Genomic DNA, 240,659 nt, shown 5'->3' on the forward strand with positions numbered 1-240,659 from the left:
TGAAACAACATCATTTTGAAAGGTGAATCCATCAAAATTCTCTCCATAGATGTAACAACATTGAATACACCCGTTCTGTTAATACTTATCGCAAGTCCTTTTCATGGTCTAGCCCAACATACTGAAATCCGGTTTCCTCTCCGCCTATCCGAGTAGATTGTATGAACTCGGAAACAATTGCATTTATTTAGGGTTTCTTAACAAGGGATCAAGAAATATAACATTTTTTTCAGAGTTTAATCAAGTGTGGTATTATGGGGAAAGTCTTGATTAGTAGTTCAGTGGTTTAAAAAGAAACGAAAGGAAGTATCGAAGAAAACGGATGTAAATCTAAAATCTAAAAATAAATCCCTACTCTATATTGAACCGATTTTAGTTCTTCGTGCCTGTATAAGACGTGCTGGAAGAAAACTGAAAAATTTGGTGAAAAACGCACAATTACTAACAGAGAAGAAAGTATTTTCAAGGGAAACATAATTTACTTAATTTATCGTAAATGTTACGCTAAAGTGGAGAAGATTATGTGGTATATCAAAAAACTATAGATACTATACATACGTTTATTTATCATACTTTACGATTCTGTGAGGTTATAAATTATGGTTTACACAGAAAAACCACAAAACCTTTCATACGTCAAGCACGCACTAATTTCGGACTTGTCTATGAATATAAGACCTGCATGGAATATTTTCGCCGGGAGACGTAACAGCGACAATGTCCTTTACGATTCCATTCGCGGTTGGAATCGTAATGTTTGGTGAAAAGCGGATTTAATGCGATTTGTAGAGTTTCGTCATTATGAACGTATGCCTCCAATTAGACCGCCAAAATGCTTGCAATGAACTCTAAGTCCTTTTGTTGGACTTTCCAGGGAATATTAGGTTGTTGCACATGAAATTACCGATTTGGTACTAAAATTTGAAACGACTGTAAAGCATACAAAAATTTATTTAATTACTCAAAATAGGTGCCAGTCGATTCAAAACACTTCTCCCAGCGATATTCAAGAGCATGTATGCCAGTTTCGTAGAAGTCCAATTTTCAGGGGTTGATAAACTCGTCGGAGGCAACTTTGATGACCTCTTCATTCCTCATTCGGCTGGCGAAAGGTCCGGTGAATATGGTGGATGAGGCAGAGTCTGATACTGCAATTCGTTTTGAACCGTTGTTCTGGATACATGAGGTCGTGGATTGTCGTGAAGGAGTATCACATCATCTCTGTTGACTAATCTCGACCGTTGAATACTCAATTTTTGGTGCATTTCTTCGAGTCGTGAATTTATCGTTTCTCTGGGTGCCAAAAAAGAATAGTGGATAGCTCCAGCTGTAGGCCACCAAATGTCACCATTACCTTCTTCGGATGGAGGCTCGGTTTCGGCATATGCTTCGGTAGGTCATCAGCATCTAGCCATTGTGATGATCGGCGACGATAGTCGTATAATATCCACTTTTCATCACATACCTCTATTCTGTGCAAAAAGGGATCGCTTCTGTTGCAGGAGAGTAAAGAACTGCAATTTTCCATTCGAAGCGCCATGTTCGGCTCCGTAAGGACATGCGGAACCCATTTGTCGAGTTTTTCACCTTTCCGAATTGTTGCAAGTGCCGGGAAACTGCCGAATAGTATACGCCCAGTTTCTCTGCAATCTCTCTCACAGACTGACGTACTTCGGATTCGATTAGTAAACGCAGCTCGTTGTTATCAATCGATGGTCCTGGATGTCCACGTGGCTCACTTTGAAGGTTTACGTCACCTGACCGGAATTTTCGTTCGTTCGCTTACCGTATCAGCTCCAAATGCGCTGTTAATTTTCCTGGTCGCCTCCGCTGCTTTATGACCGAGTTTGAACTCATACAGGAAAAGTATACGTTCTTGGCTTTTTCCATCCTTTTTAAGGTTTTGTGTAAACACAAAACCTTATTAAAATCGGTTTACTGTCTGTCTGTCTGTCTGTCTGTCACACGCATTTTTCTCGGAGACGGTTATAGCGATTGACACCAAATTTGGTAGATAGGTGGGAACTGTAAACGCTCGCATATAGTGAGCTACATCCTTTTACGACGAATTTAAGGGGGGGTCCCCATACATGCAAAAGGGGGGTGTAAACTTTTTTTCATCAAATATAGTCATGTGGGGTATCAAATTAAAGGTCTCGATTAGTACTTTTCGAAGCCGGTCTTAGTTTTGACTTTCGATGAAAAGGTGGGGAGTGCGGGGGGTTGAAAGTGGTCATTTTTTTAACGAACCCATTCTCAGAAACTACTCAACCGAAAAATCTGAAAACAATCAGGGGGCTGCCATTATATATGGTGCCTACGCTCCGAAATACCCTCCATACCGATACCTGTTCAAATAAAGTTAACAATAGTACATTACTATAATTTTTAGTAATTGACAGGAAAACCCCCCTTAAGTTGACCCTAGAATCACAACAACAACACGCAACAATCTAGGCTACGGTATTGATCATGACCCTGCCAAATTTGGTGAAAATCGCATTATTACTAACAAAGTTATACTAGGTCAAAACTGTCCCTCCTCTGCAAATTCAAGACTTTGAATTAAAGTGGCTATTTTCACGTAATATATGCATATTTTACGTGCTACGTGCTAATGGGACAAATGCACACTCAAATCTCTTTATAAAATAAATACACAAAACCTTTCATACCCGAAGCGTCCAGCTTCCGGTTTCCCGACTTGTTCCTTTTTATTCACTATTGACATATCACAACGATGGTCAAAACTGAAATGACTCCTTGATTAAATGTAAGAGTATTTATACTTTATTATCTGACGCCAACAGCGCCAACTGGTGGTGGTTTGATAGAGCAAAATCGCAACTAACTTTACTTGATTGCCAAACCGGCCATTTCATGTGCAACAACCTAATACTTTTTGAAACTGATCTTATTTCTGACGTATGACGTCATCATCATATAAGTGAACTTATATGAACGGCGGGGCATTTTAGTTTTCTTTTTCTGGGTTTTTAAGGTCTTGTGTAAAGCAAAATCTTATTAAAATCGGGTTGCTGTCTATTTGTCGGTCATACGCATTTTTCTCGGAAACGTTAGTTGTGATTGATACCAAATTTGGTAGAAAGGTGGGAACTGTGAACGCTCACGCATACAGCGAGCATTCTATGTCGAATTTAGGAGGGGGTCCCCATACCTTCAAAAGGAGGTGTACATTTTCTCTTCAAGAAATATGGTCATGTAGGCTATCAAATGAATGGTCTCAGTTAGTACTTGCCGAAGCCGATCTTAGTTTTGACATTTGCAGAAAGGCTGATCATTTTTTCACGGACCCATTCTCAGAAACTGCCCAACTAAAAAATCTGAGAAAAATCAAGAGGCTGCCACTATATGGTGGCTAGCCTTCGAAATACCCTCCCCACCAATATCTGTTCAAATAAAATAAATAATACTATTACTAGTATTTTTAGTAATGGACTGGAAAACCCCCCTAACGTTCATCATAGAAGCACGAAATTTTATAGCAATGTATGCATATTATAGCATGATCGTACCATTCGCGGAAATCGTACCATTGCTAACAAAGTTATAATAGGTCAAAGTTGTCGCTTCTGTGCAAATTTAAGACTTTGAATGTCAGTATGACGCGAAAGTAGATATTCTCATATATATCAGGTGCTAGATATTAATGGGATAAATGTCCACTCAATTTTTTTTATAAAAGAAATACACAAATCCCTACATACCTGAACCGTCCAGCTTCCGGTTTCTCGCCTTGTTTCTTTATTTCTTCACCCAATCGATCCAATAATGCCAAGTAATATTCGGTATTAATCGTTTTATCTTTGAAAAGATTGTCAATGAACCAAATACCATCCGCGTCCCAAAATATTGATGCCATCCTTGCCCGGCGACTGTTGCATTTTTGGTCGTTTTGGACGGTTTTCGGCTGCTGACCACTCAGCTGACGAACTTTTTGATTCAGGTTTGTAGTGATGAATACATATTTCATCCATTATCACATATCGACATAAAAAATCGTTTTATTTCTTTTGAATAGCTCCAAACAGTAGACCGCGGGAAGGAGCCTACTTCTTTCTGTACGTGGTTGGTGACTTTACACTTCTGGCACTGTCTGGCGATTGCCGAAAAATCGACGGTGGCAGGGACTTTGACCTCTGAAATGCGTGACAAAGAGTCTACATTGTCCTTGTCGAGCACGTGCTGGATGTCCGAAGTAAACTGGCTTAAGCAGTTCAGGTGTCTAAGTTGGCGAGGGGATGCTTTGTCGGGCTTCTGCTTAAAAACGCAGGTAAGAGGCTCGTGGTCCGTGGACATTGTGAACGGCCTACCTTCTAGGGAATATCGGAAGTATGTGATTGCTATGTACTCGGCTAATAGCTCACGATCCTAGGTGCTGTAGTTCCGTTGACCTGGATTAAATTTCTTGGAAAGAAGCCCAACGGCTGCCAGATTTGATTCATCTTTTGATAAGGGGCAGCACCTACTGCGATATCTGAGGCATATAGGAATACGGCTGGGGGTGCATCTGGTTGAGGGAATGCCAGGAGTATAGCGTCCGCTAGTTTTCGTTTGGCTAGCTCAGATGCCTGGATGCCTTCTGTAGACCACGCAATCACGCGTGAATCCTTGGTCTTGGGTCAAAATAAGTAGGCCTTGAGGGTCGCTTGATACTGTGCGGCTTCGGGCAAGAAACGACGATAGAAATTTGAGATGCCCAAAATCCTTCACAGATCCTTGGCTGTTTTAAGTTGCGGGAAGTCTGTGATGGCCTGAATCTTGTCTGGGTCCGGATGGATTCCCTCCGGTGATATCGTGTAGCCTAAAAACTTCATCTGCCGTTGACAGATTTTGCATTTTTCCACATTAAGTCTCAAGGAGACTTTCGAGATGTTCCAAATGCTCAGACTCTGAAGAAGACGCGACCAAAACATCATTCAAGTACACAAACTAAAAGTTAAGATTTCGCAGGACCGGTGGGTGAACCTCTGACAAGTTTGCGCAGCATTGCACAGATCAAAGAGTATCCATGTGAACTCGAAGAGTCCGAAGGGTGTGAATATTGCCGTTTTCGGAATCTCTTCTTTAGCTACAGGAATGTGATGCTACCCTTTCGGTCTTGGATGAGTGGTATAGGGTAGCGGTCTGAAATGATCTGAGCGTTCAGACGTCCGTAATCGCCACGTGCTCTTCATTGGCTGTCGGGCTTTGAGACCATGTGTAATGGAGAAGACCAGCAGCTATTTGATGTTGGGGAAATACCCCGTTTTAAAAGTATATCAAATTGTTTCTTAGTAAAAGTGCGCTTCTATGGTTGTAATGGACGCACTTTCGAGAAGATAAGGGAGCCAGTAGAACGAGTGTGGTGCTATACATCATACTTAGCGCGAGAAACTACTTTCGGTAGTTATATTGTTGTATTTTTGAAGAAGTCCACGAATGCGAAGGTTGGCTGCTTCTTTAAAAATGACAGAAAGACTGACAGTTGAGTAAGTAGCGAGTTTTCCCGAAGACCTGAATGAGATTACAGGGTCTAGAAGAGACCTGTTTTGCAGATCCACCAACAATCCATAGTGGCCTAGAAAGTCTGCACCTAACATGGAAACCAACGAAGAAGTCACTACTTCCTTAAAATCTTTTTACAGTTTATTTTTTTTTTACAAAAAGTGGAGAATTTTCGATTGTTCAAAAACAATAATCATTTACTAACTGTCAATATATTAACTAATTAAAGTTAATTTTGACCTGTTCGGTCTGTAATTGGCTGTAGGCTGACTAGTCTGGTTCCTGCGCCGGCTCCGTGGCTGTCATCCTTTTACTGACAGGTAGAGGTAAGCTACTCAGGCTGCTGAGTTTCGAGTTGTTCAGTCATGGTGAGTTGTGTTGCGCTACTTTGGTGTGAAACTCGGGTGAATCTCCGCCAAGCGGCTCCACATTGCAACACTTCCACACTACTTTATAATATCCTTAAGGCGTTAGCTATCTCGCGCAACTTCACTTTGCGGTCCATTTTGTGAACTTTTTATGTTTTCTGGAACAAACACCGATTTTAAACGACCAGAGCTCTAACAAAAGTTGTTTCACTAAAACCACTGTAATGTGTAAACTAATGGTTGGAATCAGATGAAATTTTGGCAGATATCGTTTCAAGGTTAGCTCTATCCAGAAATGATATGTGTTTATCAAGAGTAATGTCACCTTTGTCTCAGACCGGAGACTTGTTGAGTGAGGTGTTACTTATCGTGATCCTACAACACCAGAGCACCTTGCGGGATTTCAGATATTGTTCCTGGATATAGTGCTTCCACATTATCTTGGAATTGAAATGTACTCCTAAATACTTGACTGTTTATACCACATGGGACGCTACCTAACGCTCCTAGTGAACATAATTGGTCCAGTCTTCCTATAGTTCACCATGAGGCCGTTACAGAGTCACCAACTCTGGATTACATGCAGAGATTGTTGATAATTACTATGGCTAGATTATCCGCAAATGCTTGTGCGAAGACCTTTGTGCCCTCCAGGAGCCCCTGTGCATAGGGACAATCTATCTCAATAGACTTTCGTCCGATCAGTCTGTCGATCTTTCTCTGCTTCAGCTTGTGAAGAATCCATGGATCGATTCCACGCTATCTTTTCGTGCCACAGATCGCTTAGAATGAGCCATAATTGAAGCCAACTTCGATATCGATAAATGTCCCTAAGCCGTGATCGGACATAGCATTCTTAATTTTTACCATAAATTAGTGCAGTGCTGTCTCCGTGGATTTGCCTTTCTAGTATGTATGTTGCCTACAGTGAAATGGTCACCTGGAAATGTATGCTTCCCTTATGAATCGATCTATTACTAGTCCTTCTAGTCCTTTTAGTAGAACGAAAGCTAGACTGATCAGTCATTTTGCGTCCGCGTAGGTGAATTTCCTCGATTTGGGAATAAATATCACCTTCACATCATACCAGTTAATTGGAATATAAACGTGTGCTAGGCATGCATGCTCTAATATTAGAGCTGAAATAATGCTATCCGGTCCCGCAGACTTGTATCTATGGAACAAGTTAAATACCCATTTGGCTCTAGTGGTACTACTTTGTATGCCAGAATCAAATCTTTAGGTTGAAGGCTATATGTTATGGAAAATGTTTTTTTCGTCGCTTTCTGTGTACCTCCCGCTTTATAAATGCATCTAACCCACATGCTGGCGACTTTCTTTGACAAGGATCTTTTTGCTCTTCTTTTGAGCTTGCTGAGCCTCCATGTTCCCATTCAGACTTAAGAGCTCGGTTAAGGAGCACCCTTGTCGTTCTCCTCTGTTTTATCGAATATGGTGTTTTCCCCTCTTTGGCGTGTTGAATCGAAAGTGCTCTTCGAAAGCTTCTTCATGCTAGTTGTGATCATCTGTTTTCCGCGGATTCCAAAATGGAGTGTTTGTGGATCCATGTCCGTTACTGCTGTGATATCGGCTGCCCACAGGGAGGGTTCTCTCTCCACTGTTATGGTCCTTGGTAATGGATACCCTGCTGTGGCTCCTGGAGGACAAAAAAGTCTTCGCGTAAGCATTTACAGGCTATCTAGGCGTAATAATTACCGGCAAGTTTGCGGACACAGTATGTGACCGCTTGAATGCAACTCTGCGTAAAATCCACAGCTGGTGCCCCCGCAATAAACTGACGGTGAATGCTAGGAAGACTGGACTAGTTATGTTCATTAGGAACGTCAGATGGGCTAGCTATACGCTACCTACCCACCTTAGCAGGGGCGGAAATCCAGCTGGCACAAACAGTCAAGTAGAGATTCAGAGGCTTGGTTGCCTAAGTATTACTGGAGCAATGAGTACTACGCCGACTGCGGCATTTGAAGCTATCCTATAAGGCCTACAAATAAGTTCTGTCGGTTTTTTTATTAAATTTGAAGCTTTATTGTGAAAAATTGGTTATACATTCATTGTTCAAAGTATTGCCCATCGCTAGCCACAACTTTCTTCCATCTTTCAGACAATTCATAGATACCATCGCCCCAAAAATTGGCTGGCTTGGCCGCTATCCACTCATCGAACCATTTTTTGAGTTCGTCGTAATTGGAAAAGTGCTGGTCAGCCAGGCCATGCTGCATCGATCGGAATAAATGGTAATCAGAAGGAGCAATGTCTGGAGAGTACAGCGGGTGGGGTAGGACTTCCCATTTTAACGTTTCTAGATATGTTTTAACGGGCTGTGCAACATGTGGACGAGCATTGTCATGTTGCAAAATAACTTTATTACCAGTATTGCCAGTAACTATTCGATGCAGAAAACCCTTCTTTTCGTGTCGTTGGAGCAGTTGTTCGCACGTGAAAAAACGGCGTTCGACGTCTCTTGGCTTCAGTTCATACGGAACCCAATTTCCGACCTTTCGGATCATTCCCATTGCTTTTAAACGGTGGAAAATGGCTTGCTGAGTGACTCCAAGTGTTTTTCCAAGTTCTTCTTGCGTTTGCGATGGATCTTGGTCGAGCAATGCCTCTAATTCTTCATCTTCAAAAATTGTTGGCCGTCCGGCGCGCTCTTCGTCTTCCAAGTCAAAATTGCCACTTTTAAACCGTCCAAACCACCTCTGGCACGTTCGCTCAGATAGAGCATGGCTACCATAAACTTCCACCAAAATGCGATGACTTTCGGTTGCGTTTTTCTTCATATTGAAATAATGAAGTAGAACTCCCCGCAAAAACACATTATTTGGTACAAAATTGGCCATTTTCGTTGATGAACAAAGTATTGTTGTTTTCACTTCAATTAAATAATTTATACTGACGTTTGTGCCTATTGACAGTAGCTTTCCGATGAATGTTTGGAAAGGTGGATCAATGGAATAAAAAGTAAGCTACGCCATCTATTGTGAAAACCGACAGAAGTTATTTGTAGGCCATATAAATTTACCCCCCATTTACTTGGAGGTGAAACAGAAAGCAGCCAATGACGCATATAGGCTCGATACCATTGCGGCGTGGAAAGGGGGCCAATCACACGGTCATGGGTCTATCTGGAAATTCCTTGAAAAACACCGGGTAGCCCTGGTGCCGGCCGATCATATGGTTTCTAAACCCTAGTAGGGCTTTTAACGGGACACTGCTCCTTAAACTACCATATGGAAAAGATTGAGGTAGTGGTTTCGGCTATGTGCAGCCAATGTGAGGAGGAGACGGCTCTGCACTTTTTGTGCAGCTGCCCGGCATCCTCAGATCTCAGACGAAGACACCTTGGCAAGGGTTCTTCAATGAAGAATCTGTATTCTCTCTGCCTCTGGAGAATGTCCTCAGATTCGCTAAAGCCTGCGCACACCGTAGGCGGGAAGTCATTGAATAGGCGATTTACAGGGATAGTACAATGGGTCTAAAAATGGCCTGAGTGCTGAGTCAACTAAACAAACTAACTAACTATTCTCCACTCTCCGACAAAAGTCGGACTTGCTGACAATGCCACTGTGATGTCGTTTAAGATTTTTCTGTTTCAATCCCCATAGCATTTTAGCCCACGTTGGGCGCTATTGCGGTAAAAATGTGTTTGGGAAAATATTTATAAGAGGATCCTGTGGTAAAGTTCGTCATGAGTCCCGCCTATATTTCTGGAAGTAACTACTCTAACGGGCAGCTCTGTATTGTTACTATTCTTCAGATATGTTAATAAGTCGGTTATAATTGTGGACAAAGGTCTATTGGGAATGGTTTATGGCCCAACATAAGTCTCTCTGATGCTGTGAATAGGTGCTTCCTACCGCAGTTGCAGCTCAACCTGTTGCTCGAAAGCAGGGCTATCTGCGACCTAAGATATAACTTCGTCTAGGCTTTCAACTCCAACGTGATATTTGGAATTGAGATCCCAATACCATTTTGGCCCACGTTGGGCGCTATTGCTGCGAACTTGAGTCCGAAAAATTTTCTAAATGAGATCCCGGAGCGATTTTTGTCAAGGACCCTGCCCATGTTCCGGAACTAACTAGCATTGCGGGCAGGTTTGCGCTGTTACTAATCTTTAGATTCGATAATAGGCCGCTTACAGGAGTTAACAAAAGTCGACCCCCCACAACCATGACCAATATATGTATAGTTATTAAGGACTACCAATAACGAAACGAAACGACAGAAAGATTACATCCAACTCGATTGCTTATAATCAACAAGGACATGGACTCCTTGCCGTAACATGCGTTACTGACGAGGCATTTCGAATGTCATCAGTGAGTACACTTACGGCTTTCTCCTAACCAGCCACGTAGATATTTTGTATTTCCTTTGAGGATGAACATACAAGCTCCTGAAAGCGTCTCCACTCACTATCTCGAAACAATTTGCTATCACGAATGCATTGAAATTCACACTTCCCTACGAGTAGCAGTCCTGCGCCGCATGACATACCAACCCCCCAAAGGGAATCAACCCACAGCGTTCATATGAATTCTGAAAAGTCATTGAGAAATGATTAACTCATTTTCACCACCCTTCAAAGTCTATTTTATGATAAAATGTCGTTGACCACTAGCCAGTGACTATGAAATTCACAGATCAAATCGGACACGTGGAAATCAGTAGTAAAACGGGTCGCTGGAAACTAAGGCAATTCCAAACTCCAATTCATGACTGTTTTTGAAAGCGGCCCCCAACTTGGTTAACATTCATGAATTTTCCCATGGAAAATTCCAAATCAGGGAAGGGAAAACAGAGCTTTTCTGCCATGAATTTCACAAGTCTCCGAGGAAACATTTGCGCGAAAGAAGTTCTCAGATTTTTCTAGATCGTCCGAGCTCCCATTGAACATATGTCTCCCCTACTTTAAGCGGTCGCCCATTCATGAGTGCACATCTCACTTTTGGGGCTTACGCGAGCCGCTCGTTGGCGGCAATTACTCGTTCTCCACCGCGCCGTCGAGATTCTTCGGAGCTGGCTCGTCATGGCTGCGATATTGTTATTGCCATTGTCGCTAGCCCAGGGTACAATCGTCACGATCACGAACGTCATCGTCACGCCGATGGCCGGCGATATGGGAGCCAGTCCACCCCGGAGGGAGATGGGGGGCCGACGACGGCGGGAGTAACGCGTTCTCTCACACGAACGACGTCTTTGGGGCGGCATCGACGGTTATGTTGTTTTGAAATGGAATCGGTACCGTAGTTGGAGTCAGTGTCAGGACGGATGACTGACTGATAGCCCGCCCCCCGTGTGTAAATCGCAATTCGCGTGATTTTATTGCTCGTCGTCATTGGCGCTATGCACCGCGGTGGCTACCGTAAGCGCAGCGCAGTTTTCCGCGATCAAAGCTGCTCCCGGTGCATCCGAAAACACTGAGTTTCCCCCGATGCGGTCGGTGAACGTGTGGGAACTGCAGTGGTGGCGGTTGGGTTCTCGGCCGTCTTGTTTTGGTTTTTCCTGGGAGGGTTCCTGTTACTCATTCATTAGTTTGGATTATTAATGGGCAGCGTAAATTTTTTGCGATTCATTCAGTGTAGTGCGCGCTGGAAGGTGTTCCCGTGAGGTGCTCGTTGTGGCTCGCAGTGTGCATAGCCGTGCCGCGCGTAGGGCGCGTGGATAGTCTTAGTGACCTTTTCCCAGCTCGCCAACTCCATTCATGCAATGTTTAGTGAATAAAGTTCGAGTGAGTGAGATTGTCGTGAAAAGTGGAGTCGTGGTGATTGTGCCAATAAATGTGGGTTTTGTGATTGTGTCTTTGAACGTTTTGTTTATTTGTGCTTTATCGACATTTTCTTGGATTAGCTGCTTTCCAGCGAGAAATATCCTTGGCGGTCTCCCCTATATAGACGTGAGATTAATCAGGATACTCTCTTTTAGAATATCCCAAAGGACCCTTTCTAACATCTGTTTTTCTTTTCTTTTCAGATACTATACAATTCACAACGAAGAAAGGTACGTAAACAAAGCCTTACCACTTGAAAGAAACCGAACTAACAAGGGTCGCTCACACTGAACTCATGTTCAATTTGGCTGTGCTTTATAGACCTTAATAATGATATGAACTTCCGGTCACTTTGGGACCGTTGGGTTGGGAGACTCCTTGGAGACTCTCTGCTCAGCAACAGTCAAGATTACATTGAAGTTGAAATTCTCTTTAGTGGGAGCTAGGACGGTTCACTTAATCCATATGGGTGAGAAGGGTCCAGCCCGGAGAGTCTATAAAGGCAATATTTATGGTAGAAAGAGAAGACGTGGCAGACCCTGTCTCAGATGGAGTGATGGCGTAGGCTAGGACGCTAGACAGGTTTTGGGAATATCGAATTGGTGGACTTTGGCCAAAAACGGGGATGCCTGGGGCTCCTTACTGAGGCAGCTCTAGATTGGATATCGGTTGTTGCGCCGTTGATAATAATGTCTTTAATGGAGGGAAGCTTTTGTGGAAAATATACATGTTTTCCTTTATAAAATCTATCTTACGGTCCCCTGACGTATACTGTCGAACTGTTCCTCAGATTGGGGACGCGATTTTGTCTCTGTCTCTGGTAATAGACACTCGCTCTCCTTAGGTCTACCTTTCAAATTACCAGGACTGAAAAGGACACCTGACAAATGCGCATTAAGAAATTCCACTTGATTGATATTGTCGCATTTCATTATCCTCTTCTGTGTATTTGCATTATCAACCTTCAATCTTTATCAGTGGTACGTTAACCATTCTCAGGATAAAACCCCCATCAGATAGTCTCAAATCAGTGTTTTACGCAAATTTAGTGGTACCGCATCAAGTGCTTTTTCATTGAGTGAGGAAAATAGGTGTGCAATCTATCGGCCGTACCCGACATGCATTACTTGTATTTAAATATATAGCCGGTAAAGTGAAGTCGACACCCTAGTGGGATTGACAAAAAGTGGGATTCACAATGATACCCTTACTCCACGGTGCGGTCAAGTATACCGACCCAGGTTATGCAGTTTTGGTAGAACATACAAGCCACAGTTTAACCCATTGTCCTCATACTGCAATAATGTATGCCCAGCGTGTTGCAGAAATATATTAAAAGAATCTCCAGACGTAGGCAAGGATTTTATAGTGCTAAGATGGGACGCACTCGAATCTTTGGTTATTACATAGTGATTATGGATCTTGTGCGTGGTGAAGACAGAGACGTTGGTTATGAACCTTGAAACTACTGAGCATGACAATTTGTTCACTGATAGGTCAATTGCAAAGGACACAAGATACAGAGCAGTATTTCATCAAAGTTCAAATAAGTTTATGTGATACGTGGTCAAACATATCCTATACTCGTAGATCGTTCAGTCAAAGTAGAGAGGGCGATATTTCTTACGATGGTTTTTAACGTCCAACCATACGGTGATAATCCCGTCGGAAGACCCACCATTCTCGACAAGCCCGGCGTAATTGACGCTAATTTTAACGATGCTGCGGATGCAAAAAGCTTTATAGTAAGTGATAGGGGGCGAATCAATTAATTGTTTCAAAATTTTGTTCCATTTTGGAAAAGTTATGCTAGCCTAAATGATTTTCAGCGAAAACAGAGCCACCAGTTTCGGGGATACCTAAATACTGTAAAGGTAAACCTTGACTAGGTTGAAGCTCCTACATTGGTAAATAGGCTCTTTATGCTTCTTTTTATTTGATCGCAACGTTCGATAGTCCTAAATACTATAAAGTGTGTCTGCAACAATATTTTCCATTCACTGATGTGGCTCATGAGAATAAGCAGATGTAGTTCAACACCTGGATCCTGCGAGGAACTGAAGGTGAGTAGCAATACACTGCACTGTTAATAGCCCCAAATAGTCCTCAGACCTAGGTAAAGTATACTTTATATAAATCGTTGATAATTTTGAAGCACAACTCCAGTAAATTCCAGGAACGGCTTCGATGCTGATGCGAGTAGCCTTTGTGTTTCGATCAAGATCTCTCAGAACAATGGCGTTTTGCAGTTACGTTTGCTACTGCTCCAGGAATGGAAGTGCTTTATCGGTCAATGCATTTAAAATTAGGTCATTCTTCTTCAGTATGTAACACATGGGTCAGTAAGAGATTGACCACTAAAAATGACCTTATTCGTCAAGATAGTTGCCTTCCGTACAACTATTCCAGCGTTTTTCTAAACTTTCGGTGCTTTTCTTATAAAACAATGTGTCTTTAACCTGAAAATAGGCGCCGATTATGGCTATAACTTCCCCATCGGAACCGAATCTCTTTCCCTGGAGCTTTCTTTTGAGATCTGCAAACAAGTGGCTACATCTGGCGAATATGGGGTGCATGGGAACAATTAGAATCGTAGTTCATGCAATTTCCCCATCGTTTTCATCGACTTGTGAATCGGCGCATTATCCTGGTGAAACAGCGGTTTTTTCTTTACCATGTGAGGGCTTTTCTGCTTAATTGCGGCAACCAACCGATCCAAGAATTCAATATAGTAGTCGCTGTTGATCGTGGCCCTTCGGAAAAAAATTCAAAAGCAACATTCCGTGGAGATCCCAAAACACAGGGGCCGTGACCTTGCCTGCTGACTGTTATGTCTTCGCTCGCTTTGCCCGGCTTTCGCCCCTTTCCCCCATTCGGTTGTCATTCTTTTTGGTTTCGGATTATAATGATTAATCCCCTTTTATCCATTGGTATATACCGGTGCAAAAAATCCGACCTGAGCGCTTTGCGTCTTCGGTAGATGTTCGACCACATTTAGAGTTCGGATATCATTAAAAAGCAGACTGTGTGTGAAGTCTAACCCCAATGCTCCAAAACTCAGAATTGTGAAGAGCTCTTCCATTTGCTGTTCATGCTATATGTTCGTCAAATTAGACGAACACTGTTTGGGCATTTATATCTGACTGGGGAATAGTACATCACGCCAACGTCAGCGATGATGCGTATCGCTGACAGTTTTCTAAAATGTGTTTCAGCTCCCTCTGACAAGCAAATCCTCTTCTTGTGTATCATGTGTTTCTGAGCCCTACCTGTCAGCCATCTGCAAATAGTGGGCTCCTTGCACCGCCAAGTTAATAGTCAGATTACCACATTTGCCTAATAAGTGACCTATCCACTGCCACTCCCCCTTTCTCATCAACATATCCACGGGCCCGTACATCGACGAAATACTTCATTTATTATATTCTCAGGCCAACATATAACGATGACATGATGCAAACATGAGTTTATGAAAACTTAGCGCTTCCCACACTTGGGGTCACGAGATGCTTTTATTTAGTAGCGCGAAGGGAACATTGACGCAGAGCATCCTAAATTTGACGCTAGTGTTAAAAAACTTGAATTTCCAAGTTTTGGTAGCCGATGCGGGTTTAGCTTTTTACTGTCATGTACGTCGATTTGCTCGACGTGTTTTTATAATAGTTAAAAAACCTAGGAAAGACTAGATCTTCCTGAAATGCCGAACTAGAATTTTTTATTTCTGATACACCCATATTTCGAGGATCAGTTGTCCTCTTCCTCAGTGAGTTTTGGTCTAGACTAGCAAGACAATTGGGCCTTGGTATTTCAGGAAAATTTAGTCTTCTTTTTGGATTTAGCGTTGCTAAAGCTTCGGCCAATGACTCAGTAAGTAAGTATGCAGAAGTCCTCACCTTATTCGAGTTGTTTCAGATAGGAAATCTTGCCCATTAAACTCCTCTAAATGTTCCAGCTAAGGATAAGGATAAAGGACGCCTCCGAAAACCAGATGAACAAGTACCGATGAGAGAATGGTACCCTGGTGGACTTCGCTTACGACTTTAAATTCTTTTCAAATTTTATTTTGATACAGCACATCATATTCCGCGTCTCCTGGATAGAACATTCTGTATTTGCTTCCTGTTGACGCTGTCGAGACCTATGTCGAAATCGATGAAGACAAGAGGGAAAAGTGACCTGAACTCCGTACACTATTCTCAAGTGATCCGAAAGGTGTAAATCTAATCAGTATGTGAGGATCCAGAGCGGAAATCGACCTGCTATCTGTCGAGCCAGCTTCTCAAGTCTCTTGGAGGGACAGTCCACCTTCACACATGTAAATTGTCGTGTGATTCAAAATCGTGGTACTGGGTGGGTTCCGTACACCTTTTCTGATATTCACGGTGGTCGATGAAAAGTATGTCTTTAACATCCTTCATGGGATCGTCGACAGGTTTACGACCACCTGTAAGCTTTCTCTTGATACGTAAGGAGAAATCAATGCTGTTTTACTTTTTCACGGTAACAGAATTCCAGGGCGTCGAGCTTACGTTTATCGGTCCACTCCCACCCATTTCTTCAATCAGCCAAGTCCCATGATGTCCTTTCAGGACGTGGCCAAATTCAATTTCCACATAGTTAGGTTTGGGGGCGGTCAAAAAATTGTTCTTGCACGAAAAGAAACACCACGCAAAATTTCCGCGATTTATTTCTGGCCTAACTTCTGTCCGTTTTAAGGCCCCCTCTTGATGATGAGTTATGGCGCTATAGTTATAGTAGGTCAAACCGGCCGCAACCAAAGTATGTTAGAATGTCAGCATTACATTAAAATGGATAGTCTCACGTCCTATTTGGAAAATCTTAACCAATCACTCGAGAATCAGAATGAAATAAATGACGCCAACTTCTAGTCTCTCATTTGTTTTTCATTATCATCAACGGCACAACAACCGGTATCCGATCTAGGCCTGCCTTAGTAAGGAACTCCAGACATCCTGGCTTTGCGCCAAGGTCCACCAATTCGTCGTTATCCCTAAAAGCTGTTTGGCGTTCTAACGTACGCCATGGCTCCGTCCGAGGCAGGGTCTGCCACGTCTCCTTTTTCTACCATAGATGTTGCCCTTATCAACTTTCCGGGCAGGATCATTCTCACCCAGAGGGATTGAGTGACCCGTCCACCGCAACCTGTTGAGCCAGATTTTATCCACAACCAGACGGTCGTGGTATCGATCGGAGGAGGATTTTTCTGTCGAGCAAGACCAAGAGTGCGTAATTTTTCTACCTAGGTATCTGAGGAATATATAAAGATTGGCAAAACCATAGTCCTGTACAGTAAGAGCCTTGACCCTTTGGCGAAACATTTCGAGCGAAACAATTTTTTAACTGAAATAGGCTCTATTGGCAACCAACAACCGTGCGCGGATTTCATTGTTATAGCTGTTATCGGTTGTGATTTTCGACTCTAGATAGGAGAAATTATCAACGGTTTCAAAGTTGTAGTCTCCTATCTTTATTGTTCTCGTTTGACCAGTGTGATTCGATGTTGTTCGCTCTTTGGTTTCTTGCTCTAACGTTGCCACTATGTACTTCGTCTTGCTTACATTAATTTGCAGCCCAAGATCTGGCACCGTCTGCCTTGTTTGGCTAATGGTATACTGTACATCTTGTCTTTGCCGTACCTTTATTACTTCACGGGAAGAATTCAAGTTGACATCAGAACATCCATTTTGGTGGTCCTCCCCGCTTTCCACGATCTAGTCTCTGGAACTTCCATCTCCTCGGTAAAATTGTTTGATCGTTCACATTCGTGAGGTTCCTTGACCACTTCTTCCCTTCATGGACGTTAGACGCTTCGGAACCCAAAATATAGCAGTGGATTTAGGACACACTGGAGACTTATCCAGGAGCGGAAATACTTTCTTTGACGGGCGTGTACCGTAAGAATTTGTGTTCGGTTGTAATTTATTTTTTCAAAACACTCAAATCATCCAAAAAATCAGTATGAGGACCCCGCGGTTTTTTTAAGCGTTGTTTCACTGTTGCTACCGCTTGTTGTTTCCCTTTTTTTACTGGCATCTGGGAAGTCGAATGATTTTTTTTTCTCTGTTAAAGATGGTGTTTCCCAATTGTTAGAAGATCTATATCCTTCCGCGGATAACGCACATTGACTCACTCGATGTTGTCCCGAATGCGCTAGACATTCTCAGCGCAACTAGACAATATGTTGATCCCAAAGCACATGGACGACATTTAGCAAAATGGGTTGCATTACTTCACTAGGAGCTGCGACTGCACTAAGGTCGCCCGAAATTAAGCATCTTCCTGGGCATAATCCAAGTGCTGTTTTATACTTAGGTTGGCATCAGTGATCAAATCCATACTAATAATTGATTTCGAGATGATTTCATAGACACCATTCCAAATATTTGCAGTATTGACAATGAAAGCCACTTCTATGTTTGTCTTCATCAGGTCCAGTTTGACCATTCATTGATGTTAATCCAAAAAAGCAAGACAGATGACTAACGGTTCCGTTCAGGTCAGAGGTAACTCATCAGGCGATACCTCACCTCAGTCCTGACAGTAGTGTGACCGAAAGTGGCAACAGATGGAAATCGCTCCTTTTTATACAATCGCAAACGCGACAGGGATGCGAATTATATCCAACTTAAAACCACCAGTACTTTAAACCTTTAAGTTGCTCTCCATCTTGTCCGGTCCAACATCAAATAAATGGGGACTTAAGATCCCTCATACCGCAAACAAAAAATTAATTTTTCCTTTTTTGACGTTGCATACCTTTGGATCAGCATTTGTTTAGCGGTACTCCTATAGCTTTTCTGCTTCGGTTGTAGTTCCTCTATTCTGAATTGGATCTGTGCCATTCGTTGATAAAGTTTTGCGATCTTTTCAGGTCGCAGATTTCACTTGCAGAGTCTGATGTTTTCGTGGCTATTGCACATCTGCTTTCTATAGGTTTCTTCCGAGGTCGCATGGAAGTTCCATATAATTTTGCCATTGTATTTCAAGGATACCCTTTGTTCTTTGTTCTTTATTTTCTTCCTAAATGCACGCTATCCAAATTTACTTTCTTTCCAATATTTTATTTGAAAATTAATTCCAGAGCATTTCTTCCCATTTCAATCGTTCTAACCCGAATAATTTCTTCCTACATTATGTGTTGTAACGTCTGCTATGCGTGGCTGTATTGACAATTAGATGGTAATTCGTAGTTTGTTGCCATTTGTTTTTTTTTTCTCTTGTTTTGATTGTTTTTTTGGAGCGATACAAATTGGATTGCAATTTGACTGGATTGTTGCCTTCATAATGGTACTATCTCAGATATGCGGGATTTGAAAACAGGTGATCTTTGTTTCTTGACCTCTACGCCTCCTGGCGTAGATTGAGGGTATACTCGGTTGGACTACACCTAGTAGGGTTAAAATTCGTCAGTTATGCAGTCTGTTTAACAGCTGTGCCTTAGTCGTTAGGAATAGTCAGTTTCAATGTTCACTTTAACTATGTGGACTAAAATGGGGAAAGCGTTAATGTCGCTAGTTTCATTATTCGAAGCTTGATTACTTTGGTCCCCTATAGAATACCCGTGGTAAGGACCTTCACCGTTGTAAAAATTGAGAAGGCTTTCTGCCAGTGACTCGAATATTTCCCGAGGGTCTGTTTGTGTGTGTGCTTGGCGGTTTAATTTAACTGTGTATGGCTATGTTAAGTGATGTGTCAAATCCTTGGGTAGATAATCGTATCTAAGCTTCGCAATCTGAAATCAGGTTCTCGACTTTCGATATCCTTTTTGGTGGAGTTCGCAACTGAAGCGGCTTAAATCTCAACCATTGCGCTAGTGGAGAGTAATCACAGCGGAGTCATCCGTTTGATAGCGACGTCCTCTTTTGCTGGTCCTGAGCTTGCCGTTAAGTCTATTTGACAATAAGAAGGGGAGCTGACAAAACTGAGAGTCATTGCCTTGATGTCGCATAACAAAGGTACATTCAGCCAACAAAACGGTAAAGGTCTTGCCTCATTTGAGTTTGAAAATTATGTCCTAGAGCCTTCAGGTTGGCTCCAATTTCAATGTTCTCCCTTTGTTTAATAGTCTCTAGTGGGAGTTTCCGGCAGGACTGGCAGAAAGTCTGCCGTAGTAATGAGTTTGCCTCTTTGTGGTATTCTGTGATGTTTTCCCTCCCTTCCTTGTCGGAACATTGGGAAGTTTGTAGGGGTTGACGTCCGGCTACTTCTTATATTGGATAATATTGATGAATTCACATTAATTTTTCGCATCTGATCACATTTTAAATATAAGTTATGAGTTGAATTCTTTTATCTCATTACTTGCATCATGGCCTACGGGGTTCTTTCCGTGGAAAATGAACTTAATTTGAGACTACAATTCGCGTATTTTATTTCAATATTCCTGAGGTGGATATCGTTATGGCATCGTCTGGGCAATTACGCAAACCTCAGACGTTAATTCAGCAGTTCAATGGACGTCTCTTGGGGCCGGCTTCCTTTGTATGCTACCGTTTTCTTTATTTTTACTTTTTTCTAAAAATAAAATTCTATTGTTAAAATGCTCTTTCACATCAGAAAACGTACTTTTTCTGTATTGATATTTTTCTGTTCATTTTCCTAAACGTTTAGACGTGCAAAGCGATGTTTCGACCCCCTCCAGTCGACTAGATGCATTAGCGCCTTGTTTTTTCTTTTGTTCTTGTTCAGCTATGTCTGCTATTGTCAGGTTTTTGGCCAAAAGATCAAGTTGTCATGGGTTGTCACTCCAACTGTAAGTAATATCAATCGACGCCGTGAATCCACATACATTGGTTATCAGTTTCTGCTTTCTTCTGAGGCGCTTTCATCATGTCAAATTTTGTCATCGTCTAGAGAGCATACGTGTGACTTGTGTGCTGAAGTTCTTAAATGATTTCACGTCAGAATGGTATGACCATGTAATCATACGTACAATTATGTTTTGCGTCGAATGGTTCTTGGGTTTTGAAAAACTTTCGTCTTTTTTTTACTTTGAGGTTGATTTGTAATGACGGAGACCACTTTGTCATTAAGGCCGACGCAAAAACAACTCTTCTGGTTAGCCTTCACAATATTATGACGGGAATCGGAGGTGCCAACTTTCCTGCGGTCTAATTGCTCTAGGGGCGGTATATCACATCAATTTTTGTACATTAACTCTCGGTGGTATCCCGACAACTACACTATCCTCCAACTGCTTTTTACCAGATTGTCGTCGGAGCCGCTCGTTATTTAATTTTGTTGGAAAAATACGTTTCCACAAATAACGCTTTCCCGTTTTTGAGCTTGCTGGTTTCTTCTTCTTTAGGTCAACTGCTAGTGTTGAAATACACCCCAATATACAATAGTTTTCAAGTTGGAACCATTTATCAAGGAACACCGACGATGCGTTTCTGAAAAGAATGCAAGTGACTAGTGATAGTTGAGGCTACCTTATAGCTCGGATATTACGGAAAGTATTTAACCACGTATTAGGGTCAAAATTCAGTGAAACTCACGCTTCCTATTAGGGTTGGCTGAAAAACACTAACTGGTATGATCGTAGATGTCGGTGATCACCATCCGGGTTGACCATAGTCAATCAAGATAGTCGAGTCATCAACAACATGAAAATGTAGAGAACGAATCCCGTAGACGCAGGATCATTGAGCTTTCTCAACCACGAAGAAACACAGGGAGCGCTTCATCGAAACAGAAGAAACATGCTGTCATCACCTGATCTGTCGGGAGTTTCCCCTCCACGATCGCAGCAGACGTATCTTGGTTCTTACAGTGAGCGTGCACAGTCATGCAGTTTATCTCAGTTCTAATTTCCTCAAATTTTTATTATTTGGATTCCGACGTAACCTCAAGATAAAATGTAAAGACATTTGAAGTTTTGTATATGATATGAAAGAGACTAAACTGTCTGATAGGAATCCGCCCTATTCCACTTCCCGGACCTGACTAGCACAGCGGCATTCATGCGCTTGACTATATTTTTCTATTTTTCGGGTAGTTATGACCCCGTGGTGGACCATTGTTCTTTTGAAAATCCACCAACACTAATATCCGTAGAAATTGGCGGTCAATAGGATTCACCCATCACCGAGTTTTACACTGAGGTTCGAGCAGCTGTAGAGGCTTTTCACCAAAATCTACGATCATTGCAACTGGCCCATTTGTTAGGTAAACTGAGCTTGTGGAAGGCAGCATATTGTCGTTCGATTTTTAATTGCGTGATGGGTGAGACGGAAGTAGGTAGGGGAAGTGAATACAATGCATATGCTGAAGCCATCTTCTTGGATACATACCAAACCGAAGCATGCTCCAAACACTACGCTCAGATGTGATCACATAGTAGATTTGTGGAGCATTCACTTCCGAAATTCAACCAAGCTACGCTTCCTATTACACTTCGTTACATTTGGAGGCACGCTCTACCCTCAGGTAAGTACATCAATCAGAGATCTGCATTTGTTGCCTTTCTCGGATACTAATATGACAGCTGAGAGTCGTAACCTAGTTTCACTTTCGCAGCTTTCAAACATCGTATCGTGTTCATCCAATTTGTCCATATCCCTATGGACCGACCCGTGCCTATCTCGAATTGAATCACGGCCTGATAAGATTCTTAGGACTCCAAATTTATGAGGGCGAGGGGCTCACTCTCGATTGTTAAATTTGCATTCTGAGTCGAAGCCTTAATGCATTTCACCCTTGTTTGGTGGCGGCTAGTTGTTGGAAGCTTTCTACGATCAATATCACGATCGGTTATCAAGTTTTTAGATATCCAACAAGATTAGGAACCTTTTGATCAATATTTCAGGCAAATCTAATAAATGATTCAAAATCAGTCACGAGAAAAAAGGTTGGTGGAGATGCGTCAAAAAAGGTTACAGCCAGGCTCGATGAAGGCATTATTCACCACTAATACTGTGCATGAATCACAGGGGTGGTTTCACAGTTCGAGAGTCGGTAGAATGGTTGGGTATCTCTACAAAAAAATTGTTGCCTTCTGTCTTGCGAACAAATATCTGAGGTTGACAGAAAAAAGTTACCCATACTCCTAGTCTGACACTAAAATTCCAACGGTGGTAGAGGCTTTCCAGCAACTTTTTTGATCATCATACCGCTCTGCAAACGTTTTCGTTTTTATCTTCCCCCAGGACTAGATTTAACTCCATTGGATTTCTTTTTCCCTTGTCATGAATTCGGCCTCATCTATCCTCAGGCCAATAGTTCTTACCTCTGACTTTAGACACTTAAATGTTCCATTATAATTACATTATCTGAAAGAAACAAGAACGCCATTCCGTCACCCTCTCCTAGGCACTAGTTCGTTGAAAAGACATTGAGAACGTGGCAGCTAGTTTCCAGCGTATTCTGATGTTGTCATTTTATAAATCCAGGAGAAGCGGGTGTAAGCCAATAATATATCCTTAACATTTCTGTTTGTTTGGTTCAGAATGCTTCATACTCTATATATCTCCCTGTTCTGCAGCTTTCTTAATATTTTCCGTCAAATTATAGGAGATGGTTTCTTGAGATGTGGATACGCTCCTCGATAACAATATCCAGGCCCTCAGAATGCTGGCTTTCTCCAACTTGAGCGAGAGTTTCATAGCTACAGGTTTGACGTTCTCGGATTCAGTGGTACCGTATGATGAGATTCTGGAAAGTACTTCTCTTTTGCGGCACAGTGCTATTCCACTCCTGAAGCCTACCGGAAGAATCCATATCACATCTAAAATAAGGAACATTTGAACAGAGACTTCTGATGCTTTGACCTTCTCCAAGCAACTGATTTCTTTCCAGCAAAGGCTTTATAATGGGGATTGTAGCTGACAACGCCTCCTTAGCAAATATGATGTGGAAATCACCAGTAAGAGGTGCGAGAATATCGGGCTTAATCCCCCCGTTATTGGTAGAAAGTTGTTCGAACATAGATGAGCAAAATAGATTGAAAGTCTGTATTGATCGCTGCGAGTGGTGGAGTGAGTCTGCTTCCACTTATCCGAAAATCCTGCAGTGAAAAAACGGCAAGATCGTTAAGGTTTAGGGGAAAGGCGGGAAAAGCCTCCTTAAATGGAATATGATAATTGAAGAGATATTTGCATGCTTCCTGCCGTCACAGTGCTTAAATAATCCTAGAACGCATGAAGGAACACCTCGAAAATTGCATTGACGTGGAGCAGGCTGGTTTTCGTTCTGGATCCTCCTATATCGATTACATTAATACCCTTCTGCCCGTAGTGGTGCAGTGTCCGGGAGTTTAAATCGTCTGCCCTGCATAGATTTTGAGAAAGTTTGGACAGCTTGATCAGGAAGTGTATCTGCTATTCGTGTAAAACCTGGAATTACAATTATCTCACTCAAAGCAAGGTGAAACTGCTCCTTGCTAATATTGTTTCAGTGATGTTACATGGGTGTAGCACATAGAAGATGATCACCGCTGCTATTTGAAAGCTGCAAGGCATCAACTTTCCTCTTCTTTGTGTCATCGAGGTAATTAATTTAACAACAAAGAACTTCGTCCATACACGAGGCAGGTACCCATTGACGTGGTTACGACCTTGATGGTTTTACGTGAGTACCTGTCGTAAGGACTTACCCCCACCATCTTCTTAGGACGGATTAATTTTGTGACCTTAATCAAAGCCGCGCTGTGACAAACAACAACGGTACCAGTCTCAACATTCATCCGGGTGGATGCAACACTTATTCGATTTCTACCGAACTAAGAAGAACGACACCCGAGTTGAAGTGCAACTCCACGCTTGAGGCCGGAAGGTCTCTTTGTTCATTTGGATATAACTACAATCCCTTTGAAGCTCCCACTGGGGGGCTATTCTGTTTCCCATGGACCCAGTATACCCCTAGTAAGGACTGAAACCATATCAAATGAGTCCCCGTAGAGACTCAGGTCTGGTCGCTCTAATTAAGCCTTGGAGCATTTGCCTACTGCATTACGGCCAACAAATTAAAGTGAGGACAGCGTTTCCCGGTGCCACCATGTAGAGATTCTCCTAGGTCACTTAGTTTTGGCTTGGCTAACATCGCTGCTGCCCCGTGTTGCTCACTGCAACCTCAGAGCCGTTGAAGTTGTGATAAAAAACCTAAAATAGGAAAGGACGACTACTCTATTGCTGACTATGCCGATATGTGAGTTGTCCTAAAATTAAGCAGTACAGATCAGTAGAAGTGGGCGAGCCAGAAGACCATCAACGATGATGCATTGGTGTGCATAACGCGTTGTATTTAGTGAATGGAACAATATATGAGGTTAGGTTGCCTCGATGAAGTAACCTAAATATACGTTGATGAAAACTTGGAGCTTTCTATATGCTACTCTCATATAGGAGCATATTAAGAATACTGACGCGTAAAAGGCTCAATTTTATGTTAGTGTAGAGATATCAGTATTTCCAGATTTGACATCCTAAATATATGAACAAATTGTTAGACTATTCGGAATGTTTTTTCTTTTGGGGAAAAGGCGATCATGCGCCAACAGTGCCTTTAGAAGGGAATACAACGGTCATAATAAGGACTCCGTCATAACTCCGCCATGGTATTAACATAGTATGCTAGTCCTAAGCCCAGATCAGGCATTTGGTAGGGTGAAATGACGGGACCGAGCACGACGAGCCGACCACGCTTGTGAACGGAACAAGGGCTGAAGAAAAAGAAGTAGAATAAAGAGTCCGTCATGAAATGAATCATTTCTTTATATTTTCGCATAGACATACCGATAATGAGCGGGAGCCCCATAAGCCACGTGTCACAACCAAATAAGGTTGAGGATGCAGACTGTCATTTCTTTCCTTTCCTCGATTATGCCCCATTTCTGATTATTCCGAATCTAGGAAGTAGAATATTGAGCAAAACAGCATCCAACCATCATATAGTCTGAAGTTACCACCTTATACGTACAACCCTGGACTTTCTTTTTCGAAAATAATCTTTCTCAGAGCTCTACACCGTCAAGCTCCCTTGCCTGCATCTTCCTTGATATGTGTATTCTTTTCAAATTCTGTAATTACGTGATGGATTGTTCTGGCAACACCGATATTATTTTCCACATCATCTCCCGTGGTACATATAGTTCGGAGATTTTTGAAGTTCACTTCGCGAAGCCTGACAACTACTTTCATTCCCCAATCCCGAGGCTATGCCGGTCTTACAACGCCCTTCAGCTTGGGTCCTTCGGCTCGGTCTCTTTTCCTAGTTTTAGGGGTAAGTTAAGCCACTTACTTGCTCCTCCCTCGAAGAACTAGAAATGTACTTTCTGTGTATTGTCATTAAATAAAATAAAACCTATTTGAAAGAAAATTTTACTGGAATCTACTTCAGTGACATTGACGAGGTAAAACATGAAGTTCAACGCCTTTATTTTAGAGAAAACGACTCCGGAGTTATGTCTTTCGAAAACCTATTACAGTATTTTCTTTAGGTGATCATATATAGCCAGGACCTTGGCCGGGATTCGTACTCGGTGTAAAACATCATGAAACTGACGCCGCAGTCATCTTGACCATCGCACTGTTTAGTTTAGTGCTTCCTTAACAGAACCTCACTTTTGAAATCACTCCCGCATTTATAGATCAGGTTCTGCAATCACGGTGAGACATTACTATTTATCCACCAAATTCCAATGCACCAACACCCAGGCAACCTCAGCAAAGGGTGCATATTTGTTTTTGATAATTTGTTGAAGTGAAGACAACTCGGTTCGGCACCAACATTTTCCACTTAGATTTCTCATTGGTCATTCATAGATCATCTATACTTTGCAAGGGGTGAACCAATTGGACGTGGCTTCAGTTAGGTGAATATATCCGGTTATGATCCTACAGCGGCTTGATTGGCTTTATCGCTCTTTCATGGTGCTACAAGGGCCTTAGGACCTTAATTGTTCTATAATTTTCGAAAGTCCAAAATAATGCCCGAACTTTGCAAAATTCTCATCTTTCATCTCTCTCAATATTCAAAGAAAATAAAATTTATTCCTATGTTAGACAGTTCTGATACCTTCTGTCACTAGTTGTTTTTCGATGGTGCCCAATGTGGACTTTAGTCAGCAAAAATACTGGAATACCGGAAGTAAACACACGAGCTAAAACTGGAAATAAAAAAAAAAAATTAACGAGTGGATCGCGAGTTGACGAGTTGACGCCGTAAAATTCGGGACCAGAGTGCCGCGATCGACAGAGAAGATTCATGACGGACCACATCCTTAATCGATGTCTCTCCTGCCTCAGCTGTAGTGCAGTTTTTGTGGTTCTCATCCTACCTTTGTATCCTCATCCTATTTATTGTAAGTTTCGCTTTTACGATTGGGTTCATAACAATCTTTCTTTATGGTTTTTGGCTTGAAAGTTAATGTATAAAAAGCGCGAGTATTGTGGATAATCCCTCACTAGTTTCTACCAAGGGTGGAAAATAACTGGCGCCTAAAAGAGTGATGCCAATGGTTGCTTCATAGCGGAAATTGCTGATGCATATTGCCGATATGAAATCAGGCACTGTCTCTCTAAGTTCCTTTATTACAAATAAAATTGATGGCTATGCACTAGGGAAGGATTGTTTCTCAACAGAATCGTTCTATTCAGAGACCCCGAGAGTTTTACCTTGAAATGATCCAAGGCGATCACCACGCGAGGATGGCGTCGTTTTTGTCGACTACGGATCCATTTAGCAGTGCTTTTCGCCCATCATCATTTTGTTGTAATTATTCGTTGTAGAACTACGTTAGCTACATGTGTACGAGGCAAACTGAATAGACATGTTCACGGGTGTTCACGTCAAAATGCACTCAAAGAAATTCTAATCTTCTGCTATCTAAGTCCGTTGTGACGGGATTGCCAGATTTACTTACGTCCGTAGGTCCTCCCGAGTACCTCTTCTTCAATCACCCACAACAGACTAAGCGAATCAGTTTACGCACAGAAATTTCTCAAAAAATGTCAATTTATTCGCATGCAGAATCCAAGAACCATTCGCTACCATTCCCCAAATTCATTTGCCCCGAGTCAGCTGACTCCCGGTTCACCTTGCTCAGCTGTACAATGCCCGCTAATTTTTTGCCCCAGACCTTGAACCCAAAATTACTTTGAAATACTTTGAAATTTTCAGAATTTGTATGAAGGGATCCTGCCTCGAACCGGCCTCATGGCAACAACAAAATCCTCACAGAATCAATTAGTATTTGCATGCATTTCACCTTAGCCAGAAGGCCTATATGAAAGAAACAACAAAAAGGTTAATGATCGTTTTCGGAATGAATTCTAGGAATTTTGGGGAAGTCAAAAGCTGAGAAGGTTCTGTAAATTAAATTATCAAATGGAAAATAAAATTGATGATATGCTAGGTGGTGCTAAAACGTGAAAAAAGAAAATGCTGCGTATTCCCAGATGAATTTGTCATCAGACAAAACGAATAAAATCTTGCACATTCCGCAGATACTATGTACATATCCCACATTGGGCGCCATTTGCGAAAACAAATGTGACTTCCTTTTTCTAGCTCCTTGTCAGCGGCGAATCTTATGGATCGTATAGTTGACTGATTTATGAACATTTGGAAAGGAATAGGCAAATCCATGAATGCTTCAAGGTTTATTTTGCATGATGTTTTGTGTAGAAAAACCTCATTGAAATTAGAAATGAAAGAAAGTATTATATAAACCGAGTACAGGAACCTTCCCATTCCCGAATAATCATAGCAAAGTCTGTATACATTTCTCGAAACTAAATCCAATTTTCGACAAGAAAAAATTCTCGGAAAACACAATGAACTGCGAATATGTTCCTAGTCCTCTTAATATTTTTTTCATCAATACATATCTCTCACGGCACACGTGTGTTTATTCGAGCTTTTACTGGTTTTTGTTTTCTCGGGTCATCCATTCTTTGTAGAAGATTGCCGGACCTTAAGAGTTTAGATGTTCAATAGTAGTGCAAATTAGGACCCGAGCTGTAGGGATAATTCATTTTTCAGGCCAAGTTTTTGTTCTATAAAATAGTTTAAGACTGTACACGGCCATGAGAGAATTCGGTATCCCGACGAAACTAATAAGACTGACTAGGCCGACCTTGACCAATGTGCGAGGCCAGATAAAAGCAGCAGGATCACTCTCAAGACCATTCGACATCAACAACGGTCTACGACAAGGGGATGTCCTATCATGCGTCCTCTTTAACCTGGCCCTCGAGAAAGTGGTCCGTGATGCTGAGGTAAATGCAAGAGGTACGATCCTCTTTAAGTCCACCCAACTGTTTGTAGGCGATTCTCCCAGCCAGAGGAGCTCACCGACACATTCCAACCACCCCTGAATGTGACGGCAATTCCGCCAGTCACCAGAGACGACCTGCTGGAGATCTGCGGTAGAATTGAAGACAATAAAGCCCCGAGCCTGGATGGAGTACCGAATAAGGCTTGCCGTAAAATCCAGGCCGGACATGTTTGCTGAGTTAGAAGCGTCCATGTCCGAAGGAATATTTCCAACGGCATGGAAGCGGCAGAAGTTGGTATCCCTGGCTAAGCCAAGTCAACCTCCAGGTGAACCATCCTCATACCGACCCATATGTCTTTTGGACACTGTGGGGAAAATATTAGCGTGGGTAGGAGGCCTTTCGGATCGGCATTATAGGTTCCTTAAAGCGAGATCAGCCATTGATGTCATCAAATTTGTTACTGATAGTTATTTAGCCGATAGTTATTTAGCTTATTTAGCTCAAACGAGGCTCTTGTATGACACTGTTGACGGACCCCAGGAGTACGTTGCCTCCGCGGGTGGCCGGCAGGGTATTGGGTCACTACTGTGGAACATCATGTACAACGATGTAATCTTTCCCTTCCGGGGCAAGAATGATGCCGAATAAAGGAAGACCATGTTATACTTCTAGGTTGCTTATAGCTAGGGCGGTAATCTCAACTCTTGTTCTATACGATCCCAATTTGGAGTTGCGGATATCAGTTAACGTTAACAAACTGAGTACAGTCTACAGGAGGACAGCCCTGAGGGTAACTAGCAGATAGATGCAACATCCGTCATCTTAGGAATGATTGACATCTCGGCAGATGAGATGGCGAATATATACCATGCGAAACCAATTTCTCCCTTACCGCAATCGAAGAACACTGAGAGGGAGGCTTATTGCCGCCATCAAGGGGTGATTGGAGAGACGACACGGTGAGATTAAATATAATGTCACCTACTTTCTCACAAGGCACGGAGGATATCGCCAATGCCTGCCCTTGTTTAAATTTGAGATCTCACCTGACTGACCAAATTGCGATGGAGTCCCAGAAAACCCTGAGCAGGTTTTCTGCTACTGTCCGAGATTTGTGAAAGAGAGGAGTATCTGGAGGGGACTCTTGGGGAGGTAGTGGTACTAGAAAATCTGGTGCCGAAAATGGTAGCACATCAAGAGAATTGTGAAGCAGTCAACTCCATGATCGCATCAATCCAAAGCAAAGTGCGAAAGGCAGGGGAGAGGAGAAAAGCGCGATCACGTACGCCGCGTATTGATAAAAGGTGACCAGCTAGAGCAAGCTGACTCCGCCCCCTAATGGGATACCTTATGGCGGTTCCGCTGGGCAGGGAGTCTGGGGTGCCGGCAGCGGAAGTTTATGTCGAAAAACATAAAGATTGGTCAAATCAACCTGCAGCATGCCAAAGCTCCCTCCTACCTGTTCGCAGCGAGAATGACAAAACTGCAGGATTTCCCCTACATATTTCTGGTGCAAGAGCCGTTAATTCGATTTAACAGAATCTGTGGTATTGGATAAGTAAAGGAGGCTAGGATCTTCTACAAGGAAAGATCCATAAGACCGAGTGCTTGAGTCCTGATGTCAAGACGGTTAGAGGCAACTATGCTGAGACAGTACTGTTCCCAGGACTTAGCTACGGTCATCATACAATACCAGATAAATGGCGCGAGGGAAAACATCATAGTTGCCTCCGCTTATTTACTGAAGGATCTGGTGGCTTATGCAGAATCAAGTGGTCTCGAGCTCTTAATAGATTGCGATGTGAATACTCAACATATTTGTTGGGGCAGTAGCAAATGCAATCCAAGAGGGGAGAAGCTATTTGATTCGATCACTTCAGCTGGTCTTATGACTGCAAACGTAGGGTGCGCCCCTAGGTTTGTGGGACCGAGAAGAAGCGAAGTAATTGACCTAACAATCTGTACCTCAAAATTGTTAGAGTTGATTACACACTGGCGAGTGCTAGACGAGGTCTCACTGTTAGATCACCGTTATCTAGAATTCAATCTGACTATTGCGGGCGAACTGTCTGCAGTACAAAGGCGGAACCCTAGGAAAACGGATTGGGCCAAGTTCAATGAACTTCTTGGTAATAAAGTAGTACCTTGGGCGACTAAGGACTTCCTTGGCGCTGGAAGGTGAATTTAAAACTCTGAACTGCACACTTTTAGAGTGCTATGAAGAGGCTTGCCCTATTTCCTGAGGCGAGAACTGCGAAAACTCAGGAAATCAACCAGGCGACTTCTAAACCGTGCTTGCAAAAGTAATAAGAAGGAAGACTGGTTAAATTTCAGGAACTCACAGCGTCGGGTGTTCCAAACGTCTAGGGCGTACTGTGAGGAACTGGAAGGCGAGAGAGAGACACCAAGGCTGTGCAGAGTCCTCATAAGGGATGAGTCGGCCAAGTTCTCTTAGAAAACTCGACGATTCTTAACACGAGCTCCAGGCTGTATCCAGTACAGACTCTCCTGGAAGTACACCACCCGGTAGAACGGATGAGAGAAGTGGTAGGGGAGAGTTAACGGTTCTTGCAACCCCTTCAGCACACAAGTGTTGCAGTGGAACACTGCGAAAGTGGTTGTTACCCATGAAAAGGGGAGAGCTGCCATACTGTCCTTTGAACATTCCAAAGCACCTGGCATGGGTGGCATCTATCCGGCAATGCTAAAGGAGAGTATGAAGCATTTAGAGCGACTTCTAAGAAATATTTTTTGAGGATGTCTTGCTCTGGGCTACGTGCCTTCCTCTTGGCAACAGGTTAAGGTAGTCGTCATACCGAAAGCTGGGAAAGATGACTGTTCTAATCCAAAGAACTTCAGACAGATCAGCTTGACTTCATTCTTGCTGAAAGGTTTGGAGAGACTGGTGGAGCGGCACATTCGCGGAAACACACTTAGGTCAGACCCACTTAGTGGAAACCAACATGCTTACCAACGTGAAAAGTCCTGTGAGTCTGCTCTTCATTCTTTGGTCACAAAGATAGAGGATGCAACTAGGAATGGTGAGTACGCTGTGGGGGTGTTCGTGGACATTGAAAGGGATTTTGACTGTATGCCTTTCAAAAACTTTGTGATGCCGCCAGAGCACATGGTGTTGATAATGCTTTAATTAAGTGGATCCATGCTATGCTAACGTAGGGATTGCTGTGCGCTGAGGTGGGTGTCGATCGCTACCTGACTGCAGAAGGAATGAAAGGCTACCCCCAAGGAGGTGTGCTTTCGCCATTTCTGTGGAGTATGCCGATCGACTCACTACTATGCGAACTAAAAAATTTGGCAATACACGCTCAAGCTTATGCTGATGACGTGGCTGTGCTTCCTGTTGATCGGGATCTTGGAACGGTGTATAGAAATATACAACGTGCCTTTGATTTGATAGACAGCTGGTGCCTCAGACATGGTATATCAGTTAATCCAAACAAAACCACAATAGTTTTATTCGCAAAAAGGAGAAAACTGAATGGACTTTGCCTCCCTGAGATAAGGGGCACTACCCTTCAACTCTCCGAAGAAGTGAAATATCTGGGAATCACTCTAGATAAAAAAACTTATCTGCAAGAAACATGTAGAGGTAAAGGTGAAACGAGCTTTTACAGCTTATGGGCTGTGCAGACGGACCTTTGCCTCTACATGGGGACTCAGGCCTCATGTGGTAATGTGGATATACTTGTACGTTGCCATCATTAGGCCGATGTGGGGACACAGAGCATTGGAAGAGCTACTGGGAGGACTGAATCCAGTTCTTACAATGCCTTCCGATTCTCGTGTCCCCACACATCTGTTTGGTAGAAGATATGAAGTTACTCTGAAGCGTAGAGAGGACTGGGAAGACCCAGAGGAATGCGTGGCGGGATATACGGAAGTCTTCTACACCGATGGCTCAAAAACAGAAGAGGGTTCTGGAGTCGGAGTCTAGCTCTCGAATAAAAACGAAAACAAGCTTCCCATAATGACAGGTGGCAGAACCTAAATGCTGCTCGACACACCAAACTTTTCCGCAAAGTTTATCCTGTCGAAAAGCAGGATGACTTGCAGGTGTATTGTGGGCATTCTGACAGGCCATAATTCACTAGCTGGGCATATGTTCAGAATAGGAATTACTCAAGATGATACTTGTCCCTCCTGTAATGAGGAAGCGGAATCTACGGAGCATTTCCTATGTGAATGGCCCGCCTATGGACGCATCAGGCATCAGATCTTTGGTGCCGATGTTCTCCAATTGCGACGGGTAACATCACATCCACTAACGGAAATCCTACGATACGTTAATGAATCCGGAATATTCCGTTAGACGGGGTGGCGAGTACGATGGGCCAGCACGGCCTGAGTGCCCAGAAGCTGTAGCTTGTCCCTCACCATACACACACACACACACACTGGGGTGGGTAAAAATTTAGTAGGTACTGTGTATAAAAATCCCACACACTAGTGTCTACAGAAAAGCATCTATTAGAGATCTCCAACTCCTCAAGAAAAGACGGACAGACGAAAAGAGGGACAGGCGGACAGACGGAACTGCGCAGAGGCAGATCAAAGCACCGGTGACAGCGTCCGGAGTGGTTATGAAGAAGATGAGAGGACGAACACCACAACTGACCTGCCCACTTCTCCTGCTAGATGTCGTGATGGCGCTCTTCCCCCCGGATAAAGGGGAGTGCAAACAACACAAGCAAGCATTGGATATCTCCAACACACCTGCGGTAACTGAGGAGGAACTTGCAGGCATTTGCCGGAGAAGTGGTGATAACAAAGCTCCCGGTCTGGCTGATGTTCCCAATAGAGTTCTTAAACTCAACATTGGCCTATGCTGACGATATCGACATCATGGGAAGAACTACCCGAGACGTACAAACTGCCTTCATCCAGATCAAGCAGGCGGCCATTAGGGCGAGATCTTGGGCTGCACATCAATGAAGGCAAGACAAAATATATGGTGGCAACGTCACCACCGAAGACGAACCAACCAACAACATCAAACCGCACTGGTCAAACAGGAAGAATAGGGATAGGAGAATACAACTTTGAGACCGTTGAGAATTTCTCCTATCTAAGGTCGAAAATTACAATCGATAACAGCTACGATGGTGAAATCCGCGCACGGTTGTTGTCAGCCAACAAAGCCTATTTCAGCTTACAAAAACTGTTCCGCTCGAAACGTCACACCATAGGGTCAAAGCTCTTACTGTACAAGACAATGATCTTGCCAGTCCTCATGTATTCCTCGGAAACTTGGGTTCATAGAAAGAAAAATTGCGACCTCTGGGCCGCGATCGAGAGAAGAATCCTCCGAAGAATGTTTGGCCCCCTACATGAGGATGCACGATTCCGTAGCCTACATAACGACGAAATCTATGAGGGATACTATGACCATCAAGTTGTGGATAAAATCCGGTTCAATAGGTTACGGTGGGCATGTCACTTAATCCGTATGGATGAGGATGATCCCACCCGGAATGTCTATAAGGGCAATATCTATGGTAGAAAAAGAAGACGAGGTAGACCCTGCCTAAGATGGAGCGATGGCGTAGGCCAGGACGTCAGATAGCTTTTAAGGGTATCGAATTGGTTTACCTCGGCGCAAAACCGGGATGTCTGGAGTTCCTTATTAAGGCAGGCCTAGACCGGATACCGGTTGTTGTGCCGTTGATGATGATGATTAGAGTGGTCTGAAATCCGCCATCTACCTGGCGACCTTAGCGAAAGAAATCGTCAACAAATATTTGTTGAGTTTTCGTCCGAAAAGGGTGATCCGTGCAGTGGAAGAAAAGAATACATGGGCGGACTCAGGACCACTCAATTTTTAAACAAAAATATGGTTGACTTCTTGTTACTGATTCTTTCCAAATTGCGCGCCCAACGTGGGATTCAATCGCTAGAGTTGCTGAGAATTTTTATTTCAGAATTAAAGATTGGTCCAGTAGCTATAAAAAGTCAATGTCGCTTTCTCACCGCTTATGCTTATTTAATGGACAATCCCACACCTCGTTTGAAATCATGTACTTATAGATTCCGATAAGAATTCAACTGAAATCATTTAGTTTGCCGACCATAATGGTTGACATGTTTGGATATATGACCAAACAGCCAAGTAAAACGAACCAATAAATTGTAGAAAGTAGCTCAATGTCTCCGGCAGGCCCAACTGGTTTCATTTAGAGGCTGCCACTGTCGCTGCAACAGCTTATCTCAATTTTTCCATTCATTATGTCCATTGAAAGTGTTTTGCTAGCGCCTGTTCTAGCGCACGTCCACTTTGAAGTCATCCTCATTTTACTTGGTAATTGGGGTCATGTTACGAGAATGAACAAACCGTTTAGCATTTGTTCCTCATTCCTCCGCATGTTTGTTCCCAGGAGGCCATAAGTTCAGTGACTCCAGATCCCGGTAAAATATTGGGGCGAGAATTGCAAACCCAACATAAATAACGCACCACGACAAGAGTCATACGAGATACAATTCACAGAAACAAGGCTCCAGATAACTTGAAACGAAAATGCGATTGACCTTAATGCTGGCGAACTTCAAAGAACAATTCATCATTTTCATAGCCACATATTACAAACGCGCATGTTCATAATCGCGAAGATTAGCTTATTTCATCCTCTCCGCTAATAAAAGATGGTAAATGTACCTCCATACATTGAAGACCCTGGGATTATGCTAAGATCGTGTGGAGATGATGGTGGATTGTGTACATTATGAGACCGGGACTTGGACGAGTCGATGGTAAGTCATAACGAGAATCCGGATTCTCAAACCATAAGAGCACCACGCCAAAGTGTTACCGGTTGGGTCATGCAGGATTTCAGTTGGGAATGTGGAAACCCCAATCTAGAAGGTCCTCTTCCAAAGAAATTTCTAGCCAACTTCACAAACTCATCGAAGTCCTAGTACAGTCACCGATGCCTCCATTAGTCCACCGTATACCACTGGATCAGACCAAACGATTTGAATTGGTAACCCAATAACAAAATAGTGATCTTGCGGATCCACACGAAACAATGTAACAATTTCTTCCTGTGTCGAAGGCGTCCGACCTTTCTACATATTATGGCAAAGAAAAGAAGTATTTTCTCGCCATGAAAACCGGTTGCTGTTCGATCTCTCTCCGCAGTATCCAGATGTGAAAGGAGTAAGAAAAAGTCCGTATCTTCCATTCTCTGCACCGCCAAAAAGAAAAGTTCCCGCGCTTCCAACTGAACCTCCCGATTCCCAACCCATGACTGCTACAAACGACAAGAAGACATCTCAGCAAAGAACGAAAGTTTAAATGGAATTTCCGTGGCTTTCATATAGTCGTCGAAGCAAATAGAGAAAGAGGACTCTTGTGGTGGGCCTGAAATGCCGCCTCATTCACAGATAATTTGAAAATCGCCCCGGGGGTGCATTCGCTATTACCGGTGAAAAGTATGTGTACCTCTCGATATGTTTGCATGGAACCCGTTAAATGTGATCATCATCTGTCTTGCTGGAGCTATTGTAGGGCAAGTTTTTTTCTATGGACGCTAGCTAACCGCCGTAGAGATACTCAATTGGATCAGTATCGATAGTATACAATCTCTGCCTTGAAAACCGGCCAACAAAAGAGCACATTGACTTCTTCGGAATTCCGGCGTTCTTAGTCGGTTGAATGACTGTGAAACGATGACGCTTCGATGAGCAAACTCATGATCATGAAATGGAAATACTTCAGTAACGGCTAAATAAATTCCCATTATCATTATGGATGGGCTTGGGTTAAGCCCGTCGGAGTGAATTTATGGCGAATTCCAAATGCTTCTTTTTCCAAGGAAATTTCCAAGGGACCACATGATTAAAACAGCCCAGCATATGCACACTACCATTGCTCAGATTAATCATTTCTTGTGCAAGAAAAAAGTATGAGTCCCTGAATATTCGAATTAGGAAAAGATACCAATATTTGGTCGGCACCAGTATTTTTCGAATTTCAGTAAAGGAATGGATTGTTTTATATATCCCTGTTAGGCCTTCGGTGGTAGGTAGGTAGGTATCAGTGGCCACTCAGTGGATCCCAATTAGCGCTTTGGTGCGCCGTTTTGACGCCACAAACTCCTAAGACCGTGACTATTGTTATGGGAGCAGTGAGGCATTCACGAAAGAAAGCCGCTCTCCCACCTTGCAGCTAGAAATCTCTCTGAGGTCCCTAAAGAATGGTTTACCCAGTGTCCGCAGCCTGATTCTAGCTAGAGCTGGGCATTCGCAAAGAAAGTGCATGAGGGTTTCCCTTTTTTCTCCGCAGCTTCTGCAATGCGAATTGTAGGGTATCCCGAGCCTAGCGGCATGGTCCCCTATGGGCCAGTGCCCCGTGCAGACCGCCGTAATCTTGAATGCATTTGCACGCGTCTGGCAGAGGAGTTCTCGTGATCGGGCTATGTTATAAGTGGGCTAAATTCTTTTTGACTTGGCACAGCTCGTAAGCCTTCGCCATCTTAGGCCCGCAGCTGCTAGGTAGTGCGAGTAGACTCGAGCCCCGACAGCCGCCAGCGAAACACCGACTGTATTCCCCGAAGGATTGCCAAGAGCAGAGCCTTGCCTGGCCAATTCGTCAGCCCGCTCATTCCCCCCTATGTTCCTATGCCCGGGAACCCAGAGGAGAGTGACCTTGAGCGACGGTTCAACGCGTTTCTGCCCTGCCCCAACAGCCTGGAAGATGTCGTCACTGAGTACAAGGCTTTGATGGCCGCTTGAATGTCGGTTAGAATGGCTATGTTACGCTTGGGGCTCGAAACTCGCTCCAGCCATTGACAGACTTCCAATATCGCCAGTACTTCCGCCTGGAATACACTGGGAGATCATACGACTTAGATACACTGTGTGTATTCGAGAAAACCCCCGCGCCGACTCCACAGGCCATCTTTAATCCATCCGTAAAGAATACTGTGTCATGGCCTTACAACAAGCCGCTGGTCTTCCGCTTTGCCCTGGTTGGAAAGTCTACAGCAAAGTTTCTCGTGAAGTTCAGCTTCTGTGAGGCATAGTCCGTGGGGAATGCCCATATTTGCCGAGGTACTTCATCTAGGATGTTACTGTGGTCGTAGGACTCCGCTGCCCAGCATCCGGACTCACGTAGTCTGACGGCACTGCATTCTGCAACGTATTTAATGTGGAGGTCTATGGGGAGGAGATGCAGGAATACATTGAGAGCATCTACGGGCAGGACTGCAGAGCCCCAGTAGCACCTGCACACGCGGTTCTTTGAATCCCATTAAGCTTCATCCTATTGTATTTTTTCTTCAAAGCCTGCTACCATACAATAGAGCCGTACGTTAGGGTCGGACGCACTACAGCGGTGTACATCCAGAGAACCATCCTCGGCCGGAGACCCCATTTCTGTGCAAAGATTCTCTTGCAGGCATAGAAGGCTATACAGGCCTTCTTAACCCGCACATCTATGTTCAATATCCAATTTAGCTTTGAATCCAGGATTACACCCAGATACTTTACATTAGAGGAAAGAAGCAATCTTTGTTCATTCAGCTGTAGTAGATGGAATTCATGTATCCTTGTCTTGGTGGTGAATAACATTAGTTGCGTTTTGGTTGGGTTTATGCTGATTCCGCATCTTGTGGCCCACATGGAGGGAAACATCCCTGATACCAATATCACCAAGTAGTCGGCAAACACCACCACCTACACTCCGCTGCTGTCCAATGTATGTAAAATTTTGTCCATTGCTATTAACCAGAGCACCGGTGAGATGACGCCACCCTGGAGCGTGCCTCTGTTCACAGCTCTGGTCAAGTGGTTGCCTCCCAGATCCGACTGGATTATCCTGTTACTTAGCATGGATATAATCCCTCGCTGGCGGGAAAGTGCGTTTGAACCACCAGCTCCAAGGTTTCGCTAAAAGATTCCGTTCAGGATCGACATTTCAAGAAAGACTGGGCTCTTAGGTTCCTTGAACATAATCTTACTGAGCTTCGCGGATTCACTGGTGCTTTCGATGTTCTGACAATAGTCCAACCAAGACCGCGTTGGCGGTCCTGATGGCCGACTTGTACTTCTTCAGGCAGTGCTTGTATGGCTGCCAATATTTTTGCCTGTAGCAGATGTTGAAGATTTCTCTGGTCAGCTTCCTGAGGCTGGAGAGATCTTCATTCCACCACGGTCGCGGGGTCTTTTAGCTGTACGGTACTGTACGAGACTTTAAAGGCGGTATCGAATGCCTTTTCCAGAGCCCCAACCTTTGACTCCAGTTTGCCTGTCGTGTAAATCTCACCAATTTGCGCACCGGAGAGTTTGTTCTTAGTTACTTGACCAAACTTTCTGCAGTCGATCTTCCTGGGGTCTCTGAAGGATTTGGAGACCTCTGCGGCGAGATCTAGACTGAAAAGTATCCAACTGTGATCTGAGAAGGATTCCTGGTCTCCACTCTCCACCCTAAGAATCCCATTTTCGGTTATTAGGATGATATCAATGACCTCCTCCCAACCGTCACAGTTCTCCGAGCAGGGGAAGGGCAAGGTTGGTGTACTGCCCCCGTTACACACCGATAGGTTTGAAGTAATAATAAAATCAAAGAATAACTCACCTCTCTCGTCGATTTCGGAGCTGCACCAAAGCGTATGCCTTGGATTCGCGTCGTAGCCTATCAGCAGGTTGGCTTTCTTTGTTGCTATGGTGTTCATCAGATGTTGTAGTTCTTCTGGCGGAGCTGATCGGTCGTGAGCCATGTAATTCGCGGAAATATATATGTTCTCTGCCTTTTAAATATGTGGGTCGGCTCGGCTTGATCGATGGCGCCATTTCGTTCTGTCAATGGCCTGATCTGGATGCAATCGTGGGACTTTCAAATCACCATCAAGCCTTCGTTTGTTCTGACAGCCTTTTGTTCTTTTCCCATCGACTTTGATATTCTGGCCAATCTTGGGAAGTGATTTCTTGTTCGCGTTAATTACGTGACTATACCATCGATCGCGAATATCCTCAGTTCAGACGTGATCCAGGGATGTTATGCCACTAGTCCAACTTAACATCTTCGTCTCCATTACCACGAGGCGCGTTCATTGCCTTTTATAGTCGGCCAATACGCAGAATCATAGACAGCGATAGGACTCACCACACTATTTGGATTGGTAGCATGCTCTGGTTAAATTCAATATTGTGAAAACGCTGTGAGGATTATTAGGAATAATCATAATCCCGCTTTATACAGTGTCCGTATGGCCAATTGTCGGGTTGCTTGGATACCGGCGAAAACGAGCTTACTCAAAGACTTTTTTGAGTAGCCTAGCTTGGTATAAGCGAATTTCTTTGGCTTAGCTTATTGTGGAACTTATCATAAAGATATTAAAATACTTCACCAGGTCGGCTCCGATAATTGACTGAAGAAAGACCGGAACTAAAGGCGAAATTCCAACCATACCAGTCTTCCTCCAAACGTGTCAATAGCAGTTCTGTTTGGTGTAAACAAAATTAATTTAACGGGCTTCACATTGTTTGGTGCAGAAGAGAGGAAAACATTAGAATAAAAATTGGGGCCCCCAAGATCAATCAAGGGTCTTAAAACATTTTGCCTTGTTCACGACGATAAGACGACTCTTGCACAGATACGTGATCGTTTAGTATCTTAGTGAGAAGGAGCAATCTTAGTTTGCCGAATTTTAGCAGTGTTTATGGTGTTTCGAGCCGGACAATCAGAGCAGGAAACGTCCCGCCAAACTGGGTTAAGCTGAACTGAAGTCAATTCATGCATGTGGCGAACGGAGCAATCTTATTTCCTTACTATTTCCTCCTAGCCCTGAATGGAGCCTGTCTTTACGTCTTGAAGGCTTATTTTTCCCGCTGAGTGTGCTTTTCTGCCGAAAGACAACCTATCCTCCACTGCGGGGAAGATATATCGTACGTTAGTGGAAACTTATTCCAGAGGGAGGCACTTGAGGGCTTTCTCAACTACGTTGATTCCCGCCTTACTGTCCGTCCGTCACACGCATTTTTCTCGGAGACGGTTGTAGCGATTGGCACCAAATTTGGTAGAAAGGTGGGAACTGTGAACGCTCACGCATATAGTGAGTTACATCCTTTTACGTCGAATTTAAGAGGCGTCCCCATACATGCAAAAGGGGGGTGTAAATTTTTTTTCATCAAATATAGTCATGTGGGATATCAAATGAAAGGTCTCGGTTAGTACTTTTCGAAGCCGGTCTTAGTTTTGACATTTGTTGAAAAGGTGGGGAATGCGGGGGGTTGAAAATGATCATTTTTGCAACGAACCCATTCTCAGAAACTACCCAAACGAAAAATCTGAAAAAAATTAGGGGGCTGCCACTATATGGTGCCTAGGCTCCGAAATACCCTTCATACCGATATCTGTTCATATAAAGTTAATAATAGTGCATTACTATAATTTTTAGTAATTGACAGGAAAAAACCCCTTAAGTTCACCCTAGAATCACAAAATTTTGCAGCAATGTAGACTATAGCATAGAGCATGATCCTGCCAAATTTGGTGAAGATCACACCATTACTAACAAAGTTATACTAGGTCAATTCTGTCGCTTCTCTACAAATTCAAGACTATGAATGTCAATATCACTTGAAAGTGGAAATTTTCACATAATATATGCATATTTTACGTGCTACATACTAACGGGACAAATGCACACTCAAATCTCTTTATAAAAGAAATACACAAAACCTTTCATACCTGAAGCGTCTAGCTTCCGGTTTCCCGACTTGTTACTTTAGCTTCATTCAACTCTCTGAAGCCATTGATAATTTTATACCTAAAGTTAGTTTGCTTAGTTATGTATGACCTTATGTATTATTATTGAAGTTAGTTTGTTCTTTTTTTCTTTCCAAGGGTCCGGCTATCCCTTGAGGAAATATGCAATTTCAATTATTTTTGTCCCCCACTGCTGATGACAACAATTCCGTGTATCGAGGCTGTTTGTTGATAATCGTTCAGCGCATTGATGTCGTCAAATATTGCAGATTACATTACTCCATTCGCTTTTTCAAATTGTATTTTGTATAGAGTGAGGCACAGGTCCGACCCCAATATTTTTTTTCGGGGTGCGGTGCAATGTTTAGGGAAGTTTCTGAGAGGTTCATGCGAAAGGATCCACCAAGGGATATTTAATTTACTATTTATCAACTAATCGGCATAGAAGAGGCTCAGTAGCGAGTTTGAACCCCAAAACATCCCCTACTCGTGTGCAGAAGCCTGTTTTTTGATGTTCCAACCTGAGAAAAATCAGAATTTCAGAGCCATACGATCTCGAAAATTTTTGGAGAGATATAGATATATCTAAAAACTCATACTTCTCGATAAAAAGATTTCACTGCATCTTCTTTAGATCTCGCGCGATTTGGATGCCCTTATTGCAAAATATGATGACCATAAAATCCCATGTGGTGCATGGCGTGTCAAACTAAATCTATGTGCTATCTCTGTCAATTCCTGGCAATGTGTCTCCACTCCACGATTTCCTCAGAAACTTGCACTCCTTCTCCACCGTTCCACGCCACGTGGTCGAGAGACCAATTTCCAGGCAGGGGATAGTGGGCCCTAGTTACGGTGGGCCCTAGTTACGGTGGGCGGGTCACTTAATCCGTATGGATGAGGATGATCCCAGCCGGAAAGTCTATAAGGGCAATATCTATGGTAGAAAAAGAAGACGAGGCAGACCCTGCCTAAGATGAAGCGATGGCGTAGGTGAGGACGCCAGACAGCTTTTAGGGATATTGAATTGGTGGACCTCGGCGCAGAACCGGGATGTCTGGAGTTCTTTATTAAGGCACGCCTAGACCGAATACCAGTTGTTGTGCCGTTGATGATGATGATGATAGTGGGCCCACACCGATCTACCTAGCTCGGAAGCCAACACCATGTGTTATTGTCTCTGACCAGAATACCTCAATGACACGAGGCGGACATGAGTTGACGAAATCACGATATTTTTAAGTAAGACTGGCTGTCACTTTCCCCTCATATAGTACCACAGCATAGCCTGAACTTGATATTGGAACAGTTGCAATTCCAGATTTTGGACAAAACCAGGAAGCTAGATTTAGTAATATTAATGCGCCGAGCGACATCAACTTTGGTGCCACCGTCGGCAAAAACCCTCCCAGTTCTGTTTGCCTCCTTTTCCAAATCCAAACCATTTGGTCAAGGTCCATGACTCGGTATGGGAACAAGCAAACATCATCGGCGTGTATCGAGGTGTTTAATTGCCGATGACATAGTCCACTGTATCCCTTCATGTTCTCCAGCCGAAGCAGTAAAAAATACGGCGCCGATAACAGTAGCTACAAAATTTTTTTACAAAATACTAGATGTAGTGCGTACTAGCAAAATGGAAGCATTAATCGTGGCTGATTGGTCGTGATGACTGAGTAGGCTGATTAGCCCTTTCCGCGGCACTTTTGCATTTACTCACCTGATAATTTCTATCAGTTGATAGCTGTGTTAGTTTTTTCTACAAATATGCTGGGGGAGCTGTATGAATAAAATTACCGGTGGCTGAACAGCTAGGGGTTAAATGACATCTTGAAGAACCTAAAAGGAGCTTTGGCGCAACCGCTTCTGGCCACGGCGAAGAGCATCATAAATGGGTTTTTACTCTTTTTTGAACCCTCCTTGGTGTCTGCCGCTTTTCTGATTCAAATTAATTACACGTATACTTTTTCTGGAGTGAATCTTCCTGGACATATGGAGAAGAAAGCAGGGATGAAGTCGTCCTTCGAATTTCTTTCAATTTCTTAATCTTACTTGTAGCTTTTTTAATGTCCACCCGAATCTAGTTTGCAGCGGGTTATGAACCTTTCTTCCTTTATAATTTTTCTCTTTCTTAAAAGATATCAAAAACAGCAAATAGCATTCCAACATTTCTAACTGAAAGTTCTGACACAACCAAAGCTGCCACCCATGCTGTTAGACAGTTTTCATGGTACACCCTACCTCTGAAGGTAACTAACATTCCTGAAAAAAGACCGTGCTCAGAATTGTTGATTCGTCATATGTGTCGGAGGTAGATTGATTCACGGTATCCAGTGCATTTCAGATCGACCGATCAACAACCTCATTTCATTTTTCTAGATCAACTTTTTTTTTTGTCAAAAGTCATAAAATCAACATTTCTAACATTTCAAACCGACTTTTCTCGGTGTTGAAAAAACAAACACTGCAGCCCAATAATGGCTACAGAATGACCAAGAGTGCGGCTTTGGTATGTCACATATTGACACACGTACGTCTTCTTGGCTCGATTTAACGACCCACATGACACATAAAGTCCAACTTAAGGTTTTACGACACTATCGTGTCAATGAACTGGCGGATGCCTTCCAGTAATCCATTTTTTCCCTCATCGACTCGCGCGTTTTGTAACTCTTCAGTTACATTTTTACTATGGAATGCGTGTAGAAGAGATATTCGGTTCGATTATGAGGTCGGAAAGATTATGAATGAAAAAGCCGGAGGCGCGTGAAACATACCGCGTCATAGGGTTTACCAAGTGGATCAAAGAAATCGATGGGTTGCGATTCAGAACTAGACTTGATAATCGGAGAGTGTGAGATGTTGGTCTCGTTATTCGATTAGAACCTTCGTTATAGTATATCGTCTAAGAACGAACCCTTTTGTAGTCACCACGACTTGTCAACTCCCTCCCCACGATACCCGGTACGCACCATCCCTGCATGTTATTATGTATATGTGAGAATTTATGAAGTGCGTCGACACAATTACCACCAGTCTGACAACTTATTTATATTGTAATGATCAAATATTTGTCCAATTTCCGGTGGCTCCAGTCCATTGACAAAATTTTCGTATTATTGCTGATGTTGTGATTTTCCTAAGAAATCATTGCTATAATAAATGAAGTTTTCAAGAGGTTGTGAAATTACAGGCACAGTTTATCGCCATGGAAAAAACCTTTGGAACCCCACTTATTAAAAACCCTGGTGATCACTTTTAGTATTGAATCTGTTTGTTCTCCAAATTATGTCATACTTCGATAATAATATGCTTCATCACATTCATTTCCATTTGATCAATTGTGCATATAAATGGATTCCACCCTCAAGTGTGTTGTTTCCTTTTTTAAAGAAGATCTTACACTCAAACCACAAGATGAAATGGTTCCTGAAATATTGTATAATTTCTTTGCTAGAACTTGTTTGACTACTAAACTGCTAAACGTTTTGTTTGCTAATGGCTATTGATTGCGATTCGTTTGTCCTTTAACAGCTCGTTGATTATCTAGGTTGTTGCTCTTTCACAGGATCACACGGACTTCAGCCTGAAATATCGTTGTATATAGTCCTAAAGAGAAACCATAATCAGCTCTGCTACCTGAGCGTCTGAGATCACCTCCGGCCTGCGGCAATTCCACGGCACCATAGTTTAGATTTTAATTCGGGTTTCTCGTTAGGCGCTCGTGCTTTCCGTTCCGTTAGCTTTCCCCCATCTTCACAACTATACTCTCTTGGCTCACGCCCCTTCCCAGCGCCTTATCCCAGTTCTTTCTCTCCATAACGAACCTTGGACAGTGAACATTAAACCTTCTGCATTCTCCAATATGCCAACATGTAAAGGACTATTCAGCAAATCATCCGTCCCTGTGCAGATACTGCCTGTAATAGCTACAGTGTTTCGTGAAGTACTGGGTAATATAGTAGTGAGCCTACGTATTTCACTACACCCTAATGCTAGGAAGGAGCCTGTGCGTCCATCAAGTCTTCCGAAATCTCGTCTAATCTGCGTTGCTAGAGACCATGCGACCCTGATCCTGTCACATTCCTACTTTCTATGTGTCTCACCATGCCTCTTGAATGGTCCATTACACTTATTTGTTTCGCCAAAATGTTGACTGAGATGACAAAAACTACAAGTAAACCATAATGTCGTCCACCGACTATCAATTTATTTTATCTGCGATTTTTAAGATAGCTCCCGGCTTCTCATCCGACAGAACTAGCTTGGTCATTTCCAGCCAGACCTCAAAGTTTCTTTTGCGTAGTCCCCCACGTCCTGCTGCTTTGCTGCAACAACTACAGCCTCATCGGTAAAGCTGGTGATCGTAGAATTCTTTGGAACAGGAAGCACCAGGACTTCATTATAAATAAGATTCCACAGCAGTGTTAAAAAGTTGAAACGTTCCTGGACGGAATCTTCTAGCGAAAGCCTCAAGCTGCTGGTTCAAACGCACTTTCCCGCCAGCAAGGAGGACTGTGAGTCAGAATCTTGCATGGAGGATTTGCGGGAACCCCAGCTGTGCGAGACTATCAAATCGGTAATTAGCATAGGATAACCTGGGCTATAGATAGTTTCGCCGCATACAAATCTCCAGGCCCAGATCGCATAATGCCAGTCACGCTACAGCAGCAGCAGGAAAGGGTTGTGCCGTGGCTTGTTGAGATTTACCGGAGCTGCATCTCTTTAGAATACGTACCACAGTCCTGGAGGCGCGCACGAGTGGTTTTCATAATGAAAGCGGGCAAGCGCCGTCATGAGTCCGCGAAGGACTTTCGACCAATCAGCCTCACCACTTTCATGCTGAAGACCCTAGAACGCGTCCTGCATGTCTACCTCAAAGGAAAATCCACTGAAACCGCCCTCCACGAGGTAATTGGCACGGTTGAGCGGTCGCTGAAGTACAAGCAGTATACCCTAGCTGCCTTCTTGGATATAGAGGGAGCTTTTAACAACGTCAGTATGAACGCGAGGGGTATCTCCCGCATTGGATTATATCCATGCTAAGTACCACGATAATCCAGTCAGATTTTGGGAGGCAACCACTTGACCAGAGCTGTGAACAGAGGCACGCCCCAGGGTGGCACCATCTCACCGGTGCTCTGGTCAATAGTAATGGACAAAAGTTTACATATATTGGACAGCTGCTGGGTGAAGCTGGTGGCGTATGCCGACGACTTGGTGATATTAGTATCAGGGATCTGTCCATTATGAGCGACATCATGGAAGGAGTGTTGCGAAAGGTGTGCCTGTGGGCCGCAAGATGCGAACTCAGCATAAACCCAACCAAAACGCAGTTGAGGTTATTCAAGGCAAGGATACCTGAATTCCATTTACCACAGCTGAATGAACAAAGATTGGTTCTTTCCTCTAATGTAAAGCATCTGGGTGTAATCCTGGATTCAAAGCTAAATTGGAGATTGAACATAGAACTGAGGGTTAAGAAGGCCTGTATAGCCTTCTATGCCTGCAAGAGAATCTTTGCAAAGAAATGGGGTCTCCGGCCGCGGACGGTTCTCTGGACCTACACCGCTGTAGTGCGTCCGATCCTACCATACGGCATTATTGCAGATTTTGAAGAAAAAATACAGTAGGATGAAGCTTAATAGGATTTAAAAAACCGCGTGTGCAGGTGCTACTGGAGCTCTGCAGTCCTGCCCGGTAAATGCTCTCAATGTACTCCTGCATCTCCTCCCCTTACACCTACACACTAAATATGTTGCAGCATGCAGTGCCGTGAGACTACGTGAGTCCAGATGCTGGGCAGCGAAGTCCTACGATCACAGCAATATCCTAGATGAAATACCTCGGGAAATCTGGGCATTCCCCACGGACTATGCCACATGCAAGCTGAACTTCACGAGAAACTTTGCTGTGGACCTTCCAACCAGGGCAAGGTGGAAGACCGGCGGCGTGTTGCAAGATTATGATACATTATTCTTTACGGACGGGTCAAAGATGGCCTGTGGAGTCGGCGCGGAGGTTTTCTCGAATACACACGGTGTATCCAAGTCGTATGGTCTCCCAGGCTTCGCTAGTGTATTCCAGGCGGAAGTACTGGCGATATTGGAAGTCTGTCGATGCTGGACCTAGATTCGAGCCCCAAGCGTAACAGAGCCATTCTGACCGACATCCAAGCGACCATCAAGGCCTTGTACTCAATGACGAAATCTTCCAGGCTGGTGGGGAAGTGCAGAGACGCACTGCACCGTCTGGGCGGCACGCTCAAGGTCAATTTCCTCTGGGTTCTCGGTCATAGGAACATAAGGGGGAATGAGCAGGCTGACGGATTGGCCAGGCGAGGCTCTGCTCTTGGCAGTCCTTCGGCGAATACAGTCGGTGTTCCACTAGCGGCTGTCGGGGGCTGAGTCTACTTGCACTACCTAGCAGCCGGGGGCCTAGGATGGCGAAGGCTTACGAACTGTGCCAAGTGAAGGAGAATTTGGCCCGCGTATAACATAGCCGGATCACGAGAGCTCCTCTGCTAGACACGTGCAAATGCATTCAAGAGTACGGCGGTCTGCAGGGGGCACTGTCCCATAGGGGATCATGCCGCTAGGCTCGGCATACCCTACAATTCGCATTGCCGAAGCTGCGGAGAAGGAAGGGAAACCCTCACGCAATTTCTCTGCGATTGCCCAGCTCTGGCTAGAGTCAGGCTGCGGACACTGGGTAAACCATTCTTTGGGGACCTCAGAGAAATTTCTAACTGCAAGGTGGGAGAACTGCTTTCTTTCGTGAATGCTACGGGCTGGCTCTGAAGATCCGAGCCGGCTGGATTCTGCCTCCCTGCTTCCATAACAACAGTCACGATCTTAGGAGTTTGTGGCATCAAAACGGTGCACCAAAACGCTAATTGGGCTTCTCGGAGCGGCCACTGATACCTACCTGCCTATCTACCACAGCAGTGGATCCAGTACCGAGTCCTATGGTACCCCCGCTGTGACGATGTACTATATCCGTCCCATTCCAATGCTAGTAGGCGGAATTGATTTCGATTTGGGACTATTTTGCCAACACCACACAACAGCCACCACAATTCATATACTTTGTAGTGCTACCATCGTGCTCATTGCATCCATGGTAGAGTTGGCATGTTGAAACCCATACTGACGCCCCGATAAGCTATTGCCCCTTTCGTCGATGTGTAGCAGTTGTAGACGACTCTCTCGATCATCTTCCCCATTGTAACAAACAAGCAGACCAGCGAATATGATGCTGGATCTCTAAGTGCCTTATTAGATTTGCGAACCAATATTCCTAGTTTTAGGCACGCCTCTAAAGTGTTGGTGAACTACCAGCTTCGAAGCTCTGCTAGAGATGCCTTCCAAACCTAGAGTCCTTATTGTCAGTGATTCTACCATATATTTTGTACAGTTCGCCTCGGTAACTAGAGGTATCACGCACCAGTTGACCTGGACCACCATTTGTGTTTCGGTGCTTTCCGGGTGAGGAAACTGTTAAAAATTTCTTTGAAAAACACCAACAAAGTCAAGGTTCTCCGTTTGACTAGTCATCGCAATATTCCTATTTGCTTTTACGTACAGAATATCGAGGATAGCGACGGTACCACCGAGCTTGATGTCAATGATGCATCAGATCCGCCTTCAGTGTTGTATCGTAAATCTGATAATAGTAAGTCATCAATGCTAATATCAAATTGAGGTTGCTCCGTACCAATTGTCCCTCTATACTTTTAGTTGGAAGAAGCATATAGAAAGTCACCCTGTTACTCAAAGGCTCCCCCTCTTCGTGAGCACCTGTTTCCGCCGTGTCATTGATATACTCTTGCCTGAGGAAATCTCGAACGCTCGAATGTGCAATCTTCAAAAGACATTAGCGGTACAAAGGCCCGAAGATCAACGCTCACATACTAAATCCCTCCCCCCACCCTTCAACCATATCTCACGGAATTGTCGTAACATAAGGTACTTAATGGAAGAAGAAGATAGTGTTTTATTTCTAATTTTTCAATGCAATCCCCCCGCTACATTCCCACGTATCTTCTCTACGACTACCTCCCGTGCCTGACCCAGTAAATTAGCGTAGTACTGGCCCTCATTGCAATCAATTAGTGAAATTCCCTCGCTGTCCCAGAAAATGGTAGTCATAATCTTCGACGCCAACCTCCGGATCATATTGATGAATCTAAGTTTCATCAACAGTCGCAATACGATCGCAAGTTTCGTCCAAATTACTCTGATACAGCTCCAGAATATCTTTACAGCTCTCTAATCGTCGTTATAACATTCCTGAGCACACAATCATGAAATCCGTATCACATCAATAATAATAATCGTTGGCGCAACAATCCATGTTGGATCAGGGCCTTGAAGTGTGTTAGAGCACTTCACTCAAGACCGTGACGGTACACTAGGAGGCAATGTGGTCAGCATTGCGCTCGCCCGAGATTATTACCCTGATTTGACTCAGGTACTCATTCACAGCTGAGTCGACTGGTGCCCGACGTTAAATCACGATACAAATTCCACTGCCACCAGTCAGATTTGAACCGCGACCTTCCGTACGACAGCCTTGCGCTCTAACCACTCAGCTATCCGGACACAATATCACATCAATAATACAATCACAAAGGCGAAACAAACTTTGCCACCGGTTTTTCATGGGGATTAAAATCTGAGAGAGCCCTGCTTGATTATACTACTGCCTCCACGCTCTTGATGCCCAAATACTTAGACAACAGAATAGCCCCGGTTGTGGCGTCTAAGGTGAAAAGATACTTAGGTTTAACTAAGTCTTCACCACATCATAGGTCTCATGCTCAGCTGTGTCTAAAATTGTAACACGTGCCCTGCCTGTTCGAACAGTCTCCGACACAATTGTGGTTCCAAGTATTGGCACAACGCGTATTGAAACATACGTGGGTTATCTAACCTACAACGAATCTGGCAACACAGGTCGAAAGCCTGGTCAATTCTTGTCCCGAGGTACGATCATCGTGTGTCGAACCAGAGAACTTAGCTCACTTGTTAGCCTGCCGGGACGTCTTGGGACAACTAGAACGTACAACAACAAAACCAAGTTACAAATTGTGTTCTAGTATCCTGCCCGTATTCGTTGCACTCCTCAGGTTTATTTTCAGGGTATAAAATTCCCATAATCCGTATTCCTACAGCCTGGAATGGGATAAAATCTTTTTCGGCGGAAGAAAGTTACCACTCGCTTTATCTCGTTGGCTGCTGATATTTTGTCCGGCGGTTGCCATGTGGAGGTGAGAGTATTTGATAGCGGAGCTGTAGGTGGAAGACTGGATCTCATTTCCCATCATCACAATGTACCGTGCCAGGCGCCACATCATGCTGGGTCACGACGCCAGACACAGGTAGATATGTTCACTCGGTAGCGGAAGTGGCAGTGTATAGGTCATAAGTTATGAAAAGGTGATTATTACTGGCTACGCGATGGCTTCGAACAGTAGAGGAGGAATTTAGACTCAGGTACTCATTTATAGCCGACATCCAGCCACGATAACAAATCTCTCTACCATCAGTGAGATTTGAACCGTGACTTTCAACTATGACAGCCCATTGATCTAACCACTTGAGCCATCCGGACACAAAAGTACGAAGTGTCACAATTATATAAAAACCCGCTCTGTGTTTCAGTCGGAGTTCATCAAGGACGCTACCTCTCGGGACTCCTCTTTCTCATGGACACCTCTTTCTCATGGACTCCTCTTTCTCACGGACACCCTTACACGAGACATCCAACGTCCAACACACGTGTATGTATTCTTAGCATGTCTCAACAAAGCTGTTCTCGCACAATTTCTCCAAAAGTGAAGTGATTGCCTTATGCAGAACAGCTTTCATCTAAATCTGGATAAAACATAGTTTTTGAGGACCGAACCGAGAGGAACAGGCACCACCACTCATTATCCATGGTAAATTGCGCTATAAAATTGTTTCACAATCGATGCCCTTTACGATCGACATATCGACGAATGTCTCAAATCCAAAGTCTACCGCCGTATTCTTTTCCCTATCACCCTGAGTGCTGGCCGACTACCCACAGCAATGAACGCTGCCTTGCCGTAATGGAGACAAAGATGTTTGCTTGGATCAGTGGCATCGCAAGATGTGACAACGTCCGAAATTAGGACATCTACGATCAATATAGGATTGCATGCATCATAAAGGAATTGTAGTTTAGTCAAGCTTATGGCCAACAAAAGTGAGCGAATATCTTTTAATTGCGGAAAAATTACCCCATTAACATTTTGAATCTTTTTTTTTCTTTAATAGTTCACGAAACTGTTGACACCTCCGTTAACGCAAGGAGCGGTAGTTGTCGTAGAAATGGTATTCAATGTTACCTATCTAGGGTGCCAAAGAGTGCTTAACTCAAAAGTCGTATTTCGTTCTAATTCCAAACTCAGTAGGTACGTTCTAAGCCGTTTCTGTCAGGCTGTCAAAGCTTCGCCCAACCTCATCTAATCTCTTTACTGAGCCCATGTATTCTGAAATTTAGATGAACTGCTCACCGAATGAAGTTGTGTCTACAACCTCGAAGCTGTTGCTAAATCAAATTCCAGAAAATACTACCACTGCTTATACCGACAGTCCCCGTATGTATTTTATTAACCCTTCAATTTATGAGGATCACGGACACAATCTAAGTAGGAAAACGCTTTTAAGCAAGTTTTGAACGTAAGTGAGGAGGTTTCAAGGATCTGTCGCACATAACACTGTACGTGATCCAATTGTATTGGAATATTTCAATAGGGTCTGCGTACGAATCCATAACATAATATAATAGAAATGTAAGGTAGCAATGATTAACAACTCAAGAACTTGGACAAAAAAACATTATGGCGATTTCCGAGTAGAGAAAGCGATCTTTATATCTACTCTAGTAGTCAGACTACTTAATATGGATGCAATAGAATTCCAAATCCTCTAAGAACTAGATGCAATGAACTATGGCCATTTATCCTATGCAAAGTCAACATTCCATCTGACGATCGTCGTCGATAACAACCGACCACGCTCGAAAATGATTTCTTAGTTCAGGGTTATACGCTGAAATAACTATGTGGAGTCCATGCTGGAATGCGCTCCATGCGATTTATCATCATACATTCCACAGGGTGCGCGATATTCTTGGGTTCTCTTCTTCTTAAGAAGGACGAAAAACATGGGGCTCCCAGCTTTTGCAAGTATCTTACATGGTGAGATAGGAAGGAGTCAGATATGTCTAAGCAATAATTACTTGAGACCTGATTGAAATCTCGTCACTACCTGGAAAGTATTCGTAGATATATAGATGGATAGCTCCAGTGAGCCACATTCCGCGACACGCATACCAAATATGATTCTACATATTCCCAGAAAAGTGATATAATCTGGAAAGTCTTACGACGCCTATTTCAAATTTTCAAATGGTATCTATAACGCCCTGTGCCCGTAAATCCATACTAAAAGGCTAAGGTTAAGGCAAAAGATGCGGCGGCGCGAATATTTTAATGGAGTTTGGATACACGAATAGGCATTAACCTCAATGGAATTTCTCTATACAATACTCCACAACTAAACGGACAAACAACAAGTAACAATAAAACACAATCGTACGATGGCCGGGCTGATGATGATGAAGAAGTGGATGTTTGCTCTTCTTCATATATTGCAGAAAACGAGTTTTTTTCCAAAGAACTAAAACGACCATCATCAATAACAGTAACAGCGAAAAGCGCAGCAACAACACTAGCCAATGCGGTCTATTAAACTTGTTTTCTACACTATAAGATATGAGAAAATAAACACAGTCAAGAAAGGCAATTAAATTTTTTTAGAAGGGTGAAAGAATGAATTCAGTTAGTGTAAAGTTTACGGAAAATTATAGGCATATTAAGGATGTGGCATCTTTTGAGCATTTTAGATCTCACAATTGAATACACTCATTACCGGCTAGAATGCCGTAGTGATGCTAACGTGATTGTATTAACGTTTTCCCTCAACAAAGATAATATTAAATAGGTTAAGAATAGAGAAACCGCCAGGATGAATGGTAATCCCGTCACTCAGACCCGTACTATGTATCTATTCACAGAATCACAAATGCCTAGGACCATAGGAGCGACTTGAACCAGGAGCGCGATCCAGAAGCTGAAGTCTCAATCACCTCGCTTATCACACAGTCAAAGAATCATCCTTGTTCCTATAAACAAAGAAAAAAATCCCTTTTTTTTCTCAACACATGTCCGGAATGGATCCACACATATCCACAAAAAAAGTCCTTGCATTCTATTTAGGGAAATGCAACCAATGATCTTTACCAATTAATACCAATTGATTCGGTGGCACTTGCTTGGTAGTGTAACATAAGTTCAGGTATCTTCCTAAAAGTAGATTTTAAACCTCCCAACTGATGGGATCTCCCTTTGTTCAGCTTAGTGCCCCATAGCGAATCTTGCACAGAGCACAGTCAGACCATATCCTCTTTGAAGGGAGTTGTCAGATGGCACGATCTGATTAAATACTTTCGTTAAAAATTTCTTCTTCATCACCAACAGTACCGGGGAGCCCTCATCGAGTAATTGTTTGCAAAACGCTACAACAACAATCACTGAAACTAATATGACACAAGATATCTAAATCCGAAATGACGAAAATATTGTTAATCATCGGGCCGAAGGGGTTGGCTAGAAGTTTTACGTGGATAGTTGAGCGCGCGAGTGAGCGTCCATAAGAAAAAAAGGAAAGACGGGAAAATAGGAACCTTTCCGAGGAACAGGAACATGATGATTCTCCTTCATGACATCATGGCCTTAAAACAAGCTTCCCTCGGTTAACAACTCAACGAAAGTGAATAATAGCATATTATTATATTTTGGAAATTTACTGAAAGCCACCCTTAAGTTCAAACCCAATATAATATAGATCACAATATAGGGCAGGATATTGGAAAATTTTGTCGAAGTCCTACTGTTATTAATAAAATCATCGGAGATCAAATTTGTTTTGTTAAGATAAATTTACTGCACCCTGAAACATTCTATGCACTTAGAACTTTGCACAAATGGAACACCTCACATAAAAAATCCAGAAAAACCTTTCATACCTGAAACGATTTCCGATTTATCCTTCTTACATGATGTATGTTTGTGAAAGGCAAAGCCCTAGTGGTCCATTGTACTGGATTCCTTCTCTAACGGAATATCCTGGATTCGTTTATGTATCGCGGAGTTTCCGTTAGTGGATGTGATGCTACCTACTACAGTTGCAGAATATCAGCACCAAAAAGCTGATGTCGCATTAGTCCATAGGCGGGGCACTCACATAGAAAATGTTCCGTGGATTCCACTTCCTTATTGCAGGATGGACATGATACGTGTCCATCAATGGAGAATTCCTATTCTGAACATATGCCCAGCTAGTGAATTATGGCCAGTTAGAATACCTACAATACTTCTTCTTTTCGACAGGATAAACGTTGTAGTGGGTTTATTAGTTTCTGACACTAAAAGTTTGGTGTGTTTAGCAGCATTAAGGCTCGGGCACCTGTCATTATGGGAAGCTTGTTCCCAGTTTTTGATAGCAGAATTAGCCAATGCTACTGACACCCCAATTGTTGATTCCGGTCCGGGCTTGGAAATTGTACCCTCTTTCGTTAAATCATCTGAGATTTCATTTCCCTCCGCACCGCAATGACGAGGCATCCAGAGTAGAAACAAAGTGCAATCGATTTCGACATTCCTGAACGATTTTTGAAGTGATCGAAGGTCTGCAGCTTGACTATCGCTACAGATTGCGATGTGTCTGCGCTTCAACCGCTCGTCAATCATCCAGGCCGTTACATGTTCACTTCTCGTTTTTTATTCGAGAGGTAGACTCCTGCTCCAGAACCCTGTTCTGTTTTTGAGCCATCAATGTAGAAGCCGCCGGAATAACCTGACATGGAATCTTCTGGCTTGCCCCAGTTTTCTCTTCGTTTCAAGATAATTTCATATCTTCTACCAAACAGATGTATGGGGATCCGAGAATCAGAAGGTATTGCGAAAACTCAGTTCAGTTCCCAAAATAACTCTTGCTCTGTGCCCCTCATGTTCATTGTTTCCCCATATATCTAATCGAATTAGTTTATGAGTGCAGTGCAGCGCTCTGAATAAACAAATCCACGAGCTACAAATTGAGTAGTGCATTCAGAGCTTTTCCGAATGTCGTGCTCATGGCACCGGTGATACCTAGACACATAGTTCTTTGCAATGTCGCTAGTTTTCAACGAAAGCTCTTTCGTTTCACCTTCACCCACAACACTACGGATGCATAAAAGAACAGCGGCCTAATGATAGCTACATATATCCATATTACTACCTGAAACTTAAGCCCCCATGTCAAGGCAAAGGTCCCCCTATACAGGCTTATGGCCTGTGAGAGCTCGCTTCACCTTTACTTCTACATCTTTGTTCCAAGGAAGTTTCTTGTTTAGTTTAACTCCCAGATATTTCATTTCTTCGGAAACTTGCAGGGTTGTACCCTTTATCTCTGGAGGGCAGTGACTATTCAGTTTCCTCTTTTTTGTAAATAATATCATTGTGGTTTTATTTGGATTTACTAAAACTCCATGCCCGAGGCGTCAACTGCCAATCAAATCAACGGCGCGTTGTGTATTTCTACACACCGTTCCGAGATCTCGACCAACAACTAGTACACCCACGCCATCCGCATAATCTTGATCGGGTATTGGCAGATTTTGCAGTTCGCATAGTAGTGAGTCGATGAATACGCTCCACAGAAATGGCGACAGCACACCTCCTTGAGGGCAGTTTTTCGTCGCTGCCGTTGTTAGGTATTGATCAACTTCTACTTCAGCACACAGCAATCTCTGCGTTAACATAGCGTAGATCCACTTTTTTAGAGTTTCGTCAACATCATGCTCTCTGGCGGCATCACAGAGCTTTTGGAAGGGCGTACAATTAAAAGCCATTTCAATGCCCTCGAACACCCCCATCGCTACTCACCCTTCAGAGTTGCATCCTCTATCTTTGAAACCAAAGAATGAAAAGCACACTCACAGGACTTTCCACGTTGGTAAGCATGTTGGTTTTCATTTAGTGGGTACGACCTCAGCGCCTTCTCGCGAAAGTGACGCTTAACCAGTCTCTCCAAACATTTCAGCGAAAATAATGTTAAGCTGATTTGCCTGAAATTCTTTGGATTTGATTAGTCATCCTTTCCAGGCTTTGGTATGAGGCTACCTTCACCTTCTGCCAAGAGGAAGGCGCGCAGCCCAGAGCAAGGCATCCTCGAAAGATATTTCTTAGAAGTTTCTCTAAGTGCTCTATACTGTCCTTTCGCATTGCTGGGTAGATGCTATTCACGCCGTTCTTTGAAGTGTTGAAATGTTAGTGTAGCAGCTCCGGCCTTTTCATTGGTAACAACCGCTCTTACAGTGTCCCATTTCCCATTGAAACACCTTCGTGTTAAAGGGTTTGCAGAAAACGCCAATTCTGTTCCTCACACTTCTGAGGACTTTTCTCCCAGGTGATGTCCGACTTGGCCAACTCATCCTTATTAAGGACTCTGTGCAGCCTAGAAGTCTCCCTTTCACCTTCCAGTTCCTTATATGATAGTATGCTCTAAAAGAGTCTCGTTTCGAACATTTTACGAGCCTCTTATATTCACGCTGTGAGTTCCGAAAGTTTAACCAGCCTTTTTTCTTATTGCTTTTGCAAGCATGATTTAGAAGTCGTCTGGTTGATTTCCTAAGCCTTTGCAGTTTTCGATTTCACCAAGGAATCGTTTTACCGCGTTGGCCTCGGGAAATAGGATGAGCCTTTTCAAAGCACTCTAAAAGTGTGCGATTCAGAGTTGCTAATTGATCTTCTATCCCCAAAAGAGTCCTTAATCGTCTAGGGAGCTCCACTTTATCGCTAAGAAGTTCGTTGAACTTTGTCTTATCCGTTTTCCTAGGATTCCGTATTTGTATTATAGACTGTTGTCTAAGTAACGGTGATCTGAGAGTGAGACTCCATCTAGCAATCGCCAGTCAACTCGAACAACTGCAGATTGTTAAGTCAATTACTTCACTTCTTCTTGGCTATATCAGACCAGCTAAAATGATAAAAGTCAAACAGCTTCTATCCTCTAGGATTGTTTTTGCTACTGCCCCGACAAATATGTTAAGATCTCCTAGTTCTTAATTCAGCGGAGGACACAAAGAATCACAGGGTAAGTCAGCAGCGACAAATATGACGTTTCTTCTCTTACCGTTAACCTGGTATTGTAAGTTGGCTGCGACAAGATACTGTGAACAGAATTGTCTCACCAGGGTTGCCCCTCGAGTATCTCTCATCGAAGAAGATCCTAGTCTCCTTGGCAGATCCAATACCTCAGATTTTGTTAAAACGAACCCCTGACTCTTCAACCAGAAATATATAAGCACAATCCTGCAACTTCGCCAGCCTTGCCGCCAGTAGATAGGAACAGGCTTTGCCATTCTGCAGGCTAATTTGACTAACTCTTACATAAAACTTTGCCTTATTTCTGAATTTTTTGATTTCTAATGTTTGCGGAAAAAACCCTTTGTTTTGTTTTTGATAAGGAGGTTGAGGTGGAAATCTTGAAGGCTTTCCGCTAAAACCACCTCCAACCCTCCCTGCGTCGTGCAGCCACCATTAGCTATTAAATCATGGAGCTCACTTTAGCTAGGTCGCCCTTTTCCCACCCGCAGCGTTCGTACCCCCAGTTTTCCAACTTCTGCCGCTTTTAGCTTACGTCCAGTTGATCGCATCGCAATCTCCACAAGATCTGGTGATAGCATTTCAATTAGAATTTTCAGGTTTCTCCCTTCTTCCGCGAATCTCAGGCATTAGAAGAATATGTGCGCTGGTTCCTACGAGATCTCACCTCCGTTTGGATATTCAGGCGAAGTGTCCAATTTAAATTTGTACAGGTCCTAACTCTACTGATCTGTCCATGCGTTTGTCTCAGTCATAACGACAGAACACATCTGGGGCTGTTCTTCTAAATACCGCACATAACATATTTTATTTGCGTTACTTAAAATATGCAGTACTCTTCCTCAAACTGGAACTGCATTCCACATTATGGAACTCGGCGCTATAAGCAGCCTGCAAGTAAAATGCGGCTTTCCTACGTTTGCTAGACCAGGCCTTAGCAACACTGATTGCTTCACATCAATACAACTCGACCTCTTCGAAGTTCTTTACAACAATAACCAGTAGTATGTCGTCAGCTTAACCCACCACTGTGGCCTCCTTCTGTACCAGAAGATTAAGTATATTACTGTGCAGTAGTTGGCTCAGTCCCAAACAGTGTGGGGGATCTGAAGAGAAAACGTACTTCTGGGGTCCGTCATCGGTATCATACCAGAACCTTAGAGCCTTCATTGTTACAAGTAGTTATCAACAATAGCAATGAGCTAGATAGAAACACCAATCGTCGTCAAGCATTTCCATATAAGACTCAAATTGGCCGAATTGAATGCATTTCCTACATCCAGACTTACTGCTGATACTATCCTTTCCGTCAATTACATCATAGACCAAGATAACAACCAAATCGATGGCATCAATGGTTGGTTTGGCTTTACAATACCCATAGTGTCGATCCGAAAGGTCCCCTTGGCTCCCAACTTTAGACAGCAGTAGCAGATTTTCCGTCGACACGCTTAAAGGCCTAATCCAATATGTCGTCCAGGCTTAGACCTTTATTATTACATATTCTACCACATATTTCCACAGTGTATCTCTGGTGACTGCCGCGACTGCCGCCACAGGGAGGTTATAGAAAGCTGGTAGTGACCTTCTTTTGTTGGAGGAATAATCGCTAGATGATTTTCAGTAAGAGGATAGGACCCGTGTAATCCGGGAATAAACGGTCTCTGAATCGTTTCACCCTCATTCTATAGGCGCTAACCACGGGTTTACATCCGGCTTCGAGTAGAGCTGCTTTTATTCTGCTGGATCGAAGGTTGGCCTGTTTAGTATTCCACCAGTAGTTAAGTTTCTGGGGAATGTACATCTCCTCGGCAGGTTCGCATGCTTTGCGGATGCCTTGCGTCGCATGGAGAGCGCTTTTGCAAACCAGCCTGACATCTTTTTCGATTTCAAGCATGCTGGTTCCCTGCCCTTTGGTTGGTCCCATGACTCAAAGGAAATTATCGGCTGATCGCTGTGGATGCAGCCCTTGCTAACATGCTAGATATACAATACGCCATTGCAGGGTTGACAAAGATCATGTCTACAACCAACTTAAACCCCTTTCGAAAGGTATTCACTTTACGTTCATTGGGCAGAAATATATCCAACTGCGCAGAAACTTAATAGATTGTGCCTATTTATATTTGCTTTTCTACTAGCTGACCCGAGAGCCCAAGGGATGAGGTTACCGACAATCACCTTTGGACTTCATCCTCTTGCAATGAGATGAAAATTATCGAAAGTTTCCCATGATGCAGACAGTGTTAGCTTTGGTGAGGCGTAACAACTGTACACATGTAAATCACGTATTTTCGCCCAGACAAATTCACTGGCCGCATGAATCTTGGCACATTGTATAGCTTGACGGCGCCACGCCTATATTGCCGCTTCATCAGTCGACTCTGTAACCCATACATTACCGTTAAGATTACTCATAATGGCAGTTTTGCACGCTGGATATGTACACGGTTTACGCAAGCACATCTTCTGCAACTCTGCAATGATTGAGGCCTATTGTATCATTGCATTTATCATTTTCGACAATATGTTTATTATCCCGTCCTTCCTTTCCTTCGCATAATATGCATTTGGGTTCCTATCCACTGACAATATATCGTTTCTCCCAACACCTTCTGCATCGATCGGGTTGATCTTCTGCCCCGCCTCCACTAGTAATCATTACCACCGTAGGCTTTTAAAAAACTCACAATAGACTCTTCTTCCACCAGCTGAATTGTTCCTTCAGAGCAATGCAGATTTTTCCTTTGGGCATTATTTCATCAAGATACTCATTTGTAGTTGCTTATTGACCCTTACTGTACTCCATCTTTTACTGTCTTTGACAATGACGGAGATCTAAAACGACGAGCCTTCTTTAGGTTTTGTAGTTCCTTCTACTATCACCCCTCGTGAATAAATACAGATGTTGTTACCCATTTGGCTGTTCACCAATCTGCTTCCAGTTTATCTTTTAAGGTTTGGATAGTGCCGATTTGAATAAATTTTAGTACGTTTTATTTATTAACATATTCTGTATGAGAATTCATTACAACTAGGCCCAAAAAGCATACAAATAATTTTAGCACCTCAAAATGACCGAAAAAATATCGATTTTTGCAACTTTTTTCAAATTTTTACCACTTTATTTTTATTTATCATAAACGGTGGCGAATTGTCACGCAAAAGACCGTGCCCCTTATAACTCACTTTGAATTTTCTACTTCAGAACTATCAGTTTTGAGATTAACTCTCGACCATGCGATGAAGTATTTTTGGTAGTGTCAATTTTGGCGTCTTCTATAAAAAAGGCAAATATTAAGAATTGGAAAATTACTCTCAAAGGATATATTATTTGGTGAGAAAATATGATAATGTTGGAAAGTTTGTTAGAAATCCTGTCATTATTAACAAGTGAAGTGAATAGCCGAATATACTCAATGAATATACAATACGAGCTGTAAATTGAACTATTGTACACCTCAATATTTTTACATAGTCCACAAAATCTTTCATACTTTCATACGTCAAGCTTCCAGTTTCCAACTTATTGTGAATTTACTTACAGTTTACAGGAAGCGCAGGAGTTACTTTAGGAAATTTGAAACTATTAGTAGGTGGACCAAAACAACGACACCCGTTGCAAGCTCATCGGGACCTTAATTAGTCCACTCCTGAAGCAGCCCTTGGCAAATGTGCCCACTACACCACGGCAGATGTAAACTGTAAACGTACCTTGTAGTACGGTTTCGGTATTTTACCTAGAAGTGCCTGGATGTCAGGGTGGAGCTTACTCATCTAAGAAGGTCCTCACCTCTCCCCATGGTTCACTGTGGATCTAGAACCCCGTTAAAGCGAGTGGCAATAATTTTGTATATTTTGACAATTTTTCATTTACGTACCCTTATTCCGTCGATCCACTTCTCCCTGCAGGGATATTTTCTTCTCCTGCATGCACTTATTCACATGCTATTGGTAGGACCTATCAGTAATTGATGCCGACGTACCATCACTCCGCAAGGGAGAAGGATTCAAAAGATCTTTGAACCTATCCCCAGTCGAATCCAAGACTCTTTGAAATCCTTCGAAGATGCAAAGATGCAAAGATGCAAAGAAGAACTAAAATTCATGATATGTAGTGAGCATTTATTCAATCGTATAGTATTCAATCTCAGAGCTTTGGTGAGTATGCGCTCTCTGGGTAGGCCCGTATTATTAGCCCTAGCGGAGAGTTCTAATTTCCGGAAAAATATACACCGTCAAACACAGGTTTCAGTTCAAGTCTTTGCTTCGGGTTTGAAACTGGAGGGGGGGGGGTGCCATAAATGTCACTGGTAACCGATGCACTTGTATCCAGAGTTGATGTCGGGCATCAGTCAGCTCAGTGTGAATAAGTGCCTGAATTAGGGCAAAATCTCAGGTGAACACAGTGCTGAGCAAGTTACCTCCAGTCTTAGCAAAATTTCTGAGTTTCAAATGCCACGAATGAAGGAATCTGATTGATGTAAACAGAGGTCTGGGGCATACAAATGATCTGATTAGATACGAGTTGACAGCATCGAAGGGTATCACCTTGAGAAGATGACGTCAGACTAACGGAGGGCGGTTCATTTTAGTTAGCAACTGGTATTCATCTATTGATTCTCTAACCAGAGAGGTCAACTAGATACAAATAGCCGAAATACAATCGAAATTTCAAAATATGTACAGGGTGCGGCAGCATAACTTCCTTTTTTCAGAACTCAATAAAAACTATTGTATGCATCGGAAAATATTTATTTCTTTTTAAGGTTTTGTGTAAACACAAAACCTTATTAAAATCGGTTTACTGTCTGTCTGTCTGTCTTTTTTTTTTTTTTTCCCCGACGGAAGGTGGAAAGCTTCAAAAGCTACCGCAGGCTCCTGCCACACGGTTATGTGGGACTCTTACCCACTAAAACCACCTCCTTCTCCTTCCACTCTCCCCGCGGGACTCCCATTTGGTATTACGTCGCGGGGCTGGATCAGAATTTATTCTGCGGTCATGTCAACATTCGTGTTCCTCTCGCGTTCATTCTTTCGGATGACTTCCTCCTGCCTAAGCTTCTTTCCGATGACTGCAATCACTTTTTCAACTTCGGTCCATATCCCCTTGGCTTTCACCATAAGCTCCATGATATTTTCGGGTGTAAAGTGCTCCCCGGGTGTAGCTTCTAATGTAGCCCTTTGGGTTTAGAATCTGGGGCAGTGAAAAAAGACGTGTTCTGCGTCCTCTGGAATGTTCACACACTGTGGGCAATATGGCGAATCATCGCGCCCAAATCGGTACAGATATGCTCGATAGCCTCCGTGTCCGCTCAAGAATTGAGTTAGGTCGAAATCTACTTCGCCGTGAGGTCGCTCTATCCATTTCCGGATATCCCATATGATTTTGTGAGTCCAACGGCCTTTTTCTGACTCGTCCCACTTCTCTTGCCATTCCGCGACAGTTTCAGCTCGTGCGAACTGTCGCCGACGGGCAGGAGATTCTCCGGTGAGGTACGTTCGATCGTAAAGTCGTTGTGTTTCTTTCGCCAGAATCTCAATCGGGATCATTCCTGCTATCACGCAAGCTGCTGCATTAGAAATTGTTCTGTAAGCGCAACATGTTCGGAGTACACTTATGCGATACGCAGCTCCAATCTTTTTTTTATTTATTATATTTTCCAGTGCATCTGCCCATACTGGGGCTGCATACAGTAGGATCGAACTGACCACCCTTGAAATAAGGAGTCGACGGCTCGGCCTTGGGCCAGTAGCATTCTCGCAACCAGCGCTCCGATGTTGTATGCCTTGGTTGCTGCACCCTCCACATGCAATCTGAAATTCAACCTCTGGTCAATCATTACACCTAAGTACTTAAGTGCAGGCTTGGAATAAATTGTTTGCATTCCAACTTTGATCTTCATGGAAGTGCACTTTCTCCGCTTGGTAATAAGTACTACTTCCGTCTTATGCTCTGCGAGCTGTAGACCAGCATTCTCTAACCAGGATTTAATTTCATAGACTGCTTCATTTGCATAGAACTCGGCTTCCTCGAGAAGGCGTGCAACAACCGTCACACCAATATCGTCCGCGAAACCAATGGAGGCCACACCAGTAGGAAGGTCTAGGGTCAGTACCCCGTTATACATAATAATCCACAAGAGTGGTCCTAGGACAGACCCTTGCGGAACTCCGCATGTCGTTTGGTAGGATTTCATTCCTTCATCTGATTCGCAGCACAGAATCCTATCGATTAGGAAGTCGGCAACAATACGCACCAGGTACTTCGCCACGCCTAAGTTAATTAGGGACTCAAGTATCTTGCTCCATCTAGCGAAGTTGAAGGCATTCTTCACATCAAGTGTAATCACTGCACAACATTTGCCCTCGTCAAGTGCGGTCTTAGCTGTGTTTGCTACTAGGACAAGTGCATCCGTTGTAGACCTCCCCTTTCGAAAACCGAACTGATTTTCGGAGAGACCGCCATCCTTTTCGGCAATTCGAATTAATCTGTTATAGATTACTCGTTCGAATAGTTTGCCAGTATTGTTTAGAAGGCATATCGGCCTGTAGGACGAAGCTTCACCCAAAGGTTTGTTTGGCTTGGGGACTAGAATTAATTTCTGCTTCTTCCATTGTGTAGGAAATACTCCTTCTTTAAGGCATGTGGTGAACGCCTCGGCAAACATATTTGGAGCTAATTTGACTGCTGCCTTCAGAGCTTTATTGGGGATGCTATCCAAGGCAGGTGATTTATTTCCAACAATTTTATCCGCAGCTTCGAGGACCTCCTTTTCGCTTACCGTGGGAACTTCCGCGGTGTCTATCTCGACAGTGGGAAGGTTAGCGGTACTCACATTCTGTGGGAAAAGATCCGTTACTATTTCATCAAGCAGAGTAGGGGAAGAGATCGATGGGGAGCGTTTGCCTTTAACTTTCGATATTACGGTTTTATAAGCGCCACCCCAGGGGTTCGTGTCAGCTTCATTACACAGTCGCTTAAAGTGTTCGCATTTACTTTTCACGATGGCCACATGTAGTTTCTTCCGAGCGTTTTTATATTCTTCATGTAACTGCTCGTATCCAGATCGGTTTCTATTTCGCTGACTGCGCCTTCTGGCCTTGAGGCAGGCCTTGCGGCATTCTCCGATTTCAGAATTCCACCAAAAGTTCGGAACTCGCTTCTGTGATACAACATACGTTGGCATGGATGCGTCACATGCTCGTCGCAACTTCTCGCCAATCTGCAGAGCTTTATTTTCTGCGCTTCCTTCAAGCGCTGTATTTTGCTGCAAAACCTCTCCGAAAATCTCCTCGTCAATCCTATTAGCTGCCCACCTTCCAGCTCTCGTCCGAGACCGTTTCATTCGTTTTCCATGTCTGATTTAAAAAATGATGGCCTGGTGGTCGCTATGTGTATATTCGTCACTGACATACCACTGCAGATCCTTAGCTAAAACATCGCTAACAAAAGTGATATCTATCACGGACCCCATTTCTCTCTTACGGAAAGTGTTCACGCATCCAGTGTTAGCCACTACAAGATTCAGACGAGAAAGAGCTTCGATTAATATTCGTCCTCTTGCGTTCGTTTCTCGGCTGCCCCATTCTTCAGCCCATGCGTTGAAATCTCCAGCCACTATCTTAGGACTATGGTTTTGTGCGTCTGTTGCTAACCTCTCCACCAAAGAATGGAACTCCTCTGTCGTAAGGCTTGGAGCCGCATAACAGCTGTAAATAGATATTCCGCCTATTTTTGCTCTAGTGAAGCCATTCTCGAGGATCTTGGTGGTTCCTTCTATGGCCCGATTTCCGCATGTCCCTATCGCTGCCTTTCCGCTCTTATCCGCGACCCATACTGTCTGTCTGTCTGTCTGTCTGTCTGTCTGTCTTCAAAAGACACTGGTCTGGACACACCAGCGTGTGGGATTTTTACCCACTAAAACCACCCCCGACTCCCTCCCTGCCCCGCGGAACCACCATAAGGTATTACATCACGGGGCGGAGTCAGCTCACTCTAGCTTAATCCCATTTCTTCTATACGCGGCGCACGTGACCGCGTTTTTCTCCTTTCCTCTGCCTTTCGCAATTTATCTTGAATTGATGCGATCATGGAGTTGACCGCACCCCAATTCTCTTCATGTGCTGTCTGTCTGTCCGTCACACGCATTTTTCTCAGAGATGGTTACAGCGATTGACACCAAATTTGGTAGAAAGATGGGAACTGTGAACGCTCACGCATACAGTGAATTACATCCTTTTACGTCGAATTTAAGGGGGGGGGGGGTCCCCATACGTGCAAATTAAAGGTCTCGATTAGTACTTTTCAAAGCCGATCTTAGTTTTGTCATTCGTTGGAAGGGTGGGGAACGCGGAGGGTTGAAAGTGATCACTTCTTTAAGGGGGCCATTCTTAGAAACTACCAAACCGAAAAATCTGAAAAAAATCAGGAGGCTGCCACTATATGGTGCCTGGGCTCCGAAATACCTTCCATGCCGATATCTGTTTAAATAAAGTTAATAATAGTATATTACTACAATTTTTTGTAATTGGTTAGAAACCCCCCTTAAGTTCATCCTAGTACCATGAAATTCTGCAGTGATATATGCTATAATATAGAGCATTATCTTACCAAGTTTGGTGGAAATCGCACTATTACTAACAAAGTTATAATACCTCAAATTTGTTGCTTCTTTGAAAATTGAAGACTATGAATGCCAATATCACCCGAAAGTGGATACTCTCACATAATATATGGATATATTACGTGCTACGTACTAAGAAATACACAAAACCTCTCGTACCTGAAGCGTCCAGCTTCCGGTTTCCCGACTTGTTTATAATGTAGGTACATGTCTAAAGTTTTCATTTACATTGTTTTGAAGATCTGTTAGGTGACGTCCCCCATTCTCCATACATTGCGTAAATCGATTTCTGGCGTTTGTTATGACTCTTGTTAGCATAGCAGGTGTTATGTTGGCAATTTCTTCTTGGATGTTGGTCTTCAAATCTTGTAGGGTTCTTGGACGGTTCACATAAACACGGGATTTCAAAAAACCCCATAGAAAAAAATCACAAGGGGACAAATCGGGAGAGCGTGCCGGCCATTTCAAATCGCCTCTAATTGAGATAAGGCGCTCTGGAAAGTGTTCCCTCAAAACAGCCATCGATGCTCTTGAAGTGTGTGCTGTTGCACTGTCTTGTTGGAACCAAGTGTCCCCCAAATCCAAATTTTCTAGCCGTGGGGAAAAAAATTCTGTAGCATGTTTACATACCGGTCCGAATTCACTGTAACTGTAACCTCATTTTCCTCAAAAAACCAGGAACCAATAATTCCAGCTGAGGAAATTGCACACCACACTGTGACTTTGGGTGAATGCAAAGGCTTTTGATGCAATTCTCGAGGGTTGGTGTCAGCCCAGTAGTGCATGTTTTGTTTGTTAACCGACCCACACGACGAAATGCACGCTGTGTTGCAATAACCGAACATCCGCTTGAAAAGTAAGCCTCAACGGCAAAGGCACGCTCCTCACTATTCAAACGCATGATGGCGACTGAACCGTGTCGGGACAAAACTTTACAGTATCCCCTCTTGAACGAGACCACTAGCGCTCCGCTATGACATCAACTAACTGAGTGGCGCGCATTTTAAAAAAGGAAGTTATGCTGCCGCACCCTGTATATTAGCTCTAAATGCCCGATTTATTTAACACTTCTTGGATTAAATTGAAATGTTAATATTAATCGGTTTTTTTTTGTATCTTTCCAGGTGAGCAGAATGTTTTTTTTCCAATCGTAAGTAATTTTATTCATTTTAATAACGTCGACTTGAGGATGTCAGTAAAAGATATGTATCTCAGCTACATATCGAACAATTTTTATACTAACTCAGTCAACAGAAATATGTATATTTTTGCGAATAACAAACAATATCAATTGGATGGTAGTGACGATTTGCAACCTTGTTCAATTTTAATACTGTGATTGACTTGGAATTATCGATTTAATTAGGAGCTACTTCCAAACTACATCTAAATTAAGTTTTGCGTACAAACTTCCCGGTTTACAAGTACATACATAAGAAAGTTCTGGTTCCCGAAATTCAGTTTACGCAAAACAAAAGATTTCTTTTTGCCAAACACGGAACAAACAATCTTTCTAAATTGTCTCTTTTAAAGCCAAGTAATTCTCGGTTTACCAGCAGTGAGCTGATAAGGATTTTGATTGATTCTCTGCCCCAGAAATTTATTCTGTTTTTTAGTTATTGATATAGAAGACTTCGGTATATCCTGCCTGGCAATCTTCTGGCTTGTCTCTAAGTTTCAGTATAACCCTATATCTTCTACTAAAGAGAAGGGATCAGAGAGAGTTCTCCCAATAATTCGTCCGATACTCTTTTCCCCCCACACAACCGGTGTTTCCTCGTCTATGAGCTGCTTCCATTCCAGCGCTCTAAATATATACATCCAAGGGTTGCAAATTGAGTAATACTTTTAGAGCTAGTTCGGATGTCATATTCATAGCGCCGATAATTCCCACATATAGAGTTCTTTACAGATAGGCTAGTTTCTAGGGAAGATGCAACTCACTAAGTGTGCATAAGCGAATACAAGCCTAATGCTACCAACTTATTACCTTATCTCTGAGAGGCAAAGGCTATTCAATTTACTGAGAGTCTATGTCTGAGGGACCAACTCTCAAACGAATCATCCGCATAAGCTTGTCGGTGAATTGGCAAATTTGGAGTCTGCATAATAGTGGTCCGATCAATCTACTCTACAGAGGTGGAAATAGCATACCTCCTTGGGGTCGCCCTTTCGTTATTCCTGTTGTCAAATAGTGATCAACCCGCACTCAAGCACACAACAATTTCTGCATTAACATTTCATAATAATAATCGTTGCCGTGACAATTCAATTGGATGAGGGCCCTTATAGCACTTTATCCAAGAACGCAGCGGTGCACTACAGTACATCTTAGGAGATAATGTGATCAGGATTACGCTCGCCCGTTATTATTACTCTAATTTCATCCGGGTATTCATTCTGAGATGAGTCCGTTGGTATCCGACATCCAGTCACGATGCATCGTCCTATGTGGAACTTAAAGGAGAAGTCTCCATAAATGCAAAGAGAGGGTGTACATTATTTTCGCCCATATGTAGTCAGGTAGGGTATCAAAAGAAAGGTCTCTTTCAATGCTGGTCTCAGTTCTGATATGCGAAGGGGGGAGGGCGAACGCTGGAAAGTGGTCATTTCTTTCACAGATCTATTCGCAGAACCTACCCAACCGAAAAATCTTTAAAAAAAACACGAAAATACTTAGGCTCCGAAATATCTGTTCAAATAATGTTAATAATAGTATATAACGCAGACCATCTGACCGTGTGGTGATGGCGGTTCTCTAGAGGTGTTAGCCGCGACTGCCGATAAAATACGCGCGGTCACCCGTGCCCCCCGTGGTGGCAGAAGTCTCTCGTGAGCCCGTTGACGTAGCGGAACTGAGGAGGCAAAGAATCAAAGCTGGCGGCAACCGTTGGGTTTCTTCTGAAAACAGTTGAATCCCGCAAAAATGGAATTACAGCGCCTAAGAAGGTGAATTACTAGTCGCGTATCTGAGTATTAAGTACTTCCGATATTCCCTTGAAGGCAGACCGTTGACCTTGCTCACGGGCCATAAGCCTCTGAATTTTACCTTACGGCAAAAGGCCGACAAAGCGTCCCCTCGCCAACTTCGCACTTAGCCCACATCAGCAAGTTCACACCGGACATTCAACGTATGTCCGGTAAAGACAACTTAGTCGCTGACGCCTTGTCCCAGATCTCCGAGATCAACATCGCCGCTACAGTCGGCTTTCCGGCTATCGCTGGGGTCTAGGAGGATGACGCAGTTCCTCAGAGACTGCAGCCGGACTCCAGTTACAAGTTCAAGGAGTTTTCTATCTTCGGCTCATATCTACTATCGGATCCAGGTCATATATTCCGGCCGCTTTCCGTAATGAAGTGTTTTGCTCGGTTCATGATTTAGCTCACCCTGACATTCTGAATTCTTGTGCGTCAGAGTCCATCGCATGCCATAGATGTAAAGTCACTAGACATGCTAGGAAGGGAGTAATTTTAATCTACCTCTGAAGAACTGCGTCGTCCTTCTGCGCCTCGGCGATTGCCGGAAAATCGATGGTGGTGAGGATCTTGACCTCTGGAATACGTGACAAAGCGTCAGCAACCACGTCATCTTTTCCAGACACGTGTTGAATGTCCGAAGTGAACTGACTGATAAAGCTCAAGTACCGAAATTGGCGAAGGGACGCTTTGTCAGGGCTTTGTTTCAAAGGAAAGTGATAAGCCACCTGCTCCAGTGAACAATGTGAACAGCCTGCCTTCAAGGAAATATCGGAAGTATTTAATTGCGAGATACGCGGCGAGTAACTCACGATCATAGGTCCTGTACTTCCGTTGAGCGGGATTGAGCTGTTTGGAGAAGAAGCTCAACGGCTGCCAGATTTGATTCACTTTTTGGTGAAGAGCTGCAGCTACGGCCATGTCTGAGGCATCGACGAATACGGCTAGGGGTACACCTTGCTGAAGAAATGCCCGAAGGGTAGCATCCACCAGCTGTTGCTTGATGGTCTTAACCGCCTTGATAGCCTCTGGGAGCCACACAATCAGACGGGAAGTCTTTGGTTTTCGGCCCAGACAATAAGCAATTAAAAATCGATTGATGGTGGGGGGCCTTGGGCAAGAAACGACCACAGAGCGTGAGAACATGTCCAGGAACCTGCTGAGATCCTGAACAGTTTTTGGAAACTGCACCTTGCACCTTGACTGAATCCAGTTGGATGCCTTCGGGGGTAATCAGGTGGCCGAGGAATCACCCCTGCGATTGCAAAGACTTGCATTTTTTAACGTTGAGTACTATATTGATGAAATTGCGGTATTTTTGAAGAAGATCGCGAATACTTATGTCGGCAACGACTTCAAAGACGATGGGAAAAGTGCAGGGTGAGCAAGATGAGATTTTTTTCTAATGACCTAAGGGAAATTGTGAGGTCAATGAGGGACCTATTATGTATATCCACTAGCACAAACCATAGTGGTACAGGAAATCCGCGCCTAAGATAAATATCGATGTCCGTGATTATAAAGCGCCAAGAAAACGTTTGTGGAAGTCCTAAGCTCAAGTCTACCTGCCTGTAGCCCTACGTGCGAATCGACAATTTAATTTATGATGCCGGAATACGGGAAGAACCGAAACTTCAACGCCTGTATCGACCAGGTAGTTGCGCCGGCTCAAGGGGTCGTAGATTGTGAGGCGACGGGTAGCAGTCGTCAGAACTCACAGCAAGTTTGGTTTATTTGGTGAGAAATTGCAGGGACTGGTACATTTCTTAGTTTTTTCAGCAAATCAACAATGGTAGCAGCATGCCCCGGTACTTGTCGAAGGTCAATTAACAAAGCTCTATTAACCGATCGCACATTTCGGGAGGCGGATCTAGACCTCCATCTAGTCCTACTCCCCCAACGCAAAGCAACAACGGCCTCTGCCAACTCAATGACGGTGGCTGTTAATGCTGCCACTATCTGGTGCAGCTGAGCCACCTGACTTCAGTTGTCGCGAGACATCTCACTCTATGGATTTTGTCCGCGATGACGGCTAACGTATCCAGAGACTCCGAATCCGCACATGCCAAGATGATGGCCTGTATGCTGTCCGGGAGCTTCAGCAGTCACAAAGATTATAGCAGCTCGGTTCTGACTTTGCCACCACCCAACTGACTGGTTTGGCGCACGATCACCTAGCGTTCGCTCTGTCAGTAAGTGGTTAAATTTAGCCGTCTCACTTACTGGCAGACGTTTTACATCTCTTTTGAGAGCAGTCCTCGAGGATGTCGGAGACAAGGTCAACCGCCTTCTCGTCCAGCCCGACCAGCGCATAATTAAAACGATCGGCATCCGCTGTTACGCCGGCCAAAGTGAATTGGGCCTCGAGTTGAAGGAACCATGCTGCCAGACTCCTACGGAAAAACGGTGGCACCCGTACAGGAGCGGTAGTTACCGAGGACATCATTAGCGGAAGCGAAAAATCCAAGAGAAGGAACGCGCAATTCGCTGTTGGGCTAGAGACTGTGCCGGGGTAACTGGTTCACTTTCAAATGCGAAAGACATTGTTCTTGATGGTTCCGTTTGGAAGCGACTGGCTGGTGAAAGTGACCCGATTTCTCGCCTGCTGCTGCGGAGCACCACTACTGCTATTCATTGTCTTTTTTGTCGAGGCTTTAAGGCTGCAGGTTCTGATAATTCGGGATCTGTGTTGTTGATCCTGAGCTCGTACCTGAACAGGGTGGAGCTGGAGTCACAGAAGCGCAGTTCTGTTTCTTCTTAGCGTCTATTGTGGTTGTCACAGCGATGATCGTGGCTGCATTGGTAGTTTCCGATAGCACCACAGGTTTTGTGATTGGGACTGAATTACAAGGGGGGGGGGGGGGGGGGGGGGGTCCCAGGGCGAAACGTGGGTTGGTACCCACGATGCAGCATAAAACCTGGGAAGTGCCTACTAATCCAACACCAACAGCTCTACTACCAAACCCTATCTCCACCTCTCCGTGGGGACCGCTGGGAGCTCTTGCGTAACGAAAAGCTGCAAACGGAGAAGGATGAAGGCGAGTCTCCCGCGCCTAAAAACGGGACAAACTGTACCAACTGGTCCTCCAGGTTGGGGGTTGGGTAGGGCCTACACGGAAAACCGATGTTACGGAGCCACGAAAGGAGCCTCGGACAGGATGGACTTTACAACGACGAATCCGGCAACGACAACGAATTAACGATTTGCGCATTTTCTCATGGAACGTGCGCTCCCTATACAAAGATAAAAGCTGATGAGCAGCTAGCCGATACCCAGTCCCAATATAGGGCTGATATAACAGCGTTACAAAAGATGCGATGGACAGGGACCGGTTTCCTGGAGAAGAGCCGCTACACCATATATTATAGCGGTCATTCAGTAAACCATGTGCTCGGAGTAGGTTTCTTAGTCAGCCAAAAAATGAAACCTGCTATTATCGGCTTTGAAAACATAAGCGAACGGCTATGCACTCTGCGCTTGCGAGGCAAGTTTAGAAATATAAACCTCATTAACATTCACGCCCCTACAGAGGAGACTGCAGAGTCAGAGAAGGATACCTTCTACGAGACAGTAGAACGAACCCTCGAAGCCTGTCCCAGATATGATATCAAAATCATACTGGGGGATTTTAACAGCCAAGTAGGGAAGGATAGCCATAGCTTACACGAAAAAACAAATGATAACGGACTTCGGATTATTCAATTGGCAGAGTGACACGAAATGGTTGTTGGAAGTACCTGGTTTGCGCGGAAAGCGGTCCACAAACATACGTGGGCCCCTCCAGACGGGACCACTTTCAACCAAATTGACCAGGTGTTGATCGAACGCCGCCACCTCTCAGCCTTGATGAATGTTAGAATATATAGGGCGGGCCAAATAGCCTCGGATCACTATCTCGTTGGTATGTTGTTCCAAGCTCGAACAACAACACTACCTAGAATCCCCCCTGACAATCAGATGAGAGTTAACACAATCCTCCGCTTCACCTATAAGAGGGAAATGGATGCTGCAATAACCGCAGTCAACAGAGGACCTGGAGATGAAGCATCAACAAATGATCTTCACAATCACGTGAAGAACGTTATCATGGATACGGCCACAAACATACTTGGCCCCAGCCGCAAAAGGAGTTGGAACGGCTGGTTTGACGATGAATGTAAGCTAGCAACGGAACGGAAGAATGCCGCATACCGAGTAATGTTGCATTCTTAAAGAACGCGGGCACGCGCGGAGACTTATCACGAACTCCGTCGAGCGGAGAAGCGACTTCACAAACGGAAAAAGGAAGCCTAGGAGAACCAACAAGTCTGTGAACTAGAAAAGTACAGGGAGCCGCACCAGGCGTGGAAGTTTTACCAACAAGTCAGCAGGATGAAGCCTTATACACCTCGATGCTCATCCTGCCGGGACAAAGAGGGAAATCTGATTTCCGACAGAATGGGCATATTGGAGCGATGGGTTGAGTACTTTGATGAACTACTGAACAACCAGAACATCGGTGAGTTGGAGGCCCCGCCAACTGAAGACGACGGACAAATACTGCCACCACCAAGTTTAGGAGAAACAGTCCGTGCAATTCATCGGCTAAAAAATCATAAGTCGCCAGGAGCCGATGGAATTACAGCCGAATTGGTTAAATATGGAGGCGACCAGTTACACCAAGTGGTTTATCAACTTGTGCTCAAGGTATGGGACAGTGAATCAATGCCTGACGATTGGCAACGAGGCATTATCTCTATCATACATAAAAAGGGAGATATCACAGTGCAGCAATTATAGAGGTATCACGTTGCTGAGTACCATCTATAAGATATTCTCCGCTATCTTGCTAGGCCGGATAGCCCCATACGCCCAAAACATCATTGGCCCATACCAAAGAAGCTTTACTCCACGCAAATCAGTAACAGATCAGATTTTCTCTCTGCGGCAAGCGATGGAAAAACTGTTGGAATATGGACAACAGTTCCACCATCTGTTCATCGACTTTAAAGCCGCCTATGATAGCATAGGCAGGGTAAAACTGTACACGGCCATGAGAGAATTCGGTATCCTGACGAAATTAATAAGACTGATTAGGCTGACCCTCACCAATGTGCGAGGCCAGATAAAAGCAGCAGGATTACTCTCAAGACCATTCGACATCAACAATGGTCTACGACAGGGGTAAGCCCTATCATGCATCCTCTTTGTCCTAGCCCTCGAGAAAGTGGTCCGTGATGCTGAGGTAAATGCAAGAGGTACGATCCTCTTCAAGTCCACCCAACTACTGGCCTATGCTCACGATATCGACATCATGGGAAGAACCACCCGAGACGTACAAACTGCCTTCATCCAGATCGAGCAGGCGGCGCGAGATCTTGGGCTGCACATCAATGAAGGCAAGACAAAATATATGATGGCAACGTCAGCACCGAAGACAAACCAACCAACAACATCAAACCGCACTGGTCAAACAAGAACAATAAAGATAGGAGAATACAACTTTGAGACCGTTGACAATTTCTCCTATCTAAGGTCGAAAATCACAACCGATAACAGCTACGATGATGAAATCCGCGCACGGTTGTTGTCAGCGAACAGAGCCTATTTCAGCTTACAAAAACTGTTACGCTCGAAACGTCTCACCATAGGGTCAAAGCTCTTATTGTACAAGACTGTGATCTTGCCAGTCCTCATGTATTCCTCGGAAACTTGGGTTCTTAGCAAGAAAAATTGCGAACTTTTGGCCGCCTTCGAGAGAAGAACCCTCCGAAAAATTTTTGGCCCCCTACATGAGGATGGACGATTCTGTAGCCTACACAATGACGAAATCTATGAGCGATACCACGACCATCCGGGTGCAGATAAAATCCGGCTCAATAGGTTACAGTGAGGATGAGGATGATCCCACCCGGAAAGTTTATAAGGGCAATATCTATGGTAGAAAAAGAAGACGAGACAGACCCTGCCTAAGATGGAGCGATGGCGGAGGTCAGGACGCCAGACAGCTTTTAGGGATATCGAATTGGTGGACCTCGGCGCAAAACCGGGATGTCTGGAGTTCCTTATTAAGGCAAGCCTAGACTGAATACCGGTTGTTGCGCCATTGATGATTTTGATGTAGTGACTGGATTTGTTATCGTGAGGACGGAAATACAGATTGTTTTCAAAATACTCATAGAAAATTCGGTTAACTGGATCGAGTGACAGTCGGGAAAAGTAGGAAATACTTCTTCCACTTCGGACCTGCCTTCCAAAAGGGAGAACTTGCACATGTAATACGTTTGCAATGATTCGATAAGCCTGTGCGCGACTTTCGGGGTCACAAATTGTCGTGGTTTTGATTCGTTTAATACTCCTAACCCAGTTGTAATGTATTTTACGAATAGTCAATTTAGAATGCAATTCTGTTGCATCAAACTGAAAATCTCGAAAAACAATTTTCGATGTCAAAAATTTTTTTTCGAAGTCATGGCCGCCACGATTCACAGGCAGGTTGCTCCTTCTCCCATAAATCTCCACAGTAGCACCCTTTTTCCCGTTTCACCGTTGATCTCCTATAGCTACGAAATAATCCCACCCTCACAAAAAATAGATGTTCTTTTTGCAAAATATGTCCTAAATCTTTATACCTTGATGAGAGGATATCCATGGCAATGTGCAGCACGCCCTTGAATGCATCCCCCACACTCTCCCCTTGCGAAATTTTCGAAATCATGTGTCCACTCTGTTCGACAAACAAGCGACTGCTATCTCTGAAAAATATATTTTTATCAAATAAACAAAATACGAATACAATATGTCACATAAAAATCAACAGCCATGGAAATAACGACAGCAGCATACACTCCAGCATTTTTTAGGCCAATAAAAACAATAATTAATTGTGAGTTCCCTTACGAAAAGCCAATAGCAATGTGGAGAAGCAGAGAGAATTCATGTTGACGCAATTCATTGGAAAATATGTTGTTTTGATCGTTTCGCGGAGGCGACATAAATTAGTAAAGATTTAGATAAGATAATCGTCTCGTCGTTCTCCTTCCACAATGGTACTCGCAGTGATAGTGGCGATGTTTGTCAGAGAATTTCAATAGTTTGCTAATTTGTAGAAAATAAAACAAAGCACATGTGCGATTACATGATGGCGTATGTAATGACGCGCGGATATCACGAGGCTCACGTACTTTATGTAACCAATAGCCATTGCTAAAATTGTTAGTTTCGTGCCATCGGTTAGTGAATTGATAAATGGCCATTTGATTGATTTCGTTCTTGAAATTGGTTGCCACCTCTAGATACTTCCAAGCTGGATTGGCTTTGTCAGGCATGTTTACAGCTCTTGCTAGGCCTAATCGAGATATGCGTATCTAATAGGGCGAATTAGTAAGTCTCGCGAAAACTAACTTTTGGCGTCATCTATAAAACTTAACATCAATTTTTTCGACTCGAAGTTACATGCTTTATGCAATTTTCACTAGATGATTCCCAGTTATATTCTCGTTTAATTGGCCTTCAAAATTTAAACTCTTTGAAAGGACGGCATTCCACAAAACAAATAAAAAAAAACCTCATAATGCGACCTGCAGGTACTTAGAATTTTACGAAGATTTCGTCAGCATATGCATATATTCAGTGATTTGCCGAAAAAGTCACTGATGTTCTCTTCACTCTTACTTGGTACCATTGTGTTCGAGAAACGCTTTAAAAACAATATTCGAAAAACGCGTTCTTTGAAAATACTGGGACCGGACTTCTTTCGACATTCAACCAAACTCACGGTTGGGTGAGAACGAGATGATATAACAAATAAAACGAAAGATTAGTTTTCATTAATTTTATTGCCCGCACAAAGCAGGATGAGAAGAAAGGAAACGAAAACGAAACGAAAAAGAGAAAAAGTAAACAGCGAATTGCGTCAAAAAAGATCTGATAAACGTCAAGCGGAGATGTTGACAGAGAACCGCTGTAAATTTACACAAACAGTCAGCGCTGACGCAGAGATGAGATGAGAAGCGGGAGATTTGAACACATTGAAAACATCACTCACCTAAACTTATTGATTTAGGGAACTTTAGTGGATCCAAATAACCGATGGCGCTTCATCTATCAGCGGGTGTGTATTGTCTGAGGTATGTATATTGTATAGCTCAAACTGCATGGTAACGAGCACAGAGTTATCGCTGTGGAACTATGCAGTTTGATCTCAGAACTACCTTGACTGGCCGACGATGTAAGGTTTACGTTCATTGAGTAACAATCGCACTTCACTAGGCTTTATCGCTGAGTGAAGCCTAGGTGCATTAGGATTCCTTGCTTCCTAGTGCCAGCATCTGATAAACCTTGACTTAAACGAACTACATCGATATACCTGTTAGTACCAGCATGAGTGGCGTGTGTCATAACACTGGTGCATTCGAAGCTCTCAACCTGGAAGTATCGTTTGAAAGAGAAAACCTTATAAATCAGATCAGAGCTAAGGAGTCAAATTATTAGGGTGGATCGGAAGACTGGGGGAATCTGACCATTCAATGGAAGGAAAATTAAAGTCCCCATGAAGAAACACTATCTTGGAGACCATAACGATAATGGTGGAAAATCTGTGGATTTTTGCACCTTCTACATTACAAAAGGGGCGAGAGTATTGATGGACATTGGGTCGCCGCTCTTTCCTAGGATACTGCGCACATCGCCGGCCACATCCTGAAGGGTGTGGAATCGTGGAAGCATGGTTTAATTATGTTTTCATTATTCATTTTTAAGGTTTTGTTCGTAACCACGCGTTCCTCATTTCTTCTGCTTTTCGCAGTTTATGCTGGATTGCTGCGATCATGGAGTTGCAATCCTCCTGGCAAGGTACCATTCTCCGTACAACATTTTCTGGTGGTAGGACTTCATCTAGAGCTTCCTCTAGGTTCCTCCTTTCTTCCATGGACCTAAGACATTGGAATTGAGTGTTGTTGATCTCCCCATGCATTTTCTTCAGCCACTACCCGATAAACTTGTAAGTCCAACGACCCTTCTCTGACGGGTCCTACCGGCATCTGCTTATGGATCTCTTCGTTTCGGATCAGGTAAAATGTCACATGCCAAGTTTATGTCGATCGCCGTAATAAAACGCGTATTTATCGGTCCGAATGACTTCGGTAAAAACATAAGAATTGAAGCTAAGGCTTTAGGTTGAGAAACCTACGATTTATGGACTAGATAGGTCTAGTAGATTAATGATCAGTTAAGATTTTATGGTTAAAAATCGCATTTTACTTTTTAAATGCGTTTTTCTCAAAACTGCATGTTGAAAATTTCTGTCACCATACGAAATTCTTTGAAATTTTCACTACTTATTGAGAACATATTTCTACGGTCCGCAAACTAGGATGATTGCGATTCATTCAATAGTTTTTAAGGTTTTGTGCAAAACAAATCAAAAATCTGAAAAAAAAATCAGGAGGCGGTCACTGTATGGTGCCTAAGCTCCGAAATACCTTCCATATCGATATTTGTTGAAAGTTAATAATAGTATATTACTATATTTTTTAGTCATTGGCTGTAAAACCCACCTTAAGTTCATCCAAGTACCACAAAATTGCATAATATAGAACATAACCCTAACAAGTTTGGTAAAAATCGCAATATTACTGACAAAATTATAATCGGTCAAAGTTGTAGCTACTTTTCAAATTGAAGACTTTAAATGGCAATATCACTTGAAATTGGCTATTTTCACATATATAATGGGAAAATGCTCGCTCAAATATCTTTATAAAAGAAATACGCAAAACCTTTCATACCTGAGGCGTCCAGCTTCCGGTTTCCCGGCTTGTTTTTTTAGCCATTAAAGCAGCCTTGGAAAAACATCAAAATTTACAAAAAAAAAGTTTAACAAGGCACCAAAAATTTAACTTTTAATATTTTTTAATAATCCTAGTTTGTGGACTGTGGTCAAGTCCGCACGTTAAAATGCCGTTTACATTTTTCCTTTAGGATGATCACAGCGCCCTTTAGCGTGGTAGCCGAAATAAACTTTTTTTTGGAGTTGAATGTATAAGTTGCTATGTATTTCAATAATGCACTCTGCTATCGGACTGGAAAAATTACCGCGCATGCTCAAGATATTAACGAATTTATGGTTAAAAATTCCTATTTGTACCTTTATCCAGTTCTTCACAAAAAAATTCTAAATAAAAAAACCAAGAAAAAGGCCTTCACACGGATGACCCCCTTAAGTTCTGTACTTCTTCAGATCGTACTCAGTTTATGTGTATTGCCTCAAACATGCAAGGCTTTCCACCAAACTGTGAATGCATACAACAAGATGGAATTCACCATCCTGGTTATGAGCAGCCTGCAAGTACGCCGTGGCCTTCCTATCTTCGGTATCATCCTTGTCGGAGCCATATTCGTGATGGATTCTTTTTCGCAAGTATGTTCTTTGTACTACTTAAAATTGAATTTTCCGTCTATGACCACTCCCAAGTATTAGATAGCCGATTTGAAAGTGATGATACGATTGCCAGTGCTAATATTGGCGTAATTTCTCTTTCGGCGCTTAATGATGAGGATCGCTTCCGTGTTTTTCTTCGCGAGCGTCAGTCCAGAACTCTCTAATGAAGCCTTAACAACACTGATTGCTTCGCTTTAATGCAACTCAGCATCTTCGAAGTGCTTTGCGACCGCAACCAGTGCTATGTCGTCGGCGTAACCCAACACCGTGGCCTCCTCCGAAACAGGAAGGTTAAGTACATCATTATACATGATGTTCCACAGTAGTGGGCAGACTATAGAGCCCTGTGCGACACTCGTGGAGACAACGTACACCTTGGGACCATCATCGGTGTTGTACCAGACGGCCAGGAGTAATCTATTATAAATTATCGCTCCAACATTTTCCCCATAGAGTCTAGAAGGCACATGGGTCTATAGCAGGACGGTTTCCCTAGAGGTGTGCCAACCTTAGGCAGCAGCAGCAGCTTCTGCCACTTCCATGATGCGAGAAAAATACCCTCGAACGTGCACGCCTCGAACAACTTCGCTAACATACCCGGTCTACATTTGACGGCAAGCTTGAGGGCCTTATTCGCTATGCCGTCCAGACCCGGGGCTTTGTCGTCGCCTGGTAACTGGTGGAATCGTTGTCACATTCAGGGCCGCTGGAAGGTGTCAGTACCCCCTCTTCCTGGGGAAATAACCTCTGGATTATTTTGAACAAGAGGATACGGCACGTGATCTGCGGAGATGAACGGCCGCTGAATCGTCCTGTCACGATTTTATAGGCGCTACCCCATGGATTTATGTCCGCTTTCGAACAGAGCTCCTTCAAACATTCCCATTTACCGTGCTGGATGGCGAGCTTGAAGTTCTTGCCGACTTGCCTATAGGCATGCTCCTTTTGTCGTTGATCGATTCTATCTATTCCTCTCTGAGCCGTTCGTCTGGCTCGGTGTTAGATGGATCGAAGGCTGGCAAGTTCCTTATTCCACCAATAATTGGGTCTTATAGTGGGGAATGAGCATCTCGTAGGCCTCGATGCGTCACATGCTTTAGAGATGCTTTGTCGAGATGCCTGCGTTGCTAGGTCTAGCCACATCTCCATGAATGTTTGCTCATCCATCGCTTTTGCAGATCATCTTGGTGTTATTCTGGATTTCGGCTTCCGGGTTGCGTTTGTTCTGGATTGCCTGGTGGTCGCTGTCCGTGAAGTCTTCGTTAACTTGCCAGGACACACAATTGAACTACAATTGAACCCTTTCCGATTAGCGTTTACTTCATCTTCGTTGATCAGAACTATATCCAACTGGGGGAATACTTTTAATAAGCGTCGACTCCTTGCGTTAGTTTCTTTGCTGCTCCACTCGATGGCCCAGTCATTAAAGTCACCGACTATCACCTTTGGACATCGTCCTTTTGCGTCGTGAACAAGATTGTCTAACAGGTCTTCAAACTCAGCCAGTGTGAGGCTCGGTGGGGCGTAGCAGCTGTATGCACTACCCCTTAACCTGACTCGCAATCTCGTAGTCGAAATCGAAAACTGATTTCCGCTTCATAGAAGAACTCCTCCTGAAAATAGCCAGTAGCAAATCAGCTTCCTATTCGCGTTGACTATCGCAAGACTCACCAGAATATAAGAGCCCAATGAAGCTGGAGGAGTGCCGCTTTATCTTATTTGGCTCAGATGTGAATGTCGAACCAATATTGCTGATGTTCACGTTTAAGTTGCAGAAAGCGGGTATTCTGGCTATAACCGATAATTTCGTGCTTGTTGAAAGCGTAGAGAACGTTTCACTCGCAAGTTCATTTAGTAATCTGGAGATTGCTAATTCTCAAATGTTTCTCTCCTTTATTCGCTTCTTACAATAACAAGAAATATTTTGAGTGAATCTCTGTAGCAAGAAGACTAGACACACGAGATTCATCTCCCGGCGCATTGCTTGAATTTGTACGGTGGAAGAAAATCATGGCATGTATCCGACCTTCTTCGGTTACTTACGCAAGAAAGAGTCCGCGCATTCACTCCGGTGTTAGGGCTATGTATCAGCTGCAGTGCATTAGTGCGCAGCCTCAAGATTGTCAGCACATGGCTGCGAACGCGCAATCGACACATTCGTCATCAACACACTAATAAACCAATGCATGAACCACAAGAGCCACGGGCCAATTAGTTACCACGTACCTATCTCGCTAGAAACTCGATTTGCTTCTCCTGTGTGCAGTATTCTTGCTCTGTAGAGTATTTATTCGCATCAATTAATAGAAATTATTTATAGTAAATGCAATTTACTCCATCTATTCATTAAACCCCTAAGACGATAGGGGTCATTCAGACTATAGTCACTTTTCTCTTTCCCTTTTTCAAGTGGGTTCCGGACTGGAGTGTCTTTGTATGTATGTATGGAGCAGCTATAACCTGCTGTTAGCGTTAGGGCATTGCTGCATTTCTAGATTTTGGATAAAATAGTGAAGGCAGATTCAACGCTGTATTACATTAAGTTATGTCGACGTCAGTGCCCTCCGGAATACCATTACACAACAATAACTTATACAACGTTGCTGGGGTCAGTTCGTGGAATCCAGAGCAAACATCGAGGTGCTATTCCGGATGTTTAAGGATTCTTCTAGCCATTGTTTTTGCAACACACTGAGACCGAATATTCGTTTAAGTGTTTTAACAAGCATTTCCTTGCTAAATCCTATGCCCTTCCCCTGGGAAGAGCTTGAGTTTTAGCACGTCCCACTTCGGACCATTCGGAAGGACCATCAGACTCGTTACTCCCGATAGGGACGACAATGCATGACAATTGAATTGTATTCACGGCGACCACCGATAAGGGATGATCATGAGATTATGATGGTTTTGAGGTGGATATGATAATTATTATGGATGGCCGAACTGTCCAATTTGATTCACTACATTTCCATACCGTAAGGGTACACCAGAAGGCAATGTAGTTTACATTGTATTTGCCGGGATTTTTACTCTAAGGTGACCCAATTACTCATCACCAATCCTTCTATTGCACTAGAGGACAGTTCCAAAGGTCAATCTAGATCTCCGTGCATTTTTATGTCAACAGTATCCGTTGGGATGTAGCACTGCAATGTTGAGATGTTGCTCAATCTAAATTGGAATATCGTGACCCGTATCTTTTCTGAATCCGGTTTCCAAGTCATGAGATTTTATCTTGCAAATGCTGTTGGCTTTTATTCGTCTTGGAACTTACGCTTTCAACAGGCCAACAGGTTTCCTTGGCATCTTGGAACCTTTTGACAAGTCTCACGATAACAAGCACCTGTTGTTCCCCTTACGTTGATGGAAAAGTAGAGTTATTTCTTTGGATAGCAACGTCTCTCGTGCTTCCAATAATCCTTGAGAATTAACTTCCTCTTTCCTATTCCCCAGAAAAGGACGCTTAACGTTGCATGTATGACGTTACACGATGATTGTAATAGTACAGCTGTTTCGGGAAACCCTGGGCGTTAATGCAAGTAGTGCTAGAATTCAGAAGAGGAAGTGGAACGCACCCGACTATAATCCACCAGATACTCTTGGGTTTGCTTACTATTTTCTTCAATGGGTCTTTTAACCTCATCTATGAAATCAAGGATAGCAACCAATGAAAGTGAATGCCCTTTCTGAGTGATTCAAGTAAAATCTTCGCCCAGTAACTATCCGATTTCACGCCAAAGTTTGATTGTAAAAATATAATCTTTTATTTATTGCGAATTAATTTGGCTTTTATTTGTCACTAATTTTATTATTTGATTTCATTGTGACAAGGGCAAAAAAGAGTGAACAAGCTACACATTTGGAAAGCTAAGAAAGCGATTTCAATGAAATTTGAATTGCTAATTCGTTTCGAGAAAAATATCAATAACCATTGCGGTTGGATGACAAATACTACTCAGTTGATTCAAAAAAGGACGGGAGGCGGTTGCTAGTTTATTTTATTATTTTCAGAAGTTTTTAATGTCATTCGCGGGTTGGGGTTTCAAGAATTCTTTTAAATTTATTCACTTGTAATGGTTTGTTTTGCTTTCTATACGGTGCAGGGCATTAATGTCATATTGAATGCCTTGAATTCGCTCGACAGTTCTATTTGTTTCTATGGCATAAACATTTGAATGAATGGCCCAATGCAAATACAAGTATAAAACATGTCACATGTTCATCGAAGATATAATAATTTGCTTGTTTTCAATTTGTATGCAAAATCAAGATCTATGCCCGCCTGTCCGGTTTGGAAGTGATTTTGTCAATCACCAGAGACGGAGGACCTCGGAGGAAATGCTGACCCCATTGATCATGTCGATTTGTTTGCATCTCAAGTCACGTTCATTAAATATATTCCAATTCTATCTGAGATTAAGCCAAATATTATAAAACTATTTTTTTTGGCAACCCCTACTGCCGTTGATAGATTTTTCCGAGATCGTTCGACTTCCGAGATTACTGCTCAGCGGCACATAGTCTGATCTAGATTGTGCCTGTCACCACTCTTTGTCTCTATAACCGCCTTTTTTGAGCGAATAACTGAGCTCTGCGCAGGAAGATTTTCGACTCAATAGAAGTGTCGAAAAGTTGAGAAAGAAGATTGGTCGTATCACTTGGATAAAATTTTGTAATGCATCACCGAAATCATCATCAACGGCGCAACAACCGGTATCCGGTCTAGGCCTGCCTTAATAAGGAACTCCAGACATCCTGGTTTTGCGCCGAGGTCCACCAATTCGATATTCCTAAAAGCTGCTCATAGATTTCGACGTTATGTAGGCTACGGAATCATTCTCTACTTACTCATCACATAAATATACCAAATCTGCTGTGTGTCTTTTCAACATTACCTTCAATAATGAGCTCCGCAACATAATCTACATAACCAACCAGGTGTGGCTCATGCCTTAGCAAATTATCCTAGGAAATGTTCCAGAGACAGTCCCTAGGATGGACCTGCCTAGTGTGTCTACCATATCTGTCCATCTTATGGAAAAGAAGGAATTGCTAGCATCGAGCGTCACGAAAAGCACCAGCTGTCGAGCTCGACGGTTGTATGCCTAAACTAAGACGCATCCACGACTCCATGATAATATCCACTGGGCATCTCCCTACGCTAAAACTGAATCACCTTGGGAAAAAGCTCTTGATAACAACTATTGTTTCGGCAAGTGGTCGGTATTTAAACGGGAACTAAGGTATCCCTTTCCCTTTGCCGATCATCTCCGACCTTGCTACTTGCCACTTTCTACGTGGGAAGCGTTAAATGTGCTTTGCGCAGTTCAGCTAATTTTGGAACAACAATTTGTATATTTCCGCCATGTATCGTCGAATCCTAGTATCCTCTCTTTTTCATAGAAATTACTCTTCTTCCAGCTGTTTCATAGTGATACACGGGCATGTCCTTGGTGTTTTATACGCTGTTGATCTCCACCAGCCCATGATACGCAGGGAATAATTACAATGCCATTCATTTTTTTGGTGATCTGGTTGATCTAGCTTCCGAGAAGCCCGATCGGGTAATCAGTTTATAACCAAGCCCCGATAGATCCCCAACCACCTCGTCCATTAGCTCTCCCAACAAGTTATATTTATTGCGCGATGGAGCCTCTCTTTAGTTGATCGATACTCCTGTTATTTTGATGCATACCTTTCTCGTTCAATGATGTACCAAACGGCAGGGCTTTCCGCAGATTCGCCGTGTACTAATATATAGAAAATTTGTCGCGAATGGGACCCCTCCGGGCATGGAAGTATCCTCTCCACTCATCAAGATATCCTTCAGAACAGCTCTTCCTGTGGAGACATCTTTCAGAACTCGCCACCAATTCCACCAGCAATTCCGATGCGAAACTTATATTAGGAATACTTCCTTCGTGGTGTTTAAAACTACGTGTCCCTTTCTCGCAAACATATCCGATTCATTTATTATTGTAGCTTTTTTTTCATAAAAGTCTTCTCCAAACTGGCCGACGTCCACCAGAACATCAAGCCTGCTTCGAAAGTTGGGCATCGTTTTATTCGGTGTTAGAGATTGAAAAGTGTTATCCCTAATCATCGAATCCAGACAAAGCAATCCGCTCTACCGTGGATCTGAACTGAAAGTCGAGTGCTGTCCCGAAGCCAGATGCAGCAGAATTGGCGATATAGTCCTCCTTCGTTTCTTCGCCTTCGCTTGCTTTTTCGCACTGCCTATTGACCGTCCCTATCATGGAGCTTCTTCGGGTGTTTATACTTTACTCCTAAAAGCTACAATAAACAATAAACCACTCTTCGTTATTTTAGGCAGAGTTATCTAATTCTTCATTGCATTGACTACTTCTAACGATAATCATAGATATCAAGAACAGTATAGACTTAGATAGAACTAGAACGAGAACTAGATTACTTAATCACTTTAAGGTGTTGAAACTTAGGCTATAATAATAACAATCGTTGGCGTAACAATTCAATTGGATCAGGGCCTTGAAGTGTGTTAGAGTATTTCATTCAAGACCATAATGGTACACTATAGGATTATAGTACCCTATAGGAGGCAATGTGGTTAGCATCGCGCTTGCCCGAGATTATTACCCTGATTTGACTCAGGTACTCATTCATAGCTGAGTCCACTGGTATCCGATGTCAAATCACGATACAAACCCCACTACCTCCCGTGAGGTTTGAATCGCGACCTTCCGTATGACAGCCTTGTTCTCTAACCACTCAACTATCTGAACACAAAAGTTAAGTTGTGAATATCAATTAAACTTTCTTCAAAGGCCCATAAGGGACACTACTTGTCAACCCTTGCCGCAGTTGCATGTACCAGATGAAGCTGCTCCAAATTGGAAGAGTGAGTCTCATCAGCGTCCATGGTATGTTCTTATTCAGTTGAGTTGACACTAAAGACAACTTGGTAGAATGGAAATAGCCCTAGAGAGATTTTCATTCATTGTTTATACCGAAACAAGTACATCTTCCTTCTGAGTATGTGAGGTATTCAGTACACAGTACTCCGCTTCTAGGGAATCATCTGCCAAGTGAGGCTATCAAAATGGAAGCACTTTGAAGAAACCTGGATGGCTCAATTGTCGAGCATCTGCTTTATTAAATTGTGATCTATTTGCATTGTGGCATTATCAATAGTTTAAAAACCACTCCTGTTTGCGAAACAGTGTCATTTGCAGCAGCTAGGCCTGCCAACAGCACTACTACTATTTTCTTTCGAATTCGTCTTCAATCAACGACGCAGTTGATAGAAATTCAATGTGCAGTTGATTAGTCTTTCCAGGGCTTTATAGCAGATATTTAACAATACTATGACCAGCTGGTCTACCCGGTCTAAAAACTGCTATAATACAGCATTTTTCATTTACAGACCTACCGTTTAGTGTTTTTCTGAAAATTCCACGTAGACGCCATTCAACCCAGCTGCCTCCCCAAATTCCGTCTTAGTAAAAGCGTCAAGAGAAATTGCCGGAGGATGGAGTATGGAAATCTCTCGCAAGGAAGACGTTGACTATAATTCCGTTTCACACTCACAGTATTTTGCAACACGGATTATACTTCAGGCAATTCAACGATTCGATTCACCACTTGCTACGAATTGAAAAATTAAGATCCTCCTCTAAAAAAGGTCAAATGGTCCCCGAAATACGATATAGTTATATATCCAAATTAAATGTTTGTTTATATCGGAAAGATCAAAATGATCAAGAAAGATTTTGGATAAATAGAGAAAACCAAAAAGCGAGGGATGGTCTTCAAAAAAACCTCAATACCAACTCCTGGGTGTTGTTAAACAGCAGAGCAGGAATAAAAACTTATACGAGGGCGGTCCGATAAGTACTTAGCCTCTCCGCCCGATGGCGCTACTATCGCAAGAAGTATTTACTGTCGTGTAGAACATTCTCGTAGACGGCTACTGTCAAAATTTTAGTCGAATAGAACTTGTAGTTTTGTTTTTAGCGCGTGTAGAAGCGGGCGTGCGGGCGAATTTTAGAAAAATGGAAAAAGAACAATATCGGTCGGTGATTCGATTCTTGTTTTTGGAAGGGAAATCGCGCAGCGAAATCAAAGAACACTTGGATGCTGTGTACGGTGACGCTTCTCCTTCGATGGCGACCGTCAAAAATTGGTTTAATGAATTTCAACGTGGTCGCACGTCAGTTTTTGATAAGCACGCCCCGGTGCCCCGAAAACGGCTACTGCGGAGAAGATCGTTACAAAAATCCATGACCTTGTATTGGCAGACCGCCGATTGAAGGTACGCGAGATAGCCTAGACAGTAGGCATCTCAAAAGACCGCGTGGGTCATATCCTGCACGAAATTTTGGGCATGAGAAAGCTGTCGGCGAGATGGCTGCCGCGTTTGCTCACTCCGGACAACAAGCGCAACCGTGAAACCACTTCAGAGCAGTGTTTAAGCGCAATTCGAAGGAGTTTCTTCGTCGTTTCGTGACCGTCGACGAAACATGGATCCACTGGTACACTCCAGAGACCAAGGAACAGTCGAAACAGTGGACTTTACCCGGCAAACGTGCTCCCAAGAAGGCAAAGACTGTGCAATCGGCAGGAAAGGTGATGGCCGCCGTTTTCTGGGATTCACAAGGTGTGATCTACATCGACTACCTGGAGAAGGACAAAACGATCACAGGGCTGTACTATGCCGAATTATTGAGCCGATTTGACGCCGAATTGCGGAAAAAACGGCCGCATTTGGTGAAGAAAAAAGTGCTCTTCCACCACGATAACGCACCGGCTCACACTTCCGCCGTCGCCACGGCCAAATTGGTCGAATTGGGCTACGAACTGCTGCCCCATCCACCGTATTCCCCAGATTTGGCCCCGTGCGACTATTATTTATTTCCTAACTTGAAAAAGTCACTCGCCGGGCAGAAATTTGAGTCAAATGAGGAGGTTATAGCCGCCACGGAAGCCCACTTTGCAGACCTCGAGAAAACGTATTTTTCAGACGGGTTAAAGAAGTTGGAGCATCGCTGGGAGAAGTGTATCGAGTTAAAAGGAGACTATGTCGAGAAATAAATCGCCACTTTTCAAAAATTTTCGTTTTTTTTTTGGTAGGCTAAGTACTTATCGGACCGCCCTCGTAGGCCGGAAATTGCCTTGATTATTGCTGTTCCTGAATCGAACACTACTAGAATATCTGGAAGGTATCGAACTACAGATCCTTAACTTAGATAACTTTCTTAAATGCAGGCACAACAAATCAATTAAGAAATTAGCTCCTGTTAATGGCCACTTTGCTGTGGTTTCTAAAGGTCTTCATTTAAGCATTTGTGGACGATCTAGCCGTGGTTGCTGGCAAATTTGGAGGTACCAACCACTTGCGTGGAGTTAAAATGATAGTCCCCAGTTGGTGCCTCCAGAACAGACTCAGGATGGGTGCTAGAAAGACTAGTAATGTTCACAATAAAGTTACGGTAAGTGGGGAGACTATTGGGAACTCATTTTATCGAGGGTGGAAATCCAATTAATGCAAACATTCTAGTCTTTAGGAGTGCATCTACTAAACTAACATGGAAACATCATATCCAGGATATTGTGCAGATTGCCCAGATTGCGTTAGGTAAGACATGGGAGCTTGCATCGCGACGGTTTCACTGGATGTATACATCCATGACAAAGCCCATTTTGGTATATGCCTACATCCTCTGTTGGCCGATCCTGAATTTTGCTTAGAATAGGAAGCTGCACAGATCCAAAGGTTCTGTTGTGTAATTATTACTGGAGGACTGGGAAATACACTGTCCATGATAGACAATGGATAAGAATAGTGTTAAGTTTTTTTGTCAATACCATACGCCCAAAGATTCTTAGATAAGCAAACTACAAAAGTTTGAAGGAAAAAATGTAGGCATATAATTCCGGAACTTGAATGGTCGATGGGTTTTATCTTGACGCAACTATTTTCTAGGTAATTAATAAGTATTATGTGCTGAAAGATCAGAGGGAAACTTATTGGAATTTTGTATTCTAGTCCGCCGTAGCAGACGATATCAATGGGCTAAGTCACGTCTAAGAATAGTTGGGCGCAATGTTTTTGATCATCGGCTATCATTCCGATCCATAGTCCAATGTCGTGTTCTGATTTCAAACCAGTTTTTTTGGATTTATCTAGATTTATGTTAGTTAGGGCTGATCCTATGTGGTCCATTAAGATTCTTTGAAAGAATTCTAGGGAAGCAGACAGCAAGTTTATCGGTGTTGACCCTCCTGAATGTATTATCGGGGTAAATCTGATCTTGTCGCATTCTGCGATGCAATTAACTAGAAGATTGACAAGAATAGAGGAGAAAGACAGCTGCTTCACAGTCTCGTCGGTTATCATATGCTCATCCAGGCCTTGATGTCATCAACTTAATTTAATTTGACGGAATATGTGAAACGAGAGTATTGGCCCGTGCTTACTACATTACTTTAGCAAGCTCCGGGATTTTTATTTAGTTATTTTCCAGATTAGGTAGTCAATGTACTCATAGTGGTGCAGATTTTTACATACGTTTATTGTTTTCATAAAATATTTATTTCGATGGGTTTTTAAATTATTTCAGGACATCTCAAATTCTCTTAGTCACTCTGGAAGAAGCTGAAGAAATTATTTGTTATGAAGAATGATAGGGATTAACCTGACAGTAAACTACTCACGGTCTTCGCAATTTTCACGGGGGCCACAGTTTTTACAAACAAGGAAAAGGAATTTCTTCTTAATAACCTCTCACAAGGTATGCCATAGATCCCATTTCATCGACTAAAGGAAAATTTTCTGTGTGCTATGGCTCATCCAGGGAAAGAAGGTAGAGGAAGGATAGGCCTGATGAGAAGGATGGCGGAAAATGGAGCGATTCTCGTCGGGTTATTTTCTCTGGGGCTCGGAATAGGAATTCACTAACAAAAAATATATTTTCATCTGCGAATGATTTTCACCCATGGTCTGATTTTTTCCCCACAGTTTGGAAACGTAGAACTTTCACAGAATCAAGTATTTATTTGAATTAGCCAATTTAAGCACTGACGAGGAAGTATAGAAAGTATAGAGAAATGCCTGATCATATGCCAAGATTACACCTCATGGATGATAACATCCGTGCTATTCGCGAGTTTATCGAACGATTTCGGTTAACTGTTGATATCGGTGGACATCTGAAAATCCAAAGTGGTCGAAAATGCCAGTTATCTTTTTAATAACTTGGATGTTAAACCCAGCATTCAATAGCAAAAATGATCTTGGGTAACTTGACCAAAAATGGAATGATCGCCTCATGCAACACGGTCTCAGATTGAATGTAAACAAAACTGAATTTTTGACAACCGATCCCCATGAAACAGGCACAATCACTGTCAACGGCAGTGATCTGCTCAGAACTAAGCGATTTAAATACCTCAAGTCAACGCTATCAGCCAATACAGAACTGCGTTACGAAATTGCTTCACACATTAACGCAATCTGGATGAAGTGGCGTTCCACAACTGGTATTCTTTGTGATCGACGTATCAACGAACGTCTCAAATCTAAAATTTACCGCAATATCGTTCCTCTATGGTTGTGAGTGTTGGCCGACTATAAAAGACAATGAACGACGTCTTGCGGTAATGGAAACGAAGATGTTCCGTTGAACTAGTGGCGTACACCTTTTGACCACATCCGAAATAAGGATATTCGCGATCGTTATGGGGTTGCACTGATCGTGGAAAAATTGCGAGAGAGGCGTCTTCGATGGTATGGTCACGCAATTCGTGCTACCGAGAATTCACTTGCGAAGATTGGTCTGAACATCGAAGTCGATCGTAAGCGACCAAAAGTCAGGCCGAAACAATAGTGACTTGATACGCTTGATGGGGATTTAAAAGCCTCGAGATTTCACCCATCAGGCATTCGATAGAGCCAAATTGCGAAGCCAATCACGACGACCCGACCCCGCTTGTGAACGAGACAAAGGTTGAAGAAAAAGAAGAAAGAAAGGTGTTAAACCCAAAAAGAGTGTTTCGTGGACAACAGAAGTAAAGCAAGTTGCTTTCCGAATGGTCCGGTCCGTCACCAAGTTTGTGTAGACCCAGGACTCCCTCAATTTGCTCAGTGAATACTAAAACAAAATTCTCAGCTGGAAAAGTTCTCACAACCTTTTTTTGTTACTTATTATTTGGCCCGTAATTGACGTATGGGGAGTAAGACTTACTATTGCCAGTTGTTAGACAAAGGTACACCCATCAGAAATGTGATTCTTTCCCATGATAACGCTGTTTGAAATGTTAAATGAAATGATGATTAGATGAAATGCACTGGGAAACCCTCAAACAAATCATGTCAATCCGAAAGCTATGAAGCCATCGAGAAGCGTGTGTGCAACTGGCTGACGACGTGATCTCAAACTTGTTTTAAGAAGGGATGTTCAACCTTCTTCATCGTTGTTCGTGTAGAGTCTAAAAGAGGCTATGTAGAGGTAAACTGAAGGTAGAGTTTATGTATATTTTCATCGATAAATTGCTCTCTCATCAAAAGTCCCCAAAAATTTCGATCATCAGCGAGTCCTTCATAGTGTTGAGAAGCAGCTGCGTGAGGCGGAGACAATGTATACTATCGTTTTCAAGAACGGCGCACAAATGCAGAATGAATAGCCTTTCGCTTATAATTTCAAAGCTGATAACAGCAGGTTCCATTTTTTGGATGACTAAGAAATCTACTCCGAGCACATGGTTTACTGGATGGCCACTATAATATATGGTGTACTGGCTCTTCCCCAGGAAACCGGTCCCTGTCCAACGCATCTCTTGCAACGCTGTTACATCAGCCTTATATTGGGGTATCGGCTAGCTACTTAGCAGCATTCGGTCTATACAGGGAGATGAGAAATGAATGAATGAAATGAGATAATGTCGTTTTGAAATACGTCCTGTCCGGGGCTCCTTCCGTGGCTTCGTGACTTTGATTTTCCGTGTAGGGTGGTCAGTCCTACCCAACCCCCAATCTGGAGGACCAGTTGGTACATTTTGTCCCGTTTTTAGGCGCGGGAGACTCGCCTTCATCCTTTTCCGTCTGCAGTTTTTCATGAAGGAAGAACTCCCAGCGATCACCACGTGGAGGTGGAGATAGGGTTTGGTAGTAGAGCTGTTGGTGTTGGTTCAGCAAGCGTTTCCCAGGTTTTATGCTCCATCGTGGATGTGTGTGTGCGTTATGGTGGGGGAGAAGCTACAGCTTCTGAGCACTCAGGCCGTGTTGGCCCATTGTACTCGCCTCCTCCGTCTAGCGGAATATTCCGGATTCGTTAACGTATCGCAGAATTCCCGTTAGTGGATGTGATGCTACCCGTCGCAATTGGAGAACATCGGCACCAAATATCTGATACGTCCATAGGCGGGCCATTCACATAGCAAATTCTCCATGGATTCCGCCTCCTCATTACAGGAGGGACACGCATCATCTTCGGTAATTGCTATTCTGAACATATGCCCAGCTAATGAATTATGGCCTGTCAGAATGCCCACAATACACCTGCAAGTCCTCCTGCTTTTCGACAGGAAAAACTTTGCGGTACGTATGTTCGGTTCTGGCAGGAAATGTTTGGTGTGTCGAGCAGCATTTAGGCTCTGCCACCTGTCATTATGGGAAACTTGTTCCCAGTTTTTGAAAACAGATTTAGCCAATGCTACTGATACTCAAATTGCTGGCTCCGGTCCCGGCATAGGGGAGATTGACCCCTTTTTCGCTAAAGCGTCGGAGATTTCATTTCCCTCTATGCCACAGTGACCAGGTACCCAGAGTAGTTCCACCGTATTGAATCTAGACATAGAGCTCAAACAATTTCTGCATTCCTGAACGATTTTCGAGGCGGTCAAAGGACTGCTCAATGCCCTCAGTGCAGCTTGACTGTCATCGTGGGTACCAATCCACGTTTCGCCTTCAACGCACATAGAAGGTAGAAGAGTATCCTCATTTCCTATCCATCCACATAAATTATAATTATTATTATTCTGTTAAGGGAAAGTCGCACCGCTTCCTTGAAGAACTATTGTGCCCCTTTTACTGGTTATAGTGTACCTGTTGATCATAGTATCTCAAGCAGGCCTGTAACCGTTAGGAACTTTAGTATGTTCCCCACTTCCAGAAGTTTCAGCTTTGCATCTGGTATTAAGTGTTCTCCCAGATGTATCGACCTACTTTGCACAAGTGCCGGACACTGTCCCAGGACGTGCATAGAGGTTTCGTCCTCCTCCTCACAGAACCTGCAGGCAGTGTCCGTAGATATCCGTAGCTTCCCTAGGTGATAGTTCAGCCGACAATGACCAGTGAGAATTCCCACTATGATTCGGAGGTTCTTTTTGGTGAGGTTTAAGCAATCCTTTGTACGCATGGGTTCGTATCCCCCAATAAGCACCCTGGACTGCTCCATCCCTGGTAGGCCCGCCCAATATAGTTCCCTCAACCGTTTCTCTTCGTTTCTTAGATTCATAGCCATGAAACCGTTTCCCTTTTTAGCTAGTTCATCCGCTGCCTCATTGCCTTCCAACCCAGCATGGCCTGGAACCCAAAGTATCCAGACCTTGTTGGACGAGCCGAGTATATTCAGTCTCTCAAGGCATTCCCATACCAGTTTAGAGTTCACCTGATTGGACCTAAGTGCCTTGATCGCTGCTTGGCTATCGGTGAGAATAGCTATGTTCTGCCCCCTGTAGTTCCTTTGCAGATTAAAGGAGGCACATTTGTCTATGGCGTAAATTTCCGCCTGGAATATGCTAGTGTACCTGCCCATTGGCTCAAAGTACATTTTCCTTGGACCAATGACACCGGCACCCGCACCCTCTGCTGTGAGGGATCCGTCAGTGTACCAAGTAATCAGTTGCTGGTTTAAGCCGTATGTCGCAACCACGCTCTCCCAGTTTGCCTTGTTACTCCAACGTGTTTCAAACTTCTTATCGAAGTGAAACCTCGTTGTCATGTTGTCCCTCGGTATCAGTAATTCGGGATACCGCCTAGAAAGGATATCAATCTTCCTTCGATTTAGGCAGCTCCCCGTCTCACTCATATTTCCGGCCATCCTGAATATTGATCTCCTTGCCTGCATCTGTATGTGAAGATGGAGAGGGGTTAATCCCAGAAGGACCTCTAGGGATGCCGTTGGGCATGTCCTCATTGCCCCACTGATACACACGCAAGCCAGCCTTTGGAGCTTATGTAATTCCCTGGCTTGTGTGCTGAGTTGGGTTCTTTCTGCCCAGATTACCGCTCCATAGGTAATCATTGGCCTTACTATTTCAGTATATATCCAAAGTAGTATCTTCGGGCTGCAACCTCGGCTATGGACTGCAAGTCATCAGAGCCCTCGTGGCTTTTCGACAAGTGTTTCCGACATGTGTCTTCCAGAGTAATGTAACATAAATTATAAATTGACATATATTAATTATCCAGTCCCCCAGAAAAAAATGCATTCTCTAGAGAGCGGCCAAGAAACTTCCTCGATTTCTATTTATATCCTAAATTTCTTGTTTGCCATTCGTATCCGTTACTATTTATACAAGATTCCATCGAATTTATCTTTTTTATTCTCCTATAAGCTAGTCAACCTATAATCGATATATTTTAAACAAAAAAAAAATATTTTTCTTTATTGTTTCTCTACATCGGTCAGAAAAAGATCCAACGGAAGAAATTCGAAAATTATATTAGAATTCCGGAGGAAAACTTTTGAACTATGAATTTTTATTCAAAACGTTAAAGCAAAAATTGTAGGTGGTCTGGGCTTGGCTTCTATAAAAAAGAGTTGATGGCTGACCAGAGCAAAAGTGGAAATTTCAAAATAGCCATAAGCACGCACGCACTGAAAATAATATCACGTGCGTATTGTGTAGAATTATAATATGAACATATGAAGAATCCACATGAGTCATCTGCTTTGTTGTTCACTATCTTTAATATGATTTTTATTCTGCTTGAGAATAGGGTGGGAGATACGCATGGCAACTTTAAGCTGTTTAGTGAATTTCGGCATTTGATATTGAATTTTTGCGGTTGGAAATCTATCTTTCACCCGGAAAACTGTGTAAACGGTTCTGCACAATGACAGATACAATTTATTTTTTCAGAACCTTGGAAAAGTATCTTTTCCCCCTTCCATACCTCTATTCAAGTAAACTTTGCAGTCTGTAGTCGAGCCTGAATACTTCCTCGTTATTGCTATGATTTCATCTGCAATTATCTGTGTTCACATAAATATATTAAAAATTATATTTAAACCAGCGAGTAAAATCGGAAGAGAACAATAGAGATTGACTTTTAAGCAGAGTCTACTTCATCGTAAAGGATATACCTCATATTGTGATACAATACTCAGGGCAAATCATCATCATCAACGGCGCAACAACCGGTCTAGGCCTGCCTTAATAAGGAACTCCAGACATCCCGGTTTTGCGCCGAGGTCCCCAATTTGATATCCCCAAAAGCTGTCTAGCGTCCCGGCCTACGCCATCGCTCCATCCAAAAATTCTTCGGAGGATTCTTCTCTCGAACGCGGTCAAGAGTTCGCAATTTTTCTTACTAAGACCCCAAGTTTCCGAGGAATACATGAGGACTGGCAAGATCATAGTCTTGCACAGTAAGAGCTTTGACCCTATGGTGAGACGTTTCGAGCGGAACAGTCTTTGTAAGCTGAAATAGACTCTGTTGGCTGACAACAACCGTGCACGGATTTCATCATCGTAGCTGTTATCGGTTGTGATTTTCGACCCTGGATAGGAGAAATTGTCAACGGTCTCAAAGTTGTATTCTCCTATCCTTATCCTTCTTCGTGTTTGACCAGTGCGGTTTGATGTTGTTGGTTGATTCGTCTTCGGTGCTGACGTTGCCACCATATATTTTGTCTTGCCTTCATTGATGTGCAGCCCAAGATCTCGTGCCGCCTGCTCGATCTGGATGAAGGCAGTTTGTACGTCTCGGGTGGTGCTTCCCATGATGTCGACGTCGTCGGCATAGGCCATTAGTTGGGTGGACTTAAAGAGGATTGTACCTCTTGGCTTTACCTCAGCATCACGGATCACTTTCTCGAGGGCCAGGTTAAAGAGGACGCATGATAGGGCATCCCCTTGTCGTAGACCGTTGTTGATGTCGAATGGTCTTGAGAGTGATCCTGCTGCTTTTATCTGGCCTCGCACATTGGTCAGGGTCAGCCTAGTCAGTCTTATTCACTTCGTCGGGATATCGAATTCTCTCATGGCCGTGTACAGTTTTACCCTGTCTATGTTATCATAGGCGGCTTTAAAGTCAATGAATAGATGGTGCAACTGTTGTCCATATTCCAACGGTTTTTCCATCGCTTGCCGCAAAGAGAAAATCTGATCTGTTGCTGATTTGCCTGGAGTGAAGCCTCTTTGGTATGGGCCAATGATGTTGATGTTGATGAACCACTTGGTGTAACTGGTCGCCTCCATATTTAACAAATTCGGCTGTAATTCCATCGGCTCCTGGCGACTTACGAATTTTAGTTTTTAGCCGATGAATTGCACGGACTGTTTCTCCTAAACTTGGTGGTGGCAGTATTTGTCCGTCGTCTTCAGTTGGCGCGACTTCCAACTCGCCGATGTTCTGGTTGTTCAGTAGTTCATCAAAGTACTCAACCCATCTCTCCAATAAGCCCATTCTGTCGGAAATCAGATTTCCCTCTTTGTCTCGGCAAGATGAACATCGAGATGTGTAAGGCTTCATCCTGCTGACTTGTTGGTAAAACTTGGACGCCTGGCGCGGTTGCTCCCTGTGCTTTCCTAGTTCACAGACCTGTTGGTTCTCCCAGGCTTTCTTTTTCCGTCTGTGAAGTCGCTTCTCTGCTCGCCGGAGTTGGTGATAAGTCTCCGCGTTTGCCTGCGTTCTTTGAGAATGCAGCATTACTCGGTATGCAACATGCTTCCGTTCCGTTGTTTGCTTACATTCACCATCAAACCAGCCGTCCCGACTGTTCTTGCGGCTGGGGCCAAGTATATTTGTGGCCGTATTTATGAAAACGTTCTTCAGGTGATTGTGAAGATCATTTATTGATGGTTCATTTCCAGGATCTCTGTTGACTGCGGTTATTACGAAATCCATTCCCCACTTATAGGTGTTGTGGATGGCTTCAGTGTTAACTCTCACTTGATTGTCAGAGGGAATTCTAGGTGGTGTTGTTATTCAGGCCCGGAGCACCATGCCAACGAGATAGTGATCCGATTCTATATTGGCCCCCCTATATGTTCTGACATTCATCAAGGCTGAGAGGTGGCGGCATTCGATCAGTATGTAGTCAATTTAGTTGAAAGTGGTCCCGTCTGGAGAGGCCCACTTCTGTTTGAACCGCTTTCCGCGCAAACCAGGTACTTCCAACAATCATTTCGTGTGACATTGCTAATTGAATAATTCACAGTCCGTTATCATTAAGCTATGGGAGCCAACGTATCGCCTGAATACGGGATCCTTCTCTACTTCGCTGTTAAAATCCCCAAGTATGATTTTGATATCATATCTGGGACAGGCTTCGAGGGTTCGTTCTACTGCCTCGTAGAAGGTATCCTTCTCCAACTCTGCATTCTCCTCTGTAGGGGCATGAACGTTAATGAGACATATAATTATAAATTTGCCTCGCAAGCGCAGCGTGCATAGCTGTTCACTTATGTTTTCAAAGCCGATAACAGCAGATTTCATTTTTTAGCTGACTAAGAAATCTACTCCGAGCACTTGGTTTGCTGGATGGCCGCTAAAATATATGGTGTAGTCACTCTTCTTCACGAAACCGGTCCCTTTCCAACGCATCTCCTGTAACACTTTTAGTCCTATATTGGAACAGGATAGCGGCTAGCTGCTGACCAGCTTCATCTCTGTACAGGGAGCGCACGTTCCATGAGAAAATGCGCAAATCGTTATTCCTTTGTCGTTGCCGGGTTCGTCATTGTATTATCCGTCCAGTCCGAGGTTCCTGTTGTGACTTCGTAACTTTGGTTTTCCGTGTAGGGCTGTTAGCCCTATCCAACCCCTAACCTGGAGGACCAGTTGGTACAATTTGTCCTATTTTTAGGAGCGGGAGACTCGCTTTCATCCTTCTCCGTCTGCAGCTTTTCGTTAAGAAACAGCTCCCAGCGGTCACCACGTGGAGGTGGAGATAGGGTTTGGTAGTAGAGCTGTTGGTATTGATTGAGCAGGCGTTTCCCAGGTTTAATGCTCCATCGTGGGTACCAATCCATGTTTTGCCCTGGGACCTATACTACCCTTTGACCACATTCATTTCCTTTTTGATTTTTAATGAGATTGTGCGTCAGTTTCATCACACTTCATGCTGTGCAAGTCATTAGCCTACAACACCGGTACAGCACCGAAACGAACACAAACATCCATGACCGGGGTTCGAACCCGGACAACGAGGTCGGGCAATTAACACTTAGTCAGCTCGTCTCAACGTTTGAGATGAGATGATTACCTCCGATATTAGCTGTCGATCAGAGGTAATCATCTCATGCAATTGTCACCTCTGGTTTATTTTCGAGCGTACAATTACTGAGAAACCCAAACCACATAATACGTGACACAGAGCCCAAACTATATTCCCTTCTAAATGTTTTCAGATTAGTCATTTATTCTTCCGTCAACAATGTTGCCTATATCGGAAGATTACGCACTCAGTTTCCAGAGAGAAGTCCGATATCATGAGTAGCTACTCAATCAGTTGAAGTATTACAATCTGGATTCCATGCTTTCAAATTTTTCAAATTTACTTGATGACGCGTAGGCTCAAGAATGCATACCGTCAAATGTTTGTGATGTTTGGATCAAAACAACGAATCGCTTGATATATAGTTGGGTGACATTACGAAGCTTTCTTTTTTTATTAATTTCAAATCTTGGAATTTGTACAATCACCCCTAATCGCTCTCTGTGGTGTTTACATCCAGTCGATAATTTCGATCGTAATCGACTAATTGGGTCTATTTAAATAGAACGCCTATATTTTATGGGAACTGCTTGCGCCGAATTGGATTCCGCTACAAAGGGCGCTAACCCAAGGAACTGGCTTTTCCCATAAATCAAGTATTTTGAAATTTCCAACTTATCAGGGTCATTCACAACAATTCCTGGTAGCGCGTTAGATATTCAATAACCAACGAAATATCAAAACCCCAACGATAAGTTCTCCAAGAGGCTCCATAAAAATTCCTAATCTGAACGTAATGCGTTATCGCGACAAACAATGAATTATTCACTCACGCTAGTGTACGAAAAAATGCACGTATTTTTAATTCTAAGGTTATCATTTATCGGGCACTTTGTTTATAAACTTGAGATGTCAGAGGAAAAATTAAAGCCCAACAGCAATTAAACCCCGAAGCATTCCAGACATTTTCTATAATTATGAATTGAGCCCCGAAATACACAGATATGGAGCTTGAAGCGTGAGGGAGATAAGGCCAACTAAAATTGTTATTTTCCTGAAAATATGTATGTTATCTGTACACTACAACGGTGGCATGAACAAACAAACAAACGGCTCTAGCCATGATTGATAGGCGCCACACTGCAGGCACGTAATGTTCACCTCCAATCAAAGCATTTAATCAACACAACAAATAGACTTAATGAGAGCAAAAAATAATAAAGTTGGGAAGAGAAAATCTATTCGGGGAGAAATGCGATTGGAGCCTACTAACAAATGATAAGGCGCCTAACTTTAGTTTGGAAGCAATTGCTACGACACATTGTTACAGTGATGCTCGGAAAATTCGCGACGAACAGTTGAGATGAGATATTCTGCACTTTCAACCTGTTCTTCCTTCGATGCATTTAGTTAGAGGTCAAAGAAAAAGGACTGCCCCTCGCTCTTCATTAGTTTTTCCTTACTTTTTCTGAAAACCGGGAGAAATTCAAGTACCAAAAATATCAGGAATGAACTGTCGATCATTCAGTACTAAACAATTCGGGGATATGTTCAAACAAATGATGGGTTTCAACGTATCCTAGTAAGCTGTAAGGGAGGAAAGTTTGTGGGTTACATCAACGTTTCATGGAAGTCAACCGGTTGAACCCAGAATCAGAAACCTGCTTCCTATTACACCCCAAGATGCAGCAAACTTCCTCAAGCCAACTATAAGAGTGACGGCGCGATGATTGAGAGGGTAGAGTGCCAGCACCTCAATCTAATTGGCGTGGATTCGAATTCCTGCCATCATGTATGCTTATGTTCGTCTCGTCCTTTTCTTCTTATGTGATGCTGTGATAATGATACTGAAAGACAATCTCACTAAAAATGGACAGAAAAAGAAACCAGCAACAACAAAGAGACTATGTGAGTGCCTTGTACTCCACCAAGGAGTGAACAGGGGACGTATATATATAATTATATTATATAATCGACCATTTAGACCAACCATATCTATCTGTGGTGTGAAAGAAAAGAACCCGCCCAAAGGTCCAGCATTTCTCTTAACTTTCGTTTAAAAGAAGGAATAAAATTTACGATTATGCATGGTGCTATATTTAAGTAAAACATTCTAAACGTCATCTTTCCAAATTGTCCTGAAGACCTCCTGAAAATCAGGTTAGTTATACCTAACCCAATTTTAATCAGAAGACAATAAAAATTTCTTCGAAAAATTTGGTGCGTTTAACGTTCCTTTTAACAATAAATCATAAAAATAACATTACAATAAATATAAAAAATATAGAAATAAATAAATTATTATTAATTTGAAAATCGTGCTTCTTACTTTCCTGCTCGGAATTTTTGCGTGGTGTGGTAATGGGTGGTTTTTTCATAGGCCAGTTTTCTGTGCAATGGCTAAGCCAGAGAGTTTATGGTTACCTTGCTCATGCCAAGACTATCTCCGAGTCACACCAAGGAAAGACTTTGGGACTTCCAACGGCAATTGTATCTATACACCATTAACAGGACGATACTTAGCTGCAATTGAAAAATGATTATTTTTTGCTTTGACGATGAAACCTTTGTTCTAGTAGCTAATATGTTTCAATTGTTCTGGCATAAACGACGGCTGCATTATGCTTTTTTTGATCCGTCCAAGAAGTCATGAAGCTGGACTTGATAGCTTCGCCGATACCTTATCTAACAAGGAATTCTCATTGACTACATTGTAGTTCGCTCTCGAATTTTCCCCATGAACTGGACACTTCAGTGGGCAAGATATCATCCCATTCTACTGGGTCTCCAAATAGACTGCATGATTAGCTCCGCAGTTATGGCAGCTGGTGCCACCAATAGGAGCGATTGGAAGTTGGAAAGATTTTCAACAGTAATTCTATTTTGAAGATTTTGTGTGAAACAGTGCTATAAGAGATAACATAAGGCATAACTCTGGAAAATTTGAAGGAAATCCAACCATTATTAACAAAGTTATAGAAGATGAAATTTTTCCATTCTATGTGAATTTCGTGCATTCTTGAACGTGTATAACGTCATTACAATATATCAATTCGTCAATACCACAACAAAGCTCAAATAAACTTATTAGTAGTATATTATCAACCTTTAGAATTTGAATGAATAACCTTAATTTCATCCTAGGACTTCCAAATTTCGTACCGACATGGAGGCCCATATTTCGTACACATATTTCATGGAAATCCGACCATTAACGCCAAAGTTATTGCAGTTCAAACTAAGAAATTTCGCGCAATTAAAATCAATCAAATTCTTTATTTAAATGGCTTTCTAAAAAATAGAGGGCAATCGAATTTTTAACTATGTACACGCGGAACTGTCATGCATTCATCGCTCCTCATATAAGGAAACACGAAACCTTTTATACTTGATATGTCAAGCTTCCAGTTTCAATTAGCAGTCCACAAAAAAATGTGGGACACTACAGACGAGATCACTTTCACCCAAATTAACCACGTGTTGATCCATCTCACCTCTCAGGCTTGATGAATGTCATAATATATAGGGGGGCCAATATAGACTCGGATCACTAGCTCGTTGGCATGGTGCTCCGGGATCGAATAACAACACTGAAGCCATCCACAACACCCCCCTTTGCAACACCTGTAAGGGGGAAGTTGATGATACGGCCACAAACATCAAACATCAAAACATCAGATCCGTGAACTAGAAAAGTACACGGAGCAACCTCATTAGGCGCGAAAATTTTACCAATACGTCAGCAGGAGCCTTACACACCTCGGTGTCCATCCTGCCAAGACATTATCCGTCCCATACATAAAAAAGGGGGATATCACGCTATGCAGCAATTATAGAGGTATCACGTTGCTGAGTAGCATCTATAAGATATTCTCCTCTATCTTGCTAGGTTGGGTAGCCCCATACGCCCAGAACGTTATTGGCCCATACCAAAGAGGCTTCCACTCAAAACAGCTCCAGGCAAATCAGCAACAGATCCGATTTTATCTGTGCGGCAAGCGATGGAAAAACTGTTGGAATATGCCCATAAGTTACACCATCTTTTCATCGCCTTTAAAGCCGCCTATGATAGCATAGTCAGAGTAAAACTGTACACGACCATGATATAATGCGGTATTCCAACGAAATTGATAAGACCCACTAGGCTGACCCTGACCAAAGTGCTAGGCCAGATAAAAACAGAATGATCACTCTCGAGATCGACATCAACAACGGTCTACGACAAGGGGATGCCCTATCATACATCCTCTTTAACCTGCCCCTGGAAAAAGTGATCCATGATGCTGAAGTAAATGCGAGGGGCCTCGATCCTCTTTAAGCATTATGGGAAGAACAACCGGAGACGTACAAACTGCCTTCATCCAGATTGAATAGGCGACGATCGAAGGGAGAGAGCCTATTTCAGCTTACAAAAACTGTTCCGCTCGAAACGTTTTACCATAAGGTCAAAGCTCCTACGGTACAAGGCAGTGATCTTGCCAGTTCCCATGTACTCTTCGAAGAGCTGGGTTCTTAGCAAGAAAAATTGTGAACTCTTGGCCGCATTCAAGAAAATAATCTTCCGAAGAATTTTTTGACCCCTCTCCCCCCTCTAAAGATAATCCACCCGATTTTCGTATTTTGCGCTGCTGGCTGTCCTTCCTTAAATCCCTTTAAGACTATGCTTGTATAGACGTCAACACCAAGAAGCATATCGATTAGGAGAGTTTCAAAATTTCTCCATGTTAATTGCTCATGAAGTGGCTTCTGGTAACGAATTCAATTTAGGTAGCAGTTGTCAAGCAGCTGTAATATGCTTTTGACCTTGTTTTTAGACTTCGCCATATGAGATTCACCAACTTCATCAATGGTGGTTGAGATGCGCCCTTTGGGGAGTTTTAAGGTGCATTTTCGGTTATGAGTCAAACTTGTAAACCAGCATGTAATAACGTTCTGTACAACTCTAATTGTTCAATATGTTACGGATTCTAACCATCACAGTTACCAGCAAGGTAGTTGGGGTGCTAATCCTTCAGTTCAATGATAACACCTCGTTAATATTGATATATGAACTTATGTTGGGTTAATGAGCCTTGATTTTTGGTTTTGTTTGTTCGGGTATCAACACACTTGAAAGCATCTTCAATCGGTTATTTTTTCGCATTGCATCTTGCTGCTACTTTGTAAGCGTGGGATATCCAGTTGACGACTACAGTCTTTACTATGTGGGATCAGCTTCAGAACGTTTTTTCTACGTAAAAATGTCTCTTTGATTTAGTATCTAGAGTCTGAGCTTACTCGGTCTTTGGAACTAGATAAAGAAAATGCCTTTGCCATTCCCTCTGTTTTGCTCAATTGCCTTCTACTATGGTGTCCTCGTGCTTTAGCGTATTGACATTCTCATCGTGGTAGTGATTTTCATTTGAATTTGATCAGCTTCCTCTGGACTACAACTCGGGAATCCAGTGAAAGCATCTGCATCAGACAGTCAGTTTTCCCCAGATTTTGGAACAAAATAAGGGGAAATTGATAGTTCTGCCCTCTTTACGAAATGTGGTTTGTGGCTCAAGAATGTTATGTGGATTGACATTGGGTATGCACTGACAAGAGCCTGCTTTTGTCAGGGAATGCCAAATTGACAAAAGCATAAATTAGGACAATGATATCATGTCCATTCATACTAGGTATTTTAACAGTCTTCATTCTCGTGTGTTGATGTTAAAACTTGCAACTGCAAATGCTACCACCACATGCTATTACTCCCAAGAGTTCTTCCCATAGCTCCAATAAATGCTCCATCAGAAATTATCTCCTCGTCAAGGGGAATTAAGAACAACTTTAAAGGAGCGCCTTTTCTCTCTGTTGGGATGGTGGTATTGTATCTCTTTAAACGTTAAGTGCAAATTTCATAGGTACACATCATCTGCACTGGCTTTCAGTGCCGACACTTGTAACATGATAGTTCCAAGTCTCCAGGGGAGTTGATAACCTTTTTATTCTCGAACTTTCGTGACATCCGCTTCAGAGGCGCTTTCTATCATCAACTGCGCAGCTACCACTATCCGCTATTAGTAAGGAACCCTAGATATCCCGATTTTGAAACCAGACCTACCAATTTGATATCCTTAAAATCTGTCCGGCGTTTTGATCTACGCCATCACTGCTCCTGGGGCAGGATCTTCCACGTCTTCTTTTTCTATCATAGACTTTTCGGACTGGATTATCCTGACCCATAGACGGTCGTGGTATCACTCATAAATTTCATCGTTATAGAGGCTACGGAATCGTCCATCCTCATTAGAGGGCCAAAAATCCTTCGAAGAATTCTTGTCTCAAACTCGCCCAAGAGTTCAAAGTTTTGTTTTGCTAAGAACCCAGGTCTCTCTGGAATACATGAGATCATAGTCTTCTACAGTAAGAGCATTACGCTTATGGTGAGATGTTTCGAAGCAAACAGGTTTTGTAAGGGGAAATAAGCTCTGTTAGTTACCAACAACCGTGCGCGGATTTCATCGACCCTAGATAGGAGACCTTTAATCAGGAAAATTCCCGATATATCAGCTTTTTCTCCCGTCACACAGTTTTTCCAAGACCTTGCCGCTAATCAGCCACTCGTTCGTGCTGTCATCCGTAAAGTTTTTAGGCGTAGCACTTTGCGGAATACATTTGATGACTATCTTCATAAGACTCAGAAGGGAAACAACATGACATCACTTTGAAAGTTGTTCATATAAAGTCTGCATTTTAAAATGGAAAATGTATTCCATCATTACTTTGTTCTTTTATCGTGTGTGAAAATCCACCATCGCCATCCAAGACAAATCGACAAGAAACGACTCGTAAAAAACTTCTTTGGTCTCCCACTTAAGTATTTGGTGCAACCCCTAGGGCGAGAACAGTCACATGGACTCAAGCAGGCAACTCTTATCCGTGGCATTCTTTGGGTCAGTGGCTGCCCCTATCTATTACTACCATATAGAACCGCTTGGCTTTGGATTTTCGCAGCGGCCATGATTAACAATCATATGGTGGTCAGCAAACCTTGTTTTGGCTTGCTCTAAACCTTTGAACCTTTTGAGCTTATACACCATAAATATAAACCTACATGAACGCCTTTTTCTCTCAATTCGCCCACAACATTCATCTGACTAAAACTGACTGGTTAAACGTCGGCCATAGCCGTTCAGAAAAATGATCAGGAAATTTTTAACACATTATAAAAGATTAATTCAACCAAGTATATCTGGTGCAGATGAATCAAAGTATGTAAATTTCAATGTGCTAATGATTTTAAACAAAAAAAACTGTCAAATACATCACAGGTAATCTAATAAGTCTATTTCAATTTCACCTTGACAGGGGTGTGTTTCGTGTTTCATTCCTGAACGTTCCACAATTAAGATGTCAGTCAAATACATCAGGAGGATTTTTCTGTTGTGTATTCAAACCATTTATATTGTCAAAAAAGTGAGAAGCTATAATAATAATAATCGTTGGCGCAACAATCCATATTGGATCAGAGTGTTTTAGAGCGCTTCATTCAAGACCGTAACGGTACACTACACTGCAGTAGAGAAGACAATGTGGTCAGCATTGCACTCGCCCGAGAATACTACCCTGATTTGACTCAGGTACTCATTCACAGCTGAGTTGACTGGTGTCCAACATCCAGTCACGATAACAAATTGCTTTGCCACCAGTGAGATTTAAATCGCGACCTTCCCCTACGATAGTCCAGTGCTCTAACCACTTGACAAGCTACTTATAATCGGCTATAAAAGAAAACTCACACAAAATTCCATTTTCGTTTTATTTCAAAATGCCTTTCAAGTTTTCGACGAGGCTATTACGAGGGACTATGGCCTGCTGTAGGTTTGCCTTAAGTTGAAGATGAACTCCGTAATGCGTATGGATGAGGATAATCCAGCCCGGAAAGTCTATAAGGGCAATATCTTTGGTAGAAAAAGAAGACGAGGCAGACCCTGCCTAAGATGGAACGATGGCGTAGGCCAGGACTCCAGACAGTTTTTAGGGATATCGAATTGGTGGACCTGGGCGCAAACGCGGGATGTCTGGAGTTCCTTATTAAGGCAGGCCTAGATAGGATACCGGTTATGACGCCATTAATGATGATGATGATGAAGATGAAGATGAACTTATCTTACTCAATCCACTAAAAGACAGTATCCCACCTGCTAATTTGTCCCTCTGAATTCAGATAACTCTTGGAGTCACCAGTTCTTTGGCAACTTTATTTCGACACTTCTACCTGGTGGACAATAACTTTCTAAGTTATGAAGGAAAGTGATTCCATTTTCATGCGTCCAAGTTTGTTTGTTTCAATTTTCTATTTCACACCTACCCAATCAACAGCAATTAAAGTCTGTCTTGAAAGATAAGATATGTTTATCGTCATGCATAGCTTACAAAAGAATGAAAATATTTGTTTTTGTTCAAGATCATGGGCAAAACTCATTAGCTGCAGGGCACTGCAGCACCATTTGCTGTTTCTTTTTCCCCAAAAATCTCATCTCGACAAGTTCTAACAATTTAAGGCTTTTCAGTATAGTCATTGTATTCGTTTTTAAACGTTTGCGATTAATAAGGAGACTGAAAAATATAACGTAAGTCATTTACCTTATCTTGAGGCGTACATACTCTGGCTACGTTTCAGAAATTATCAATTCGGAATTTGAGTCGTAAAATTGGAGCAGTTACGCACGCGTGTGTGCCAACAATTAACAATTGGTTCAAGTACAATATGTGGCGCCGTTGGAAGCATGGAGCCCGTCAATGCTAGCAAGCGTGTACCTGTTCGTAAAACATTTGCAGTAAGCTTCACGGAAGAGGTCATTTCAAGACGCCATAAAGCTTTTCGGATAAGATTGTGAATAAATGAATTAAAAGGCTTAATTGGAATAGTTCCTGATTTGCATGTTGATCAAAAGTTTGAGGCTTTTGAGAGAGTCATTGCCTAGCTCTTTGTGGAAGCTAAGATTCGTTAATTTTAGATGGAACGATATGTCAGTAAAGTTTACTCGTAGATGTGAACCTTAGATTGTAAACTAGGAAATCCCTTTTACTACGGGAAGTTTCCAAAAATGATGGCAGTAGGCATCAGTTATTGACTAGGCCGGCTGATTGGATGGACAGCTGATCAGCTGGACAGGGCATTGGATTTGAGTGCTGGGGAAGTCGGTTTTTTATCTCGGGGGAAGGAGGATCTCTTTGGTATTTCGGGTGAAGGGAGAACTGCCATAGTTCTTCGTTGCAAATTATTCTAAAGATAATGAATGAAAACCTTGAGGAGACGAAAAGACTCGAAAAGAAGGGAGGAAGTTAATTGAGGAGTGGCGGCTGAAGTAAGAATGCGAGGCTACAGAAAAAGTGTTGAGCTGATTGTCACCTGTATGCATTTCGTGTAAACAACGAATTATTTTGGAAAGGAGTTTTATTCTGTGGGAAGAATTGAAATTTTAAAAGTGCAACAGGTTTTGACAGAGGTATTATATAGAAACTTAAAAGAAGTTGGGGAATGGACAGTAATTGGTAGCGGGTGAGTGCTGTATTTATACGTATACGGAATGACTTCCACATTGTTTAAACCGAACTATGTGGGAGTCCCAGGACATCAAGGGAAGCCGTAAGGGATTTAGGTGCAATACCTGTAGCTGGCAATGTTATGGGAACTACAACTATCCGCTCGAGACGCCAAATTTCTTTGATTTCCCGTGGCTCATAGTTTACCTTTTTCTCCACGTATTTCCACTCAATGTTGCTACTATGGGGGATAGCAACATCAATAACATACGCGGAGCGACCCGTCTTGGCAACAAACAGCATGTCAGGCTTGTTGTATGGTATGTGGCGATCAGTTATAACTTGCCGGCTCCGATAAGCAAAACTACCGAGCCTCCAATTGCTTGTCCTACAACTACCGAGTAGATAATAATTTGCTCTTTGCAACCCCTTGACCCAACTCGACCGCTCTTATACTCCTCGGAAAGAATGTTTTTGGTCTGGAGGTGCATATTGACCCTTCTACTAATAATAGACGTTATGAATTTGTAGAGGGTTTGTAAGCAAGTAATGGCTCTTGTGTCCGCGAGTTCCTGCACCGTATCCTTTTTTGGGACAAGGTAGGTAATTCCCGCAGTGAGGAAGGGTGGAAATTCCTCCGGCCGACTAATCACCTGATTTATGCTATGTGCAAACCGATTTACCAACGTACACAGGTAAATTTCTTATACCAGAAATTCTGTACCCGATCCAGTCCAGGACCCCTCCAGTTCTTCGAGATGTTTATGGCTGTTTATGACTTCTTCTTCGGTAACATCCGCAAAATTCATGCCAGGCGTATTGGCATAGCGGGTGCCTTCGGTGGTGATCTACTTAGCATGTTCAGCAACTCCCAAAGTCCACCCCAATATTCTCTAGCTTCCGTCATCGAAAACTGTACGGTCTGGACGCTCTGTCGGAATTCGTTGTGTGATCTATAGAAACTTCGCTGGTTCTTCATGTATGTTGCATTCTGGACACGTCTGGAATCACTTTCGCCATACCTCGTAACCGACTGCGTATGACAATAAGTTTCTGCTTTAATGTGTCCAGAATTTCAAGTACGGGTGTCTCACTGGGGATGGCATAGTTTCAGTAAATCCTCTGCACTATTTTTCTCACCCGTCTGTTGGCATTGCCAGTACTGATCTGAATCAGTCTAACAATATCCTGCTTTAGTGAGTTTTGACGACGTTCCAGATAAATTTTCCATGATGGATATCTCCTCTCTCTCTCTCTTCCTCTCTCTAATTAATTATTGTTTATTTTTTGGTTATTTTTTATTTTATTATTCTTGTTTTTGATCTTTGTTCACTTAATACAAATGTGAAAAGGAACTAAACCTCTCCCTTGGACTTGAGGACTTCGTCCATCCCTCTATCCTCCACTAGAACGGCCTGAAAATGACCAGGCAGGGAGGGAGCCTTGAAAGCCACGCCTCACAATACATCTGAGGCAGGGGAAACACGAATGAAGGTTGCGATCCATCGTGGATCCTCATTTTCGATGGTAGCACTCAGGTCCGGAGTTTTACGGCTCCATGCGTACGGTCGAGCTGTTATTTTTTATTTTATTTTTATTGTCATTCCAGTTTAGCTTCCGTTATGTTATTTTCAGTAGACTCGCGCGAATCGTCCAACGCATCCCTCCACATCCCCGAGCTTGGCTAGCAGAGAGGCGTGCAAGCATATGTCAATTGAGCTTCAATATTTTTGGACAGACTTTCTCAGTCAATTTCACTCTTTTTTTATTTTTCCAAAATATTTTATATTTAATTTCAAATTGATGAAAATGGAAGTAATACCAAATTTACCCGGCGCAGCGCTTACTTATCAGGTTCTCAGCCTCTAAAGAAGCATATCCTCTATCACGCACACGTTCCTATTTGACGTGTAATCCCGTCAGGATTCTCATGTGCCGCTCTCTATTCACGGTTATTGTTCCGCGGTGGTTGTCTTCGAAGAGAAACGGCCCCTACATCTTGCGCTTTCAACCCAAACCTTAACCTTGGGTATCCTCTCCGACCCGATATCGACAGTTTTGGAATAGTCAATGAATCGAAGTCGGTGACTATTAGAAGTCATTTACTGGTATACTGAAAAAAAAGCTTAAAGTCCATAAAGGACTATTAGTTTCTTCCGCTTTGTACAACTTTGAAGTTTATCTTTCGTCTCCCAGTTCTGAAGCGGTTTCATTCGAGCTTTTTACAAATTTCTTTCTTACATTTAAATTGGAAATTCCTGCAATTCAACCTGTTTTTATTGCCTGGATCATTTCCTGATTTTTTGCAGTTCTCGAACTGGGCACAGGAAATTGCTTTACTGCATTTCAATTTGACAATGGGACGAGCTCCTTGGCACGACAAATGTTAGGGTACTCCTTACGTATGCAATCATAAGACAAGTTGAACTGATCAAATGGAATAGCTTTCCTTGCCTAGGCTTGTGTTTGTTACTTTCCCAACAAAAGTGTTGAGCATCAGTATCACGACTCATCAGACGTTTAAGACCACTCGACTACAAAAAAGCAGAGAATCACACCGGCCACAGAATTGTCGCAGCATGAAAGCTTCTACCAAATTTGATATTGATATCTGAACATCTGGCATTCGATCTTGTGGTTCTTTCTTTGTAGAAGATCCTAACCCCCTTTATTAGTCCAATACCACAGATTTTGGCAAATCGAACCTTTGGTTCTTCTACTAGAAAAATATAAGGACAGTACTACGACTTCGTCAGTGTTGCTGTCAGTAAAAGGGAAATAGTCAGTGCGGTCAGTATGGATATCACTCTATCGCCTTCCGTGTGTTCATTGTGATTTTGCCCTTCACCACCCGAGATCTATGCCTGATCACCAAGCATGCGGATAATATCCACTGGTTTCCATGGAGGGTGGAGAATCCAACACTCGACAGGATCTGACTAAGCCGGGTAAACTTACTGCTAAAATTGTTTGCTATAGCTAATTTAACATAGCCTCATAGATTCACTCCCAATCTAAGAGTCCATTAGGGAAACCTAGGCTACTAAATCTGAGCTCCAGTCCAACTTTTACAAATTGTCTTCCCATACAATCCCGCTGTTGTCCGCATTAGAAATTGTCCATCTGACATTCTACCATTCTTAGAGGAAACTCCTACGACGAAACGAGGCTCTCACTTATGGTGTGAGCCTCCTTTTGGAGGGACCAGTTTCATTAAAACTGGTCACGCATCTGATCACCACCACAACCCCTGAAAAATCCGTATAAGCAGAATTTGGCGAAGACGGCTTGAAAGTATTAAACATAACTGGTATTAAAAGAATGACTAACGGTTACCTTCAGCGCAGAGGTGAGGGAGCGTCTGATGAGTGTCCTCTGCCTGGGAGCAGCTTGACCGAAGGTAGCTACAGTTGTCAATCGTTCCTTAAACATATCTATGTTTAATCGCAAACACGTTACAAGTGAAATCCGCCTTTATGTTCAGACTCAACCTAAGCCAAAGTGAAATTATTTGATTTGGGGATGTAGGGGCGGACTTAGGCCTCCCAGCTAGTTGACCTCGGACCGTGGACCACAAATGTCGATCCTCAAATAAGATAACACCGCTGATGTTGCCATGCGTTTTTTGTTCTCTTTGCTGCCGACTGAGAAGTCCGCTGTGTTGAGTGTGGGTCTTAGCGAAGTTCCCAACTTGTCCCCACATTCTGCTATCTTGTATCCTGTTTATCTGGATAGTGTCATATCTGACGGTACAGTTGGTCCGTAACCACCTACATAGTCTTACGGGATGGGCGGAGGTGGGGACTATGCTCCATTTAGGAGGCATTGGCCACCGTACATGTATGTAATGATATGTTAGTATAATAACAAACCTACAGCAGAAGGAAACAGAAAGATATAACCGGGATTGGAGTCATGAGCACAGCGGCGGAAGACGGACATTCAATGTACCTCGACTGGCACATCATCAAATTTTCATTTTAATGTAATTAAATGGTAAACTGCAAATCGTCTGTTTGTCCCATACTTCATATATAGTACTCCAAATACTTCAATACTTTGCGATCCTATAATCGAATTCCAACTAAGCTGGAATTACCATTAGCTCATAGTAATTTCCTGATTTGCATTTCATACATTCCAAGAATCTCCTAATCAGATCTCCCATTTTATCTCATTCCAGAATTTATTATCGCTCCGTGCACAAAATGCGTAAAGTAACACCAATGCCAAACGCATCCTAGAATTGGAATTAAAAATGTTATTTCAGAAGAGTCAAACGGATAATAATTGTTACGCGGCAACTGCAACCGCAACTATTTTAGATGATACTGAACAAAGGAAGCAATGTTGGATGGACAGGGATGTGAACAGCAACCAGACGCATAGAGCGGAGACATGCTCGCGCTCCCAACATGAATTATTTAAATTAGCTGTTGCATTTAGAATTTACGGATATCAAACATCAAAGCGAATACCAAGCTTAGCCTGTCAATCTGGCCAGCGTCCTCCTAACACACAAGGATCGAAACGCAAAGGAGAAAGCAGTGGGGACGAGGGACTAGAGAGCCAAATTGATAGTGAAACAGTAGATATTGAGTGCAAGGATTCATTATCCAGCTCGCTGAACCCTTGCCCTGGCAAGGAGGCTCCCGCCCCCGTAGTTGCATCTCCGGGTAGCAACAAATGCTTGATATGTCGTGAGGACGATTGCCGTGGAAATCTCTATTGCAAAATGTTGCCTGTTAACGACAACGATGGTGGACTGATGACGCTCAATCGAAAGAAATCGGTGGTTCAAAATAGACGCAAAAGTGCGTTACAAGGTGACGGCCTTACGACGGCTGCCAACGAGGGCGCCGGTAACAGTGAGGTTGAAAAAAGTGGCAATGACAGTGACCGGTGCAGTATATCGCAGAGCTTGTATTCTAAACCTAAATCGCCGACAAGGACATCACATCACCCTCATTCAGTGGAAACATGTCAGTTTTCACGATTATCCCATGCCTCGTCGCTGTTGAATAACGATAATGAGGCTAATCGTGGCAATGGTCCTTTGAACTGTTCGTATGAATTTCTCGATTTAATGCAAAGCCATCAACTTGGAAATTATTCTGATTCTGATATAAGCTCCAAATCGGATAGTGATGCCGGTCTTCTAAACGAATGTTATCGTGAACTAAAGTCCTTATCGCGGGCGTTAAAATCGCGAGAAACTTTAGAGGAGCCAATGGCCCCTCTTAAAGTGGGAATCGGTACAGAAGTGCAGAGTTGTCGAGTTGGTTTGTTTTCTTCCGCATGCCAATCGGAGTCGAAGTCAAAATTGAAAACATCACAGCCTCGGTCGTCGAAATTGTCGCCATCAAAGTCATCATCCGCATCGGTATCGACAAAACCGAAGAGTATTTCCAAGCACCGCTCACGTTCGTCATTCTCGCCATCAGCACCACCTTCATTTATCAATGGTATTCTCTGGTTCATTGTTTCAACGATATTGCTAAACCTCACGTTATCATTGGTGGTTTCCGGGGCACAATCGAACGAAGTGGCTGGTTCTGCATCAGGAGGTATGTATCAACTTTTCTTCTTCGTTTTTAGATGAACAATTGTAGATCAAGTGCTAGCATTATGTTATCCATTATTAAGTTGTAAGAAAATGTTCACAGTATTTCAGCTACTCATATTCCGCAATAAAGGCTAGGCATGTTTTCATTTGGATTTGAACTAACTTGCCTTTCTAGCAACAGCAAAGTTGGGCCTCCCAGGAGTCCAACGTTTCTAAGGCAGAACTATACATTCTGCACTGCTTGTGTTTGACCCGCTCTTTCATAATCAGCTTTCTACAAACATGGTTGGCCACCACGCTGCCCTAGATCGAGCATAGAGATCCGTCCGTCTCAGTGAAGAGATCTCACCAATCTGCTCTTCAAATAATCGACAAACGGTTGCCAGAGAGAATTCACGTGTTTACCATGCATTGCCTTCAACTTCAATTCATTGCTACCCTCTTGGTGAAACTGCATTCCACTCATAAGACTGACAGATCGATCCTTGAAGTTAAGTGATGCCAGGTCGGTGTACGCCTTACAAATGCCAAGAGATTCGTCTGCTCCTTGCTGTAAAAACAAGCGCGGCACTGGGGCTTTTAAATCACCAACTCGGAACATGGGTTACTTGCAGAATTCTTAGGTAGATAGGTCTTGTGGAAGTCGGCTTTGGTCAGAACTTGGATATGAAAGTCGCCATTGCTACTTCTGGTAAACGACTCGTGATGTCTTATGGAGATGGCTTAGATTCGAAACTTGTCTAAACCAATTTCTATCCAAATATCACGAATGAAAATATCTATTATCAGCAACATAATTCCTAGGTACTTATGTCATCCAAGTATATCAAGTGTGTCAGCTCGGAATTAGCATAAAGGTCATAATTTATTGCGAAGTCATGCCCTCTAACTTCATTGCGTGACCATAAAAGAAGGCAGAAAGGCAAAGGGAACTCAATGATTTACTTTGGAAAATGGCTGGCCGTATATGGATGAGCTCTAAAATGGCAAGTTGAAATGACACTCTTCCAAGACTGTACATAGTACAGAAAAAAATAGGTAGACTAATGACCAGATGTATTATACTATTTGCTATATGCTAAGTGACGATGTATTTTGGCGAACTTCTTATATCAGAAATCTTGTTGCCAATTCAGCCATAGCTTGCAGAATGTCCTCTTCGGTAACATCCGCAAACTTCGCTGATTCATACTCAGAATATTGGCATGGCGGGTGCCTTCGAGGGTAATCCACTCAACATGCTGAGGGGATAACCTTCACGATTAACCCCAATATTCTTTTGCCTCCTTTCTAGCGACGGACTGGCAGGTGAAGTGGTAGCTTCCTCAATGATCACAATGTTATTGCTTCATCCTCCGTCCAGAAACGGGCTTGGGACCGGCTTCGATGGGATAAGACTTTATTTTTGAGCTGTCACACCCTTGCTTTATGCCGAATTTTACCTTACATTAGCACCTACCTACCTGTATACTTTGGCGTGGTTTGATCCTAACAGGACAGGACATTTGGGGAAACCGTAACCGATTTAGGTACAATATCCCTAGCTAACAGTATTATGAGAACTATAAATGCTAAATTTCTTTGATTTCCCGAACCTGTGGTTCATAATTTATCTTCTTCCTAATCATTATTAAGTTCATAGATTATTGGTTCTTGTACACTTCAAAGTAGAGCTTTCCCTGTTCACACAATTTTTCCAACGGGGTCTTTTTATTTCTCAAATGACTCCTGGATAGCTTTGCAGTGGCTTTAAAGGTGTTTGAAAAATATACTTCGCCAAAATTAAACAACTCATATACCAGAAGCTTAGCGCTTCACGTATGAAAGGTTTAGTGTATTTCCTATTTAAGAATATTTGAGTGTAAATTTGCCTCATCTCAATCTACATACATAGCTCGTAATGTTTAGGAACTGGGTATGTTAGGCTATGTGATATTGATATTCAGTCTTAGGTTGAGACCTTTCATTTGATACCCCACATGAGCATATTTGGTGAAAAATAATTGTATACCCCCCTTGGCGCAAAACCGGGATGTCTGGAGCTCCTTATTAAGGCAGGCCTAGCCCGGATACCGGTTGTTGTGCCGTTGATGATGATAATGATGATAATACCCCCCCTTAAACTATATATATATCGATGTTACGTCCTTTCAGGGCTCATTCCAATTTCGGAAACAAACACATATTACAAATACCAAATCTGGTGAGTAAGGTGATTGAGGAGTATCAGTAATTTGGTTTTTCGCACAAACTTATGAAGTGACGCAAACTATGGGTTTCAAGTTTACAAGAGCAAAAGCAGCTCGTTTCCTATCTTGCTTTCCCGAATGCATTGCTTGGTCTCTTATACCTAAGAATGAGGCGCTATCATTTTATTTTTGAATATCCTTCTAGGTATACCCGACTTCCCAATCAGTTTTGAGTACACCTTTGAATATTCCTATTCCTTGAATCCATGAATCATCTCCATTTGAGCTCCTCCAAGGATCTTTCCTAACATGATCACCTACCTCTCAAATATGTAAAGTTATCAAGGTTTTCTAAATTGTATTCACTAAACTTGATATTTTGCCTAATTAGCATCTCTTCTCCAGATTGGGCCATGATATTGACTTTTTATTGATTGACTCGTAATCCTAGCTCCTTTGCTACACAGCCGAGCTTCACGAACGTTCCTTTGACATGGAGAAGAGAACGCGATAAGATATGCATGTCATCGCCGTACGCTACCACTTACATTGTGGTATCAACAAGGATCTCTGTATACAGAAGGGCCACGATGAACGGGCAATCTGTCCCCCGGCTTAAGACAGGTCCGCTTTAAAGATGGATCAGCTAGGCAGGTTTGAATTCGCAGCTGTGGAGTCAAGTCCGCCTTGAATGCTTTTGTGAGACGAATTAGTTTTGCTAGGATGCACTTTCCGAATGGGGCCGACCTATTGTCGAATGTCTACCTCTGAAGGCACGTTGATACTCCCCGATGACTTTTTCTGCTGTCAGCCTCTTTTCCAGGATTTTAGTGAATACATGAAGGTCGAAAAAAGTAGTGAGTTACTCCTGTAATTGTCGCATGGTAATTTGTCACTTTTTTATATAATAGATCGAGCAAATTATGCTTTTATGTGTTTTTGTTGGGAATTCCTCTTCCTTTCAGCTCATCCTTTGGTTTCAGTTAGGAAAGTACGATACCCATCTTTCATTCACCTTTTCTTTTCTACTTATAATGCTGCCATCTTTATATCTACACATACTTATTTTTCGTTGGAACCTTCGCTCCTTAGCAAAGCAATTGTTGCTTGTTTTCCAATGTTGCCTTCGCAATTTCTGATTGCGTCCCTTATTCTGGTCCATATTTAATTGATGGATTTATTTACCAGATCATTGAGAATGGGCTTGAATTTCTTTTGCAAAGTAGAAATATATGCCTGCGCCTTTGATCCACTTTGAAGGGATTGGCTCTATAGCTGTATCCCGTAGATATGTGACACCGACAGGTGGTTTTCACTAACTACATAGTAATCAGTCGCAGTTCGACCCTCAGTATGTATGAACATCGAAGATACTGGAAGCCCCTCTTTTTTGGATACGCACATGGTCGATCTTATTGTTAGTTCACCCATCTGGAAAATGTTCTTCTGTGCATGCGCCTATGTGGGAAATAAGCGGAGCTTATCAGGTGGGCTGAAAAGTTCGCCTTTGAGGGCGATACAAGGATTATAACGGTCGTACAATTTTACGATACCATTTTTATATTACGATTTCTGTTTAGCCTAAAAATAGGTCTCAGTTTCGACGACTACCTCTTCATCGGCGTTAAATTTCTTTCCAGTGAACATTCTTTTGAGGTCTGAGAACATGAAAAAGTCGCTGGACGTCCTCATTTCCAATGTAGGCGTTAAGATCCGCAAACAATATTTTGACGTCTTGGCAAGGTAGTAAATCATCCAAAGTTTTAAGACGACTGTGGAAGCCTTACCTCATCCTTCCCTTCAGTAAGGGCATGCACGTAGGCTAACCATAATTAAAAAAGAAACAGTTTTTCTTTGATGGATTTGAAATCTATAACAAGTAGCTTGAGAGAGAGAGAGAGCTTTATCAACAATAAATGCTCCCGCTTTTAAAAATTGTGTGCAATTTCAAGTTCCTAATCTCGCTTCCATTTTGGACTGCCCGACCTTTTCGAGAAAATCTAGTGCGTAAAGTCTGTCATATTTTTGCACATTTAAAGATCCAAGAGGGTATCCAGTATCCGTTTGGGTGGTCGTTTCCGTTGGTCTAATTTGTTCCGAGTCATGTCTTCGGGTTACGGGGCAATAGGGTAATGCCAGGGAGTACCATTGTTCCAATATGGAAAAAGAAAGGTAGTCCAACAGAATGTTCAAATTACTATCCGATCCGGTTATTCTCCTATACTATGAAGATTTTTGAACACATTCTTGACAACTGTATTCGCGAAATCGGTGAAATAATCGTGAATCAAGCCGGATTTGTCAAAAACTGCGGAATTGTTGACCCAATACACGCTGCGCGGTTACTCATGGAGAAACACCGTGAGAAACATCGCCCTCTTTACATTTCATTTCGGGATCTGGAGAAAGCGTTTGACCGTGTGCCACACGAACTCATCTGGTATGCTTTACGACAATACTTAGTGCCAGAAGAACTCGTGCACTGGGTTCAATTGCTCTACCACGATCCGAAAAGTAAAATTGAATTTTTGACGACCGATCCTCTTGAAACAAGCACAATAACTGTCAGCGGCAATGATCTGCCCACAACTGAGCGATTTAAATATCTCGGGTCAACGCTATCAGCCAATGGAGAACTGCTTTATGAAATCGCTTCACATATTAACGCAACTTGGATGAAGTGGCGTTCCACAACTGGTGTTTTTGTGTTCGACGTATCAACGAACGTCTCAAATCTAAAATTTACCGCAATTTTGTCCGTCCTGTCGCTCTCTATGGTTCCGAGTTTTGGCCGACTATAAAAGACAATGAACGGCGAATTGCGGTAATGGAGACGAAGATGTTGCATTGGACTAGTGGCGTGACATGTTTTGATCATATCCGAAATGAGGATATCCGCGATCGTTATGGGGTTGTACCGAAACGGAAAGTTGCGAGAGAGACGTCTTCGGTGGTATGGTCGCGTAATTCGCGCTAATCAAAATTCACTTGCCAAGATCGGACTCAACATTAAAGTGGATGGTAAACTACCAAAAGGCAGGCCGGAATTACGGTGGCTTGATACGCTGGATGGGGATTTAAAACCCTCAAGATTGCATCCAGATTAGGCCGACCCCACTTGTGAACGGGACAAAGACTACTACCGCGATTAGCAAATGTTCAGTTAGAGTTTCCACTTTTGCGAACCTAGATGTTTATTCCAATAATCAAAGGACTCGTCTGCAGTCTAAGCAGCCACAAATCTTCACCAAACGTTATTTATTACCATTAGAACGGGAGAGGGCCTATGAAACCCTACGTTTCGAAAATTGCCAGATTTTTATAGTTAGGTCCTCTTCAGTTGCTTCTTTGGAGCATTCAAATGAACCTTTCAGCCAGTAGTATGGAAGCTTGGGCTTCATTCCGTAGATTGGTTGAAAGTGAATGTGTCAAATCGTAAGTGTTCACGAGGGGCAAGTCAAATCTCCATGTTCTTGTAGATGGAGGAGTTAGACGCCAAACTAGCCTATGAGCGAGGTCTCCATATCCTACTTTTGGTTTTAACCTCGGCAAGGTCTTAGATATTGGCCATAATTTTGGGAGACCTTCCATTCTGAAAGACGGAAGCCAAGACTATGAATGCATTACGTTGTTGCTGCTGGAACTTTTCGAGGACTTTGCCTTCCTCCAGTCTGAGCATTCTGGTAGCGCGAATTTGGACCGCAAGACCCGCTAGCGGAGTACTATTCACTGTGAATTCATCTTTTTGAAGAGCCATAAAAAGATCAATTTCTTGGAGGTGCGAGACTTCCTAACCTCCTTTATAATTATCGAAGCTAGAGGCGCTGCTCATTTGAAATATATGGAACGGATAGATGAAGTTGATTGGAAATGTGTTGCTCCCCATTTCCCCTTGCATGTCTCGCTTGTCTTTCCAGCAAGGTACCATCCGAACTGTATGCTGCTCATGATAAACACTTTCATGTAAGCCATGCTATTATTCAAATTAGGAAATCCCACAAATGCCGATAATAATTTATTTCAGCACGCGAAAAACAAAAGACCCCGCTTCACTTGTCACCTCAATTAGATTAAAGGAAATCGTCAAAATTTCGTTAATCCTCCCGTAATTGTTTGGCGCCATTTACAAATTTGAATTCCAACTACGTATTGTTTTGATTGAATGATTTACGATATAATAAATTTCATTTAATTCTTGCTGCATTGGGCCGTGGCCATCGCAAGGCCCCGATGGTTGGCTCGCGTAAATGCAATAATTTCTAAACAGAATCGAACATCAATCACAGTCAGACTACTCTGAGCCTCCATTTTTCTTATTTCTGCTTATGCTCGTTGTTTGTCTCTGATATTTTTGTTATTAATATTATTATAAAGTTCTTTCACGATCGTTATCGGCTAGAGGCGACTATCTATTGTGTGCATATTCTCCGCGTATGTGTATCATTGCCTAGTAAATATTCGTTGACCGTTTGATGATGGCTATCGGAATTTATTGAAATTTCTATTTCATCTTCTATCTGTTGGCATTCGTGTTGGGTTCGGATAAATTTTAATGGATGCACGACGTGAATTAAATGTTGATTTGAGAGTCGCTTGAAAGAAGAATTCCATTCATAAAAAACATATTGTTTGGCCTTTTTTGATTTGTGGAAGGGGGTGGGGGGAGGAGGCGGGACGAAGATGTGAGTAGTTGGGCATGTTGTTTTCCGTGCAAACGTGGATCATTCAGTAGCGACTTTGTGTGTCGTTCCGGGAATTCTCCGTGGTGATAATATAGGGTATGCGAATTCCATTTGTGTTCGTTAGATAGGGAAAAAGTTGACAATTTCTTGAAATACAAACTTTCTTTGGAATCAAAATTTCCAGTGTTTAGAAAAACTGATGTGCATATATTATGTAGAGTATCCACTTTCGGGTGATATTGGCATCTATAGCCTTGAATTTGCAAAGAAACGACAACTTTGACCTATTATAATTTCATCAGCAATAGTGCGACTTCCACTAAATTATGCTCTATGTTAAAGCCTTTATTGCTTGAAAATTTCGCTGTACTAGGATGAACTTAAGGGGGGTTTGCAGCAAATGACCACTTTCGATCCTCCGCACTCCCCACCTTTCCAGCAAATTTCAAAACTAAGGCTTCGGAAAGTACTTACCGAGACCTTTCATTTGATACCCTACATGATTATATTTGGTAAAAAAAATGTACACATCCCTTTTGCATGTGCGGAGACCCTCCCCCCTTAAATTCAATGTAAAAGGATGTAACTCACTGTATGCATGAGAGTTCACAGTTCCCACCTTTTCACCAAATTTGATGTCAATCGCTATAACCGTCCCTGAGAAAAATTCGTGTGACGGACAGGCAGACAGACAGACAGACAGTCAACCGATTTTAATAAGGTTTTGTTTTACACAAATACTGTGTCGGTCTATAGTGCTAACAATTAACAAATTATTCGCCCGTAGGCAAACAGGAGGAAGGAAATGTCACTTCACCGGAGTGACAATATTGTGTCCTCATCGACCGGTCGTCACCAGGGAGATGGATCTTTAGTGAATACCGCACGTCAAATGAATCTATTCACTGTCGGTTTTTGTGTAAAACAAAACCTTACTAAAATCGGTTTACTGTTTGTCTGTCTGTGACACGCATTTTTCTCTATAGCGAGTGATACCAAATTTGGTGGAAAGGTGGGAACTGTGAACGATCAATCATACAGTGAATTACGTCGAATCTAAGGGCGGGAGGGGGGTCTCAATGCATGCAAATTGGGAGGGGGTGTACTTTTTTTTCCTCAAATATAGTCATGTAGGGTATCAAATGAAAGGTCTCAGTTAGCACTTTCCGATTTGTCATTTTGACATTTGTTGGAAAGGTGGGGGAACGGATCGAAAGTGATCATTTCTTTCGTGGACCCCTTCTCAGAAACTACCCAACTGGCAAATCTGAAAAAAAATCAAGAGACTGTGAATATCAGTATCACGCGAAAGTGGATATTCTCACATAATATTAGGTTGTTGCACATGAAATGGCCGATTTGGTACTAAAATTTGAAAATACTGTAAAACTTACAAAAATTTATTTAATTAATCAAAATAGGTGCCAGTCGATTCAAAACACTTCTCCCAACGAGATACAAGAGCATATATGCCAGTTTCGTTGAAGTCCAATTTTCGGATGTTGATAAACTCGTCGAAGGCAATTTGGATAGCCTCTTCATTCCCAAATTGTTTTTCCGCCAAAAAAAAAAAATGGTAGTCGATTGGCGACAGGTCCGGCGGATATGATGGATGAGGCAGAGTCTCATACTGCAATTCGTTCACCTTTGGAACCGTTGTTCTGGATACAAGAATTCGTGCATTGTCGTGAAGGAGTATCACACCATCACTGTTAACTAATCTCGGCCGTTGAATACTCAATTTTTGGTGCATTTCCTCGAGTTGGGCACAGTTTTTTTGTGCATTTATCGTTTTTTCAGGTGCCAAAAAAGAATAGTGGATAACTCCAGCTGTAGGCCACCAAAAGTCACCATTACCTTCTTCGGATGGAGGCTCGGTTTCGGCCTATGCTACGGTGGCTCATCAGCATCTAGCGATTGTTCTGATCGGCGACGATTGTCGTATAATATCCACTTTTCATCACATGTCACTATTCTGTGCAAAAAGGGATCACTTCTGTTGCGGGAGAGTGAAGAACTGCAAATTTCCATTCGAAACGCCATGTTTGGCCGGAATTTTTCGAACTACCGCCGTGTGGTGCGTTCGCTTACCGTATCAGCTCCAAATGCGCTGTTAATGTTCCTGTTCGTCTCGACTGCTTTATGACCGAGTTTGAACTCATACAGAAAAAGTATACGTTCTTGTCTCTTTTCCCTCCTTTTTAAGGTTTTGTGTAAACACAAAACCTTATTAAAATCGGTTTACTGTCTGTCTGTCTGTCTGTCCGTCTGTCTGTCTGTCTGTCTGTCTGTCCGTCACACGCATTTTTCTCGGAGACGGTTGCAGCGATTGACACCAAATTTGGTGGAAAGCTGGGAACTGTGAACGCTCACGCATACAGTGAATTACATCCTTTTACAACGAATCTAAGGGGGGGTCCCCATACATGCAAAAGGGGGGTGTAAATTTTTTTTTCATCAAATATAGTCATGTGGGGTATCAAATTAAAGGTCTCGGTCAGTACTTTTCGAAGCTGGTCTTAGTTTTTACATTTGTTGGAAAGGTGGGGAGTGCGGGTGGTTTAAAGTGACCATTCCTTTATGGGGGCCATTCTCAGAAACTACCAAACCGAAAAATCTGAAAAAAATCAAGAGGCTGCCACTATATGGTGCCTGGGCTCCGAAATACCTTCCACACTGATATCTGCATAAATAAAGTTAATAATATTATATTACTATAATTTTTAGTAATTCGCTGCAGAACCCCCCTTAAATTCATGCTAGGACCACGAAAACAATATAGGGTATAACATAGAGCATGATCTTACAAAGTTTGGTGGAAATCCCACTATTACTAACAAAGTTATAATACGTCAAAGTTGTCGCTTCTTCGCAAATTCAAGACTATAAATGTCAATATCATCCGAAAGTGGATATTCCCACATAATATATGGATATATTACGTGCTACGTACTAAGAAATACACAAAACCTTTCGTACCTGAAGCGTTCAGCTTCAGGTTTCCCGACTTGTTTCCTTTTTATTCACTGTTATCACAACGATGGTCAAAACTGAAATGACTCCTTGATAAAATGTAGGAGTATTTATACTTCATTATCCGCCACCTACAGCGCCAACTGGTGGTGGTTTGATACAGCAAAATCGCAACTAATTTGATTTGATTGCTAAATTGGCCATTTCATGTGCAACAACCTAATATATGCATATATTATATGTTAGGTTCTAATGCCTTTATATAAGAAATATGCAAAACTTTTCATACCTGAACCTTCCAGCTTCCGGTTTATTGACTGGTTACTTAACTTCAAACCTGAGCGTTCGAACTGCATGCAATACAATTTGATTCACGTGGTGAGGTCCATCGAGAGAGAGAGTCGGAAGGGGGTGTTTATTCCCGGTCCTAGTATTTTCTGGGGGGCGTGGCGAATTGGCACTTGAATTATACCACGTAAAACTACTGTCAGACCGGTCGAGAGGATAAAAGGAGGCGATTAGCCGTAAGCCCAGAGTGTACTAAAGTTATATTACTTTGGGGAGCCGCATTATTTTCGCCCTCCATCCGGATTTCCTCTGCTTTCACTGAGCGTGTGTGTTCAGATATGAATTAGATGTCGACAAATCTCGGTAAACATGAAATCCCAAAGCGAAGTAGAATTATTGGGTTAATGGAAAATGAAGACCTCAATATGAATTGAGACTCAACAATAAACTGTTTGTCCAGACGCTTGATGCTCTCCAATCATGCCATTCAGTGGACGTGCTAGTAATAGAGTCCTCCAGTCCGAATGACCGAATGACCTTCTCCGAACTCATGCCATTATTGAAGAAGAATAAATCGGCCTACAGATTGCTCTACTCAAGAGAAGAGCACTGATCCATGAAGGACAAGCAATGAGCTACTGCAGCCTGACGCTGGAACTGATCTTTATCCGCTCAATGCATTGCTCAACATATTCAACGACCGCATGTTAATGGATATCCTTCTCCCTGCGTAGAAGATCTCAAGACATGTCATGGTGAGCTAGTTAGAAAGTTAGACAAGTTCCTAACCACTTACAAGGTGTCAAGCTAGTACTGAAGTCATCAATTTCAAAGTAGGAGAAGGTTTGATTATCGTGCGACGTTGGTCCGCAATTTCGGGAGGATTAACATAGGCAGATCGATTGAAGCTTTTCTAAGAGAGATCATCAAGGTTATTCCAATTGTGAGAACATCCTATTTGTGACAAAAGTTAGTGGACAAAATTCTGAAAAAAATTTACAAATTTGACAAACTCTGAGGTGAAGTAACGTTCTAGAAGAATTGACAAATGTGGTTATATAACATTTGATAGATTCGCTCTTACTACATAGCGTAAATAAAATTGTCTTAATGGTTTGGAACTATAGATGTCATAACACCAGAGGTGTAGCGCACTGAGAATGACAATTACGCAGAAAATCCGGCGCATCTGCTCTCCCTTTATAGCAATCAACTTTCCGTTCCATGGCCTCGAAAAAAATTCCGGTTTCGGGGGAATCAGTCCCTTTTTGCCCTTGCTCTTGTGACGCCCTTCCAAAAAACAATTAAATTATTGTCAACCAGTTGGACTCGTATCCTAGAAGAAATTTAAGGGGGGCTCTCCAATTAAATTAAAAAATATGGCAATACACTAGTATTAACTTTGTTTGAACACAGATTGGTATGAGTACGCCTCATGGGAAGCCTATATTTTACATAGAGGCACCAGTATGACTTTTTTCGGATTTTTTGGTTCGGTGGTTTCTGAGCTTGAACCCTGCCTCACTTCAAATATTTATTTTTTAACCACTCACTTATCTGATTTGAAACGAATGTCAAATCTAACGACTTTTCCATAGACTAATGATTGAGAGCTTCCATTTGGTATCCCACCCGGCCATATTCGTAGGAAACAAATTGTACAGCTCCTCTTCGTGTGTATGAAGGCAAATCTTCACCAAATTTACCCTCAGTAGATGTGGCCGTTTCCGAGAAAAGAGTGTGTTAAGGGGGAGACCCGCAGTATCCGACAAAAATAATTCTTTGAAATCGCTCTTTGCTATGGTGCATCCCCCTTCTCGATGATAATCGCAACTGGACTAAATTAAACCTAACCTAACCTAACTGGACTAAATTAAACCTATCCATCATTTAATGTATGGCCTTGTAAATGATAGCTTTTGTGCCCGTGGTAATGAATTTCCCTACCAAAATCTGAAGATCTAAGGACAAGCTAAGGAAGCAGCCAGAAGTATTTGAAAAGCTGTTCAGCTGTCGATGTAATTGGATCATAGTCGGAGTATGCTTGGTAACACTTCCATATAGCAACACGGAAAGGACATTTGTACGGAACTATGTCAATTTGATTTTTGGTGTCGAGATAATAGAATCCCCAGGTATTCGACAAAACAGTTTGTTTATCTCCCGTCAACTCCGGCATTCTCCGCACAATGAGATTGTATCAATTATCAGACTTAATGCTGTGCAAGTGGTAAGTTCATAGCAGTAAGACAAATACAAGACAAACATTCATAACAACTGGGATTTGTCAGCTTCGAGATCAAGGGGCCTGTGTTATATCCCCACAACGAATGCGCCGTTGACCCGCTGCAGATCTTCCAGTCGAGTCAAAGTAAAGGACATACCAATAATGAGACTCCTTCTCCTCTCCCTAAGATTTTAACTCGATCGTTGAATGAGATTTTGTGCCATCATATGAGACTCTGATGATAGCTATCAGTATTTGTAGGGCAGTCCTCCGATTACTCCTCGAAAAATCTCTCAAAATCGATGAAGAGTAGGTGTAGTGGAGATCCAAATTCCGCACCTTGCTCTGTTATGATCTGTAGGAGGATAATGTGGTCGGTGCATGAGGATCCATATTGGACACTACATGTCGATAAGGTTTTCATGATGTTCTTTGCTTCAAGATTATTAAGTCTATTATCTATGCAACAATTGGGGGCACGCAAACATCCCTGCATTTATCTAATTCAAGACGGATGCCCTTCTTGCCCCATCTTGTATATCTGGCAATCATAGTAAGAACAGTAGAATATCCTCAAAATTTGGTGATAGGGACCAGGATGTCAATGTGCATGTGGACGAATCTCCTATCGGGAACATCAATATGGTGGTTGTGCCTGGCAAGTTTTCTCTTCTCGCAGGGAATGCAGCGATAGCTCCAGTCATGTGTCTATATGTCACTTCTACTTCTTAATTTCCTCAGTTATTCATTCACATTTTTAAATGTATAGTTACATATATCTTCTAGACGATTTCGTCTTTCAGATTTTTTTTGTCAATTAATGTAACTTCCATTCGCTGAGCTCTGTCTCGGGTTTTCCTAGTTGTTGCTGCTCTCCGCGGAGTATTGGTTCTCGCGCTCAATCCTTACTCTATCATCTTCTGTTTTTATTAATTGACTATTTATTACCATATTTGCCTCCTAACAAATCCCGAGCGGAACACCTACAACTGAAATTATGCAATCTTAGGTCAGCCACGATAACCAAGCCAACCCCTTCTAACCAAATAATGGGTTATCGTGGGAAACGGCCCTCATTTGTAACTTCATAGTGTGTACCTTTTGTCAGACTAGTTTTACAATTTCAATCTTTTTAATGCACTATAATCAATCATAATTATTCACACTTCAAAGTTTATCTGACCAGTTTATCGATAAGGTAGGCCTAGTTCAATTCACTATTCAGGGATGATGTGGTTTCGTCAACCATAAGTAATATTCTTCGCAATGTGTATGATAAAAGTGTCTGCCCTCTCACGCAGTGATTAAATTCTGACCCCCTACACTGTCAGTCTTACCCTCACCGTTCCCATTGTCGCAGACAGTGGTTTAAAATTATTGACCTTTCCGTCTCCGTAGCTGCCCCCAACAACTCGAGATAAGAACTGCCACGAAACAGAATTTTGATCGCCTGATTTGAAGTCCTATTCGCTTCATTGCAACTCCATATGAAGCTGCAAACATGATTCTTTGTATTTCGCAATCACAACTTGTGCCTTCCACGATCGGTGTAACCCCATTGCCGCGAATGGGGTTGGACCGATGGTGGAAAAATTGCGAGAAAAGCGTCTTCAATGGTGTAGACATATAATTCGCGCTGACGAGGACTCATTTGCCAAGTTTGGTCTGAACATCGAACTCGATGTGAAATGACAAAAGACTGGTCGAAATAACGATAAGTTGACACACTAGATGGTGATTTGAGAGCTTCGCGACTCAATCTAGATCGGTCAAAGGACCGAGCAAAACGGCGCAATCGATCAAAACGGGCCGTATCCGCTTCTCAACGGGACAAGTGCTGAAGAAGAAGAGGACCATATTATGTGTAATATTAGGTAAAGATTTAGAGAAGCGTATGGTGTCCTAGACCGATACCAAAGAGAAACAATGGCCTTCACCCAACGAAACTACTACACTGAACAACGTGTTTTGTCTCCAGCATGATTCCGATAACTTTACATTTTCTGTAAACTCTGACTCCAAAATTGAATGGTACCCCAAAAAAACGACCGAGACACATAAATAACATTTTTTTTTTCATTAAGTGGCCATTGAAGCATGTACAAACCAAAAACCGAATCCGATCATTATTCACATAAGGGATGTGATCATCAACATTCCACAAGATAGGCCACAATCAAATGTTCAGATTGGTATCAGTGTGCCATAAGTCATTTCCTCTCGGTAATCGTTTCTGAATTGAGCTCTGAAAACATAACTAGCGACAATGCTGAGCTTATGAATAATTGAAATAATACGCACATTCGCCAAGAGTCATTCATTCATCAATGCTGCCATGGCACCCATGACTTGGATTTGTTTTGACATTCAAGTGAGACCATATCGCCCGACAAACTACCAAATACCACCATGAGCACTTCAAAAATGGAATTGGGCTCGTGAATTTTCAATGAACACTTATGGACTGCTACTTGTGAGCATGGAAGCAACATCGGGAAATATTCTTTTTGAACTGTAGATTTGATCAATGGGAACAGAATGTGTTTCAAGCGTATTCAAGCGCTGGGAGGGTCATCTCATTTGAATAACTTTTGGTATAGATACTCAAGTTTTTCATCAACGAGTAGCAAGTTTTATGTGTCTAGTCAAATGCTATATGATCTGTCGGGCCCCGCTCAATTTAGAATACCTCCTGAAATATGCAGTAACTAATTGTCCAAAGACGGTTGGACCATGCATACTCGTCCAATCACTCGACATTCGGAAATTGTAGATTCCAGTCCGCATGATTTTCCTCCGCTTTTGTCGAAATAATAGAGTGTGAGTACTAAGCGGTAAAACAATCGTGAATTGGAATCCACTAGCATGACGACCAGCACTGCTCGGATTCATTCATAGAATCCAACGAAGCAGCGGGTCCGTGCTATCTGCTGAGGCTACCAAAAAGTGAGAACACGCAGATCTGCTGGACGAACAAATCATACACAGCCCTCGTTCAGTATCTGCTTGTTTACTGCGCTTGAAAAAGTATCTTTAGAATATGTTTATGACTTACATAAAAGATCGTTATGAAGTCAATAGACTGTGCAATGGCGCTTCAGCGCTAATTAGACTCAATTTTTATGTGGTTTACGCCAGCGGTGATACGGATGTTGAACAACCATTAAATGTTCGAATTAACTTGTGCAGGTTCTATAATCTTGTTTCACAATGATACTGGATAATATTCCTATTGCACTTACTGCGCAATCGACATCGCATATGCTTCGTGTTCATGTTACTCATGGATCCAAGTTGTTCCTGACTTCAGTGATTATGCAACGTTATCTACATATTTTTCTAGAACCATCACCACTCCAGGTTTACATATATCACTAATATCAATATAAAGGCGAATAAGGGATAATTATTAAAATTGTCATACTTTATGTACCTTAGCTGCTCAATATTTTCCTCTATGTATGACCAACATTTCCATCAAAATGTATGTTGAGCCTTCTTGTATCGTGTTCGTCCTGTGAGTTGAGGTTTAAAAACTTTCAAAGTATTCCCTGCTTAAAGGCGACCAAAAGGGATAGAAAATTGTTTGCTAGCACCCTCCAAATTTGAAAACTTCAAGAACGCCTCGAATAAGGCCTGACCTTACGTCTTTGAGCTTCGACTATCGAAAACAGATAATAATTGGTTTCTGAAATGTACGCATGATCCTCGACAATGGTATCGACATAGTAGAGAAGGATAGTTTCTAAGAGTATATACAGGCAGTTCAGGAGAGGCCTCCTAAAGGTGACATAGTGATCGTGGGTGAGTGATCCGAATGATAAGATAAGCTTTGACGGTATTGCCGTAACGATAATGGTGGGAGATTTGCAGATTTCAGCTACAACTTCCACTGCCTCCATATTATTCGAGCGCATAGTTTGCTACGAAGTCAATTGAGTTTCAAATAATGACTGACATCGTACAAGCAGACATATTGACTACTTTGCAATCAGTAGTAGACTTAAAAGAGCACTGACATCGACACTAAAGGGGATCACCATTTAATTGCTGTTTCCCTTCGCTTGCGTGTTATGTCCAGCGGTTTCCGCAGGTTTGAAGAGCTAGAACCCCTCAGGTTGAGCTTTGACGGCTTATATAATCCAACTGTCGCTCGAGCTTGAGAGAGTTGTCCTGCTAATCAGACGAAAAATACCTTGAATAACCGGCCCACCAATACTGATAATCATTGGGCCACCATTAAAATGCTTTTTTCTGGAGTTCTACTCAAGTCGTCGATAGTTCTGTGAGGGATGTTAACGGATTCGGACTCTTCACTCACGATAGCGAGCAACTGACTAGGTGGAAGGAACTAAGGATGAAATAACTATGTAGTAACCGTAATATGTGAATACAAACTGCTCCTCCAAACAGAGAAATTATCTCTGCCACGCAATTAAGCGGAGCAAAGCCTATGGGCCTGACTTTCTGCAGATCTGCTACTTCCAACTATATGGAAATTTTGAAAATAAAAATGAGACCCTTCCCAGACATGGGCATTCTGAAAAAGGGCACTCGCGTTGAGTATGATATTTAAAGTATCGCAAATTAAATAATTCTGGAACGCATCAAGGAACATCTCGAGAGCTTGATGGACAGAGAGTAGGCTGCTGTCCATTTTGAATCATCCTTTATTCAATATATAAAAGTAAAAAAAAATGGTCTAATTGATTTTTTTCCTAATACATATATATTAGGATATATTTTTTACTCATATATGCCCGTTTCGGGCACCTTTGCACACTTCTTCAGTACGCAGTCAACTGGTGCCGGGATATGGAGGACAGAGAACTACCTGTCTATTAGAGGAAAATTGTACAAACCAACCAGAGGTGTGGAAATAGGGAACTCCTATTATCCTTTTTGAGTGACTTGTTCATCAATAGGATTGGGAATGATCTTCATTCCAAATCCCTAGATTTATAAAGGAGAAGGAATGTGTCATCGACCCCCGATTGAAAAACGGCGTCCAATCATCGGTCATGGATAGCCTCATGGAGAAAAAGGCGAAACTGTAAGAAGTGCAGGCGTTGATGACCCTCGAGGACAACATGAAAGTGAATAGAAAAATAGGGGTCAGAAGCCCTGCGGATTCGTTGAGACTTAAAAGAGCAATGAAAAACTTATAACGAATATCGACGATGCATGATGCCGACGCCCCTAATCAAAACCAGACTAGGATCCCCGAAAAGATCACAGATTATAGCACGAATCCAGCAAAATATACAAAGTAAAGAAGGAAAAAGAGAAGGAAGGGCGCAACGCTTAAATCGTTGATAGTACGGCACATCATAGAGCAAGAGCACAACATCACATGAGACAATGTATACTACAATATATGTGGTTGAGGAATTCGGGAGCCACAAAAAGATAAAAGTGCGAAAGAGATTGGCAATATTAAGGCAGCCAGAGACAGATTAAACCGGGGCACGGGCAGCATACAATTGAAGCTGCTCAGAGAGGTCGTAAATTAGACACCAGGGAATATCTTTCGTTCTCATCCAAATCCTGTTTTCCTAAATTAACCTAATTAACATATCACATAGCAGTTAAACTATTACTTTGTAAAATGTAATCTATAAAAAAAAAGTATATCCCGCTTTTGCGTGTATGGGGATCCCCTTAAATTTAGCACAGAGCGATGTTACTGCTACGAGACCGTTTACAGTGTCAATAGATATGTGTCTGAAAAAAGTGCGTGACAAACAGTAGACCCTTTCTAATAAGGTTTTCTTTTAGATAAAACCTTAAAAAAGACCTAACATAAACAGCTGATTGTGTCCTGAAGAAGGGTACAACTGGTGCCCGAAATACCTATATAAGAATGACAAAATATATCCTGATTTTTTTTATGTAAAAATAATATTGACGGTTGCCATAAACCCCACCACATCTATGCGGCATCACAATACGCTTCACTTGCCTCCACGTGTACGTGTTTGTACTCCTTCACCACTGTTCTACGCCATGTAGTTCTAGCGCGACGCATAAGTTTTCCCATCCTGAAATAGAAAGTTTCATTGTCCCCTTTCTTAATATGTGACCTATCCACTGCAACTTCCGTTTTATAAACAACACATTCCTCATTAGTTATTGTCTTGGGCCAGAATGCCCGATGGCACGATGCAGACATGAACTGATGAAAGCTTGGGCTTATGAGTAGCTTTCGTAGCCTCTTTCCATGTACTACTTCTATACAGTAGCACAAAAGAACACTGGCACGCTTGATGTTAGTGTTAAGGTAGTTGCATGCAAAAATGAAATTGTAATGAAAAATTATTATGAAATTTTGTTGACACAAAATTTAACTTGCTTTTGTAGCAAATTCTTAAACTAAGGAATTGCTATCTGGAAATATCGAGACTCGTTGAAAGGTAGGCTGCCTGAAGCGCGCGTGATGTACTTCTAGAACTGGAGTGTCTGAGTTTTACGTTTCGACTATGTTCCTCCGTAAGATCTTCGCTCCTGTATACTGTAGATTAGCTATTAAATGAAGGGTTGGGTTCAGCAGAAACTTAACTGGAAGATTCTGAACCGGGACCGAGTGGAAGGCCGACGTTGTGGTGCGAAGTTATGACACAGTATTCTTCAACGACAGATAAAAACAAGTCGGGAAACCAGAAGCTGGATGCTTCAGGTATGAAAGGTTTTGTGTTTCTTTTATAAAAATATTTGAGTGGATATTTGTCCCACTAGAACCTAGCACGTAATATATGCACATATTATGTGAGAATATCCACGTGATACTGACATTCAAAGTCTTGCACAGAAGCGGCAAATTTGACCTATTATAACTTTGTTAGTAATAGTGCGATTTCCCCCAAACTTGGTAGGATTATGTTCTATATTATAGCCTATACTGCTGGGGGATTTGAAAATGGTGTATAGGTTGGAGGGTCTGGATGCCAGGAAAATTGCTGAAGTTTGGAAGAATCTTGGGAAAGACTTTAAATGCTTATATGTCCCTTAATATTGAGAATTTCGAGAAAAAGAGCTTAATTCGTGATCACTACTATTAGGGGAGGGTCTGAGCTTGAAAATGGTATATAGGTTGGGTGGTCTGGGTGCCAGGAAAATTGCTGATTTTTGGAGGAATCTTGGGAAAAACTTTAAACGCTTATATCTCTGTTAATATTGAGAATTTCGAGAATATGAGCTTCATTCGTGATCACTACTATCGGGGGAGACTCTGCGCTTTAAAATGGTATATAGGTTTTGGGGTCTGGGTACCAGGAAAATTGCTGAAATTTGGAGGAATCTTGGGAAAAACTTTAACATTGAGAATTTTGGAGCCTAAGCACCATATAGTGGCGGCCGCTTAACTTTTTTCAGATTTTTCTGTTGAATAGTTTCTGAGAATGAGTCCGTGAAAAAGATTATAAATTTCGACCATCCACACTCCCCACCTTTCCAACAAATGTTAAAATTAAGACCGGCTTCGGAAAATACTAACCAAGACCTTTTATTTTATACCCCAAAGAATTTACACCCCCCTTTTGTATGTATGTGAAAGAAAGATGATTTCATGCCGCCAGCTAGCGCCAGGTAACGAATATCAAGTAAGTCGTTCTTTGGCGATGTGAAAAAATGTAGCTCTCACTTTAGGCAAACAGATTGTTTCGACTAGGCAGAGGCAATTATCAGATCCTGTCCTCTCTCATGAGAGCAACGTGATGAAAACCGTCCCTTTCTTGAATACATTGGGAAACGTGCTAGAATCTGCGTTACCCAAATTTACTGCTCACAACAAGCGATTGTCTGGTGAGCGGAGCGGTTTCGATGTACTCATCACACTTTGAATTTTGCTCTTTGGATCGCATTAGATTAGTTTGATCCGGCGGTTGAGTTGCCCTAGCAGCGGACTTTGCCGTGGCCATACCAGATGCGCTTGCATGGCACACAAACGTTTTTTTAAGGAGAAAGGCGGGCATAACTTTTATTTCTCCATGAGCAACCTTACCTTGAGTCTCATATCGGTTGTGCTTCTGTTCGTGACAAATTCGTTGACTATCGCTAATTCTGCCGTAGATGCGGTCCAAAATCTTCATGGACGATAGTTTGAGTTCTGCCTGACTATTTTCTTTCTTCTTTATTGGAAGCATTGCATTGAGTTGTCAATCAGATGGTGTTCTGCATCTCTCAATATTGTGAATGGAAAACTCAATTAGAATTTTGGATTCTAGATCTTCGTTTTCTAGGGAAAGTTCAGAACAGAACTCTCATCAGGTTATGTTACTTTGCCTTACTTCATTCGTTTCATTCACAGCCTATTTGACTTCGCTTCTGATAAAATCGCATATTTCTATTTTTCTATTCTTTGGCATGATTTGAGGTACAGATAAAATGTTCGACCCAAGTCTCGGATAGAGGTTGTGGTGGCGATGGAGGAAGTGTCCGGTTGATATCACAGTAAAATTTGATTTGCGGGCCTAATCGAAGGGATTAAAGAGGGTCTGTAGCAAGAGGAGGGTTGCCCTCTACTATAGACCCATTGAAGAATTACGACCCCCTGCTTTTTTTTCATGCTGTCTTTATTCCTCACGAGGAAAACGAGGGACTCATCTGAAGTGGTTCTTGCCATGAAACATACCGAAAGTTATCTGGTACCATGGGAAAAGGAATGGTCCCTGAGAGCATATGCAAAGGTGCTGCAAAGGTGTTAGATATGCTTCGCATCTACTGATATGAATGCTAAGCCCGCACCTATTATAAACCAGTACCGCTGCACTAGTTACGGCAGGGCTCTGATTGTCATCGCCAAATCAATCCGCATCTGAAGAGAACTGTAGGATTATGCGTATTCGGTAGGTACTCCCAGGAACTTCATACCTTGTTAAATCATTTCAGCGGTGGGTTTCAAACTACTATCATTTTATCAGAAAAACAACGCCGTACTCCTTCCAGTAAGTTAGAAACAGAGCATATCCTCCCCAACCCCTCCTAGTTTGGAAATGTTTTTGAAAATTCCAACTTTATTATCATCATCATCAACGGTGCAACAATCGGTATCCAGTCTAGGCCTGCCTTAATAAGGAACCCCAGACATCCCGATTTTGCGCCGAGGTCCACCAATTTGATATCCCTAAAAGCGGTCTGGCGTCCTAGCCTACGCTATCGCTTCATCTTAGGCAGGGTCTGCTTCGTCTTCTTCTTCTACCATAGATATTGCCCGGAAAGTCTATAAGGACTTTCCGGGCTGGATCGTTATCCATACGGACTAAGTGACCCGCCCACCGTAACCTATTGAGCCGGATTTTATCCACAACCGGACGGTCATGGTATCGCTCATAGATTTCGTCATTGTGTACGCTACGGAATCGTCCATCCTCATGTAGGGGGCCAAAAATTCTTCGGAGGGTTCTTCTCTCGAAGGCGGCCAAGAGTTCGCAATTTTTCTTGCTAAGAACCCAAAGTCTCCGAGGAATACATGAGGGCTGGCAAGATCATAGTCTTGTACAGTAAGAGCTTTGACCCTATGGTGAGATGTTTCGAGCGGAACAGTTTTTGTAAGCTGAAATGGGCTCTGTTGGCTGACAACAACCGTGCGCGGATTTCATCATCGTAGGAGAAATTGTCAACGGTCTCAAAGTTGTATTCTCCTATCCTTATTCTTCCTGTTTGACCAGTGCGGTTTGATGTTGTTGGTTGATTCGTCTTCGGTGCTGACGTTGCCACCATATATTTTGTCTGGCCTTCATTGATGTGCAGCCCAAGATCTCGAGTCAATCACCGTCTGCTCGATCTGGATGAAGGTAGTTTGCACGTCTCGAGCCGTTCTTCCCATGATGTCGATAACGTCAGCATAGGCTAGTAGTTGGGTGGACTCAAAGAGGATCGTAACTCTTGCATTTACATCAGCATCACGGATCACTTTCTCGAGGGCCAGGTTAAAGAGGACGCATGATAGGGCATCCCCTTGTCTTAGACCGTTGTTGATGTCGAATGGTCTTGAGAGTGATCCTGCTGCTTTTATCTGGCCTCGCACATTGGTCAGGGTGAGCCTAGTCAGTCTTATTAGTTTCGTCGGGATACCGAATTCTCTCATGACCGTGTACAGTTTTACCCTTGCTAACTTTATTATGATGATATGAAAAAAATCAGCTTGGTTCCTCCTAACTTTTTAAAAGGAAGTTGAAGACCGGCGGCCTCCCCCTCTTCCTTCTACAACATCCGCTGTAGGGTTCTTGGACGGTTCACAAAAACACGGGATTTCAAAAAACCCCATAGAAAAAAATCACAAGGGGACAGATCGGGAGAGCGTGCCGGCCATTCCAAATCGCCTCTAATTGAGATAAGGCGCTCTGGAAAGTGTTCCCTCAAAACAGCCATCGATGCTCTTGAAGTGTGTGCTGTTGCACCGTCTTGTTGGAACCAAGTGTCCCCCAAATCGGATAGTCCAAGGGCAGATGCGTGTTTGGGCGCAGAACGCCTGGCGATCGCAACATTGACGCTTTCACTGTTTCAATGTTCTCAGGTGATCTAACGGGCCGAGGGACTCCAGTTCTTCCTTTTGTCGCACTTGCAGTTTGTCTAAATGTAGTGACCCATGTAACAATTGATTTGCGGTCTGGGACGGGAGCCAACGGGGCTAAATTAAAGCGATTCCGAAATGCACGCTGTGTTGCAATAACCGAACATCCGCTTGAAAAGTAAACCTCAACGGCAAAGGCACGCTCCTCACTATTCCAACACCTGATGGCGACTGAACTGTGTCGGGACAAAACTTTACAGTATCCCCTCTTGAACGAGACCACTAGCGCTCCGCTATGACATCAACTAACTGAGTGGCGCGTATTTTAAAAAAGGAAGTTATGCTGCCGCACCCTGTATAATTCCACCAAACCTGTATCATATCTTATTGCAGACCACATAGCTAAGCATTGACATTTACAAAACTCCAAAATCCTGCTCTAATAGTATCTATAGGCTTCCAAGTTCTCCACGCATAGATATACTCATTACATGGAATTGCGGTTGCAATCACGCTGTCGCTCCATAATTCCATTCATAAGCATTCCAGGCACCCGATTAAATTATAAACCCTCGTAAAAACCACCACAAAATGACAACTATTCCAATAATACGACATTACTCTGAAAAACTATTTTGAAAAATGAAGATATCCCATGATAAAAACCAAAATAGCAAACGATAAAATCGGAATCATAAAAACGTGGTAAACAAGTTTTTTCCCAGAAAGATTTCTCTTTGTTCGAGTAGGAGACATTTCATGTGACGAAACCAGGAGTGAAAAACAAATATTTGTGATATTTGACGGGAAAAATGTAGCAAAAAAAATTCAAGCACTAAATAAAGTGTTGAAGCAGAAGAAACCCATTTTAACTATTTGAAATTCAAGTGAAAACGCAAATGATTTGGACTGAAAATACCAATGAAAAGCAGGAGCTTGGGATAGTGAGATGGATTTCCACTTGGAGCTGACTCAGAAAATATTGCCTCTTTTGGTTTACTGGGAAATCGAAAGGAAAGTCCGATCTGTAGCACCCAATCGGTGCATACTGACTGAAAATAAATCGAGTCATTTACCGCGGAGTCATCAAGCAAAACAACTTTTGGAATGCACAGAACGTCCACAAGATTCGAAGTTTTTCGCATTCCCATGCTAATAAAGCGATTATACATACGCTAGGTTTCCCCATAAGATGAGTCAAGCTTTTTGTAAGAAGTGAAAGATGTAGTTCCAAGGAAAGTGGGTTTCTGATTTGAACGGAGATTAGGTTTTGGTATTTCATTGAAGTAATGACCTAACGACAATACCCACAGTTGTTGCCTGTGATGACTGCAGAGGAAAGGTATTCCGATGTAAAAGTCTGTAAATACATGCACGTCTTTGTAAAGGACATCTACACATATCGAATGTGATTTCGCTACGAGGCTTATGTTGGGTGCTGTTTACACTGGAAAACGTGAATTTAGTGCTCACAAACCCCCCCATCAACAGCATGGGAACTTAGTTATTCAGAAGTATGGTAACATGACCCAAAAATACAGACAATTCTCGTTAGTGTGTTACTAATTCAGCTAATTTGAAAAGATAACAGAAACAGCTGGTGGCCCTCTCGTGACAAAATATTGAATACAAGAGGGCCTTCGGCATAAGTGAGGGTGCACAGAAGAAAACCATTTTGCAAAACTAGAGTGAACTAGCCTCCGAGGTGTAACCTTGAAGAACAATACTTCGCTATCCAGCTTTTTTTCACTAAATAAAAATATTTGAAAATGGTTCGTGGTTCGTAAAACAACTAAAAGTTTCGCTTTAGGATTGAGGGAGTCCTAAGTCCATCATTCATTTGATCCACTTTTTAAATTCATGAACCTTCCTTTTTGAGCTAGTACCCAATTTTAAAGAGCAAACGCCTTGTGGCTTAGGACTCTAAAAATGGTTCATACAAAAGCTACGCTAAAAGGACGCTAACGGTTTATAACCTAGCAACTCGGAAAACGGAAGCTAGGCGCTTCGGATACAAATCGAGCTACATATATATGCTGGTGTTTTATCTCTGAGAGAGTAGTAATTTGACGCGAAATAGCCAATTTCCACCTGCCATAACTTTGCTATTAACGATAGGATTTTCACCAAACTTTTCAGTATGCTACCTATGTAGCATGTTGCAGATCTAACATGAACTCAAAGTAGGTCGGCAGCAAATTTTCAAGATATGAATAATAATATTTTATTATTAATTTCTTAACTTTATTTAAGCAGATATTGTAACTTAGAATACTTCGGAACTTAGCGTGCGCATGGACCACTATAATTTTTTCAGATTTTTCACTTGAGTAATTTGTAAGAACGGGTCCTTGAGGTAATTGACTCCTTTCGGACCCCCGTACTCCTCCCCTTTGCAACCAGTGTTATAACCAATACCCGTTTCGGAACTACTCATCGCTACTTTTTATTTGATACCCCACATGGCTATATTTGGCGAATAAAATTTTGTAACCCTTTGTTAGGTTTATGAGATCATGAAGTTCAATGATAAATTAAAAATTATCTTCTAGTATTCAGAAAACTCGCTCAAGTATAAATGTGTGCCGGTGGCAAGACAATCGCGAATATCATACATACTACCTACATATACCTATGACCGAATCCAGATTTGAACCTGAGGCCCCATATTGAGAAACCGGCTCTAATTAATTGTTCATAAAATCAGCAAATCTCGTTACTAACCTTTTCAAATTTTGGGATTATTTCTGCAAGTTTCATTTGATGTAACGACGATTTGCCGCACGATTTTGAGGAGTAGGAATATTATAAAAGTTATATTTCAAAGATAAGAGGGATACAACAATAGGTGCAAAGTCAAATGCCAAGATTGGCTTAAACGTCGAAATCCATTGGAAATTACCAAAGGCCGGCCCAATCAACAAAGGCTTGTTACAGTGGATGATGATTTAGATTAGGCCTTTGACCAAGCAAAATGGTGGAACTGGTCAAGATGAGCCGACTCCGCTCCAGAATAAAGGCTGAAGAAGAAGAACAAAAACAGTAGTTGGAAAGTGAACTATAATTTCTTTGCAATTTGAAATCAAAAAATGTCCTTACTCCTTAGACGGAATATTTTCGAATATTTTGCAGTGGACGAGCAAAGGCAGAAAAGGTCACCCCTTGGGAGAAAGCACGTTTTGAAGACTCTAAGGAAGTTATCGAAATGATTTCACTACCATTTCCTTGTTCGCTTTTAATAGCGCTTCCCGAGTTCGCTCTACTTTTCTGAGCTAGTGTTTCATGCTCACGATCATGGAATTGATGGAAATGTTCTTCTGGATTTTCATTCCAACTAGAAACTTCTACAGCTTACTCCTTCCTTTTGCAAATATCGAACAGAAGAAAAATGCGTTCCTTTGACCGACTTTTGGAATACCAGGTGAAATTTGAAGGTGTGAAGACATTCTTTAATGATAGATAGGAGGTATTTAAAATTATTATTTAAAATTATCAACGGTCTCAAAGTTGTAGTCTCCTAACTTTATCCTTCCCGTTTGACCAGTGCGGTTTGATGCTGGTTGGTTTTTGGTACTGACGTTACTACCATATATTTCGTTTTGCCTTCATTGATGTGCAGCCCAAGATCTCGCACCACCTGCTCGATCTGGATGAAGGTAGTTTGCACGTCTCGAGCCGTTCTTCCCATGATGTCGATATCGTCAGCATAGGCCAGTGGTTGGGTGGACTTAAATAGGATCGTACCTCTTGTATTTACGTCGGCATCACGGATCATTTTCTCAAGGGCCAGGTTAAAGAGGACGCATGATAGGGCATCCTCTTGTCGTAGACCGTTGTTGATATTGAATGGTCTTGGGAGTGATCCTGCCACTTTTATCTGGCCTCGCACATTGGTCAGGGTCAGATTAGTCAGTCTTATTAGTTTCGTCGGGATATCGAATTCTCTCATGGCCGTGTACAGTTTTACCCTGGCTATGCAATCATAGGCGGCTTTAAAGTCGATGAAGAGATGGTGCAACTGTCCATATTCCAACAGTTTTTCCATCGCTTGCCGCAAGGATAAAATTCGACCTGTTGCTGATTTGCCTGAAGTGAAGCCTCTTTGGCATGGGCCAATGATGTTCTGGGCGTATGGGTCTATCCGACCTAGCAAGATAGCGGAGAATATTTATAATTGCTACACTGTGTGATATCACCTTTTTTATGTATGGGACAGATAATAATTCTTTGGCAGTCGTCAAACATTGATTCGCTGTCCCAGACCTTGAGCTTAAGTTAATAAACCTCCTGGTGTTATTGGTCGCCTCCATATTCAACCAATTCGGCTGTAATTCCATTGGCTCCCGGCGACTTATGATTTTTAAGCCGATGAATTGCACGGACTGTTTCTTCTATACTTGGTAGTGGCAGTATTTGTCCGTCCTCTTCAGTTGGCGGGACCTCCAACTCGCCGATGTTCTGGTTGTTCAGTAGTTCATCAAAGTACTCAATCCATCGCTCCGATATGGCCATTCTGTCGGAAATCAGATTTCCCTCTTTGTCTCGGCAGGATGAACATCGAGGTGTATAAGGCTTCATCCTGCTGACTTGTTGGTAAAACTTGCACGCTTGGTGCGGTTTCTCCCTGTACTTTGGTTCTGGTTCTCTCAGTCTTCCTTTTTCTGTCTGTGAAGTCGCTTCTCTGCTCGCCGGAGTTCGTGATAAGTCTCCACGCGTGCCCGCGTTCTTTGAGAATGCAGCATTACTCGGTATGCAGAATTCTTCCGTTCCGTAGCTAGCTTACGTTCATCAACAAACCAGCCGTTCCGACTCTTTTTGCGGCTGGGGCCAATTATATTTGTGGCCGTATTTATCTTCAGGTGATTGTGAAGATCATTTGTTGATGCTTCATCTCCAGGATCTCTGTTGACTGCGGTTATTGCCGCATCCATTTCCCTCTTATAGGTGTTGTGGATGGCTTCAGTGTTAACTCTGACCTGATTGTCAGAGGGAATTCTAGGTGGTCTTGCTATTCGAGCTCAAAGCACCATGCCAACGAGATAGTGATCCGAGTCTATACTGGCCCCCCTATATGTTCTGACATTCATGAAAGCTGAGAGGTGGCGGCGTTCGATCAACACACTGTCAATTTGGTTGACAGTGGTCCCGTCTGGAGAGGCCCACGTATGTTTGTGGACCGCTTTCCGCGCAAACCAGGTACTTCCAAAAACCATTTCGTGTGACACTGCTAATTGAATGATCCGCAGTCCGTTATCATTTGTATATTGGTCTAAGCTATGGGAGCCTCTTTCCCTACTTCGCTGTTAAAATCCCCAAGTATGATTATAATATTATATTTGGGACAGGCTTGGAGGGTTCGTTCTACTGCCTCGTAGAAGGTATCCTTCCCCGGCTCTGCAGTCTCCTCTGTAGGGGCATAAACGTTAATGAGGCTTCTATTTCTAAATTTGCCTCGCAAGCGCAGAGGGCATAGCCTTTCGCTTATGTTTTCAAAGCCGATAACAGCAGGTTTCATTTTTTAGCTGACTAAGAAACCTATTCCGAGCACATTGTTTACTGGATGACTGCTATAATATATGGTGTAGCGACTCTTCTCCAGGAAACCGGTCCCTGTCCAACGCATCTCCAGTAACGCTGTTACATCAGCCCTATATTGGGACAAGGTTTCGACTAGCTGCTCAGCAGCTTCATCTCTGGAGAGGGAGCGCATGTTCCATGAGAAAATGCGCAAATCTTTATTCCTTTGTCGTTGCCGGGTTCGTCGTTGTGTTATCCGTCCAGTCTGAGGCTCCTGTTGCGGCTTCGCAACAATTAGTTTTCCGTGTATGGTTGTCAGCCCTACCGAACCCCCAACCTGGAGGACCAGTAGGTACAGTTTGTCCCGTTTTTAGGCACTGGAAACTCACCTTCATCTTTCTCCGTCTGCAGCTTTTCGTTAAGAAATAGCTCCCAGCGGCCACCACATGGAGGTGGAGATAGGATTTGGTAGTAGAGCCTGTTGGTGTTGGTTCAGCAGGCGTTTCCCAAGTTTTATGCTCCATCGTGGGTACCAATCGACTTTTCGCCCTGCGACCTATACTACTCTTTGACCACCCAACAATGGGTTATCAAGAAGGAATGTGCGCCAAAAAGGCGAAGTCATGTCATGTCATGTCTTTTGACATTCGCAAGGAATAATTCTCATCGAATATTTGGAAAAGGGTAGCGCTATTATAGGTGCATATTATTCATTGTTATTGGACCGCTCGTGACTCAGCAGATGTGAGCGCAAAATTAATGAGAATAGGGCTCCACCTCGTTTCGCACCATACGAGGAGGTGATTGCAGAAACGAATGGCTATTTTTCAGACCTTGGCAAAACCAGTTATTCGGAAGGGATCAACTGTGTCGAAAAATATAAAAGGTTTACTCCAAGCAATTAAGTAGTTTTTATTTTTCCACGGACTTTTGAAACGACCCTCGTACTTTTAAATATCCTAAAAACGAAAAATCATGTGCTGATCTAGGTCAACCATTCATATCGACTGTGAGATCAAATCGTTTGACAAAGGAGACAATGCGTGCCCTGGTGAAACCATAATGTTGTGGTGCATCATGGTCTATTAAAACCAGGGGAAGCTTTTAGTTCTTCATTATCGACAGCAAATGCTCAATTTGTACCAACAAACGTTTTTATAGCCGAATCCAAAAATTATCTGTAATATTAGAAAACATTTCAGCTTCAAATGGAGAATATTGTTAATTCTGGTTTCTTTACAAAAAAAAAAATTGGAAAGGACTTTCCGACAGTCCCGACACGCTTCAGGTTATCAGGGTTCGAATTTATCATATATCGAATTTATGATAAACTGATTTCAGTCCATTTTGCAATCTACTCTTAAATTCAAAATGAAAGAATGGCGCCCAATGTGGGTCGATAACCTTGCTACAAATTTCGCTTTCTATATAATGTCAGATGGGACATATTAGATTCAATATGTGATGGAATTAAAGAAGATTCTTCCTTTTTTGATAAAAAGTGATTTATTGAACGAATTCTGTGATTCGGGCATTAGTAGTTCCCTTTTCCTTCGAAGCTTTGAGAAGGAGAGCAGCTAGCTAGCTAAAAAAGGTAGAAATTTCTTTAATTAATTTCAACGTAAAAAGTACTGGCTACCAAGCGGTCTGAAATGGCAAATATGATAGATTCGATGCTCCTAAACTGACTACCATTTTGGTGGTAAAAGTTATTGTATTGAACTCGGATCGGAGGTCCGATGAGAAGAGGGCGGACTCGACTGGGTCCGGAGTTTTCCGGGTGAGGTTTGAAACTGAGACTAGCATTTCGTGGGAGAACGACGGATAATTTTCACCTCGGGTACGGTCCATAGCGCCAACATCTCTTTTTCATCCGGAAGATAATCCTAGCTCTCAGGCAGGACGAAGTGAGGATATCATTCTTTGTAAAAACTCTCGCAATTGAACTACACACTATAGGTAACTATCATAGAATGAAGAAGTCCTAGGATTTGGCTCCCAGCATCCTTGGGTGTCCCCGGAGTGTAAAATCTCGCCATTGTTTACAAATTCCCGACTGCATTGTAAGGACCAGTGCATGCAAATAGCGCAGAAAATATGCTGAAAGCGTCGTCAGGAGGAAAGCATCCCAAGAATTTCCGTTGCATGCCGTAATAACGTGAAATGTACAAACAACCAACGTCTGTTATAATGTTTTGCTCTGATGTGTTTTGTACACACATATATAGCTAAGTTATGCGTTGCTCAAATGGTATTTTATTGCACATCGGCTGAGTGGGCCCCGAGCTGAGCGTCGTTGCGGTTGTAAAAGCGGTAAATATGTTGGGCGGCCGTGGATAGTATTCTATTGCAAAGAACAACTTAGCGAGGGGTAGTGGGGGACGGCCCCAGCTACCATTAAGTATATTTAGACGTTGGTATGTACATAATGTCGCTTGTATTCAATTTTATAAATAGTCAAGATTCCAGGAAAGCATCATAAATCAGAAGTTGCTTTTTATAGCGATCAACCCCCCAAATGCATGCCTGCCATTTGTCGCACTCGCTCCTCATGTTTACAAGGAAATGGCTTATCTAATATTTCACGCTTCTCGGATCAATTCTGGTTTATTGATGTTGGTTATTGTTTCCCATTAATTATGTTATTATATGATTCAGGCGAACTGTTTGTTATTCTGCACGCCGAATTGTTTCAGTACACATGATACGTGACCATATTGAGTGTCGGTCTTTGTGTATTGAGGACATTCTTTGAAATTTCCTAATATACGCATATATTCATGATTCCGCTCAAATCGATATGGACAACAAGCTGGTTCCCAAATGTATGCTTGAATTTCGTGGACAAACTCCGAGCTATATTGATCACTTTCAAATTCTGGAGAGTATGCTATCCCAGGGTTTTGGTGGAATTCGTTGAGTGCCAGAAGTTTTATGAAATGATTCCAGAACTGATGGTTAAGTCGAAAATACACAAAACCTTGCGGAAAAAGAGTCATATAGGTCGGTTACCACCTAAATGGAGTTTTCTGGAAAAAAGGGACCATCTGCTAGAGTACCCTACAGATTTGTGTAATAAAAATCATACTATTTCTCTTTTTTTTATTTAACATGATAATACATAAACGTAATTAAATGACGGACGTTGGGTACTTGTCGAACTCCTCAAATTTGGGCTATTTCCGAGATGTCCTACCTAGAAAAGACCAATAAGTCCGTCGTCGATCAGACTATAAACGTACTACAGCAGCGTGCGAACTTTCAGGTCACCACAACGTCACCTGACTGGAGGAACCGTGTCTCTATGACCAAACACCATCACAGCAGGTAATACACTAAAGTGTCTGGAGGAACCATGAGCTCATTCAAACAGCAGTGCAGCCGGGATTCCCAGCTGGCGGAATCATGGAGACCCAAACACCATCACAGAAAACCGATCTAAGGAGGATGCAAACTACACTCTCACTGCAAAGATCCTGCTGGAGGAACCATAGCTCTATGGCCAAAGACAGTCTCAGCGAGTTATATTGACGGGTCTGGAGGAACTATCAGCTCATCCAAATACCAGCATAGCCGGAATTCTCAGCTAGCGGAACCATGGAGGCCCAACCGCCATCACAGAACACCCTCGATTCACAAACTCACATCGCAACTCTGCACCACTCTAAAATTTACTCTAAACTCCTCTTTGCCGTTACTTTTCCACTATTTGTATTTTCCAAAACACTCTTAAATTCAGCCTCTGCTACCCATAGAGGTTTACCGACAATTGAAGGATATCCTTATTTTGAAAATTTTGGCCGTGTGTGGAAACATCTTTCAATCTTCGACTAGGAAACCTTGGTTACACAAGTGTGCATTCCTCACTCAGTTCTAAATGTTTTTACTGATTTATGTTTACCTAGGTACCCAGAATTCTTAACTGATTGAACTACGAGTCCAAATAAAAGAAAGAACACTTTTTTTATATAGTTTATTCCTTTGAATTTCTCCTACATTTATAGAATTTCTACGTAGTTTATTACATTTGAAAAGTAGTCAGGGAAGTTATTTCTCCCACAATTCGCTGCAGAAATTTTTTCAGGTATGCTCCTATTCCTTGAAATAATGAAAGATATAGAGTACCGATACCAATGAAAAACCTTCCTTTCTCTGAACCAGAAACTTGTGAAATCTGCTGATATTGTAGGTTATAAAAACTAAGCTGTTCATGAAAGGTCACAGTTGACTGGTGGTTTCGAGAAAATGTTTGCCATTTTGGGAGAGGTGCGCAGAATATCACCTTAGCGGGTAATGTGATATCATGTCACTTTTTGCAAAAAGTGATATGATATTACAAGTGAAGTTACAAAGTAATATCACAAACATTACCTTTCCTTACTCTAACCTCACTGTACATCAGCATCAAATATCATCACTCGGCAACCGATATTACTGAATATTACTTATGACTGAAGTGTCCTGTATTCATTTATTGCGCAAAAGAGAAGAAAAAAACAAAAGATCCCATATAAGATATTAGATAGTTTACACAGAATGTTCACATACAAAACAGGTAATCATGATTTTTGCAAATAAGCACTACTTCACTTAGAAGCTATTTTGCTTGGGCATCAAGTCATCGTTCCAAATCAAAACAAACCGAGAAAATATATGCACAACCAATAGTCGGCATCGGCACTCGAAGTCGCCTTGACCTAGTGCCAGTAAATATTACGTAGGCGGTCGCCATACACAAGGTGTGTGTATCGACATTATAAATTAATTACTTGAAGCCAAAAATCTGCACTCCCTTATATACATGCACCCGAAAACATTTTCTACCCCAAAGTCAGCAATCAACCAAAATAACAGGCAATCATAACTACAATAGATTCGCGAGGATTGCTTGTGGCCGACGTCGGCATCAGCTTGGCACTCAACAACTAACACTACCACTTATACTACGAAGAGCGATGCTATTGGGTAATGCTTTGTAATGTAATATCACTTTACAAAACATTATCTATCAAAGAAATAATATTACCATCACTTTTGTAATGTGGTGAAGTTGGGTAATGTTTGAATCGTGCTCGGTGATGGTAATGTGATATAATACTTCAAGTGTGATATCACTTTTGTAATATTACGTGACTTGCTTCTGCCAAGTAAACTTGAGAAATATGGCAATTCTCATGAATTCAGTTTAATGTAGGATTATAATAGAATTGAAGGTAGAGATTGAACTTTCCACTCCACTCCTGGGGGAAATGGCAAGGTTATTTGGGAGGAGGTGGTGCTTCTGGATTTGCAAGTGGGGTTGGGGAGGTGAAGGTGCTTCACGATGCCCGCTTCATCCTCCGGTAACCTCCAACTGCACGGTACGGAGGGAGTAAAGGGAGAAGGTGACCGCATATCTATCCAACTCGTGCGGGCCCGGAGACGAAGGAGGAGGAAAGGCGAAGTCTACCTTCCTAATCCACCTTGCAGCGGCGAAATAACTTTTATAGAGGAACCGCCGCAATTCGCGGTTGTAGACACGGCCGCTTTTTTCTTCCCTATACCTCCTTGCGTCCGCAAACTCTTTAAACCTAATAATGAATCGCTGGCTGCGTTAAATGAGTTCTCTCATCATTTTCTCTTCGATCGATTTCCCTTTGAATACCCTTTTGGTTATTCTCGATTTGCCCATTCGCTGAACATGGCCAAACCAATTATACATTTTCCGATTTGATCACCTTGGAAATTTCTGGGTCGTCTTATATACCGTACATCTCTCTGTTGTTCCTGACTTGCCATCCATCACTCTCTTAAACTGCTCCAGGTTTTTTTCGTAATCGTACGATGCGGCCCATACTGTCTGTATGCCCCGCGAATATACGATTAACGTTGATGGTAAATTCCTAGCTCTTCTCAAGCACTTATTGATGTACCACCTCTGAAGCCTTCCCGAAGACTCTTTCTGCGTAAGGTTTGAGCCTGTTTTTCAGGATACCGCTGAATTATTTATGGACCGAACAAAGCAGGTAGATACTCCTGCAATTATTGGATAACCTTTTGCCTTTTATGTTTTACGATATTCTGCAGGGATTCCTTCTCCTTCCATATTTACAGGATAAGTATGTAGATAGCCTTTTTCACGCAATTGTTATTGCTTCATGGGTACCCTTTAAAGCTTCATCAATATCTTATGGAGACGGTGGGTCGTCTTCAATGTTAGCATAATTCGTTTGTGGGATTGTCAACTTACTCTTTAATTTTATGTCTGAGAGTTAAAAAATCGACAGGTACGATGTCCATTTTTCATACACCTTTTCTTTTTCAGTGTTCGGATAGCTCAGTGGTTAGAGCACTGGGCTATCATACGGAAGGCCGCGGTTCAAATCTCGCTGGTGGCAGTGGGATTTGTATCGTGACTTGACGTCGGATACCAGTCGACTCAGCTGTGAATGAGTACCTGAGTCAAATCAGGGTAATAATCTCGGGCGAGCGCAATGCTGACCACATTGCCTCCTACAGTGTTCTGTAGTGTACCGTTACGGTCTTGAATGAAGTGCTCTAACACACTTCGAGGCCCTGATCCAATATGGATTGTTGCGCCAACGATTATTATTATTATTTTCTTTTTCGCTAATTATGCTGCCATCTTTATGTTTACACACCCTTATTTTTGGTTTGAAGCCAATCTTTATCCTTTTAACTGGATTATCAAAGTGTTGTCATTTGTTTGTTTGTCTATTTTCCGAAGGTTGTTATATTGATCATTCGTTTTCCTTGTTGGTGTTATGAATTTATTAATATTTTACGTTAATGAATAGAATATCAAAGGTATTAATTAATTTATATATCTAGAATGCGTTCTTTCTCTCATCGAAGTTGATGTCAGTGGCATTAACAGCACTAAATCCACCTTTGCCATTTTGTACAAAACCTGGAAATGAAAGTATCTGCAAACCATCAAAATTGCACCTTCAATTTAACCAAGTTGAGACTGTCCAGTGCCAATGTTCTCTCTGCGCTGCTATGTGGAAATGTGGAAAATGGTATGCATTGTTACTCGGGAGTTTTAAGCTTTCATCAACCAAATGCGTTGTATCATTGGGATATTCTAACCAGAGACAATCATGAAGAATGATGAATTTTTCCGAAGTACGGGTCAGTTGCTCTTGGACTGGTTGATGAAAACACGGAAATAACAATGGATAGGTCGTACATTGAGATATTGTGTCAGCTTCATTGAGGTTTATGACTCCAGTATCCAGATCGATTGGTAAGTGAGTCGCCCTAAAATTTGATGGTTTAGAACAATGAAGAAGGACTCCAAACTTCTCAGATCGTGAGGTGTATTGAAATTCATTGACGAGTGCGGATAGCGCTGGCGCGTAGGTGTGGTTGACGCACTATGTCCCACATAAGGGTTGGAATTCCAATGTCGAGACTTTAATGAGGAAGGATTTGAATCGTAGGACAAATAGCCATCTAGCGTTTAAGATACTATGGCACACGGACAGGAGCATGGACTGAATCCAAAACACGGCAGGTGGATATCTACACATTGCTGCGTTTCAGGCAGAAATGTATACGACTAACCAATGTGTCAGAGAGAATCTATGACGAAAGGAACGCGTGCTGACATTTTATTCGTTTACAAAGCGATTGCCTCCCTTTAAACCACATCTAAATTGATGTGAGAATGCCACCAAAACCTTGAAATTCTGGCAACTAAAAACGAAGTAAGATTTAAATTGGTAGTGGACTTACAAGAAAGAATCACTGTTACAAAGAGAACGAAACTTGCACTTGAAAAGAACAAATCCGCAACTTTCACAGCCATATACAATGGGGAAGGTAACAACTAGTCAAGCGTTGGGAAACGACAGTAGCCTACAAGGAAAGAAAATCTACGCTACAGGATGTGTCGCGAATCAAAACGGTCGAAATACTCAATTTGGATTAAAAATGAGGACTTTGATAAGTCCAATAACCGATAACTATCGGATCATGCTTTTGCACACAGTTGCTGTCTATGCTGGAAACCCAGCATCTAGATTTTGCAATGAGGAGGCAGCCCGGCGCTTACTTACGCCACGAAGGTATGATATACTGAATAGGGGTGCACATAGTGAAATACCTCCCTAGCCTAACAACTCGTTTCAACGGAATTTGACTATGGATTTCTATAATAGAGACTTAGGTGTTCGAAACCCAAGGGTTTTCCATGGGAAAATATTTTCGAACCTTCAAAAAGCACAAATAGAGTACAATTTCGTCCATGGCAGAGGCAATTCATCAGACGCTACCTCGCCTCTGCCCGGGCAGCAAGTGTAAGTGGTTGTAAGTGGTTACAAGACGTTGTTTGCCCCCTTAAATACAATTCATAACGCGACAAGGATATGAATTATATTCAAAACGAAAAACCACCTAGTAAAATCAGGCCTAAGCCTGCCTAAGATTGTGCAATATTTTTTATGTTGTTTCCATGTGCAACGATTTAGCAGGACTTGTAGAGTAGCATGTCATTTGTATCCACAAGCAACTTTCGTATAACCTGCTTCAGTGTCAAATTGAACAGTAGAGATGTCAGTTAATCTCCTTACTATAACCCGAACCTCAGGCTTTTGTTGATTCTGATCTGCGCTGTTGTGTGGGACATTGTCATTATAGTAAGGCTTATCAGTTTTGCTAGAATTCTCAAATTAAGCATTGCTTTGTACAGTTTATTTCGATCGAATATTTGATGGACGTCGATATTTAATACGCAGGGCTCCTAACACTTGTTTGACAGTAAATAGCTGCTTAATTGTCGCTTTTGTAGTCCGAAAATATCCTTGTTATTCACCAAACATCTTAATGGCGTAGAAGAATTAGACTTCTCTTTAGTATTTTTGTGAAGAGATTATAGAGCGTACAAAGTACTGAGATACCTCTGTAATTATCTTATCGTAACATGTCGTTAAATTTTCACATTTTTATGGATAGGATATGATTTTTTGATCACTTTTCCAAGTGGAAAGCTTTCATGGTTCATGGTCTATTTCTTAAAACTTGGTCGCCAACTGTATTATTTCTAATGTTGGCGGTTTAATGTTTCCGCTATCCTCGGCGATAACTTTTGCAAATTCTGGCGATTGAGTTGTGTGTAAGGGATTCTTTAATATAAGACACATATCTCTCACATGTTTGACTTTCGTCCCGAATACTGGCCCCGTTTTTGTTTTTACAGAGGGTGCTTTAGGATTGATGTCCACGCCTCGGGGTCTTCACTACTCCACTCTTTAAAATGTTTTCGTTTAGCTTAGCGGCCGATCGGAGATTTTCGTAATTTTTCTATTTGTCCTTGTGTTGCATTCTTCGCTTTTCTTGTCAAGAACTTCCTGGCTTCATTGTGCTCTCATGTTGTCCGACGTGGGGATTCATATCCAATCATTTCTCCCGCAGTTGTGTTGATAGTGTTTTAGTTCATACCAGGTGTCGTCTGAACGCTTCCCCGTCAGATTCCAAAGAATAGGATATAATCGTTCTTCTAGTTTTGCTTTGTACTCTTCCGCTATGAAATCATTTTTTAATTTCTAACTTCAAATTTTCACATTATCATTATCATCATATTCACATTATCTTTGGTGATGAGAACGTGGGCTGTCTGGTTGAAGGTAATGTCGTCTAGAGGCGTTCATGTCCTATTGTGAATGCGCTTAGGTAGGGAGAATTGTGGATGTTAACTCATCGCTCCGAACCTGCGTTCCGGCCAGGTCAATTGCATTAGACCCCTTTGACAAAGGAGCCTTATCAGGTAGGGTACAGTATGGTGGGATTATCCCAACTAAGCTGGTCCCTCACCGATACTTTTTTCTCATTTTCCCTGATCCCGGATTTTTTTTATCAATTTATATATGTATATGCTTGCCCTTCACCCTTTGGCGGGATGTAGCGCGTCAGCCACATGTACCCGTCATGGCTTGCGGTTACCTGAATTGTGCTTCAGTCTCTCCCACGACTTTCCGAGACGCTCGCACTGGTCCTCAACTATTTTGCGTCAAGTGCCCTTGACGTCGTTGGCGATCTTGAGAGAGTGGATTCCACTGCATGGCATAGCCTACAATACAATTGTCGTCCTTAATGTGTGACTTACCCTTTGCCATTTCCGTCTTCCTATCACATCGCATACGAGTGCCAAGGGCATTCTGGGGACCCTCCCTCCGTACCAATCATAGTCTGTTTTCGATAGTATAGTAAAATTCCAAAGTTTGCAGGTTGGTAGTCCACTAATTTCTATTCCTTTTAGTCGCCTCTTGCGACAAGCAAGGGAGGTTTTGAGTGTATTGTTAAGCTCCAATTCACGGGGCATAAATATATCAATTTAGATATGCTCATTTTGGTGCGAATACCATTAATTAACTGCTCTTAGTGATTTGATGTGAGCCTGCTCTCCATTCTTTGGTCACAAAGATAGAGGATGCAACTTTGAATGGTGAGTACGCGATGGGGGTGTTACAGTATGTGATTGTGATTTTGACTGTGCGCCTTTTCAAACATTTTGTGATGTCGCCAGAGCGCATGGTGTTGATGATGCTTTAATTAAGCGGACGTTAACGCAGAGATTGCTGTGCCCTGAGGTGGGTGTCGATCGCTATCTGATTGCAGAAGCAACGAGGGGCTGCCCCCAAAAAGGTGTGCTTTCGCCACTCCTGTGGAGTGGCGAGTGGCGAACTGGAAAATTTGCCAATACACGCTCAAGCTTATGCTGGTGATGCTTGTGCTTGCTGTTGATCGGGTTCTTGGAACGCCTTCCTGAGATGAGGGGTACTACCCTTCAACTCTCCGAAGAAGTGAAATATCTGAGAGTTACTCTAGATAAAAAACTTCTTTAGTACAAACATGTAGAGGTAAAGATGAAACGAGCTCTCACAACTTATGGGCTGTGCAGACGGACCTTTGCGTCGACACGGGGACTCAGGCCTCATGTGGTAATGTGGATATATATTGCTATCATTAGGCCAATGTTCGTTTATGCATCCGTACTATGGTGGGTTAAGGTGAAACAAAAAGGTTTTCACCGTAAACTAGCCGCGCTGCAAAGAACTGTGTGTGGGTATCACTGGTGCCATGAGCACAACATCCGGTGCAACTTTAAATACACTACTCAATTTGCAGCCCCTGGATATATTTATTCAAAGCACTGCAATGAAATTCGATTAGATCTATGGAGAAACAACGAATGTGGGTGGCACAGAGCATTGGAAGAGTTACTGGGAGTACTGAATCCAGTTCTTACAATGCCTTCCGATTCTCGTGTTCCCATACATCTGTTTGGTAGAAGATATGAAGTTACCCAGAGGAATGTGTGGCGGGATATACGGAAATCTTCTACACCGGTGGCTCAAAAGCAGAACAGGGTTCTGGTTCCGGAGTCTACATCTTGAATAAAAACGAGAAGCGGGCTTTTCCTTTGGGACAATATACAACGGTTTTTCAAGCCGAAGTTTATGCGATCCTAAGGGCGGCAAAATGGGTGATTGACAAGCGATTGAAGGGCAGGCGCATGGCAATCTGCAGTGATAGCCAAGCTACAAGGGCGTTGAGTAGTCCTTTGACTACCTCGAAAATTGTTCAGGAATGCAGAAACCGTTTGAACTCTATCTCTAGATTCAATACGGTGGAACTATTCTGGGTACCTGGTCACTGTGGCGTAGAGGGAAATGAAATCTCGGATGCTTTAGCGAAAGAGGGGTCAATCTCCCCTATGCTGGGACCGGAAACCAACAATTAGAGTATCAGTAGCATTGGCTAAGTCTGTCTTCAAAAACTGGGAAGAAGCTTCCCACAATGAAAGGTGGCAGAGCCTAAATGCTGCTAGACACAACAAACTTTTCCTGCCAGAACCGAACATGCGTACCACAAAGTTTATCCTGTCGAAAAGCAAGAGGACTTGCAGGTGTATTGTGGGCATTCTGACAGGCCATAAATCACTAGCTGGGCATATGTTCAGAATAGGAATTACTCAAAATGATACGTGTCCCTCCTAGTAAGCGGGGAGCATTTCCTACGTGAATGCCTCGCCTATGGACGCATCAGGCATAGATCTTTGGTGCCGATGTTCTCCAGTTGCGACGGGTCACATCCACTAACGGAAATCCTGCGATACGTTAACGAATCCGGAATATTCCGTTAGATGGGGTGGCGAGTATAATGGGCCAACACGGCCTGAGTGCTTAGAAGCTGTAGCTTCTCCCCCACCACACACACACAAGGTTTGATGTTATCACATTCTACAATCGAAGTTTTCAAATTCTTTTCAATGGAATGGAAAGTCATATTTAACTAATTTAATTTTGTTGAAAAATCGATTACTAATCAATTCTCATTTTTTCTCTTCCAGTATGCACAAGTATTGACATTCGCAACAAGGCACAGCAACTACAAAATCTAACGGGCTGTCGAGTTATTGAAGGATTCCTGGTCATTACCCTAATGGATGAATCGAATCAGACTGACTTCGAAAATTTCTCATTCCCAAATCTCACCGAAATCACAGACTTTTTGCTGTTGTACCGTGTGAGTGGCATAAGATCGCTAGCCAAATTGTTTCCAAATTTAACAGCGATTCGAGGCAACCATTTGTTCGAAGGATTCGCTCTTGTTATATTTGAAAATGCAAACATGGAGGAAATCGGTTTAACATCTCTAACAACAATTATTCGTGGTGGTGTTCGTATTGAGAAGAATCCTGCTCTTTGCTTTGTACATACAATCGATTGGAATCGAATCGCTATCAGCGCCAGTCCGGAAACGTTAGTTTTCAAGGTAAGTCTCTTAATGTGGACTTCGATAATCTCATGATAATTCTAATTAATCAATTCCTTACATTTTAGCACAATAAAGCAACGAACGAATGCCCGTCTTGTTGGCCTGGAAAAATGAAGGGCGAAGCGAACGGCGACTGCACTCCTGTGGCAAATAAGCGCTTTTGCTGGAACCAAACCCATTGCCAAAAAAGTAATTATGGATGCTTTGCTAGTTTCTCATACTCTAAGGAAATTATCTTGCTTTACAGTTTGTCCTCCTGAATGTGGGAATCGAGCGTGCAATAGTCAGGGAAAGTGCTGCAATGAGACCTGTCTCGGGGATTGTTCCGCAGATGGGAATAAATGTACAGTATGTCGCCATTTGGTAGCTTATGGACGAAATGGCGAGAAAAGATGCGTGCAGGAATGCCCAGCAAATACGTACAAGGTAAAAGCTCGTAGAAAATTTTCGTTAATACTATCCAGCTAAGATTGTGTTACCTTTAATAATAAAATTTACATCTGCTCAACAGCATATGAATCGGCGATGTGTGACGAAAGAAGAATGTATTGAAACTGCAAAGCCACTGCGGAGTAATTATGAGAATAAACCTTATGTACCATTCGAAGGAGAATGCATGGTCACGTGCAAGTCAGGATACGAGAAAGTGAATAATACTTGCGTGCCATGTCACAATAAATGTTCAAAGCAATGTGACTCGATGGTGATTTTCAGCATACATGACGCTGAAAGTTTACGAGGATGTACAATTATCACTGGAAATCTTATGATTAATATTCGCCAAGGAGGACGTAAGTTGTAATTATCTCCTGTTAAGTACCATTAACAGCATAAATTAAAACTTTCAGCTCATCTGGTTGAGGATTTAGAGACTGCCCTGTCATCAATAGAGGAGATCGATGGATACTTGAAGATAATAAGGACCTACTCTATAGTGTCACTGTCGTTCTTCCGACGACTACGAGTTATTCATGGCAAGAGTCTGGACGAATCAAAGTAAGCTGATGGTATTCGAAAGTCCTCATCATAACCATTTACACATTCCTCATAAAATTCCAGATATGCTCTCTATGTTCTTGATAATCAAAACTTGCAAAATTTATGGGCTGAAAATCAAAATGTGACGATTGAACGCGGTCGAATTTTCTTCCACTTCAATCCGAAGTTGTGCTACAACAAGATCGAAGCGTTGAAAACCATTTATAAAGGAGAACAATACGTTCGATGTGCGGAAGTGGCCCGCGACTCGAACGGTGATCGTGTTGCATGTGAGTTTACTGTAAAGTGGTTATTGAACATTTCTATATGCAGTGCATTTGCTCCCAATTTATCCTAAACTTAACTGAAATTCATTTTTTTACAGGTGACATACAAGAATTGATTATTACGAAAATTACACCATCCGAAACGGCTGCTATGCTGACTGTCCAACCAATTTCTTTCGATGATCAACGTGTCTTCCTTGGCTATCAATATTTTTACATGGAAGCTCCTTTCCAGAACGTGTCCATCTATGAAAATCGTCACGGTTGTGGATATGATTCGTAAGTAGATTATAAAACTTTATTGATTGCTATTCTCGACCAAATGTCGTATCAGATTTTATTCAAAATAAACTAGTCGCCTGGCTGTCCTTTTCGTTAGCAAATCTCTTGTATTGAGACGCAATTATGCAGACTACTGCAGCTAACTGCAACTTATCTCGAGTTAAATCTCAAGTCATCTATGAAGTTTGACTTGACACGAAGCTTGGATAATAAAACAGATCGCATTCTGTATTCTCGAGACTAGCATTCGAAACAATCAGGGCTTTCATCGATTCGAAGCGATCAGGAAGAGAAGAGAACACATTCTTTTGCAGAAATTGTGTTTTGAGATAGGTAGCTCCTTCATGTCGTTTACCGAACAACCTCATCAATAATTATGTTCGAAGTATAATTCCAAAGGCTATATCGGTAGCTATTCCGTTTTGTTGCATTTGCAAGGAAACTTGGACTTAAGCATTTTCAAGTATAAACAACTTATCTCATTTTCAACGATTATCCTGTGGTCACATCACCTCATCCCGGAAAAAAATCTGCAGTTTTCTCAAGATTTCTTTGGCTAGGTGTAGTTTTGCGGTGTTTCTAACGATTAAATTATTTGAAATAATTAGACGGCTAGACAGACTTGTGGCACTGATGAAGGGGAGAAGTGGTTCCCGAAATATCGGTATATGCAAATAAAGTAAATACCAAAAAAGCAAAAATTATTTCAAACAATATTTCTAGCTGTCGAGCATTATCCTCGCAAACTAAGTCGATTTTTGAAAGTCTGGCTTTGTCACCCCCAGACACCCCCTTGCCATATAATTAATTTGATTTTGTTTGTAGTCCAGCATTGGAACATGTTCGCCTGCATCCACAGTCCAATCTTTTGACAACCATGCTCTACCTACTAGAGAGCCCTGTCATTTTAGCATGAACTTTTACATGCATTCGTCACATATTCTGTAAACTGTTTTTTCTTCTATATGCATACATCATCGTTTCTCCCGCTCTACCACCCTCTTCGATACAAAGCACAGGCAAATTAAGAGCGTTGATCTTTTTATTGCAAGAAAAGTATTCTTTTTAGATCGAGGTTCACTGTTCAGGAAGAGAGCTTGGTCGTCACCGTGAGTTTAATTTTTAAGGTTTTGTGTAAAACAGAACTTTATTAAAATCGATTTACTGGGTATCCGTGTGCCTTTCTGTCTACTTGTCGTGCCAATTTATTACTTGTTTTCTCTCCCAAACGCCAAATCACAATAGAGTTAGGTCAACTATTAGCTTTAATCCTGTTCCTTAATAATAATAATCGTTTGCGCATCAATTCAATTCTAACAATATCAATACTCTACTCTCTCCAATTGCCACCAGCGAGATTTTAATTGCGACCCTCCGTATGACAGCCTTGTGCTCTTAACTACTCAGCAAATGGACACCTGTTTTTGGCAAATGAAAATCCTTTTAACATGCATAACTAACAATGAGTCTTCGCAACGGAAGGTTATGTTTCGAATTCCTCTGTTGGTAGAAGGTTTGCATGTTAGACTGGATGTTTGATATCAGTAGCCTCAGGTATGCATGAGCACCAGAGTTGAATCAGGGTATTAAACTCAAAGCCTCCTAACGTACACCCAATGATTTGAATCTCCACGAACACTATCAAGAATTGTCCACATGCATCCTTTTCATCGTTATCGGCGGCACCAAAACCAGTATTCGGTCTAGCCCGGTTTTGTGTCGAGGTCCATCAATTCGATATCCTTACCAATTGTCTGACGTTCTGGCAATCGCCATTGTTCCATCTGAGTCGGTGTCTGACACGTCTTGTTTATTTTACTATATATATTGTCTTTACAGACTATCCGGGTTTAATTATCCTCACCCACCCACCGCAACCTATTGAATCGGATTTTGTCCAAACGGTGATGGTGATATTTAATCTGGCGAATGTGGCCTTTTTTCCGAATGTTCATAACAAAAGAAGTGCTGACATAAACTTCGAAAGGGATCATCATCTGATGGTCGTTTACCTTCGCTTGTTCGTCGCCAGGGGCAGTGGTCGTTGGAGCATTGACTTTCTAAATTCAATACATCTCCTTCATACTATTTATATACCGCCCAGCAGTGGGAAAACTTTCTTGCTAACAAACGATGCAAACTCTAAACCAGCCTTCGAATGTTAATGAATATTGAGTCGCCATCAAAGGTGCATTTCTCTCTGACCCAGGTGTTCAGCTTATCCCGGGACAAATTAATGGTTAGTCACGTCCCAAAAGGATGCTATAAGACCTGGCTGGCTGCGGAAACGCGGAGACGCGATGGCTGAGAAGGAGTGGAGAGAAGGAGTGTTAAAAGTAAAGTCTGGTTATCTATCTTCCCATTCAGCTCACGATCGGAATTCCTTGAATTGATACTAATTCAATATAAATGGGTTCGCGACATGTCAATTCAAATTGAATTACGAACGGATTCGCATGACAATTCAAACATGCAGACCAAAACCATCGATTGAATTGTCGATGCGTGCACAATGAAACGACATAGCCTTTCACGATATGCACTTCATCAATCCTCTTTAAATCACTTTTCGCTGATGAATTTAAAAAATATTGTTAGGAGAGAATACGTTTCCCAGATATCATAAAAAAATTCGGCCAAACAAAATGTACAGTAAAATGAATTTTCTAAATCCAACAAATCAAAGATCATGGAAATCGGACCAGCCTTCTTGAGTTATATAGCAATTCTGTCACAAATCAATGATATTCCAGATTAAGTTAACAATTTTCCAAATCACATTCACAGTTCTCCAGATGAAATTAAAATTTTTGCAAATCAAATTAACGACTTTCCAATCAATGACTAAATGAAAGCCCCTTAAGGCATTCACCTAAGGAACGAATATGCCACCGATATTTGGGCAAGATGTTATAATTTTTGGTCGTATTCTTATACGGCCAACAATTATTTTCTCAAATGAGTGTGGATTCAATTGGCATCTTCGTTGAAAACACGCTCGATCCCAGTGAAATACTAATTGCAATTCTAACAGTTCGTAGGAGAAAAGGGACAGGAGTTTAATTATGCAGTTTCATACGGTGCATACAATGCAAAAAACGTTACAACAGGAATCAAGTCACTTTTCAGTCATATTTTTACTGGGACGTGATAATTTGAAGTCGTTAAATTGATTTGGAAAATTTCTCTTGAAGTGTCGTTGATTTAATTGGGAAGACGTTAATTTCATTTGTCCGGATAGCTGAGTGGTTTGGCTGTCGTACGGAAGGTCGCGGTTCAAATCTCACTGGTGGCAGTGGAATTTGTATCGTGATTTGACGTCGGATACCAGTCGACTCAGCTGTGAATGAGTACCTGAGTCGAATCAGGGTAATAATCTCGGTCGAGCGCAATGCTGACCACATTGGCTCCTAGTGTACCGTTACGCTCTTGAATGAAGTGCTCTAACACACTTCAAGGCCCTGATCCAATATGGATTGTTGCGCCAACGATTATTATTATTATTAATTTCATTTGGAAAATTATAGATTTGATTTGGGAAAATATTACTTCAATTTGGAAAGTCGTTAATTTGGATTGCAAAATTGTTAATTTCACCTGGAATGTCGTTAATTTGAGGTGGAAATGTTATAAATGGTGTAACTAACATGATTTTGTCTTACATATGTAGATAGTATTTATCACTGTTAGAAACGCTACAATAATTTTCTCTGTTTATTAGGTGGAAAGTTGACGATGATAATAATAAGGATCACATGCATTTATTTACACATCTGAAACCATATACCCAGTATGCAGTTTACGTGAAAACATATACAATAGCCAGCGAAAAGAAAGGTGGTCAAAGTAAAATCGAGTACTTCCGAACATTGCCAAGTACACCAGATCCTGTGCGAAATCTCGAATTCAATGTCCTGAACTATTCAAGTATTGTAAGTATAATAAATGGATCAGGATTCTCATTTCACCTCTAAATTTGTAACTACATTTCAGGAAATAAAGTGGCTCGAACCACGTGAACCAAAGGGAAATCTAACTGCTTACCATCTATCAGCCGAAATAACATATGACAATCCATTAATTTTGGAGCAACGAAATTATTGCACTGAACGTGAGTATCATTGGAGTTTTTTGGTAACCTAAATATAAAACTAACACAAACACGAAAAGTTCTGGTTCATTCGTGACATAATCTAGTCCGAAAAGGCCTTTTTTATTATTTTCAACTCCTACATGCTCTTCTAACAATTTATCTCTTAATTTTTCTTTTAGCCATTAAAGAAACTACCATCCGGGCCCGTATCCCAGAAGAACCTAAGAAAACCAACAATAGCTAATGAGGAATCATGTCGCGCCATATGCAAGGACCTAGATAGACCGAGCAAACCCTTAGAAGAATCCCCTGACCGTGAAAATGCAATCGATTTCGAAGATGCAATTCAGAATTTCGTTTATATTAGGTAAGTTCATCTCCATAGATTGAAATATGAATTACATGTTTTCGCGAAAACTTAAAATATTCTTCAGACGAGTTCCTGAGGATGATCAGAAACGACAAAAACGATCCGCTCGTTCAATCGATACGAATCCAGCGAATACATTACCACAGCAAAGTGATGACGACGAACACTCTCCGAGAGAGGTGTTGCGTAAAGTCAAAACGCACGGTGCATATGAAATCTACGGCGAGAGTGTGAATGCCAGCACCAAGTCATTCATTTTTACTGACCTAAAACATTATTCAACGTACAAAATATATGTAAGAGCATGCCGAGAAGGAGAAGGTAAAAAACTGCAGTATGGAAACTCGAATCTACCCACGAACTGCTAAGAAAGGTAAGGCCCTAACGCTAAATTTAATAAAATTTATAAAAAACTACACAATATTGTCTATTTGCTCTTATTTAGATGGTGCCGACGACATTCAGAATCTCACTACTCATATCGAGAACATAAACAATACTCGAAACAATGTTCGTCTCTCCTGGAAGGAACCACCAAATCCGAACGGTTTGATTGTATCATACTCGATAAGTATTATCGAGTAGATATCGAGCACGCGAAACATGTTGATAAATGCATAACCTACCGCGAGTACAAAAATTCAACCAAAGGCTATATCTTATATGATTTGGATTCAGGAAACTATAGCGTACAAGTCATGGCGACATCTTTAGCTGGCGATGGCAACTATTGCAAGCCAGTGTATTTTACATAAAAGTAAGCGAAAGCTTCTGCTGCTTCTTTATTGTCTTTCTGTGCAAAAGATAAACTCTGGTGTCTGTTTATTTGTTTAAATTACAGGAATCTCGACTTAGCTGGCAAATTATCACTTTAATCTGCGTCTCCGTCCTTGCGTTCTTTATCATAGTCGGTTTCATCATATGGTACTTCCGAAGGCGGTGGCTTCGTCCTCCCGATGACCTTAAACTTTTCACTTCCGTTAATCCAGAGTACATTAGCATGCAATACACACCAGACGAATGGGAAATTCCGCGTGAGAAAATCATCCAAATCCGAGAGTTGGGCCAAGGGTCGTTTGGTATGGTCTATGAAGGGATGGTTAAAAATCTGTCTAAGGACGGTGAAGACATTCCGTGCGCTATTAAGACCGTGAATGAAAATGCAACCGATCGAGAGAGAATAAACTTTTTAAAGGAGGCTAGCGTGATGAAGGCGTTCGACACTTACCATGTGGTTCATCTGTTGGGCGTGGTGTCGCGTGATCAACCAACACTTGTTATCATGGAACTGATGACAAATGGTGATTTGAAAGGGTATCTACGGTCGAACCGACCTGATTCGGAACAAGCGAAGAGTGGAGAAGTTCAAGTTCAGCCTCCAACGCTAAAGAGAATATTACAAATGGCAATAGAAATAGCCGATGGAATGGCATATTTATCAGCTAAGAAATTCGTTCATCGCGATCTAGCTGCACGTAATTGCATGGTAGCGGAAGATCTAACGGTCAAGATTGGGGACTTTGGTATGACGCGAGACATCTACGAGACGGATTATTATAGAAAGGGGACGAAAGGTAATGCTCGCATTAACCTTTATATATCGCAACGAGTAAAATTTATCCACTACTTCTAGGTTTACTACCTGTGAGATGGATGGCACCCGAAAGTCTGAAAGATGGTGTATTTAGCAGTTCGAGCGATGTGTTCAGCTATGGAGTTGTGTTGTGGGAGATGGCAACTCTTGCATCTCAACCTTATCAGGTATTTGAACTCACAGATAAGTTTTATAGTGGCTCATTGACTGTAATACATATTTATCATGGCAGGGCCTTTCAAACGATCAAGTCCTTAGATATGTTATCGACGGTGGTGTTATGGAGCGCCCAGAAAATTGTCCTGACAAATTATACAATTTGATGAGGACGTTGTTGGCAGCATCGACCATCAGCAAGGCCAACGTTTATGGAAATAATCGAACATTTATTGGACGATGCCAATCAAAAATTCCACCAAGTATCTTTCTTCCACTCACCGCACGGACAGGATCTCTATAAGCAAATGCAAACGGGTAAGACTAGAGTAAAAACAGTTAATTTCTTCAGATATATTATTAGATCCCATATGTTCTACAGTTACTGATATTGACGACACGACTCCATTACGAATGGGTGACGATGATTTTAAACTTGACGTTGGTGAGAATTACCTGATGGATCGTACTGACAGTCATTTAGTTCCCGAAGAACCACAACACTCGCCGTATAGGTGAGAAGAACATCCTTTTTAGGTAATTAGGCATGACAGAACTACAAAATTTGTCCATAAATTTTACAAAAAATGAAAATAAGTTTTAATGCTAATGCGGAACAAATTGGTTGATCATAACACTATTACACTCACTCAATTCTTTTTATGTTTCTGTGTGTTTCTTAATGTGTATGTATTTAGTGGGTACTTTTAAGTGCTTCATTGGAGGTGCGGGTCACTAATGACATTATTTTGATAGTGAATGCGAATCGACTCATTTTTATATTGTTAAATGGTTTGCATCCTGTACTATATAAAAATCATATGCCAAAATCACGTTCATCCATTTTTTCTAGACTTTTTATCTGGTACATAATTGGGTAAGCATGAGCAAAGGAGAATAATTTCTTTTTTGTCGTGAACTTCTCTTTTCTTCTTATGTGTCTAGTTATGGATGATTATGGCTCAGACTTGGAAGTTGCTTTTTCATGCACATTATTAAAAGAAATCTGACCGATTCTGCGGGAGATCTTCACGCAAATAGGATTACCTTTGCTCGACTGTGGTGGTGTATCAAACAGGCCGACGGCGAAAAATCATCCCATTCACATATACTAATCAGAGTTTGGCAATATCGTAAACATGGTTATGGTTACGATTGTAATCGGGAAGTGGGCATGATTACGTGATTACGGGATTGTAATCATAATCACAGGCATGATTATGATTGTAACCATTCAATCGTGCAATCACAGTAATCATAATCACGCAATCATATGAAATCATGAGTAGTGTCGTTTGCGCTTTACGAATCAGCCTACTTATTGGCTAAGTAAACAAATTTGTGAATTAGTTGCAGTAAGCAGGGGAGTTAATAACTGGTTAGGTTGTTTGCTGAAATTATGTTTTCGTGCAAGTTGACAACAGGAAAATAAATGTCTATACTCATTTCAGATATGAGGCAGACAAATGTCTGTTTCGAGTAAATGGTTGCTCCAGACGAATGTCGTGTCAGATATCAACGGACAAATGATTGTCTCAGCTAAATGTCTGTTTCAAGTAAAGCCAGTGCCTGTGGCAGATAAATCTTTGTGACTCTCTCACCAATCAGGTAGATAAATGCCTGTGTTTGCCTCAGACAACATACAGACAGATATGTTATGCATATGTATGTTTCCGAGTGGGAATTGCAGCTCGTAATACACGTATATATGTAATTATATTTGCATGTATCTCGATTTACGATTTCGGCTGGTTTGGAACACGCTCGTAGATATGTATGTACATAGTTGCCTACAAATTTCAAACAGACCCTCTTAGTATGCACATAGATGATCCGGAATTGAATACGAGGTCGTTTACTTTCGATTTCGTGCCATGTGTTTGTGAACTATACATATCTACGAGCTTACTCGCGATAAGCCGTAGGCGTCGGATGTCTGAGACAGGCACAAACATTTATCTGGTACAGCCGCAGATATTCATCTGTCTGATATCTAACGCAGGTCCAGACATTTGTCCCCTTCAAATAAACTCAACATGACCCCACTGAAGTTGTGAATAAAGAAGATGCAATCATAATTATAACTTGCAAGAGTATTAGGCACCGCGCAGCTACTCTAGAAGATCAATTGGTATTTATTCGGGAATTTATAAATGGCTGCTATCTGATTAGATATTCTAGTTCCTCTGACTGATGGGAGATATCGTTTGCTTCAAACTATTAAAATAACCATCACCACCAAGCATTATCCTTAATATTATTTCTCCAAGCATATCTCAGGTTGAAGTCATAAAAATGTATATGCCATCAATAGGCGAGTTTTAGCAATTGCGTGATTACAATCATAATCACGAAAGGCCGATTATGATTACAATCATGTAATAATGAAATCACGTAATTTCTGCCATATACAATCTGTTATGACGGTATGCCGGACTTACGCGAGAAACCAGCGGAATTTTTTCAGATCACTCAACGAATCCTAACAGAGCGCCAGAGAGTACAGTTTTCGGTGACGGAAGCGAAAGAATATATTTGTGGAATTTGGGGGTTACCCGCCCAGCATGCTGAGTACGCTGAGTGGATCACCGACGAAAGGCACCCGCCATGCCGCTTGGCACGAATTTTCCGGATGGTATCGAAAAGGAGTTCGGCGAGCCATAAACAGCTCGAAAAGCTGGATGGGCCCTGATCTGGATCGTGTGCAGAATGTCTAATATAAGAAATTTACCAGTATACACAGTCGGTAGGCACATAGCATAAATTAGGTCATTAGTTGGCCGGAGAAATTTCCCTCCTTTCTCCGTGCGGGAATTATCCCTCCTTTCTTCGTGCGGGAATTATCTACCTTATCCCTAGAAAGGACCCGGTGCAGGAAATTGCATCTCTCGGGGAAGACAAAAATAAACGCATTGAATGTATTCGTTATCCTTTCACTGGCTTATGCATTCGGAATATTGCCGTGGATGAAAACGGATCTCGAAAACATCCAGCCGCGGATACGGACTACTATGTCCCAATTTCGAATGCATCATCAAAAATCTGCCGTGGAGCGGATGAACCTGCCTCATCACATCGGAGGTAGAGACGTGGTTGACGTGGCGTCACAACATCACCGCCAACTCGACTCACTGCGTGCTTGTTTCTACAGTAAAAAGCAGGTGAGTCCCTTGCATGCATGCGGTTGTTTGTAAGGGATGCTATGGACTGACTCCACTTAACTTGAAGGATCGATCTTTCAATCCTCTAAGTGGTGTGAAGTCTTATCAAAAGCGGATCGATGAATGGAAGACGAAGGCAATGCACGGTAAACACGTGAATTGTTTTTGGCAGCCATTTGTCGATTTGCATTTGTCGAGAGCTCTTTGCTGAGACGGAGGGATTCATGTATGCCGTTCAGGATAACGGGGTCGCTACCCGAGCTTACACAAAGCTCATAATGAAAGAGCGGGGGAACGACCAGTGCAGAATGTGTGTTTCGGCGTTGGGGACCTTTGATCTTATTTCTGGCTGCACTGTAACCGCACCGGTGCAATATACGAACAGTCATAATGCTGTATGTATGGTGATCCATCAAAACCTTGCATACAAACATGGACTGACCACGGGAACTTGTTCTGTTTACCGATATGAGCCGCAAGCAGTACTTGATAGTTCTGCTCACAGCATGTATTGGGACCGGTAAGTTCAAACTGATCATCACATACCGCACAACAAGCCCGACGCTCCGTGTATATTATTGATATTGCTATGTCCCAAAATAGCAACATTGAACGGAAATACGTGGAGAAGAAGGTGAACTATGACCCACTGGCTCAGGAAATCAAAGAAATTTGGCGTCTTGAGAAAGTGGTTGGAGTTCAAACCATGGAGAAACACACTATTCTGCATACGTGTTCAATGTTGCGGGGAGTTCTCAACGGATTTTCCCATTAACGTACCACCGGCCACCACTACCACCGCCACTTTATCTTTTAATTAGGTAGGATCGTCCGATCCTAAATGCTTGGCACTTAGTGCTAGTATTAGGTAAAATATGGCATCTGCCAAGATTGTGACAACTCGGAAAATAATAACTATTTACAAACCATCAATCCGCCTTTCCTTGTTATGCATATGTCCTAAGTGCAGATCGGCATCCTATTAGGCTCATTTTAATGAGGTATTAATAGTAGTTTTTTCTGTATGGCGTTTTTGTGTCTTCTTTCAGCTTCATTGGACATTTTTCTTTTGATCTGAATTTCCATGTAGTATCTATGGCGTGATTTGTTATAAAAAAGGGAGAAAGATAGGGCAGATCCTAAAAATTTGTTGCAAATGATTAAGTGCTAGAGTTTTATTTTAGATAGTTCAATGCAGGAACTTCGTTGTCGCTCGGAGTTTTATTTTTAAAGAGTACTGTCAGCGAGCCAAATTCCCGACTGTTCAACCAGGAAAATGACACGGTCTCTGTTCCTGATTAATTTTTTTGTTAGTCTAAAATTTGCTCTTGTGCATCGATGGAGCATACTATGGGTCTGATCGCATTCCAGTACACACGGAGTCTCTACCTGGGAAGCAATCATCAATTATATCCAATCGAAAAATTTAGGATTTTGACTTTTTGGACAAAAATGCCAACATAGTCCTTGGTGGTTGGGGAGGAAGTTATGACCCTCCCCCAAAGGACTTCACCTGTTCTAGAGTATTATGGATTACTCTGTCGACTCCCTTGAATTATCTGTTACAATGATTAGAAAGTCATCAGCGATCGATATTGATTTTGCTTGAATATCTGACATCAAGGGACTCAGTGTGCAAATTTGAAAGAATCAGGTAGATAAGTATTGGTGGTGCTCGGAGAGGCCCAACTAGCGCTGTGGGTAACCGAAAAAAAGAGTGGGACAACCCTTCCCTCATTTATCGTCATGATTTTTTCCCCAGAAACCTGAGGATATAGCTAGAGATTACCGGTGTTATCTTTTCTCTTGCAATTATGCTTTCCAGGATTTGAAAATGAACGCTCCGATACACGTTCTTTACATCGCAGCCATGATAAGTATCTTATTGCTCGTGGTAATCGACATGTGAAGGAGAGCTTCATTTAGAAGGAAGGTGGTCGAGCGCTCTTTCGTGTACGCATGACTGTTTTGGGATATCCTTCGGTGTGGTCCCCGTAGCTACTTTTACCACCTCCAGTGACCCAAGCCGTTCCTTTCAGAGCTCTTTTAATCCTTAGGAACCAAAAGAAGTCCACTGGAGGGACTATATGGCGGCTGACGCTGCGTTGCCACACCCATTTTGACCGGTAACTCGGGAACAATGAGCGCGATATGGCTTGGCGAACTGTCATGGTGCAACATCCAATTGTTACGAATTTCTCTCCGGACTCATCGAACTCTAATGCACAACCGTTTTAGTGGTCCACAGTAAAACTTATTATTATTATTATTGTTAATTATTTATTCGCAGTTCGTCCTTGTGGCACAAATCCGCTGTGAACCACACCTTTTCGATCAAAGAACACAATGACCATCGTCTTGATTCGCGATTTGCTCATTCTTACTTTTTTTCGGACGTTTGCCACTCGCTCGGTCCCCAAACATGCAAAAGGGGGGTGTAAATTTTTTTTTCACCAAATATAGTCATCTGGGGTATCAAATGAAAGGTCTCGGTTAGTGCAGCGTGTGATAGTTTTAACATTTGTTGAAAAGGTGGAGAGTACGGGGGGTCGAAAGTGACCATTCCTTTAACCGATCCATTTTCACAAACTACCCGACCGAAAAGTCGGAAGAAAAATCAAGACGCTGCCACTATATGGTGCCTAGGTTCTGAAATACCCTCCAAGTTCAAATAAAGTTTATAATAGTATGTTACTATAATTTCTAGTAATTGGCTGCGAAACCCCCCTTAAGTTCATCCTAGAATCACGAAATTTACTATGTAGGTTATAGTATGGATCATGATCCTGCCGAGTTTGGTAGAATTCGCACTATTACTAACAAAGTTATAACAGGTCAAAGTTGCCGTTTCTGTGCAAATTTAAGACTTTGAATGCAAATATCACGCGAAAGTGGATATTCTCACATAATATGTGCATATATTACGTGTTAGGTTCTAATACGACAAATGCACACTCAAATCGCTTTATAAAAGAAATACATAAAACCTTTCATAGCTGGAGCGTCCAGCTTCCGGTTTTCCGACTTGTTTATACAGTATTATCGAAATTCGAACGCGTTGATGTCCAGACATTACTTTGTCAATTTTTTTGTCGCTAACCATCAGATTTTTTTATATATTCCCATGCATTCATTGTTTTTTTTTATTGCCTAGGTGATATAGAAAATCGACGAAATGGATCATATTTGCCTCCACGGTACATTGCATGACAAAACAAGTTACTCATTACCAAAGTACAATACGATTCACAACGGTCATTGTTCACTAACAAAACAAACTTTTAAACCTGCAGTAAGTGATAATTTGGATAATTGGTAATGTGACAGTTATAAGTCTGCATCTGTCTTGCCCGTTGTCCACCTCGACTTTACAGTAAGTCCTGGGAATTGAAATACCTTGCCTAAAACTACTTTGCCCTACTTAGGAGCTCATATCATCGAGAGATACATAATTCATTAGAATCTGTGATAGAACTAGCAATTTTCACCCCTGGGAATATACTTTAGTATATGCTACAATAGATTTGAACTTTCTCCGCAAAAGCTTAGTTAACTGCCTCGACACTGAAATAATGGGCAAAAAACTATAGAAAGGTACTAACTTAGCTGGTCCGTTTTTTTTAAGTGCCACCCAATATTTTTTTTGCACAAAAAGATTAATTAGAAAGAAATATATTTGATCCAAATCTTCTTGAAGTTCTCCATTCCAATTAGGGGTTTTCAAGTCCCTTGAAATAATCACAGCCAACCTGTCTGCAGTACAAACACATTCCACGCCCATGGTACAGTCTTGTTGATTGCAAGAAATGATGAAAGGTTCGTAGATTTCTGTATCTTTTATCGCCTCACCATCGGCATACTATTCGAGCGCAGGACCTGTTATGGTCAGTTAGCTTTCCACTGATTAGCAAATAACATCTAAACAGGTGGACTACGTAGCGATTAGCAGTAGATTTAGAAGTTGTCTTCTGATTATGTTGATGAAAAGGGGTGCTAGCCTCGACAGAGACCATCATCCAATGATCGAATACCTTCGCTTGCGTATCGCAGTTAGGTCTGCTAGGAAAATTGCAGATTATCAGTAGGAAACTTTTCTTCCCGGGCAGACGGGCTTGGGACCAACATACTATGTTAATAGCATGGTGGAGTTTCCTAATGTAAAAATACTATGTTAACTTATCTTCGAGCAGTAATAAAATCCAAAGTTTTCAATAATGATAATGAAGCAAGCCATTGTACCATTTATCCTTAATGTTTTGTTTTTAAATTTATAAGCGTAGTACTTTTGCGCTCATATAATAGTACTTTATGTTTCAGGTAAGTCTAACAATTTTCTATCGAGTTTAAGTCCGGAGAATTCGGTGGAGAAAGGCAATATGAAGTGAATTTTGATAATTCATGCAAGTTCTAGATGTATGGTGCCATCTTGCATGAGAGTATATTCAGTACGCGAAAGCTGCAGTCTGTTGATATATTGCACAAAGACGTTTCTCTCACGTCATCCAAAATACTCTGGGAGTTTGCAGTTCGAGCCCCTGGAGCCTTTGTTCAAAATTAATCGGTCTACCCTTTGAGTAGTCTTCCTTTTTCCCTTGCCGTATTTTTTACTACTCTGAAACACGTCTGCTTCATCGCAAACAATACTGAATTTTACTGTGATTTCACTAATGATGGACAAAAACTGTAGATACATCTATTATAGTGATTATGAAGGTGGCCAGAAAGTCAGGGACATTCATTAGGCACTTGTTGGAGCAATCCAAACATGAAAATATTGTTACAATTGCTTGATCTACTGACCTTCTTCGTAATTTTTTTAAGGTATATTTTTTAGGTTATACACCAGTCTTAATTATGCTTTGTTCGCACGTTTGATTTAAAAATAAAAATGGACTCGCACTCCAACTGTGAATGACTTCAATAAAAGTTTTCCTCTATTTCTAAGCCTTGTTCTGAGGTTCATCTGTACGATTTTGTAGCAAATATATAGTGCTATCAAAATCGTCAATTTCATTTGACAGAAAAGCAATTGGTGTTGTCATACCAGTCGCCACAATTTTATCCAGCTTCAAAATTCAAATTTTCCAAATCTATATTAAGGCAGAATAAATTCTCAGTTATAGGTTTTCATTCCGATTGGGAGATCCATACTTGAGGGCTTAATACTTATTTTCACAAGTTTCTCACTTACAATTGCTTATCATTGAATTATATTTTCTTTTGCATCCGCTTATTCTCGGTGTTTGCTTGTTTCATATTATCTTACTATGTAAAAATTAAGGACTCTAATTCTAACTCTATCTCACCCACGATTGGAAATATTATTTCTCAAATTATGTTCAGTAGAAATACACTTGGATGCTTCATTTTTCATTATTATTAGCACGAAACGTAAAATATTTAACAACAAAATAGCAACAAAAATTATTCTTCAACAGCACGCTGCAATAAAGGTTCAACATTTTAAATGCATTAACCAATTTGTTCGAAGATTTTATTTCGGCCATATTTGTTCTGTATTTCGATCGAAATTAGTATTTAGTTTGTAAGGTAAATATATAAGTATAATACCTAATTCAACCCCTAAATGTTTCATACTTTCAACGTTTTGCAGTCACAGATATGTAGCGATTAAGGATCATTCCTTAAGAATTTTTTTTTACTTATCCTAGGTCCGACGTAGAAAGTATGAAGCAGTGTTTGGGGAAAAGCTTTAATAGTTCGGTGGGTTCTATGCGTAAATCATCCAAAGAGAAAATAAGAACTATTTTGAAATATTTCAGAGCTATACTGAACGCACGATGTTTATAAAGTGACCATGTATTAGTTCTGACAAAACAAAATGACGTTCGTTGTCATAAATTCATCGAGTGGACCCCAATGGAAACACTTATCTGCAAATACTTTATACAAAATGGAATTGAATCACATAGGCTGACCTTACACGATTGGTGTTTTATCAGTCTGCCACAAGTCAATCCATCAGAAAATGGGCTGATGAAATGACGTATTAGTATAAACAAGACGACAAAAAAGGATATTTCCCGCATGGGTTCAAACATCCGAACCATTCGGAAGTTATGCTTTAACTAACAACACAATGACAATGGCATTCCACTGAGCTAGTCATCAGTCCAGTCGGATTGACCGATTTTATTTAAAAATTTATTTTCATCAGTCTATCAATGCCATAAAAATACCCTATACGATAAGTTTGCAATATGTTAATTTTATCATTTTGACTTACGCCAAATTGATGAAATACTGATCGTGTAATGTCAATCATAGAATGAACATAGCGTTTAACAGATTATATTCACCGACAGAACATGCATTGTGAGGTGAACTGTCAAAAATCCAAGTGACCAATTTCAAACTCAAAAATCCTTGGAAAAATTATTTTCTTTTTCACAAAATAAACACAACGCTGACCAACATTTTTCCAATGTATTTAATCTGAACCTCTTGTATTATGCGTTATAATCTCGGATAAATACAATGCAATAGTTCTGAAAGGTCCTTCTCAATATTAGATTTTGCAAGGAAACTGTCAAATCGAGTTCTAAACTAAATAAGATACGGTATTTGCTATGAATACGTCAGCTTTAACTCGATTTACTTCGACACTAGAACTTTTTACTTCACCACTAGCGGCAAAACTATAAGACTACAAAAGGTTTACCATAGTACACTCCTCTCTCTCAGCGACAAAACCTATGTTCTTGCAATCATGCCTATTGTCTTAAAATCAATCACCCTGACCTTCTTCTTTTTCTTCAGCCTTTGTCCTGTTCACAAGCGGGGTGGGCTAGTCGTAATCGGTTTCGCCATTTGATTCTATCAAAAGCTTAATCTGGATGTAATCGCGAGATTTTCAAATCCCCATCCAACGTATCAAGCCACCTTTGTTTAGGCCTGCCTCTTGGTCGTTTACTATCGACGTCGATGTTCAGGCCAATGTTGGCGAGTGAATTCTCGTTAGCGCGAATTACGTGAACATATCATCGAAGATGCCTCTCTCGCTATTTTTCCACGATCGGTGCAACACCATATCGATCGTAGATATCCTCATTTCGGATATGATCAAAACGTGTCACAGCACTAGTCCAATGCAACATCTTCATCTCCATTACCGCAAGACGCCGTTCATTGCGTTTTATAATAGGCTAACACTTAGAACCATAGAGAGCGACGGGAAGAACGATATTGCGGTAAATTTTCGATCTGAGACGTTCATTGATACGACGATCACAAAGAACTACCAGTTGTGGAACGCCAGGTTGCGCTAATGTTTCTAATATCTCGAAAATGAATTGGCCCCAAAACAAGATACACAATGTGCGAAGATTGCATGTGCAACTATGGTTGCTTCTATCTTTTTGATTTGAATCGCCTCTATTCGGTAATCTATTGAGCGCCTCATGGTGTCGGAATATAGATGATCATGTCTGTAGCTATGTCATACGAAACGAGAATTTTGTTTCCATCAAACCTGATTTGTTTATGTTAGGGACTATTTTGACTCTTTAAGAGTTCAGTATTCTCGAATTGGGCTACAACAATTTCTTCAGTGGAAACTACTACTACGGGAGGCTGAATGTTACTAATCTGGAGTAGCGATCTACTATATCAAAACCAAACATCTGAACAAGTCTGAACTGTCCAATATAGTCCAGTTGTCTTTGTTGATGTGGCGATGCTTTGGCGGATTTTTGATCCAAAACGTATATTAACGGTTTATTATCCATAAAGATTGTCGTTTTGCTCTTGTTGTTTCTATTTTATGTTAGACTGTGCTCCAGTTTCATTATCACTTTAAAGAAATAAAGAAGAACAAAAGCACCCATGACGGCTGTGATCGAATTCCTCAGAAAATTTTGGCACTCTACCACCTCAACCATCACGTTGTGCAAAGATAAGATTCGTTATCGGATCCTTATATGGCAAAGTCATTTTATTTGGCTGACGGAAGCCTCCCCAAATCCTTCAAGAACCTTCTTTCTCTTTGTCTGGAGAAATAATTCGGCAATTGAATTATTAATCTCCTTTCGTGTGAATCTGAGTTTTCCGGGCGAAAGATGTTCAATTCTGTTCGTATATGATGGTCTATGTGAAATGAAAAGGTTTTTGGCATCGTTTGATATTCGCTAATCCCTTCAATGGTAGATGAATCAAATGGAAGTGGAGGTTGGACAGTCCGACAAGTTCTACGATTTCGTCAGGTAGAAGTTAGCAGCAGTTAGCAGCACTTTGCTGGATTCATGTGGAATCTCTATATATACTGTGTCTGCTCGTTCTGTTAGCGTAGTCAAATCATTGGTCTTTGTCAAAGCCAAAATGAGTGTTGTTGCAGGAAAAGAATTCAAAGATTGTCAGCCAAAAGTCTTCATGGGGAAGATTTCGGAGTATTTTTATGAAACGGGACGGTTTGTAATGGTCTCTCGGGAATACTCGTAGTACCTTTGTACCTTATTAAAACGGTTCAATATCTGTGTGTCTAGCTGTCACGCGCCCTCGCATCTCTGTACCAGTTGATCCAACATTTGATGAAAGGTTCTACGTTTTATTTAAAAAGGTGTTCCCGTACATGCAAAAGGGGGGTGTAAAACTTTTTTTCACCGAATATAGTCATTTGAGGTTATCAAATGAAAGGTCTAGGTTAGTACTTTCCAAAGCCGGTTTGGCATTTGTTGGAAAGGTGGGGAGTGCAGTAGCTGTAAAATGATCATTTTTTCACGGACCTGTTCCCAGAAACTACCCAAGCAAAAAATCTGAAAAAAATCACACAGCTGCCTCTGTATGATATCCAGACAATATCTGCTCAAATTAAGGTAATTATAGTATATTACCATGTTATTTTGAGAAATTGACTAGAAACTCCCTTAAGTTTCTCATAGAGTCATACAAATTTGGGAGTAATTAGACTTTGGTGAAAATCGTACCATTAGTGAGAAAGTTATTGTAGCTCAAAGTTGTCTCAACCGTGTAAATTGTGTGTAAAGTGAGCAGTCAGGCTAAATGCGTATACATTACGAACAGTTCTGCATACAAGAAATACACAAAACCTTTCATACTTAAAGCGTCAATCTTTTGGGTATTCAATTTGTTTATAGTCTCTTATTTGCTCTCGGTCGGTGGATTATCATCTTCTATTATATAAAAAAATCAGTTTACACAAAGTGTTTCTCTCTAAACGCCCCACTGTTCAAGCCAATGATGTTGCCAGTCCTCTCGAAGATTTGGGTTCTTACCAGAAAACAATGCAGCTTCTTAGCCGCTTTCGAAAGAATTCTCTTAAGGATTTCTGGCACGTTACAGGAGGACGGACATGACATGTATGTAACTATGACATTTATAAGCGATATCATGAACCACAGCCAGACGTGTGGATGAAATCATCCGGCTTAACAGGTTGCGGTGGTCGGGTCACCAAATCCGTATGGATGATTATGATCCAACCGGGAAAGTCTATAAAGGCAATATCTATGGTAAAAAAAGAAGACGTGGCAGATCGTGCCTCAGATGGAGTGAGACGTAGGTCGGGACGCCAGACAGATTTTAGGGATATTAAAAGGTAGCCCTAGTTACGAAACCAAGACGCCTGGAGTTCCTTACTAGGGCAGACCTAAACCGGATATCGGTTGTTGCGAATGAAAACTTCAACAGAGGAACTTTTTGCTTTATAGCACGCCTCGTGGTGGTGGTGGTAGTGGTGAACATTGGGTTGCCCCGAAAATTGTGCGAATATTTTTTCCGTTGAGTGCCATGTTGACATGTTTTAACAATTTCAGCACAAACTGCTTTTTTTTTCAGCAAAGTTTATGACGGACTGGGGGCAAAATCAAATTTAGTTGTAAGAGCATGGTTTTTTTTATCTCCTTTATCCATTCCATGTATTCAGCTACTTGCTATGGCCCGCACATGCGCAAGAAAAGTCCAACAATATCAAATTGCCAAGTAATGCCATGAAAACAGCAGGATAGCTAGATCGGGATCGCAAGATAATTCAAACAAAGTGGCTTAAGTATTAAATGACGCGAACGTCAGTTTACCAAATAAATCGATCAATCGAAAAATATGTCTTTAATTCAAGCAAAGCTTTGGTTTTTAATCTTAGTTCTCGACCAGAATTTGTAGGAGCAAACCCTGTATTCGTTTTTTTTTTTTTAAAAAAGATAATTCTGCTTTTGATCTTGATATTTGCGGTGGTATCTTGGTCTTCTTACAAACGGTTCTGCGGCGTTTAATATTTTTCTAAAAAATCTGCTTCTCATTCCCAATGTTATGTTATGTTCTTGACTGATAGCTCGTGGAGAACCTAGGAATGGAACTTCGTAATATAACCTAGAAACCACTTATGCAGGATGATGTTGGATATGACTGCTTGTAATGACATATGTGAATGGACGATGTAGAGTGGCTGGGAACGACGAAAGGGAAGAGTTATCCTTAAAATCTAACAATTTTACGAAATTGGCGGTGAAGGTCCCCCCACAAATTCCGTCAATACACGCTTGCTTACCTCCTTGCTAGGCAAGCTCGACGATGTGGGGAAGGGCATCCTTTGAATACTTCAGTCTCTTTTGTGTCCTTTAATAAACTTCACTGCCCTTATATAAGAATGTTCTTATGTCGGACTGCTTCAAGACAGTAATTTTCGGACTTACTGTAGAAGACCTTGTCGCAATGTCCATACAATCACATGTCCCGTATACAGGAGCGCCGTTATTACTAGGCCCGGCAGCTCGACATAGGGACTCAGACATGTTTGTAAAACTACAACCGTAGCAGAAAAGATTGGGATCCTCCAAATAGTCTTCGTACGTAGGGGCACCTCCTATCCAGATTCAGCAGATTGGTTGCGCAATTGGTTAGAATGCCTTTTCGAGAGGCGTTTTTCTACGCCTTCGCTGGATTACGCTAACCTACGCAGAGAACCATACTAGCCGGGATGTCGAGAAGTTGCCTCTGGACATCCACAACGTAGCAATTTGTCTTGCGTTAAGAAGTTTTCTAGCCAATCATCTAGAGAACGCACAGCTTTATAGCTATTAAAATCTTTTCATTGACCTTGGACTTTCAAGGATGTTCCAGTTATCTAATGAATTCCGGCTGACGAAGAGCCTCACGAAAAGAGGTCTACTCGATTCGTTCAGCAGACTGGTAATCTCAAGTTGCTGCTCCACCTTTGAACAGAGTATACATGAGTATACAGCAGATCGAAATCTTCCTGTAAATTGACTAGATCGTGCTTCCACGTGGAACAAGAAGAGATATGTTGGAGCGCCATCAAATACCGGCTCCAAGGATCGGTCGTGCTTAGCATCAGAGTCAAAACAAACATATGAATCTGTTCTTTTATAGTTATTGAATCCGAACTTGTCATCAAATCTGTGAAAGTTAATATTCTGTTCATCGTCGTATCTGTCACTTATACGCGCAACACGAGTTGAAACAAGCTGATATTGGATTCGGTATACGTACCGGTTCCAAGGTTGTTAGAGCAAAAGGCTGCCGTACGGAAGGTCACGGCTCGAATCTCACTGGTGGCAGTGGAATTTGTATCGTGATTAGACATCGGTTACCAGCCGACTTAGCTGTTAATGGGTACCTGAGTCAAATCAGCGTAATAATCTCGGGCGAGCGCAATGCTGACCACATTGCCTCCCACAGAGTACTGTAATCCTATAGTATACCGTTACCGGTCTTGAAGAAGCGGTTTAACAAACTTCAAGGCCCTGATCCAATTGACTTGATGCGCCAACGATTATTATTATAAAACCTTCAAAAGTGAAAGTACAAAAAAATGGGGTCAAATGATTTAGATAAATTATATCGAAAAAATAATCAACCATCTCAAAAACGAATTTTGAGGACGCTGTCCCTAAATGTTCGACTCTTGATTTCGATCGCCACAAAACTCATATATGGCCAAAATGCTATTCTAACCCCAAAACTTAATTGCCACATGTGTGCGGAAAAAACTCCTGCACATAGTGCATTATCAAACAGAGTAATCGCAGAGTGCTAGATAACCAAAATGAATCGCGAGAATTCAATCTTCCTTCTTTGTAGTTCAAAAACAAACGGAGAATGAAACATTGAAGACGGAACGGCACAGTATTGCATCGACTGTCTCCGTGTCCAATCAAGATTTCATCTGACCCGTCACTTCATCCTGAGGAAGAAGAAAAAATATTAAGTTTTTTCCATTTAAAAGAAGAAATTGCCACTTCACACAAAGGTAGGGAAGGGCAATCCTCAAAAGTTCGATGAAAGCCGCAAAGACATGCAGATCCAGAGACTTCTGTATGATAGTCACCCACGAGACGCTAAGTGTCAAAGACAAACACAAGAAACGACAAGCTCTCAAGATATACTACCAAGGAAATTGTAGGAAACTCTTCTCTTCAGGGTATGATGGAAAAATAAGGCTTAGGAACGTTTGCTTTTGGGGAGAAGTCATGTAACCTAACATTAAAAAAGTGAAATCAAGTGCACGTGGAACCTAGCCACATCAAATGGAGTTAGGAGTCGGAATAGGCCATCCTTCGCAGGTTTACCTAAAAAGCACCTAATAAATGTTGGGTTATAAACCTTGGAAATTTAGGGGGCCACGTTGAGCGCCATTTGTAATGATATACGGAATTGGCTAATGGTCAACACACCATGTTAAATGGCTGGAGACGAACACTTCATTGGAGCTTCAGTATTTGCGGTCGGAGATTTACTGTCAATTTCGCCAAATTTTTACGTTTTTGGGATAGCTCTTTCCTCTTGGCCACTCACCATGATGTTCTGACCATCGTCCAAACCTACTTCTTTGATCATCTACTTCCCTCTTGTTAGGATTTCGAGAAGACTCCGCTGTTCATTCGTTGTCCTTAGTAGGAAAGTGAGTCTTTTTTACATATCATACCCAGCAAAGAATCGTCATCGCATTTCCGTCCTCTAGTCATTTCATCGACATGTGTCTCCCCCATGTACTGAGCATTCGTCAAAGCTTTACTTAAAACGTAATGGAACTCTTATCGGATTTCCAACAACCAAAACCTTTAATTCGTTGCAGCTTTTGATCTTGTTTGATCTTCGGTCACCTGCCAAGACCAGTTAAGCAACAAACCACTTACAGTACTTAGCCTCAAGAAAAATATGAAGCAGAAAAGAGGTTCAGAGCTTCTTCCAGTAGGGAAACTGCGTAAGTGCAATAATCGTTGAAAGGAAACCCGAAAAAGATAAAATTTTAATATGTTATTGAAGGAGAAGTACCCTAGGACCTTTTCATGTGTTCTGTACATAGATGCCGTAAGAAGTGAAAAGCTCATCTAATTAGACCAATGAAAGATCTTCCGAAACCTTGTGCTGATTACATTTCCTTTTCTTCTCTTTTCTATCTGATTTTATTTTCGATAGGAAACACAGCGACCAGTTCCCGGGATCAAAATTTTCGGTACCTCATTTGAATATAACGTTGACAATGATATCGATTTCTAGTCTCCTTACTTAAAAAACCGTGAATATTGTGCCTATTGCATTTTGCACTGTATTGAACAAAACACATAGGGCGAATGAATTGTTTGCTGCGGTCAAAAATCTGCATAAAGCAACCTAAGTAGATATAACTTTATACATCAATAACCATAAAAAATATTGAGATCCTTCTGTAGAAACGGGGAAGGCGTTCATCTGAAGTATGGGGCTCATCTGAAGTAGCCCTTGCTGCAAAGCTTCACTCACAGTTATCTATGCCGTATGAATCGAAATGCCCCTCTGTAGACATATGCTGGTGAAGAATTCTTGGAGGATGTGCTATTGACTCAGTATTTGCAGTTGCTCTCCTTGGAGATGCTTCATTTTGTTTGCAGTCACTTCTATATCGTTGGCTCAATGCATGTAACTGCATTTTACAACACAGGGTCGTACCCTTTATTTGTGCCAGCAGTGTCTGGGAAGCACAATAGGACGAATGTTAATTACAATAACTTTAGTTGCGGTGTAATGAGTTTGGCATATTTTCAGCAACCTCCAGGAATCCCGAGAAACTTGTCCCCTCTCTCCACTATTCTGCGTTTCGTTACTCCAACTCTAATAGTTTTCGTAGACTAGCCATGTTTATGTTTTAGCCCATCCAGTAGCAGTAGCACCCAGTGCAGTACACAAAGAAAACGTTGATGTGGAAAACTTTAGGTTTTAGTGGGATATTTGGATTTCCAGATTTCAGGCAGAACTGCAAAAGTTGATCTAGGTTATTAATGCATAGAGTAACATTGGATTGGGTGCTACAGTCCACAGAAACATGGAAAGAGTGCGATGGCCAGTCAGATTGAGAAGTTTGGTTTTTTTAGTGTTTATCATCAGTCCGACTCTGTTTATCTTCTTCTCAAAATCCAAAGCCATTTAGCCAAGGTCCATAATCCGATTTGAGAGCAAGCAGATGTCATCAACGTATTTAGCATTTACCAAGATTGTTATGATTCTTTGGAGCCCTTGACATCTTTCAGCCAATGCAGCATTAAAAACGTCACCCATTGTTAGCAGAAAAAGTACCGGTGGCAAGATGCAAATCCTGGCGGACTCGTATCTGGATTTTAAATTCCTCAAATATTTTAGCTCGATCCAGTAGAGATGACCAAGAGGGGAGAGCTAACTTAAAAATCTGAAATCTTGGCGAAATAGGCCGAGAAGGTCCGGCCGCAAATGCTGAAGCTTCACCCAAATGTTCTATCGACCCCCGATTGCTTAATTCTATGCTTGTCAGGTTCGCGAATGTTGGGGGCGATAGAAAGATCAATACGCGAGCTAAACTTAAAAATTACAAATAAAAGGAAATAACGACTCGACCCACCTTGAAGTCATAAAATCCCGGGCCCGAGTGCCGCGATATAGAGGGAAAATCCGCGACGGATCGCAATTCTCAATCGATACTTCTCCTGCCTCAAACGTTCAGTAAGACACGGGCATTGCGGTTCCCTCCCAGCCTTTATATCTTCAGGCTATTGGAAGGGGCCTCCAAACTATGAGTTTTGTAAGTTTATAGAGAAGGAGGGGAAGGAGGCGTCTTCAAATCAAGAAACTGTGATTCATGTTGTTATAGTCAATCAAAAATAAGATAAAATAATAAAATAAGATCGATGAAAGTAACAAAAATAATATGGAATAAGAAATAATTAAATGAAATAAAATACATCAAGATTAAATAATATAAAATTAATAAAAAAAAAATACAACTAACGGTTTCGTCCAGGGAAGAACAACTCATCAGACGCTGCCTCACCTCTGCCCTGGGATCAGTGTGACCGAAAGTGCCAACAAATGGAAAACACTCCTTTATATAATCGTAAAAACACGACAAAAGTGCGAACAATATCCAAGTTTAAATCGCCACTAGTTTGTACCTAAGCTAGGCCAAAGCTAGATTTTTGTTTGGAATATGGGGATCCTTACAATATTAGGAAATTATTACATTAAAATTGAAGTTGTTGAATGGGAATGGCTTTCATAGTTTTGGCGAAGGGTACAAGGTAGTATATATATAGTTTCCATTCACCCTTTGGTGGCTGAAATACATTTCAGTTCCTCCCACGATTTCCTGAGGTCTCTGCACTTCTTCTCTACTGTTCTGCGTCAAGTGTCCATGGAGCGACCCAATCGTTGGCTATCCTGGAGGGTCGATCCCACTGCATGGCATAGACTGCAATGCAATTACCGCAATTATGAGGCCAGCGTACTCTCATGATACAACGCAGAGAGGTGTTGAGGAAAGCTTGGAGTTTTTGAGTAACAGCCGAGTTCACTTTTCATGTGGTACTTCCATACAGTAATACAGAAAGAACACTAACACAGAACAGCCTCAACTTTATCTTGGTGTTGACATAACTGCATTTCACGATTTTAGTCAGGGTGCCGAAACCGGCTCTAGCGCTGGGAATACATCGGACAACATCGGTCCCACTGTGACCAGAAACCATTGTCCTAGATATACAAATTGATCGACGCTTTCGATGCAGATAGGGAGAGTGCGATTACCCGTCAGACTGGGAATCTTGGTTTTGTTGGTTTTTATCTTCAGTCCAAGTCTACTTACCTCTTGTGTAGAGCACGCCAGATACAGTCCCCATTCACACTACCAAAAACTTTCTTTGTAGCAAAGATCTAAACTCCGGGCGGTGCTCTATGATGATCCCTAGGGTGTTGATGTGGTCAATGCGGGGGATCCGGAGTTTAACCCAACCAAGTTTTGATATGTTTTTTAATACGTTCCAGGATTATTTTAGCTATTATCTTTGCGGTGGCAGGGAACACGCAGATACCTCCTCCAAATATCACATTCAAAACAGGTTTCCTAATTTGGAATCTTAACGGTCGTCCCCTTCTTCCACTCTTTGGGAAAAGTTACGGATTGCCAGGATTTCCGTACGAGTGGAACTAGCAGATCTCCAGCAATTGCAGGTACGGCGATAAATAATTCTGTAGGGGACCGTCAAACCCAGCGGTTCTATTCCTTTCGAGTGTAATGATGACCGAAATGATATCTCTTCTGCTTGGAGGAACAGTTCGTATCCTTATGGTACGGTAACTAACCATTTCATCCGCAAGAGGAGGAATCTCGCCAGATGTGATACGGTTAAAAACCATGCATGCGAGCTTTTCTGTGATGCGGTGTACACTTCTGAAACCATTGCGTTCTGCTGCACCTTCCGTCTCCCTGGCCAGCGCAATGGCAAATTTCCATCTACAACCTCGCACACTACGCTGAACTTTTCAGGATTTCACGCACTTCGAGCATGACACGCCCTCCATCAGTCGCAGCGATCCAAACAGCCTCCAAACCCTTCCGTTCATCGAACCACTCCAACGATTTTTATGATCTTATGACGCCCCTTCGGGACGTGGCCGATGACCTGTGTAGCATTCGAGAAAAGAGCATTTTTTATGGCGGCCCAATGCTCATCGTTCGCCGCTCTCCCATTGTCGAGTTATAGCTACGTCATAAAAGGGTTCGACGCTGAACTTGGGGAGTCGCAGCGAACGTAAGCGACAGATAGTGATCCCTTTCCAGACCGATGTCAACGCCTCTTCTAAATCTACTGCCGGTCGCGGAGTGGTCAATTTGATTGCTCATACGGTGTCGGTTAGTTTAAATCCAACTGATCTTAAGGCAGACTCTGTGCTCAATGTGCCACCAATGAGTAGATAGTGGAAATTGTAGAAATCCACAAAGCTCCTACTATTATCATTTCGATCGCCAAGACCGTGTTTCCCCATCACATGTCCGAGCAAGGTGCCAGATCCCACCTTAGCATTCAAATCACCCGTCACGATCATAATGTCACCTTTAGGAAATCTCACGTGAATTGTGTGTAATTGCTCGTAGAAAGGATTCATCTCCACTATATCGAAAGTCTCTGTTAGTGCACAACATTGTATTGTGATACTCCTTAATTTGGACCGGAATCAGCTTATATCGTTGGAATTCCCGCCAGAGTTCGAGAAAGCGAGGAGCATGCCCACATTCCAGCAACCATTCATAGTCTGTTTTCGATAGTCAAAGGCTTCCGCCATCAGGTCTGTCCCTATTCGAAGCATTGTTGACGTTTCGGTAGTAATAAAGTTTGCCGGTTGCTAGCTCACAAATTTCTATTCCTTTTAGTCACCTCTTACGACAAGCAGGAAATGATGCATACTAATAAATGCGCTCGCCTGTCAGAATGTCACTGAACAAGGCGAATGAAATGTTGCAAATGTCGCAAAGCGTAGATTCCACAGTTTAGTTAAAATTGTCACCTATGAATCTATTTACTTCGCATGAGTGATGTCAGTAACCACATAGTAAAATGAAATGGCTTACTTAACATTCATTAATGGTTAGGCCGTAATTAACCTTGACTTTATGTATACTTGATTCAATCAAACGACGGAAATTCCCTCAGTATTTTTTTGAAAATGGTGGGGTCCTAAGTCCGCATCAACGTAATGCCGCACCTGACCAAATGGGGAGCAACTTACTCTCTCTTTTTTTGGTTCACGGACCTCTTGTTGGCTGGCTTAGCACCCAAACTTTAAAAAAATGTCAGGCGATGACGGCTTTACTCAGTAGATTCCATGGGAGGAGAATTTCATTGCTGGTTTATTTCATTATTGCAAATATCCTTAGTTACTCTTATTTTCCGTCGATCTTTACTCCTTTTATTTATAATGAGATTGAAAACATAAGTGGCACTAGGGAAGTGACTCGAAACAGCCTATGACTCTGTTTTCGAACAAATATGATGTGAATGGTGAACTCCTTGCGAATAAACACCAATCAGAATGAATACTTAGTTAATTTATTATTTCGGTAATTTACGGTAGAACCTTGCACACGGAACTGCTTCTATTTTTTTTTGTTGCGCTTAAAACCATCACACCGTCAGTAAAATTGCGTTTTACTTCATATCCCAGTTAATCAAATGAATTTCTTTATAATTTTAGCTTTGGTTCTGGAATAGCAATCAACAATATCCCGGATGGCACATCAAAACAAAATAATGAAAATAACAGTCCATCAAGAGTAACAACAAATAATAAGAATAAGGATACAGCATCAACTACAACAACAGCCGCAACAGTACAAAGTTTTAGTAATAGTTTAGTTCCTCCGCGTTTTCGTCGTATGTGGCGGAATGCATTTCTAGGAAATGGTAATAGTAACTATAGCAATAGAAGCTGTAATGGAGGAGGAGGAGGCACAGCAGCAGCAGCAACAGAAGCAGGTACCTCGTCGGGAGCTGAGGGAGGAGCAAAAGCATTAGGAACAGGAAGCAATAGTGGTGGCGGTTCAAACAGTGGAAGTGGTGTCAGTTCAGGATTGAGTGGCATTTTCAGTGGACTTATGGGATTTGGTCATAACGGTGGTAGTGGAAATAGCGGTAATTCTAGATCGTTAGCGAAGGATTTCACGTCCAAAGGTAATCAAAAAATGAGTCAGGAGACTATCACAAATCCATTATTGAATGATGTATCATTCGATGAGATTACATCACAATCTTTGACAAATGTATCGCCAAATTCAAGAATTCCATGCAATCATAACGACTCTAAGGTAAAAAGTAGTAGTTTAAGTTCTAGCAATAGGTCAACACAACTACCGTCCACGGCGTCGACGTTACCATATCAGAAGCAACCCCAAAAACTGGACCCGGAGAATCCGTCTGGCCAACAGTGGCTTTACTCGAACGGATTTGTACCAACGAACAATCCAACTACTCCATTGTTATCATCAGGAACTGCATCTCAGCCGCATCGTGTAAGTAGTGGTAAAGGCTTCCGTGAATTCCAGTCCCAGATACCTTCAAGACCCTATGTTAAACCTGGCACCGATCACGACTTGACCCCAGAAACAAATGACAATGCTACTGGCAGATATACCGGTCTACAACAACCTCAGTCGTCAATGCATGGAATTCGCATGGGAGGCGAAGGAAAAACATGTGAAAGCCAATCTCCACCATCAACCTCATCATAGGACAAACAGAACTAAAAATAAAAAAAATATAAACATAATTGAAAACAACAACCCCCTCAATCATAACACACTGTTCGCATGTTGTTGATTATTTTCATCGAACCCTCCGTACATTACACCCCTCTGTTATACATTTTTATCCCGCCCGCAAATACAACACTCATTTGATTAATTTTTGTTTAATCAAATCGATTCTACGAAGCCTATACAAGTTTTTCATTTCTTTCATAGAAATAATAATAGTACTAGTGAAAAATAGTGTAAATTAATCGTATGATAAATATTTAATAAATGAAGAGGAAATTACACATCCATTGTTTGAAAATGAACAAAACAAAGCAAAAGGACGAAGAAAAACAAAAAAATGATTACCATTTCGACACGACCTGTAAATATATTAGATGTACGTTTAAAATAACAGAACACAAAACAAACAAATACACACAAAACCAACAAACACACCAACTACTACATACATTTACGATAAACTAAATATTATACAAACACTTTACATTACATTTTTAATCCCTCCTTCATCCACACACAACTCAATTTTATTTTATTCTTATTTTTCATTCTATTAACATAACAACAATTGAAACACGAAGATTTATTTCGATTGCATGTGTAAATAAATTTTAAGCTATTGAAACATGTTTTTTAATTAAATAATGATCATAAAAGTTTGGCTATTGTATAAAAAGAAACACTACAAATACTAAACAAATGTAAGCGTTAGAATAGACATGATTCGCATGAAAATGAAACCAATTTTTTACAAACAAATTAGTGAAAGAAAAACTTCAAACGAAAATTGAAAAATGCATGTTGAAACTTTTGAAAAAAAAAACTTAAAAATGTGTTTACAAAAAAAAATGTTGACAAAAAAAATTTGTAGATTAGTAAGTGAGTCAAAATATGATAATTTAAAAATAATTTTATCGATTTTTTCTTCTTTTCTTCTTTGATGTAAAGCGGAAACAGTTTTAATCTAATTCTAAAATGTGTCATTTTTTTTTTAAATTTTCTCTCGAAAAAGAATAAATAAGCAGCAAAGTGTAGCAAGAGAATTGCTTACTTCTAGCATGAGTTGATAATTGTTAAGAGAAGAGCTACTGTCGTTCGATTTGAATAACTCATAAAGAAGTTGATGAAAACAAAACATCACATTTCAGTGCATTAAATAGCGAATTTTATATCCTTTAGTAAAGTTTCTCGATTGAATGTTAGAAGCGAGGATGGGCATAGTTTCTCATCCTATTACGGAGACATCTCCCAGTAAAGCCTTGCTAGTTACAAATCGCTTGTTTATGATTTATTTGTACTTTGAAAGCCAACGATGTGACGTTTATTATTCAGCAGTACTTCCTAGCTCTTGTTGGAATGCTGCTACGCCAATCTCCCCAGTGATAGTCACAGAAACGTGGGATGTCCTGCATGCATTCATTTAAATTTCATATATTTAATAGTAACTATTTTGAAAATGTTTTTGCTTAGGAAATTTCGCACTTTTATTTTATCACTGTAAAGAATTCTTAGTCTAATTATTCTGTTGTTGTATTCTCTAAATGATAATTTTAATCGACATATTTGATAATGTACTAATTGAATACACTCAAGTGTTAAACGGAAAAGTAGTACGTTTCGATAGTAGTAAGTGCATTTCTATTAGTAGATTCATTGCAATGCTTTATTGTTTAAGAGAAGTGTTCAGGAGATAGGTTCTTAGGGTGATAAATCATTTATTAAACATTCAACGATGCGATGCAAACATACCCTCTCTGATTTTCCCATTTATTTAAATAGTAGGCAGCAGAATTACTTTCATAATTTATACTCTCTAATGCCAGATTTACCCTCAGAGATCGCTTACACAAAAATGATTTAAAGTCTTCGGGGCTATTCCTGGCCATCGGGTCTATCTGAATTCCTGCTATAACCCATAAACTGGAATTTGGCAGTTGGCAGGAAATTCCCATTTTTGTAGTACTCTAGTAACAAAAATGAAATAGCATAAAATGCCCCGACCAAAGCTCCAATCTTGATATCTAAATGATCACCATAGACTTTGTATCGTGAAAATGATAAACTGTTTGTTATCTTTGGCCGTTTGCCGTTTCATAGCTTTTTTTCTTAAAAAAATGTTTGCTCCAATAAATAGGGCAGAATCTTCTGAACCGATATTTCTCTAATATACCTCATAAAAACTCACAGATAAAACAAACATTTTCCAGAGGTAAATCAATCCGAACCATTTTTTTTAATAAGGAGTTCACCATAGTTGTCTGCTACTGATTGGAAAATTTTAATTTAATTACAATAAAAATTGATTGTAGTCATGCTGCTCACAGTAATCCTTGGTAAGGCAGCAGTGAAGGGGTTGCTGGTGTTGCTTGTGATCATTTTTTGTGTAAAACAAAACCTTATTAAAATCGGTTTACTGTATGTCTGTCTGTCTGTCTATCTGTCCGTCACACGCATTTTTCTCGGAGACGGTCATAACGATTGACACCAAATTTGGTGAAAAGGTGGCCCAGCTTCCGGTTTCCCGACTTGTTGTTAAAAGAAAGTTATGTAAATTAGTGTAAATTTGAGTACAGTTGATTAGTTTCCATAGCATTTGATCCTCTTTTTGTGACCAAAATAGTGCCTAGTTCAGTCAGCTTGTCAGATCCTACATTGCTGTATGATGGCATGTAGTAATTCTACAGTTGGTAACTTGTATAATGCTTATATAATCATATAAATACAACACGCCTCGAGTTCATAAAACTGAAAATTCTTTGTTACCTACTAATATTCTAGATTCATTTCTAACACCTTTTTTTAAGATGGAATTTCCAAGCGCGCCATTCATAGTACAAGCCGCACTGACTACGGAAAAATTTTCTCTAAATATGTCGTCTTTTCTCTTTCATCTCTATTAATGGCTTTTCGTCAACTAGTCTAGTTATAATTTTCTTGCATAATTTTCATGCTGACCTTGGAATATCCTCAAAGTGTTCACCCCGGCCCTAGAATATCAAAGAAGGAATATCAATCACAAAATGTTTATCCCGGACTCGGATTTTATCTTTACGATCTGTTCCTCTTGATAAACAATAATCTAATCCCACATTATCTGCGTTCAATCTTCAGTTCCAGTACTATCTAGAAGCCATTAAATATTACTATTGAATATCTAAGTTATCACTCTAATTCTTAACATCAAATGATTGTATACTTGGACTATACTAAACCATAAGCTTTGCTTTAGATGAACCTTGAAAGTTACCGCCCAGTTGGCACTACCTCAGTAAAATGAGCGATATCTATTTCTATCTATTCAAGATGAGCCCTTTTGAACACAGAAATTCAGCAATATCTAATTCCACGTAGAATTTCGTTTTTTTCGGTTTCGTTACAGAGACTGGCGTTCATTGATAGAGATGCTCACCTATGAATAACATATTTGGCCAATGCTTTACATGTTTCGCATCTTTGGCGAAGTTTAAATTAAAATAGTCAAAATGACTATAAAAAACCCGTCAAAAGGCTGATTTCCAGATATTTATAGTGAGCGTTTGAGTAAAATTATATAAATTAGATTGAAAGTCCCAATTGTTTTCTTCCAATTCTATCAAGTTTATTTTTCTTGCAAATATTTATAGTATATCTGGCCAATTATTTGCTATTTTCCTTCAGTACTAGAACTCAATCATGGAAATATGGATTATATTTGCCGAAAAAATAAACTTAATAAAAGCCAAAGGATGCAATTCGGATTTTTAGGTCAAGTTTTTGATAGTTTTTATCGAGAGGAAATATCGACTTCAGATAGATTTTAACCAAATTCCAAGAATCCTGCTTGATTAGAAATATAGCCAACTTGAATTCCTAGTATTTTCGGCGGTCCAGGTGGTTAACCGTCTTTAGTGACGTTTCACGTTGAAGAGACGTGATTTCAATAAACATTCACAAGGTAGCAATATGTATGTGCATACTACCTGTCTTCCACATGCACATGATACTCTGTGACGACGATCGTAAATTGTATACGTAAAAAATTTCATGACACCAACTTATGCTAAGTTTCTTGCATTTCATTAGGCACATTGTAAATGTGGCCTTACATACGTTCTACTAAGTCGCGCTGATTACGCTCAAACTGAATTTGGTAGTGAACATGTGAAAGTATAGGCGCAATAGGTACATCAAAGCGACTAGTTTTGCACTGGTTAAACGACAGTAGTAATAAAATCAAAGGTGCGTCAAATCATCCCGCTGTCCAACGAGAGAAATACCGAAAAAAAAGAACAGACTATTCGTTTCCACTTGGATTTTCATTCCCTTAAATGGAATAGAGTATGACAGATTTTGAAGACGTTTTCGCGCTGATAAGCAACCCAAATCCAAATGTCGACATCATACCAACCAAGTAGCTAGAGCTTCAGCAACGCGTATGTACATTTGGCTTAAATGCTTAAAATAATTATTAATTTATTTCAACTATCTCAATTTCATTAAAGAAATGATCCAATTTCGGCAGAAACGTTTGTAGTAAAAGAGATTTTAACGACAGTACAGCAGAAATTTGTTTTAAACTTAAAAATATACGACTAAGCTGCTTATCAAATGCTTTGAAATAATTAAACCACTTATTCAAGTATTTTTGAAAAGTATTTCAGCACATTTCTGTGGAACGATTTTCATAAATTTGAAGACAAATCCTAATCGCTGGCATCGAATCTAGAAAATGTTGGAAGTTGAAATAATCCAATTTCATTGTCGCCTTTCTCTGTGCCTTTCAAATGTGGTTGCCTTTTTATGTCTTCAGTTAGTAGTCAGGCAGTTACCGATTTTTCCCTTCCCTTGCTTCCTTTTCCTAAGACTTGGTGAATATTTTCTCACCTTAGTCCCAAAAGTATAGGACTGGTCGCAGTCTTGCCTGAACAATACACTATTGTGTAATTTAGTGTAATAATCCTTTTATAACTTGCCAAGAATTGACGCGAAAGTGATGGATTATGGAAAAACGATGATGCCTAGGCTCGTTTTCATTCCTACTGAATATTCAGCCAAAATTTTGCTTGGTTGCTTATGCTCTTCTGTCTGTAGTAAGCATAAGATTGAACTTGCATTGCTTAACTAATGTGGGATGTTCATTTAATAGCCGGAAAAATTAATTTTATAGATACATACTGTCTTTTTTGTATCAATAGACGTAATTGTTCCCACTTTTGTAGGATCGGTATATTTATTAAAAGTTATTTTTGAAAATTCTTCGTTCAACACCTTTATCGTGGTAGATAAATTTCCTGTCTGATAGCCTCGAGAGTACCACATGGGTTCATTTCATGCCTAACTTTAAATAATGTCTTCACGATTCACTTTACTATCTCTGAGATTATGATCACCTGTCTTCTCTTCAATCTTCCACTCTAGTAAAGCAACTAAAGGCGTTCGAAGCTAACTAACTGCCAGTTAACGAACCAAAAATCCCATTTGTTCATATGTTTCACGAAAAATGTACCTACCTGTCCTCTAAATATATCGGTACGAAAGCTAAATATTTGAGACTGAAAATTGAAGGCCCATCAAATATCTGGAAATGCTCCATGAATTATTGAAATTTGCAACCATCATGAGTTCGTTACCGCCGAAATGTGGGCCAGAGTTGGCTTCATATACTCTTTTTTTGCATGAAAGTATGCTTGAGCAACAAGATAAAGTTAATCCTCTTTGAAGCTCTAACTTTTGTTACATGATTACCACTCAACAAGTCATTAAGTAATTCTAAGCAAACATGCAAACTGCGTATGTGGTTCAGGTTTTGTTAGACTTGAAATTAAGTTAGTTCGCTTGAAAATTTTGGCTTTTCATATCGAGTATAGGAGATTTAATTTTCGTCAACAATTTTGACTTGTTCAACTCCTTTGGTATTCTTGATAAGTGTTTTCAAATTTTTCTATTCATCACGAATCACTTCTTTCTTGCCAATTAATTTGAAGTGACCGTGTAGAAACTCTTCTTAATATATACCAGTTGCATGGATTCTGCCCGTCTATTTTATTCGATTATATAAATATATCAGGTTCAATTTTGATAGATTTTGAAAACTCCGAATATAGCTTTCCTGAACCTCTTTGTTGGGCTTAATCTTACGATTGTCCGAATAATAGTGTCATCTATGGTTCTTATCGTCATCTATGAATGATAGAAGACAAAAATAGATACAAGGGTTATGTCATAAATAATGTTTATTTTTAATAATTACTGCATTCCAACGTTGTTCATCTGTCGGATGGTTTGGGTAACCGTAGAGAGACTGAAGCAATTCCTTCCAGCCATATTCGTGTAGCTTTTTGGTTACAACGGTTGTTATGGAGAATGAGTAGTCCAGTGTTGAGCATTGAAGCCGGTTCTTGTGCATTTTTCTACGTAGATTTCACAGGATCCACAATAATAAACTCGTGAGACACTATTTCCACATGGAACCCTAACTTCCATGATGATTCCTTGGTTATCGTATCGATCATTATTTATTTGACCTTTGATTGTGCACTTCTCCACCCGTTGAACTGCGATCTCAACTCAAGCTCAAAGTCTCTGGTCCAATTTGTAACGATCGTAACAATTCGACTCAAGAAAGTTTGAGGGTCAATATCGAATTTTCGTGTTTCAGCAAAATTGCAATTTTTCTCTTCTTTAAATCATTTGTCTGAATTCGGTAAATTTACCTCAGCGAAATTCCATCTTATGCGAGAGCATCAGTCACAAGTTTCGCACTTCGGTTATTTGTTGATGTCCTCGGTTCTCGAAAACGATTATACCATCGAGAAACTTTACTACGATCTACTACTAGTGATTCACTACAAACATCACTTAAAATAGTTTGAATTTCTGCCGGTTTTTTCCACATAACATTTCAATCTTAATATATGCACTTTGCTCTCCAACAGCCATAGTACTCAACATAGTTCGAGGTCAATTAGTCTACGATTGGAGTGCACTATAATTGAAACAAAATAACACGTTTCTTTCCCAAGTCTTGAATTACAACTGACCTGTTGCACATTGTTGCTGTATTATCTATCCCGCAATGGTACCATTCTGTGCAATATTTATAAAATATACCCCGTAGAACGTCAATATATTTATTGTGCATCTTGCTGTGCTGTTGTGTTCTCTTTGTCAAAGGAATATTTAATCTCTTCAATTGAAGCTTCGATCCTAACTGCTGATTAGCTACCATTAAATTTGTGATTCAAGCAGCAAAAGGCGGAAACCAAGAAAGCTACATATTTGAGATTCATCTCACGGTGCATTGCTTGTATCTGTATGATAGAAGAAAAACATTGCACATCTTCGACTTACTTCAATCACTTGCGTGTAAAAAAATTCGCGCATTTACTCTGGTCGTATATGTAATGCATGAGATACAGAGGTATACAATAGAAAATTCTCTAGACGTCATCATACGCCGCAGTTAGCAATGACATTCTATCCTGCATAAAGGCTCGATTTCGTGGCAGAGACCTTTAAAAATTTGTGGACGTGCGAAGCATCGCATTTCAATTATACACCCATTATTCAGCAGAGGAAATTTATTTCACCATTAACGATTCTCATCTTGAGGTAGTTCATCTTAGTTGAACTCGAGCGCCCAGCAATGTTTGAATTAATTATATAGTATACAAAGATTTCAAAAGAGACACACTAGTTGGTACACCCACAAACCTCTTTCAGTTCCCGAGTGACGGTCTAAAAAATCACAGATTCACGGAGTCAAGAATACTAATAAACCTCTAGGACATTAGAAAAGCTGTCGGAAATGCCTACATTTGCCTAATTCGTGAAATTATCAACTGAATTCAATCTTCCAACTGGCAACTGACTGAACGTAGTGCCTCACCTAGGAGCTGTGAGCTTAAAAAATTTCATTATCTGATACATTTGATTTTATTGGAGCCCCTATCTCTATTCTCCTTCGTGTTCCTTCTGAGACTCTAAATCTAGTTAACATAGATTTTATGGTTCATTTCAATTGATGTGAAACTAAGATGAATATTCTGGTGATTTTTCATGACCAGACGATTTGTCTTTCTTTTCCTATTACACATTTACATATTTCCGTATTGACAGTATGATGTTTATGTGGTTTAGATTTTTTATCATGATTTTCCTTTTCCTAATAATTTTATTTTGCTTGCACATCATCAAATTATTCCTTATAATGTGAAATGTTTTTCAATATAAACTGCTTTTGCTGATTCTGTTATCGATTGACTTCGACTCTGATTTTCAATTAATTTTATTTCCCAAAACATCACATTTTAGTACCTGTATCCTCATGTTATTGTAATAGCAATTGTAAAAATTTTGGATATCTAGTCATATTTTCTAACATTTCAAATCACAAAACGTTCATGCACTGCCCACTATTATTACTATGCCTTCCTGATATATTCGCGGCAAAGCGGAGCGTTGACTGGAAGGAAAGTTGTCGATTTAACAAAGGTTGAACCCAATTTTGGTAAATTCACCTTCAATTTATTTTCTCGATTCTTGAAAGGCGCTGGTTTAATTTTATCGATATTCCAATTTCTAAATATTTTCTGTGTCACGCAATTTTTTGGATTGGAAAAAGTGAACATTTCACCTTTCGTTGTCTCATTTGACATGATTTTTTGTAGAGTTGACATCATGAAAGAGTTTGTCAGAAGTAAAGGTAATCACGTGGAATGAAATCCAAGAAATAGGAAGCACTCCGAAGCGGTAATAAGCCCTTACTATCATATGTAGCAAAAACTGATAGTCCCGATCCCCAGTCTTGCCTTCCCTTTTTTAGGAGTTAGGTCGCTGTAGAAATTTAAAAATGAAAACTTGTCCTAACATCTTAAGAATGGCATACTCAAAGGATTGACGTGAGGAAAATAATTTTTCTTCAGCATTAATTAAAAACATATGATACAACCGGTTCGACTGTGTATCTGTCATTTTCTTTTGCATAACTTTGCAAAAAAAAATAATCTTTATAGTTTATGATATGTGCAATTAAGGACCCGGAGTTTCGATTTACCTCATTGTCCCGCGGAAAAAAATTCCCAAAATATTCTTATTGGTAGCCTACTACACTGGCCTCTCCCCTTAAGTAATCTGTAAACAGAACAACTTTCTCCCCATCCTCCCGCAAATGAAGCCAATTTAAACGTTTTTTTTTGTTCAGTTGTTTTTGGTATTCTCTCATATGTACACACAAGCGCATATGCAATTGTACTCACCCAGCTGGGTGGCTAAATTCAGAAATGATGGAAAATGATCCCCTTATGGAAAAGCAATTTGTACGCTAATCAAAGGTAACCCTTTCTGGTAGGAGTATTTTATCACCGCGTTTATTTAGATCTTATGAAAATGAAAATGATGACTGCTTCAGATAAAAAAGTTCATACCTGAATACTTAGGACATACTATTTTTGAAATTATGTCTGTAGAATGTCTGCCAATTGATGATACTTGCATCATCTTTCTGAGGAAAATGAAAATTTTTGGACAATCGTCTGATTTCTCTTTCCGTTTTCCAACTGTTAATTGCTGGTTGATCCCTAAGAAACAAAAACATTTTCTTTTTACCAAACGTCTGCATCACGAATGAATGAATGGTTTTGCCAATCACTTGCGAATGAGAAAAGTAATTTGTTTAGTAGTAAAAAACATTGTTTAACTTTAATATTCTATACGTATATTTACTAGCTTAATGCATAGATAAATGGATCATGTAGGCGCAATTAAATGTTAAATATAAAAATATTGAAATAATATGGATGCATGCAGTGAACAATTCTGACAGGCATAATATGATGCGAAAATTCTCAAACGCCTATTCAGTGTGAACTGTGACAAACACTGCCCCAACGATAAAACATTTTGGGCCCTAGGATCAAACTAGGACGCAAGGATTTCTGATTGAAAAACAAACTACTAATTATGTGAAGAGAAAATTCTAATTTTCTGCATTCGTAAAATTTCTATATTAAAGTTACTAAATTTCTAAAATGATTTATTCGCCTTTACTTTTTGTTCTTCACCTTTACACGTTAAATTTATTTTACTTTTTTTCTGTTTTCGGCTGGAAAGCCGGGAATGGAAACTTTCTCTTTTATGCCCCTTTCGTTTCTTTGTAATTGTAATTGATAAAATGAGAAGTAAGAAATACATGTATGTACATATGAATTTTTTCTTTGTACAAAAAAAGAACGTAAGAAGTAATGCAAAATTTTTGTCGAAAATTATATATGTTAATTGAAAAAAATTAGTTATAATTTGTAATAAAACAAAGGAAACATAAAAGGAATGAAACAAAACAAAAACGAAAAAATCACAAACGATTTTTTACATTTGTTGATTCTGTATTTGCAATGCAGTCTAAGCAAAAGAAGAACATGGTAAATCCACAACCCAAAAACATACACACAGAAATACTACACATTTTTTCTAGAGGAATTATATTTGTTTGTAACATAACAATTAGTTGAAATGTACTATTTAGTAAGTAATTTGTATATGTATTTGAATGATGTTGAAAAAGGAACAGTAAAGATTAAAGATTTTAAAAGAAAAATGTAAAAGAAAAACAAAGGATTTAGCAAGACAAACAGACAAAATTCGGTTACTTGCATTAAAATTTGCTTTCCTCCAAATCCACAAAAACACAATTTACATACACATGTTCAAAACAAAACAAAATATAAACGCAATCCCATTCAAAGTACGATATTCGGTTACTTGTATTCTGAACACATCGCCATCAACCAACTCACTCATCCCATTCCAAGGATCAAAAATAAAACTGCAGAATGAGTTTTTTCATAAATCGTAATTTTTGATGAAATAACTTTTGGAACCTTCAAAATTGTTGATTATAATGAAATACATTGATTTATAATTTGTAATGTATAAGAAAAAGGGGAAGTGAAAAATTATCGAAAACGAACAGAAAAACTTCTGGAAACTTGTACAAAATTTCGAAATTTTTGCAGATGAATATAATTAAGAAATGACGATTTTTAAGACGCTGCTGTTGTATGCTAAAAACGATATAACGCGTATATATGTTTACTATCTTGTACGTTATATATATGTGAAGCGACTACTGCAATAGAATAGAGCAAATCCGTTTGTACATTTAAAATGAATCGGTGGATCGGCACATTACACACATTGTAGTGAACCATCTTGAAAAGTTAAATTCAAGCTGATGATCTTTATCAAATCAGTTATATGTGTGTCACCGTAGAATGTAGTAGTTGTACCCCAATTTGTGTGGCGAAAAAATGCTCAAAGCCTATTCCTTCGGAATCAAATTGAGCATTTTCTATTCTTCATCGGTTTCTAGCTCGTATTTCGTCGTAAGAATGTTCATTCAATTGACAACACAATTTTTGACACTAAAGATTTTATGGTAAATCAAATCTTTTCAATAAGGGCTTGTAAGTCGCGAACATACACCAACAAAGTTAGTGAGAAACCAACAAGTCTGAAGCCTAAAAAAATGAACAAAAAAAACTAGTTAGGTTTAAATTTTATGAAGTATGCATACGTACATATGATATTTAAACTTGAGAATAACATCGAGTATACAACTTTTGAGATAAATTGACAAACAGTTTTACATTTTACACATCTTTATAAGAGCCTAACTATGCACAGGGCATACTAAAATAAGTTCTTCATGAATATATTTACGAATATTTTCAAATGAAGAAGATCCAGTATCGAATATTTCAGTATGAACTCCATCTTTTACAAAAGAAATATTCGATTGGATTTCAGAAGAATTGTGAACATTTCGTGTATTGTATGTTCATGTTCTTTAGTCAAACAAAGTGCTTCTTACGTAAATCGAAAATGTGTCAATATAAAATATAATAACTAACAATTAACAAACAAGTTCGATTCATTCGCTCTTTATCGATCAATTTATATGTATACAATGATGTACTGTATAATATGTGTGTGTTTTTTATTGCAAACTAATCAGAATATTATCTGGATCGAAAACGGTTGAGTAGTATTCGGGATGTTTGCATTGCTTTATTTTTACCATAAAAGTTCAATTTTTGTGGGAATTTAATTTCCTTTATTGGATAGTTTTTGGTTACTTCAGATTATTCCAATTGAAAATGTTTCAGAATTCTCTTTTCTTTTGAATGTGATCCTCTCCTTTGAACCCCTTTGAACCAGAAACGATCATGGAATATCACGTTGCAAATATATTCATTCCTTCATTTAAAATCTGAAAAAATGAAAATTTAAGCTAAATATAAAGATCTCAGAACTGCAAGATTTCGGTCCAGGTTAATGAGCATCACAATTGTATAATGCTACGCGCGGACGGAAATTTCCGAGGTAGAGGAGAAGGATGCTTTCTACGAGCAATTAAACGTGGTCCATTCTTAAAGGTCACATTGTGATCGTGATGGGTGATCTGAATGTCAAAGTGGGATCTAACAACACCTTACTCGGGCATGTGATGGCACGGTTTTGGCGGCCGTAACGGTAATGGTGGGGTGTTCGTGGATTTCTGCAATTTCCGCCGCCTCGTCATTGGTGGCACATTGTTCGAGCACAGAGTCTGCCCCAAGGTCAGTTGCGTTTTAACTGACCGACGCCGTAGGAGCAATCAAATCGACCACTTCGCGATCAGCGTAACAAGAGGGGCGCTGACATCGGCCTTGAAATTTGTTCACTGAACCACTTAATTTTACGATTATTCTATTCCATGCTAAAGGAATCGAGTTTCATTCCGCTACCATTCTCTTTCACGTTTTATGGAAAAAAAAAATCAAATGATTAAAAAGTCAAAGTGAGTTTGGGGGGTTTTCAAGGGTTAAAGATATTTTCTGGGAATAAATGAATGTATTGTTAATTTTTATATTAAATGTTTAATACGGTGTGTAGCAATTTTTGGATGGCACAAGATGTATTGATAGAAATTTTGAAAAAAAAAGTTTTCTTAAAGTAACCAACTTCATTCTTTCTATTTTCGACAATTTTTGGCTGAGAAAAAGACGTGCTCACTCGTTTAGGACATGGATTTTTTTAACAAAAATGAAACAATTACTACACGGCTACGTTGAAACATGTAGCAAACAATCCAAACAATCAGATTGATTGGAAGCCTTACCCACTTTTCCTTAACGGCTACTTTTGCGGAGTCCCTGATCTTTCTGTCGCCGATTTCACAAAGGTGTTCGGTAAATAATCAGTGTATATGATTGTGCGTGCATCAAAGAAAACTGTATCTATAATCTTTCCGGCCAAATTCACAATTCTTGCCTTCGTCTGAGCCCGTTTGCCTTTAAAAACTCACTGATTTGACTCTTCCTTTGTCTCTGAAGTCCAATTGTGTATGTATGGTCGACAGTAACATATTAACACAGAAACTCATCAGGATTGGGACAGAAAAGGAGTCGACCACATCATTGCGTTTATTTTCAACGAGAGCAAATGTGAAACCCAACTTGCTGATTTTTTTTCACAACCAATTTTTCGTATAATATCGAAAACACTATACCCAGCGATATCTCTGATGTGTCAACTATTTCGTGAACTTCGTTTCATCGATAACTCAAAACCATATCGTGGATTATCTCCATTATTTCGGGAGTAATCACTTCCATTGGGCGTCTCGAACAACGTTCATTTCTTATGGATGTATGGCAATTTTTCAATTCATTTACCCAATCGTAAACAGTTGCACATACAGATCCAAATATGCCATGAACTTCTTTCAACTCATGTTTAACCTATTTCGGTGTTAAGCCTTTGAAATATAAGTGTTTAATCACTGCTCACAAACTCATTTTTTACATCCTTCGAATTGTGCAAAAGTTTCTTCCTTCTAATTGATAATCAAAAACGAATCACCTATCTCTGATACTTTATCATTTATCTGGTGAAAAATGACACTTATTTAAAACAAACCCTTTCTGATGTAATAACCACCATCCCTTGGATTTTCTAAGGACTTTTTGAACTACCCTTCTCTTCTACTGTCTTCATTAAGAAAGTACGACAATTGCGATAGTTCCCCTTAGAAACCTGTCAATAATTATAATACAACCAAAAATGGCAAACCTATGAATTTCAAGAGATCACTGCGAACATAAATTTACCCTTGAAGATTCCGGAATTTCATCCTTTCTTTTCGGTAAAGGTTTACAAAAATTAAAATATGGACGAAGACGACTACGGCTTCGTACCAGGGCAGAGGCAACTCATCTGACGCTGCCTCACCTTTGCTCTGAGAGCAGCGTGACTGAAGCGACTCGTAGGTGTTATACGTGCCCTTTTATAATTCGCAAAACCCAACAAGGGTGTGAATTATATCCAAGATTCGTCTCCGTCCCTCTTTTAATTTTTGAATTCTGGGTGTTAAACACAAAACGAGGAGTCCGTGGACCACAAAGAGTGGAAGCAAGTTGCTCTCCATTTCATCGAGTCTGACATCAAATGGATGCGGACTTAGGACTCCTCAATCCGTAAACAAAAAAGTTTTAAAGTTATCCTCATAACCACCGTTCTGGAGTTTCATATCTTTTCGAATAATAACTCCCATTCCTTTTGTCTTTGCCGTCACAGGCTGTACAAATTTTGATTATTATTCCTAAAACTGATCGTTTCATATTTCTATCGCACTTTAAATTTTCAACGCAATAAATAATGTGTTTCACTTAAACACCACAAAAGCAAGTTAAATCAAAGGCTTAGTAACTAATGTGACCCTCTTGGCTTTTATTCGGTCGAAAATCTATTTTTTTTTCATGGAATTGATCAATTTATTGAGCCACTCGGTATCAAGTTGTCATGATTCCCTACGAATGGCCATTTTAAGTGTTTCCACGGAATAATATTGGCGATTTTTAACATAAATACATCTAAAAGAATTCTTCAAATATTCTCTACAAGGTTTAGGCTTGGTGAACAGACCGTCTAGTCCATCACCTGAATTGAATGCCTTTTAAGCCAATAGTTGCAGTTGCAGAACTGAAGTGGATTTTGGCATTATCCTGTTGGGACGGGGCTTTTTTTCAGTATGTGCTATGAAAGGCTGTAGATTTTTTCTAAGTTATTCAATATAGTCCCTACTATTCATCTCAAACGATATAAATTCTAACATCACGAAACCACAGCAAAAAATTTTCTTTACGAAATATTGCGTTTTTTTCCTCATCCCATCTGTATGAATTCACCCAATACAACCGTCCAAATTTCACTTTTTCTCGTCAGAAAAGAGGAGGTGGAAAATTACAAATTCATATAAACGATAAACGAAAATCACATACCATGTAACGGACTCTTCCTTAATGTGTCTCCATATTTTGTTCAGCAAAACATAAATGGGGTCCAATATGCCGACTTAAAAATCATGAAGCTAAGTTCATTTTAGCCCTACAAATATTGGGATTTCAATGAAATGTTCTCCAAATCGTTGTTTTCGACATTTTTTTTTTTTGAATCAGAACTGTCCAACTAAACTTACTAGAACAACGTAAAACTTTAATTTCATCCTGAGAAGTTACAATTTGAGACTTTTAAAAAAAATATTAACTTACACGATAACACTATAACGACCGATTCCCCTTAGAATCTCACTAAAAATTTTCTTTTTCCGAAATCAGGAGGTGACGCACCGTACGACATCTTAAATTTTTAGTGAAAATCTCAATAAGTGTTACAAATGAATCCATTTTCACATGAAAATATTGCACTTCAGTATCTTTAGTTTGCTCTTTTCCAATGGTGGAGCGCTGTCCTCACGTACCCGAGGAAGGGCGATCAGCCCGAGTCTAGAGCGGCTCTTGCCACGAAGTCTCACTAGAGGTTATCTGATATCGGGAATTACGATGGCTCTCTGAGAGCATAAATTTTTGGGGAATTTCCGAGGGATGTGTTCTCGGCCCGGTTGTTTGCGGTTGGTTTCCTTGTGGGAGTTTCGTGATGGTTGTGATTATCGTGGTATCAGAGGCAGGTTGGGCTTGCGCTGTACAACTCGGAGGCCTTAACCCTTAATTTCGACAGAGGTATTAGATAGGCCTCGCATCCACTGGTATGAATGCTGAACCTGCCCTCTATATAAACCAGTACTGGTTTGCCAGTCACGGCAGAACTCTGATTGTGATCTCCAAACCTTTCAGGACAGATACTCACGTCCAACCCCAGGGACCTTTACGTTGTTTCATAATACATCACTATATCTATGAAACGCAAAAAAAAATGATTAAATTCAAGGAAAGATAACAGGGCTTTATTGCTCACGCAGCTTTTTAATCTGTTGCTATAGAATTCACAGATATACAATATTTTTGGGCAGAAATTATTTTATATTTTTAGATGGGTGATAAATATGAAACGGAGTGAACATTTTACTTCAACGTCGCCAGACACTTCATTTATGAAGTTCAAATCCATCTATTTATTTTTGGGAGAGAAAAAACTAAATCTAAAGTCAAAATGTTGGGAGCTTGTATCTATCGTTTATTTTATGAAATCATAGAAGAAATTATATGAGTTTTCTGCAATTTAATCATCATCCGTCAAAAATCAATTCTCGATGAAGCATGCAAACTACAGGAAATACATCAACCATTCGATTCAAAATTGTAGCTTCTTTGAACTTATTGGAAGTACAATTTTATGCTAAAATCTTATTTGTTTTGAATATAGTTTTCAAATTTTATTTCCATTATCAAACCTTTGCCATTCTGAAATAAAGATTTGCGCCTTCCGGAAAATAAATGTGAAGTTACTGAAAATATGTGGATTGCAAATAATATTATATTTTGAAGCTAAATATGCTTTCAGCATTTTTTCTATATATTCACAACATTGTCGACATAATTTTCAGAATACAGTGTCTGACTTTCAAGTATTTTACAACTACGCCACATTCCTTGAGTGTGGCCCGATTGTTTTTACTATTAAAGACGGTAACTTCTCCCCATTTATTTTCCTGTAGTCATCACCTCTAACAAGAAATATCGAGTAATGCCACACAACTTCAAATTAATTTAAACTGGTTTTACCAAAAATTAGTCGTCAATAGCTAAGTAAGAAAGGAGAAAAAGAATAAAAGAAATTAATTGAATATACCCGTAAGAAAAACTACTTGATTTATACAACAGCAACGGCGACAGCGATTTAACCAAAGATATCGTCTTTCAGAGGAAAAACTACTACTATTTTTCCTTAATGCAATGAGGACATATTCGCAATTTGTATAAACATCAGAAGCATAAACGAATAATTACTCACTACCCTTTCAACCAAAATAATAAAATTCAATTTCAACTCAAGACAGAATAAAAAGAAGCAACAAGGCATCAGGCCATGTTTTTGAAAATAAAAAAAAACCATCAAGCGAAAATAGAAAACAGTGGATGGTTCGTCACCGAATGCAAAATGTATCCCACGCCTAACTAGCATCAGAAACTAAGAAGAAATAGATGGAATTATACAATTAAACTAAAATAAATAGGTTTTGTGCGCTTAAACTTTGTTCTAGAAAATTCTCAATAGGTAAAATGTTTAAATAATATTTCTATATTTAAAGTAATTTTAAAATAATTTTGCAATAGTACTTTTTTGTTGTTATATTGTTTATATTACACATTTTGTATGCTTACGATAGAACAAAATCGGATTTATTTATTCTTGCAAATATACTACAGAATACAACTACTATTGCTACACTTACACAGTACATTTACGATGCATATATAAACACTCAATTACACAAAATCCTAACTTAGACCTACCAATAGCAACATCAAGTGTGAAAATGAAAAACTGTAACAAAAGCAACGGCAACAATGCAACTATGTTTTAAGAAATAGCCTAAATAGAAACAGAGAAATCAAAACTGATACAAGAGAAGCGCAGAAAATAGCGTTAATTTGAGACCTCCAAATGCCTAATTTAATTTTACTGCATTTAAACAATAGCAAACCGACTGGAAAATATTTATACAAACATACCTACGAGGAAATAGACATTGCAAAAAGAGTTGAAATGAATTTAAGACCGAACCGGAACACAGAATAATAAACCTTTAGACAAAAAACCACAAAAAATGGCAACTATTTAAATAGACATAGAACCATGAAATAAACATGAAAACTCTGTACTTTTCGCTAATTAAAAAGTTAAAGCAAACATTAAGCATAACAGAAAAAATTAAGTAATAATAACAACTACATTCAATAGTCTTCAATAGCTATAAATTTCGGAGAGTAAGAGAAGGAATGTTGAAACGCGAATCAAATGCCCAAAAACCCGATCGCATTTATATGTAACTTTATATGCATATATAACATACAAACAGCTATGCAAGCAATTACGTACGTAATCCTAATTGTCGACTCCTCTCAACTAAAATATTTCACACACGTTGTTCGTATCGGTCATCTGCATTTTTGTCTCTTACTCTTCAGATTACTTTTCTGAACATAAAACAATACAAGTAAAAAATAGTTTAAAATAGAAAATAAACATAAAACCGTAATATTTAAAATAAATAAATTAATTCATAATAGTTTAACGAAAAAGAAATATTATTATGATGAAATTCAAAAGCATGAAAAAAGTACACTCAGAAAGACTGAAATATATAGTTCCTTTGTTTTTATGTAAAAAAAAATATGAAAAAATTGAAAAAATTGAAAATAAAACTAATCAATCGAAAGATGGTGTTTTTATTTACATCCTAGGCATGAATTTTTACAGACATGATGCCTTGCGAAAGGGACTAACCGGAAGCCTACACAACAAGATGCAACAGCGAAGTGTCTGATTCGTTCGATTCGTCCTGTTATATTAGATTTTTCGATTTCAGAAAAAAAAAATCAGCTTTTCTGCTTCGTTACCCTTTGTCCCGTTCGTTATCAAAGTCTGCTCGTCTGGTTCAAGCTCGCCGCTTTTCTTGATCGTAAGCAAAGGCGTGGATTAAAAATAACAGAAAATGAATAAAGCTTAAGGGGGTCATCCCGTGTGTCGAATCCGCGGAATCAAATTTTTTTGCTTGGCATCAATTGCATCTAGGAATAGTGTAGAATATATAGGTAAAGTGATTTTTTGATATTCCGAGTCGTTCGGAAATTATAGTCACATGCCAGGTTTATGTCGATCGCTGTAATAAAGGGCGTATTTATCGGTCCGAATGACGTTCAAATGGCTTCGCTAAAACATGTGTTTCTTGAAGAAACCTAAGGTTTATGGACTACATATAGCAGATTAATGGTCAGTTAAGGTTTTATGGCTAAAATCGCATTCTACTTTTTTAATGCGCTTTTCTCGAAACTGCATGTTGAAAATCGGCTGCCACCATAATCCAAAATTTATCCAACGAAATTCTTTGAAATTTTCACAACTTATTCGGAACATATTTCTACGGTCTGCAAACTAGGATAATTGCGATCCATTCAGTATTTTTTTTATTTATTAAAGAAGCCGTAAAACAACACCAAAATTCACAAAAAAAGAGTTTAACACGGCACCAAAAATTTAACTTTTAATATTTTTTAATAATCCTAGTTGGCGAACTGTAGTTAAGACTGCACATTAAAATGCCGTTTACTTGTTTTCTTTGATCACATGATCACAGCGCCCTCTAGCGTGGCAGCAGAAAAATATTTTTTTTTGGAGATGAGTATACAGATTGCTTTGTTTTTCAATAACGAACTATGGGATCGAGCTGGAAAAAATACTATGCACGCTCAAGATATTAATAAATCTATGGTGAAAGATTCATATTTGTATCTTTATCCAGTTTTTCACAAAAAATTTATAAAAAAAGCCAAAAAAACGGCCTCCACACGGGATGACCCCCTTAAATGGTTAAAGGGGGGATTATAAATATTGACGAAAATATTCATATGTATAATATCTGTCAGTCAAAGAAATCTTTATTTCTCACGAAGTAATAAACCAAATCAATCGAAAAGTACACCATTAAAAACGGGAAAGGTAGAGCTTTCAAATGAAAAAAATATTCAAAATGGCCATACACCGATCGCTTCACGCACAGCATGAAGCGGCATTTCTCGAGCTGCACGCACGATGCTGGCCTTCAAACTGTCCAAATCGGTGTAAGTTCGATCGCAGGCAGTCTCTAACTTAGTGCAAAGGCTGTAGTCCGGAGGATTCAAACCTGGGCTGCCTGAGGCTCATTCATGCGCTAACCACTGTTGAATTATCTTGGCTTTGTGAGCAAAGGCCGAGTTCTGCTGGAAGTATCACTGCTTTCCAGCGAATAGAGATTCACTCAATGGCTCGACTACACACGCTCGCATTGGTTTTGAAGCCGGCCTCGCAGAACCGGACTTCGTGATATGAGACACCCCACCATACCATGACTGAAGTCGGATAGTAACGACGTTGGACTCGCGGAGCATTTTTTTGGCTTCATAACAATTGTAAGCAAATACTCGATGATTTTGTCGGTTGAATTTTTCCTCGATGGTAAAAATTTTTTCATCAAAAAATAGAATTTTGCGATATTTGAGAAATCCTTGCAGAAGAACAGCACACCGAGCTCGCCATATTTCCTTCAGTTTTGGCATTAACATATGGCTAACGCACCGCCGGTGCGCACCGAAACTGAGATCTTCTCGTAAAATACGATTCATACATCGTGTTAAAACGCCCATTTCTGCTGACATTCGTTTCTGCTTGCGAAGAGGATTGCGACGAACACGCTCACGCACAGCATGCACGACATTTGGGCAACGTACGGAGCGCGGGTGCCCCTCCCGCGTCCTGTCAACCACATCAAATGTTTCACGGTATCGAGCTAATGTCCTAAAAACGAATCGTTCGTTTACCGGCAGCTTTTTTTTAACAACCTATGAATCTTTTTCGCCGTATTTACACATTGGTGCAACGCAATAATCGCGCTTCCTTTTTCGTAGTTACCGAACTTCCTCGTGTTGTCTTCCACGCGCTACTGACCTTTGGAACCTGAAAGCCTGGCGGAAGTGGGGTATGGTTGGGTACTCTCCGTGCGAAGTGTTACCAGTTTCGAAGGCCTAACATTTCTCGCTATACGCATCGACTGGCAGAGCTTATGGTTATACTATGTATATGCCTACATACAAACATGTCTGTTTGGGGTAATTGATATTCATATACAAATGACTAAACAACTAAAACGAAATAATTCTTTGCGACCCCATTCATATGGACTCACTTCGTTGTGGTATTGACGAATTGATATATGATGACGTCATACAAAGGTGGAAACTGTAACCGCTCGCGCATACAGCAAGTTGCATCCTTCTACGTTGAATTTAAGGGAGCCGCCATACATGCAAAAGGGGGGTGTAAATTTTTTTTCACCAAATATAGTCATATGGAATATCAAATGAAAGGTCTTTGTTAGTACTTTCCGAAGCCAGTCGCAGTTTTGACATTTGCTGGAAAGGTGGACAGCATCCAAACATTTTCATCCTGGAACCTATACTACCCATTGACCACCTGGTAATCTACATGTGTGTCGTTGTTTGTTACGAAAACTTGTGATAAAAGGTATTTGGTGTCGCTTATTTGTTTTCTCAAAGACCTTTTGGTGATTAAATTGGTTTTTTCTCCCAAAGTTTTCATCGGGACTGCCCTGGTTGAATTAGACTCTATGATAGCGTTATTCGTGCCATTTTGTGCGGATGTTTTATCTAATGATCTAATTCTGCTGAGCGCATCTACAAACTGGTGTTCCGCCAACGGCTAGAATTGCTTCTTGAGGCATTCTACGCTTCCTTGAAGGAGGGCATTTTTCCTTGTCGCTGGAAAGTGGCCAGACTCGCGCTGATCAGCAAGGGTAAAAGAGACCCGGAGCTCCCGTCTGCATACCGACCGCTGTGTATGCTTGACACGGCCGGGAAAGTGCACGAGAAAATTATCAGGAGTAGCAGCTGAAGCGATCCGCGCTGCCAGGGACTCATCGCCAAGGCAGTTTGGGTTCAGAACAGGGAGATCCACAGTGGATGCTATTATGGAGGTGGTAGATGCGGTTCATCGAGCCGAGGTACACAGCCGTCGATCACGACGGATAGTGCTCTTCATAATGCTTGATGTCAGAAATGCCTTCAATTCCGTAAGGATCTAGATGGGATATAGATATGGAAAAAACCGAAGTCGTCATCTTGATCAGAAGGAGAATCCCGACCCTGTGTCCCATATCGATCGGCGAGTTGACTATAGAGTCAAAACCAGCGGTTAAACACCTTGATTTAATGCTCGACTCGAAGATGAGCTTCTGCGAGCAAATCAAAGCAGCAACGGGTAGGGCCACAGCTGGAGTCGCGGCCTTGAGTCGGCTAATGGTTAATATTGGGGGCCTTATATCTACTAGGAGACGTCTCCTTATGGGATTAACGCAGTCGGTTCTGCTCAATGGGGCGGTGGCATGGGCTGATGTATCGTGGTGGAGGTGCATCGTAAGCGCTTTACTCCAGTGCTTTGCGAGTGGCGCCTGCTTATTGCACCGTCTCCGAACCGGCGGTGATGGTGATCGCGGGAGTGATCCTCGTTGCCATCCTTGCCAAGGAGCACAAAGCTGTACTGCCCGTGGTGGTTGCCCGTGAAGAACTTCAACGCACCCTTACCGAGTGGCAACTTTCTTGGCAAATTGGACTGCGCGGCTCATCGACAATTTAGACATGTGGTTGAACCGAACGCACGGTGAGATTGATTATTTCCTTACCTAACTTCTAAGCGGGCATGGAGGTTTTCAGTCTTACCTGCACAGGATTGGGAAGGCGCGATCTCCTAATTGCTTTCTGCAATGGAGCGGCGGACGACGCTGAACACACCCTTTCCTCTTGCGAGAGGTGGGACGGATTTCGTCAGCAGCTTTATACAGACACAGGGGAGTTCTCTCCAAATAACATTATCAGAGAGATGCTGAAGAGCGCTGGCAGCTGGAATCGTGTTGTGTATTATTTTCGGACTCTTCTTATTGCGAAGAAGATTGAACTCGACCGGTGAAGAGATCGGATGGTAAGGGGCTCCCTGAACTAACAACTCCATTGGTGAAAGGAATTCCTTGACCTGAGGGCTCCCTAAGCCGGGAGAGTAGGAGGGCTAGCCCGAAGTAATGTGTTAAACGGTTCCAGGCTAGTTCTCTGATGACAGGGAGGTGTTTAGTTGGTAGTCCGACAGCGTACTGTTGCGGGAGCTCAACACTCTGTGCGTAAACGCATTAACCTACCCTACTCCCAAAAAAACAAAATCTTCGTTTAATATTTGAGTACCTTTTCGTAAATAATTTGAATATTCTGCCTATTGTTGTCACTACTGAACTGTTATACTTTGGAATTTGGGCCATGCAAGAGACTTGTAACGAGGTACAATTTGCAATTGAGTGTATTCGTCTTAATAATAGTCCAAGTCCATTAAGATATATAACATGGAAAATATCCTTTACGGGCGACAAGCGGATGGGCTGCGCGATTCATTCCCAAGAAGACAATCAGGTCGAAGATGACAAGATGCCTTAAAACGTTGAAGCAAAACACTTTTTGATTTGTTATTCTTTATATCGGCAAGTCTCACACACATGACGAGCCCCTTGAAATCGGAAAGTATTTACAAGAGGTACAAGGGAAAATGGATTTTGGAAAGAAAGTACCGTTTCCGTTCTTCCCGATGTGTAATAAATAAAACGTCCAGCCAGTTTGTATTCAAATTAGTCCTTTTTTATTCCTTTGTTTTGAATTTATTTTTTTCTATCACTATTTCTTCAAAGTCATACTAATCTTAAATATGAATAGAGAACAAAATATTCATCATATAACGGTCAAATGAGAATAGTGCAGCAAAATGAGGAGATGAGAACAAATGTTATGAGTTGTAAGAAAGTTTCTAACTTTTCCAATCACTATACAATGACAAACTCTGAACAGTCTCTCACTATATGCATGTATGTCACGCCAACATGTGCCGTAATAATTATAATAAGATTACGTATAGCAAAACTATATCTATATATATATAAGAGATAATTTTTAAATAAATACAATTATCTAAAATTAATATTGATTTTTATATTCATAACGGTATTAATATGATACACTAGATTTCAAAACTTTATACCGACTATTAGCCCAGCGATGCGACCCATTTGAATTTGTCCTTAATAGGGGGGATATCGTGATGATAGAAATTGCATTCGACTTTATTCATACAGTTTTTACCGAACCGGCACAGTTTCGGATGGTAGAAATTGCACACGGAATTGGTGCAATTGGGATAGTATTTACATATTGCCGGTAGCGGAGTTGCGATGATCGATTTGTAATTCTGCACTGGAACCACGTGTGAAGCTGCAACAAGAAGATTTCGTGATAACCAAATTCAGTGCATGAACTCATCGAGCAATCAAGACGGGAGAACCATCTTCAGTGGAAAAGTGAACACAATTCATAAATTATACTTACATAACGGCGGAGCAGCTGACTGTGTTACGGGGACACTATGTTGGAAATTGCATGACACTCGGTTGCAAGTCAAGTCGAATTTGCATTTGGGATGCAAAAACATACATTTGTCGGCGAACTTGCAATTGGGGAACGCTTTGCATGGTACGGTTGGATGGTGAAATTCACACGAATCCCCTTTGCCGCAAGTCGGGAAATATTTACAGCGTTCTTTTGTTTTTGGTTTTATCAGGAGCGTCGATGCTTCCACAGGCACTGAACTTAGCACTGCAAAATAAAAATAATTAATTGTTAACAGATATCAACCTGATACTCATAAAAATGCGCTACTCACGTTCCGGTATGTTGTCATACTTCTTTTCTGTCTTCTTTATAGAAATCTTCTGTTGGTTTTCATCATGCCTTTCTCGGTCGCGCTCCTTTTCTTTATCCTGAATGTCACGATCGCCGTTTTCACGATCACCACTTTTAGATCGTCGTTTCGACGATTCTTCATTCAAGTCGAATTTTATAGGCGATACAGTACTTCGCTTCCGCTTCAGATTGGGCTTTTCGGCAGATTTTGGCAGTGGTGGAGTTGTCGACCGCTCTGCAGAGAGGGAGTGTTTCCTTCGATTCTCCTTTGTTGGACTTGCACTATCCTCGTCTTCCGTGTCATTTTTTATGATGATTTTCTTAACTTCTTTGGGTTTTTCGTAATTATGGTGATAGTTCTCGTTCGACTTTGCCGATTTAGAGGACTTTGAACGTCCAGCATCCCGTCTCACCGTTGATCTTGTTGAGTGATGACTGTGAGTCGAGTCATCGTTTAAATCCAGTCTTTTGATTTCCAGGCCGTTGATGTTCTTATCGACCACACGGATTTTGTGTTTACTTACGAACTTCTCCCGCGATTGATCTAAATAGAAGGATTGATCATGAGTTTTTAGATGACTTATATAATAATACGCTAACAATTTGATATTGAGCACAATAAGAACAAGTCGGTGTCATGTTTCATTGCAAAATGTGGAGAGTATAGAGCTCTCGAAGGCTCCTGAAGTACCTCCATAAAAAGCCACAACTGACAAACAATTCTCAAGCCTTTCTTTATTGTATGTTCTTTAAGAATAATTTGTCAAATCTTACAAACTAGTCACAATCAGCATTTTTTGCGAGTGTAATGGAATGTCATAATAAAAAATAAAATGTTACAAATGCGTCACGACTTAACCTAGTATTCAGCACAACCGGGATCGGCCTACATTATCATCAACGGTATGACAACCGGTATTTGGTCTAGGTCAACCTTAGTAAGTTGCTCCTAAAAGTTGTCTGACGTCGCTCCATCTTAGGCAGAGTCTGTCACGTTTTCTGTATCATCCTTACCCATACGGATTAAGTGACCCCCATGGCAACCTATTCAGCCGACTATTCTCCTACAGCCGGTCAAACATCTTTCGCTCGAATGCGGCTAAGAATTCGCAATTATTCTTACTGCTCCCAAGTTTTCGAAGAATGTCGAGGACCGACAAGATCATTGTTTTGTACAGTAAGAGCTTTGACCCTACGGTGAGACCTAATCGGTTGTATTTTCAGCCCCAGATAAGAGGATGTATTAAGGGTGTTAAAGTTGGAGTATCCTATCTTTACTGCTCTCAGTTGATCAGTGTTATTTGATATTCTTGCTTCTTTCGTTTTTGATGCTGACAATACATGGTGACAGTGTTTCGTTTTGACTTCAGTTATGTCCAAGTTAAGATCTCGCGCCTCCTGCTCGATCTGGATAAAAGGAGTTTGTACGTCTTGAGTTGTTTTCCCATAATATCGTTGTTATCAGCATAAGCCAATAGTTGAGTGGACTTGAAGAAGATGATGCCTCTTGCATTAACATCACCATCATCCAGAGCCAGGTTAAAAAGGATGCATAATAGGGTATCCCCTTGCCTTGGACCTTTCCTGATGATGAATGGAAATGACGATGAAGCGTTGATGGAACTTATGGCTTTATTCCAATTTATTATTATGGGCTTATTCCAACAGTTCTTCGTTCGCTTGTCACAAATCTTTATTTCACCAGCTTTTCATCGATTACGAGAAAACTTTCGGTAGCCTGAACACCTATCATCAGAGCCATATATGATACGCAAGATGTCACATACTGGATCGAGGTAAAATCTCAGAAGAATTTAAGGCTTAAAGTGGAGTCTGGCAGGGTTACATCTTGTCACCGATATTATTTTTTCTTGTTATCGGTGACAACGTGTCATGGACTTTCTCAAAGAGAAGCCGATAGAGTCAGACTGAAGATAAAATACCAACAAAACCAAGCTTCTCAGTCTGACGGGTTATTTTATTTTTCCTACCTTTGACCAACCACTGTCAATTAAAGGTTCCAAGCCTTTGCCAACACCTGGCGTCGTCGAATCATGGGAGTACGCTGGCCCGATACTATTACAGACTAAAAACTTGATCAGCGCACAGGCTTGGCACCGGTACGCGATTTCAACCTGCACGACTAACACACTTTCCGTTGTTTTGAAGACGGCGTTGCCGATTTTGAACTTAGTCAAGGCATATCACCAAAGCCCTGTAGTTTCCGAAGACATTCCAAAATATGCACGCCTTTTGAACTCTTCGAGTTTACTAAAGCCTTTGTATTCTGTTAAACCTCCACTTTTTTCGTATATTTGAATGATGTTCTGGTCTTCCTATAACTCCAAGCATTTAGAGTACCGCTTGATCGTGTGGTCCCCAAAGGTTAACGAGACGTTTGAGACCATCAAGCAACAGCTGGTGAAAACAAACTTCTGCTAGCCGTATTCGTCGATGTCTCATCCATCGCCGTAGGTGCTGCCCTTCACCAAAAGATGAGTCAAATCTGGCAGCTGTTGCGCTTTTTTTTCAAGCATCTGAACGCCAATCAACGGAACTAAAGCACATTGCACACTAGAAGTGCAAAACTGCGAAACACGTGAGGAAAGAGGTAGGCTTGTTCCATCCGTCCACCAAAAGCTTCCAGACAATCAATCTCGATTTAATTGGTCCTTTGTGAGCCCCACACGGTTCCGGGTATTCCCTCATAATCATCGATGAGTTCACACATTGGCCTTAGGCGATTCCTCTGGAGGACATTTATGCATATACTTGTGTTGAGACCCTCTGTCGAGAGTGTATTCCAAGGCCTGGTCAAGGGCGCAGTGCGAGAGCTGAAGTGCTCACCAGTAAAGTAAAAGTAAGCCAATTTTTATAAGGTTTTGTTTCACACAAAACTTTAAAAGCGCGCGGATCATTCAACTTAGAACTGTTTCTGAGTAATTTTAAAGAATTCGGCTGACGGTATGTGACAATTGTCGAATTGTATCGATAAAGTATAGTAAATAATCTGAGTAATTGTTAGAAGAATGGGATAGCTGGCCAAATCGACTCAAGTGGCAAGAAACTGCATAGTGTAGCCAGAAAGGTGTTAGTATCTTAAAAAACAATTGCAGGACAATAATTTTTTATATTGTTAGAGCAATGGATGGATGAAATAAAAAAGAGAACAACTGCATCTGCAGGAAAAAAAGGCTCTACGACCACGATAATGACCCTTTCACACACCTGAAAACCCAATGACTAAATTTAACCGGAAGTACTAAAATGTTCCCAACCACTATACTTCCCAAGCATAGCACTGAACCATTAGTTTTTGTTCTCAAACTTGAAGAAGTCTGTAGGCACAGGAGATTTTATTCGATTGAAGCGGTCAAACAGGAAACTTAGATTTATTTTAAGGTGCGCGATAAATCTGACATTACAAAAGGTGTAGAAGTATTGGAGGAACGCTACAAAAACGGTGTTGCTTTCGGAGGAAACCGCGTTGAACATAACGTGAATTTCAGCTGGAAATCGATCGCCTCCTGGGTACTTATGATTCTAAGCCGATAAATTGCACGGATTGTCGGTAGTGGCAGCATTTCTACCTCCAATTCGCCAATATTCTGGTTGTTTGTTTTTGGTAAAATTTTTCCGCCTGCGGTTGTTCTCTGAACTCTTCGAGTTCCCAGACCGTTTGATTCTCCCTCATGTCCGCGTTCTTTGAGATTGTTACCTTGCTCTGTGAACAGAATTTTTACTTTCGGTTGCTAATTTGCAATCGTCATTGACCCAGTTGTTCCGAATTTCTTGCGACTGGGACTAAATATATTTGTGGGCATCTTAATGGTCAATGGTAGTTCTGAAGTTCATTTATCGATGCTAAATCTCTTCGTTATAGATATTATGTACGGCTTCATTGTTTACTTTCACCTGATGATCTAGGGTTTCAAGGTGTTGTCATTCGAGCCCTGAGCACCAGGTCAACGATCTGAGTCTCCCCGCCCCCCTATATATACTGACATTCATCAAGTGGTCAATTTGGCCGAAAGTGACCCGGCCTGAAGAGACCTATGCTTGTTTGTGGACCACTTGCCGCAACTTGCCTTCCAACTACTATTTCGTGCGACTTTGCCAACTGAATAATTTGCAGTCCGTTGTCATTGTCGTTGTCATTACGCAAGCTATAGAAACCGACGAATCGCCTCAATATGAGGTCCCTCCCACTTTGCTCTTAAAATCTCCAAGTATGATTTTGACAACATAACCTGGACCATTCTTTAGCGGTTCGTTTCACTGCGTTTTCTTCGTCTCCTCGGAAATTGAACCCTGTTCAGCCCAGTCGCTTTAGCCGTATATTGGCGAACCTTTCAGTCTGTACAGGGAATGCATTTTCCATAAGAAAATGCGTAAATCGTTTGTGTAAAATCAGCTCTATTCCAGCTTTTTGTGGTTTCGTAACAATCGTTTTCCGTGAAAACGCTTAAACTGGAAGACCACCTGGCAGAGTTTCTCCCGTTTTTATTCGAGAGACACTCGCCATCATGTTTTTCGTCTGCAGTTCTTCATTAAAGAAGATATCCCAGCAACCACCACATAGAGATATTTCTCCTCCTATTGGATTTGGTAGCAGAGTTGTTGGTATTGATTCAACTTTCGTTTAAGAGCTCACTTTAATCATCTGAATTCTTCACTACTTTATTGTATAACGGCGAACGCCCGTGTGCCGCTACTTTGTAAAGCTGAACGGTATGGATTTACGGTCAAATCAGACCTAGATGCTAAGGTTGGTACCTCAATCACATCTTCCAATGATATATGAAAAGACCACAGTTTAGTGGAAATCGAAACAGCTGGACATATTACGCAAGTACCTTAATGCTGAAATGGGGCTGAACCGATCGTGGAAAAATTGCGTGAGAAGTGACTTGGATCATCCATGGTCATAAAATTGAACGGAACAGAGGATAAAGGAAAAGAAGAAATGCCTTAATACCAGCAACATCAAGTAAAGACCATTTCATTGTAGTATTTGCGCTGCTACTTGATATCTACAAATGAAAATTGACTGCCAGTGTCACTCGAATGTTCCCGGGCATTTGTCTGCAACGTAATCACACCGACCTGAATGAATGAAGAACTATGGAGAAACGTCGACGTTCACCGTGCAGTCATGGCCGGATGGTTTGCTGTTTAGAACATTAAGCTTTAGCAGCGGAAGATCCCGGTTCTAATTTCACTGGTGGCAAAGCAAAGGCTGAGCCAAATTAAAATCATAATCCCAGATGAGCGTAATATTGACCATATTGCTTTCTCTATTAAGGACTCGGAATGAAGTGTATACTAGATCAACCCTAGCTGATAAGAGGGCTGGCTCCACGGATGTGCATTCCACTATACTTCATTAGCACCATTGAACAGCAATCCGCGAAGACATATGCGAATTAGAAAAGAGCTTGAAAAATAAAAAAAAATCGAATTTTGTCCCCAATCGTAGCTGCAGATATTGTGCCAACACCTACAGTTGCATATGTGCCCAATGCTGGGAATTTTCACTGAAAATTCGACACTATCACCAGCATTTCATGTCCTTTAGTGCTTTTAGTAGCTAAAATCCGACAGCACTCGAAATTATGATAAAAACAAAATCTACTCACCATCTAATGTCACAACGAATTGAGTTTTACTTCGTTGAATTGCTTGTTCTCTCTCAATACTGTAAAGAAAATTGCGTTAGTTAATTTGAATGAGCTACATCTCTGGCTGAAGCTTACCCTTCATACTCTTCGTCACTATTCACTGAATTAATGGCTCGTGGCACATAAACAAAATCGGTATCAGAATCGCCGCGATCTGAAATCGGTTCCGGTATGTATTCATCTTCGTCACGTTGTGCTCGACTTGATGGTCTTTTCGTTCCCGTTGTTGCATTTACTTCTATAACGATATTATCCTTAGCAGCACGTTTCAGAAGAGCCTTACGATTCCGATCGCGGTAGGATTTCGAATATAACTTTTGTGATCGTGAATTTACATTAGGCGATAAACTACGTGAGTTGTCCTTTTTGGGGGGTTTAACTAATGCTGTAGATTTCTGTGCTTCAGCAACGGCACGTAACAGAAGATTTTTGCTTGCTTGTTTACTAGGTGAAACTGGCGGTCGGGGTTTAATCTTGATTACCGAGTTGACTGGGCGATCGATGTCGTCTGATTCATTTTCCTCATACTCAGGCTTAGGTGGAGCCACTATTACACGAGAACCAATTCGTTGCCGGACAACCTGCTTTGAATCGTCCTTATCTTTCACACGAGGAGGCCCCCTAGAATTTTCCCTTTCAGATTCCTGTTCTCGAGATCGCCCACGGTCACGCAGATCTCTGTCGCGTTCACGCTCGCGGTCTCTCTGCCGTTCGCGATCACGCTCCCTTTCAGCCTCGTTCCGCCGAAATACAGGAACGTATAGTTCTTTTTCACTTCGCCTATGCGTGGATAAGCTGATCACATTCTCTTTGGATCTAGGGCTCTTCAAGCCAAGTCGTTCGTGTACGGGACGTTTTGGACGCGATGACTCCAACGTTCTATCATCATCATCAGTTCTGTTAAACGTTATGGGGACGCGCTTGTTTGATTTCTTTTCAGTCTGTTGGGATGATGTTGGACCATCATTTGATTCGTTGATTTGGTTTGAAGTGAAAACAATTGGACTTTTGGCTTTATTCCTCTTATTTGCTTTGTCGTTGATGTCATCATCGAACTCTTCGGCATCTTCTTTTATATTAAGAAAATCCTCATCTTCACTTTCATCCGATGCAATAGCTTTTAGCTGGCGCTTAGCTTGATCGATTTTCTTTTGCAATTCTTCTAATTCTGCCAATTCTTTCTGATTCGGTATGCGGTTTTCGCCTCGTTCTGCTGAAATTTCTGTTATGGTCGGTATGTCGAACTGATCGGTTATGTCTTTGTTCTCCTTCTTGCCACCTTTGACTTGTATTGCGGATTCTTCCTCCATCGTCTTCTTTGCCTTTTGCAATAAATGATCTGCTACAACATCAGAGATATTCGCTGACGACGAAGCGTCCTCAGTGGTTTTGTCGGAATTAGAGCGTTTTATTCTCCTTTCTTTTCTTTTCTCTTTTTTCTCCTTTTTAGCAGTAGACGAAGTTGTTGTATTTTCAATTTCATTAGCTTTCCTTTTAGCCTTTTGGACAACTGGAAAAATAAATGTGGTTTTGATCAATAATTACAGCCAAACAAAAAAATGGTGCTCTTCTGTATATTTATGTTATTTAAGAATCATGCGAAGTTCTCCGCATCTAAGGAAAATCGGGATAATGTGCATTTTTTATTTGATATCCTGAATGAAGTATTCTTTAAGATTATGTGAAAATTTGAGAGTAAAACTAAGCAAGCTATAGCGATTTAAGCAACCACATCTCATACATTACTCAGCGCGGACTCGTGGTTCGAATTGCAAAAAGCTGCAGCTGCTAATGCATTAATGGATTTGTTCAAACACAAGTATAGCTCTTCCCAAGGATGTTTGGATGCCATCAAGCCTATCTATGAAGATCTGAGCAAAGATGAACTCGAGGTGCAATGTGTCGGGCGTTTACGCGGAGCAATAATGAGCGTTCGAACCAACTTATTTGGGAAATCTCACCAAAGCACTTGAATGAAATCTCTGTCATCGTTGAGATTGCAACTTCTGTCGCAGTCTGTGTTTTCAATTAGGGTTCTTTGCTTTACTAACCTTCATGCAAGGCGTGAGAATCAGTAGTGGACTAAGTGTCCATGGGCGTGGTAAGCCTAGCAGAGGCGGGAGCAAAGCGATCATCTAATCAAAGAGCTTTGGTTTTTTGATTTCAGATGATCCAGCACCGAGTTATGGGGAGCACCGCACTCCTTTTCCACTTTTTTCAATTGACAAAAATTATGCCTATTTTTGCACAAATTATAGTACCCTCCCCCTGACAGGAGGAGTAGAGATTTCTTAAAGTTGACTTTGTTGACAAGATAGGTGATCTGAATATCAAGCTGGGCTCTGGCGACATCTTGCGAAAACATGCGATGGGGAAATAAGGTATGTATAGGTGGAAGGTTTATGGATTCCAGTAGCTTCCATCACCTTGTTATTGGAGGTACATTGTCCGAGGACAGAGCTTATCATAACATTTTGGTTTCAAGTGGCTGATTAGCAATAGATTTAGGAGTTGCATGTGCGTAACAAAAGAGACGCTAACATTGGCCTCGAAAGGGATCCACATCAGATTATCGCTTCATTTCCTTTGTGTATTGGGCCCGCAACGTCAGCATCGAAAACTAACCAACCAAGAACATCAAACCGCACTGATCAAACGCAAAGAATAAGGATAGGAGAATACAACTTTGAGACCATTGACAATTTCTCCTATCTAGGGTCGAAAATCACAACCGATAACAGTTACGATGAGAAAATCCGCGCACGGTTGTTGGCTGCCAAAAGAGCCTATTTCAGCTTACAAAAACTGTTCCGCTCGAAACATCTCACCATAGGGTCAAAGTTCTTACTGCATGTATTCCTCAGAGACTTGGGTTCTTAGCAAGAAGAATTGCGAACTCTTGGTCGCGTTCGAGAGAAGAATCCTCCGAAGAATTTTTGGCCCCCTACATGAGGATGCACGATTCCGTAGCCTACATAACGACGAAATCTATGAGCGATACCATGACCGTCCGGTGGATAAAATTCGGCTCAATAGGTTACGGTGGACAGGTCACTTAATCCGTATGGATGAGGATGATCCAGCCAGAAAAGTCTATAAGGGCAATATCTATGGTAGAAAAAGAAGACGAGGCAAACCCTGCCTAAGATGGAGCGATGGCGTAGGTCAGGACGCCAGACAGCTTTTAGCGATATCGAATTGGTGGACCTCGGCGCAAAACCGGGATGTCTGGAGTTCCTTATTATGGCAGGCCTAGACCGGATACCGATTGTTGCACCGTTGATGATGATGATTGGGCCCGCTACTTATCACGAGGGCCCTCTAAGTTCAACATCGACCGTTTGTTTGATCCAGACGCCGCTCGACAGTCGGAGAGCTATCTGACTAATCGAACGACAGATACACAAAATAAACCGCCTGTGAATATCATCCATCGTAGTATGGAAGGTGATAAAAAGGAATTTGTTATTGCGCTGGCCAGGGAAGCGGAAGATGCCACAGAAGATAATATTTCAGAACTATATAACCCGTCATGATAGAACTTGCATATGGTTCATCCATCTCGATGGTCCTGTGAAGCACGTTGACGGTCGATCCCCATCGATGATGACGAGCGGCTGAAAAGCTGGAAGGAATCACATCCGGTGAAATTCCGCCCCTCATGGATGAAATAGCTAGTCACCGTTACATGCGTATACGGATTGTTCCTCCAAGCAAAAGAGAAATCAATGCAATCAAACGGAGTAAAGCGCTGGAATTTACTCCGGGGGTCCTACAGGGTTATTCGTAGCTGTAGTTTTTACAGATCTGCTATTTTCACTTATATGAAAATCGTGGGAATACGAGACCTTTCCTAGTTCTGGATCCTCCTGCATTGACCACATAAACACTCTATGGATCATGCTGAAAATGTTCGCGGAATTTAAATCATTGCTTCATCCGCTTTTCATCGATTTCGAGAAAGCTTTCGACAGCATAAACAGGACTGTATCTGGCGTGCTCTACGCACAAGGGACTCTCCGCAGAAATTAATAGCTTTTGTCAGAGCCCCTTATAAACACCCAAAGTGCCACTTCCTTCATCGAAGTAAAATCTCCGAGGAATTTGAGGACCAAAACGAAGTCCGATAGGGTTTCACCTTGTCAAGGATATTTTTTTTCTTGTGATCGGTGACGTTTTTTGTGCTGGTTTGTCCAGACAGCGTGGAGGTCAATGGACCATGACATCTTCTTTCAAATACCTCGACTTCATGACTTGATGAGAGAGAAACAGATGCCAGTTTTCTCTGAGGTGAGGCAGCGTCTGACGAGTTGCCTCTGCCCTGGACGAAACCGTTTGTCCTATAATCATCTAGTATGCTCTGCGGCAACACCAAGTGCCAGAAGAACTCGTGCGCTGGGTTAAGTTGCTCCACCACGATCCGAAAAGTAAAGTTAGAAGTGTGTTGGGTGAATTAAAATCGCTTCGTGTCTCTGTCAGTGTTCATCAAGGAAGCGCTCTCTCACCACTCCAATTTATTCTTAAGGACACTGTCACACGGGACATCGCTATGCACTGCTTTATGCAGATGTTTTCTTAGCGTCTAATAGCAAAAATAATCTCGAGCAGCTTGTCCAAAAATGAAACAATCGCCGCATGCAACACAGATTGAATCTGAATAAAACTGAATTTCTGACGACCAATCTCCCCAAGAACTAATAATAATAATCGTTGGCGCAACAATCCATATTGGATCAGGGCCTTAGAGCACTTCATTCAAGACCGTAACGGTACACTACAGTGAACTGTAGGAGGCAATGTGGTCAGCATTGCGCTCGCCCGAGATTATTACCCTGATTTGATTGAGTCGACTGGTATCCGATGTCAAGTCACGATACAAATCCCACTGCCACCAGCGAGATTTGAACCGCGGCCTTCCGTATGACAACCCACAGTGCTCTAACCACTGAGCTATTCGGACGCAGAAGACGGACAAGAACTGAACAATTTAAATATCTTGGCTCAATGCTATCAGCCAATGGAGAACTGCGTTATGAAATTGCTTCACGCATTAACGCAACCTGGATGAAGAGGCGTTCCGCAGCTAGTGTTGTTTATGATCAACGAATTAAGGAACGTTTCAAATCTAAAACTTATCGCAATGTCCCTTCTATGGGTCTGAGTGTTAACGGACTATGAAAGACAATGAACGCCATCATCCATCATCACAATAATTGGGACGAAGTTGTTGCGTTAAACTAGTGGCGTAACACGTCTTGATCACATCCGCAATGAGAATATGGGTTTCACCCGTCGTGGTAAAATTACGAGAAATGCGTCTTCGATGTCACGTGGTTCGCGCTAACGAGAATTCACTCGCAAAGGTTGCTTTGAACAACGAAGTCGATGTTAAACGACCAAAAGACCCACCAAAACAACGGTGGCTTGATACGCTGGATGGGGTTTTGAGAGACTCACGAATGCAACCAGATCAGGCCTTTGATTGAACAAAATGACACAACCGATCAGGACCGCGCTGTCAATGGATTAAAGAGCAAAGAAAAAGATTTTGTTGAAGGAGTCATAAACATCGGCCAAGTGATGACCTAGTTGGCGATGCATGAAACATTTCGACTTTATACGGTTACTTGGTGAGCGATATGAAGCACACATGGAGACTGCAGAATATCCGTGTAGTCCCAGTTGTGGTTGCTGCGATGGGATTAGCACTGCAAAAGTTACATAAAACCCTGGAGGCGCTGTTATGCCAAACACGATTTAGCCGAGCTGTCAGTTCGTCTTGAACAATCCGCAGTTAACTGGCCACCGAGTTTGTGATCCTGGTGGGGTATCAGTTGGGAGTTTTTAGGCGGCCGGTGATCGATTGAAGAATGATTCAGCCCTCCAGCCGGCCGTAAAGGAGAACGCATAAACCTGTACATCCGTGGGTTGAATTTGGGGTCCGGCCGGAGGTTGCCGGGTAAACCGTCTATTGAACATCCTGCTTTAAGTGCTCACACAAAACAGTATCTCAACTTTACGTCTAAACGCCGACCAGGGTAAGAGTTGGACTAATGCTGCCGCCCGGCTTGCCAGTATGCGTATAGCGTCCAGTCCAATAGGGCCACCTGGATGGACGGTTCAAGAGTAAATCACCGCTTATGTCAGCCAGCCATCTGCCTCCGTAGTTTAACACGACAGCGAAACTGCCGAAATCGGACATTCCGCACTATATTTTCGAATGGTCATGCACACTTAATAAAACACTTCATCGCTGTAATGCGTGCTTTTGGCTTCAACCCATCCTTTGATTGGCTGCCCTAGGTTCCGGTCAGGCGGGAAAAGGTATGGTAGGCTTTTTGCCACATTTGATTTTAGAACTCCTGCACACTGCACTTCCCCCTTTAATAAAGTAAAGTATTTGGGACCATAAATCGCTTCCAAAACACATGTTAACACAGCGAACTATCGACGGCTGGTGAGTGCTCACCCTAATGGAACCTATCGACAATATTTTGTTCATATTGCCATCATACTCAATGCTTCACGTCGTCGACATTAGAAATGCAAATTCACACTATCGAAAAGAGTCAGCCATTTTTGTATAAAACGATACTTACCATTGGCCGGCAACGTTACTTCCTGCAACTTCTGAAGGACCTCATGTAACCACGTCACAAATAACTCAGTCTGCGATCCGAGGAACAAATTCAAGTCGCCGATCATCTGCTGCTTCGATCTCTTATTCGCCACCATTATCATCACATAGTCGGGCAGCTCGTCATCGATGTAGCCCGCTGCACCGCCAGTTCCTAATTCAATCAGTTTCGCCTTGACGGCACTCTGCAATTGATAATAACAGATCAGTCAATTGTTTGCTGTGTATCTTAAAACCAGGGAGTCACTGGAGAAACTTATTTACGAGGCGAAAAATCAATTGGGAAGTTTTACTTCCTGAAAGCCAAAACTTATAACCTATGGGGGGATGTTTACCAAGAGTAGTTTGACGATACACAGGTGACTTTTGTCCACAGAAACTATCTCTACCTACCCGCATCTTTTGACCGACCTCCGTTCCTAGACTGTCCATCTTTATGGATGTTTTATAAACGTTTAGACGGTCCGAAAATAGGTATATCCCTCTCGACCGATTTCTTCACAATTTTGACATTTGTTTTCTGATAGAAAGTATGACGTCAAACATTCCGATTTTCAACACCGCATGATATTTTGGCGCTAGTGCTCATACAGAAATCCGATTCCTGGCATTGAACGTTTACAGTCAGTAATATCGTAAAATAGTGTACATAAACCTTGGTAATTGAGATTATTTTTACAACATCCAACTTATCAGTCATTATTTAAGATCAAATATAAAAATGCATACATCATATTATCGTCTATGTTTTATTCATAATTTCCATTTTTTGCCCAAAGAAACTAAATGCAACCAACATCACTCAGATCGGACTCCAACTGTCATCAGTTCAAAGTGGATGGAATTCGTTAACTGGAAAATATCTAGAATTTTTAGAGAGAGTTTATGTAGTTCAAATGGCGACAAGATTGCCGATGCGAGTAGACGAATTGCCGCCACTTGAACCAGATTCAGAAGATGAGCTTAAAACTCCAGGAAAGAGGTAATTTCATTCAGGAAATGGTTCCAGCGGCATTTGTGTACATTGTTGTGATGCATCTGTCTCTATTTGTAGGCGAAATGCTGAAGATTTAGACGTTTTTGGGAATTTAAGGATGTATGCTTATTTGTAACATTGAACTTTAATTTATATTAAATTTATTATGAATTGCAGACCGAAGAAAGTTGCAGAATTGTCGCCTTTGGAATCTGATTCCGATGAGGATACAAAGGAAGATCGGTAAGTTTTGATAGTTTTGTCGCCGGAGGGGAGAAAGAATGTGCGTGGGGGATATATATAAGAGCCGTACTAGGATATAAACGGGGCAAATACCTTTTGATTATTTGTCTATTTAGAATATGTTTACACTAAGCCGGCATTTCTCTCCAGTTGGGTGTTGATGTTCTAATCGACGTCATTTGAATCTGGCGGTAGTTCCTACAGGAATGAAACGACAGATTAGCATTCTTATAATAAGTATTTGTTACCTACGGCCTCATATCTACACAAAGGATGGCGCAAAGGTTCCTAGACGTTTTGTTTTCCATATAAAATTTTGACATAAAAGGAAACTCACTTCTTAAGAATTATATTTGACTTTGACGGTTTCGATCGCAGGGCAGAGGTGATCTCATCAGACGCTGCCTCATGCCGAATGCGGCAACAGGTGGCATTTAGCTCTTTTTTATTGAATTCAAAACCCGACAAGGTATGAATTATGTCGGCCGAAATCGCCTGATTTGAACCTAAACTGGTTTAAGCTGATGAAATGCAAATTTTGTTTGGGAATGAGCTGTCCTGAGCCCACCATCCATTTAATGGCGGGCTGCACTTGTTCGAGAAGCAACTTACTCCTTGTGTACTGAGGCATTATCTAAAGAGATCGCCTCTGCCCTGCAATTGAAACCGTCAAAGCCAAATACAGGGTGCGGCAGCATAACTTCCTTCTTTCAAAACTCAATAAAAACTATTGTATGTATCGGAAAATATTTATTTATTTTTTATAATGTAGGTACATGTCTAAAGTTTTTATTTACATTGTTTTGAAGATCAAATCTGTTAGGTGACGTCCCCCATTCTCCATACATTGCGTAAGCCGATTTCTAACGTTTGTCATGACTCTTGTTAGCATAGCAGGTGTTATGTTGGCAATTTCTTCTTGGATGTTGGTCTTCAAATCTTGTAGGGTTCTTGGACGGTTCACATAAACACAGGATTTCAAAAAACCCCATAGAAAAAAATCACAAGGGGACAGATCGGGAGAGCGTGCCGGCCATTCCAAATCGCCTCTAATTGAGATAAGGCGCTATGGAAAGTGTTCCCTCAAAACAACCATCGATGCTCTTGAAGTGTGTGCTGTTGCACCGTCTTATTGGAACCAAGTGTCCCCAAATCCAAATTTTCTAGCCGTGTGAAAAAAAATTCTGTAGCATGTTTACATATCGGTCCGAATTCACTGTCACTGTAACCTCATTTTCCTCAAAAAACCAGGGACCAATAATTCCAGCTGAGGAAATTGCACACCACACTGTGACTTTGGGTGAATGCAAAGGCTTTTGATGCAATTCTCAAGGGTTGGTGTCAGCCCAGTAGCGTATGTTTTGTTTGTTAACCGACCCACACAAATGAAAATGGGCTTCATCGCTAAAAAAAAACAATAGCACCCTCGGGAACGACATCAAGAAGAAGCTCACACGCGTTCATCCGAGAATTGAAGTCACGTTCTGAAAGTTCCTGCACTATCACCATCTTATAGGGATGAAAATGAAGATCATCACGAAGAATTCTTCTCACAGAACGATCGGATAGTCCAAGGGCAGATGCGTGTTTGCGCGCAGAACGCCGTGGCGATCGCAACATTGACGCTCTCACTGCTTCAATGTTCTCAGGTGATCTAACGGGCCGAGGGACTCCAGTTCTTCCTTTTGTCGCACTTGCAGTTTGTCTGAATGTAGTGACCCATGTAACAATTGATTTGCGGTCTGGGACGGGAGCCAACGGGGCTAAATTAAAGCGATTCCGAAATGCACGCTGTGTTGCAATAACCGAACATCCGCTTGAACAGTAAACCTCAACGGCAAAGGCATACTCCTCACTATTCCAACGCATGATGGCGAGTGAACCGTGTCGGGACAAAACTTTACAGTATCCCCTCTTGAACGAGACCACTAGCGCTCCGCTATGACATCAACTAACTGAGTGGCGCGCATTTTAAAAAAGGAAGTTATGCTGCCGCACCCTGTATAATTTTTGAAAGTACTAGGCGCTCGCCCACGTGCACTTAACAGAAGAAATAAGTTGCTTCTCGAACAAGTGCCTGCCATTAAGTGGATGGTGGGCTCAGGACAGCTTATTCCCAAACGAAATTTTCATTTCATCAGCTTAAACCAGTTTAGGTTCAAATCAGGCGATTTCAGTCGATATAATTCATACCCTTGTCGGGTTACGATGATGTCATACACGTTTTAGAATGCACGAAATTCACACAAAATGTAGAAGTTTCACCTTCTATAACTTTGTTGGTGTTAGTTGGATTTCCTTCCAAGTTATGCCTTATGTTATCCCCTATGCAAGTGCCAAATTTTGTAGTTCTAGCATGAACTGTTTCGGCTAAATTTCTAAAATATGGTAATATAGTATTTTAATATGTTTAACTTTATTTGTGCCCATTTCGGAAAGGGATGCATTTTGAGGCCTAGATTTCGTTTAGATATAACACTTATTTTTTTCAGATTTTTCGGTTGGATAGGTTCTGAAAACGAGACATGTTACATTTTTTGATGGTCATATTTTGAGCTTTCACTCCCCTACATTTCACCCGATATCAAATATGAGACCAGTTTCGAAAAGTACCAGAACCCTTTCATTTGATACCCTACATGGCCACATTCTGTGGAAAAAATTGTGCAAACAACACCAAACGGCGCCACTTCCTATATGTAAAGGGAACACGCTCTCTCCCAATTTGGTGACAATCGGATTTTGGTTTTGGGTAGCTTCCGAAAATTGCAGTAAAATAGACTTTAAAAGGAATAATATTATCGTCAAGCTATGTCACATTGCGTCCTAAAAGAACTATTGTCCCATTCACTGGTTGTCATCATCAACAATGGTGCAACAACCGGTATTCCGTTGTTACAATGGGAGTCCAGCGTTGCATCACCTTGGCACCAAGACTGTCAATCAACCAAATTCCATCAACAAGTTTGCCAGTTATGAACATCGACTGCGCGAGATAATATATAGAACTCGACGGCACGTACTGGAGCTAGCGATTCGACGAGATTTGGTCGGGGTTTTTGGTTCTCACATATTACCTCCCTGTCAGAACACAGATTTAATCACGTGCCTTGGCTCAGGATTAAACAAAACCCACCCGGGGTAAACTACTCTAACAGAGACGTGAAGACTCGGGGCAGAGTGATACCACCGAGGACTTCAATCCGAAAGGAGCTAAACTGGCCTGCTAAGGGAGAGGACTAACACGATTACAACTATTGACACGAAATGGTTCAGTACCTTACCTAGTGTTAGTTTTGGCATTAGTTGATAGGGAGGCTTGTGGGGAAGTTGAATGTTCCAAACAAGCACCCTTAAATCGACGACCTATTATCAGCAACAACCGAAAAATCAGTAAAAAAAACTAGTTATATCCCTGTACGACGTCTAGGCCTCAAAATACTCCCCATCCCGCTTCTGTGCAAACAAAGTGAATAATAGTATTGTATATTATTACATTTTGTAAATTTACTAGAAGATAAATGATTGCCACAAACCCTTATCTGGGGCATAGCGCTGTAATGACTCGAAAGTAGAGCGATGGCCAAAAACTAGTAGGTCGCAGTCGAAGAACCACACGAACAGTGGAAAGTAACACTGATAAAGAGAAAAACAGAGCTAGAGAAAAACAGAGCCAACAGAAACCTGGCTAGCGTAACAAGAAAGAATGGTCTAAGAAACTCTGCTCAGTGGTGGAAGTAAACTCGTAGGGAACCTTTATTGAACTGTGCTGGGACGACTCTTGCTCTATAATTTCTTGATGAAAATTATTATATCGCATATGTCTGAGGGGATACATCTCGCATTACGAAAGCGGCAGAAGCTGTTACTGCCGACTAAAATAGGTAAATCCCCAGGCGAACTATCTTCCTATAGACCCATATGTCTTCTAGGCGCTATGAAGACAATGTTGGAGCTGATAATCTACAATAAATTGCTCCAATTTGTTGAGAGAAAAGAGGCCTTTTTATTTCGCAGAAAATTTGTTAGTGGCGTGAACGATAAGGCAATTTATCTAAATGGCAGTAATAACAAATTAAGCTTGGTGGTGGCCCTAGACGTGAGAATTCATTTAATTCGGTCAATTGGAATTGAATATGAAAATTCCTGGTGACGATTAGTACTTTTAGCTATCTTGCTAGTATTGCTGGTTACTCTCACGTTTTGATCACATCCGAAATGAGGATATCCGCGATCGTTATGGGGTTGCACCGATCGTGGAAAAGTTGCGAGAGAGGCATCTTCGATAGTATGGTTACGCAATTCGTGCTAACAAGAATTCACTTGCCAAGATTGGTCTGAACATCGAAGTCGATGGTAAACGACCAAGAGGCAGGCCTAAACAAAGGTGGCTTGATACGCTGGATGGGGATTTAAAAGCCTCGAGATTGCACCCAGACCAGGCATTCGATAGAGCCAAATGGCGCAACCGATCACGACGAACCGACCCCGCTTGTGAACGGGACAAAGGCTGAAGAAAAAGAAGAAGAAAGAAAGAAGAAGTGTAGTCTCCGTGAACATGAATACACCTGTTCCAATGAGATTCCAATTTATGAATTCCATCCCTGAAGTGAGAATCTGGAAGGGCTGAAAAATACGCTTGCGCAGCTGTTATAACCTCATCATTTGATGAAAAACGTTTTCCACGCATCAATTTTTTAGGACTGGAAACAGATGGAAGTCGCTAGAGGTGAATACGGTGGATGCTCTAACAATACGATTTTGAATTCATGGATTTTAGCCATTGTCAAAATGTTCTTATGGCTCGGTGCATTGTCTCGATGAAAAAGAACCTTTTTCTTCTGTAAACCTGGCCTTTTTTCACGAATTTTTTTCCGTCAGCTGGTCTAAAAGACTACAATAATATTCAGAATTTGTTTTTTTTAACAGATTGCAAGGAATCCACAAGCAAAATTCCTCTAGCATCGCAAAAACATGATGCTAACACCTCCCTGGCCAATTTCTGGACACAAACTCGTTTCGGAGCCTAAGAACCAGGTTTACTCCACTCTTTGTATCTTGTTTTGATTCAGGATCATGGTGATAGATCCCAGTCTCATCCATAGCGATGAATTGACTCACAAAATCCACTATATCCCTTGGAAAACGCTCTAAATGTTGCTGAGGAAGTCGCATTCGAATGTGGTTTTGTTCCATTGCTAGTGAATGCGGTACCCATTGTGCACACAGCTTTCTGAAACGCAATACTTCAGTCAAAATATTGTTTACACTGCCCAATGAGATGCCTAGGGTTTCTACTAAATTTATTTGAGTTACTCGACGATTTTTCAATAGGATATCCTGCATTTTTTCTACGATTTCTGGTGTTGTTGCTGTTTTCAGACGTCCTTGACGTGAATCGTCTTCAACGCTTGTACGACCCCGTCTAAATTCAGCAACCATCTTTATACTGTACTAATTGAAGGTAAAGTCCTTATACACTTTCAACATTTGTTCATAAATTTCCTTTGCTTTTAAAGGTTCCAAAAATAAAAATTCAATCACTGCACGATACTTGATTTTTTCCAATGTAAAAACTACTATGACATGTCGATTCTTAATGGCTCGTAAACAAACAATGAATTGACAGATTGAAATGAAACTTCACATACGTTCATATAAAGAGTGTAGCAACATAACAAAACAAGTCGGAATACCGGGTATAAAGGTTTTGTGTTCATCTTATGTAAGAAACATCAACGCACATTTTTCTATCCCTATATAGCTAAAAATCAAACATAATCCCTAATATTATCCTCACCCTAAACAAACAAACTGCCTGTTTCCAAATACTGTACATATTATATATATGCACGTATATAAATTGATCGTACCCATATTTTCGATTCGATTTATTAAATACCGCTGGTTTAATGTACAAATATATCTATCTTAATTATCCACTACTCGCAAACTTCATTAGGATGCATATACTATAATTCTACATACCCACACGTCCGTTTGGAGTAATTGATATTCATATACAAATGACTAAAAAACTAAAACAAAATAGCTCTTTGCGACCCCATTCATATGAACTCCCTTGGGTTTGGTATTGACGAATTGAGCTGTGATGATGACGTCATGCACGTTTTAGAATGCACGAAATTCACGAAAAATGGCAAAGTTATAGGGGGGTGAACCTATAACTTTGTTAATAATAGTTGGATTTCCCTTACCCCCATACCGAATTTTGTACCTCTGTGATTAACATAAGGGGGGTTGCCGGGTAAATTTCTAAAATGTGGAAACATGCTATTATTAAGTTTAGTTGTGCAGATATTGGAACCGAATGTATTTTGAGGCCTAGATTTCGTAGAGATGCACTACTGTGATTTTTTTCAGTTGGATAGGTTCTGAGAACGAGACCTGTTACACTTTTTGGGGGTAATATTTTGATATACATAATGAATATTGAGTTTAACCGTTTTTTACCATTTATTTACTTTTTTTCATAAAATATATTTCTCAATGACACCATCTTACATGAATTCTGACACTTTTAATTTTAGCCTCAACAACGCCATCCTCAATGATTCCTTCATTCTTAGCCCCTCGAAGAGCATCGAGGGTGAAACGCCAGTAGGAAAAGGTAGGAAATCTGAATCAAATAAAGATGCTGGTACCAAAGATATCTGTAACATGGAAGATGATTCATTTGCCAAGCGATTCCAACGATTGAACTTGGCTGAAAAGGAAAATAATCGTGTTTCAGCGAGAACGTCGACAGAACCTAAAAGTCGTCATGCACTATTTCCTTGCACAACACCTTCAATTATGAATAGAAACTACCCAGAGCAAAGTTTATTATTGTTAAGTCATACCAAACGCACCCAAGCTCAACATACAACAGATATTCAACATGAAAGTGATGGCATTAAAAAATTATCTCCTTGCTTGGAAGAAGCAATGGAGCCTTCAGTGTTGCCTTCAGATGCGCGCGAGAGAACTCCGCCATTAGTAAATAAACCCGTCACTGGAAACGTTTTGATGCAATCGAATAAACAAATTGCAAAAACGACAATTGCAGAACCACAAGAAGTTCCCGTTGCTTCGAAAGACATCATAACTCCATTCAAATCGATGGAACAAAATTTCGTTACGCCACAAGTGAAATGCCAAGCGGGTATCGCACGCCGTCCGAATTTTTCAACAAATATAACACAAAAGTCTCGAACTTCCCTCGAGAATGAATTTCGTTCACAGAAAATATTATTTCGTACTCCAATAGCTATGTCTCGGCCCCCATCTCTAATTAACAATAGCATTAATTTGTCACTCGATGATACGGTGAAAGAAAAAGATGCTTTGCACAAAGAACAAAAACTTTCCCCTGTAAAAGAAGTAACGGTCAAGAAATCAAATGAAAATTTACTAAAAAGCGAGAAGAATATACCTGCGAAAAAAGGAGGCGAAGGGAAAGTCACGGTGATCAACGGAAATGAATATGTTATCCTGAAAAAGTTGGGATCAGGTGGATCGAGTTCGGTGTTCCTTGCAAAACGGGTGAAAGATCAAAAACAGTGCGCTTTGAAGGTATTAATTCTCTTGATACTTTAGCTTTTGATCCCTAAAATAATTTTTTCTTAAAATGGAAATTCCATACATTCATTAGGTTGTCGATTTACGTGGCGACCAAGCTGTCGTTGAAGGTTACTTAAATGAAACGAGGCTGCTGGCAAAACTGCAAGGCAATGTGAATGTAGTTTCACTCTACGAATAGTAAGTAATCAGAGTGAAATTATGCGGTGTTTCCAACGATTAATTAATAGAAGTAATGAAAACTTGTTGTTTCGTTTCCGTTGGTGTAGGTATTTTATTCTTGCAAATACCGGTATTTCGGAAACCACTTGTTCCCTTCATCAGTGCAAACAAGTTTCTAACGGCTAAACTTGTTTGCACTGATGAAGGGAACAAGTGGTTTCCGAAATATCGGTATTTGCAAGAATAAAATACCTACACCAACGGAAATGAAACAACAAGTTTTCATTACTTCTATTTAGTAAGTAATACTTTTCAGGTAGACAAAACTATTGAAACTTAAATATTTCATTTCCTAGTCAACATCTGCCAACCGAATGTATACTCTACATGGTCATGGAGAAGGGTGATTCGGACTTGAATAAAATTCTACAAGCATACAAGACTGATTTGCCGCTCCATCTACTTACAAGTTTTTGGTACCAAATGTTACAAGCTGTAAACTACATTCATGAGAATGGTACGAATCGGGAACTTTACTCGTCGATCTTCTAAACAATTCCCTTTTTACAGGCGTCATACATTCCGATCTAAAGCCAGCCAACTTCCTTATGGTGGGCGGTCGTTTAAAATTGATCGATTTCGGTATTGCAAGTAACATAGCGATTGATTCGACAAGTATAATAAAATTTTCACAGGCTGGCACATTTAATTACATCAGCCCAGAAGCTTTGATAGATACTTCAACAGGAAATAGTCCTGCTGGAAGGAATCGCCCCAAAATTAAGGTAAAGTAATATTCACTTTGATCAGTTGCAGCGTCATACAATCAAGTGTCTTTTTTCAGATATCTACCAAATCAGATGTATGGTCTTTGGGTTGCATACTGTATCTTCTTCTGTACAAGAAGACTCCATTCGGTCATATAAAGAATATTTATGCAAAAGTTAATGCAATTTCTAATCCAGCAACGATTATTGAATATCCTAAGTTGGCACCGTATTACCCGCCAATTTTGATTGAGGTAAGAAAGAGTTCTGTTTGGAAGTTTTTATCGTTGAAGATGATTAGCATGAGGATTATGTTAATAATCCATACTTCTTTGTTCACGTTTTGTTGTCTTGGACTCTTTTCACTGAGTTACAGTTTTCGTTCAGAAAAATTCGAGAAGACTTTGAAATTTCCAATTATTCTGAAAACCTTCTCTAGTAACAATAAGGATAATTTCGTCCCCACTACATAAGAACTCCTTTCGTCGCGTTGCGTCTATTTTATATAACTTTGAAAATAATAGAAATGGTAAAACTTGGGTTTAGATACAGCTACTGGTATTTCGATCTCAACTCCAATCTCATTCCTACGCTCAAAGTCAACCGTAACCATTTCCCTGAACCCCAAATGTGCCCAACTCGATTAATCAGTTGGGTTTGCATAGATGAGTAAATCCAGTGATAAGACACTTAAAAAATTCATAATAAAAAAACATTTAATTCCGATTGTGATGTTTTTAGTGGATGTTGCACTCTGACTTATTTGAGCTCATCAGAATCGAGAGGCAGGTTAAGTATTCATGAAGACTAAAGAGAATATTTGTATTTGGAGCATTAGTCGTTGGGTAGATTCACAATGACTTTAGAATATCGGGGATTTTGATCTAGTCCACCATGAGCTTTCCCATTCTAATTGCTCCGAATATTGGTCCTGAATATCTCACAGCATGTCGGTTACCAGATCATTCCTTATTAATGTGGATATCAACGTAAGATGCATTAGAGGCGGGTAACATTTTTCATTAGGAACACCAGGTTTACCGTCAATAAAAAATACTATTCAGAGAATGGGAAATACCAGAAAAGTTACAGCAAATGCAGGCTAAGATGATCATCAGTCTATGCAAGACAAAGTTTTACAGATACAGATTTTAGAATTTTTCGGTAGCACTTTAAGGAGAAAACTCTAATCAAGTACATGCGGATTAGATTATCTCTACACTCGCGCTTCCATAAATTGTACTATATAGACCAGCTACGATTCCAACCAAAGAAATGTCGATAATTCAAAAATTATCTCTAATTCAGGAACCTTTAAATTGACCTTCACCTCCGCTCAAATTTATTTATCGTCACTATTTTCATTAGAAAACCAATAGCCATGTATAGAGGTTTCCTTCTTTTTTCTCAGCTTAAGTCCAGTGCTTATATTTCAAATTTAGGATCCTCTTGACAGTGAACCTGTATTCAACTATTCTTTTGCAATGAAGCGACGTTGTGTAATTTTAATAATTCTCACTATTTGGATGCTCCTTGGTATGAGGTACATATATAGCTTCCAAAATCCTTGGAAAATTCATAATTTAAACAAATATTTGTGGATGAGGTTAATATAATTAATTATTTGACATAGCTTTCGATGCCTATGGTAATGGTTTGTAATATTGGTGTCATCCTGCCAGATACATCAATTGTTATGTTCTCTACAAATACAAACGTTGGATGCACTGGAGGTTACTTCTTGAATCTTCCGTGCTCGGGGATAGACTTACAGTTTACGCTGTACACGGTCAGTACTCACGCATACTCCCATAGAGGCCAATCACATGTAGAAGGTCCCAACATTCACGAGTAGCACGTCTAGCTCTGCGAGTGATTCGAGCAGAACACATCATATTCGTTAGTTCCTGCTGCCCCAATCAAAAGTCCTCCTGCTATAATTATCGGCGGACGTCCTCTTGCATCCAAAAACCAAACGCTCAGCATCAGGTCATGCTCGCCAAATGTAGCGCTGGGTAGAGTATAACACCTGTATATGCCAACTCCTTTCATTTTCGCTCTGATGAAGCCATCCTCTGGGTACTTGATTATTTCCTGTAAAGCTTCTTCTCTACCATAACGCTCCTTGACCTGGTCGATCCTGGACCCAAATACCACCATCGTGATTTCGATATAGCTCACTAACTATGGCCACATAGGTAACTTTCTCTCGGATGGTTTGCGAGATTAGATCCTGCGCCGCCTGGCAGTGGTTGATGTGTATTAACTTTATCTGCAATGTGCGTTGTAGACTCTCTTGTATTTCGGGCATCTGGTGCTGATTGCCGTGTGCCGATGTCGGCAATTTGGGTCTGCTCTACAGTACTTGCTGATGTGACCATCCGCTCCGCATTGCTTCAACCTGTCATTCACGCTGAAACACGCCTTCGCATAGTGACCGAAGTGTAGGCATAAAAAGCATCGTTTCAGTACCACCTGTTCCCTAAGACAACAAAAAAAAAACAAATTATTATTATTCTCCATGTTGCCAGCAATTTCAGTGCTGTCTCCACTGGTCGGTTGATGATAGCGGTTTGGCTCCACCGTAGGCTGTGTTTACCGCTGACTCCGCCTAGTAAGGTCGAATTCCTTTTCCAAGACTTCGTGAACCTGTGCTGATCTCATCTATATCCCTGCAAACTATAGAGATCTCTGGTATGCTAGCTCTGATTTCGGCTCAGAACTTTCTAATTTGACTCAAGGATTTGTCCGCTTTTATATCCCTGGATATCTTCAGTTCCTTTCTGGAACCGCCTAATGCTGTTAACGTTATCTCCCAAATTGGTAATTTCTAGGTTTGCCTTTATTCTCCTGATAATATCATCATATGACCCTTTACCACATTTGAAGATGATGATAAGCTCTCTTTTTCCAAGGTGCTACCTTTCTGCAGACTCTCACATCCTCTTTGAGGGCCCACACTCTCTGTCTTGAATTGAGGCTATGTGAGTTTCGCCGGCGGCAGCAACCGCCCTCTTTACCTGCTTAACTGTTTTGAGAGTTGAGCTCTTCTTTCTCTTAGAGGTTAGCTGCAATGTTGATTCGTTCAACCCTTCAAATCTCGTGTTCGTCACTTGTGTTGCCAGGCTTACTTTTTCGTTCGTTGATAAATTCGCAGATATCCAAGGTTTTATTACTCAGTGCGATAGAAGAAACTCCCGATTGGTCGTGACATCTTATGTCGATTGGGTTGTTAGGCGTATTACTTTCTTCCGTCTCGTATTCCACTCTCCCTTAGGAGGTTTTATTTTCCCCTTGGAAGTTCACTCACGCACTCGCAAAATCGGCGGTATTCAATTTGTTAAGCCATATATCATAACTTTAGTTCTATCCTTCTCCTCGTTGTTCGTTTTTCTTTCTAGGTATTTTTCCCATACACAATTTTCATCCACAGGGTTTTGTTCCTACCTACCCTACCCATATAGTTGCGAGCATGTGTATGCCCTGAACACATCTACCGAGTGTCCCCTTATCCGTATGAAAAGACGCGTCTGATGGGAGATTTGGCATTCCGCACAGACAATTAACCCATTTTGGGAAAGTTGTCAGCCAGGAGGCTCTGAATATCATAGTGGAATTTCCTGGTATAGCGGCTACCGTTAGGAACTCGTGGATATCAGACGATATCATATTCTATAAACACAAATACATTACGGTCAAATGCAGACGAAATAGAAAAGCCGCCAGACGATCACGACCAGAATAAAAAAAAATATTAAAGAGGCTCTTTCAAACCCCAAAGAGAGGGAGCCACTTTTGTGAAAAGACTAATATGCTTCAGAGTACAACCAGCACAATTCTGGATCGGTAGCCATATACAGTCCTAAACTCAGAAACTGGTCTTTTGTGTGACTAATAATGTCATTGAAGTAAATTAAAGGGTCATTTATTTGCCCTAGATATAGATACTCGGCGCTTACATACATCACCCACGCTTGACACACCCTGTGTAAAGGTGATGCAAAAATTATCTTCTATTAAGAGGATTGGAAACTTGGTAGACCGATCCATAAGGGTTACGTTTATTCCAAAGTTACCGCTTCACTGTAGACAACATGTCTTTTTCTTGATCCGATTATCTTGTTTCTAATGACATTGGATGTATTCCCTGGTCGGCCTGTCGCGGGACCTGTAACCAAGCGAAATCGGGCAGGATAGAGCATAGTGGAATAACTCCAACCAGCATACTATCCTAATAGCACTCTACGAGCTTACAGCAAAAATTGAGTAAAAAATATTCGAAGTAAAATTTCCCTAGAGCGCAGATCGGCCTGGCATCATAGGACGATAGGTAAGGTGTTGAGACGTTCTCCACAACGGGAAAAATTAGAGTGATCCCGAATGGAACAGCCTCTTTTGTCCAAATAGTCTAAACCATCCCACATTTTATAAGCTTTATATGTGTAAATATGTAAACATCGTTAGAATCGCAATAGTAAAAAGACTAATTTCTGTTCACTTTTAGTCATTCGATTTTAACGGTAGCTTCTGTTCGAATGAGCAGAAGTGTGGGAGTTCGTTGCTGGAAATAAAATTCTTAGAATTCTTACGGGCCTGGGTTCGCATCACTTTTAACTTTGATGATAAAATTACTCCACTGAATTTCTCGTTCGACGTCTTTTGATGCCTCTTGCGATTGCAAATTCCTTTGGCACCCACCTTTATTTTCTGTTTTGCACATCTCTCCCATCGTTTTGCGATTTGAATTCTTCTTTGCCATTTGATGTCTTTTTTTCTTCGTGAGTTTTCTTCTTTCTGCTATGTACGTGCAACGTTAGTTAGGTTGATTCAATGAGTATCCGCTATAGTACTTTGACTATTTAGTGACTGACTTCAATTTCGTTTCAATTAAAATTTTTTAATTCTGAATATTTCAGATGGCGATGAAGTGCTTACTACATGATCCCAAGAAACGTTCATCTGTATCTGAACTGCTCAAATATCCATTCGATATGTTAATACCGTTACCGTCTGTTTCATAGGACTGTTTAGCGGCGCTAGTTTGGATTAGTGCAAAATATTTTGCAATGAATAATTGTAAAATGCTGTGATATAAATAGACAATATGGATAATGTGTGTGAGTGTAGGGACATAATTAATAGCTATAATCTACACAAGAAAATACCATTTTCTGGAGAAAAACAATTGAAATTATATTCTGATCAAAAACAGTAAATCATATCATTTTAGAACACCTGAATAGAATGCTCCATGATCATTTTTACTATGGAAATTTTGTAGCAAACGTAGGCAATGCACAATTCTGCTTTGAATTGGCATTGGGTCAGCTTTCAACTGATCTTCAATAGTATTTTTATGGCCATAGATAAAATTACGGATACATATGTTTGTAAAAATTGGCGTGTGTATTCTTTAGTATTGTCAGAAATAGTATTAACATTAAGATTTATATTTAAAAGTGATTGTAATTTATATATTGATTTGATACATTACATTTATTATAACTTTCTAGTTATAAATACTCGTAACTTAATGAAAATAATTGAAATAAAACCTAACGTTCCACCTTAAACGCTTGTTTGTTGCAATATAACAACTTATTTAGTATTTATAGGAAACTTATAAAGCAATTAACGATGGGGACGGTAGCAATAAAAGTCACATAGGCCACGAAGTTGAATACAGTTTGCTAGTAGCAGTTATGGTGCACCATTGTTCACTAACATCAACATGGAATATATTACTACGTACACAATAGTTGGCCGCCGGGAATTATCACTCAGCTCCAGCACCGTAAAGTTGCAAATCGCGGAAAATAGGCATTGTCAGCACAGCTACACATTACGCTCCAGTGACGCCTTTATTTCCGCACAATTCTTTTTCTCATTCTCTCATGTTAGACGTCAAATAACCGGCTTGCTTTATAAGACCATAATTATCTGCATCTTTTAAATTTCATCTCATTTCTCATTTCTCTCTTTCATCTCTTGCTGCAACTTCGCTGATTTTTTGAAATAATAAAAAACTTGTTTCTTTTCATTTGGTGTAGATATTTATTCTTGCAAAAACCGATATTTCGAGAACCACTTGTTCTCTTCAACAGTGCTAACAAGTCGTCAATTATCGGTATTTGCAAGAATAGATATCTACACCAACGGAAAAGAAAGAACAAGTTTTTTATTATTTCAAATAATTAATCGTTGGAAACGCCGCATAATTACACTCAGATTCGCTGATTTTTCTACTATTCTCCTTTAATCCTATGATCAATCCACGTTCCTCTTCTAATAATGTATAGCACGTGGCATTTTGGTCGAAAAATTATACATTATATGAAAGCTCAGCTTCAACCAGAATCGAAAAATTACTTGCTGTTATATTTTTTTAATATAATATTACGTCCGGATAGCTAAGTGTATTGTACAAGGCTGTCGTACGGAGGATTCAAATCTCACTGGCGGCAGTGGAATTTGTATCGTGATTTGACGTCGGACACCAGTCGACTCAGCTGTGAATAAGTACCTAAGTCAAATCAGGGTAATAATCTCGGGCGAACGGAATGCTGACCATATTGTGATGGTCTTGAATGAAGTGCTCTAACACACTTCAAGGCCTTGATCCAATCGGATTGTTACGCCAACGATTATTATTATTTCTGAGTTGTCACAATCCGGGCAGATGCCGGATTTTACCTAATACTAGCGCTAAGTGCCAAGCATTTAGGCTCGGACGACCCTACCTACTTAAAAACTAAAATGGTGCTGATGGTGGTGGCTGGTGGTAGGTCAATCGCAACATCGAGCACGTATGCAGAATGGTGTACTTCTGCATGGTTTGAACCAGACTGTGCGAAAGTCCCAGGACATCAAGGGAAGCGTGAGGGATTTAGGTACCATACCTGTAGCTGACAATATTATGGGAACTACGACCACCCACTCAAGACGCCAAATTTCTTTGATTTCCCGAGCCAGTGGCTCATAGTTCACCTGCTTTTCCACGTATTTCCGTTCGATGTTGCTGTTATATGGGATAGCAACATCAATAATATACACGGAGCGACCCGTCCTGTCAACTAACGGTACTTCAAGTTCGTTATGTGGAATATGGCGATCAGTCAGAACTTGCCGGTTCCAATACATGCTGTAAGCAGAACTATCAAGTACTGCTTGCGGCTCATATTGATGAACCGGACATGTTCCCGTGATCAGCCCATGGTTGTATGCAAGGTTTTGATGGATAATGCCTGGTGATGATTGCCTTGTCAACGAACAGCTCGTCAGGCTTTCTGTTAGAACATCGTTCTCAATACATGCTGTAAGCAGAACTATCAAGTACTACTTGCAGTTCGTAACGGTAAACCGGACATACAATCAGCCCTTGATTGTATACAGAGTTTTGGTGAAACACCTTACATACAGTATTGTCCCTGTGGTCATTAAAGTACAGCTAGAAATGAGATGGTTCAACATCTTAAACGCCGAACTACATATTCTGCACTGATAATTCACCTCCCACTCTTTCATTATGAACTCGGATTGCGACCGTGCTGTCCTGAATGGTACACATAAACTCCTCCATCTCAGCGCAGAACTCCCCAGCACACAGCCATCTGTTAAAAAAAATGGCTGGCAAAGGCAATTCACGTGTTTACCATGCATTACTTTCGACTTCCATTCATCGATCCGCTCCTGGCCTGACTTCACCCAACTCAGAGGATTGAAAGGTCGATCCTTCAAATTAAGTAGAGTCAGTCCACAATCTGCCTTACAAAGAACCGCATCCAAGA

At 41.3% G+C, this 240,659-nt stretch overlaps 3 protein-coding genes, 1 long non-coding RNA gene and 1 pseudogene across 5 annotated transcripts; 3 read left to right on the forward strand and 2 right to left on the reverse strand.

The window, feature by feature from the left end:
• Positions 1-11,163: 11,163 nt before the first annotated feature.
• On the forward strand, positions 11,164-204,715 carry LOC119660051 (insulin-like receptor). The gene is given in 24 exon segments (XM_038068428.1): positions 11,164-11,793; positions 11,871-11,897; positions 113,022-114,405; positions 155,146-155,570; positions 155,639-155,762; positions 155,821-155,999; positions 156,085-156,364; positions 156,422-156,569; positions 156,633-156,841; positions 156,937-157,117; positions 160,842-161,052; positions 161,114-161,231; positions 161,393-161,409; positions 161,411-161,580; positions 161,648-161,908; positions 161,910-161,956; positions 162,029-162,151; positions 162,154-162,335; positions 162,425-163,157; positions 163,217-163,344; positions 163,410-163,502; positions 163,504-163,651; positions 163,716-163,848; positions 184,966-204,715. Coding segments are annotated over 22 exon segments (6,252 nt in total). The 5' UTR covers positions 11,164-11,793; positions 11,871-11,897; positions 113,022-113,096; the 3' UTR covers positions 185,999-204,715.
• LOC119659696 lies at positions 87,944-88,520 on the forward strand (annotated as a pseudogene).
• Positions 204,716-209,714: 4,999 nt separating the features above from the next.
• LOC119659933 (zinc finger CCCH domain-containing protein 14) lies at positions 209,715-223,678 on the reverse strand. Its single transcript, XM_038068273.1, has 7 exons — positions 223,537-223,678; positions 223,106-223,328; positions 216,582-218,016; positions 216,465-216,523; positions 210,806-211,369; positions 210,472-210,738; positions 209,715-210,357 (listed from the first exon to the last, which is right to left on the reverse strand). Exons 1-7 carry the CDS (start codon positions 223,573-223,575, stop codon positions 210,134-210,136), a joined length of 2,811 nt encoding a protein of 936 aa, XP_037924201.1. The 5' UTR covers positions 223,576-223,678; the 3' UTR covers positions 209,715-210,133.
• A 211-nt stretch (positions 223,679-223,889) lies between these two features.
• Positions 223,890-224,928, reverse strand: LOC119659542. Its single transcript, XR_005250354.1, has 3 exons — positions 224,615-224,928; positions 224,456-224,560; positions 223,890-224,006 (listed from the first exon to the last, which is right to left on the reverse strand). It is a non-coding gene; the product is annotated as an uncharacterized LOC119659542 (long non-coding RNA).
• Positions 223,961-238,445, forward strand: LOC119659541 (dual specificity protein kinase Ttk). Of its 2 annotated transcripts, XM_038067685.1 has the most exons (9): positions 223,961-224,125; positions 224,198-224,239; positions 224,297-224,362; positions 230,914-231,937; positions 232,017-232,123; positions 232,462-232,622; positions 232,676-232,890; positions 232,950-233,126; positions 237,789-238,445. In XM_038067685.1, exons 1-9 carry the CDS (start codon positions 224,040-224,042, stop codon positions 237,891-237,893), a joined length of 1,983 nt encoding a protein of 660 aa, XP_037923613.1. In that variant the 5' UTR covers positions 223,961-224,039; the 3' UTR covers positions 237,894-238,445. The 2 variants fall into 2 exon arrangements, with proteins under 2 accessions (XP_037923613.1, XP_037923614.1); XM_038067686.1 differs by lacking the exon at positions 224,198-224,239.
• The last annotated feature ends 2,214 nt before the right edge of the window (positions 238,446-240,659 follow it).

Source organism: Hermetia illucens, chromosome 6, assembly GCF_905115235.1.
Source record: "Hermetia illucens chromosome 6, iHerIll2.2.curated.20191125, whole genome shotgun sequence".
Classification (NCBI taxonomy): Eukaryota; Metazoa; Arthropoda; class Insecta; order Diptera; family Stratiomyidae; genus Hermetia; species Hermetia illucens.

What these genes read in the sequence shown, in the direction of transcription:
- LOC119659933 (XM_038068273.1), bottom strand. Translation starts at nt 223,575, where the DNA reads ATGGACAGTCTAGGAACGGAGGTCGGTCAAAAGATGCGG. An exon ending in AGTAACGTTGCCGGCCAATG is followed by an intron (nt 218,017 to 223,105) that starts GTAAGTATCGTT and finishes TTATTTTTCCAG; the next exon opens with TTGTCCAAAAGGCTAAAAGG. An exon ending in AGTGACGAAGAGTATGAAGG is followed by an intron (nt 216,524 to 216,581) that starts GTAAGCTTCAGC and finishes TTTTCTTTACAG; the next exon opens with TATTGAGAGAGAACAAGCAA.
- LOC119659541 (XM_038067685.1), top strand. Translation starts at nt 224,040, where the DNA reads ATGGCGACAAGATTGCCGATGCGAGTAGACGAATTGCCGCCACTTGAA. An exon ending in AAACTACATTCATGAGAATG is followed by an intron (nt 232,623 to 232,675) that starts GTACGAATCGGG and finishes CCCTTTTTACAG; the next exon opens with GCGTCATACATTCCGATCTA. An exon ending in GGAATCGCCCCAAAATTAAG is followed by an intron (nt 232,891 to 232,949) that starts GTAAAGTAATAT and finishes GTCTTTTTTCAG; the next exon opens with ATATCTACCAAATCAGATGT.